Source organism: Pinus tabuliformis, chromosome 9, assembly GCF_031772625.1.
Source record: "Pinus tabuliformis cultivar Carrire ecotype Pingquan chromosome 9, CPIR1, whole genome shotgun sequence".
Classification (NCBI taxonomy): Eukaryota; Viridiplantae; Streptophyta; class Pinopsida; order Pinales; family Pinaceae; genus Pinus; species Pinus tabuliformis.
Window position 1 is genome coordinate 1,836,881,795 of NC_142307.1, and position 288,358 is coordinate 1,837,170,152.

Sequence of the window (288,358 nt, forward strand, 5' to 3'; positions counted from 1 at the left end):
GTTGCAAAGGTTGATATATGTTAAACATGTGTGTATAATACAAGGCATGTGGTATGTAATATGGCATATAGTTTTAAATGTAATATCACAAGAAAGGTAGGTGGTGACTTGGCAGTGACTTGGAAGAGATATGTGATATGATATGCACTATATCCTAACACACTTCTTGAGGCTTTCAACTACATGAGAATAGTTGGTGAGGATAGTTGTCAAGGAGGCCAACAACCAACCTCAATTGTGTTTCAAAAAGTAGAGCTCTCCATGCATCTTAGAGCTCTGGAATCAAGGAAAATTTTAAGGATGGAAAATTTTCTTGAAGTTTAAAACATTGGCGAATCTCACTAATCCCTATATGCAAATTATAAATGTTTATTGATATATTTGTAAAATTATTCAAATTTATAATTATTTTATATATAGTCTCTATATAATGTTGGCGATTTTTAAGGTAAAATAATTTTATATTCTAAAATTTGGGCGAATCGTCTTTTATAAAATTGGAACTTGGCGAATCTTTTTTGTGGAAAAATCATGGAAAATTAGCCCACTGGGCGAACATTAGCCCCTAAAATTTTCCATGTCTGGAATTCAACTAAAGCCTATTGTAGCGACTACAACCACCCTCTAAAATTTTTCCTTAGGATGTTTTGAAGCCTCCCTACCAACCTTAACAGCAAATTTCCTTACTTCATCAAGTCCTTAAGCTTTAGTGTCTTTCTTACTCAAAGGCAGCCTGTTGATCACAGTTTGATCTTTTCCCTTCACAGGCTTCTCACTCGGACTTGGTCCAGCTGTAGGCTGAGCAGCTTCCCCTTGAAAATTGCACATTTCTAGAAGGCAACCAACCTTCCCTCCAAAAATTGCGCAATCTTCTTTGACAGCCTGCTGGGCTCCAATATTGCGCAATCTTGCCAGCCAACCCTCCTAGCAGGATTTGCACAAATTTTCCCAGCAGCAAGCTGTTTAGCCTAGGATTTGCACAAATCTGGGCAGAAGTCAGCTCCTCAGCTCAAAAATTGTGCAAATCTCATGCGCAGCCAACCCAACTCCTAGCCAGAAATGCGCATTTTTCTCCAGCATTCAAGTAGTCTCTTGCATGTGTAGCTGAGTTGACTAGTTCCCTCCGGGACTAAGCAAAACACTTTCATGCATGGGTTGTTTCTCCCAAGGAAACATGCAAAGGCATCCCTTGTTTCAGGGATCTATGTTTAGTAGTTGGAGGTTACATGCAAGGAAGAATTCAAAAACCTCCCTTCAAGTGTTGCTTCCCCTAGATTTGTGGCATGCACATCATAACCTCAATTTTATCAAAACTCATCAACTAGATGTTGCAGAGCTCACTACTCACATCAAACGTGTACCTTTGACATCCCACATCACATCTAGGAGTAGTCAGCACATTTAGCTCAGTTTTTTTTGGGTAAGCCTGCTTCCCATGTCTTATGTTGCATTTTTGTCGTTTTTTTGGTTTTCGCTTGCGTGAGTATTGTTTGCTTGATTTCTTTCAACACTTGGTGTTGTTTACATGTATACTAGCTCTTTCTAGCTCTATTTCAGTTTTCATTGCTATCTCACTGTTTTCGCATGCATGAAACTGTTTTGTACGAACGTTCACTCAACCAGTGAAATGACTCACCCACATGCATGTTGATCTATTTGTTGAATCTTCCATTCATGTTTTGCATGCACTTTTTATCACTTCTTCTATCACTTAGTGTCGCCATGAATTTCATTGACTTACTTGCTTTTAGTTGCTCGTCGGCGAGTCGGGCCAACCTTGGCCCAAGCTCTACCCCACCAAGACTCCATTACACAATCTGGGGAAGGAAGGCTCACCTTCCTCTGCATATTTGTGCATTCTTGCCCAATAATAGCCTTCTGGACTGAATTGCGCATTTCTGAAGGTCAGTGGCTGCTTGGCCCAAAAATCGTGCAAATTTGTCCTTGGGCCAGCAATCCTTCCCAGCTGGAATTGCACATTATGCAATCCCAGCAATCATTAGCCAAACTGGATTGTTCATTGTGCAGTTCTAGTAGTCAATTAGTCTCCTAGCAGCCCAAACTATGCCTTGTGAAATCTTAGCAGTTGGGCTTTCAACCTCCCGGCCAAAATTGCGCAGCCTTCATGATCATCCACCCAGGTATTTTGCAAGTCAGTTCTCATGTTCATTTTGGTTTTCAACTAACAGATTGCTTGCAATGAGTGTTTCCATGTCTCCAAGTATCATAGGTGTTCATCTGCCTCTCAGCAGTATAGGTACAATGGTTTCCACGAGAACAAAGACGAGGACACCATTCAGAGCATGCTTTGGGATGTAGTCAATCAAGTGTCTATGAGCTTGCCTACTCACGACGACATCAAGTTGTTTGTAGACAAGGACATCAAGCGAAAAAATCACAGTGAGCAACATCATGAACAACAACTGAAAACAACATACCAAATGCAACGAATGCAAGAGGAGGGTTGTTGATGACATGAAGGCGGAACAAGGTTGCGAGCTCAAGCGGGTCCATTGATGATGAAAGAAAATTTGGAGACTCCAGCTATGGAGTAACAATCTGATATAAGATCGTGCAAAGGCAGAAGATGTAAAAAAGAAAGATTTGCATGTGTTGAAGCAGCAACTCAGGAAGAACATGAAGTTGCACAGACATACGAATGGGTTGCAGCGGGATTAGGAATAATAGTGGGTGCAACGTGCACTCATGGATGAAAGTGTGCTTAGACAAGTTAAATATCCATCCCAGTAGCTAACACGAAGTAGACATGGTGAGTAGTGTGGTTGATCACATGTAAGGGATTCAATAGCATGCATTTCATTGTGCACGTGCATGCAATCCAACCCATTCAACACACTCACCAAGGCGAAGAAAAGAAGCAAGTCCAACTGGAACCGAACAAGTACTTTGACAAGTTGATGTGCATGACTACCAACACACACTTGAAGATTAGCACAGACACTATGCATCAGTGTGCTTCCGGTTCAGCCACACCCAAGAAGACCATGCGCATGTTAGCAGACGAGTTGGATGAAGGGGATGAACCAATGCACCGGTTGAAACAAAAGCAATAGTTTGCTTCAACAAGATGTCACCATGAGGTGCATGCACACCATCACAGATGACCAACCTTGGCATCAGCTCACTAGCTTCACCATCACAAGCATGTCTAAGAGTTGGTCTAACCACAATGGACCGAGTGTTAGTGATGTCTTGCAAGACTTGCTCAAGCCAAGTTTTCTCACACGAGTACATGTGCATTGTAATGTTTAATCATCTCAAGTGTAATTCAAGTGTCAACAGTTGGATGTAACAATCATAGAGTAGGTGAAGAGTCATGAAGGTAGTTGAACTGTCACAAAGGGGAATGTCAAGGGTCACCCCACCCTTTGCTATAAATAGTCCCTCATAACTCATTCTATAGGCTTTTGGTCAGCCAAGCTTCTACCAAGACTATCTTGAAGAAGGCTTGGACAGTATTGTAACGTGCCTTGGCTTCTCCACTACACGGAGCTAGTACATTTCTTTGGAGGAACAAGCGGATGTGGCTGTAACATTCCACTATTGGGGCTAGCAGGTTTACATGGATGTATTGTATGATTGAGACTTACACTTCTTTATATAATAAGAGCCAACACATTTTCATGCATATGTTTTTATTGTAGTTGGATTGCTCTGGTTGCCTTAATGATATATGTTGTTTAAATTACGTACTTGTGTAGGAACTGATTCACGTGCAATTATATGAATCTTGTTGTTAATGTGTTTTATATGTTGTTAATGTTGTCACCGTCCGTGTCGACTACTTTTTCGGACATCAGACAAACCTTTCACATGAACCTTGCTATATCAACCATCACACTTGTCTCGGACTGATCCGTGAGTGTTGTTCGTGTTATCTTACCTTGTATGTTGTGATTGCCACATCCGACTGGACTGCTCTATGGAAACTGTGCATGTCCTTTGTGTGGTGTGTTCCTAGCCGAGGTGGGATTGATCCCTTTACACCAAGAACTCACCTTCGCCTTCATCTCCCTTCGAAGTGTTGGAACCTCGCATACACATTCCTTGACTCTCTGCATCAGTCACACCCTCACTACTAACAGAGTTATCTTACTTGCCTCTGTACGACATCACAGTCAAGGCATTACCTTACGACCCACTACTGGGACTCCTACACCAAATGGTCTAAGATCTAATTGGGACTTCTTACTGGGGAGATCCCCTTGACATGTTGGTGGGTCCAGCACCGTCAACATTTTTGGCACTAGAAGGAGGGCCTAATGACAAGTAGTGTCTTCTCATCCAGTTTTGAACCTTTACATATATTTCATGGAGTCTTGCATTCTTCTTCCCTCGAGGTGTTTTTCGAATCGTGAAGATATCTCCATCTCAGGGAATATTTTCAATCTCTAGTCCACTCACACGTATGATGGTGAAGGCGAAGTGGCCTGGCTTGAGCACCTACATAACTTCATTTCCATGATTTATGAGGAAGATGAGTTTATTGACGAATAGGTCGGTCTGTTGTTTGCATTCACACTTCGTGAATCCCCATTTCATTGGGTGCTCAGCCTACTGGCTGACACCGTGCACTCATGTGAGCACTTCTGTGATCTTATTGAAGACACATTCCATCATTTTGATTTAGACCATCTTGACTAGAAATTGTTATAGCAACAGAGGGCTCCGCATGAATCCATTATTGATTTTTGGTAGCACTTTCGTGACTTACAGTTTCAAGCTTTGAGAAGCCAAATGAAGTTCGCTTATCTGTAGTACCATGATAAGTCCACGAACTGTCTGTCACACAGCACCATGATAAGTCCATGGACTATCCGTCATGCACATGCACTCACTTATGTCCCATGGGCACTTTGAAGCACGAAGTGTGGTTGTCTTCATTTTTATATCTTTCTTGTTTGACGGTCCGCACAATTGGGTTACTCACGGACCAAGCCTTCACTAACATGGGTCTACCAATGCGTCAGTGGCTGCATTGGAAATATCACTTTTGGTGATCAAGCCCATGCACCATTAGTGTAGGAGTAGGAGTAGGGTTTGCTTCTAGTTTTTTTCTTGCATGCTTGTTTGCTTACATGCTTTGTTTCCTTGTTGTTTGCTTGCTTGTTTGTTTACTTGATTCACTCTCTTTTTTGCTTCTGCTCTTTCTTTTCTTTGTTGATTGATTAGTTTGTTCACTCATTTCATTCATAGTATAGTTCATGAAACCATGTGTGACTCATGAAACGAGATGGGTAAAGTGTAAGAGGGCTTGTACAACTATCACTACTTGGTTATCTGTCATCTTGCATGTGCAACTGAGTTGACTGGTTCCCTCCGGGACTGAGAAAAACAGACTTGCATGCATGGGTTGCTTCTCCCAAGGCAGCATGCAAAGGCATCCCTTGTTTTAGGGATCTATGTTTAGGAGTTGGAGGTTACATGCAAGGAACAATTCAGAAACCTCCCTCCAAGTGTCACTTCCCCTAGATTTGTGGCATGCGTGTCACAACCTCGATGTTATCAAAACTCATCAACTAGACACTACAGAGCTCATTCCTCACATCAACCTTGCAGCTCTGACATCTCACATCACATCTAGGAGAAGTCAGCACATTCAGCTCAATTGTTTTGGGGTAAGCCCGCTTCCCATGTCTTGTGTTGCATTTCTGTCACTTTTTGGGTGTTCGCTTGCATGAGTTTTGTTTGCTTGATTTCTTTGAACACTTGTTTTCATTTACATGTATACTAGCTTGTTCTAGCTCTCTTTCATTTTGCGTTTCTATCTCACTGTTTTTGCATGTATGAGACTGTTTTGCATGGACGTTCACCCAACAGGGAAACTGCCTCACCCACATCCATTTTGATCTATTTTTTGAATCTTCTATTCATGTTTTGCATGCATTGTTTATCACTTCTGCTATCACTTAGTTTCGTCATGCATTTGATTGACTTACCTACTTTTATTTTCCCGTTGGCAAGCCAGGCCAACCTTGTCCCAAGCTCTGCCCCACCAAGACTACATTGTGCAATCTGGGGAAGGAAGGCTCACCTTCCTCTCTAGATTTTCACATTCTTCCCCAGCATTGGCCTCCTATACTAAATTGTGAATTTCTAGAGGTCAGTGGTTGTTTGGCCCAAACATTGTGCAAATTTGTCCCTGGTCCAGTAGTCCTTCCCAGCTGGAATTGCACATTGTGCAATCGTAGCAGTCAGCAACCAGACTGGACTGTGCATTGCACAGTTCCAGCAATCATTCAATGTCCCAGTAGCCCAAACTATGCCTTATCTAGTCTTGGCAGCCGGTCTCCCGACCTCCTGGCCGAAATTGCGAACCTTCATGATCATCCACCCAGGTATGTTGCAAGTCATTTCTCATGCTTATTTTGGTTTTCAGTTGAAAAATTTCTTGCCATCAGTGTTTCCATGTCTCCAAGTATCACAGGTGTTCATCTGCATCTTAACAGTACAGGTACAATGGTTTCGAAGAGAGCAGAGACAAGGAAACCATTCAGAGCACGCTTGGGGATGCAGTCGATCAAGTGTCTATGAGCTTACATACTCACGAAGACATCAAGCTATTCGTAGACAAGGACTCAAGCGAAAGCATCACAGTAAGAAACATCATGAACAGTAGCTAAAGATATCATACCAAATGCAACGAATGAAAGAGGAGGGTTGTTGAGAACACGGAGGTGTAACATGGTTGCAATCTCAAGAAGATCCATTGATGATGAAAGCAACTTTGGAGACTTCGGCTATGGAGTGACAGTGTGACATAAATATCACGCGAAGATAGAATATGTAACAAAGAAGGAGTTGCATGTGCTGAAGCAACAACTCAGGAAGAACATGAAGATGCGCAGACATACGAATGAGTTGCAGCAGGATCAAGAACAGCAGTGGGCGCAACATGCACTCACGGATGGAACTATGACCAGACAAGTTAAAGATCCATCCTAGCAGCTAACACGAAGCAAACATGGTGAGTAGTGTGGTTGATCACATGCAAGGGATTTAGCAGCATGCATGTCATTGTGCACATGCATGCAATCCAACCCATTCAACACACTCACCAAGACGAAGACAACAAGAAAGTCCAACTGGATCCGAATGGGTACTTCGGCAAGTTGATGTGCATGACCACCAACACACACTTTAAGATCAGCACGGAAACTATGCATCAGTGTGTTGTTGTTTAAGTCGCCCCTAAGAATACCATGCACATGTTAGCAGACGAGTTGGATGAAGGGGTTGAACCAATGCACCAGTTGCAATGGAAGCAAGAGTTCGCTTCAGCAATATGTCACCATGAGCTGCATGCACACCATCATGAACGACCGACATTGGCATTAGCTCACCAAATTCACCATCACAAGCATGTTAAAGATTTGGTCTCACCATAGTGGACCAAGTGTCAGTGATGTCTTGCAAGAATTTCTCAAGCCATGTTGTCTCGCATGAGTACATGTGCATTGTAATGTTGAGTCATGTCAAGTGTAAGTCAAGTGTCAACAGTTGGATGTAACAGTCATAGAGTAGGTGAAGAGTCATGAGGGTATTTGAACTATCACAAAGGGGAATGTCAAGGGTCACCCCACCTTTTTCTATAAATAGTCCCTCATAACTCACTGTGTAGGCTTTTGGTCAACCAAGCTTCTACCAAGGCTGTCTTGAAGAAGGCTTGGACAGTATTGTAATGCGCCTTGGCTTCTCCACTACACGGAGCTAGTACATCTCTTTGGAGGAGCAGGTAGATGTGGCTGTAACATTCCACTGTTGGGGCTAGCTGGTTTACATGGATGTATTGTATGATTGGGACTTACACTTCTTTATATAATAAGAGCCAACACACTTTCATGCATATGTTGTTATTGTAGTTGGACTACTCTGGTTGCCTTAATGATATATGTTGTTTAACTTACGTACTTGTGTATGAACTTATTCACATGCAATTATATTAATCTTGTTGTTAATGTGTTGTATATGTTGTTAACATTGTCATGTCTGTGTCAACTGCTCTACCGAACATCAGACATACCTTTCACATGAACCTTGCTATATCAACCATCACATTCATCTCAGACTGATTTGTGAGTGTTCTTCGTGTTATCTTACCTTGTATGATGTGAATTCTGCAACCCAGTGGACTGCTCCACTGGAAGTTGTGCATGTCCTTTGTGTGGTGTGTTCCTAGCTCAGTTGGGACTGATCCCTTTCAGCCTAGAACTCACCTTCACCTTCATCTCCCTTTGAAGTGTTGGAACCTCTCGTACACATTCCTTGACTCTCTACATCAGTCACACCCTCGCTATTGATAGTGTTATCTTACTTGCCTCTATGCGACATCGTGGTCAAGGAATTACCTTATGACCCACTACTAGGACTCCTACACTAAACGGTCTAAGGTCTAATTGGGACTTCTTACTAGGGAGATCCCCTTGACATGTTGGTGGGTCCAACACCATCAACAAAACCCCAACATGATGTGCTAAAATCTAGGAGAAACTATTGGTAGCTGCTACTAGGCTCCCCCCATTACCATTTAAGAAATTTGGTTTAGGTATTTAAGAGTTCCCATCTCCTAAAGAGATGAATTTATGACTACTTTTGGTGAGTTTAGTCTATATATAATTTTTTTGGTGTATTTGTGAGGGGTTAACCCCATTTTCAACATGTCACTCCATTTTATCACTTCCCCATGTTTCTTCTTTCTCTACATGCTTAGGAAAATGTTCAAGAAAAAAATATGGCTCGTTTTCAATCTGTGTAAATATAATAACTCACACATTTCCTTTTTTAATATTTGTCACAACCTTAATGGGATATTCCATGTAAATCCCTTCCTGTTTCGGTTTATCACTTAGTCTATTCCATATAAATATAAGAACTCACACATTTACATTTCTAATCTTTGTCATGGCCTTAAATTATGGGATATTCCATGTGAATCCCTTCCTATTTCTGTTTATCCCTTAGTCTATTCCATATTTGCTCACAGGATTGATACCATCACCTGGGTCTATCTTATCTTTTTCAAAATGAAAATTAACTGATAAAGAGGAAGGATTATGTACCATGGTACACCACCATGTGTTTCCTACTGTAAATAAAAATGCCATCTTGGGGTCCAAAAGAAAACCAATTCATAAATCGAGTTTTCCATGGCCAAAGGAAAAGCTCTTGGGTTTCAACGAGGATTTTATTCTCCCTATCATGCCTTGTCGAGTGGTGGATATTCTTCTCTTGCTTTCTGATTCGTATAGATCACCTCCTTTTTTTTATAAAATTCATTTTACTCGTACTAATCGCTTATAGGTATATTCTATTGGGGAATTTCACTATGGTAAAAAATCACTCTATGACTTCATGCAATTTTGTACTCTATTATACAAGTTTTCTGCCATGTAGGCAATCTGTAGAAAATTGTATCCCCTATCTCATGGACCAATTATTATAGGACATCAATCCTTTTCTCAAGCTAAAAGAAAAATATGTATATCAAACCTTCATTCCTCCCTTGACATTGAAAAAAGTAGAAGCATGAGAAATAAATGCTTTGAATCATATAGCCATTTCATAAGGAGATTACAAGACAATATATAAAAGGTTTGAATCACATATCCATTTCATATGGAGATTACGACAAATTATAGTAATTGGATCTGTTAGCATTCTTTCATCCTCATAGTCTGCCATAATTAGCACTTTTCACCTCCCAACGCTAATCTGAAATCCCCTAGCTCACACCAATAATTTGATTATCTGCCTAAAGTTCTCCACTGAAGCATAGCATGTATTTTTTTTCCACAAATTAAGCCTATATATGCTTTTTCAAGCACCCAACATAAAAACTTGATATATTCATTCTCATTTGTACAAAGGGATCACATAGATTACTTCATTTCTTCAAAAAGTTAAAAATGCCCTCTATTGTGTTAAAAAGTGTGAAACAGGGGCATATGTTTCTCCCTTACACATATGACTTCTAGTTGATTTTCCCTATTGTTATTTACACAGGCTTTCAAAGACATGTGCCATTGTTTTTGTGTTGTTAGATCATGATATAATGAGTTGGTTAATCATACATGGATGCCTTTCTCTACCTCTCATTATAACTCTCTTTTGTTGAACTTTTCAATGTTGATATTCATCCACACTCTGCTATAGTTGTAAATAAATCAATGGCCCAATAATACTTCTTTCATGTTGATAAATTTGGAGACTTTTGAAAGTCAAATGGGACCATTTAGTTCTGTGATAGTAACTTTTTTTACCTATAAGTCAGAATGTGTTATAGCTTTCATATTTTTCTTGTAAACTCTTAAATGAAAGAGTTGTCTAAGTTATTGGCATGGGTGCATGTCATCCAACCATGAGTTCCTCTCTGCCATGATACATGTTACAAAATAAATTTCCTTGGACAACATAGTTCCTTTTGCATGCATGATCAATTCCATTCTTGTATATTTTATTTTTCCCATGCATTTTTATCAAGCACTTCAAAATTTACATAAAACAAGATATCAAACAAGATTCTAGTTTGTTGATTGTATGCTCACATTTTGTGATTAATGATTGCACAACATAATTTTTTGGCTATTGTGCACAATGAGTTTCTTTAGCAGAGGCTCTCAAGGTGATTGAAAATTTCGTGGAAAGAAAACAAATGTGTCCTCGACAGAGAAAAAAAAAAGAGGATCGGGTTTTCAATACATGTTGATGCGCACTCTGAGTTCAACAAGCTAACTCAGATTGGCCATATTTATCTTGGAGGCACTTCACCTCATCCTCCTACTCTACGCACCTCACAAAATATACCCCTACCTCATCCCAGCATTGTGGAAATATTGAAGCCTCAACCACCTCAAAAGCAACACATGCAGCATGATGGTTGGGATCCCAATATTGTATGATCATCTTCTAGTTATGCACATTGTTGGCATTGTTTTGTGTTGGAATTGATGTTAATGATGATAGCATTAGATCATTGGATATGGATCATGAATGCATCTCCATAACCTAGTTTTCTAATAGTAGTTGATTCAAAGAAATGTTTGGAGCTAGCAGCATTTACGTTGGCTATTTGGAGCTCTGCTTAAATTACGTTGAGTTGTATTGTATAGAATGTATAATTTACACTTGGTTCCTAGGTTTAGTCCACGTAGATATTGGTAGGCATTGAAAATGATTTGGCTCGAAATACATGGTTTTCGATTCATCTTGTATACTTAGATTTGGTCATACCCATGGTTTTGCATTGGCTTGATTCCCATCAAAGCTTCCATCAGTTTTCCCATAGTATTGAAGGTCAGATAGATTTGTCAAAGAGGATCGATGACTATATATAGATCATGATTGATATTGGAAGGGTGTGCATTCTGAATATAGTTTGTATGGAGTGGTCTAGAGTTTGCTTTCATATGAGCATTATGGAAAATAACATTCTATGAATCGACGGTGTGTGTTGCATCTATCCAATGCGTATCGACCTATGGCATGAAATTCAGGGTTGAGAGATTTTCTTTGTTTTATGAACACGTGGAATGAATTGATTAGTGTCTAGATCGATGCATTAGCATCTGACTTAGTGTGTATGGGTTCTCGAAGCAAGGTCATGATATATTTGTAGTCAATCTCTTGAGTGTGTGCTCTAGTGTGATCATGTTGGTTCCATTTGATATGGTATGATCAAAGGGCGTGAGTGAGAAATCAAGTTCTATATATGTGTGTTAATGGTATCATCTTTGACCTAGTGCATGAATGGTTTTATCTTTGACATGGTATGTTTATGTTGTTTTCCCTAAGCTCCTACATTAATGGAACTTTATTTTCTCTGATGCACTAGTAGAGTTGATATGGTTTAATGGTTATCTCTAATCTAGAGAAAAGATGTTTGGTTGGTGCGTTTTTTTTCTAAATTGCATATTGATGTGATGAGCGCAATGTTCTATGAATTGATGTGTGCAAATAGTTAGTAATGAATTAGGGTAGATACAAATTTTAGTCTAAATTAAAACCTCTAAAACTAAGAAAAGCTATGTTTTGGCACTGTGCAAAGATAAACTTTTCAAGTTGGTCAAGGTGATGACATCTCTACAACTATCATTCTTCTTATGCATATGTGTTGAAATTCTAAATTGAATATTTGTGATTGAAAATTCACCTCCATGAAGTAGAATATAACTTTGAATGAAGACATATGTCATATGCTTTCATCTATAAACCTTGCAGTACTCATTTGTTCTAGAAAGCATTTTCTTAAAGCTCTTGTTTCATGGCGTGAGAGATCACAGATTAGAACGATGAACAATCTTTAGGGTTTCCATGTTACTGGACGTGATTTATCTAGAACTATTGTCTATCATACTAGAACTAGTTATACCCTACTTATATACGAAGTGAAGATCAGTTGAGTTGTTTTGAATTCATAATATATAATTGTTGTATTTTTCAATAATGAACCTACTCATGGGTTGAGCAAATCCAATCCAAGAGGCCAAAACTATTTGCATGTGGGTCAATTTTATCTTCTTTTTCTTAATATTAAGTTTCCTTTTAGGTCAAGATTGCTTATTGTGACAGGGTTGAAACTTTGACCAAATAGATGGACAAGATGAGAAATTCCTAGTATTAATATACTAAAAAATGAATTTTGTTTTCCCTAAATGAAGTATAATGCCATAAACATGAATTTTGTTCAGTTCTATAACATATGCATAGTTTTTTTCACCATTTTGAGACTGGGTTTACTCAAACGCCTAATCTTATGAAGATGATTAGTAGTGATTTGAAGCTTGTCTGTGGTTGAGCCTGCAAAGTTGGTTATCTGTGGAGTACTAAGTAATGAAGTTTGTCAGGATTGGTTTAATCAAGTATGATATTCATGAAATTTATTGTTTTTCTATGCTTTTTTGATTGAAATCATAAGTATAATGATTTTTGAGTGTGGCAAAGGTTCATTGTAGGTTTGAAGTTATACTAACCATTGTATGGCTAGGTTTAAAGTTATTGTAGGTTTGAAGTTATTCTAACCATTGTATGGCTAGGTTTAAAGTTATTGTAGGTTCGAAGTTATTCTAACAATTATATGGCTAGGTTTTAAAGGGAAGGTTGCCATAGGTTCAGATAGGAATGTAAACCCCCAATATATTTCAGCAATGTATCTTTGGAATTCAAATTCACTCCTAATAACAAATCCCTTTTCCTAAACTCATATGTATAATCTTGGATTGTTTGTCCTTTAAGCTCCCTGAAATTATGCCAACTCATAATGGATTTTTGCATATAGGTTAAAGGATAAAACTATCTTTTAATTGCATAAACAAATTCAACCCAAGTGATGGATATCTTACCATGGATTCTCATTTCCTCTTGAGTCTTTGCTTCCCACCAAACTAGTGCAGCTCCTTTTAGCCATAGTGAAGCCAATTGTATCTCTATGTCATCTTCTTGAAGGCTCTGAATTCTGTAGTATAGCTCCAACTGTCGAATCCAATTGTCTAACTTTTCTGCATTCACCTCTCCATTGTACATGGGAAGTTCGAATTTTATGTCCAATTTTAGTAATGGAGTCTTTCCTTTTGGGGTTTTTGAATGAGTATGGTAGTTTCAGTGGTGGTAGTGGAAGATGATTCTGTGTGAGATGATGGAGATGATGTGGAAGATGATGAGGATGGTGGAGATGGAGAGACTAGTAAATGTAAGTAAAAATTGTGTGCTTCTCATGATCAAGAAAATGTGTGATATTGATTATGAATCTTTTGAATGTTGTGATGATAAATTGAAATCTGATTTGTTTGATTTGGTAAGCAAGCATGGCGAGATGTTTTAGGAACCAAAGGAGTTACCTCCCAAGATGGAAATTCAGCATGAGATTCAGTTGCAACAAGATGTTCCACTTCTGAACATTGGTATGTATCGCATGTATATTATGGAGAGCTTGGAAATCAAAAATAAAATTCAATAATTGTTGAGAAAAGGTATCATACGCCCATCTACTTCACCATGTGGTTCACCCATTTTCTTGGTGCCAAAGAAGGATGGAACTTTGTGCATGTGTGTGGATTTTCGTGCATTGAACAAAATCACGTTAAAGAATCGTTATCCACTCCCAAGAATTGATGATTTTCTTGATTAGTTTAGGTATGTAAAGTATTTCACTAAGTTATACTTACGAGGTGGTTATCATCAAGTTAGGATAGTTGAATAAGACATTTGGAAAACTACATTTAAAACTAAACAAGGATTGTTTGAGTGGCTTGTTATGCCTTTCGGTCTTACAAATGCTCCAACTGCTTTCATGAGGGTAATGAATGATTTGTTGAGACCATTTCTAGATGATTTTTTCAATGTCTACTTAGATGATATCCTCATATTCATCAAGTGAAGAGATGAACATGGCATGCATGTAAACAAAGTACTTGATGTCTTGAGAAAAGAATAGTTTTTTTAAAGATGTCGAAGTGTAAATTTCGAAAGACTTTTTTGGTATGTGGGACACATTGTTGGAGGAGGTGAGCTGAAGATTGACCCTTTTATGGTTGATTTCATTCTAAATTGGCCCAAGCCAAATACATTTATAGAGGTAAGAAGTGTTTTAGGGGTAGCACAATATTGGAGAAAGTTTATTGCTAATTTTTCTTCCATTGCAGCTCCATTACACGCATTGACAAGCGTCAAGAAAGTCTTCCATTGGGGAGATGTACAACAGAAAGCATTTGATGTTTTGAAGCAAAAAGATAAATTCAGCACCAATATTGGCACTTCCAGATCTTAGACAGCCATTCGAGATTCAAACAAATGCAATCGATTATGCCATGGGAGAAGTTTTATTGCAGCATGGTAAGCCCATTTTATTTCATTCTGAAGTATTTAATGGAGTTGTAACTAACTACCCCACATATGACAAAGAACTTTATGCATTGGTACAAAGTTTTAAGAAATGAAAGCACTATTTGATGGGAAAGGAGACCATCATCCATACTGACCATCAACCATTGTAGTATTTACAGTGACAGTCAAAGTTGCAGCAGTCACGACATTTCAAATGGATGGGCTTTCTACAAAAATTTCATTTGGTTATCAGGTATAAAAAGGGAATCTACAATAAGGTAGTTGATATGATTTCAAGGCCTATTGTACATTCATCTATTATACTCAAGCATAATTTTATTTTGCATGAAAGTTACATAGAACAATATGCAAATGATAGTGACTTTCAAGACGTATCTGCAAGATTGAGTCAAGGAAATCAAATTGAAGAGTTGGATTATCATGTACATAATAGTTTGTGTATCACTTAGGCAAGTTGTGTATTCCACAAGGAGAAAGAAACAGTATCATAAGGGAGGTGCACACTTCATTGATTACTGGACACTTTGATGTAGGAAAGACAGTAGCAAACCTTCAAAGGTATTGTTATTGGCCACACATGTTGGATAATGTTTCTCATTTCATAAGAGGATGTTCTTTATGTGCTACAAGTAAGCCTAGCAATAGGAAACTTGGTTTATACACTCGAGTTCCAGTACCTTCATGTCCATGGGAGGGTATTGTTAGGTTCCCATTTTGTCTATTTTTTACTGTATATTTTGCCATTGTATTACCCTCTTCAACCCTTAATTGAAAGCCTTTGCTGGTGTTTTGGCTTAATCACTCCAAGAGGTAAAGAATAACTTTCCTCATTGCTACATGTTTAATTATTCAGCACGTAATCATGCTATCTTTATAATTATTCCTTGAAGTTGATTAAAGTGTTGACTAATTGCTGAAACTGCCTAACTGGCAGGATCACATTTTTTCGTTTTTGAAACAGCGGAAACAGCGCAAACTGTGAAGCTGAAACAGCAAGAACAGCATGAACCTCGAAGCTGAAATAGCACGAACAGCACGCGCACTTTGAGGAACAGTTGGGATTTACGTAACAAATCTGCATCGGCAAAGGAGTCTGACCGATTACTATATTGGTCGTAATGATCATGATCCTCATGGCTGTAACAATATTTTGTTATCAAGAACTGACTTTCTTATTTTTGGTACAAAAGGGTTGAATCTGAATGTATGAAAATCTGTTGTAATAGATGTCTCCTCTATAAAGAGGAGACATCTACATTAGAGAGGGGGACAGAAAGGAGGGGAACAAACTGTAACACAAAACTTGTAGTGAAGGGATGAGACTGAATCTCTTTTTGTAATATGGTTTATTGGCAGATGAATACAATTCTGTTCTGAGTATCTTATTTTAATTCCTGTGTTCTGGGGAATCTTGTGAGAAGGACAGGGCCCACCTTCATCACAAGATTCACCCATCTCTTTCTGTTGTGTGGTGTGTGTGTGATTTATGTTTATATCACAGTTACTTCTTCTAAAGATATTTACTGTTGTTGAAACTCTGTTTTCCTTTTTAACTGATTGATGTTGCATATGAGTGCCTCACCGGTGATTAGGATTTACAAAGTGTATGGGTGAATTGGACAACAAAGGCAGGTGTTGAAAGTCCTTACTCTGAGGATAGAGTCCTGATCCTTTATTGCAGGACAGCCATCACTTCCTTTTGTAGATTTGTTTCCTTTAAGTTATTTGTTCTTACTTCATTTTCTGCAATAGGCTGTAACTGCTGTAACACAAAGTAGGAATTTAATAGATAGTAGGCTATTTATACTACAGCTTTTAATACCATTAAGATTGAGTACATACAGTACGTAGTCACCTTTGGAATAATCAGACTTTCCAAGGTTGATAATTTATGTGGCACTCGACTATTTTATTATTAAACAATTAAAGTGACCAACATTTTGGAGCCGTTGTCGGGGAAGGCAACTGAAGATTTTAAGGGTATTAACATTTTTCTTTAGAAATTCAGGATGCATGAGAGGACGCAAGAAGGTTAACCATTCAGGCAGAAAAGGAAAAGGAGGAGGAAGAAAAACTTTTATTGACGATATTATTTCAAAAGCTGAGACATCCCAGAGGTTAAGCTCTTGGAGGCCACAGACCCAACACTCTTCCCACACAAATTTTCAGACAGAGGAAGTAGTGGGGCTAGAGAGGGTTATAGAACCATCAGAATATACTCAGGAACCGGTGGAAGAAGACGAACGACCAGTAGAAGAACCAATAGAGGAAGTTAAGGTGGAGGAACCAGTGCAGGACATTGAAATCCCAATAGAAAATTCTGAAGACCGGGCAAGCGCATCAGGAAAACAACCAATGGAGGATAACAATGAAGGAATTTTCAGTGGAGGTCGCAGAATAGAGGGAAGGGGAGAAAATTCTCTCTCCACCCTGGAATTCCCCATTGGAGATCTCCCCAGAGGAGCAACTCCTATGAAGAATATCCCACTTTCAGCATTACCCAATTTCCATGGGTTATCCACAGAAGATCCTGATGAATTTCTTTTTGAATTTGATATACTGTGTAGAAGCTATGACTATGTTAATTCTGCTTAGAAATTAAAGTTGTTTCCAGCTACATTAAAAGGGAACGCATTAAGATGGTTCATGAGCTTGGGAGCTCATGTGATTACAACATGGGACCAAATGAAGGAGAAATTTTTGGCTAAATACCAAGATTATTGTCGAACAAGAGAAAGGTAGGAGGAATTATTCAAGATGACTTAGAAGGAGGACGAAAGTCTGGAGGACTTCGTGGAAAGGCTACAATATAACTTACAGCGATCTGATCATCCTGATATGAGTAAGGATATTCTCAAGTCAATATTGCTAAAAGGGGTATGAGATGATTGTTTAGATATGTTGAATATGCTTGGAAAAGGAGACATATCTAAGGAATCCTATGATGAGATTATCAATCTCTATAAAAGATGTTCGAGAGGAGCAGTAAGCAGACCAAAGAGCAAAGACAGTACATACTCAAGAGTCTAGTAATCAGCAAGTGGAGGAGAAACACGGGCCGAAATAGGTAACTTAATTGAAGAATTTAAAACTAAAATGTTAAGCTCTTTTGCTTCACAAATTGATACCTTGCAGGTTAAAAAGAAGCAGGCAGAAGCAGAAGCTGCTCTGGCTATTTTTTGCTCTAAATGCAGGGAAAAACACCCACTAAGGGAATGCCCCCTGGACAAGGTACCAATCTGCACTATCTGTAAAAAGGACCATGAGACTCAACAATGCCCTTCTTTTCCAGGAATAAAAGCAGCACTACAGCCAACTGAAGAAGAAGCTGAAGCAGTGTACCTCCTCACACAGAGAAGACAATGGCAACCACGAGGACAAGCTATGAATTCTAACATGTCGTTTAATCATTGGAATAATCATCCTCCTTTTCAAACAAATTATCCACCCTTCAACCAAATGCAGTACCCATACCTTAATCAAATGAATTTCCCACCCATGCAGCAACCAACCCCTCCTTTTGTTGATCCTACGATGTGGAATCCCTGGGCTCTACAGAAAACCTATTATAATCAATGGAACCCGAATTGGACAGCTCCACAGATCCCATTTCCAAGCCAATTACCTCAATATCAACAATGTCTCTCCTTACCATCAAATGCCCCACCAAATGATCAGAAAATGAGACCTCAGCTGCCTGTACAACCTAACCCCAACCCGAATAATAATAAAGCTCTGCAAGTAATTGATGTTCAAAACCAACTGGTTTCCCCTATGCAATGTAATGACATTCATTTATGCTCTGGAAGAATAATTGAACCCATTATTGATGGCATTACTTCCGATTCTGATAAAGAAGAAATCAGAAAAGAAAAGAAATCTAATGCTGAAACAGTTGGATCATCTTCTAATAACAATGTTGAAACAGTTGAAACATCCTCTAAAAAGACTGTTGAAGCAGTAGAGCCACCATTCCCTGAACGTTTGGCTCTTACCAAAACACTTGAGCCACTTTCTTTTAATCTGTTAGGAGAGCTGCAGAATTTATATGTTAAAATTCCACTCTTACAAGCACTGAGAGATGTACCGATTTATGCTAGAACGGTTAGAGATATTTGTATTAAGAAACCTAGAAGAAAAGCTAAGGACCCCCTCATAGTTCATGTGATGGGTGGTCTAGCTGCTCTAATGTTAGAAAAAAATCCCCCTGTGAAATATGGTGACCCTGGTCACCCTACAGTCACAGTTCAGGTTGGTAAAACCTTTGTTTCTAGAGTTCTAGTAGATCTGGGTGCTGCAATAAACATCATGACACTTGAAACAGCACAGTTACTGCAGTTAAAAAATTTCATTAGGGAAACCCCAACCATTCTAGAGCTGGCTGACCACTTCACAATCAAACCTGAAGGAGTCATTGAAGACCTGATAATTTCAGTCGAATCTTGGAACTACCCAGCTGATTTTGTGGTTTTACAGACAAAAAATAAGTTGGGGGGTCATCCATTGATTTTAGGGAGACCTTGGCTGGCTACAGCAGATGCCTTCATCAGCTGTATGTCAGGTTCAATGACAATTTCTAATGGATGTGAGACCAAACAGCTTACTCTGTACCCTCATGCCACACCTATGATTAACAATGATAACTCTATGTGGTTAGATTATGAGGATGATGAGACTCAACCCATCTTGACTGTCGGACAAGCCCTAACTTTTAAAGATTCAACCGAAGATGAATTAATTAGTAGCTTTATTTCTGAACCTTCTTCGGTTAACTCTAAAATACATGATCACTTGACTACAATCTTGGAATCTGAATCACAATAAAATCTTAGAACTGAAGACTTATCTCAGACATCAGTTGACACCCCCTCCAAAAGTATAGCAGTCGAAATCGAGCCTGGCAAAACATTAAATATAAACCCTAACCTAACAGATGCTGAAACACAACAGTTAATGAAGTTACTCCATGAGAATAAACAAGCATTCGCATGGGATTACACAGATATGAAGGGAATTTCCTCTGAATTATGTTCTCACCGTATTTATATTAAAGAAGGATCCCGCCTAGTCTACCAACCCCAACGACGAATGAATCCCAATTTAAGGGAAATTGTGAAGGAAGAACTTCAAAAACTGTTGAATGCAGGATTTATATATCCTATATCTAATAGTGAATGGGTTTCACCATTAGTAATAGTACCTAAGAAAAATGGGAAATGGAGAGTGTGTGTGGATTATAGAGCTCTGAATAAGGCTACTCAGAAAGATCATTTTCCCTTACCATTTATTGATCAGGTACTAGATAATTTGGTAGGTAAGAGATTCTTTTCCTTTTTGGATGGATTTAGTGGATACAATCAGATCAAGATTGCACCCCAAGATCAGGACAAGACCACTTTTACTAGTCCATGGGGGACTTTTTCCTATAGAGTTCTTCTATTTGGACTATGAAATGCCCCAGCAACATTTCAAAGAGCGGTGATAGGAATTTTTTCTGATATGCTTAATGAAACCTTAGAAATATTTATGGATGACTTTACTCCTTATGGTGTGACTTTTGAAGATGCTTTACAAAACTTTGAAAAAGTACTTAAACGGTGTATAGAAGCACATCTTGCCTTAAGTACTGAAAAATGTCATATGATGATGAATCAAGGTATTGTTTTGGGACACTTCATTTCATTCCTAGGAATTCAAGCTGATCCAGCTAAAGTACAAGTAATTCAGACTCTGCCTATCCCTAAAACACAAACTGATGTAAGAAGTTTTTTAGGACATGCTGGATATTATAAAAGATTTATCAAGGATTTTTCTAAAATAGCTTCTCCTTTGTTTGTGTTACTTACGAAAAATGTTGAATTTAAGTGGACTGATGGTTGTCAAAAAGCATTCAATGAACTTAAACATCAATTGTCTACAACTCCCATTTTAAGAGGACCTGACTGGGCACTCCCCTTTCATATATCCTCTGATGCTTCAGATACTGCAATTAGAGCTGTCTTGGGTCAAGAAGAAAACAATCTTCCCTATGCTATCTACTTTATTAGTAAAAATATGACTCCTGCTGAACTTAATTATAGAGTCACCGAGAAAGAATTCTTAGTAGTTATTTATGCTACTAATAAGTTTTGGCATTATATTACTGGTTACACTACTTTTGTGCATATTGATCACTAGGCCATTAAATATTTAATGAACAAATCAGTTACAAATGCTCGAGTTACCAGATGGTTATTATTATTACAAGAATTTGATATCACAATTGTAGATCGACCAAGTAAAGAAAATGTAGTTGCTGATTTTCTTTCTCGATTAAAAACTGATGAAAATATTCCAGTGGATGATTCTTTTCCTGATGAATATTTATTTGCAGTATCTGCTCACTCTCCTTGGTATGCAGACATTGCCAATTACTTAGTTGCAGGAAAACTACCATCACACCTATCACACAGAGAGAAAAGAAATATCGTTCAGCAAAGTGCTACAGCTGGATAAGTGGGTGTCTCTTTCACACAGGACTCGATCAGGAAATTCAAAGATGCATCAGAGAAGATGAAGTTTATGATATATTGAAGGCTTGCCACGATGGCCCTTGTGGAGGGCATTTTGCGGACAAAAGAACAACACACAAATTTCTCAGAATGGGTTACTATTGGCCCTCACTTTTCAAGGATGCAAAGAAATATGTTAAGGCCTACGATAGTTGTCAGAGAATGGGCCAGCCTAATCACAGGGATGAAATGCCACTTAACCCCCAGGTAATACTTGAACCTTTTGAAAGATGGGCACTATATTTTATAGGTCCCATAAATCCTCCATCCAATCAAAGAGTTTATATACTGGTTTGTACAGATTATATGACTAAGTGGGTAGAAGCTAAGGCACTCATCAAAGCTAATGAAGAACCAGCGTTAACTTTTTTATTTGAAGAAATCTTTGTTAGGTTTGGTTTGCCTAGAGAACTAGTCACAGATGGAGGACCTCCTTTTAATTCTCATGGCTTCAAAGATACACTCCAGAAATATCACATTAATCATAAAATGACTACACCTTATCACCCCCAGGCAAATGGGTAGGTGGAAAGTACAAATAAAGTCATAGAAGCCATTTTAACAAAGACAGTCAAGGAGAATAGAAGGGACTGGTTTCAAAGGTTGCCTGAAGCATTATGGGCTTACAGAACTACTTGGAGGAACACTACGGGTTTTTCACCTTATGAATTAGTTTATGGTAAAAATGTTGTTTTTCTTGTGGAATTTGAAATCAAAACCTTAAGTACTGCTTTAGTTGTTAACCTTGATTTGATTGATGCACAGACAGCTAGGTTGCAGAAGCTTCAAGAATTGGATGAAAAGAGTTTGGATGCCATCCATCAAACAACCATGATACGACAGCAAAGAACCAGGTGGCATGACAAAACTATTAAGCACAAATAGTTCCAAAAAGGTAATTGGGCCTTACTGTATGACTCCAATTTTGAAAATTTTTAGGGGAAATTAAGAACAAGGTGGCTAGGACCTTATGAAGTAGATGTTGTTTTTCCAAATGGAACAGTCAGACTCCTAACGATTGATGATAGTAGAACACCATTATTAGTGAATAGGTATCGACTCCATTTGTTTCAACGGCCTGTTTCTAAAGAGGATTTCAAAGCTACTTGCATGACAGACATACACTATACCTTTTTGGGGGAACCAGCTATCCCTCAATGCACTTAATTTCCTGTTTATGTATTTATTTTTAGATTAGATTTCTTAAACTAATAATCCCTGTCAAGGGTTGCCATGTTACAATTAATTATTTTGCAGATCTTAGCTTTGGATGGTGGCTGAAAAGAAAAATTCCAGTATAGGAAGAATTAACCTGCAGATTGGAAAAGCATTTCCATGTCATTCTAGATCATAAATCATTCCATACACCATTTCACGTCGCTGGTACACCATTTCCCATTGCTGATACATCATTTCCCGTTGTTGATACACCATTTCCCGTCGCTGATACACCATTTCCGTTGCTGATACACCACTTCTCGTTGTTGATACACCATTTCCCGTTGCTGATACACCATTTCTCGTTGCTGATACATCATTTCCTGTTGCTGATACACCATTTCCCGTTGTTGATACACCATTTCCCATTGCTAATACACCATTTCCCGTTGCTGATACATCATTTCCCATTGTTGATACACCATTTCCCGTCGCCAATACACCATTTCCGTTGTTGATACACCATTTCCCATTGCTGATACACTACTTTCCAGTGTCAAAACACCAAATCCCACTGCTTAAACACCAATCTTTTCTATTTTCCTAAATATCCCCATTTTTACTCCCGAGAATGAACTATTATTTCAAAAAGAAACATATCATTCTTTATTCAAAGGAATCAGCCATTTATCTTGTTAATAATACCCCTTCACTAATGCCTCTCGTGAATAATAAAAACCTCGTGGATAAAAACCCTCACACCTTACAAACCCTTTCTATAATGATCATTGACCTATTAAGGACGAGATAACACTTTTCGGTGCAACAACCAAAGGTAATTGTAAAGGTATGCATGTTATGTGTGAATATTAAATTGTAGTTAATGAGGAGATAGTTGACATGACCGCTAAAAGCGTCGTACTGCCAACCATATCATTCAGCCGCAGTTGGGGGGGGGTTACCGAAATATCGTAATCATTACAGGACATGCCCATCACTGCCATACCTATCCCTCCCGGTTGTGTCTAATCCACCCCGTTTATGCCTTAACACGTCATAATTTCATTTTGCAACGTTCTGCTCTGTTTCGACTTTTGCAACTCGGCTCTGCACTTTGTATTCTGCCTAAAACAATAACCATGGGTGGAGATGCTGTTAGACATGAGCTAGCTCGACGGAATTACTGGAACTTTACCCAGACGCATACCAAATCTTCCTACAGGCAGGATGGGTGGACTATTTCAGAAGACTTCTGAAATTTGATTTGCAGCAGGTTCTCGAACTTGCATGCAATTTGAGGGAGGGGTATTCTACTGTCCAAGGGGTGAGAATCCCAGTAACAGAAGAAGACATAACACAAGTTTTGGGGCTTCCAACCAACAGCATTCGCTGGTTCAACAGGAAGCATCTTATCCTCAATGCGCAGCAAGATTTCCTGTTACCTGGGGAGCAGGTGGAAGCCAAAGGCAGGGGTGTTGCACTTCGGTCATTACCACCACCTTGGCCAAAAGTTGCAGAATTCGTCAAGCACTACTTCACTTGCAAGGGCCGCTATCAGGTAGTCTACCAACATGACTTTGTCTTATTAAATAATTTGCGGCATGGTCGTCTAGTAAATATGCCTTATTATCTCCTTGGATGTCTAAAAAATATGGCACACTACACTGTGAACGCTAGGCACCAACTCCTCTGCCTCACACACCATCGTCTGGTCCAACTCTTGATCAATAGAGGGTTCGCCCTGCATAACCCGCCTCCCCTCATTAACCCTCCCCAGTAAGCTGAGGAAAATCCTCATCAAAATGAAGAAAATTCCCAGCAAGATGTTGAAACTCAGCAACCAGCAGCAGGAACACCCCATGATGAAACCGAACCGTCCACTCCCATAGTTCATATCCCTACCGATGATTCAGACGAGGATACCCTCATCACTTTCCTTAAAAGGAAAAAGCAACAGAAAACTGCAACCCCGTCAAAAAGAAGAACCAGGGCCTCAGTAAAGGCAGCTACTACTTCTGATGATTCCCTGAGTAAAAGTCCTCACAAGAGGAAAACTATTGTCTCTCCTAGTTCCCTACCTCGGCAACGAACAAGGTTGTTTGCAGCAACCGAGGCCGTTGCTCTTATCATTTTAAATCCCCGTATTCCCCATAGCCCTGAACCTTCACCTCCTTCACCCTCAGATGTTGAAATTCAAAGTGTTCACGATTTTGTAACATCATTTTTTTCAACAGAGGCAGCTGCTCCACAAGAACCAGCTGCCGACAAATTCAAACTAGACATCCAAGCTGATATAGGACATGTGGTTGTTACACAAGAACCAGCCACTGACCCAATAGGTGCCACACAAGAACCACCTGTTGGGGAGAAAAAAGAAGACGACCTGCATGTGGCTGTTACACAAGAACCAACCACTGACCCAATAGGTGCCACACAAGAACCACCTGTTGGGGAGCAAAAAGAAGACGACCTGCATGTGGCTGTTACACAAAAACCAACCACTGACCCAATAGGTGCCACACAAGAACCACCTGTTGGGGAGCAAGAAGAAGATGCCCTAGGTGAAACTGATACACAAACTGACCCAATAGGTGAAACACAAGAACCACCTGTTGGGGACTCACATGATGAAGATAATGTTGAACAACAATTTTCTTTTCCTTTGGAATTTGTAACTATAGAAGCCCCGGTAACTCTAGCCTCCCTACAAGAAGAAAATGAGTTCTTAAAATCAGAAATTAATGCCTATCAGAAAGAATTAGCAATGGCTAGGGAAGCCTATAAAGAAGAACTCAATCTGTACATGTTAGCTCAAGTAGCATCTCAAGCTAAAAAGAGTGTAGAGAAAGAGCAATACAATGAATACATGTGCAGTGAATGTGGGGATATCTATACTCAAGCAGGATATAAAATAATTGCAGTCCCATTGACTGGAGCTAGCCCTGTTATATTTAAAAAGGAACACCCTGTTGTTACACAAGAACCAACAGGGTCTTCAAGGATATTAGAAGAAGAAATAGAACCACCCCGGCCTACCCAAGTCATTGATGAGCAGAAATCAAAAGAAGAAATAGAACCACCCCGGCCTACCCAAGTCATTGATGAGCAGAAATCAGAAGAAGAAATAGAACCACCCCGGCCTACCCAAGTTATTGATGAGCAGAAACCATAATCAAAATCTTTTACAACTGTGCATATACAAACTGAACCTCCCTGTGTTAGCGATGCTCATGCGCAGACTTCTACTTTTCAAGAATTAAGCAACACATGGAAGGCAGAATACGAGCTCTCCCAAGGAAAATGATTTCAACAGCAGAAGTCATTATGGTTTAACTATGCCTATAGGAATTGGGAAGAAATGGAATAGTCTCGTGCACAGCACAAACAAAATAAGCAATTAAAAGCTAGACTGTCCCTTATCTTCGATTTGGTCCAGCGCTTACTGGCTACAAGAAAGCCTTCTTTTAATTATTCTGTATTCTTGAGAGAACGCTTAGCGTTCCTCCTATTGAAAGCAATAAAGGATGGAAGACCACACCAGGTCTCTACACCACAGCAATTCATTGAAACTTTTGCAGAAGCACCAAACAATGATCAGAATTTGTTGTGCGAACTCTATCTTCACAATGAGGCTATGCCTTAAGATAGAAAGATTAATTTACTTCCTATTTGTGGTGATATTCAAATAAGAGCTTTTATTTCCTTTTTGGCCAACCAATTCACTTGGCTGAATGCTTTCATGTCTGCACAACACAATGAGGAGAATTGTCTTCTCTGGATTCGTCCGAAACCACAGAATGCAGCCATCTTCCTCATGGAACATCAACGGAATCTACGAGAGCCAGGCATGGCCGATCACATTAGGAATCTGCAAGCAGCAGTCTTGGAAGACTGCCAGCATTATGTCAAAGCTAAAGGACCTCTGGCCATAAAAGCAAATGAATTTTTCTGGGAACACTGTCCCAAAGAAAGAAGGGAATATCATCCCTACAATCCCCTCAATCTGCAGGCAGCAATCTCAAGGATACCTGATTATGTAAAATGCATGAGACAATGTGCTGAACGGTGGATTGGTTACCGTTTTCATTTCCCTCTCTTATGGCTTCCTAGAGAACAATACAAGGCTCAATTTACATTGACTAAAAAGGAAGAATTGGCAGCATGGAAAAGACTTCAGAATGCCCAAGGGTTCAGAGACATGGTTGACAGCACTTTCTACACTTACTGTATAAGCAATCTACATTGTTCAGCCCAGTATTCTGATTCCGATTCAGATTAGGCGTTGCATGCGGACATGCAACATTTTCAGTTGGGGGGGATGTTAGGTTCCCATTTTGTCTATTTTTGACTGTATATTTTGCCATTGTATTACCCTCTTCAACCCTTAATTGAAAGCCTTTGCTAGTGTTTTGCATTAATAACTCCAAGAGGTAAAGAATAACTTTCCTCATTGATACATTTTTAATTATTCAACACGTAATCATGCTATCTTTATAATTATTCCTTGAAGTTGATTAAAGTGTTGACTAATTGCTGAAACTGCCTAACTGGCAGGATCACATTTTGTCGTTGCTGAAATAGCGGAAACAACGCAAACTGTGAAGCTGAAACAACAAGAACAGCATGAACCTCGAAGCTGAAACAGCATGAACAGCACGTGCACTTTGAGGAACAGTTGGGATTTGCGTAACAAATTTGCATCAGCAAAGGAGACTGGCCAATTACTATATTGGTCGTAATGATCATGATCCTCATGGCTATAACAATATTTTGTTATCAAGAACTGACTTTCTTATTTTTGGTACAAAAGGGTTGAATCCGAATGTATGAAAATCTGTTGTAATAGATGTCTCCTCTATAAAGAGGAGACATCTACATTAGAGAGGGGGATAGAAAGGAGGGGAACAAACTGTAACACAGAACTTGTAGTGAAGGGATGAGACTGAATCTCCTTTTGTAATATGGTTTATTGGCAGATGAATACAATTCTGTTCTGAGTATCTTATTTTAATTCCTGTGTTCTGGGGAATCTTGTGAGAAGGACAGGGCCCACCTTCATCACAAGATTCACCCATCTCTTTCTATTGTGTGGTGTGTGTGTGTGTGATTTATGTTTATATCACAGTTACTGCTTCTAAATATATTTACTTTTGTTGAAACTCTGTTTTCCTTTTTAACTAATTGATGTTGCATATGAGTGCCTCACCGGTGATTAGGATTTACAGAGTGTATGGGTGAACTAGACAACAGAGGCAGGTGCTGAAAGTCCTTACTCTAAGGATAGGGTCCTGATCCTTTGTTGTAGGACAACCATCACTTCCTTTTGCAGATTTGTTTCCTTTAAGTTATTTGTTCTTACTTCATTTTCTGCAATAGGTTGTAACTACTGTAACTCCTGTAACACAGAGTAGGGATTTAATAGAGAGTAGACTATTTATACTACAGCTTTTAATACCATTAAGATTGAGTACATACAGCACGTAGTCACCTTTGGAATAATCAGACTTCCCGGGTTGATAATTTATGTGGCACTCGACTGTTTTATTATTAAACAATTAAAGTGACCAACAGGTATCTCAATGGATTTTGTAGGAGGTCTTCCATTGTCAAGGAAAGGTCATGATTACTTGTATGTAGTTGTAGATATGTTCAGAAAGATGTACATATTAACACGATGTAAAAAGAAAATTACAGTTGAACAAACAGTGCATCTTTTCTTCCAAAACATTTGTGTTCATTTTGGTCTTCCTACTTCTATTGTAAGTGATCAAGATTCTCGATTTGTTGGGAAGTTTTGGTCAAATTTGTGGGACATTATGGACACAAAGTTGAAGAAGAGGACATCCTTTCATCCAAAAAAAGATGGAAAAACCAAGGTGCTCAATCGAACAGCTATTCATCTTCTTAGAGGATATTGCAGCAAACATCCCAAGTTGTGGGATGAACTGTTGCATTACATACAACATGCATACAATAGGGCAAAGCATTCTTCAACAAACACATCGTCATTTGAGGCATGTTATGGGTACTTGCCAAGATTTCCATTGGACTTCATGTTTGAGAAATATGTCGCCATCGAAGGTCACAATGACATCAATAAGGCAAGGAAGTTCAAAGAGAAAATTCAATTGATACATCATATAGTGCAAGAACAGCTTGAGAAAAGTCAAAGCAACTACAAGGTAAGGCATGACAAACACCAAGTTGATCACAAATTTCAATTTGGCGATGAAGTTTGGTTATATATTAGCAAAGAGAGACTTCAAGGGGAAGGTAAAAAGATTAAACCAATCTGTTACAGTACTTTTAAAATTCTGAAAAAAGATTGGTAACAATGCATTTAAGCTTGATTTGCCTCCTTATATACAAATATACTCTGTTGTTAATGTTGAGAATTTGAGATTGTTTGAGCCTCATTTGATTAATGATCAAGAAGAGCATGTTTAGTTTCCATCAATAGATGATTTCTCCCTCACTTGTTGAAAAACTGATAGTATATTTTAGGGTCCAAAAGGCTTCTAGTGAGGAGGAATGATTAGGTGCTCAGTATTTAGCTCAAAAATCAAAGTTCTCAGAATGGCTCGAAACCTGAACGATCGTGTCTATCTTGGAAAAACGATCCTAATGCAATGTATTTCGTCGAAGACTGAGTTCATATGAGAAAGTTATTGTGTTTTGATCGCTTTACTAAATAGGTGAAATTTAAAAAAAAAATCTAGTCACTGCACAGTCAGTAGTCCATACTGCTGATGTGACAAGTGACTAGGCATGGTCAACCCAAGTCAATGGAAAATCAGGGATGGACAAGTGGCATTATCTGGTTGGGTTGTATAGGCGATTTTTTGGCTCATTCTTATTGGTGGATTTTTGGACCAATGGAAGAATGCCACGTGGCACCTCCCAAAGGATGGGTTGGAGACCTACGTATTGGAGCAAAATTATGGTGGGGATCAGGGTCAAAACCACGACCACCGGCACACTGTCCATGCTTCTAACCAACTACTCTCTCAGGTGGTTCTTACCACATTACAACTTTGTTTGTATTTAACATTATATGGTTTGAGTTTGGGCAGTTAGGGGAGGGCCAGCTCTCCCCAGATGTGAATACAATATCATAATCCACAAACGGTTGCAGTTTATCTGAAGGCTCCAACCATACAAACCTGCAACAATTAACATTATCCCATGTGAACGTTGCTACAAACCACGCGGTGACAGTTGTGTTAACCTCAGTGGTCAGTAACCAAACGACTCTATGACTCCATGTGAACGATAGCATTGTAACTCTAACAGTCAGCCGACGGTTCTAGTTATGCGACAATTATCGCATGTGACTAGGCCAATAAAAATCGTCAGAAGTAAAGAATGCGGTTGCGCTAATCACGAGTTTTAATTAAGTGTAGTTTAAATATTAATTAACTGAAGTTTAGTCTGGTAGTAAGTTTGGCGGTGCCCCCAAATTCAAGCCCACCACCAAATTTAGCAGCACTAACTGGAGATATTCCAGAATTATAGGCGAAAATGTAGGAAAAGACTGACTGAGCTCTAGAGAAGTCAATTTTCGACCAAATTGAGCTCATAAAGAGGTTATCAAGGATAATTTGGACATTTTGAACACACTGGTGTAGGTATCAGGATCCATAGAGCTTTGTAAAACAGAATTTTTCCACATTGAGCTAATACAAAGGCCCAAGCCATGGAAGTCAGACCAAGGAGATGTAGCCTAGGAGGGGTGACCTCCTTCATCAAAACATTGTGCTAATGTGTCTCCTTGATGGTTTGTTGCACTGTGAATGTTTTTTGTTCATTATTTGTTTCTGAAGCCATTTTTCTCATGAATTTATTTTTAAACTTAAGGAAATTTACCTAATTGTATGCACAAGTAGCTAGTGAAACCTCAGCACAAGAAGCAATAAGCAAGCACATGTTTATAAATCTGTAATTGTTATTAGCACACAAAACTAATCATACAAAAATAGATCAAATACCCTTTGTTTAAGTGATTATTTTCCTTAGTTGTCATCGTTGAGTCATATTATGAAAGTTGAACTTATGAAAAGGTATTGATTGTGACTATGCCAAAAATATTGTTTGGCATCCAAGATCATAGTGGATATGATAGTGTTATTAGTTGTTTATTCTCATCCATTTGACAGTAAGAACTAATTAACAATGTTTAAGCTCAGAATGTATATTCTAAGGACATACTCATATTTAAATTGCTATGACCACTTGTTATCATGAATGATATCTATAGTTTTCTACCAAGAATTAATGCTTGATGATGTGTTGAGGTATCACTGCTCCAAGAGTGTATTATTTTGGAATAAATGTTCTGCTAATATTGAAGACTAAGTATTGCTACTGCTAGGGTATGAATTTTGACGACATGATCAGGATTTGATGTTATTATAGGGTTTGAAGTTATGACCATGAGTATGGATTGTAATGAGAGGGTTTGGATTGAAGTTAGAATACTGACGTTATGGGATATGTTGAGGGTTCTATTGTTCTAAGTTTATTGTAGGGATGTGTGCATGACAATTACAGGAGTATGTTTATTGATATGTTGATCGTTATTCTTATGAAGCACTCAAAGTTGTTGGGTTGAATGAATGACAGGATTTTGTTGTGGCCATAATGCCCCCATAGATATTTTTTTTAAATTATGGAGACTCTTTATTGATTTTGGTTGATTTCACTTCTTCCTTGCATTAGTTTTTTATTGTTAGGAGTCCTTTTACCCTGAATTTTGGAAAATTTCCTCCTTTTGTTATACTCTTGACTTGCGAGAATTCATAATACTAGAAATATGAAGAAATATAGCCCAAAACACAGAATTATCACATGAAATGAGACAAACTGCAAGATATTTTATTATTCAGAAGTGGATTACAATGTTCACTTGCCTCTTCGAGGGGGAAACCTCCAACAAAGCAGAGCTCAATTACAATAAAACTTGATGATATTTCCCTTACTAACTAAGACTATTTATAGTTTAATGACATCCAAAACCCTAACTACTAGTGGTCCCTTGCATAACACTGGTTAACCACTTTATTTATTAACTATGGCCCGTTTACAACTAATTGTGGTCCCTTTTCTATAATGTGGTCAACCCCTTACAATTATTATTAAATGAAGGATTTATTGGCTCTTTAACTAACTATGAATTTGACTTAGACCCTTGGGCTTATTACATAAATAAAGGGGTTAGGGTTGGACCCTAACATGCCCTCTCCCATCAAAAGCAGCATTGTCTTCAAGGCTAAAGTTGTGGAAACTATTGAAGAATAGTGGTTGGTTCCCAGGTCACTTCTTTTGGAGAGGTGTATTTCCACTTAATGAGGACTTCCTTAATCGTGCGACCCCATAGATGTCTTTTGCAAGTATTGAAGACATTTTCTGGTTAAAGCCAAAGTGAGCCTCCTCATCCAGTTTGGTTAGAATTGTTTGAACCCTCACATTGTTCTCCACCACTTTCTTGAGGCATGCTACATGGAAGATCAGATGAATTTTTGAATTAGGTGGTAAGTCTAGTTTCTAAGTGACTGCTCCTATGCGTTAAAGTATCTGATAACACCCATAGAATTTTGGTGCTAATTTCTGGCATCCCTTTTCTTTGGTAGATGTTTTCTTATATGGTTGGATTCATAAGAATACCTGATCCCCTTCTTTAAATGAGTGCTCGGAATGATGTTGGTCAACCTGTTGCTTCATTCTATTTTGATCTTGATGTATATTATTTTTTAGATGAGTGATCATGGCGAAACAGTTTTGTAGGAGCTAATCAACTACTTGTACTTTAGAACATCCATGGATATAAGAAACTATTGAAGGTGGTGTTAGCGCTCGAATTTGCCTCAGGCTGAGGAAGGCAAAAACTCAAGGCAACATCAAACCAAGCTCAGCTTCGTAGCTAGCCCTACGAGCACAGGAGAGGGCTCTCCCCGGGTCTATCTCGGGAAAAGGTCTTCAAAGGGGTTGAGATGACCAATAAAGAATATTGATTTTAGGCTAGTAAATTGATAGGGAAGGGGTTTTAATGGATGATGGGGTTTTCTGGGCTGCATGGGGCAAAGAAACAGCTTGAAACAGAGAAATATAATCAAAAACACAGATTATCTCCTGAGGCAAGGTAGGCAAGAAATTTTAACATCAAATTGAGATTAAATGGAACAGTGAGACTGCTGAGGAGTTGACAAGGGCATAGAAGATGAATCCTTGTCAAACAGAAGAAAACATTAAATATGAACAAACTTAAAGGCAGAGCATACAAATTATGAATTCTACCTTAACACTTCATTTGTTCAATTGGAAACGATCATGAAATGAAATGAACACATAACAGGCTACATATGAAACAAAGGATGACACAAATGTTAAATTTCATACCACAGGAATCTCAGGGGTCAGAGCTGCATTTTCTATTAAAATCTCTATCAAAAATGTACAATAGAAGCTCTCTGTTCTCTACCACCAGCGCTCAGAATTCTCTCCAACACTTTTTCAAATGGTTTTTCAATACATTAAATAAACTCTGCTAGGGGAAAACAAATCGACCCCAAGACAAGGAATTTGTTTTATCATTATTAAACAAACAAAACTAAGAGCCAATCAGCATTTCTGAAGATAGAAAAGCGCTCCATTTTCTACTTGAATCTGTTGATAACTAAGGAAGAGGTGGCATTTACAGGTGTCAATCCCATTACTGAAGACAAACATAGGCAATCGGATCTTGTTCTCTGCCACTTTGCACATTCTGGAAATTACAACTGCCCCCAAATTTCTGGAAAGTTTATTTTTTGCCACCTATCATTTGCTACCCTGCTGACCTTATGCACCAAATTTGGAATTGATTTTTTTGAATTGCCGATTCTATTCCTCCTTCGAATATCAAACTGCTACCTTTATTTATGAACACAATCTCCTATAATAGCAAGAAGATAACCTAGTTGAGAGAGGCTGAGTGTCTCATTTTGAAATATGTCCTCGAGTAATGAAGAGCCATGGTTTGCATGATTGTAGAAGGCGTTCAAATAGAGCTCAACACAGTATTTTATATAGATATACTTGGATGAGATTCTCCATGGTTTCACCTGTAAATGCCAGCATAAATTACGCAAGTCTGTCTTTGTAGGATTGAATTTCAGATGAACAGAGTACATATGTAGACGAAGATTGATTTCAATGTTCCTGCAAAGAGGCTGTATAAGTTCATTTGTTACAAACTTTCTCCATCTCCATCTCATATAAATCCGAAAAGGAAGCTAACTTTAAGAAACCTCAATCCATCACAGAATGCATCTACTAAATACTACAGCCATAGAGCTTTATCTTCTTGAGCATACACCATAGAAAACCATGTGGAAATCTTTTCCTTTTTCTGAACAAAGGAAGCTGCAGTTTGACACAAATCCCACCATAGTATCGTACTCAGCAATAAGGGCCAATTTTGACATCAATTTTCTGATTCTGGAATGATCAGTCTCAAGATGCCCACTAGTGCCATTTATGACATCCACATAAGCTAAAGGACAATTTATCTATTATCACTGCCATCTCCTTGTAACATATTCAATGCATGCCTTTTTCTTTTTATTAGTATCTCAAATAATAAATGGAGATCAACTGTTGACCTCAGTATCTGTTGGAGTCTATTTGCCAACAATAATCCTTGAATAAATAAAATTGATTTATTGGAGACATTGACGAATGAAAGGTTTCAACCCAAATTGTTAATGAAGCTCTTGTTTTTTAAGAATCCCTTGCAAGAACTTCATCCATCTTTAACAGAATGGTTTTAGATAATAGTACTTTCCTTCATAACTTTTTTGAGTGGAGGCCAAGATGTCAGAGATGGTGAAAGGTGTGCCAGCAACAAATCCAGGAACACAAACCTGATGTTATTATCCACATGGACCACTGGTAGCCTTCTTCAGACCTCCACAATCACCCTCTGAATATGAACATAAATGAGCTCCAAACCGTTATTAATTTTCATGAAAAAAAAAAAAAAAATAACAAACTTAAAGTAACACAGTCTTGAATCAGAAGAGTTCTGAAGCCGTTGAAGCAAATTTGGAATTGTTTCTTCGATGAAGTTTTTGGAATGCCACCTCATTGTTTACCAATCATTTTTTTTCTTTTCTTTCAAAAGCTGAGCTCAATGTATTTGAAACTGGAAATCTTATTTCCTGCCATATATTCTGGAGATGAACTTCTGTTGACTGATTGAATGCCTGGAAAACTAGATCTGACAACTAATTAAGGGATCTGATTCTTTGGCTGCAGACGGAAACGAACTCATGATAGGGTCGCTATTCTTCATTGTCATTATTGATAGAAACCCCTTGTACGTTCTCTGCTTGGCATGGGCGCACAATTTGATACTTGTTGGGCGTGATCTATGGCAATGAGCATATAAATTGACAAGATGAAAACAATCAATGATACACCCGGAGTTGACCCTATGGAAACCTGCACGGATCTCTTCTTCATAAAATTAGTGAAGTGACATGCTCGAGTTTCGAATTATATTTACCAGCCTTTGACCAATTTCATTTTCTACAGTTAGTATTGCTAGATTTCTTGATGTCCCCATGGAGGATATTTCATTTGGCATTGTGGAGAAAATGATGCATTTTTGTGTGTTGCCCTTTATGCGTAGTGTACTGTACTCTTTCCATATATCATCGATGCGTAGTGTACTGTACTCTCCTCCTTGTCTTCGCTCGACGATGGGTCCCACTATGCTTGGTCTCGTGTGTTGTCTTGGTATTTCTCGACTTTCCTTGCTGACCTAGACATCAAACAGGAATATACATAACGAGAAATGAACTTTGATAATTTGACTTTGACAGCAAATTGGCAAGACGGAGTCTAACATTGGCTCCAATGGGGATGGTAGCTGCCGCTTTTTGGAGGTGCCAAGAACCGCAGAACTTTGGGAGAGCAGACAGTGCCTCCATCCAATGGGCGATGGAGTCATCATTCCAACAAATCGACACAACTCTTGACTCAATTTTCAAACTGAAACTGAACTCAAACTGATTCGATCTCAAGACTGAAATGACTGAAAAACTAGCTTAACTAACTTCAAACTAAAGCTGCAATGAAACTGGAATAAGATGTTGCCCTTTTGGCTGCTTATTTATTTACAAAGCTACCCTACTTTGCTGTAAAAACAATAGATCAGGTAATACTGAAATGCCAGATTAACCATTCAAGTAAACTTGAGAATGATGCCACTTGAGAAGGCTTCCACCAGGACACAGATGTAATTGCTTCTTCTGCATCTTCAAGACTAAAACATTTGCTGACCACTAAATCCCATGGTAGATGTGATTTCTTGTCCATAAATTGTACCCCTCTGTAGAAATGGCTGAAATCTGAACCCAATGAACCCTTAATGGTGATGTGTTTATGATTAATCAGGAGGTGAGGATTTATGCTTACACTCCCATTGTCAATGTACTGACCCACAACAACATATGTTCCACCATCCCTACAAAGATCCGATCCTTCTGAAACAACTTCTGGACGTCCAGTTGCTTCAATTACAACATCAGCAAGTTTGGTTCCTCCCTGAGATGATGACCACTTTTGCCACTTTTATGATGCCTCCTTGGCACACTAACCTCCGGTGTAAAATCAGTATCATAATCCTGCTCATAATCTGTCTCGGTCTCTGACATGTTCTTTAAAAACAAGGTAGCTCGAATATATATGCTGATATACAACTGTGTGCCCAATTGACTGTAGACTTTTTCTTTTTCTCAAAATGTTGTGATTTGATGCATGAGGAGAGGTGTTTGAGTGCGTTCTGGCAAAGTTCTGGGCATAAATCCCAACGCGTAGCGCGCCTCACCCAACGCGTAGCGCGCCCCTGGTGCGTAGCGCACGTGCAAATTTGCACTGAGAAATGTGGCCTGATGCGTAGCACGCCCCTGGTGCGTAGCGCGCCCACCCTGATGCGTAGCGCGCACCCAGCTACATAGTGCATTTTGCATGAGGCTTTTGGAGGCCTTCCCGGTGTCGAAATTAGGCGCAGGATAGCTCGTTAGAAATTTATTTGAGTCTAATTTCTAACCCAACTAGAATTTTTCAATTTGGAGTTAATTTTCCTTGTCAAAAATCAAATCTCCCAAGACTGGTCAAAATGCGCCAAATGAGGCTGCCTCAAGGCAGAGTGTTGTTGTAGTCAACTTTTGAATGCCTTAATCAACTCCAAATTTAGCTCATGATAGCTCATTGGAAAGCTCCGTATGTCTAGTTATCATTGGACTCATCAAAAAAGTTATTTGGCCAACCAAGCTAGGAGAAAACCTGATTTTCCCAAGGTCGCTTCAGAGGTGCATTCGATTCTCCTGAGGCAACGATATGTTTGACATTTATCTAAAACCATGACACCTGTGTAAAAAGTGAAGGAGGTTTTTCTTCCTTGGCATGTTTTGAATAAAAACCTCTCTCAGTTTTCTAAAATTCGTCTTTGTTTGCTCTGAAATATCTTTTGAGTGAAACTTATTCCGATGTGTGAAACAAGGAATTTTGTGGAAAGGAAGCGAAATGAAGGGGATGAGGGGCTTCTTAATTCTTGGGGAAATTTTGGGGAGTAGGGAGGGATGTTAGGAAGTAGGGGAAAGTGGAATCTCAGAGATCGAGTGAGGAGAAGGGGTCCAAATGGGCAAAACACATGCCCAACCTAGAAAATTGCCAAGTTGTAGCAAGAAACTAGGGTTTGCGCGAAAATGAGGAATTTGGGGGATCTCGGAGATGGGAAGTGTTTGATAAGGTACATGAAATATAGGGGAAGGTTTATGAACATCTGGATACAAGTTTTGCTAATGATTTGACCATCCAAGATAAATTACATCCAAAACCCTAGGAGAGGGAAATGGACCTTACCAAGGCACAACTGAAGCATGAACAAGGTGTAAGATGACCCAATGGAACTTGACATGATAATGAAAACCCTTTGAATGATGGTACACTCAGCAGAATGATGACATGGACCGACATTTGGACAACTTGAAAAGGAGTGAAAGCAAACCCTAGACCTAATGCCTAGTGACCAAATTTTGCTTGAAGACTCTTTGAAATGACAAAATTTGACCTTGACACTCTGAGACCACTTTGTAAGAGCATATTTGATCACTGGAGGAAGGCTGGAAAGACTGACATTAACATTGGCTCCAATGGGGATGGTAGCTCCTTGGAGGTGCCAAGAACGGCAGATCTTTGGGATAGCAGACCAGCGCCTTATCCATTGGGAAATGGAGTCAAAAACTCAAACTAAAATGCATGACTGAAAACCGACACAAGCTAACTTAACAACAAGACTGAAAATTGACTCACAAAGGACTCTTGACTCAACTAAAAACTGACTCGATACTTAAACACAATCGACCAACTGAAAATGATTCTCAAAGGGGAGCTTATTCATCACAACCTACTCTAACAGTTTCATTCATCACCTGATCAAGTGAAATGAAACAACCAATGCAACCAAGTAAGTATCCCGTTTGTTGTTCGAATTCTCCACAAGTGCTCACTTATGAACAACAAAAGAGAACTATTGAAAGGCAACTCCCATGACAATTTGGAAACAGATCCGTAGAATGATATGAATTCTCTATCCACCTCCAAAAATACTGCATAAGGATCTTGAAATTCAAGCACACTAGAACTTAGCTCATCTAATGGATTACTTCTCGTTTCCTCATACCATGATGAAAACTTTGATCTGAGCCTTGTGATGAGACTTCTGCTGAAAATGAGAAAGAAACCGGCTGCCGGATCAAATTCATATCAGCACATGTTTCAAGCTCACATGTAGTCAATGGAGAAAGACTTTGACTGCAAACCTCATCCAAAACATCAGCTATTGGATCATGAAAAACTTGAAAAGACTGCTGCAATATATCCATTGAAAATGTATGACATCCTTCTAGCTGTTCATCTTTTTCTTGAGAGATTTTACGAAGATTCTGCCTTATAAACTGAAATGCTTCGAAACAAAAGGGTATAGAATCTTCCTGCATCATCAAATCATGTATTTCGTCTTCCACAGCTTCATCTATAATCTTCCCTTCAATTTCATTTGGTGGTTGCAAATCTGATGCTACAGGCTGCTCAAGAATTTTGTTATATGTCTCATCCTCAACATTAACACTGAGAGATTGTTGATTTGTTATAGGTTGTTCATTTGAAGATTTACTATGCAATCTACCCTTCAAAAACTGAAATGATTCAAAACAGAATGGTACGGAGTCACCTTGAATCATTAAATCATGTGTGTCCACTTCCAAGTCTTCAGCTGCAACTTGACAATCAATGGCTTTCGGGGGTTGCAAATCTGAATATGAGAAGTCTTGAACAAAATTTTCATTGCTCTCAAGATTATTCAAATCAAGACTTGTTGGCATTTGATTTCTGATTGCATGGTAGTTATCTCTGATGAACTGAAATGAATCAAAACAAAAAGGCAAAGATCCTCCACTTACTTCAAACTTTGTTGCACTTTCCTCGTCAATGTCATAGCTTATATGCATCGGTTGATCATTGTACTTGAGTTGTTGTAAGTGAACTTCTTCCTCCTCCCACAAACTAGCTGCTGATTTGTCTGCAAGATTAGCTTCTGTTTGGAGAACATAATCATCATCATACTGATCAAACTGAGGAAAATCATCGGTATAAAACATATCATCAAGCATGCATGTCATATCAACAGTTCTTTCTTCACCAAGGTGATCTACAAAAGAATCATTATCAGATCTATGACATCTAGGATAAGAAGCAAAATGTTTTGGAGCAAACATTTGTTCTTCTTCAATCAACAAGCCATGAGCTTGAACATCATAATCATTCCTTGTGTTGATCTTGTCCATCATCTTTTCCACGGCACTTACCAAAATGTCAAGTTTCACCTCTAGAGATGTTGATTCTTCCGGATCTATGTTTTTCATCCCTTCTTCTTTCAACCTTGCCCTTCGGATCAGCAGATGTGCCTCTACATTTACTGCATTGTTTTGCATCTCATGAAGCATTGCAATATCCCTTTCTCTCAGCTGAAACTCCATCTCCGGATCAAAGGCACCCGGATAGTGCAAGAGAGCAGATCTAGGAGTAGGCCTTATCTCAACTGGCATTGAATAGTAAACTTGATTAAATCTGGTCGAAAACTATTGTACTATCTCCCCTGGTAGTCTTTTCAGCTGGTTATACTCTTCTACAATCAAGAAAAGGTTCTGTCTGATCATCCACCTGTCGAGAAAAACTTTGATAAACTGCTGGAAATCTGAGATGCTCGCATCAGGCAGGGCTTTGAACCAACTCTTCACTTTATCTTGCAAAGAAAGAGCAAAAAGCCTAATACTCACATCCTCTTCATCAACTTCAAAAAGGTCAAGAAAAGACTCAAAATTTTGCACATGTTTCTCAGCGTTGACATTCTTATATTCACCGTCAAACCTCGGCAAGTATAGATCATAGTTTTTAGGGAAAGGATGGAGAACATAAGGTAAAATAAGAGGTTTATACCGATCTGGAATTTTACAAGGTGTAGGGGTATGTACAGCAGGTATAGAATCAGTCTTGGTCTCTTGAGGTTCATCAATTTGAAGATGGTCATCACAAAATTTAGAAGAAAGGTCTTGATCAAGCTCAAAGGTATGCAAATCTTTGGTATTCACAATCTTCAAAGGGAAAGAATCAACTGCAGGCCGAGGATCTCTTCTCAAATACAATATACGTTGCAAAGCCTTCTTGACATTCTTGGGAAAAGAAAAGAAATAATTTATGACAAAGAACAAAATCTCTTGGATGAAATTCCAACTTGAATACCTGATTTGTCCATGTTGTCCTTTCATGTTTCTGTTGGTTGGGATCATCCTCCAGTGGAGTCTTTGGATCTGATCTCGAAACTAATTTAGAGTCGCCAGGTGAATTATTTCAGCCTTGCCAGTATATGATCGTTGTCCACCATCAACCATCAGATATGAACTTAATACATGTACTGGGACAAGACAATCAACAAGTCGAATGTCACATCAACAACAAACCATCTTTCCTAGTATGGTCGCCACTATGTTAGCGCTCGAATTTGCCTCAGGCTAAGGAAGGAAAAAACTCAAGGCAACATCAAACCAAGCTCAGCCTCGTAGCTAGCCCTACGAGGACAGGAGAGGGATCTCTCCGGGTCTATCTCGGCAAAAGGTCTTCAAAGGGGCTGAGGTGACCAATAAAGAATACTGATTTTATGCTAGTAAATTGATAGGGAAGCAGTTTTAATGGATGATGGGGTTTTCTGGGCTACATGGGGCAAAGAAACAGCTTGAAACAGAGAAATATAATCAAAAACACAGATTATCTCCTGAGGCAAGGTAGGCAAGAAATTTTAACATCAAATTGAGATTAAATGGAACGGCAAGACTGCTGAGGAGTTGACAAGGGCAATGGCTGAGCAGGTGTATTTCATCATGACAAATCCAAAAATGCAAACCTTTCGTGAATTGGACCTCCCCATCTTCAGGGTAGCGCATGGCGTGCTACGCATCAGGGTATTTTCTAAGTTTTTCATCTTCAGCTCAGGAAAACGCAGCCATTTGACCAGTTTTGACTTTTGGAGGGATTTTTCACCTTCCTTGATGTAATTAATGAAATTTCATGTTGAAATGACACTTATTTACCTATTCTAGAAGATTCATTCATAAAATAGCAAACATTTAATGAATGAATTGGTTTCCTAGCTTATAGAGGCAAGTTGTTTTGACTGCCTAGATTATAGTGCTTTGTTTAGAATTGGTTGAACAGCTCCTAGGATGATGAGATTGACCCCTAGAGGCTAGGGAATGGGTTGGCATGGTCTATATTATGTATTTTCTAAATCATTTTCAAGGTTGGAGAGGTTGGACTCTTGGGGGATAAGCTTAAACTATATTACACATTGTATCTCAGCAATTTTGGCAAAGGAAAGACCAGGGTTTTGCAGCACTATTTGGGATTCCTGTGGTTATTTGTGTTGATGGTGTGTTTCTCTCATGTACTTGTAAGTTTGTTATGTGTATCATTTTCCTACTATTCTCTTCTACAAATTAAACAAATGAAGTGTTAAGGTAGAATTCATAATCTTGTATGCTCTGCCGTTAAGTTTGTTTAATATCTATGTTTTCATCTGTTTAAGGAGAACTCCTGAAATTTTCTCGCTCTCCTTAGCTCCTCACCAGTCATTTCTATCCATTCAATTCCTTTAAAGACATCAGGATGATTGCCTACCTTGCCCCAAAAAGACCTCTGCAAAAACTGTGTCACATCCCCGCACCCAAAATTGCCTTTCCGTGTTTTCCAACAAAACCCTAAAAATCTTAAATTAAACTATCTTATCAATTTACTAGCCTAAAATCAATATCCATATCGGTCATCTCAGCCCCTTTGAAGACCTCTTGCCGAGATAGACCCGGAGAGAGCCCTCTCTTGTCCTAGTAGGGCTAGCTACGAGGCTGAGCTTGGTTTGATGTTGCCTTGAGTTTCGCCCTCCTCAACCTGAGGCAAATTCGAGTGCTAACAGGTGGGAGTTGGCCATACACTGCCTCATATGGATTCATCTTGGTAGCCTCATTATAGTTAGTATTATACCATCATTCAGCTAGAGGTGTCCAATATACCCATTGATGATGCTTGTCTAAAGTGAAGCACCTCAGATAGGTCTCCAAACATTTATTGATCGCTTCTATTCGACCATTAATTTCGGGATGATAGGAGGTACTTAGTTGGAGTTGCATGCCCTGTAGCTTGAAAAGTTCCTACCAAATTTTTTTGGTGAAAGTGGGGTCTCGATCAAACACAATGGAAGTCAACATGCCATGTAGTTTGAATATTTGTTCCAAGAAAACTTGAGCCGCCAAATTTGGGGTAGATGGTTGTGATAAAGCGCAAAAATGAGCATATTTGGAAAGTCTATCAACAACCACCATGATGACTGATTTGTTGCCTAAATTTGGGAGACTAGTGATGAAATCCATGGAAACATCTGTCCAGATAGAAGCAAGGAGTGGCAATGGTTATAAGATTCTCGATAACTTGATTTTTTCCCCTTTGTTGAGTTGGCACACATCACATTCAGCTACAAAAGTAAGAATGTCATTCTTCATGCCGGTCAAAAAGAAAGAATGGCATGATCATACATAAGTCTTCTGAAACCATGAATGTCCTACAATCGAAGATGAGTGCAACTCATCCAAGATGCAGTTTTTGAGGGTGGAGGCTGGGGATAGCACTACTCGATCCTTGTAGCAAATAATCTCATCCTTCCAAGAGTAGTTTGTTGAGGAATTAGGATCTTCTCTTAAGTTACTAATGAGTTGGGATAGAGAGGGGTGGAAGAACCATTCATTACGGGCCTCTTCAATCCAATCTGGTATGGGTAGAGAGAGTGATAGAAGGGTGCTCTCATCCTCAAATTGGTGCAATAAGGCATCGACCATTACATTGTTATGCCCATGCTATGCCCCTTCTTGTAAATTATCTCATAATCATATCCTAGCATTTTGGCAAGCCATTTATTTTGTTGTGGCAATGATAGACATTGCTATAGAAAATATTTTAGGCTATGATGGTCCATGTGGATTTGGAAACGTCGCCCCAATAAGTATGGTCGTCAAGTGTCTACTACATGTAAGATGGTCATCATTTCTTTGTCATAAGTAGATTGGCCCAGATGTTCTTTGCCACTTAGTTGTTGACTAGTGAGAGCCAATGGTCTGCCTTCCTACATTAATACGATGCCAATACTTGTACCTGAAGCATCATATTCAATCACAAAAGATTTGGTGAAGTTGGGTAAGGCCAATACTAGAGTGGAGCACATGGCCTATTTGAGAGCTAAAAACGTATGCTGAGTTGCGTTAATCTAGAGAAATTATTTTTTCTTGAGGATATTAGTGAGGGGTCTGGCAATGCATCTATAATTTCCGACAAATTTGTGATAGTAGCGAGTGAGACCCAATACTCCCCTAAAACTCTTCAAAGTTTTTGGTTGGGGCAAACTTGCATTACCTGAATCATTTTTGGATCAACCCTCACTCCTTCATGACCCACAATGCATCCCAAATACTCTACTTCTTCCATGCCAAAGGATCACTTGGATAATTTGACAAATAGTTTATGATCTTGGAGCATATGCAATATTTGGTATACATGTTGAAGATGTTCTCCCAGGTTATGTTGTAGATGAGAATGTCATCGAAGAAGACCAGGACAAATTTTCTAAGATATGGTTTCAGAAGGTGGTTCATGAGGCTCTGAAAAGTGGATGGATCATTACAGAGATCAATTGGAATGGCCAGGAATTCATAATGGCCTTCAAGAGTTCAGAAGTTTGTCTTGGGAATGTCTACTTCCTTCATGCATATTTCCTAATAGCCTGAGCGGAGGTCTATCTTGGTAAAGAATTTAGCACCATGTAGTTCATCAAGCAGGTCATCAACAACCGGAATAGGAAATTTGTCCTTGATAGTGAGCTTCTTAAGGGCCTGAAATTCCTGACACATTTACCATTCTCCATATTTATTTAGAACCATGACCACTAGAGATGAATAAGGGTTGATGTTGGAACGGATAACACTGGATTCAAGGAGTTCCTTGATGATTTTTTTAATTTCATTCTTTTGGGCAAAAGGATATCGATATAGGCGGACATTAGGCTATTGGGAACCCGAGACCAAAGGGATTATATGATCATGTTCATCCCTAGAGGGTGGAATCTCTTTAGGTTTGTCAAAGACCTGCTGGTGTTGATCTAATACCTGTTGCATATGAGGATGAATATGAGGAGTAGTCGATTCAATGGCCTAGATGGCATTAAATTAGGTGACTACTCCATGATGGCCCTTTTTTAAAAGTTTCTCCATTCGATGTGAGCTGATGATAGTAGGAGCACCTACCTGGAGTCCCCTCAATGTATGAATGTGGTCATTCTTCTTAAAGCTCATATATAACTCTTGGAAATCCATTGTGATAGGGCCCAGTGCGTGAATCCATTCAACACCAAGGATGTTAGGCCCCTATACTACTAGTGTAACCCCTTATTGTTATTAGTATAACCCACTTATTATATTTATGTACCCATGTAGTGCCCATATTGTTACTATTATGCCACATAGAAGCCCACCATTGTTACTGTTGTGCCCTACAATATTATTGTTATGTAGGCTTTGATTGTATTGGGACCACTTAGACTCCTATATATATAAAGGAGGTATTTTCATTTGTATCAGCCAAGAATTGTTCATTTATGTAATGTAAAGGAGGTTGCCCCCTCGAAGAGGCTGAATTCTAAGGCGTGGATCTATCTTTTATATCTTTTCTTGAGCTGGTTTCATAACATTTGGTATCAGAGCTTTGGATTCTAGGGTTTCGCTGCTCCAAACAGGTCATCGTGGCATTTTCGCTATAACTGTTTTTCTGTGATGTTTCAGAAGTCGCAAAAAAAAACCCATTTGAGACGAATTGGCGCTGAACCTTGGTTCCGAATTTCAGATCTTTTCGCGCGATATTTTCGGAGATATGATCTGCGGAAGTTGGTCTTTTTGCAAACTCCTGAATTACACTCAAAACAAGTGACCTGGGAAAAATTGTCATAACTTTCTTTCTGAGCATCGGATTGAAATTTCGTAAGAAGGTACAGAAAGAAGACGGACTGTAGTTTCTGTTTATATATTTTTTAGAGTCAAAGGTGGAAACAGTGACACGTGGCACTTCATACAAGTTCACTCTACTGAACTAGTATATAATCAGGTCACTGCGGGAGATTGTGCATAACTTTTTCTTGGAGAATCAAATTTGGATCAGACTTGTGGCATTGGAAAGAGGACACAGAGGGCTACTACAGGTCACAAGTTCAGAACTTAAAGATTCGAAAGTACAGAGTTAAATTCGTTTCAAGGTAGAGCTCCTAAAATCAAGAAAAAGCAAGATGAGGAAGTTTGATGGCAAGGATCCGGTAAATTGGATACTTCAGATGGAGCAATATTTTGATATACATGGTGTACAACTGTTACAAAAGGTATGTATTGCATCTTCATATTTAGAACCAGATCAATTTTTATGGTACAAAGGGCTTTGTTCTCGTAAAAAACTTGTTACGTGGTCAATTTTCACGGAAGAAATGAGAGCACATTATGAGGATATAAAGAGAAACACCACAACAAATGGAAAGAGTAAAAGGGCTTTGTGACATAATGGAAAGCAAAATTATGGAAACCAGGAAGCATACCCCTCACAACTATAAAGATGGAAGTGTTGTTTCTCCCAGCCTTCCACAACCTACAAGGGTTACACCACAACAATTGGAAGAAAAAAGAGAAAAAGGGCTTTGTTACAATTGTGATAGCAAATGCACTAAAGGTCATAGGTGTGCTGAGAAGAAATTATTTTACATAGAATATGAAGAGGAGGAAGAAAAGGATCAAGAAACATCAAAAGAAGGGGATATACGTCAGGACACCACCCTAGAGAAAGAAGAAATGAATCAGACCATATCTTGTAAAGCATTGGCAAGAATTACCACTCCTCAAACTCTCAAGATAGAAGGACATATCAAGAAGAAAAAGGTGCAAGAAGTGAAAGATCACATCGAGAAAGAAGAAATGAATCCAACCATATCTTGTAATTCAATCGATGAAATTACCACTCCTCAAACTATCAAGATAGAAGGACACATCAAGAAGAAAAATGTTCAAGAAGTGAAAGATCACATCGAGCATCAAGAAATGAATCCGACCATATCTTGTAAAGGACTGGAAGAAATTACCACTCCTCAAAAGATAGAAGGACATATCAAGAAGAAAAAGGTTCAAGTAGGGAAAGATCATATTGAGCATCAACAGCAAGTTCTCCAACTTTTAAAGGATAACGCCACTTCGGTGAAAAATCAAATGAAACAACAGGTAGATCAACATCGTAGTGAAAAATGTTTTGATGTGAGTGATTGGGTATTTTTACTGCTACATCTCAAGCAAGCTATTTATGAGAAGGAAATGTTGGCAATACTACATGCACTTAAAAAATGGCGACCTTATCGAATGGGAAGACGCTTCAAGGATGAGGATGTGGAAGCATTGCTTTGTGCTATTTATATTATCCAACAAAATTGGATAAATGAAGCAACAGATGAATGGAAGAAGAATGAAGAAGTATGGCCACTTATTCAAAAGTTGCAAAAGATCCCAATTCAAGCAATATTGCCAGAAATTGAAGAGGAAGGAAAAATCATATTGGAACCTGGAGCAGTCACAGAAACAAGAACCCTACAGCTACGAAATCGATCAATTTCAGAGTATCTCATCAAGTGGAAGAACTTACCCGCTGAATATTCCACATGGGAGGACAAGAATTTTATATAGAAGCGTCAAGAACTACTCAAGCGTTGAGGACAACGCTTTTTGAAGGAGAGGGGCATGTTAGTCCCCTATACTACTAGTGTAACCCCTTATTGTTATTAGTATAACCCACTTATTATATTGATGTACCCATGTAGTGCCCATATTGTTACTATTATGCCACATAGAAGCCCACCATTGTTACTGTTGTGCCCTACAATATTATTGTTATGTAGGCTTTGATTGTATTGGGACCACTTAGACTCCTATATATAGAAAGGAGGTATTTTCATTTGTATCATCCAAGAATTGTTCATTTATGTAATGTAAAGGAGGTTGCCCCCTCGAAGAGGCTGAATTCTAAGGCGTGGATCTCTCTTTTCTATCTTTTTGTGAGCTGGTTTCATAACAAAGGAAAATGTTGCAACCACCCATTTCAATGGAAAAAATGTAGGTCTTTAGGTGGTAGTCTCCCATTTGAAGCTTAATATTTTCACAGTGGCCTTCACATTTCATGGCCCCCCCATCAACGATAAGGACTTGGAAATTAGATACCTCCCGCACAAATAAATTAACATCTTTTGAGACTCTCTTATGGATAAAGTTATGAGTTCTTCCACTATCAATCAATATCATTGCTAGTTGATGTTTAATAAAGCCTTGAATTTTGAGAGTCTGAGGTGAAGGAATTCCAGCCAAGGCATGTAGTGATATAACCGGCTCATCTGGCATAGCTGTGAGATCATTGTTTGGGTCAGTTTGGGTTTAATATACTTCTTCCTCGTGCACATCAAGGGATGAAGCTTCATTTGCTAAGCTATTATCAGTAGCATCAATTTGAAATAATTTTGGTTCTTGCATTTATGTCTAGGCAGGGTACTTGTCATCATAGTAGTAGCACAGTCCTTATTTCCTTCTTTTGGCCATTTCTATCAGTGACACCTTTTGAACCTTAAGTGTTTGGGTAGAGCCTAGAGCCTGGGTGGGATGTGCCTTGGCACAAAAATTTGGATGATTAGACTAGTCATTTGAGATGACTTTGACATCTAAGGCCTTGTGGCATGCGTCCAACCAAGTAGTTGGGTGATGCATCCAGACATGGGATTGGATGGCTTCCTTTAGGGCACTAATGGAACATTCCAAGTAAAATTCATCTCCTGTGTCATTAGTTCTAATGGCTAATTGTTCAAAGACTAAAATGTAGTCCTTTAATGTACTTGTTTGTCAGAGCTTAGTGAGATGGCCCAAAAAATTAGATTCCCTATCAAAGCAATCACATATGGCTTTGGAGAACATGTTCCAAGTTGCTCTCCCTAGATAACGTTTTTGATGCCACTACCACCACTGTCATCTCTCTTGTTCCAAGTAAAGTTCTCCCACATTTATTTTAGTTCCATCATCGCAGATATCATTAAGGAAGAAATATTGTTCCATTTTTGTTACCCATATTGCTGGTTTAGAGCCATCAAATTTATACATGTCCAACTTGGGTGTCTGGTGGCTCGAAGAGTGGTAATCTCCATGAAGTGAATGTGATGGTTGGATTCTCCTTCTATTTGTGCATCAACACCAATCTCCTCCTTACAAGACGTATTTATAACATTTGCTAGTTCTGAGATCTGGGCGGAAATTTTCTCCTCTAATTCCTCGAATCTTTTCTCTAGTTTGTTGACCTTCTCAACTACTCTTTCTGCAGCCATAACTTGAGATCTGGTACCGAGCATACACCAACCCCACAAATTTTTGAGCTTACTTAAGTTTAGTATTCTTGAAAAGAGGGCAAGCTCAGGAGTCTAGTAGAGTGGGTCACTTAAAGTTGCATTGGGAAAAATATTAGGACCGCCAAAAAATTTGTTGGCTTACAAGTTAATGGTACCACTGCGACCAGCTCATCATCTTAAAGCTTATGGGCTAAGTCTCTTGTAAGCATCCTGGGATGGCCTCAAACTTATTTTTTTATACTTCGAAAGGAGTTTTACACATCTAATCAATACTGCAGTTGCCAAATTCCAGAATGCTTGATACTACCAAATATCCTGCGAAATTTGGGCCTGGACTGTAGTAACAGAAACTCCAAGGTCTTGGCACTAAAAAATGTGTTACAACAATTTGATCTGGACTATGGTGGTCAAAACCCTCACTACACAAAGAGTCTGAACAATGTTGTGAAAACCCTAACTATTGAATCTGATTTATATGGCAGAGATATAACCCCAACTGCTAGATTTGATCTGAACAGTGGCATTCAAACCCCAACAACTAAATCTAGTCTGGAAGATAAGTTAGAGGGTGATCTTCAGATAGCGGAGGTAATTATGGTCACAGAGGAGTGTCAGGTGCTACATATCGCAATATATGCAGGGTTCCAACAATAGTACTCGGCCCAATCTTTCATTGCATTAACTAAGGAGGATTGATCATACCCTTCATTATACTACCGGACTACCCTATTATACGTATGATTAATCTCCCCGAGTGTTGTTCTTAGTGTACTGTAATAGCAAGATGACCGACAGCTTATCTAAAGTTAGGTTTCAGGTTATCCTAAGGGGCTTCTAATATACCCAAGAGTACGTGGAAGTGTAGTCCATGTGTAGCTCTATCTAATGCACTTGAACGGGTACTCATAGGGGTTACAAGGGAGTCCAACAAGAGTGACCACCTCTTGTAGTTATTACATGCATGCCTCTCCAAATCTGTAGGTTTATGCACTAAACAATAGATCTCGTGGTTTAACGACGCTAGAACATGTCTCTAGCCTAAAAAAACTATGAAAATTGGAGGTACGGTTGGCCCCAGAAAGTGATTTGATACCACTTATTATACTCTTAACCTGCGAGAATCTAGAATACAGAAATACAAAGAAATATAGCCCAAAACACATAATTATCACATGAAATGAGAAAAATTGCAAGATATTTTATTATTCAGAAGCAGATTACAATGTTCACTTGCCTCTTCAAGGGGACAACCTCCAAAAGAGCAAATCTCAATTACAATAAGGCTCGATGATCTTTCCGTTACTAACTAAGACTATTTATAGCTTAATGACATCCAAAATCCTAACTACTAGTGGTCCCTTGCATAACATGGATTAACCACTTTATTTATTAACTATGGCACGTTTACAACTAATTATGGTCCATTTTCTATAATGTGGGTCAATCACTTACAATTATTATTAATGCAGGCTTTATTGACTCTTTAACTAACTATGGCTCTGACTCGACCCCTTGGGCTTATTACATAAATAAAGGGGTTAGAGTTGGACCCTAACACCTTTATTGGTGTTTGGGTAACTCATGATTTCTATAGCCTTTATTGCTTGACTTTGGGATTTTTCCAAAGGTTGATTTGTCTTAGTTGTTGTAATTAACACCTTTCTTGCTTGATAGTTGTCTTTTGTGTTTATGACAACACTAGACAGGAAAAAGTGATGTGGCACCTTTTGTTTCTGCATCACTTCATTGTGTTTCACATGTTTTTTATCTCCTAACATAAAAAAAAAAGGGTGGATCAATAGTTATGATATAACATTGTAATCACATTATAAATTTATTAAATACACTATAGATTAATTTTATTTATTTTAAATTAATATATATTGTAAAACATTTATAAAATAATGTAATATCATAACATTGAAAAGTGTTATTTTGTAAATATGTATTAGAATTATAACATAAGAAGTATTATATAAATTAATTTCACAACACATTGTAACATATAACATAAACAAAACTAAGAATTTCTTTGTATTATATGAAACAAAACAACAAAAATGACACGAATAAGGTCAAGAAAGTAGCACAAGATAATAAAGGAATTATGGTCCTGATGATGAACCACACTTGTTGGTTCAAAACACGCTCGCCAAAAGTTTCTCTTATGTGATTTCTACTGAAAGACTTTGATTAATTCTATATATATATATATATATATAACCCTCTGTAACATGACACTAATAAGGTCAAAAAGGTAGCATAAGATAATAAAAGAACTTTATATATATAACCCACTATAACATGCCAATGCAAGAGCAACCAAACATCAACATAAAATAAATATTATAAATGTAATTTTCATGGACATAAACAAAACTAACAATTTCTTTGTATTATATGAAACACAACCATACAAATGACACGAATAAGGTCAAGAAGCTAAGGCAAGATAAACAAAACTAATCATTTCTTTATATTATATGAAACACAACCATACAAATGACATGAATAAGGTCAAAATGGTAAGGCAAGATAATATAATGATATGAATAAGATATTCGAATAATAAAAATACTTTTAGAAAAGCTTTATATATATACGAAAAACAAATAAAGTGTTTTTTGGACTCCTAGTTTGTCTGGTGATGTTATATGAGTGTGAATTGTGGGCTAGCAGCACCCCTGTCTTAAAATAGAAACAAATTGAGAAAATCCAAAAAAACTTGATCATGACCAAGTTCAAAATAAAAAATTCAGTACCTTATGAGATAATTTTGAGTGAAGTAGGAACAACTCTCATCGAAGCAATTGCTATGGTGCAACTCATAAGATATCTAAAAATAATTGAGCAAATAAGGGTAGGTAGATGGCCTAATGTTATCTTCAATGAAGACATGAGTGAAAGAAAGAAAACATGGATGAAACAAAACTACACATGGATGCAAAAATGGAATATTTACCTCAATGTCTATCCCACAAATAGCAAGGAGCTAAAGGATTTTATTATGGAGAAGTTCGTAAAAAGGTATGGGGAAAAGAGTTGGGTAGAAAGAAGAAGTACTACATTGAGGAATTCAACCCTACGTTTGATCTACAACAAAAAGAGTTCATTGGAGCTAGCATTTCGTGGAGGGAAAAGGTTCTTATTGCTCAATTAAGGACCAACTTGCATCAACTTTGATGGAAAAGACAAGATGGTGGAAAATGCCTAAAGAAGCTTGGGAAGAATGGGTGTGTACATTTTGCACGTCTGGGGTAGTGGAATCGGAAAAAAATTTCATTTTGGAATATGATGCATTCAAAGACATCAGAGAAAATTATAAGAACATGTTAGCATCAGTTTCTTGGCATTGTCTTTTTAGCAAGGGGATTGTTAGAAGGTTGGACTAGCTCATCATCAATTTAAATCAGAAAAAGATTAAACATTAAAATATCATTTCATTTCATATATAACATGTCCTTTTAACGAGGGGATTGTTAGAAAATTGAAGCAACTCATCATCAATTTGAATCAGGAAAAATAAAAATAAAAATTAGAAATAAAATAAAAAATAAAAATAAATAAAAAATAAATAATAAAAAATAATAAAAAATAAAAATAATAAAAATAAAAATAAATAAATAAATAAATAATAATAATAATAATAATAATAATAATAATAATAATAATAATAAAATAATAAAAAATAATAAAAATAAAAATAAATAAATAAAATAAAATAAACCTTACAATATTATTTCATTTCATATATAACCCACCCTAACATACATTTCATTTCATATATAACCCACCATAACATACCAAGGCAAGAGCAACTAAAACCCACCGCAACACCATTATCCGAAGAAACCAAAATCCAACCAAACAGTCATACTTTCGAAATAAACTCAAACCAAACACATATACAAAAACCAAACTGCTAGATTCGCCAGTGATGTGGGATAATTCCATAAAGTAAGAAACAAAATTAATCGGAATTCACTAACATTGATTCATAAGTCAAGGTAGCACATACCATTACAACAGCATGACCTCTTAATCAAGAGGGATACGCCAGATCATGCAGAGAATAGGCAGCTCTGTATCAAGTCATAATGAATTGGATAAAAAAAATATAATATGCCAATTCCATGAGATCTCTCCCTTGTTTTGTAAATCTGTTTAACACACAGTTGTATTATTATTTCTTCCTTGATTCAAGGATCAAAAATATGCTTTTGTTAAACCATTTATAATTATCAATTATGTGGGCGAAGCGAAGTAGATGAAGAGATGTTATGCTAGGTAATGGGTCTAGAATGACTACAAGGTATGTTTTATTGACATCTCTCGTGGTGCATACTTAGTTGGGCTTTACTATCTCAAAGGAAAACGTTTATCAGTTTGGGAAGGCAGTTTTAGGATACGACTTTGTATTGTGCTCCGTTTTTTTAAACACATTGGTGAGCACTAGTATTGCAGCAATAATGTTGCAACTCCTAGGCTGCCTACTTTACTCTTATAACAAACTTGGAAGCATTGGTGTTGTATACACAAGTACTAGTTCTCACTTTAGGTTGTCACTTGGTTAGCCGACACAAGATCACTAGGAGCTCGGGCCAACTTCTATGGATTCCAGAAGAATCTCTATATGTGATGAAAGGAGAGAAAGATTACTCTACAGATGCTACTCTAATTGTAGAAAGGAGAAAGACCGAAATGTAAAGCAAACCTAGTAAACCCTAGTTAACCAACTGATCCTACTTTTGCATAAAGCACTATGAAAACCATGAAAAGAATGTCGTTACCTACTCAAGGAAGTAAACAACATCTAACTAAGCTATTTATGGAAGTAAATAAGAAAAAACCATCTTTTTGGATTTTTAAGTATTTTTATGTGAATTTGACATGCATGTAATTTATTGTGTGTGAATGTGGCAGCAAATAGGTGGCGTTGGAGGGTGGTTTTGGGACTTGAGAGGATGTAGGATGGTGTGGATGGGTCCTAGGAGGTATCAGGTGGCATTCTGGAGGCTTTTCCCACACTCAACCTTCAAAAGAAAGCCTACAGGAAAATCTATAGGAGGACACAGGAAATCTACAGGAGGAAAACAGGGAACTACAGGAGGCCTACAGGAGGAGGCGGAGAGCAGTTTTCACTGTTTTGAAGGTGTGAGAGAGAGTGGAAAAGGTAGATGAAGGGTGGAATGAAGTGTTAGGGTGTCTAGGGTCTACCATGAATCATCAGGAGATAGAAAGATGATTGGATTTGCTCAAGGAGAGAGGAAGAAGTTCTATGGAAAATGCAGGAAACTAAGGCAGAATTGAGGGGAGACTTGGGTGACCTGTAGGGCATGGATCAGATGGAGGATGGGATGGCTGATAGGCTGGCCTGCTGCTAGAAGAGATCTGCTACATAACAAAACTGACAGTCAACCAAGGAAATCAAGCAAGCAATGAAATGAGTGCATCTAGGAAAACATAGTTTTGCATCAAAATAGTCTAAACTATGATCTATGGAAGGAAATGCTGAGAAATGCTGCAAGAAAGGAAAGCATGGAAGAAGACTATTTTAAATAAAGAAGTGAGCATGATGAAGAAGTTCTGAAGCAAAGGGAAAATAGACTATTAACCACTAAAAAGCTGCAAACACTAGAAGTCCTATGAATGAGGAAAATCTGTGTTTCTGGGGCAGCAAGAGGGTCTTTGCCTCAAATCATGGTCCCAAAGGGAGGAAGAGAGGCCAAGGAACTATTTCTAGCCTTTTGAACATTTTCTTTATCACTTCTTAACCTATTATAGAAAGCATAAATGGAAGCAAACTACTGAATCATCAAAAGCAACCTATTCCTAAACATAAAATAAATACATCTAACAGCAACCTAATCTACAAACTGGAATAAAACATACAAATACAAGTAAATAGGAGCTTGGATGCTTGGATTGGGCCCTAACCTAAGAGCTTCAGCCCTCTGAGGTAACTCAGTGCTAGCTCAAAAAGGATTCCATCTTTATTTCCAAAACAATAGCAAGATTACATGAACTGTCACAAAATAATAAGCTCGAAGTTGAGCAGAGTTTACATAAGAAAAAATCGAACAAAAATCCAACAAAAATCCGACCCTAGTGAGGCCCTAGGATTCTCTACTTATACAAATTAAGCTACCAATAGCTTCCTTAAAATCAGGGAGGCTTGGCTCCCAAAACTTGAGATAATCATCAGTCCCTCCAGTTTCTCGGCTGCCTTCTAGTGCATGATTTGGCTGCTTGTACTCCAAGCTGAATGGAGGGGAATTCGAAGTGAGGAGTAATAAATGAGGGGGATTCCATCCTACAAGTCCTCTCCTTTTTCCACTTCGAGTTATTGCTACCATTTGTCCATTGGATCCTTGAATTTGACCTCAAAATTCATCAATAATATGCATTAAACACATGTTAGACCACATGGCATCATAACTAACTCAACTCACTCCATAAGCATAAATATAATTAGAAAATCATACAATAAGCTAAGAGAATGGTTGATTTGACTAGGTTAGGAGGTAAAATGAGCCCATATAATTACCCATTTATGAGGCTCATCATCACCCCCTACTGAAAGTGTTGCTCATCCTCTGAGCAACTTAGTCCATCTCCTCATCTTTTATGGCCCTGGTGGCCTCCCTAGCATCCCAAGCTTCTGATGTGGTCTCCTCTTCCTTGTCATAGAATCCTGCCTTCCTTTCTATCTCTTCCCACTGCTCCTCCTCTTCTTCTTCTCTTCTACCTTCCAGCATGCCTAACAGCAGTGGGGGACTCAATTTGAGGCCAATCCAGTTGACCTTCAGCCTCTGCATGGAGCGCTTGTACATTGGCACTCTTCTTAATGCCTCCTTCATCCTCATGGAGAATGATATTCCCTGATCTACAGACTGTGTGGTAATGTGTTCCATCTCCTCATGCATGCATGCACATAGTCATCCCCAAGTAGCCTTTGCATATCCTCAAAGTGTGCAATGGCTTGTGCCTGATCACTTATATATCTAGGGGCAATCTGAGGATTATTGGCAAGCAGGTTGTGTGTGCTGATGAGTGCCATGGGATCTAATGGCTCAACTCTTATCATTAATGGCTCATTCTACTCTTTTATCATCAATCTTCTTATTTCTGTTGCCCTCAACTCTTCATGGTTCATCCATGAGGCCATGGCCATTAGTTGCATGTCCCCTAGCCTAGCATTGGGGTCCCACACATTCATGTCTATGAGGGCCATGTTATGTAGGTAGAATTCTGCCATCTTTTCCTTATCCTCTGATGTGCTTTGGTCACACAGGTCCATAAACTGCCTGTAATCTTGGAAAGGCATTGTGCCTCTTTGTGCCAAAGTCTTTATCTGAAATTGTAACCATTGGTCCTTGAGATATAGGCCATAGGATTTTTCTGGTGTTCTACATTGCAATGCTTCCATGGATAAGTTGGCCATGCATGCCAATAGGATTGATATCATAGGTTAGGGCTTTTATGTCATCCTTAGCTGTCATGTTTCGGAAGACTTCCCATGCTATAGGGAGTGTAAATGTATGGAGGGCTTATTCCACTAGGATTTCAATTAACCCATGGTGAGCTAGCTGCTTTGAATTCTCTGCTTTTACTTTAGTGCTGGAGTCAATGAGGAACTACAGGAGGAAGTAGGGGATGCTAAGCTTCTGAGGGGTTGGAGTGTCCATGCCATACCTTAATTCATGAAGGATTCTAAAGTGATAACCATAGAAAATGTTGTACCTCCCCTCACAGAAAATATACTTGATTATTTGGTAGCTAACCTCATCCCAAGGATATGGTATGCTATCCATTCTAATGCCATTTTTATCCTCTACAAGGGTTTCATTGTTTTTTAAAAAGTTTTTCTTGGAAGCCTGGCCAATTGGTTTCTCATCCTTGCTCCAAGGCAGCCCAAGAGGAAGGGTAGCGACCCTACTGATAAATTCAGGGGTTATCTCCATGGAAAGACCTCTAAAGGTGACAGTGGCATGTGTTCTAGTGTGAGGGACCAAAGAGTGGGCAAATTCTTGGGCAATTTCCTCATCAAACCCTCAGAATTTCTTTAAAAAGTTCATCCAATTTGCTCTTGTGAATATGTCCACTACTTGGGGATGTGCATGGACCCTGGAGGAGTTGGTGGTGTCCTTCATCATAAATCCTCCTGTCATTTTTGTTTATACTCCTTTTGGAAACCAAATGTGGAGATGGAGATAACAATTTTTGGAGAAAAACGGAGAAACAGAGGAGACTATGTTTTTTTTTTTTTTTTTTTTTTTTTTTTTTTTTTTTTTTAAAGCAGAAAATTTTTATGTATTTCCTCCTCCTAAGGGCTTTAATTCCTCCTCAAATTTAAACCACTTCTTGCATATATTGATATTCAATGGGGGCATGCATGGAACCTACCTCCTCATACTAAAAATCGTGCTAAAGCCCGTGTTTTCTCCCTTCAAAACAACTCATTACCCCTCCTATAGAAGACTGTTGTCCCTCTTGTAGAATTCTTGTAGGTGCTCCTGTAGAACCTGTAAGTGCTCCTGTAGAAAAAGCTGAGAACAGGAATATGGGAGAGATCAATGGAGAAGAATGGTTACAAGGCTGTGGGGGCACAAGGAGACTGCTGTAGCTGAGTTTCGAGGAGAGAATGAAGGAAAAGGTGGTGAGAGTGTTGGGGGAGGAGTACTTATTACCCTTTATGGATATTTCAATGATGGAGGGTGAGCTGGAAAAGTATATGTTGGCCATATTTGGACCGTTGGTCCCCACCTGCCTTATCGTCATGGCCCCTCCTCGTAATCATCCCTCATGATTGCATCGGAGTTCACACTTCCTCCACTACCTGTCCTTGACATCTTTCTTAAGTTCACTGTGCGCACATGTGGGTGACATCTTTGGATGAGTGGAGTCAACTAGATGAAGGTGGTCAAGTTAGCTGGCCACCTTTCCCTCATTCAACCTCAACCATCTCATTGTTTTTGCATGCCTTCTAATTACACAAATGCAAACAGAGGAATGGGTTAGTTACTTACCTGAGATCCAAATGTATTTGCTGTGAGGTGTTGTGGCTCTCTCTCCCTGTTGCATGCATTTGTTTCTTTTGATGCATGATGTCTGCTTGTTGATGTGTGGTTTTGTCTTTTGCAGGTTCTTTTCTAGCTAGATCTGAGCTTCAAGTGTCTTCTTCAACGTTCATGTTTTCACTCTCTTGGTGCTGATGCTGGATTTTAATGGGATCATCTACTACAGGAATTCCTACAGGTCCCCTCAAAACTTCAGCGTCTTTCTATGCTTGGAGATGTGAGGATGATGTCAGAGATGTAGATAGAGATGAAGAGGTAATAGGTAGGCTTCAGGTGAGGTGGATGGTGTTGTTTCCTCTCTTATTTTTGTTTTTTTTTCTTTTCCTGAAAAACTATTTTTTATGTGTTTTTCTTAGATAGGAAGAAGAATGATGCTTGGTGTGATGTAGGCTCAGAAATGATGGAAAGGAGTTTTGAATACTGTAGGAGGGTTTATAGGTTTTCTATGAAGCTTCCATGTCCCTCAAACTGCCTTTTATACACATTTCTGGCTCTCTGTAATTCCTACAGGAGCCTCCTGTAGAAAACACAGTTCTTGAAAAAGAAGCACATTGAGGTGAAAGAAATGCCCAGAATGATGGAGAAAGGTGTGGGAAGGTAAGATAGGTGCTCGTGTTCTCTTTTTTTTTTTTTTTTGAAAACTAGAGCACCTCAAGGAGATTTTCACCCTAAGTGCCTGCCCTGGGCGCCTTCAAGGGAGCTTTTCACCCAGTGATCTTATTTTTCTCTTTTTTTTGACATCACTGGGCCATCTCAGAAGAGTTTTTCAACCCAATGATGGGACTTAAGTGCCTCATGTAGGTTTTCACTTGAGTCCTTATTTTTTTATTTTTTCTTTTTCTTAAGTGAGTGGGTGAAGTGGAGGCTAAGACATGCTACACTACCATCACTTTCTTATTAAAATATTCAATGAACTCTTGCTTGGAGAGGGGTTTCTTGTATACTTTCAACCGATGTCCATTGAAAAACATGGGGATGGCTTCATCATCAATGGTTCTGATCAGAACTGAACCATTTTCATTGCATTTCTCCACAGTGTAGGGTCCCAGCCATCTTGTCCTTAGCTTTCCCTTGAAATATTTGTATCTTGAATCATAGAGTAGTGCCCAATCTCCCTCTTGGAATTGCTTCTCCTTGATATTTTTGTCATGCCATATATTTCTCTGAAGCTAAGCTACCTCTATATGGAGAAGGGCTTGCATTTTGTGTTCATCCAATCCATTGAACTGAAGCAATCTTTATTTTTGTGCATGGCTAAGGTCTAGGTCTAACTGAGCTGCCATCCTTAGGGTATTGAATTCAAATTATATTGACAGCAAAGCCTTCTTCCCATAGACCAGCTCATAGGGTGTGAATCCTGTGGTGGTCTTCCATGTTGTGTTGTAGGTCCAATTGGCCTCAACTAATCTGTCTGCCCAGTCTTTTCTGTTGTTGCTCACTACCTTTTTCAGGATCCCTTCCAATGCTCTGTTAGTGACCTCCACCTGCCCATTGGCTTGTGGATGGTAAGGGATCAAAGTCCTGTGCTTGATTCTATGGTGTGTGAGCAGGTCTTCAATCAAATTGGAAATGAATTGACAACTTGATTAGTGACCAACTCTCTTGGATACCCGAACTTGTAGAATATGTTCTCTCTCAAAAATTTAGCTACTTTTTCCTCTATCGCTGCTTTGATTTCTTTTGTCTTTGCCCACTTTGTCAGGTAATCAGTGCACACAATGATGTATTGTTTCTGCTTTGAAGGAGGGCTGATAGGCCCCACAAAGTCCATGCCCCACTTCTCAAATGGCTCAAAGGTCACTTGAGGTTGCATGGGCATCTCATCCTTTGGAGTAGGTTTCCCCATCCTCTGACACCGATCAAATTGGCTGGTATATCTCCTCACATCCTGATGAAGAGTGGGCCAGTGGTAGCCTACTTGCAGTATCTTGAAGGCGATTCTTTTTTCTGCAAAATGACCTCTACAAGGCCCATCATGACAGGTCAAGAGGATGTCAAAGACTTCCTCCTCCCTGACACATCTTCTCAAGATCTGATCTGGGCCAAGTTTGAAGAGATTTCCCCTAGTCTAGGTGAAAGGGGCACTTTTCCTTACTATCTTACTCTTCTCTTTTGAGTACAGGTGTGGTGGGAACTGTACTGAAACCAAGTAGTTTGCTATGTCAACAAACCATGGAGAGAGTACTAAGATAGCAAACAGATGTTCATCTGGCATTTGGTCATCCACCATTCCTTCTTCACCTACAGGAAAATTTACTCTAGACAAAAAGTCAGCAACAACATTTTCTTTACCAAGCTTATCAATAATGGTCAAATCAAACTGCTGCAGTAAAAGAAACCATCTAATAATGCGAGAATTTACATTTGGTTTGTTCAGTAAATATCTAATTGCAGCATGATCAGTGTGCACAAAAGTTTTACAACTTGTGATATAATGTTTGAATTTGTCTAACGAATGCACGACAGCTAAGAGTTCCTTCTCGGTCACTGTATCGTTTAACTCTGCCTTTGACAATTTTTTGCTAATAAAGTATATGGCATAAGGAAACTTTTCATCAATTTGTCCCAGGGCTGCTCCAACTGCTTTGTTCGAGGCCTCTGTGTGAATGTGGAAAGGTAGGGCCCAGTTTGGGCCTCTCAGAATTGGGGCAGTCACGAGCTTGCTCTTCAAGGTATCTAGGGCTTTTTGATAGTTTTCCACCCATATGAACTCGACATCTTTACCTAAGAGGCCAAACAAAGGAGAGGCTAGCTTTCGAAAATATTTAATGAATCTTCGGTAATACCAGCTAAGCCTAGGAAACTTCTGACATCTCTCACTTTTTGAGGAGGTGGGACCCTTTGGTTGATGGCAATTTTGTTGGGGTCCACCTGCAGTCCTTGTTGAGATATTGCATGACCTAGCACAGTCCCTTTAGTCATCAAAAATTCACATTTTTCCAGACTGAGGGACAAGTTCATCTCAATACACTTGTCTAGAACTTTTCCTAGGTTAGATAAAGCTTCCTAAAAGTCAGAGCCATAAGGAGTAAAGTCATCCATGTATATCTCTACTGCATCATGAACTAATTCAGAAAATATACTCAATACCGCTCTTTGGAAAGTGGCTGGAGCATTACATAAACCAAAAGGAAGGACCCAGTATGCAAAGGTACCCCAAGGACAAGTGAAAGTGGTCTTATCTTGGTCTTCTGGTCTGATTTGAATCTGATTGTACCCGCTAAACCCATCTAGGAAAGAGAAAAACTTTTTCCCTACTAGACCATCTAACACTTGATCTATGAAAGGAAAAGGAAAATGGTCCCTTTTAGTGGCTTTGTTCAATTTTCAATAGTCGACACAGATTCTCCACTTACCATTTTTCTTTGGCACTAGCACCAAAGGAGAGACCTGTCAGAGATGAGATAGATGAATCCTGCATCAAGCAATTTCTACAGTTCTTCCTTAACAATATCTTTAAGTGTTGGATTCATCTTCCTTTGAGGCTACCTGACTGGCTTGCAATCCTTCTTGATGTATATATGATGAGTACATACTAAAGGGTGCACTCCCTTCATCTCCTTATAACTCTAGGCAAAGGCATCTAAGTGTTTTCTCAGCAGGCTACATAGTTCCTTCTCCTGAGAAGTGGATAGGGATGGATTGATTTTCAAGGTTCTTCCTGGGCTGAAATCTATATTCTTAACACGAAAAGGAGTGGATTCGGCCACATAGAGATCCGTTGAGGGGTTGTTTTGGGTTTCTCATACTATGTCCTTTAAAAGCGATACACTGCAAGGTGGATTCTGAATCATATTTTCAATCATATCATCCTCATCTTGTTATTTCCCCCCATGGCGATTTCTAATGCACAAAGCAGTGCATAATAGACTTCATCCTCATCTTCCTCCTCCAACAAGAGAGGTAGATCATGTTCTAACAAGGGTTGGGCAGGAGAATATAGGATTAACTGCTTGGACATATGCCCGTTCTTTATGGTCATGTTCCCAGCTCGACAGCTGATGTAGGCATCGGTAGTGGCCAACCAGGGTCTTCCCAGAATGATAGGATACACAATGAGCTTTGCCTTTGGTTGGAGAACTAAGAAATCAGCAGGGTCCTCCCAAGAATCAATGGAGACCATCACATCTTCCACAATCCCCTCAGGGGTCACGGTGGAGCAGTCTGCTAGCTACAGCACGGTTGTGGTCTTCCTCAGGGAGCCTTGAAGGTTGAGTTTGAGCATTGTATCCTTTGTCATCACATTAATGGTAGCTCCTAGATCAATCTAGGTGTGTGGGATCATGGTGCCATTGATGTGGACATCAACTACTGGGCTTCCAGAGTCCAAATATTTTGGACAGATTACCTGCCCCAACATGAGGTCGGACAGTTGCCCTATGACATTGATGGTTGGGACATCTCTCTTGCACCTTCCCGGATGCCTAAAGCACTTCTCTTTGATCAGCCTATTGTAGATAGGCACATCTTTTATGGCTTTTAGAAGTGGTATCTTCACACATAAATGTTTCAATTCCCCCATGAGTTCAGTTTCTTCTGGGGTAGGCTGCACTGTCACAGATAGTCTCTTAGGAAAGGGTGGAATTGCTTTAGGTTCACTTTCCTCTTTATCTTCCTCAACCTCCCTGGGTGGAGGCTAGCTCTGGGAGAACTTTCCCAAATCGCAAGTTAATTTCTTGAATCTCCACAGCATAAGTTGGGCATGATGGTTCCCCACTATACACTTGTTGAGCCTGTCTGTTGTTCGGGTTCGGATTTGGCTGGGAAGCCATTTGGGGTTGCTTTGGTGGAGTAGGGGGTAACAGTTGTGGTTGGGTAGGTGGTGGAGGCAAAGTAGTGGGAAGAGAGTTGTATTGGGGCCTCCACCCCTGATGAGGTGCATTCCACTGAGGTTGTGGCTGAGCATAGGATTGAAATGAATGGGTGGCTAGTTGGGCATGATATTGAGATGTGAAGGACCAAGGGGAGGCGTGGACCAGGAAGGCTGAGCAGGGGGGCCCTAAGAAGGTATGGAAGTGACTTGGTTCAGGTTGTAGTATGCCTGAGATGTCCCTTACATGACCTGCTGGTATGGTCTAGGTCCATGTGGCCTCCTTTGGTTTATGTAATAGAGCTGTTCAGTGACTCCCTCATCCCCTTGATATAAAACTTTAAGTCTGGGTAAGGAAGGGAACTTATCTGTAGAATGTTTTCTTCATAGACTGAACAAACCTCTATAGAGTTCAATGGGCATTCGTTCCTAGTATGCCTCCTGGTGCATCTAGGGCGAAAAATGGCCAAAGCCCTCTCTACTTCCTCTTGTTTCCTTTTGATATGTAAGGTATCCATTTGCATGGCAAGAGTCTGCAGCATCTCACTATTGAAGTCTTCCAGCATGTTTCCAATTTCTCCTTTAATGGATGAGTTAGAGGAAGAGGTACTGGCTATGGGTTGACTCCCCCTACCTTTCTTTCTAGCTGCTCTAGAAAGGTTTTTAAAGACAGTCTTTATGTCCTCATAAGAAAATTTGTATATGTCTCCCCCGGCCAATAGATGGAGGGTGTCTAAAAGATCTTCTCGAATTCCCTTGAGTAGGACCAGCTTCAACAACTCAGGGTTGAGTGTACACCTGACCCTTTTGTAATTGAGATGGAACCTCTCTTCATAGTTTTCCAAGGACTCATCACTTCCTACAGTCATTTAGAAAATTTCTTCTTTAGTATCTTTTGACCTACAATAGTCTCGATACTTGTTGTTAAAGGCTTGTTGCATCTGAGCTCAAGTTGTGATGCTATTTCAAGGTAATCCCATGAACCATCGCAATGTTGCGTCCTTGAGAGTAGAAGGGAACAGTTTCAACTTTTTCTCATCTTCTGTATAGTCATAGGTTCGACAGATAACAAAAAACTCAAAAAAAAAGGTGTCAAGATCCTCTGTAGTCAGACCATGGAAATGAGGTAGGGTGGAAGGGCTTATATTCTTCATTTTAGTATCCCCATTGGTCTCCCAAATGGGAAAGGTACCCTCTATTCTCTTTCCATTCCCCCTAGAATTTCTGTATTCAGCCATTGGCTCCAAAGGAATTTCTTCTTCTTCTTCTTCTCCTATAGATTCTTCAAATATGTTTGGCTATTCTCCTAAGGGCTCCTTTTGATCACAGCCATCGAAGAAGAGAGAAGGTTGGCTATGTGAAGCAGAGGGGGTTTTGGGCAAAACTTTTCTTGAGTTATCTCTATTCCTATGAGGCATGAAAGGAAATTTTTTTGGTTGGATTTTGTTTCTTTTTCCCCACACTGATAGTACCTGCAAAACTAAAATTGATTGAACAAAACAAATTGCAACTAGCTAAAATGAACTTGGTGAAATGAAATCTACAGAATTGAAGAAGAAAGCAAGGAAATGTAGAACTGGAAGAAGAGAAATGACTAGTCTACTTTTGCTGAAATAAACTATTAGCAGAATTTTGCAATAGAAAATAGAAGAACGCGGTAATCGCAGAATACTCTGACGCTTCCCCAGCAACGATGCCAAAAAGTGGTGTGCACCATTATTGCATCAATAATGTTGCAACTCCTGGGCTGCCTACTTTACTCTTATCAACCCGGTAGTTCGTAACAAACTTGGAAGCGTCAGTGCTGTATACACAAGTACTAGTTCTCACTGCAGGTTGTCACTTGGTTAGCTGGCACAAGATCACTAGGAGCTCAAACCAAATTCTATGGATTCTAGAAGAAGCTCTATATGTAATGAAAAGAGAGAAAGATTACTCTATAGATGCTACTCTAACTGCAAAAAGGAGAAAGACTGAAATGTAAAGCAAACCTAGTAAACCCTAGTTAACCAACTAATCCTACTTTTCCAGAAAGCACTATGAAAACCATGAAAGGAGTGCCATTACCTAATCAAGGAAGTAAACAACATATAACTAAGCCATTTCTGGAAGTAAATAAGAAAAACACATCTTTTTGGATTTTTAAGTATTTTTATGTGAATTTGGCATGCATGTTTATAGTGTGTGAATGTGGCAGCAAATAGGTGGCGTTGGAGGGTGATTTTGGGACTTGAGAGGATGTAGGATGGTGTGGATGGGTCCTAGGAGGTCTCATGTGGCTTTTTGGAGGCTTTTCCCACACTCAGACTTCAAAAGAAAGCCTACAAAAAAATCTATAGAAGAACACAGGAAATCTACAGGAGGAAAATAGGGAACTACAAGAGGCCTACAAGAGGAGGCCGAAAGTAGTTTTCACTATTTTGAAGGTGTGAGAGAGGGTGGAAAAGGTAGATGAAGGGTGGAATGAGGTGTTAGGGCAACTAGGGTCTACCATGAATCATCAGGAGAGAGAAAATGATTGGATTTGCTCAAGGAGAGAGGAAGAAGTTCTATGGAAAATGCAGGAAACTAAGGCAGAATTGAGGAGAGACTTAGGCGACCTGTAGGGCATGGATCAGATGGAGGATGGGATGGCTGATAGGTTGGCTTACTGCTAGAAGAGATCTGCTGCATAAAAAAATTGACAGTCAACCAAGGAAATCAAGCGAGAAATGAAATGAGTGCATCTAGGAAAACAGAGTTTTGCATCAAAATAGTCTAAACTATGATCTATGGAAGGAAATGCTGAGAAATGCTGCAAGAAAGGAAAGCATGAAAGAATATTATTGTAAATAAAGAAGTGAGCATGATGAAGAAGTTCTGAAGCAAAGCAAAACTAGACTATTAACCACTAAAAAGATGCAAACACTAGAAGTCCTATGAATGAGGAAAATCTATGTTTTGGGGGCAGCAAGAGGGTCTTTGCCTCAAATCATGGTCCCAAAGGGAGGAAGAGAGGCCAAGGAACTATTGCTAGCCTTTTGAATCTTTTCTTTATCACTACTTAACCTGCTATAGAAAACACAAATGGAAGCAAACTACTGAATCATCAAAAGCAACCTATTCCTAACCATAAAAGAAATACATCTAATAGCAACCTAATATACAAACTGGAATAAAACATACAAATACAAGTAAAGAGGAGCTTGGCTACTTGGATTAGGCCCTAACCCAAGAGCTTCAACCCTCTAAGGTAACTCAGTGCTAGCTCAAAAATGATTCAATCTTTATTTCCAAAACAATAGCAAGATTACATGAACTGTTGCAAAATAATAAGCTTGAAGTTGAGCAGAGTTTACATAAGAAAAAATCGAACAAAAATCCAAAATTGGTGAGGCCCTAAGCCTCTCTACTTATACAAATGAAGCTACCAACATCTTCCTTAAAATCAGGGAGGTTTGGCTCCCAAAACTCGAGATAATCATCAGTCATCCTCCACTTGCTCGGCTGCCTTCTAGTGCATGATTTGGCTGCTTGTACTCCGAGCTAAATGGATGAGAATTCGAAGTGAGAAGTAATAAATGAGGGGGATTCCCTCCTATAAGTCCTCTCCTTTGTCCACTTCAAGTTATTGCTACCATTTGTCCACTGGATCCTTGACTTTGACCTCAAAATTCATCAATAATATGCATTAAACACATGTTAGACCACATGGCATCATAACTAACTCAACTCACTCCATAAGCATAAATATAATTAGAAAATCATACAATAAGCTAAGAGAATGGTTGATTTGACTAGGTTAGGAGGTAAAATGAGCCCATATAATTACCCATTTATGAGGCTCATCACACATAATGATTCTTCAATTAAGAATGATACTTTTTCTGTTGTAATGTGATGCTTCGATTCAAAATGATGCTTTTTTTGTTGTAGCTCATCTTGCTGAAGCTGAGACTCTACAGTAGAAATTCAATGTTTTCTTGTATATTTTTCAAACAAGTTTGAATGTCTACGACAATAGATTTATTAATCATAATTGTATTGTCCATAGTAGAATGTATTAGAGTATTGAGTAATTCTAATACAACACCCATTCTATCCATTTCACAGTAATATCACTGCAAAAAAAAATGATTGGCGTAGAACTTTTTCTTCAAAAATCTTCAAGTATGTAGGCTCTCAATATACCTCCATGTACCATATGACATATTTTTTGCAATGAACATATTACTTCGTGGGTTCCACTCCAAATGATGATGTTGTTGAAGATCCAAAAAGAGATGGAGCTGAAGAACCTGTCCCAAAAGGGGTGGATGAGGAGGTCGCTCCAAATGGTGAATTAAATGCAGAACCTGATGAAGATGCAAATGTGCTACCACCAAATCTAGGTGGTTTATTACCAAAAGGACTGGAAGACGATGTAGCCGAAAAAGGATTTGCAGCAGATGCTTGACCAAAGGCAGTTGTTCGACCAAAGGTAGGTGTTGTTTGACCAAAAGAAGGTGTTGTTTGACCAAAGGGATTAGACTGTCCCAACTGGGAAAAGATACCGCCCCCTGCAGGTTGTTGGCTTGCTAGATTTGGGCCACCTTTGTCTCCCAATTGATAATCCTCCCATCTTAATTCTTCATGACTTTTATCCTTGTATTGTTGCATAGCAGATATGGAAATAAGTTTTCCCAATACCTGACCACCTACAGTCTCTGCCTCATTTGTACTTGTATACGGTGCCACTCTACTACCTTCACGCTATCCACCAAAGGTAGTTTATCCAAATCCTGGGCTGCCAAAGGTTGGAGTTGTTGACTGAGCTCCAAAAGCCAAACTCTGACCAAAAGGAGGAGTGCTTCCAAATGTTGTGTTGCTCCCAAATGTTGGAGTATATGTTGCACCAAATGATGGAGTCGATTGACCAAAAGTTGTAGTGCTTCCAGAACCAAAACAAGGAGTACTGGAAGCCCCAAAAGATGTAGTAATGGAAGCCCCAAAGGTAGGTGTAGTTTTTGACCCAAATGCAGGGTTTGTGGTACCAAATGCAAGCATTGAAGTAGATCCAAATGCAGGTTGACTGCTTGCACCAAAAAGTTTACTCCCAAAAGCTGGTTGCATCTGTCCAAAAGTGTTTCCAAAAGGACTTGATTGAGCAGGACTTGGTGATCCAAATCCTCCAAATGCACGTTTTTTTCCAAATGTAGATGTTCCACCAAATGGAGTAGATGTTGTAGAACCCAATGCAGGTGTCGAAGTTGCACCAAAATCTGGTGTTGAAGAGGTGACAAACACTGGAGAAGATGTGCCAAAAGTTGTATGAATAGAGTTATATGACTGCGGGGTTGTATGTATGACCAGGGATTAGAAGTGATGCCACAATAGAGAGCGATGTCGCAACAAAGAGACACGATGGGTTATACCACAATAAAATCAACACAATTTCAGGTTCACCACAATATATACCATACACAACGAAATACCATTCAACGCACCGCAACACAATAAAATTGCATTGATACTACATATCAAACATAGTTATGACATACCACATATCAAATAGTCATGCCATTCTCACATCAACCTAATCAGGATTTTACATGTGTGGAGGAGGTAGAAACTACACCATAACACCTTCAAGCAACATCTTCAGGAGAAACTTTTATGTAAAGCAGAGGAAATGTTGGGCATCAGGGCGAAGCTGCACTTATATGACTTGAGAACCAAGAATGGCGAAATTTGGTGAAGTTGAGACCTTTGCCTTTAAGGCTAAGATCAACCAGCGTTTGAGTCTTATTATCAACACTTTTTTTACAGCAACAAGGAAATTTTTCTTAGAGAGATCATTAGCAATTCCTCGGATGCTTTGGACAAGATCCAGTTTGAGAGTCTCGCGGACAAGAGTAAGCAGTATTTTAGAAGCTAACACTTCCCTCTGAGCCAATCGACCTTCAGCAACGCACCGGAGTTAGGGGATGGCCATCTCAGCCATCTCCTTTGATCGCCATTGAATGGGAAAAGATCAAGAATCCCTTGAAGGTCTATTACAGGGCTCGATATAAGGCACAGGAGAGTGATAATACCCCAGCGATGTTGGTAAAATGCAAGCGACAATTTGGAAAAAACCCAAGGATACAAAAAACATGATTTTCTCTATATTTAGAAGAGGAATATTTTCAAACACGACAAAATATGGAATCAAAGAAATTCCTGGACCACAGAGAACAAAATAAAGCTGGAAAGAATGCAGTTCAATACAATAAAGTTGTTGCAAACCTATGCCAATCACAGAGGCATATCTGAACTTGAATTACAAGGATTCATGCATTACAGGAATTTCTCTAGCTGGGTACAGTGCAGACCAAAAGACAGTATTCGTGATTTCCACAGACAGATGCGTTTTTGCAAGACGGTGTAATTGTGTAAGGAATGTTTCTTAGAGCTCCTACAGAACTGGGCAGAGATGGCAACTAGAATTTAGCTGAAAACATATTCATGAAATGCAAAATTGACCTACACAAAGATGCCACAAAACAAGTGGCTCAAATTGGAGCAAGGCAAGAGTACGCTTGCTCTGATACCATGTTAAACACATACATGGCAGCAACAGAATATTAAGGATAACCATGAGAGTATATCTATTATTGACAATGATATACATTTATAGTACATTCATATGACCTTTGGTTTCGTATTCCAAGGTGTCAGCTTGGACTTCCTTAGACTATTCAACTTCCACACCAACCCTTAGAGTATTAGGTGTCCAATATGTTTTTTCTTATGTTGCTACAATTATTGATTTTGGGGTGGCTATCGGTGGGGTTTTTTCTGCTATTGGATCTTCTTTTATTTCCATGATTATCTTGGATGTTTTCTCATAAATTATTCAATCGGAGGTTGTCCATATTCTGGCATTGTTCAAGATTGCAGTGTATATATTAATTTGTATGTTTAAGCGTTAGCTCCATCATACCTACAAGTGTTCTGATGCCCTTCTAGATTGACATTCCTAACATTGCTTTCCCATAATTTCGTGGGGGGTGGGATCCTGTCTATATCTAACTAACTACCATACCATATGGAATCGGTGGATTAATTCCTTCATCATATCTAGGTTGTGCAAGGAATTTTGTTTTAGGATATGCAACCAGTGGTGGACATGTCTCGGGTGCTACTATTGTTTCTGCTGTGAAGGGTTGGATGGTTGGGTTGGTTGATGGGCAGTGATCTGCATATTCATGGTCATATTGCTTGGTCTGGTTTTTCCATGTGCTGGGATACTTTTCCGACCACCACCTTTTTTCCTTCCGGCGAGTAATTGAATTTTTCATGTGGCAGGACGCGGGGGTAGCTATTAATTGATTGGACTTGGGTTACTCATTCACTATCCCCAGTTGTATATTTTCTGCTCTTTTTAGCATTGGACGACGTGTTTGGTATGTTCGTTTTTGGTTTACTATTTTTCTAATATATGCGTCTGCTTCATACCTCTTTCGGGTTTATTTTCAGTGGCGGCATTTCTTGTTTGACGATATGTGGGCTGCATGTAGCATGTACTAAACATTGGTTTCTGAGGCGATTGTGGATCCCGACACTATGGAGGTATGATCTCTAACATATTTTCTAATGGTTTGAGCTACCATATTTGGATCATTTAAGACTGAGTCATTTCATCCATTACATCTTTGCTTTTCCATGATGGATCACATGGACCCATTTGCTTCGGATACATCAGCACATGAGGCATTTATTCGTGCCACGCTGGAGGTGGAGACAGATCATAGATTTCCTTCTGGGTCAGAGTTCGGGGGTGGCCCTGATGGCACAGTTTCTGGATGCCAGGTAGATGTCTTTGGTGGTGTGCTAGGTGGTGCGCATGCACAATTCCATTCACTACATGGACCACATGGTTATCAAAATCAGTGTTCATGAAATAGGCATACTATCAATATTTCATCACCTGCGCCAATTCTTAGTTTTGGCCATAACATATTGATAGATCGGGTTAGTAGCCTACAGAAACGAGCTTTAGTTGGTAGATGGCACTTTTTTGCGATGAAAGAAGGCAAGATGAGGAATTGGGTGGAAACTAAATGGAAGTCTCTGTTGGGATATATGCCATTGGTGTTTCGGCTCATGAACGATTGGTACAGTTTCCATTTTCTGTGTCAAGAAGATTTATAGAAGATTAAAGGGCCGCCATGGATTCGGGGGCAGGGGTTCTTGACCCTCCATGCATGGTACATTGGCTTCAATCCATTGAAGGAGATGCCCAAGAATACTTTGATTTGGGTCAAATTACCTGGTCTGCCTATTGAATTTTTGATTCGGCAGGTGTTCATGGACATAGGGAACGCCATTGGAAAGTTTATTTACGTTGATCCCCATTGCCTAGGTGCCCGAGACAAGCGAATTGCATGGATTCTCATTGAAAAAGAATACAGAGGGGGCTTCCCTGACCATATAGAAATTTATTAGGAGGATACACATTTGGTTCAAAGATTAGATTTATGGGGTATTCCTTTCAGATGTCTCATTTGTCATCACACGGGACATCTGATGGCACAGTGTCTGCATTAATTGGGTGGGAGGCGTTCGGCGTATCAACGTAATTATCATGGGACAATGGATATGATGGGTGGTAGGATTGTTGAGTCTGTTGTTGGCCTAACACTTGCTGAGTTATCAGGCGATAAGAATGAAATATCAGGTACACCACCTTTTTCACTCCCCTTCACCAATTCTAGCATTTTATCACAAAAACATGTTAATATCGCTCCTATTGAGGTTCCGTCATCTCCTAATACCTCAAAAGGTACTGGAACACTACTATCTGATGACACTCTGCCCATGTCGGATAAGAGTTTGCCTTTTTCTCGTATGGACCTGTCACCATCATGGAAGATGCCTCCCCTCCTGATGTCACATGGGGATATCTCCCCATCCCACATTATGTATTTACCTGAATCCAAATCACAACTTGTACAGAATATTTCCCCTGAGACCAGGACCCGTCCTAATATGCCACGTTCACCTGTATCTTCCCCTAACAACTCGATGGACAATGACCTTGAATGCCTACTCCAACGAAAGACATTGGACCTCTGCTCTCTTACCATTCACAAAACCACCGGCGCCAAATCTCCACATATCAGCCCCACTTATGTAGGTAATATCACTATTCATCGCAAGAAGAGCCAGGATAGCCGTCATTTTCGGGGTCGCACTAGGGCTATACCCTTCAAATCCTACTGATTCTAATGTTTTGGTAGATGTTCCCATTGCTTCATCCATCTCGACATGGACCCTTAGAGAAAATTATCCCTCCTCTGGGTTCTCATGAACTTCATTTTATCTATGAACATTTAGGGACTGGGGGCTGCTCCGAAATTTTTGGCTCTCAAAGAACTATTCCTTTCTTCCTGCCCCTATATTATTCTTATTCAGGAGACTATGCACTTAGCACAACAGGCGATTGATTATTTTAGAAAAATTCTCCCGGATTGGTACATGATTGCAACTGATGGTGCAGATCAGTCGGGTAGATTAGCTGCCTTATGGGACCCTAGATGGGTTCATATGAAGGCTTTCTCTTGCTTTGCTAGTATATTTCTTGCCGGTAGTATTAAAGGTTTCTCAGGACACATACATATTCTAAACATATATGCCACGTACAAAGACCATCTCATATTTTGGGAAGGGTTGGTTGCATCTGAGATCTTAGTTCTTGGGTCCCTTATCATGGTTAGTGATATGAATTGCGTTATTGGTCTGGATGAAATATGGGGAGGTACCAGAAAAATTGATGTTATGGCGGATATGATCAAAGATATTATCATTGATCACAATTTTGTTGATATTTGTCCATCCAAGATTGGTCCTACATGGGATAATGGGAGGGCGGGTAATGGTTATGTGGCAAAAAGATTGGATAGATTCCTTCTGCATGAAAATTTGGTGGATAGACTTGGGTCTATACAATCTGGCATCATAAGTAATTTTATTTCAGATCATAGACCCATTATTCTTTTGTGGCGAAGGGGGGATCTCAGATATGGTGTTCCTTTTAAATTCAATCGGTTTTGGATGTTGGACCCTGACTTCGATGCTCTTGTGTGGGAGTGTTGGCAAAAGGGTCAAGCTCGGGATTCTTCCCCTATGATAAATATTATAAACAAACTCAGGGATTTAAAGGTGGTGGTTAAGAAATGGGACAGGCGGAAGAAGGCCCAATTGAAAAAGGAATTAAACGATATTACAGCGGCTTTGGAAAAGTTGTGTCCATTGCTCATATTACACAACCCCCTGGTGTCATTAAACATGGGCATACACTCACTAGAAATGAAGAGAAATCAAATTCTGAAACTTCGGGAGGCTTCATGGCAGCTTAAGAGCAGGGCTATCTGGATCCAGGAAGGTGATAGAAACACCAAATTCTTTCATAGTTTCGCCAACCATAGAAGGAACATAAACACCATATGGGAGATTAAGGATTCAGATGGAAACATATGTCATACACAAGAAGCGATTTGTAGGGCGGTTGTACAACATTTTGATACGGCATATGGTAAAAGGGTGGCAGACTGTGTAGAGGACCAGATCTGGGGGGTGGATGTTTATCCCAATATGTTTGATGCAGCTTCAAATGAGGCGCTTTACAAGGAAGTCACTGGGGATGAAATCATGGGGATCCTTAAATCATTTAAGAAAGACAAATGTCCGGGTCCTGATGGATGGACAGTTGAGTTATTTACCCATTTCTTTGACATATTCCAGGGGGACATATTGGCCATGGTTGAAGAAACAAGAGTCCGTGGGTATATACATCCCCATATAAATTCGACTTATATCACCCTCATCCCAAAGGGGACATCCACTGGAACTTTCTCGGATTACAGACCAATCTCTCTGTGTAATCTTATATATAAGATTATATCAAAGACTATTGCTGGCAGGATGAAGCTCACTCTATCTTAGCACATATCGCCTGAGCAGTTTGGTTTTTTACAAAATAGACAAATCCAGGATGTTGTTGCCATTGCACAGGAATGCATACATACCATACATATTAAAAAACTAAATGTTGCTATCATGAAGGTTGATCTACAAAAGGCATACGATTGTCTTGACTGGGGATACTTGAGAATGGTTTTAAACAAAATTGGTTTATAGGCCAGAAATGCGGAATGGATTATGGCTTGTATTACTAATGTGCGATATGCAGTTATTATCAATGGATATCCCACTGAATACTTCGCCACGGCAAGGTTCTTCCCGTGGGCTCAGGCAAGGTTGTTCCCTATCTCCGTTACTTTTCATATTGGCTATGGATGGCCTCAGATGGCCTCAGCGTACATATTAAGAATGTTGTGGTGGCATGTATTTTCTGTCCTCTGGTTATGGGTCACAACATCAGGATTTCTCACAATTTTTTTGTGGATGATGTTTTGATTATGGGCATGATAAATAGGATTGCTTGGATGGCTCTATCTCATATATTTGTCAGATTCACAAATGCTACGGGGCCCTTAATGAACCTACAGAAATCAATCATTCTATATGGTAGTTGCGCATAGGAGGATATTGATTACATAAAAAAAATATTTGGTATTGGCACTAAGATATAGGAGGGTGGCTTGAAATAATTGGGATATCATATAAAACCCAACAAATACAGACTTAATGACTGGATGTCGTTAGTGGATCGGTACTATAAAAAGATTTCAGGATGGGAGAACAAATGCCTTTCACTAGGGGGTCGCATTATTCTCTCACAATCTGTGATTACACAGTTGAGTGTGTACTGGGCACATTTATATTGTATATTGATTTCCATCACCAAGAAACTAAATTGAATCATGGCACACTATATCTAGACAGGTGGTATATCCAAACAAAAATATCACCTGACAAAACTTGCTACTATCACTACTCCAAAAAGTATGGGAGGGTGGGGTATACTGGATATGAGACTATTTAGATGGGCGTTGTTACAAAAAGCATCGTGGAGGGCATATTTAGAGGTAGCATATGGAGCAATATTATTAAATACGAATATTTAAAGGATAAAGGCTTCATTGTCTAGATGCGACGGGATCTCATTGGGACTACTTTGGGGTCTGCCATATGGCACAGTGTCAATAAAATCAGACAATGCTTCCTACAGAATTTATATTGGGCTTTTGGTTCAGGGCATCGGATTCTAATTGGACATGATAGTATTTTGGGTTTTAGAAGTGACTTTTCACTCACGGATGAGCTCATGTAGTGCATACACGGTACGGGTATTTTATATTGGAACCAGGCCATCTCTACATGGAATGGTCACTGTCCTATCTGGAAAAGGTCGAAAGAGATGGGGCTAGAAGACCCACTGGCTGGGGCATGGGAATGGATTACATCCGAGTTATGATGGGCTAGTATCGGATGGGAGGCTGGCAGAGACAGGATCACCTGGTGAGGTAAGATGAAGGTTGGATGTGTGGTTGTGGCAAATATATATAATACCTTATGTTTGCACGGGTCACACAAAAATGAGGTATGTGATTTTTATAAATTCTGGAAAACAAAAATCCCTATTAAAATCATAGTATTTGTATGGCTTGTATGGAAAAACAAGAACTTGACTTGGGAAAATCTACAGAAGAGGAATTGGCAAGGGCCAGGAGTATGTGTCTTGTGCAAGGAAGCGGTGGAAAATAATGTACATTTATTCCTCACATGTCTGATCTCTATGAAGATCTGGTGCTATATTGCGCAGTATATTGATTTCCCACTCAAAAATTTCTCAGACATCCTAGAATGCTTAGGCTAGTGGAGCAAACAAAATACAATATGGCGGACTATTCCATTAACTTTCTTTTGGGAAATATGGCGATGGCGCAATAGGATTATATTTGAAAATTTCAGAGAACATACAACACAGGTTACGGATCACATCATTGAGTGGTATCATTTATCTATGGATAACAAAAAGAGCACAACGAGTACTATTTCTAAGAAGCCCGGTCCTGGGGATATATATCCGACGGCTTTTTTCGATGGTGCAACACAAAGGGATGTCTGTGGATGTGGTTTTTGGGTCAGAATATCGGAGGAACAGGAATTCTGGGTACACTGGGGTGTTGGCCAGGGTTCAAATATGAAAGCTGAAATTATTGCATTATGGGGACTTCTCTTCTTCACTTCATATTTGGACATCCCCATTATCCATATATTTAGGGACTCAATGGCTATCATTGAACACATACAGGGTAAAAACAATATGAGTCAACTTCACCTACAGGGATGGCTTAAATGTGTTGGGAATATATGGGGCTCCCTTAGTAACTACTCGATTCAGCACATTGGAAGGGAATACAACCAAAATTCTGACAAGCTGTCAAAGATGGGATTAATGGATGTATTGGATGGGATGCATATAGAGATAAGTCTGGGCAACTATATTTTGGATGCGGAGATTTTACCCCTCCCTGGATAGGATAACTATGATATGCCTCTTTTATTTTGATAGATGGTGTTCTTGCACGGTCTTTATGTTTTTTGTTCTTTATGTCTTTTGGAACAAAAGTTTTTCTATATGGGATCACTGAATGAACAGCTGATAAAGTATACGTTTTTTTATCACATAGGATAGCTGAATACTTTTTCATTACTGTAACTTGTTTGATATTGTACTGGGATATATTAGAAAGTCACAAACTAGATGAAAGATTTATATTAAGATATGCACAGATGTAATATGCTCTTGGACAGATGTACTGGTTTATACTTATATATATGAGTTTCTATATATAAATGCAGTTTTTTTTTTCTTCCTGGAGGAAAAAAATTATCGTTTATGGATCTCATGATGGTTATAAAACTAATTACGATGTGGTTGATGATGGCAGGATATTCGTGACACAGGGAATGAGTTGCAAAAGATTTAAGATCGATCCCATCGCCAGAATCGCGCCAATGGCCAAAATAGAAGTCAAGACCAGTTCCAAACTGTAGTGTCACCGGGATCTCATTTAAATGTTTATCTTACCAAATCTTTTTGCAGTCATGATATACATCAGAATTGATATTGGACATTGATGGCGCTCTCTGATCGGAAGCAAGATTCAGGAAGTTTGAATTTTTATTGGAGCTATCCGAAGATGGAAAAATCCCAAGGCTGCTTGCGCAAATGGAGGGATTTCAGGACTTCCAACTAGTCAATGCCGAAGCAGAACCTCTGTTGCGGTCGAATAAAGGAAAGAGAAAGCCAAGAAGTAGGTGAAGATTTTTCAAAAGTGGGTGGGAGGAAGAATTTCAAGGAAAAATATTGGAATCAGTAAAACCAATGGGTCAATTTCAAATTAGTTTGTTGCTTATTTTTCGAGGGAAATTGTTGGGAAAAGATTCGAAGAACAGAGCAAGCTTTGCTTCTCTGGAAGCTACTTAAACTGGGGTTTGAGTCCTGTAAAAAGAGAGTTCTGCATCCACAAAAGACAATGTTTTCTCTGTACTAACTCTCTGCATTTCCACTATTGTAATATACAGGGAGTTTACTGTAGAGAGGCAGAGTATTTGACTCTGTTGCCAGAATGTGCTTTGCACTTTTGTAAGCATTTTTTTAATAGATTTGAAATTATTCAAGGACTTAAATCCGCAAGAAAACTTTGGTTTTTCTATTAATGAATATTTTTCTTTCCAAGCAAATTAATCTATTTCTGCCCATGTTTATTTTAACCAATTTAATTCTGTTCTAATTAGTATGTTGCTGTATGATCTGCCAATGTTTATTTTTACCATTTTAATTCTGCTCTAATTAATATGTTACTTTATGCTGTTGCACTATTGTTTGTATCAATTGTTATATGACAGTAAAGCTCCACTAAAACTTTTTATGCGGGATGAAACAGACTTGAAATCAAGTTGAATTAGAAAAAATAGAAATGTGTTGAATAGTAACTATTTATTATTCATTTATAAGCTTATTTTATAGGGTTGAAATCAAGTTGAATTAAAAAAATGAAAATGTGGTGAATAGTAACTATTTATTATTCATTTATAGGCTTATTTTGCTTCCATTTACATTAGTTAAAACAAATTGTTTCTTTAACTGATGCAAATCATATAATGAGTTCAGATATATAATTGGATTCAGGTATGTAATTGAATTTGTTTTAATAATTATTTATTAAAGTAAAATCATTTGCATAAGTGTATTAATCTCTTATAAGTTTCAAACTATTTTGGGTTTTACAATTAAACAATAACTGGATTCAATAATAATAACAGCCATTTCCCTGATTAGATAATTTGCTCTTGGATTGAGAGTAAGGCTATGTTTCTCCTATTCGAGATAGGTTTATTTTCCATTACTATGTATCATCACACTTTCACTGTTAATTGCACTTCTATTTTAACAGTTTAAACTTAAATCTCTTTCAAATCATTAAAAGCCAAACAAAGGGTATATTTTGTATATCAATTTGCATTTTTTATTATTATTAATAAATTAACCATATAATTTGATAATTTTACAATATTTACAATTATATATTTTGTAATATTTAATTATAAAATTAATCTCAAACTCAATATCAAAATTAATTTAATATAAAATATAAACTAATTCAAATAACAATATTATTTTAAAACTAATATTTAATATTAATGTTAGAATATAAAATTAACATACACAATTAGTATTATTAAACTACATCAGTTAGAAATAAAGTATATGTTGTTAACTGTATAGTTACATTCAAACTATCATATCATATAGCATAGTAATATTTGCATTCATATTATAGTAATTAGTTTAGTGTTATGCATTGTAAATATTATATTTACTATTTAAGTAGATTTAATATTAATAAGTAGAATAGTTAATATTAATAAGTAGAATAGTTAGTTCCTCCTTGAAATTTCCTTCCTCATTAGTATTTATTTCCCTGATCTGCTCTTCTTTTATTATCATTCTTCAACCCTGATGATGGATCCCACTTGGGATTTGAAACGATGGTGTAAAAATGTTCATACTGTGGATTCTCCGGTCTCTGATTCAATAGAATAGTTAGTATTTAGTATAGGTTATGTTAGTTTAATAATATATTATTAAGTAATGTATATTTTAGAATAAGGAACATTTACTCCGAATATATATATATATATATATATATATATATATATATATAAGTAGTATAAAAATAATATTATATTATATTGTAATATATTAGTATTATAATTTTTTATAGTAGTGTTAGAATAGTGTATTTAGAATAATATATATAATAGTAATATATTTTTGTTAAGTTAGATTAATTAGGAATAGAGTAAGTACACATAAAAATAGGTAATATTACGAGACATATTAATGTAGTTGTGACATAACTATTAAATATAACAATAATATCCACTAGTATAGCACTTATATAGTTTCAGATAGGATTAATAATTAGCGTTACATTGTTTAGGATAAGTAGGATTAGATTAGACTAACTTTATGCTAGTATTTGGAGGGTGGGTAACTAGGCCCATAACCAGTTGGAACAACAATCATCAACGGAAATAGGTCTAATTTGGGTCCTTGACCAGGTGGTCTCCCCTGATGTTGATGGAGATCATTTTTTCCCATCAATAGGTTTATATGATTATTGAGCTATTGAAGTTACAGTTGTTTGGTTGAGCCTCATATTGATGATGTTTCATTAATAATAGAGTGAGTATATTGTTGAGTGTGAAGAAATTTGTTGAAGGATTGTATTGATTTTGAGTTTTGTGCTAAAAGAAGTGGATCCAATTTGAAAATGGATGAAAAGGAGGTTCACAGTGATTTGGGGGTTGGTGTCTCCAGTTGGTTTGTTCCATCAAACTAATCTGAGGGAGTTGGTGTTTTTTGTTGGTAGGTGCCAATGAAATAGTGCAACAGGAGTAGTTTCTTCATGTTGGTGGGCGCTACCAAAACTTTGCTAGGGATCTAGTGCTTCCTACTGGTGAGTGCCAGCAAAACTTTGCAAGGAAGTGGGTGCTTCCTACTGGTGAGTGTCAATGACACATTGCAAGGGCGTGGGTGCTTCCTACAGGCTGGTGCCAGTGAATTTGTGTAAGAAAATATTGAAGACAAAGAAGATAAGAAGAATGGTGGTTTGGTCCCTTTATGGGTTTCCACCTAAACTATTTGTGTTCGTTTTCATGATGTTATGACTTCTTTGTATATTCCTTAATGATTCTTATACAATTGAATGGTGAATGTCATTGAAACTATAAATTTGTAATGATTCATGAAATATTCATTCACCCCCTCCCTCCGTTAGTATTTCCAACAATTGGCCCACTGTCTCTCATCATTTAGTTCCTCCTTTCATTACTACTCCTCAAGCACCTTTCGCACTCTCGCAAGTTATGTCCTCTCGCACCAATCAACCTATTCACTCACCTCCTCACTTTGTAGTAGGAAAGTTCCATTTATCTATAGTGCCTACACAACCCCCTTTTGAACCCACATATGCACATTCCCATACCAATGCATTAGAAATAGGTGAGAAGAGAGATATATCCTTCCAAGATATGCTCCAAGAGGTACAAGAAGGAGAGAAGAATGGAGTAAAAGAGTATGAGGCGGGTTCCAATAGACATCCCATGGTTATCTTGATATTACAATTATATTTTACTATTTGGTTTGAATTTATGCAAACATATTTATGTTTACAGTATATATTATATTTTTGGGACTGCATGTTATTTTTTGTTCATGCCACATATTTCAATGATATTACTTTTTATGGGAGGCACAAGGTTGTTTCATATGGCAGTTTATGTGATGATGAATGATGTGGTGTTTTATATGCATATTTTCTATGATGATGATGTTACTTAATGATGTCATATTTACATGTGATTTATTTCCACAATAGTCACAAGGTTTGATGAAAATACTTTATGAAAATAGATATAAAAGGGGAGTCCCACCTAACAACATTAATTAAAAAATCTTAAAATCCCCTCTCCCAAATTTAAAAATGTTAATTTTTATTAGGGTTGTATTGTTCTTTGCTTTTATAATTACATTTCTTCATTTACACATTAAATTTACCCCATGACATCATAACATTATTCATATTTACATCGTTATTCAACAACATATGCAACTATGTAGAAAGAACAATATCATCATCATCAGTGTAGTGGAACATAAATGAATAATAGAAGAAAATCATTCACACATAGAGACACCAAGATTGGTCGAATACTAGGGAATACCCACTATGGGGAAAACCCTTTCAAATTATTTTTCTTATTAAATTTTCATTAAATGATTCAGCAAAAGAGAGTAGAATGATCCATATCTTCATCCATACAACTATCCAGAAAAAATAAACTAAAAAATATCCACGAGATGAACCCAACCATGATCATACTCAAAAACCATGATTCAGAATCATGTAATGAACTGTCACTGTCTACGGTCAACCGCTGAATACTGTGGTCAATGAGTGAAAAATTTGATCAATAGGAAAATACAACTTTAGGTCCCAATCACAAGGAGGAAGTGGACATGTGAGCGCTTGGGAGCTTTCATTCCCTCCCTTGAGCCTGAAAGCCAACGAGCAGTCAAATATTTCCTTTAGAAAGCTTGCAACTAAGAAACAAAACCCTAGAAAAATACATGCAAGCTTCGGACCCTGCAATTTCACCTTCGAATGAACCCATTTCTCCACAAACCTATCTCAAACCTGATTGAGCTAAAAACAAGAAAAAGAATAGAAGAATGATCCATAATGATGTCCAAATTAAGTAGAAGTCACTTGTATTTATAGCCTTCCAAGGGTGTCCAATTTGCTTTAGGACCTACCTGAACAAATATGCACATGTGGGCTCATAATTCAAAAATATATTTTCCCTTGTCCAAATTTGATGATGTTTAGGTCAATTTGGTCCTCTCTAAAAGGGGAACTCAATGAAAAAATTATCTCCATCAAATAAGTCATGAAAAGTTTAATTTGGCCTTAGTTTCCAATTTTAACACTCCCTCTCAACCAGGGAGAATTCCACCTACATCATTTCATGTGTATCCTATCATCAGATCATATCCAAACTCGAGTATCTCATCATCACTTATCGTCATTGTTCATCTCAATTCATCACTTGCTTATTCTTGCTTATCTCTTGATTATCCCTACTCATATGCTAAACATTCTAAAATCTAAAAGAAGAAGAATTTGACATCATATTGGAGCTCAATCTACTACCCTCTATCCATAAGGGAGCCACTGCTACCATCCAAAATCTCTGCCAGCGGGGGAGCCAATGCTACCACCCAGGAAACATCAGCAAGGAGCCAAATCTACAACCCACTTCAATGTCAAAGAGCTTAAATCAATCTGAAAAAACTTCGGGGAGCTTAATCTCAATCTGAAATCTCATGGGGGAGCTAAACATCTACAACCCCATATCAAGAAATAGGTGATATAGGGGAGCACATCTCAACCCATCCTATTGTCTATCTATCCTCCCAACAATGACCCTCAAGATTCATGTGGTAGAACACCTGCATCATAATCATCTTGGGTTGTACACCCCCAAGTACACTCTCAACCCATTGGTCAGATAGGGAGTGGTATTCCCAACAAGCCATGCTTGTGGGTATGATGCCAATTGGGGTATACTCTACAAAGACCAATATAGGGGAGAAACATCTCTAACCCTATGGGTAATAGATAGGGAAGCAACATCTACGACCCTACTATCCAGAAATCCTTCAACCCTGGGAGCCATCCATCTCAATTCCACACCCTAGGAGCTCAAACAGGGGGTAAGAGTTGGCTCAACATCCTTGATCAACGGTGCTCTATGTAGATCAATAGCATATGATCATGCTCATATTTGGTAATCATCATGTCTCAATAGTAACTATCTCTTGTTAATATAGTAAATCAAATATCATATTAAATATATATATATATATATATATATATATCACAAAAAGGACACCATATTCATCCCCCCTCTCACAGAGGTAGCAACCACAAGCCTAAGATTGTCTCCTATAGAAGCATCGACTAGAGATATCTTCCAATCATATCCCACTCATTATTATCACAATATATCCTTTTCATATCCAAAACCTGCTTAAATGACTCTCTAAATAGCTTATTCTTCCTACCTCACAACTAGCCATGCTAGCAACATTGTACTCAACCTTGGTCATGCTTGAAGGTATAGACTTCTCATTCAAAATATCATGGCAGATCTCATACTAAGGAAACACCTAGATGTTCTCATCAATAATGATCCCAAACATCATCAGTAAATCCATGCATTCACATATCATAGGATGAATATCTCATATCAAAAATTGGTCTCCCATGCAAATATCTCAAAGGGTGCTTGGCGGAAACTCAATGTGTAGGAAGTGGCTCAATCATGAATTCACTCAGCTTTTTTGCACAACATATGTATATACAGATGGGTGTTCAAACATAACATCAATGATTCAATGAACTTTCAGTTTCCAATTCAAGTTCGACAATATCTCTTCACAACTTCTTGAAATTCAATCAGGGTGTCCAAGGATTTTCATTTCCACTTTCCAAAAAAAAATCAATAGCTTTATTATGTAGATTTTATTTTCCAAACTTCATAAAGTAATTCATTATGCTATGATTCCTCATTTTGAACTTCAAAGGCCAACTCCCTCTTACTTTGATCTTCATAGGCTCATTATCTATCAAAAGTATACTATCAGTATGTAAAACCAAAATCAAAGCCACTCCTTGGAACACTTTTGAAGAAAAGGTTCAGATTGGAACATCTTCCTCGCTTCATGAGGTAATTGTCAATGCAGACACAGCAAGATTGGGGAGCTTTCTTTATACAAATATTTCTGCAAACATAACACTTGACCAAACTAATATGCTCAGCCTTACATAAATCAATATTGTGCAATCAAATAAACTAAGTTAGCCTATCAAATTTTAGCCAGATCAAAACTAACATCAAAATCATCAATATCATTACAAGAAATTCTTTGGACCAGGTAACAGGTAGAGTTCACATCCAAATATCAAGTTATGGCTTCATCTATTGTCATTCCAAAAAATTGTATTTTACCAAGAAATATCAAACCAAAATTCATCAAGTCATCCTCATGACCATAATATAAATCATTTATGTCATTAGATGCAAATGCATACATCAAGGATAATTCATGCAGGTTCCATCCATTTATTGTTAGATTACTTCACACTAAATCTCAATTGTTTATACTTGGACCGTTGTGCCAAGGAAAATGAGGCCAATAAAAACCCATTATTAAATACCAATATTATTCATTGAAAATTATTATGCTCGCATTGCACTGTCATCAAGGAAACTCATCAGATATCAAGTCAAAACCTTAATTTGTTATCACGGTGAATTTTCCATCCATCGAGAAAGAGCTAAATAGATTGTTTAAAGTTGGTATCATTGTTCCAATTAGATTCTCTGATTGGATTTCAAATTTGGTCACGGTATGAAAAAAGACTGGAGAGATTTAAGGTTGTGCATTAATTTCTGGAACCTAAATAAAGTATCCCTGAAAGATAATTACCCTCTTCCTAAGATGGACCATATTCTGCAAAGATTAGTTGGAGCATCACGGATGTCACTACTAGATGGCTACTCATGTTACAATTAGATCTTGGTGCATGAAAAAGACCAAGACAAAATTGCCTTCACAACACCATGGGGAACTTTCAATATGCCAAGATGCCATTTGGGCTGAAGAATGACAGGGCCACTTTTTAGCGAAGCATGGATATTGCTTTCACTAATGAGAAGGATGTTTTCTTGGTAGTTTATTTAGATAACTTGACAGTATTTTTTTATTCTGATGATGAGTAGTTACACCACCTGAGGGTTGTTTTTCAAAAATGCAGGATGTTCAGGATTTCTTTAAATCCAAAGAAGAGTCTTTTTGCCATGGAGGAAGGTAAACTCCTCGGTCATATAATTTCTAAATATGGTATTCACATTGATCCTTCAAGGGTGGATGCAATCCAACAAATAGACTTTCCATGCAACAAAAAGGAAATTCAAGCTTTCAATGGTAAGATGAACTTCTTAAGCAAATTTATACCAAATTTGGCTGAGAATTTATGTGAGTTAATTAATATGTTGAAGAAGGACAGCACTGTGAAATGGATCGAGGATGCCATGAAATATTTCAGCTTGGTAAAGCTTTCTTTGACCACAGCCCTAGTTTTGATCAATCCCGATTATACCCATGATTTTATTATATTTTCATTCGCATCTGAGCACACTTTGGTTGTGGTATTGATGCAAAAGAAGGATCAGGTGGAACAACCCATTTCATTTTTCAGTTGGACTATCAGAGATGCTTCTTTGCGCTATAACATCATTGAGAAACAAGCTTTGGATCTTATAAAGGCATTGAAGGATTTCCAAGTTTACATTCTGCATTCACATACCATAGCATATGTTCCTACCGTGGTTGTCAAAGATGTCCTCATGAAAACTAATCTATAGGGAAGAAGGGGTAAGTGGATAGCAGCAATGTTAGAGTATGATCTTGAGATTAAGCTTACCAAACTGATGAAAGGTCAAGGCTTGGAAAAACTCATGGCTGAGTCGAATCTTCATGCTCTAGACATAAATCTCATTGCAGCAATGTCAGATGACGAAGATGGTGGCACACTCATTCAGGTATCAGAGATGTTTCTCAACTCACCTTGGTATTCTGAAATAGTATATGTTCTTCAACATCTTTTTCCTCCTCCTGGAATGTCAAGAAGTAAAGGTAGATCACTAAAACTAAAGTCTGCAAAATTCTACATTTTAGATGGCGCTTTCTATTGGAAAGATCTGGGAGGGGTTCTCCTTAATTGTTTGGTATGAATCTTAGTAGGTAATGAATGATTTCCATAGAGGATATTGTGGGGGTCACTTTTTTTGGAAAATAACAGCTAATAAAATCTTGAGAGCAAGATATTATTGGCCATCTTTGTTTTTAGATTTATATATGACATTCATCAGCTATCACGAATGTCAAGTTTTTCAGGGAATAAGGAAGCTGCTTCCTCTTCCTCTGAAACTAATTGTAGTTAATGCACCTTTCCAGCAGTGAGGGCTTGATTTCATTGGATAAATTCATCCTACATCATCAGCACAACACAGATGGATTTTGACAGCTACTGATTACTTCACCAAATGGATCGAAGCCATTCCGACAAGGCAAGCTACGATAATCATTCAGTTTTTAGAGTCCAATATCTTGTCTCGTTTTGGTTGCACTCACAAGATTATTATAGATAATGCAACAATGTTTAAGTCAAAGAGAATGGTTGAGTTTTGCAACAAATACAACATCACATTGGGTCATTCCACAACATACTACCCGCAGGACAACGGAATAGCTAAGTCTTCAAATAAATCCTTGGTAAACATTATTAAGAAGATGTTGGAAGCAAACAAAAAGAATTGGCATCGGAAGCTTGTCAATGCTTTGTGGGCCGACAGAGTGAGCAGCAAGAAATCAATAGGTATGTCACCTTTTGAATTGGTTTATGGTACTGATACAATGTTTCCCACATCCCTTGCAGTCTCAGTCATGAGATTGTTGCAAGAAGCCGGCAATGAAGAGGATGATATTCAGCGCCGAATCAATCAAATGATTCACCTTCAACAAACAAGAGAAGAGGTTTCTCAAAACACTTTTTGACTGCAAGAGAAGATAAAGAATTATTATGACCGCAAAGGCATGGGAGAAAATTTTTAGCTGGAAGATGTAGTGTTGCGATGGGATGCACGAAATGAAGAAAAAGGAAAGCATGGTAAGTTTGACAATCTATGGAAAGGACCATATAAAATCTCAGCCTATCGAGGACAGAATGCATTTTTATCAAAGGAAATGGATGGTCAAGAATTCTCAGGAGGACCAGTGAATGGTAGGCTCTTGAAACTCTACTATTTCTGATGTAGTTTGTTGAAGTAGCGTCACTGTCATTGTATATACCAATTTGCTTTCCTTGCAAGATTTGAAGTACAATTTCATTTAAGCTTGGGGCCCAGAGTGAAGGATATAAATATTATAGGATTTGTGCTGAGTTTATTTTGTTTTTTAGTCATATTAGAGTCAGTTGTGAGTCAGTCTTCAGTTTGTATCGAGTCATCATTTTTCAAAATTTTCAAAGTAAAATTCAGTCTTTCATTTGTTTGACCGTATTGGCCCAATCAGCTAGGCACTTGGTTTACGATGTTCTTAACACCTCCAAGGAGCTTCCATCCCCAATAAGGCCAATGTTAGTGTCAGTATATGCATACTTCCATTAGGGATCAAATCTGCTCTTTGCATTTTCATTTTAGGTGTCTCATACTAAATTTTGGATCATTATGTTAGGTCATGTTAAAATGGTCCACTGATGGTTGTCTTTTTCTTAGAGAATCAAATCTTCCCTCATGAGGTACATTTGCTGACCCATTTCCATATTGTATTTAGTTGAGGTTTCAAATATGTTACTTTAGGTGTCAAGGCAGTTGTCTTTCCATTAGGTTTTAGGGTTCATTTCCAAGGTATTTCCATTAGGTCTTAGGGTTCATTTCCAAGGTCAAAAGCATGATTTCAAGTGTAAATAAAGGGCAGAAAAGGTATGAGGATGACCAATAAACAAAGAGTGATTGCTAGTAAGTCATGATGATTGTACAAATATCTTTTGTCACTAATGTAATTTTCATCTCAAAAACATGTTTTTGAGATGAAAACAGAGTATTTTTAGTTAATTTATATTCTTTTGATGTAATTAAATCCATTTTGTGTAATAAGTGTTCCCAGCTACCCTAAACATTTCTCCTTTCTACAAGAAAATGAAACCACTGAAGAAATCAGTTTAATCCAAGCATCATCCACCTGAAAAGAGACAAAGAGAGAAAGGTATTAAACAAAGATTTGGAGGAAAGAAGAAAAAGTTCCAAAACATTCGAAAGTGGGTTTTTCTAATGAAAACTCAAAATCAACCTCTATATACGATGTCAAACACCTTTTCCAAATTCATCACTTTCATTTGACAAAGAGAAAGAAGAGCCTTGAAGAAGAGAAGGGAATTAAGGCCAATTGGTGGCTAAGCAAAGGAGAGGCATTTCGCATAGGAGAGAGAGGTGTTGCGCATAGGAGAGAAAGGCGTTGCGCATAGGAGAGAGGGGGTTGCCCATAGAACATAGAGTGTTGTGCACAGAGGCCAGAGCACTGCGCATAGTGTAGTTTCTCCAGTGCAAATTTGAATGGTATTGTGCATAGATCCGGAGCGTTGTGCACCTATAGGTGGCGTTGCGCATAGGGCCAGCAAGTGCCAAAACATCCTATCAACCATCCAAATCATGTTTTTTTCCTCCTATCACTTCTAAACAAGTAATTGTAACCTCTGAGCTATCCTCTCGGCATTCAATTCATCATTTTGAAGTTGGTTTGCTAGTTCAAAATTCAAACCCTAGATTTCCTATAAATCCCTCCACCTATTCCTTAAACCCTAATCCCTCCTATAAATCCTTCCACCTATTCCTTTTACCATAATTCCCTCAAACAAATCCCTCTGTATCGCTTATTCCCTAATCCCAAAATAAAAATACTAAAACCCTATTTGCTAAACAATCCTTACCAAGAAAAAATACCCTCCTTCTCACTCTCATATCATATATATTTCATCCTACATTACATAAGTTCATCTCCCCTTCCCCTATCCCTAATCACCAATACTCACTCCTTCATTACCTTCTCTAAGGTTACACAGCTTCAAAATTTGACAAACATGGACAAAGAGGATAGAGATTATGAGGAGGAGGAAAATAGTGGCAGTGAAAGCATGGGAGATGAACCTCAGCATCAGAGAAAACCACATAAGGGAGGTAGAATTATCAGAGAGGAACCATCCAACATCAAAGAGTTACAGGCTTCTCATATGACCGTCACTTGTTTCAAGCATCTAGGATGTTATGAGATTTGTGAGTAGGTGGAAAGAGTTCAACATCATCCTGAGCTAACCAGGATTTTTGTATCCAATCTCCATGATAACAAGGTAACTCTTGGCGGGGTGACATTTACAGTTTCATCCTCCATCATTGTTTATGCTACAGGGATTCCAAATGTGGGGGAAAAATGGTATAAGGAAGAAGATTTGGATGAGCACTACTATGAGCCATGCATCAAATCCAGGTACATAAATGAAAAGAAGAGGACCTTTCCTTTTAAGTTCCTTGAAGACAAGTATGCCCCAAGTAGGCCAGCTTTTCTAGATTGTACACCTATCACATTAGGATTCTTATGCACTTCACAAGGGTGAAAATGTTGAGCATCCCGTATTTCTTATTCAGGAACATTGAGAAGATGGCTTACATTGTACAGAGAAATCCATACCCCCAGCAGATGAGTAGTATCTATCACTATTCCCTGATTAATACGATTGTGCTACATCATCTCAACCTCCTCAACATCTCCTAGGGTACATTTATTGCCAATGACATCTTCAATGGTCCACAGATTCCTCCACCAGTGCCTCAAGAAGCAGAAAGGCCTTCTAGCAGTGCCAAAGTAAAGAAAGATAAGAAGGTTAAATAGATTAAAGTTGTTGAGGAGCTAGAAGTCTACAAACATATCAATGAGGGGCTAGAAAGTTGTTTGCAGCAGATAGGCAAGTGTTTACTCCACTTGATGTGGAAGGGGCCTTGCCTTCTTCATCAGCTCATAGGAAAATGCTTGCTCCACAAAATGTGGAAGGGGCTTTGCCTTCTTCATCGACACAACAGGTACAACAGGTGCAACAGCTGCATAAAGGGAAAGAAAAGGTGCTGGAGGAAAGCCTTGATGATGAGGAGGAAAGGGATTTTGATTTGATGGAAGATGATGAACCAAAACAGCCACACATCCATCATGGAATTGAGATAGTTGACTTGGAGGCCCAAGATGAGGCAACAAATGAAAACATAACTATAACGGAAAAGCATGCATAGATCCAAGCACTGATGGATAACTTTGCGAGAACTAAGTATGTCATTTCATACCTTGAGCAAGAGAACAAGCAAATAACTGACAAACAAGTCCTCATGGAGCTAGAACTTCTCAAAGCAAAGAGGCAAAGTGACAAGGGAAAGTCAGTAATGCAAGAGGAAGAAACATCGGCTACCTTGACTGCAAAACAAAGAATTTAGAAGGAAATCGAGGAGGATAGAGAAAATTAGCTTGACAGGGTCAATTTGCATTTGGATAAGTTGCTACAAAAGGCCAACAAGGACAATCGAATCATCAAGCACATGGCTCGCCATTACAGGACCCGGAACAAGATTTGCAACATAAGGGTCAAGAAAATGAAAAGAAGGCTAAAACAAGCACTCAAAGGCAAAAAGGAGGATGATAGGCTTAGGTTTCTTGCTAAAGCTTCCTTGGCTAACCAATACACTTGATGGTTGTGTTCTCCACAAATTTTGAGCAAGTTTTGAAGAATATGGCAATTTGACACACAGAAATTTTGGCTCTATGTGCACCGCCACTAGCGCTGCGCTTTTCCTAGGGGCATCCAATGAGGGAATGGTTAGAATTTTTAGATTCATAATGATGAGTACATGCACCCTAAGAATTTGCTAAGATTTTAGAGTAGAACGGGTCAACCAAAAGGTCATAAAACACCTACAAAATGACCTTTCTGCCCTTTTTTTGGACACACAGAAGCAGTCTTGGGAGAATCAGTTTTTGAGGGGTCAAATGAGCTTCAAATGATACAATTCAAGATTTTCTGGAAAGAATACTTGAATAGATTCCCAATGAGCTATCATGAGCTCAATTGTGACACTGGGAAGATCTCCAAAATGGCCCTGCGAAAAGTGATGCGCATAGAGCTTGAGTGTTGCGCATAGGACAAAAATTGTGTTGAGTTTCCATTTCATTGTGCCTTGACTGTAATTTTGGGTTTCCTCTCATGGATGGTGTTTTACTAATTTAAATGATGATTAGGCATGTAGATATGATGGATAATAAGTACTATAAGGTAGATTCATTATATTAAAAGTTATCTTGAGGACAAATGAATCAGTTTCCTCACTTTTAGAGGCAAGTTCTTAGGATTCCTATATTCCAGTTTCTTGTTCAGTTTTGGTTAGATTAGCTCCTCATCTTAGGGATTCGACCCCTGACAACGGGAGGAGGTTGAATCAATGTCTATATCTTCTTCTTCTTCCTCATTGTAAAGGGTTGGACTCAGTGGGATGCTTAGGCTTTGATAGACATCAATTTGTATCAGTTACAACAAGAGATTAATGAAAAATTGCAGTTATTTCTTTGGGATCCATGTGGTATGATGCTCATATTAGTTTTTCCTATGTTTTCATGTGTTAAAATGTATTTTTGATTCCATTTCATCATTTCGTTCTCTTTAAAGTGGATGTTTTCAAGTTGATAGGCAGAACCCATAATATTTATGCTCTATTTTGGGAAAATATTCACAATCTATGTTTTCTTCAGTTTAGGAAGAATACATGTTGCTTACATCCTCTTTCTAGCTCCTCACCTGTCTTTAATCACCTCACCCATCAAACCCTAGAGTTTTGAGCCTTGTGCCTACCTTGCCCCGTCGAACACCCTGCAATTTTGACCTAATTTCCTTGACCTAACTATTTGGCTCTTCCTGATCCAGCAAAACCCTTCAAAACAAAATCAAACCTTGTGCTACTATACGTAGCCTAATATCATTTTCTTGATCCAATCATTTTGGTTGAGATCCTTACAGAGAGAGCCCTCTCCTGGCATAGTACAGCTAGCTACTTGGATAAGCGTGGTTTGTGGTTACCTTGGCATTGCCTTCCTTCAGCCTAAGGTTCAATCCAGGTGATAACATAGTGGCAACCATACTCGGGAATGAAAGATCAGAAGTTAATCACCCCAGTAAGATGTTTCATTGAATTCTTAAGCTTGTGGATGACAAGTTTTAGAATTTGCTAGGCTGAATTGGAAATTTGTAAAGCAATATATAAAATTTCAAAATTAGACATATTGGCTTCTCGAAAGTACACCAGATCCAATCCAGATCTGAATCCTCCAACCATTGTCAGTGATCCTCATAAAATTGGGTGAAAATATAAGAAAGCTACAGAGAAATCCAGTTTAGTCGAAGAAAAATCAAGTGAGGATTTCATTCCTCGTGTTAATTCACTCCCGGGAAGGTTAGACACTTTGCAACATATTGAGTTTGATGTTAATTTTGAGAAAAGTTTATTTCACAGTAAATATTTAAGTTGGATTGATTAGACAGTTGTTGATTCTTCTATATCTCTTTCCAGCCCCATTGAAGACTTGATTTCATAAAATAAATCAGGGTCACAATGTATTCATACTCTTGATCAGTTGCAGAACCTCTCTTCAAATTTAAACACTTGGGTGCAAAATAAGACTCTTAGGCCATCTTTAGATTTTTGAAATATCTCCTTTGCATCTACTGCCACCCAAACCATCTCTCACCCCCTTCCTTCTTCTTCACAGATTGTTCATGCCACTCAAGCTATTGTTAATCCCCCTTTGAGTAAACTGAGTATCTCAATCCTTGCTTTAAATCCACCACCTCCCCCACCTCCAGTTATGGCTGCCCGATATGCACCCCTTATCTTACCTCAAAATCCTGGTGCCATGCCCACTGATTATCAAACCAAAATACCTTTCTTTGATGGCACTCAAACCATTACAGCTCAACAACACATAGACAAGATGAATGATTTCTTTGACCTCCATGAAGTTGAAATTGAAGATGTGACAATGAGGTTGTTTGTGGAAAGTTTTGGAGGAGAGGTTCGAAAATGGTTCAGAGCCCTACCAGTAGCTTCTATCACTACTCTACCCATCCTCCATAGGTAGTTCCTAGATCGGTGGGAGGTGAAGAAGAATCCCCTTCAGATTTTGTCTGAATATGAGAACATCAAAAGAAATGTTGGCGAAAGTGTGCAAGACTATTGTGTGAGATTTAATGCAGTGTACAATGTTATCCCTGCAAATATCAAACCACCAGAGGGATTGGCTTTTCTTAAGTTTCCAGATGGATTTGATGCTGATATGGCATATCAGTTGCGTGAACATGATCCTACAACTCTAGAAGACATGCAAAAGAATGTTTTGAGCGTAGAAGCAAACTTGCTGGCCAAACGAGCAAGAATGAGATCAGAGAAAAGAGTGACCGTGAAAGAAGAAGCATCCACTTCAGATGTAAAAATGGATACATTGATTCGAACAATGGAAAGGATGGTTGACTGGTTGTCCATCACAGACAGACCTGAACCTCAGATCTGGAACCCAAACTTTAGAGGGCACCAGCAGCCCCAATTCCGAATCAAGCAAAGAGAGCAAAAAGCACCGGAACAACCAGCGCAACAACAACACCAAATCAGAACTCCTTTACAGTAGAATTATGTTCAAGGAATAGAAGAAGAAGAAGATGAGGAAGATCTGGTAACCGAAACAAATCACTTTTTCACTACTAATGGTATGCATATATTTCTGATCGAAGATGAAGAGTATGCAGAAAGTTTTGACATTCTAAAGGATGAGGATTACATCTTGGCAAATGATGTTGTTTTGGAGGCCGAATCTGATGATTATCAGTGTTGTTACATGAATACTTTGAGCGCACAACAGAGATAGTATCCTTTGAGGAGAAGAGATGTACCAGTCAATCCTATTCGAAAGAGGAAGGATGTTCAATCAAAGAATGATCCCCCAAACAACCAGAAAAAGGGAAAGGAGCTTGCCAATCAGAATTCCAGGAAGGTAAATCCGTCATCAACAGGTACAGCTGCAAAGTGAAAGACAATCAGCAAAAGGATAGTGCAACAAAGGAGCAAAGAAATAAGAAGGAAATCAGTGTCAAAGAGGTAGAAAAATTCACGCCTTTTAATTTAGAAAGTGAGATTACTAAATTGAAAGTGTCCATTCCTTTGATTGAGCTTGTTAAGAATAGCCATTACAAACACCACGTGTCTAGAATACTGCAAATTGATCCTTTGTCTGACATAGTGAATGTTGAGGATGATCACCCTGAACTTATTTTTGGTCTAGCTATAGAAGGTTAGCTAGAAGATAGCGAAGTCCCGCCTTTTTATTTGAGTCTTAGACTGTGTGAGTATATTCTTCATAATGTTATGCTTATTTTCGGAGCTTCCCACAATTTGATGCCCAAGGCCATCATGGAAAAGCTGGGCTTGGATATCACCTGAAAATATCATGATTTGTATTCATTTGATTTTGGTAGAGTTCGCTGCATTAGTCTCATCAAAGATTTGGTGGTTTCCTTAGATCAAATCCCAGCCAAGAATGTCTTGATGGATGTGGTAGTAGCTAATATACCACCTCGATTTGGTATGTTGTTGTCTAGATCGTGGGGATCCAAACTCAAAGGCACTTTACAACTTGAATTCTCTCATGCTACAATCCTTGTTTTAAGTCAATTGAGGAAGTTGTACCGGGAAAAGAAGATGAAGTATATGATCACTAGTAAATAGAAGCCCACAAATCATCTGATAAATGTTGTACATACAGATTTAAAGTCTTTTGCTTTGTACACTGATAGTGGATTAAATGATGTAGATATTCAGCTTGTAGAAGTAGATGATGTTGTTAGGATATTCCGACACATAGGATATAGTTAAGTTCAACTTGGTCTAGTATAAAGTTAGGTTAGAGTTAGGTAAAGTGTGTTTCTTTACCGTTGTACATTTTGTAACTTACAATCCGACGGTCACGATATGTAGTGATCCGACGGTTCACTCTCACCTCGGTATTACCGACACTTGATCCGTGGCTTGACACCCGATTGGTCCATGAGTTCTATTTAAAGCGCATGGAGGGTCATTGTTCGGGTAATCCGTGCATGAGAGAAGCTTATGTAAATTTTCATTCTTTGATTAATAAATTGCCTGTAGTACCCACGTTGGGACAGGCCATGGACTGTTTCCCTCCTTGCACTTTGAGGGTTTTAACCACGTCAAAAATGCTGATGTATTGATTTGAGATCTGGTTGTGAGCGGTGTCCTTTTGGTGTTCTTTCTGAGGAACTTACCCTGTAAATTCCAACATGGTATCGAAGCTATTTGAGGGCCGCGTCCGTTGGTGATCCATATCTGAAGCCGGTAGAACTGCATGCGGCTGTTGTTTCCTAGATCTGATGTTTCTGACTGCTTTCGGGCCGAGAGGATTGCTCTGTTGCGTTCGGAGCATCTATTCCAGTGAGGAACCCCTTTCGTTTCACGCGAAAAGGTTTCCGGTAGCCCTAGCTGCGTCATTTTTCAGATCGGGAGGTATACAGTGTTTTTTGTAGTTTACTGTTATTTTCTCTCTGCTTATTTCGGTCTCAGTTTATTTAGCCTTTTTTTTAACCGGATCTATACCTTTCATTTCTGCGTATGCTCTTTGCCCTGCGACTCTGTGCGATCTGGGCAAATCAGAAACAGAAAGGAAGGATTTTTCTCATGCGTATGCTCTTTTCCCTGCACCTTAGTGTGATCTCGGAAAATCAGAAACATTGAGAAAAATATTTAGTTTTTCGGCTAAAGCTAACTTTGAGATTTTTTTTTTTTAATTTCTAGTTTTTTGGCTAAAGCTAACTTCGAGCCGCAAGGTTCGTTTTTCTTTGCATATTCGTGTTGGGTTTTGTGTTTTGTGTTTTGTAGGGAAAAAGAGCTTTCTCAAGGCAAGCACGCAAACCAAGGCCCCCCCCCCTCTCTCTCTCTCTCTCTCTCTCTCTCTCTCTCTCTCTCTCTCAAATTTTTTGTATAGATCAATTGGTTCAAAGCTATTTTAAGAGAGTAGAGGTCTTGGGTTCAAGTCTCCATTTTGTGGGGGCGGATTTTTTTTCATTCCCGCACATTCGCGCACTTTTCCGGCAACGTCAACAATTTTTTTTCAAAAAGCCATAACTTCTTCATCCGGAAGCCTTTTTCAGAGCCGTTTTTTTTAAAACCACCTATTTTTTCGAGATCTATCCATTGGAACACTTACTTTCAGCATCTTCAGCTTCAGTTTTTTTTTTCAAAAATGGAAAGTCCATGCCAAGTCATTCTTGACAGCACTAACTACTTCCAATGGGTAGCCTACATGGAAGATTTACTTAGAAGTAAAGGTCTCTTCAGAATAGCCACAGACCAAGAGAAGAAACCAAAAGATGAAGACAAGGTTGCAAAATGGGAAAATAGACAAGATCAAGCACGTGGTTTGATAGGGATGTCTATTTCTCCTGATCTTAGATTCCACATTGCAGAACTTGAGACTCCTCATGAAGCATTAGAAAAACTCGCTAAAGTTTTTGGGATTAAAAATGAAATTAGAGCCCATCAACTTGAAAATGAGCTGCTTACTTTGGATCCTAATAATTTTTCTTGCATTGAAGATTTCTTGTCCAAATTCAAGACCCTTAGATATCTCTTGGAAGGTGTTAAAGTTAAGAAAGAAGATGGTAACCTTATTTATTCCATCCTTACTAAGTTGGGACCAGCCTACTCTGTATTTGTTTCCACTTTCCATTCTACAAGGGAAGCTTTCATTTGTCAAGGAAAAGACTACAAGGCCCCTTCCTTTGACTCCTTTTGTGATTCCTTAATAAGAGAACAAGAAAAACTCTTACACCTTGGTCTTCTTAATCTTGGAAACTCTTCCACGAAAGCGTTAGCCGCCCAGCAGCAACCAAATTCAAAGAATCCTAAGAAGTCATATCCTCAAAAGAATGGTCCTAAACCATCTCAGCCTCAAAATGAAAGATCATTTCAGCAAAATGATAAGACCAATAAAAACAAATGGAAGAAGACTGATAGACATTGTAACTTTTGTAATCGAGATGGCCACTTAGAATCTAAATGCTTTAAGAAGATGGAAGCCTTGGAAGCCGCAATGAAGAAACATAACATCCATGTGGAGCCTACTTCAACTTCAACTTCCGGAATGGCACTTTCTGCATGTCATTGTCAATCATCTCAGTCTGGTTATGCATTAAATGTATCTTCTTCTTCTTCTCATTCTCATGAGTGGCTCATTGATTCTGGAGCCTCTTGTCACATGGCCAAAAACCAAGCCATGTTTTCTTCTTTAAATGATTGTAACACCAAAAATATATATGTTGGTGATGATAGATCTCTTAATGTTGTAGGGACTGGAACTGTTCATCTAGACAATGGTCAGTTTAATGATGTATTATGTGTTCCAACCTTATCCTGCAACCTTCTATCTGTCTATCAGATAACTCATTCAGGTGAAGGTAAAATTGTTGAATTTTCACCTCATGATGTTGTAATCAAGGATCTAAAAGATCCTAAACAGATTCTAGCTACTGGTCTTGCTGATGATTCCAAAAGGTTGTATAAGTTTCACAACTTTGGGTCATCAAATCTTCCCTCAGTATTTGTTGCTCATAATGATGAAGTGAGCAAACTTTGGCATGAGCGATTTGGTCACTTAAACTATCGCTCCCTTCAGCATCTATGTAAAGAAAATATGGTGACAGGTCTTCCTATGGTATCTTGCAGAGATGGTGTTTGTTCCGGATGTGTACTCGGAAAACATCATCGGGACAGTTTTGACAAACGTGCCTCTTGGCACGCCTCAGCCCCTTTACAGCTTGTGCACAGTGATTTATGTGGTCCTCTTCCTGTTGCTTCATTCTCTGGCTGCAAGTACTTCTTAACTTTCATTGATGATTTCTCCAGACGCACTTGGGTATACTTCTTAAAACTCAAGAGCGAAGTATTTAACACCTTTTTGGCCTTCAAAGCCTTTGTTGAAAAACAATCTGGACATCAAATTCTTAAGCTAAGAACTGATAATGGTGGAGAATATGTTAAAAACACATTCATCAACTTTTGCACCGAAAATGGAATTCAAATGCAACATACTGTTCCATACACTCCACAACAAAATGGTGTAGCTGAAAGGAAAAATCGCACCTTAAAGGAAATGGCTAATTGTATGCTGCAATCTAAAGGACTCAGTCTTAGTTTTTGGGCCGAAGCAATTAATTGTGCAAATTATATAATCAATCGCACTCCTACTAAGGTTCTAGAGAATATCACTCCAGAAGAAGCTTGGAGTTCCATTAAACCAGATGTAAGTCACTTTCGTGTGTTTGGAAGTGAAGCATGGGCCCATATTCCAGATGAAAAGCATAAAGCTTTAGAACCTAAGAGTGAGAAATGTACTTTTGTTGGATATTCTGAAGATGTAAAAGGTTATAGACTTATTCCATTTAAGTCCAAAAATGTTATCATTAGAAGAGATGTAAAATTTGATGAAAATAAATCGGCCTGCGAGCCTAGTCCGGCGGATGTGCCACCTCTTCCTATCTCTTCTACTTTTGAAAACATTTCTTCTTCAGATGATGAAAGTGAGGATGATAATCCTCCCCCACCTTCTCAGGATCCTCAACTTCCACGATGGGTCCGTGCTACTCGGGATGCAGCAGGTGATCTTGCCGGTGATCCTACAGATCAGCGACGTACACGTTCTCAGTTTGAAAGAGCCTCTTCTTTACTGGCTCAAGCTCCAGTAAATCATGATCCTGACACTTTTGCAGAAGCTTCAGGCCATCCACATTGGGAAGCAGCTATGAATGAAGAATATCATTCATTGATGACAAATGATACATGGGATCTTGTTCCTCTACCAAAGGGACGCAAACTTGTTAGATGTAAATGGGTTTACAGAACCAAGTATGGACCAGATGGGAAAGTTGATAAACATAAAGCTCGTCTCGTTGCTAAGGGCTTTTCACAGGTTGAAGGCATTGACTACACTGAAACCTTCTCCCCTGTTGCAAAAATGAACTCTATCCGCCTTGTTCTTTCCCTTGCTGCCTCTTTAAAATGGGAAGTCCATCAGATGGATGTTAAATCTGCCTTCTTGCATGGGGACTTGCAGGAAGAAATCTATATGGAACAACCCATTGGCTTCATACAAACAGACTCCAGCCTTGTTTGTCGACTTAAGAAATCCCTTTATGGCCTCAAGCAAGCTCCTCGGGCTTGGTATGCCAAAATGGATAGCTTTCTTTTAGAATCTGGCTTTTCTAGGTGTCATTCTGACAATACTGTCTACACCAAGAAAGTGGGCAACTCTCTTATCATCCTTGTTCTTTATGTTGATGATCTTATTCTTACTGGTAGTGATCCCAACCTTATAAACCATGTGAAGTCCAGCCTTAAAAAGAAATTTGAAATGACAGACTTAGGACACTTACACTATTTTCTCGGTCTTCAAGTCTTGCAATCCCAGGAGGGTATTTTCCTTTCCCAGTCCAAGTATGCTTGTGATATTCTTCGTCATTTTCACATGGAAGACTGTAAGCCAACCCCTTCTCCCTTTCAGTCTGGAGTCAAACTTTCAGTCTCTTGTACTTCTCCTGAAGTTGATGCTACCTTATACCGTCAACTTGTCGGAAAACTCTTGTATTTAACCCATACTCGTCCTGATCTTTCCTTTGTTGTTGGCCTTGTTGCTCGTTTTATGCAAAACCCCCGTGAAAGTCATTGGAAAGCAGCTAAAAGAATACTTCGTTATGTTCGAGGTACAGTACAGTTTGGGATTCATTACAGTGCCAAAGCAGCTCCTCTGTTAGTTGGTTTCACTGATTCTGATTGGGCTGGTGACCCTGATGATCGGAAGTCTACTGCCGGTTATGTCTTCACTCTTGGTTCAGGACCTATTACATGGGCTTGTAAGAAACAGGCTGCCATTTCTCTTTCGTCAGCAGAAGCAGAGTATCGTGGTGCCGTGGAAGCTAGTAAGGAAGCCTTGTGGCTTCGTCAGATCCTATCAGAGTTTGGCTTTGAGCAGCAACATCCAACCACACTTTGGTGTGATAATCAAAGTGCCATTCAGCTATGCAAAGATCCAGTCCAGCATCAGCGCAGCAAACACATTGAACTACACACGCACTTCATCAGAAAGCTCATTCATGACCATGTTCTTGAAGTGCAATATTGTCCAACAGATGATCAGGTTGCAGACATCTTCACAAAGGCTCTCACAGAGGCGAAGTTCACTAAACTTCGATATATGCTTGGAGTTCAGGAAGTTGTCACTAAGGGGGGATAGGCTCTAGTGCCTCCTTCCTTCTCCTATTGTGTCATATTTGTAAATCCTTCAATCCTATCCCAAGTTGTTCTTAAGGGGGGATGTTAGGATATTCCGACACATAGGATATAGTTAAGTTCAACTTGGTCTAGTATAGAGTTAGGTTAGAGTTAGTTAAAGTGTGTTTCTTTACCGTTGTACATTTTGTAACTTACAATCCGACGGTCACGATATGTAGTGATCCGATGGTTCACTCTCACCTCAGTATTACCGACACTTGATCCGTGGCTTGACACCCGATTGGTCCATGAGTTCTATTTAAAGCACATGGAGGGTCATTGTTCGGGTAATCCGTGCATAAGAGAAGCTTATGTAAATTTTCATTCTTTGATTAATAAATTGCCTGTAGTACCCACGTTGGGACAGGCCGTGGACTGTTTCCCAACTTGCACTTTGAGGGTTTTAACCACGTAAAAAATACTGATGTATTGATTTGAGATCTGGTTGTGAGCGGTGTTCTTTTGGTGTTCTTTCTGAGGAACTTACCCTGTAAATTCCAACAGATGTACCAAAATTTCCGAGAGGTTTAGAGTAGTTCTTAATCAAGAAAAGGAAAAAATTGAAATTCCTTCTAAGCAGCCTCCACATGAGCATAAAGTCAGTGAAGAGCAGGAAAATGAAGCAACCAGCAAAGGTAAGATCGAAACTAAAGAAGAATTCCAACATCTGGAAGATGAAGCCGGCCTTTGGAGCATGGACTTCGATGGTGCTTTGGGTAAAGATGAGGCAGGTATTGGAATTTGGATTCGAAGTCCTGTTTTTCAGCCAGACAAAGTCCCAAGTAATGTTAGAGTGTGTTACTATAAATTAGCTTTTGATTGCTCTAATAATGAAGTGGAGTACGAGGCATTGATTACAGGTCTAAAATTTTGAAGAAGTTAGGTGCGAAAAGGATTTATGTTTATGGTGATTCAGAGCTAGTGATTAAACAAGTAAAAGGAGAATATCAAGCGAAGCATCCACAGATGAGAGCTTATAGGAATACAGTCCTGGATATCTTGAAAATGTTTCCATAATATACCTTTTCAGTGGTGCCGAGAAGTCAAAACATCATTGCTGATTCACTTGCTACAGTAGCGAGCAATCTTAAAATTACAATGAATTCTAGAAATAAATTTGAAATCCATGTCAAACATAGGCCTACTGTTCCTGATAATATGAGATATTAGCAATTTTTTTGGGATGACAATGAAATTAATTCCTTTTTGCAGAATGAAGGGAAGTTTGAGAATGTTTTCATTGATGATGTTAGTGATTCTGATGAACAAGACATTGAGGTAAATCAGATAGATGTTTTACCGCTAAAGGATAATGTTATTCCTAGAGGTCTTATACCTTTAGAGGAGTTGTTTGATCAAGATGATGTGGCGAGAAAACCAACCTTGGTTCCTACTGACAAAGGAGTTGAAGATGTAAACATTGGGACAGTGAACCAGCCCAAGCTTGTTAAGTTATCAAAAACATTATCTCCTGAGTCAAAGGCTAAGTATGTTAAATTTATTTATGAATTTTCTAATGTTTTTGTGTGGGATTACTTAGATTTGAAGGTATATGACAAGAACATCATTCAGCATACCATTCCTATCAAGCCGGATAAAAAACCTTTTAGACAAAAGTTGAGGAGAATCAATCCAAAGCTGCTGCCATCCATCGAGAAAGAGGTAAATAGATTATTTAAGGCTGATATCGTTGTTCCAATTAGATTCTCTAATTAGATTTAAAAGTTGGTCCTAGTACGAAAAAACATTGGAGAGATAAGGTCGTGCATTGATTTCCGGAACTTAAATAAAGTATCCCTGAAAGATAATTACCCTCTTCCTAAGATGGACCATATTCTGCAAAGAGTAGTTGGAGCATCACAGATGTCACTACTAGATGGCTACTCAGGTTACAATCAGATCTTGGTGCACAAAAAAGACCAGGACAAAACTGCCTTCACAACAAACAATGTAAACTTTGAAATGGGAACTGATATTGTTACCCGTTTTGTAGAGATAGCAAAAAAGTGACCCGATTTTGAAAAGGGGTGATGCAGAACACACATGTTTTTTTTAGAGCATAGTTTTTGGCACTATAAATTTTTTTATGTACATTGCGTTTTAGAATGGTAGTGATTTTGATGTTGATTTTAAAAAGTGGTAATTCTACACCATGTCCTTTTTTTAAAAGGCTTTTTTTTTTTTACTTTTAATTTTCTAATGTATGAAATGTAAATAATTATTTTGCAAATTTAATAATTTTTGAAGTGGTCTTCTTCTTCCTATTTTCTTGTTTCTATTTAATTTTTTTTTTTTGTAGTGAGGTTTTTATTGTTTTGCATATTTAAAAAATAAGGTCGATATTTTAAATTTTCGATATTCTACATATTTATACATTGTTAATTAATTTTTCAATCCACATGAAATAATTGTCTCTAAAAGACAATATTTTTTAACAATTGAAATAAAAATAACCATTTTTAACATAAATATAACTAAAAAACTACACGCTTTGATAATTTTCTGCTAGAAATGACATGTCAAAATCAAAATTTTTATAAAATATTTTTAACTAAAAATGGTTAAATAATAGTTTTTTTATGAATTTCATGTCAAAAAATAATAATAATCATTTTTTTTCAAAAAATAATGATTAACTTAAAAATTAATGCGAAAATCACATAATACAAATATTGAACGCATAACAACCTTAATTGAGTGTATATTCTTCACATAAAATGTCAAAGTCAAAACATTACAAGTATAACTAATTAATAGTTACAAAAAATGAGCTTGATTTCCAAACATAACTTAAACTTAATCAACAATGTCACGTAATCCAAACTCTTCGTCCTCTAGTGTTTCATCTTCTTCCACAATATTTCTACTTCATTTTCCTCATTTTCCTCTTTTAATGGATCTTTAATGTCTGCGAATCTCCCAATGTATGCCTTTCCAATCATTCCATGTAATGGTGGTTGGGGTTATTTTGCATTCTTTGCCACACATGATTCACTAAAGTCCCCTTTTTTCAACCCAATTTCTTACATTGCATCTGGAAGAAATTGAAGAACATTAATTCTTTGCTTAATGAAATTGCATTGTATTGGATCTTTTTCAATTACAATGTGATTTCTTCCTTTTTGAAGGCAACATGCTAGTGTTGTACCTAATTATCAAGAACAAAAGAAATAATGAAGTTAGTAAAATGACATATTAATTAAGAAATAACATATTGAAATTCATTTCCATATAATAAAACTTACCTGAGTTAGAAAATAAATCCAGAACCCAATCTCCTTCATTTGAACATATGTTTATAAGATAGTTAATCAATAACTCTGGTTTTTTATAAATTTTAACTATCTCTCATTTTGCTTCTTTGTCTGTTAGTTTTCTCACAACAACATCATAAGTCAGTATTTGGCTATGACTCTTTCCATCTACCCGATTAAAAATCATAGACATATAGCTATCATCTTTTACTCAACTATCAATATGGATGAACTCACAATCATTTCTAAATAATTGATCTTCACAATTAAGAAGATTTGACTTTTGCCTGTAACATGAAATAATAAAATTTCAATTAACTTGTACATAAATGAATTTTTCAACATTAATCAAATATACATTTTAAACGTCTTACCATGTAAGCTACATCCTTGAATTTGTTTTCCCCTTGAAGCTTGACAATAACATTGCCAATTGTGTGTCTAAATGAAATGTCATGAATCTCCATAATGGTGATGACGTGACTTCTAGAAATCCAGCAACCACTTTACTAAGAGCTTGATAAGTATAAGGGTCACTATCATATTCAATGTTTTGAATATTGAAACCATGGGGAATATCTACAATAACTAGGGCATAATCCCTTTTAGGTATGAGTTTAGAAATGTCTTCACAGTCGCCTTGTATTACTTGATATTGAATAGTGTCTAACCCATTCCAAATGAAACGAGTAAGAGTTGGATCAAGTTCAACATTCTTAATACGTTGCTTCTTCAGTCTTTCGATCTTTATTTTTTCAATAAAGGTTCTAAAACTATATGGTCCTCCATTATCATCCTTCTTCGTCTTTTATAAAATAAAAAAAATATGTGTAAGTTATAAATTAAAAATAGTACACAGATGAACAAAAATGAATGTATAACTCAACATACCTTTTTAAATGAAAGATAAAAAACTTTTAATGTTGATGTAGAACTTGAATCTAGATAGTTGCGTACAACATCATCCCAACTATCTTCATTCAACAATTTAACCATTTGTTTTTGAATTTTCATGTAAAATTTGTGACTGCGTAGATAAAGTAAAAAAAGTTAATATAATCATATGTATAACAAATACTACCAAGAACAATATGTTATATTTAAAAGAAAATTATAATCTATAAATAAATAAAAATAATTCAACAAACTTACTTTTGAAATTCCTCAGACATTTCCTCCAATGATAATTCCCCTGACCTCACACGAGATAATATTGCTTTGACAATTTTTTCATCCTTCACTCCTTGCAATGCTCTCCAAGGTGTGATAGTCATATCTTCTGGAAGTTGTTTCATTTCAGGACCTGATTTACTGTTGCTACATATCAATGGCTTAGACTTTTTGACCTTCTAGTTTTTAATGCCAATGTTTTCCCACATGCTAAAAATCTCATTAATCAACTCCCATATCTCTCTAGTTCTAAATTCCAACTGGAAAATGTTATCAACACCTCTGAATAAATCACTAAATTTGTCGCCTTTGCCACCTTTTGAATTGATTTTCTCTTCAATTGGATAGCCTATTTCCATACAACATTCCTTTCGGAAATCTACAGTAACATTTATCCTATCCCCACCACATTTTTCTTCAAATTCACTATGAATAAATCTAACCCTTTTGATGAAATTCATAGACATCCTATATTCATTATCTGAATTATGATCCCATGCCACTAACTTTGCTTCTGTATCTGATAAACCAGCATAAATAATACATTTCATTATTTCAAAATGCGGGTTATTGGGATATTCCTCCATCAATTGTCTTTGAGCTTGTACAGAATGGTTCCCCCAAGCACATAATAATTGTATTCAAAAAATTTTGACTTATCAAATGCTTCTTTGTTGGGAACTTGAACTGGATCAACAAGAAGCACATAACTAACCACATGAGCATATGGATTGTACTTCATCAATGTCTTCAAGTTGTGAACATGCAGATGATGTGGATTTCTGAATTGATATTGACATTGTCCTTCACTTGTCTTATAGATTTTTCTAACATTAAGCTGAAATGTGCGACCACCCTCAATTAAGTTTCTCTTTGTCAAATTTTGTCGTATGGAATTTTGTTTTGTTTTGATAATGTCATCCTCTAAATCAGCTCCTGGTGTGATGATTTCTCTATTTTCTTTTTAAGTTTCACTAGGTTCTTGACTGTTGGTAATGACTACTTCAAAATATTCAACTTTATGTTTCTTCTTCATAACATTCTCATCATTAACTGTAATAGATTTATTCTTGGGCATTATTATTTTTGGTCTTTTATAGCTCTTCTCAGTTCCAATGTCATCTTCAGTAATGACAACATATTCTTCACTGTTAGTTTCAACTTCATCGTCTTCAAAAGTAACTTGTCTACACTTGCTAGATTTATCCACTAGAGGCATTTTTTCTGATCCCTTCAATGTAGTTTTGTAGCATCATCAATTACTACATTTTGCTTGTTTGTCATATCTTTTTCTGATATTGAGTAGAAACTACTTACAACTTTCATAATATCATGCTCTAGGAAATGAATTCCTCCCAACCTAATTGAACAACTTTCAACAAAATTCTGCCAAACAAAATATCATATGTCAATAAAAACAAAGTTAAAAAAATATAGTGAGTCAGTTACAAGAACACAAAGCACAAATATAAATAACAATACTTACAATATTTTGTTTCATCTCATTCGCAATTTGTTTACACAACTTTGTAGATAATTTTCTCCTGTCATACAATGAATATGATAACTGGTATTTAATCATTTCATGTGACTTGGGCAGTTTTGTAAGTATATAAACAACTTCACTGTTCAGTACCGAACACATGTCTATGACTCTTCCCATCACGTTATAAATTGCATTATCATTCGGTATAACAATATATAGATATATATTCACATTTTGGCTTTCTCTTTCTTTCACATACTAGATTCTTGATGTAAGTTTCACTTCTTTTGATTTCTTCCAGTATGAAATCATCTTCTTATCATTTGAGGCACTTGAAAGATTTGTAGCCATCAGCTCAGGTGGAGTTCATTCACCAATGTTTTATGAAGATCCACCTTTAAGAGTTTTTGATCCAAAAAGATTCATAGATATCTTCTTTGATGCCATTTTCCTGAAAAAAAGAAACACATAAATCAATAAGTGACGAAAACATATTAACTTAAATTAACAATGAAAATGATAAATGATAATTAATTTTATAAATCATAACAATTTTGAAAAATTAAAAATTAAAAAATGCATCACCCTACCGCCACACCCTGAAAATCGGTCGGCTCAACCACTGCCCTCCACCCAACCCCTCTCGCGCCACCCCAGCGGCCCACCCACCACCTCGCGGGCGGGCCGCCAGTGTGGCGCGGGGGGAGGCAAAATCGCCCCTCCACCCTGCGGGCGGGCGGGTCACTGAGGTGGCGCGGGGGGGGTTGCGGCATCGCCTCACCACCCTGCGAGCGGGTGAGCTCCTGTAGCCTCCCCCCGTGCCACCCCAGTCGCCCTCTCGCCACCCTACGAGTGGGAGGGTGGGCCGTCGGGGTGGCACGGGGGGGTTGTGGCAACCTCTCCCTATGCCACCCCGGCGGCCCACCACCCCACGAGCGAGTGGGCAGCCGGGGTGGCATGGGGGGAGGCTGCTGCAACACCCCCTACGCTACCCCAGTGACCTGCCAACCCACAGGGTGGCAGGGCAATTGTTGTGTCTGGAAACTATGCATATCCTTTGTGTGGTGTGTTCCTAGCCGAGTTGGGACTGATCCCTTTCAACCTAGAACTCACCTTCACCTTCCTCTCCCTTCGAAGTGTTGGAACCTCTCGTACACATTCCTTGACTCTCTGCATCAGTCACACCCTCACTACTAACAGAGTTATCTTACTTGCCTTTGTCTGACATCGTGGTCAATGCATTACCTTACGACCCACTGTTGGGACTCCTACACCAAACAGTTTGAAGTCTAATTAGGACTTCTTACTGGGGAAATCCCCTTGACATGTTGGTGGGTCCAGCACCGTCAACATTTTTGGCGCTAGAAGGAGGGCTTGATGACAAGTAGTGTCCTCTCATCCAGTTTTGAACCTTTTCATATCTTTCATGGAGTCTTTCATTCTTCTTCCCCCGAGGTGTTTTTCAAATCGTAATGATGTCTCCATCTCGGGGAAGCTTTTCAATCTCTTGTCCACTCACACGTATGATGGTGAAGGCGAAGTGGCCTAGCTTGAGCACTTACATAACTTCCTTTCCATGATTTATGAGGAAGATGAGTTTACTAACGAATAGGTCGGTCTGTTGCTTGCATTCACACTTCATGAATCCCCATTTCGTTGGGTACTCAGCCTACTGGCTGACACCATGCACTCATGTGAGCACTTCTGTGATCTTATTGAAGACACGTTCCATCATTTTGATCTAGACCATCTTGACCAGAAACTGTTATAGCAACAGAGGGCTCCACATGAATCCATTATTGATTTTTGGCAGCACTTCCGTGACTTACAGTTTCAAGCTCCGAGGAGCCAGATGAAGTTCGCTTATCTCTGGGACCAGTTTGAGTACTATCTTAACAAATCTGCCCATCCCAAGAGAAAGCTTGATGTCAAGCCTTGCTTAACCTTCTTCGTTGATGGAACTGTGCAATCCCATGTGTGAACAAGCACTGTCTCAACGAACTATCTGCCTCCCTCTCATTCAACAGTTCAACCATCGCCCAATGATGTTGAGGATCATGTTCGCACATTTTTTCATCCTTCACACCCTCCTAACATCACTCCACTCAATTTTCACTCAGATTTGGTTTTCAGTCCTTCAAGTTCCCATATGCATTCTTTTCTTCGACCTCCATCTTCACACTCAGGTGTTCCTCCAAATGATGTTGTCTTGTGTTCGTCCATTCCATACTCTTCACTTGTTGTGAATGAGGAACAACCCACTGACGGAGTTGGTGTTGCACAACCAACATGTGTTGTCATTCATGAAGAGTATGAGTGGGAGCTCAAACATCAACACTTGGTGAAGGATGATTCCCTTCCATCTAAGCCCCCTATGTTCTTTTCTAGCTTCTTTGGTGAACTTGCCATCCATGATTTTTCATCTGTGTCTTCATCCATGAATTCACCCATTGTTGATCACTCACAGGACTCATCGGATGCTAGTCCATCATTCGACAATGGAGAGGATAAGTTATTCATTGAAGATACACTTGATCCTTCATCTATCTTTTCTAGAAATACAGAGGATGAGTTCGTTCACTTTTCATCTACCCCTCTGTTTGATTCATCTGATCATGAGGATGTCGAAGAATTCATTGATTTTTCTAATCATGGCAGTCATGATCCATTTGCTTCCATTTTTTATCACAATCATGAATCTATCACAGATGATATTTCGAAGCCACTGGTTTATGATGATCTACCTAATGATGAAGTTGAGACACCCAAGACTATCTAAGCACTTCAACCCGAGATGATGGTTATGTCAAGCCCTCGCTCTCTTGGGGTCAGTCTCACTTCCGATCATGAAATTGTTCAATCACCCAAGGCTCCTCATCACTTGTCTATATGCATTGAAGATCCATCTCGCACATAGATCACACTTCCTCCACTCGAATTGCACGATCCCATAGCTCATGCATTGGAGGAGTCTTACATTGCAGGCACTCATTCACGACGCAAGTTATCTTTGTTTCTTTCGTTTGTTTGCATGTCTCAGTCAAGAGTGTGCTTCTGCTTCAAAATTGCATGTAGTGTCACACAACACCATGTTAAGTCCACAAACGGTCTATCATGCACATGCAATCAGTTATGTCCCGTGGGCACTTTGAAGCATGAAGTGTGGTTGTCTTCATTTTTATATCTTTCTTATTTGACGGTCCGCACAACTAGGTTACTCACGGACCAAGCCTTCACCAACATGAGTATACCAATGCGTCGGTGGCTGCATTGGAAATATCACTTCACCTTATCAGGCCCATGCACCATTAGTGTAGGAGTAGGAGTAGGTTTTTCTTCCAGTTGTTTTCTTGCATGCTTGTTTTCTTAGATGCTTTGTTTGCTTGTTTGTTTACTTGATTCGCTCTCGTTTTTTCTTCTGCTCTTGCTTTTCTTTATTGATTGATTAGTTTGTTCGCTCATTTCATTTGTAGGTTAGTTCATGAAACCATGTGTGACTCATGAAACGAGCTGGGTAAAGTGTAAGAGGGCTTGTACAACTATCACTACTTGTTTATCTATCATCTTGCATGTGCAGCTGAGTTGACTAGTTCCCTCCGGGACTGAGCAAAACAAACTTGCGTGCATGGGTTGTTTCTCCCAAGGTAGCATGCAAAGGCATCCCTTGTTTTAGGGATTTATGTTTAGGAGTTGGAGGTTACATGCAAGGAACAATTCAAAAACCTCCATCCAAGTGTCACTTCCCCTAGATTTGTGGCATGCGCGTCACAACCTCGACATTATCAAAACTCATCAACCGGACACTACAGAGCTCATTCCTCACATCAACCTTGCAGCTCTGACATCCCACATCACATCTAGGAGCAGTCAGCAAATTCAACTCAGTTGTTTTGGGGTAAGCCACCTTCCCATGTCTTGTGTTGCATTTTTGTCACTTTTTGGGTTTTCACGTGCATGAGTATTGTTTTCTTGCTTTCTTTGAACGCTTGTTGTCATTTACATGTATACTAGCTTGTTCTAGCTCTCTTTCAGTTTTCGTTTCTATCTCTCTATTGTCGCATGCATGAAACTGTTTTGCACGGATTTTTGCCCAACCGGTGAATTTCCTCACCCACATCCATTTTCATCTGTTTTTTGAATCTTCCATTCATGTTTTGCATGCATTGTTTATCATTTCTGCTATCACTTAGTGTCGTCATGCATTTCATTGGCTTACCTGTTTTTAGTTGCCCATCGGCAAGTTGAGCCAACCTTGGCCCAAACTCTATCCCACCAAGACTACATTGCGCAATCTGGGAAGGAAGGCTCACCTTCCTCTCTAGATTTTCACATTCCTCCCCACCACTAGCCTCCTGGACTGAAATGCGCATTTCTAGAGGTCAGTGGCTGCTTGGCCCAAAAATTGTGCAAATTTGTCCCTGGGCCAACAATCCTTCCCAGCTGGAATTGCGCATTGTGCAAGCATAGCAGTCAATAGCCAGATTGGACTATGTATTGCATAGTTCCAGCAGTCAGTCAGTCTCCCAATAGCCCAGATTGTGCCTTGTGTAGTCTTGGTAGTCAGTCTCGCAACCTCCTAGCCGAAATTGCGCAACCTTCATGATCATCCACCTAAGTATGTTGCAAGCAATTTCTCATGTTTATTTTGGTTTTCAACTAACAAATTGCTTGCCATGAGTGTTTCCATGTCTCCAGGCATCGCAGATGTTCATCTATGTCTCAGCAGTATAGGTACAATGGTTTCCAGGAGAGCAGAGACAAGGACGCCGTTCAGAGCATGCCAGGGGATGCAGTTGATAAAGTGTTTATGAGCTTACCTACTCATGAATACATCAAGTTATTCATAGATAAGGACATCAAGCGGAAGCATCACAATGAGCAGCATGATGAATAGCAGCAGAAGATAGCATACCAAATGCAACGAATGCAAGAGGAGGGTTGTTGAAAACATGGAGGCGGAACAAGGTTGCAAGCTCAAGTAGTTCCATTGATGATGAAAGCAACTTTGAAGACTCCGGCTATGGAGTGACAGTGCGACATAAATATCACGTGAAGGTAGAATATGTAACAAAGAAGGAGTTGGATGTGTTGAAGTAGCAACTCAGAAAGAACATGAAGATGCGCAGACATACAAATGAGTTGCAGAAAAATTAGGAACAACAGTGGGAACAACGTGCACTCATGGATGAACTATGCTCGGACAAGTTAAAGATCCATCCCTGCAGCTAACATGGAGCAGACATGGTGAGCAGTGTGGTTGATCGCATGCAAGGGATTCAGCAGCATGCATGTCATTGTGCGCATGCATGCAATCCAACCCATTCAACACAATCACTGAGGCGAAGACAAGAAGAAAGTCCAACTGGAGCCAAACGGGTACTTCGGCAAGTTGATGTGCATGACCACCAGCACACACTTGAAGATCAGAATAGACACTACGCATTAGTGTAAAGTTGTTTTAGTCGTACCTAAGAAGACCATGTGCATGTTAGCAGACGAGTTGTATGAAGGGGTTGAACCAATGCATCAGTTGCAATGGAAGAAAGAGTTCGCTTCAGCAATATGTCACCATGAGCTGCATGCACACCATCATGGATGACCAACCTTGGCATTAGCTCACCGGCTTCACCATCACAAGCATGTTAAAGAGCTAGTATCACCACCGCAAACCAAGTGTCAGTGATGTCTTGCGAGACTTTCTCAAGCCATGTTGTCTCACATGAGTACATGTGCATTGTAATGTTGAATCATGTCAAGTGTCAACAGTTGGATGTAACAGTCATAGAGTAGGTGAAGAGTCATGAGGGTAGTTGAACTATCACAAAGGGGAATGTCAAGGGTCACCCCACCCTTTTCTATAAATAGTCCATCATAACTCATTGTATAGGCTTTTGGTCAACCAATCTTCTACCAAGACTATCTTGAGAAGGCTTGGACAGTATTGTAACGTGCCTTGGCTTCTCCACTGCACGGAGCTAGTACATCTCTTTGGAGGAGTAGGCGAATGTGGCTGTAACGTTCCACTGTTGGGGCTAGCTATTTTACATGGATGTATTGTATGATTGAGACTTACACTTCTTTATATAATAATAGCCAACACATTTTCATGCATATGCTATTATTGTAGTTGGAATGCTCTAGTTGCCTTAATGATATATGTTGTTTAACTTACGTACTTGTGTATGAACTAATTCACATGCAATTATATTAACCTTGTTGTGAATGTGTTGTATATGTTGTTAACGTTGTCACGTCCATGTCGACTGCTCTGCCAGGCATCAGACAGACCTTTCACATGAACCTTGCTATATCAACCATCACGTTCGTCTCAAATTGATCTATGAGTGTTGTTCGTGTTATCTTACCTTGTATGATGTGAATTCTACATCCGAGTGGATTGCTCCACTGGAAGCTGTGCATGTCCTTTGTGTGGTGTGTTCATAGCCGAGTTGGGACTGATCCCTTTCAACCTAGAACTCACCTTCACCTTCCTCTCCCTTTGAAGTGTTTGAATCTCTCGTACACATTCCTTGACTCTATGCATCAGTCACACCCTCGTTATTGAAAGAGTTATCTTACTTGCCTTTGTGCGACATCACAGTCAAGGCATTACCTTATGACCCACAACTGGGACTCCTACACCAAACGGTCTAAGGTCTAATTGGGACTTCTTACCAGGGAGATCCCCTTGACATGTTGGTGGGTCCAGCACCGTCAACGAAACCCTAGCATGATGTGTTAAAATCTTGGAGAAACTATTGGTAGCTGCTACTAGGGTTCCCCCATTATCATTTAAGCAATTTGGTTTATGTATTTAAGAGTTCCCATCTCCTAAAGAGATGAATTTATGGCTACTTTTGGTGAGTTTAGTCTCTATCTAATTTTATTTGGTGTATTTGTGAGGGGTTAACCCCATTTTAACATGTCACTCCATTCTTTCACTTTCCCATGTTTCTTCTTTCTCTACATGCTTAGGAAAATGTTCAAGAAAATAAGATGGGTCATTTTTAGTCTGTGTAAATATAATAACTCACACATTTCCTTTTTTAATATTTGTCACGACTGGGATATTCCATGTGAATCTCTTCCTGTTTTGGTTTATCCCTTATTCTATTCCATATAAATATAAGAACTCACACGTTTAATTTTTTAATCTTTGTCATGGCCTTAAATTATGAGATATTCCATGTGAATCCGTTCCTGTTTCTATTTATCCCTTAGTCTATTCCATATTTTCTCACAGGATTGATACCATCACCTGGGTCTATATTCCATATTTGCTCACAGGATTGATACCATCACCTTGGTCCATCTTATCTTTTTCAAAATGAAAATTAACTGATAAAGAGGAAGGATTATGTACCATGGTACACCACCACGAGTTTCCTATTGTAAATAAAAATTCCATCTTGGGGTTCAAAAGAAAACCCAATTCATAAATTGAGTTTTCCATGGCCAAAGAAAAATTTGTTGGGTTTCATCGAGGATTTGATTCTCCCTATCATACCTTGTCAAGTGGTGGATATTCTTCTCTTGCTTTCTGATTCGTATAGATCACCTCCTTTTTTTTTATAAAAATCATTTTACTCACACTGATCGCTTATAGGTATATTCTATTGGGGCATTTCACTATGGTAAAAAATCACTCTTTGACTTCATGCAATTTTGTACTCTATTATACAAGTTTTCTGCCACGTAGGCAATCTCTAGAAAATTGTATCCCCTATCTCATGGACCAATTAGTATAGGACATCAATCCTTGTCTCAAGCTAAAAGAAAAATATGTATATCAAGCCTTCATTCCTCCCTTGACATTGAAAAAAAGTAGAATCATGAGAAATAAAAGCTTTGAATCATATAGCCATTTCATACGGAGCTTACGAGACAATATATAAAAGGTTTGAATCACATGTCCATTTCATATGGAGCTTATGACAAATTATAGTAATTGGATCTGTTAGCATTCTTTCATCCTCATAGTCTTCCATAATTAGCACTTTTCACCTCCCAATGCTAATCTGAAATCCCTTGGCTCGCACCAATAATTTGATTATCTGCCTAAAGTGCTCAACTGAAGTATATCATGTGTTTTCTTTCCGCAAATTAAGCCTGTATATGCTTTTTCAAGCACCCAACATAAAAACTTGATATACTCATTCCCATTTGTACAAAGGGATCACATAGATTACTTCATTTCTCCAAAAAGTTAAAAATTCCCTCTATTGTGTTAAAAAGAGTGAAATAGGGGCATACGTTTCTCCATTACACATATGACTTCTAGTTGATTTTCCTATTGTTATTTACATGGGCTTTCAAAGACACATGCTATTGTTTTTGTGTTGTTAGATCAAGATATAATGAGTTGGTTAATCATGCATGGATTCCTTTCTCTATCTCTCGTTATAACTCTCTTTTGTTGAATTTTTCAATGTTGATATTCATCCACACTCTACTATAGTTGTAAATAAATCAATGGCCCAATAATACTTCTTGCATGTTGATAAATTTGGAGACTTTTGAAAGTCAAATGGGACCATTTAGTTCTGTGATAGTCACTTTTTTACCTATAGGTTATAATGTGTTATAGCTTTCATATCTTTCTCGTAAAGTCTTAAATGAAAGAGTTGTCTAAGTTATTGGCATGTGTGCATGTCGTCCAGCCATGAGTTCCTCTCTACCACGATACATGTTATAAAATAAATTTCCTTGGACAACATAGTTCCTTTTGCATGCATGATCAATTCAATTCTTGTATATTTTATTTTTCCCATGTATTTTTATCAAGCACTTCAAAATTTACATAAAACGAGATATCAAACAAGATTCTAGTTTGTTGATTGTATGCTCACATTTTGAGATTAAAAATTGCACAACAATTCTTTTTTTGGCTATTGTGCATAATGAATTTCTTTATCAGAGGTTCTCAAGGTGACCAAAAAGTTCATGGAAAGAAAACAAATGTGTCCTCGGGAGAGAAAAAAACCAAGAGGATCGGGTTTCTATACATGTTGATGCAAACTATGAGTTCAACAAGCTAACTAAAATTGGCCATATTTATCTTGGAGGAACTTCACCTCATCCTCCTACTCTACACACCTCACAAAATATACCTCTACCTCATCCCAGCATTGTGGAAATATTTAAGCCTCAACCACCTCAATAGCAACATATGCAGCATGATGGTTGGGATCCCAATATTGTATCATCATCTTCTAGTTATGCACATTGTTGGCATTGTTTTGTGTTGGAATCGATGTTAATGATGATAGCATTAGATCATTGGATATGGATCATGAATGCATCTCCATAACCTAGTTTTCTAACAGTAGTTGATGTAAGTAAATGTTTGGAGCTAGCAGCATTTACGTTGGCTAATATTTGGAGCTCTACTTAAATTACGTTGAGTTGTATTGTATAGAATGTATAATTTACACTTGGTTCCTAGTTTTAGTCCGCGTCGATACTGGTAGGCATTGAAAATGATTTGGCTCGAAATACATGGTTTTTGGTCCATCTTGTATGCTTAGATTTGGTCATACCCATGGTTTTGCATTGGCTTGATTCCCATCAAAGGTTCCATCGGTTTTCCCATAGTATTGAAGATCAGATAGATTCGTCAAAGAGGATTGATGACTGTAAATAGATCATGATTGATATTGGAAGGGTGTGCATTTTGAATATAGTTTGTATGGAGTGGTCTAGAGTTTGATTTCATATGTGTTATAGACATTTTTGTGCCTTACAGCATGAAGCATGAAATTTCCATAATCTAAGGGATCCAAAGTCCCTAAACATGTTGTTCCTACACCTAGAGGAACAAGGTCAGCAAACCACAACACTGAGTAAAAGTTCTCCACCTGAAAACACTCAAAAACAAGGCAATTCTGGATCATGTCAACTGCTCCACTGAGCATCTGCGCTGAATGTCAACTGCTCCACTGTCTACCTGCGCTGAATGTCAACTGCAAAGAAGGCTACCTGCGCTGAGCTAATTGGGACATGTGGCACAGTCATTCCCCAAGGTGTCAATGCCCAGGAAGCTTCCAAAATGACACTTGGATCAGAGAATTCGACTGGTGATGAGTAAGAGGGTCTAGATCTCCAAGTGGAAGCAAGAACCTCCAAGTGGACTCAAGAACTGAAGAATAACTGAAGTGAGAGAGGACACTAGTTAGCTTCATGCCAGCCTCAAGCTGACTCATCCTTTCTCCAAAACTCCTATATATAGATCTCTCTCATGAGGTCTAGGGAGGCTGGAATCTTGTGAATGTAAAGAATTGCTGTTGGTTTGAGTATAGAACTATTGGGTGATTTTCTTTGAAGGAGGTGAAGAGGAGATTTCTTTCTGCTGGGAGGTGATGCTGGATTGGGCCTCTTATGGTTGTATCACTTCCTGAACTTTACTTCTTCCATTAATAAAGCATTTGAGGTTCTTCTATATGAATGTGTCTCAATGGTGTATTGTTATACTTGTATATTTGATTTATTCTAATCCTTGAATCAATTATGAATGTATGCTTCTTGTAGTTTCCCTCTCTTGCCATTTTGCAGGATCTTGGTGTAGCTGGGCCAGTGAAAGAGCAAAGAGCTGGGAGCAAGCAGCAAGGAGAGAAGATTGGATCAATCATTAGCGGAAGACATCGGTTAGTGGATCTCTTTCTCCCCTCTCTTACATCTCATAAAGAAGTAATCTCACATAGCTTTGCTTTGATTGTTGCTGAGGTACTATCACCCTTAGAGTGGGATAGGGTCATTCCGTATTGGATACTTTTCCCAACAAAAAATTGGCGACTCCACTGGGGATCGTATCTTGTTGGTTGTTTGTGTTTTTGCTATTCATTTCCTAAACACAGGGAGTACCGAATCGAACTGCATTTGGATCTTTCAAATGCAAAGTAGAGGGTAGCTACTCTAGCTCAGTTTCTGGGCATGTTTATGATTTGAAGAGTTGATCCACAAGGACTCTGAATAGCTCTTAGTGATAGCTTTTCATCCTCCTTTCATCCTTTAGTGTGTACTTGATTGATAGCTTCTGATTTGGCCAAAAACTGTTGATTTTTGAGCAATCTGTAACCCGGAAACTGAGAAAAACGAAAGTTTATCTCTTCATTGCAGGCACTGTGAAGGCAGTCTGCATTTCATCGCAGGTCCCGAAGGGGCTACCTGCGCTAAATGTCAAACTGACAGTGTACTACCTGCGCTGAACTAGTTAGGCCTTGAGCAACTGGGGTTCCCTGCTTTCTGTTGCCCTGTTTTCATCCCTGTTTTTGCAGCCTGTTATCAGTCAATGTACCTATCTAAAACCACCTTTCTTTGCCACTATTCCGCCTCGGTTGTATAAAGAAACTGTATTTGTTCTTTGTGTATTTCTTACATCATTTGCAGTTTCCCATAACGAAAGTGAACTAGTCTTGTTGTGGCCTCTTAGATCTAGACCTGTGATAAGTGTCGTTCTGATCTTAAGAGTTAGTTTGTTTGCTGTTCATAGCTGATTGAGCTTTTGCTTTCGTCATATGGTTTGAATTTATTTATTTCTAGTGTTGAAACAAGTAAATCTTAAGGTGTCTTTTGATTTTGGACAAAATCTTGTTTACTTTCACTTGAAATTGAATTCAAAGTTATACAACAACTTTCTTTTTGTAGTACATCAACATTAAGAAAGAGAAAAGAAATACCTGCATTGTGCATTTTGCATTTGATAAGTTTGCATGTTGATTTAGGAAAAAGTGCATTAGTGTGTGCTCTATTATCTGTGTGAAAAGATGATGTCTTTCTTTTCCCTCAGTAGTTAAGATTTTCATAAGTTGAAAAGATTGAAAAAGCTTGCTTCTCATCTTTAGACTGCATTTAGGAATTTGTATCATACATCTCGTGGTGAACCTTGAAAGGCAAACTTTAAAAAGATCAACTTAAAATATATTGAATGAACCAACAACACTTTGAAACATAACGCAAACATATAGAGGTCTAAGCTAGAGACGTGTTCCGGCGTCGTTAAACGTAGTGACTATCGATCTCGAAGAAGGTGGGTGATTCCTCCTGAGAGTCGGTGGCACTAATACGGACTTGTGCTCCGACGTACCGTCACGTATATATTGGGAGACCCCTATAGGCATATATCTTTTATCCTTAGGAATTCGTGTCGACCGCCCTACTGATCGCAATGCAGTGAACACAACATTCACGAAGATCGACCACCCGTACCGTAAAACATATTCTGTGGTTTTGCGAAAAGTTTGGCACACCCTCTGCCTAGATCTCCAGAGTAGTTTCTTTTGGCCTTTTTCAAACTCTATAACTGAAAAAGTCCATCCGAGCATTTGTCACTTTGGGCTCGTTAAAACATCGAAGGAGACTAGAGTCATCTTTAGCTTTTTCTCGACTCTTAAAAAGTGAAAAAGCAAGTTGTGTCTAAAAGCGTCTAATAAAATTCATTCAATTCGGAAACACAAATTTCCCCTTTCAATATTTTGGTTGATCGAGTAATCCGCAATCATGGAAGAAAGTCAATTGAAACCCCGTCGTTCGCGGAGGCTTACGAGTCAACCGTCTTTGTCTCCGGAATCGAAACAGTACGGACAAAGCGAACTCGTCTAACCGGTTCAAAATCTCCTATAAAAGTTAGAACGAGTGTTCCAACTACATCTGAGGTTCTGGTTACTCCAAACATTTCTGGAAACCCTGCCTCTATAGAAGAAGTTCAACAGCCATAGAAGGACAGTAATACTGATCCTAGTCAAGGGGCAAATACTTGTATAACTGAACTAGTTCCATCTGTAACCGGTCCAGAGAGTTTTGTTCCTCAAACAACTATCGCTGTCGAAACAACCACTTCTTCGGCACCAGAAATATTTTACGGACCTGACGGTCTTCCTCTTCCACCAGGTTTGATTGCGATAGAGGAAATTGCAGAGGATCCGCAAGCAAGTACTCCAACCCATTTTGGAGTCGGGGTCACTCTATTTCCTTCATCAGAAGTTAATCCACCACAAGTGGAGGTTTCTGTAGAATCGTTAGGCAATCTATTGGATAGACTTAAAATGTCTAAACAACCATCATCATCTAGGACTATGTCAAATGACACAGCGACAGCAGAAGCCCCTGCCGTCACTCCAACGATGTTTGCCGGCATACCATCTGTCCCGACTAGCTCGCAACCACTAGAAGGAGTCCACCAAGGGACTATGACGACAGTGTGGTCTGTTCCAGTTTGTTCATCCGTAATAATATCCGGTAAATCTTACGTTGAGACTCGACAGATTGATCCTCATGTAGGTCAATTTGGGCCATCCAGTCCTCAAGGACAAACAATCCCTCTGAGTTCCGGATTGCTACTGTATGGGGGGCAGTATGCCCTTTCATTACCTCATCCGGGAGGATATCCATATGGCATTTCTCAACAGTATTCAGGTTATACTGGAATTGCATCAAGTAGTTGGGTACCTATGCTACCTCAACAACCAAGGGTTGTATATTCTATGCAACAGTGTGTACCTATGACGAACATCCCGACCACACCGGCTATTGTAACTGTGTCACAAGTTCAAGCGATACCTGTTGCATGCCAACCTTAGATTTCTCAGGTTGTAATGCAACAGCCACTTGACCATGGGTCACAACCACAATCGCCAACTGGTGGGGCGACACAGGTACAAACGGGTACAATTACCCCACACCTTGGTCCAACGGTTAGCATAGCACAACAGAACATGGCTTCACAACCATGGCTAGTGCAATACCAACAACCACAATTCCAGCAAGTATACCAAGGTTCTGAGCAGCAGATCTTTGCGAACAGTGGACAACCGTATATCCAAAACGGTCAAAATCAACCACTTTATAGTGGCCAAGTCCACCAACCGTATCAGTCATACCAACATCAATTACATTATGCTGGTATGCAAAGGCCCACTGCTCAAGTGATTCCATCGTACCCTGGTTATGCTTCGCCTAACCTGAATCAACAGTTACCATTCGTGGCAACTTTAGAGTTACCCGATTTACACCGGTTAACCAACGATCTGATTGCTTATGCCCCTTGGTGGTCAGCGATTCCTCATAAACTTCCATCTGACATTCCTAAATTCAATGGAAATCCAGGTGAAGACCCATCGAATCACGTGATGACTTTTCATCTATGGTGTTCATCGAACACTCTAAACGATGATTCCATAAGGCTTCGCCTTTTTCAGAGGACATTGACAGGTCCAGCGGCTAAATGGTATATTGAATTGCCAAGAGCCTCTTTCGACAATTTTAGTTCCCTAGCCACGACTTTCTTAACCCATTTTCAATTACCGATAAGTTATGAAACGGGAACAGAAATATTAACCAACTTCAAGTAGACAACTGCCACCCATATATCTGATCATATACATGAGTGGCGTCGTCGTCGTAGGATGGTGAAAACATACGTTCCCGATCAGCTATTAGCTGAATGGTTTATAAAGTCGTTACTTCCTGCTATAACGGAAGATGTGGCCAAGGGGGGAGTCGTAACAGAGGAGCAAGTTATTGCTCGTGCACAGTATTTGGACTTAGTTTATACTCAGTCCGGCACGCTCTACGACAAGATACCCGACGCCCCTAGACCAGAATTTTCAATTCCTCCTCCTCCTAAATCAAATAGTGACTCTCATGCCAGTGATGGCGTGATTGGCACGGCAAACGCAAAATCGATAAAGGCTTCGTCAAATAAAGCCCGTAAGAATTCGGATCAAAATGCAAAAGAAGAGATTCTTGCTTCAGAAGTAAATGTCGCATCAGCAAATAAAGGCAAAGAAACCAATCAACCGGGAAGCAAGAAGAAGAAAAACAAAGGGAAGAAGAAGAAACAGGGTGAATCATCTCCTCGAAAAAATTCTTCAAACCCTCCTGGAAAAGGGAAACAAAATTATCCATGTCAAATATGTGATGATGAGGATCATATCACAAGGAATTGCCCATTCAAAGCTGAGTTAAAAAGGTTCTTTAAAAGTTCCCAAACCTCAGCTGTGTTAACCGATCCATTTCCCAACCCAGGTCAAAATCTGGTTGACAGTGGAAATGCTTCCCCGTCTCAAGTGCTTATGTTGTCGGTTTCAAAATAGCAGAATGATGCTTTGATTTCGACAAGGAAAAAAGATTATGGGAATCCTCAGCTGTCGAACGACAAAGGTAAAGATCAACCAAGTAGTTCGACAACAACTTCGACAGAAGTTGTACCGCCCATCATTCCTAAATTAACAATAAAACTGCCAAAGGATGTAGTACACAAGTCGACATTTAATCCTCGCGCCAGAGCGGCGCAGCATTATAACATAGTGGAAGATCTGGCGCAATCGCCATCCGCTATGTCGACTCTTGAGGTATTACAAAATTGTCCATCCCAAAGGCAGGCGTTCTTATCAGCTATTGGTGGGGTTGATCCTAAGGATTCCAATCTTGTATCCTTTGATCACAAAGGATATGATCCTCAGTTACCAGCTCAACTAGATTTCCCTATTCAAGTGAAAGCGCTCAACAAAACTGTTCACAGAATGATTATTGATGAGGGAGCATCAACATGTATTATGTCGATGAGCTGCTGGAAAACTTTAGGATCTCCAACCTTGTCGCGATCATCGACAACATTAAAAGCTTTCGACGGAAGGACTTATACCCCATACGGTATCCTTAATAACTTGAAGATTGAACTAGGAGGAAAAACAGTAGAAATTGATGTTGAGGTCATCGATGGAAATCTTGACTACAACATCCTACTGGGTAGACCATGGATTTATGCCATGGCAGCTGTCGTGTCGACTTATTTTAGGAAGATCGCATTCGCGTTTGAAGGAGGGATTACGGTCGTCGACCAACAGAACTTCCTCCCTAATGGTTCACAAGTTACAGGAAGCATTCCCATGATCCATGAGAGCAACCATTCGCTCCAAGATATCGGAGTAGGATTATTGAAAGACCCCACATTGATGGGAACTTTCGCGCTACCACCTCCTATTTGTATAGGAAATATACCATTTGTAGCAACCTGCAACATGATATCTTCCACGAAGGTCGCAAAAGACAATGTCAACATGGATCGTGCGGTTGTTTTGCCCCCAAGCCCTTTAGAAATATTGTAGCAATCAATGTTTCAAGCATGGGAGGCGAACCCAAATCAACGCTCGTCAAGCATTTGGGTAGATAGGTCTAGAGAATATGGTACCTCATTAGATCCTTGGTCGAAAGTACATGGGACTTATGAAAGAATCTTACAATCAATGTTGATTAAGGGGGCACCATGGAATGATCACCACCATCGTTCCCTTCTTCCAGAATATGAAGAAGATACTCAAAGTGACCTTTATCACCCTTCAGTTTTTGAATTCCTAACAAATACTGTAAATACGGTGGATTCCGAGCGAAACTTATCCAATATTGAAGAGACTATAGCCATAAATATCTCGACTAAGACAGATGTTGTAGAGAATATTTATGTCGGCAAAGGTTGTTCTCCTTCAGAAATGGAAATATATAACACTCTTTTTCGCGAATTCAGAGATGTCTTTGCTTGGTCATATGATGAAATGCCAGGCATTGACTCGAGTATCGTTGAACATGAAATTAAAATGTATCCTAATGTCAAACCAGTAAGACAACGGCTTCGGCAGGTGCACCCCAAGAAAGTCGTTGCCATTAAGGCGGAAGTTGAAAAACTTCTCCATGCTGGATTCATCTACCCGGTTCCTCTAACCGATTGGGTATCGAATATTGTCCCTGTTATGAAGAAACAAGGGACAATTAGAGTGTGTGTCGATTATAGGGATGTAAACCAAGCTTGTCCGAAGGACAACTACCCTACACCCTTCATCGACCAGATAATTGATGAATGCGCTGGATGTGAAATCTTTTCATTTATGGATGGATTTTCCGGGTATAATCAAATAAATATCCGCCCACAGGACCAGTCAAAGACTGCATTTATTTTTCTGTGGGGCACATTCGCTTATCGAAAATTACCCTTTGGTTTAAAGAACGCAGGGGTGACGTTTCAGAGGCCGATGAATTATGCCTTCCATGACATCAAGAACATTGTTCAACCTTATCTCGACGACCTTCCGGCTCATTCACGAAAGAGGACTGATCATCCGCAGCATTTAAGAGCGATATTTCTACGTTGCCGACACTACAAGATAAGACTCAATCCACACAAATGTGTGTTTTGCATCGGTTCTGGTCGTTTACTTGGCTTTGTAGTCTCTAAGGATGGGATTCGTCTCGACCCCTGCAAGGTTCAGGCAATCATTAATTTGCCTCCACCTTCAAATTTGCTTCAGATTCAGAAACTCCAAGGGAAAGCAAACTTTCTGAGGAGGTTCATTCCAAATTACGCAGAAATTGCTAAAGGTTATACTCGTCTTTTGAAAAAGGATGTACCTTTTGTCTGGGACCAGGTGGCGCAAGCTTCCTTTGATGCTCTGAAAGATTGTCTAGTAAAAGCATCATTAATGTAGGCCCCGGACTATCAAAGAGATTTTAACCTGTATCTGGCTGCAGTGGATACGACCATTGTGATGGTTTTAGCTCAAGAGGTCGATGGAATTGAACATCCTATCTATTATTTAATTAAAAACTTAAATGATACAGAAAGTAAATATTCTTATGTTGAAAAACTAGTGCTTGCAGCTGTTCAAGCGATTCAAAGGTTTCGACATTATGTCCTCTTTCGGAAAACTACCATCTTGTCAGATTGCAACCCCATGACTTATATACTGTCGCGACAGTTGCTGGGGGGCAAATATTCAAAATGGATAGCGATCCTTCAAGAGTTTGATCTGGAATTTGTAAAATCCAAATCAAAGAAAGCTCTAGTTTTCGCAGAATTATTGTGTGATCTCCCATCATCGTCCAATGATGAAACATCAGAAGAGTCAATCGTGGACGAAAGTTTATTTCTGATATCTACAAGCAATGAGTGGTATGGAGATATCATAGTCTATCTCCAAACCCAAAAACTCAGGCCAAACACCTCTCACTCCGAACAAAAACGTATACGATACCAAGCAAAAGACTACATGATCGTCGATGATACACTTTACCTTCGTGGTATCGATACAGTTCTGAGGAGGTGCCTTACCCATGAGGAGGCCGAAAAAGCCCTGAATGAGTGTCATTCAGGTGCGTGTGGGGAGCATCAATCTGGATAGGCAACAGCACAAAAAATCTTACGAGCAGGATACTTCTGGCCAACCATGTTCAAAGATTGCATAACCGCAGTCAGAAGTTGCCATGCTTGTCAAATTTTTGATAGCAAAACCAGACGACCACCCGCACCTTTACAGCCGATAGTTGTTGTTGGGCCCTTCGCCAAGTGGGGCATCGATTTCATGCAAAGTAACCCCACCTCGACCGGGGGGCATGGGTATATTATAGTCGTTGTTGACTATTTTGCCAAATGGGCCGAGGCGATGCCTACATTGGATAACACTGGTGAAACAGCTGCCCTTTTCTTTTTTAATCATGTAGTCGCCAGGTTCAGCGTACCACAAGCTATAGTGACAGATCATGGGTCGCATTTTCACAATCACATGATGGTCGAATTAGCTGCCAAGCTAGGGCTATCTCACGACAGCTCTACCCCATATTATCCGCAAGCCAACGGACAAGTTGAAGCAATCAACAAGGTCCTGAAGCGTATGTTGCAAAGGATGATCGGGGTTCATAAAAGAAGGTGGCACCTAATCCTGTACTCAGCCTTGTGGGCCTACCGAACGTCGGTAAAGAACGCAACCGGGTTCACACCTTTTCAACTGGTGTATGGCCTGGAAGCAGTCTTGCTGATCCAGTGTGAAATTTCGTCGCTTAAACTCACAATTGATCTCCTCCCCGGAACTTCAGAAGAAGAGGCTCGTTTCTTGGAATTAATCCAGTTGGACGAAACCCATCGTGATGCCACTTTGGCTAACGAAGCCCATAAGAAACGAGTCAAGGCTCAGTTCGACAAAAGTGTCAAACCCCGTGTCTTCTCAGAAGGTGATTTGGTCTTGCTTTATGACCAAGAATCCGATAAATTGGGAGCAGGTAAATTCAAGTCTTTATGGATGGGCCCCTACATTGTTAAAAGGGTGTTAGCAAAAGGAGCCTATGATTTAATGGATTACGACGGAATTCCACTGGTGCAGCCCCGCAACGGGCTGTACCTCAAGCGTTACTATGCTTAAATAGTAACCTGCATGCTTTTGTTGTATTTTGTTTTCGCTACAGTATTTGTTCTGGTCGAGTGATCCACCTTTGCTATTTGTTGCAGATGTCGAACCTTCTGGAGACATGTGTTGGGTATGCCGACGGAGCGAGTCGTAGTTCGCGGAACCTATCCTCCGCAGCCTGAGCCATTTTTGATCCAAGTGGCGAGTTAGTAAGTTTCAGAGGGGTGTGTATTGGGCAATCAACGAATAACATCGCTGAGTATAGCGCGTTGATAGAACTACTCTCTGATGCCATCACACGTGGCATACGCCGACTAATTGTTAGGCTAGACTCACAGCTCGTAATACTACAACTCAATGGTATATACTCCGTTCGCAATCCAGCTATTTATCGCATGTTCCTAAGGGTTAAGATATTGGAAAGACGATTTGATTCAATTCAATATCAACATATTTCCAGAAACTTAAACACATTAACTGACTCATTAGCAAACTATGTGTTAGATAGACATTTGCAACATTTATAAAAAGGACACATCATCAAAGATTGTACATATGGATCATATAACTCAAACAGAATAAAACTCGAAAATCAAAATATATATAAGCTGTTTATAGTTCATAAATAATGTTCTGTAACCAAGACAAATTGGTCATATGACCCAAAACTCAAAAAGTGCTAGGGGGCACCCTAGCCTAGTGGTGCTCATGATAGCACTTCACGGCCTGTGCAATCATGCGCAAGAGACGAGTCCATCTTCTAGGCACACCAGTAGTGTGTCGCTGCAGCTGTAAAGGTAACTCATCAATCCTCACATCAGGAATGCCGAGAGTAAGGCTCTCAACCTGCTCCTGCACAGCTGTAAGGGTCTCAGTATCGTCAAGGTCGCGGAGAATACCTCTCCTAGCAGGCTCCGCTGCCGGGGCAGCAACTGGCAGTCTCGGACGAACTACTGGACGAACAGGACCAACATCTGCATGCGCCCAAGAGTATGATTAAAATTCTTGATAGAATAAAGCACAGCAACATTATGAATAAAACAGTAAACAGTGATATGGTCAGAGAGTTTACCAATAGCGCCCCACTGTTCGCCATCCGGTAGCACCAAATCTGGATCACCTCGGAAATCCATACCCACATATGGATACTCGGAAAAGACCATCTCCTGGCTCTCGAACCACCTGAAGAAGGCATCAGTAAAAGTAATCTGAGGTTGACCTGCATGCCTAGACATGTGATCGACCCACCTCTGCATGCGTGGCTCGGTCGGAGAAGGCAAGTCGAGTATGATGTACTGAGGCTGCATCAGTGGGATTTTCTCCAAGGCGAAGGCAGTCAGAATAGAACCAAATCCAAAGTTCTTCAGCTTCCCGTCCTTTACCTTGGTCAACTGACTTTTCATCTGAACAAGTACTACATCACACCAGTTGAATACTTTCGGTTGGAGACACTCCAAGGCGTGCTGCACATAAGATCTGTTGGCAACATGTAGAGCTGCGCTGCCGGCCATCCTACCAATAGTATACAGAATGGACCTGAGAGACCTGTCAGTAACCTCACGGATAACAATCTTGTCGTCTCTGCTCGGCTGGGAACCTTCCCTGCAATACTGGCGGACATAATCTCTCACGGAATCGGTCCCCCGGGCCGTACCTAACAAGGAAATAGGGGCACCTCGCCTTGACAATCCAGTCAAGAAGTACATGTCCTCTATGGTCAAGGGGATGGACTTTCCCCTAATCTGGAATACTTGGTTAATAGGATCCCAAGCATTAAGCATATACTGCAGCAAAGTGATCTGTGCTCTCATGCTAGAGATACGGAAAAACTTCAGCAGGCCACAGTTCCGCAGCGCGTTCACCGTGACAGGGTCATGGAGGGAAATCATGTCCTCCTCTTCATGTTCTCGTTCTCGCCATGTAAGGGACATTTTGTTCAAGGTTCCCTGCAAAGCAAACAAGAGAAGGAGTAAGTTCCTTATTTTGATGAAAAACTGGTGAAAATTCATCAAAAAATGAGCTGGAAACTCAGTTTTCTGAGCCCAACGCAGGTAGAGAGTGTCCCACCTGCGCTGAAGGTTAGGCTGCCTTAAGGCAGCTTGACATTCAGCACAGGTTTCGAATGGGGAACCTGCGTTGAAGTTAGGGCACCCTGGCAAAACCCCTGAGGCCCAGAAAGACTGAAAAAATAGACATAAAACTAGAAAAGGAAACCATGAAAAGAAAGAGCTAGGGTTTAGCTCCTACCTGGTCCAGACGGCGCTGAAAATCGTCCACAGAATCTCCCGGAATCAACTGGTGAAAATCAAGGGGGAAGAGGCACCTCCAGAGCTCCAACAAACCAAATGCAAATGAAATGGTAAATGAGAGGTAAAAACACCTTTTAATGGCTTTTTACGTAGTTCAAAGTGAAATGTTAGGGTTATAATCTCATTTTCATGCAAATATTATTCATTTCTAACAAAGTTTGTTGCAGCAATTGAGAATGCAGTACTATCCTTGAAAAGAGAAAAGCTAGTAATGGTAGAAAATCAAAATTTGATCATATGATCGAGTAGTTTTAGCATAAAGTTCATGCTCGTTAAAAAATAAACGCAAGATCCGAGCAGTTTTAATGTGGTCTTCATGCTCGTTAAAAAATAAATATAAGCAGTGAGCAATGTTTCCTCCAGAGTTTAAGCTCATTTTTAAATAAAAAATGAACATATTCCGGTAAATAACCACTGTGATCGTAAATTTATCAACCATAAAAAGCTTTGGTCGTGTTTTGCACCTGCCACCTCCACTTTCATTTGGCCGATCGTTCACCTCCATAAGATTGTTTACCCATTTTGAGGAACAGCTGCGAAGAGTGAATTCACCTAGCCATCCTTGTGACACTGCCATGATTGGAAAATTTCAACCTGTACCTGGAATCTGCTGCTATCCCTGTTTATCACTCGTTCCTCAAAAGACGAGTCTTCTTTAAGCTCTTTTCAACTGACTCATAAAATATGAAAAGTTTGTCGAGTTTTGGCCTTCCAGCTCGTTAAAGTGACCGGAAGAGCTATCCCTCCTCTAGATTTTAATCTTTTTGGACCTGAGGGATTATTGCACAAAAAGGTCGAGCGCTTGTTTTATTCGGCTCGTTAAAGTTATCGAAAACTCATCCCTTCTGTATTGTTTTATAATTTTTCGGACTTAAGGGATTAGATGACGAAAAAGGAATTTTGGAGTTAACTTTCTGTACCTTTTCAGACTCTCTAAAAATGAAAAGGACCGAGTTTTCTTTGTCGTTAGACTCGTTAAAATGATTAAATAGCGACAAACTTGTCTTTAGACGAGAATGAGTTTCCCTATCGCTAAGCTCGTTAAAACATAGCGATGGGCTTGCCCGAAAGGCAGGTTATAGAACAATCATATGTTATCCTCCTCAAGCTCGACAAAAATAAAGAGGTACTGGTCAGAAATGACTAGGGAAAAATTGGGAGAACCTCAAAGCTTTAATGGTAGCAAGTCGCTCTTGAACATGACACTTTTCCTCCGTACCACATCGGGTTGGGTTGTTTCATTCACCGGTCTCATCACCATGGTCTCGCCAAACCATCCACATTTGGGGTAATGCTACCGATCCATCGCATCAGTGTCATTATATGTTCAAGAGATGTTGTTCAGAAAGAGTCAACCGTGTCCCATCCACTGCCATACATTATCCTTCATCCATCCATGATCGCCACCCTGAATCATATGTCACAGATTGTTTTCACCTCTATTAAAGTCATTAGCTCCGTTCCCTATCACTGATGTGGGATTCATTAAGGCCCTCCTTTGACAGATCGCTTCTTGTCGACTTCAGCTCATTATCCAAGAAGTTGATCTAGGAACACCCCCCTCAGTACTTTGAAGCTTGCATGCCTCAATGGCAAGTTTCTCACTTCCGGCAACGGGTATATATCGATGACCTTCGACCAGAAGATTTTGCGTGGTGTTCGATGCCAAGTCCTATATTCACACCACGTGAATTGTACTGCAGTACCTTGAGGGTCATTATCATTATCAGTGATTCCTCTCGCACTTGTTAACGGTTTACATCATTGACCGGTAATCAAGCGATGTCTTTCCATGTTCGACTTCAGCGCAATTCTCACATGGATCGACTTGTACTTAGAGTGAAGATCGAACGAGTTTGAAGACCCCGGATCTAGTTTCATCCATCCGGGTTGCGATATATATTCAGGAAATATAAAGACATTTGACATGTACATCATTGCAGCAGATGATCATCCTACTCAAAGGATGATAATTTCAGCAGAGAATTATCAGTCTACCGTCAGACGATCATCTGTTCTATGTACTAAAATGAATTTATAAAGTTGAGCATGGGAATGCCCGCCTCAGCTAGATCATGAAAGCAGAATGAAAAATAATGTATTGTATTTTATTTTATTACAGGTCACCTCTCAGCGATTGAATGAACTTCAGATCCTCCTGATAAAGCATTTCAGCCGATAAACGACCTCATACTTTAGGGGGCAACTGTTATAGACATTTTTGTGCCTTACAGCATGAAGCATGAAATGTCCATAATCTAAGGGATCCAAAGTCCCTAAACATGTTGTTCCTACCCCTAGAGGAACAAGGTCAGGAAACCACAGCACTGAGTAAAAGTTCTCCACCTGAAAACACTCAAAAACAAGGCAATTTTGGATCATGTCAACTGCTCCACTGAGCATCTGCGTTGAATGTCAACTGCTCCACTATCTACCTGCGCTGAATGTCAACTGCAAAGAAGGCTACCTGCGCTGAGCGAATTGGGACATGTGGCACAGTCATTCCCCAAGGTGTCAATGCCCAGGAAGCTTCCAAAATGACACTTGGATCAGAGAATTCGACTGGTGATGAGTAAGAGGGTCTAGATCTCCAAGTGGAAGCAAGAACCTCCAAGTGGACTCAAGAACTGAAGAATAACTGAAGTGAGAGAGGACACTAGTCAACTTCATGCCAGCCTCAAGCTGACTCATCCTTTCTCCAAAACTCCTATATATAGATCTCTCTCATGAGGTCTAGGGAGGCTGGAATCTTGTGAATGTAAAGAATTGTTGTTGGTTTGAGTATAGAACTATTGGGTGATTTTCTTTGAAGGAGGTGAAGAGGAGATTTCTTTCTGCTGGGAGGTGATGTTGGATTGGGCCTCTTATGGTTGTATCACTTCCTAAACTTTACTTCTTCCATTAATAAAGAATTTGAGGTTCTTTTATATGCATGTGTCTCAATGGTGTATTGTTATACTTGTATATTTGATTTATTCTAATCCTTGAATCAATTACGAATGTATGCTTCTTGTAGTTTCCCTCTCTTGCCATTTTGCAGGATCTTGGTATAGTTGGGCCAGTGAAAGAGCAAAGAGCTGGGAGCAAGCAGCAAGGAGAGAAGATTGGATCAATCATTAGCGGAAGACATCGGTTAGTGGATCTCTTTCTCCCCTCTCTTACATCTCATAAAGAAGTAATCTCACATAGCTTTGCTTTGATTTTTGTTGAGGTACTATCACACTTAGAGTGGGATAGGGTCATTCCGTATTGGATACTTTTCCCAACAACAATATGAGCATTATGGAAAATAACATTCTATGAATCAGTGGTCTGTGTTACATCTATCCAATGCATATTGACCGGTGACATGAAATTTAGGCTTGAGAGGAACAAAATTATTTTCTTTGTTTTGTGAACACTTGGAATGAATTGATCAATCTCTAGATCGATGCATTAGCATTTGACTTAGTTTGTATGGCTTCTCGAAGCAAGGTCATGATATATTTGTAGTTAATCTCTTGAGTGTGTGCTCTGGTGTGATCATGCTTGTTGCATTTGATATGGTATGATCAAAGGGCGTGAGTGAGAAATAAAGTTCTATATATGTGTGTTAATGGTATCATTTTTGACCTAGTGCGTGAATGGTGTTATCTTTGACCTAGTATGTTTATGTTGTTTTTCTTGAGCTCCTACATTAATGAACCTTTATTTGCTCTGATGCACTGGTAGAGTTGATATGGTTTAATGGTTATCTCTAATCTAGAGAAAATATGTTTATTTGGTGCATTCTTTTTTCTAAATTGCATATTTATGTGATGAGCGCAATGTCCTATGAATCGATGTGTGCAAAGAGTTAGTAATGAATTAGAGTAGAGACAAATTTTAGTCTAAATTAGAACCTCGAAAACTAAGAAAAGCTATGTTTTGGCATTGTGCAAAGATAAACTTTTCAAGTTGGTCAAGGTGATGAAATCTCTACAATTATCATTCTTCTCATGCATGTGTGTTGAAATTGTAAATTGAATATTTGTGATTGAAAATTCACCTCCATGAAGTAGAATATAACTTTGAATGAAGACATATGTCATATGCTTTCATCTATAAACCTTGTAGTACTAATTTGTTTTAGAAAGGAGTCATTTGCTTAAAGCTATTGTGTCATGGTGTGAGAGATCACAGATTAGCACGATGAACAATCTTTAGGGTTTCCATGTCACTGGAGGTGATTTATCTAGAACTATTGTCTGTTATACTAGAACTAGTTATACCCTACTTATATACAAAGTGAAGATCAACTGAGTTGTTTTGAATTCATAATCTATAATTGTTGTATTTTTCAATAATGAACCTACTCATGGGTTGAGTTGATCCAATTCAAGAAGCCATGACTATTATTGCATGGGGGTCAATTTTATCTTCTTTTTTTTAATATTAAGTTTCCTTTTAGGCCAAGATTGCTTATTGTGACAAGGTTAAAACTTTGACCAAATAGATGGACAAGATGAGAAATTCCTAGTATTAATATACTAAAAAATGAATTTTGTTTTCCCTAAATGAGTTATAATGCCATAAACAGGAATTTTGTTGAGTTCTATAACATATGCATAGTTTTTTTCACCATTATGAGACTGGGTTTACTCAAACACCTAATCTTATGAAGATGATTAGTAGTGATTTGAAGCTTGTCTGTGGTTGAGCGTGCAAAGTTGGTTATCCGTGGAGTACTAAGTAATGAAGTTTGTCAGGATTGATTTAATCAAGTATGATATTCATGAAATTTATTGTCTTTCTACGCTTTTGTTGATTGAAATCGTAAGTATAATGATTGTTGAGTGTGGCAAAGATTCATTGTAGGTTTGAAGTTTTTCTAACCATTGTATGGCTAGGTTTAAAGTCATTGCAGGTTTGAAGTTATTCTAACAATTATATGCCTAGGTTTTAAAGGGAAGGTTGCCATAGGTTTAGATAGGAATGCAAACCCCCAATATATTTCAGCAGTGTATCTTTGGAATTCAAATTCACTCCTAATAACAAAGCCCTTTTCCTAAACTCCTGTGTATAATCTTGGATTGTTTGGCCTTTAAGATGCCTAAAATTATGCCAACTCATAATGGATTTTTGCATATAGGTTAAAGGATAAAACTGTCTTTTAATTGCGTAAAAAAATTCAACCCAAGTGATGGATATCTTACCATGGATTTTCATTTCCTCTTGAGTCTTTGCTTCCCACCAAACTAGTGCAACTCCTTCTAGCCATAGTGAAGCCAATTATATCTCTATGTCATCTTATTGAAGGTTCTTAATTCTGTAGTATAGCTCCAACTTTTGAATCCAATTGTCCAACTTTTTTGCATTTACCTCTCCATTGTATATGGGAAGTTTGAATTTTATGTCCATTTTTAGTAATGGAGTCTTTCCTTTTGGGGTTTTTGAATGAGTATGGGCAGTTTCAGTGGTGGTAGTGGAAGATGATGTTGTGTGAGATGGTGGAGATGATGAGGAAGATGATGAGGATGGTGGAGATGGTGGAGATGGAGAGACTAGTAAATGCAAGTAAAAATTGTGTGCTTCTCATGATCAAGAAAATGTATGATATTGATTATGAATCTTTTGAAGGTTGTGATGATAAATTGAAATCTGATTTGTTTAATGTGGTAAGCAAGCATGGCGAGATGTTTTAGGAACCAAAGGGGTTACCTCCCAAGATGGGAATTCAGCATGAGATTCAGGTGCAACAATATGTTCCACTTCCGAACATTGGCATGTATCGCATGTATATTATGGAGAGCTTGGAAATCAAAAATAAAATTCAAGAATTGCTGAGCAAAGGTATCATATGCCCATCTACTTCACCATGTGGTTCGCCCATTGTATTGGTGCCAAAGAAGGATGGAACTTGGCACATGTGTGTGGATTTCGTGCACTGAACAAAATCACGGTAAAGAATCGTTATCCACTCCCAAGAATTGATGATTTTCTTGATCAGTTGAGGTATGCAAAGTATTTCACTAAGTTATACTTACGAAGTGGTTATCATCAAGTTAGGATAGCTGAAGAAGACATTTGGAAAACTACATTTAAAACTAAACAAGGATTGTTTGAGTGGCTTTTTATGCCTTTCGGTCTTACAAATGCTCCAGCTACTTTCATGAGGGTAATGAATGATGTGTTGAGACCATTTCTAGATGATTTTTTCAATGTCTACTTAGATGATATCCTCATATTAATCAAGTCAAGAGATGAACATGGCATGCATGTAAACAAAGTACTTGTTGACTTGAGAAAAGAAAAGTTGTTTTTAAAGACGTCGAAGTGTAAATTTGGCAAGATTTCTTTGGTATATTTTGGACACATTGTTGGAGGAGGTGAGTTGAAGATCGACCCCTCTAAGGTGATTTCAATCTAAATTGGCCCAAGCCCAATACATTTATAGAGGTAAGAAGCGTTTTAGGGGTAGCACAATATTGGAGAAACTTTATTACTCATTTTTTATCCATTGCAGCTCCATTACATGCATTGAAAAGTGTCAATAAACTCTTCCATTGGGGAGATGTATAGCAAAAAGCATTTGATGCTTTGAAGCAAAAGATAAGTTCAGCACCAATATTGGCACTTCCGAATCTTAGACAGCCATTCGAGATTCAAATAGATGCAAGAGACTGTGCCATGGGATCAATTTTATTGCAGGATGTTAAGCCCATTTCATTTCATTCTAAAATATTTAATGGAGTTGTATCTAACTACCCCACATATGACAAAGAACTTTATGAATTGGTACAAAGTGTTAAGAAATGGAAGCACTATTTGATGGGAAAGGAGACCATCATCCATACCGACCATCAATCATTGCAGTATTTACAGTCACAGTCAAAGTTGCAGCAGTCACGACATTTCAGATGGATGGGTTTCCTACAACAATTTCATTTGGTTGTCAGGTATAAAAAGGGAATCTACAATAAGGTAGTTGATATGATTTCAAGGCCTATTGTAAATTCATATGTTATACTCAAGCATAATTTTGTTTTGCATGAAAGTTGCATAGAACAATATGCAAATGATAGTGACTTTCAAGATGTATATGCAAGCTTGAGTCAAGGAAATAAAATTGAAGAGTTGGATTATCATGTACATAACAGTCTGTTGTATCACTTGGGAAAGTTGTGTATTCCAAAGGGAGAAAGAAATAGTATCATAAGGGAGGCTCACACTTCATTGATTACTGAACACTTTGGTGTAGGCAAGACAGTAGCAAATCTTCAAAGGTATTTTTATTGTCCATGCATGTTGGATAATGTTTCTCATTCATAAGAGTATGTTCATTATGTGCTACAAGTAAGCCTAGCAATAGGAAACTTGGTTTATGCACTCCACTTCTGGTACCTTCATGTCCATGGGAGAGTATCTCAATGGATTTTGTAGGAGGTCTTCCGTTACAAGGAAAGGTCATGATTACTTGTATGTAGTTGTAGACAGGTTCAGCAAGATGTGCATATTAACACCATGTAAAAAGAAAATTATAGTTGAACAAACAGGTCATCTTTTCTTCCAAAACATTTAGGTTCATTTTGGTCTTCCTACTTCTATTGTAAGTGATCGATATTCTTGATTTGTTGGGAATTTTTGGTCAAATTTGTGGGACATTATGGACACAAAGTTGAAGAAGAGTACATCCTTTCATCCAAAAATAGGTGGACAAATCAAGGTGGTCAATCAAACAGTTATTCATCTTCTTAGAGAATATTGCAGCAAACATCCCAAGTTGTGGGATGAATAATTGCATTACATACAACATGCATACAACAGGGCAAATCGTTCTTCAACAAACACATCGTCATTTGAGGCATGTTACGGGTGCTTGAAAAGATCTCCATTGGACTTCATCTTTGAGAAATATGTTGCCATCGAAGGTCACAGTGACATAAATAAGGCAAGGAAGTTCATAGGGAAAATTCAGTTGATACATCATACAGTGCAAGAACAAATTGAGAAATGTCAAAGCAACTACAAGGTAAGGCATGAAAAATACCAGGTTGATCACAAATTTCAATTTGGCGACGAAGTTTGGTTATATATTAGAAAAGAGAGACTTCAAGGGGAAGGTAAAAAGCTTAAACCAATCCGTTATGGTCCTTTTAAAATTCTAAAAAAAGATTGGTAACAATGCATTTAAGCTTGATTTGCCTCCTTATATGCAAATATACTCTATTGTTAATGTTGAGAATTTGGGATTGTTTGAGCCTCCTTTGATTAATGATCAAGGAGAGCATGTTTAGTTTCCATCAATAGATGATTTATCCCCAGAATATCTAGATGAGCTTTAGCAAGATCTCATACTTGACAAAAGAATCAGAACTTCAAAGAAAGGGGATGTTGAATACCTTAGAGTGGGACTCAAGGGACAAAATCCTTCTCAAGCCAAATGGTTGTAGACCGAGAAGGTGAGGGAACTGTACCCTCACCTGTTGAACAATTGATAGTATCTTTTAGGGTCCAAAAGGCTTCTAGTGGGGAGGAATGATTAGGTGCTTAGTATTTAGTTCAAAAACCAAAGTTCTCAGAATGGCTCGAAACCTGAACAACCACATCTATCTTGGAAAAATGATCTTAATGCAACTTGTTTCGTCGAAAACCAAGTTCGTATGAGAAAGTTATTGTGTTTTGGTTTCTTTACTAAACAGGTGAAATTTTCAAAAAAAATGTCCAGTCACTGCACAGTCGGTAGTCAATACTACTGACATGGCAGGTGACTAGACATGGTCAACCCAGGTCAATGGCGAATCAGGGCTGGATAAGTGGCATTATCTGGGTGGGTTGTATAGGTGATTTTTTGGCACGTTCTTACCGGTGGATTTTTGGACCAATGGAAGAATGCCACGTGGCACCTCCCAAAGGTTGGGTTGGAGGTCTACGTATTGGAGCAAAATTATGGTGGGGGTCAGGTTCGAACCCACGACCTCCGACACACCGTCTATGCTTCTTACCAACTACTCTATCGGGTGTTTCTTACCACATTACAATTTCGTTTCTAAAAAACATTATATGGTTTGAGTTTGGGCAGTTAGGGGAGGGCCATCCCTCCCCCGATGTGAAAACAATATCATAAACCACAAACGGTTGTGGTTTATTTGATGGCTCCAACCATACAAACCTGCAACAGTTAACATTATCCCATGTGAACGTTGTTACAAACCACGCGGTGATAGGTGCGTTAACCTCGGTGGTCAGTAACCACGCCACTTTACGACTTCATGTGAACGATATCACTGTAACTCTAATGGTTAGTTGACAGTTCTGGTAATGCGATAGTTATCGCATGTGACTAGGCCAATAAAAATCGTCGGAAGTAAAGAATGCAGTTGCGCTAATCACGAGGTTTAACTCTAATTAAGTGTAGTTTAAATATTAATTAATTGCAGTTTAGTCTGGTAGTAAGTTTTGTGGTGCCCCCAAATTCGGGCCCACCACCAAATTTAGCAGCGCTAACTGGAGATATTCCAGAATTAGAGGAGAAAATGTAGGAAAAGATTGATTGAGCTCTAGAGAAGTCAATTTTTGACCAAATTGAGCTCATAAATAGGTGTTCTTGGCTAATTTGGACATTCTGAACACATTGGTGCAGGTATCAAGAGTCATAGAGCTTTGTAAATAGGATTTTTCCACATTGAGATAATACAAAGGCCCAAGCCATGGAAGTTTGACCAAGGAGATGTAGCCTAGGAGGGGTGAACTCATTCATCAAAACATTTTGTTAATGTGTCTCTTTGATGGTTTGCTGCACTGTGAATGTTTTTTGTTCATTATTTGTTTCTAAAGCCATTTTTCTCATGAATTTCTTTTTAAACTTAAGGAAATTTACTTGATTGTATGCACAAGCAGCTAATGAAACCTCAGCACAAGAAGCAATAAGCAAGCACATGTTTATAAATCTGTAATGGTTATTAGCACAAAAAAACTAATCATACAAAAACAGATCAGTTGCCCTTTGTTTAAGTGATTATTTTCCTTAGTTTTCATAGTTGAGTCATATTATGAAAGTTGAACTTATGAAAAGGTATTGATTGTAACTATGCTAGAAATATTGTTTGGCATCCAAGATCATAATGGATATGATAGTGTTATTAGTTGTTTATTCTCATCCATTTGACAGTAAGAACTAATTAACAATGTTTAAGCTCAGAATGTATATTCTAAGGACATAATCATATTTAAATTACTATGACCACTTGTTATCATGAATGATATCTATAGTTTTCTACCGAGAATTAATGCTTGATGATGTGTTGACGTATCACTGCTCCAAGAGTGTATTATTTTGGAATAAATGTTTTGCTAATATTGAAGACTTAGTGTTGCTACTACTAGGGTATGAATTTTGATGACATGATCAGGAGTTGATGTTATTATAGGGTTTGAAGTTATGACCATGAGTATGGATTCTAATGAGAGGGTTTGGATTGAAGTTAGAATACTGAAGTTGTGAGATATGTTGAGGGTTCTATTGTTCTGAGTTTATTGTAGGGATGTGTGCATGACAATTACAGGAGTATGTTTATTGATATGTTGATCGTTATTCTTATGAAGCATTCAAAGTTGTTGGGTTGAATGAATGACAAGATTTTGTTGTGGCCATAACGCCCCCATAGATATATTTCTTAAATTATGGAGACTCTTTATTGATTTTGGTTGATTTCACTTCTTCCTTGCATTAGTTTTTTTATTGTTAGCAGTCCTTTTACCTTGCATTTTGGAAATTTTCCTCCTTTTGTTATACTCTTGACTTGCAAAAATTCATAATACTAGAAACACGAAGAAATATAGCCCAAAACACATAATTATCGCATGAAATGAGACAAACTGCAAGATATTATATTATTCAGAAGTGGATTACAATGTTCACTTGCCCCTTCAAGGGGGAAACCTCCAACAAAGCAAAGCTCAATTACAATAAGACTCAATGATATTTCCCTTACTAACTAAGACTATTTATATTTTAAATATGGCATCCAAAACCCTAACTACTAGTGGTCCCTTGCATAACACGGGTTAACCACTTTATTTATTAACTATGGCCCGTTTACAACTAATTGTGGTCCCTTTTATATAATGTGGTCAACCACTTACAATTATTATTAAAGAAGGATTTATTGGCTCTTAAACTAACTATGAATTTGACTTAGACCCTTGGGCTTATTACATAAATAAAGGGTTTAGGGTTGGACACTAACATGCCCTCATCCATCAAAAGCAGCCTTGTCTTCAAGGCTGAAGTTGTGGAAACTGTTGAAAAATAGTGGTTGGTTCCCAGGTCGCATCTTCTGGAGAGGTGTATTTCCACTTGATGAGGACTTCCTTAATCGTGTGGCCCCAGAGATGTCTTTCACAAGTATCAAGGACATGTTTTGGTTAAAGCCAAAGTGAGCCTTCCTCGTCCAGTTTGGTTAGAATTGTTTGAACCCTGACATTGTTCCCCACCACTTTCTTGAGGCACACTACATGGAAGACCAAATGGATTTTTGAAGTAGGTGGTAAGGCCAGTTTGTAAGGGACTGCTCCTATGCATTGAAGTATCTAATAACGCCCATAGAATTTTGGTGCTAATTTCTGGCATCCCTTTTCTTTGGTAGATGTTTGCTTATATGGTTGGAGTCGTAGGAATACCTGATCCCCTTCTTTAAATGAGCACTCGGAATGATGTTGTTCAACCTGTTGCTTCATTCTATTCTAAGCTCGATGTAGATTAATTTTTAGATGAGCGATCATGGTGGCACGATTTTGTAGGAGCTAATCAACTACCTGTACTTTAGAACATCCAGGGATATAATAAACTATTGAAGGTGGGAGTTTTCCATACACTACCTCATATGGAGTCATCTTGGTAGCCTCATGATAGTTAGTATTATACCACCATTTAGCTAAAGGTATACACTGTACCCATTGATGATTCTTGTCTGAAGTGAAGCACCTTAGATAAGTCTCCAAACATTTATTGATCACTTCTATTCGACAATTAATTTCAGGATGATAGGAGGTACTTAGTTGGAGTTGCATGCCCTGTAGCTTGAAAAGTTCCGGCCAAATTTTTTTGGTGAAAGTGGGGTCTCGATCAAACACAATGGAAGTTGACATGCCATGTAGTTTGAATATTTGTTCCAAGAAAACTTAAGCCGCAAAATTTGGGGTAAATGGGTGTGATAAAGCGCAAAAATGAGCATATTTGGAAAGTTTATAAACAACCACCATGATGACTGATTTGTTGCCAAAATTTGGGAGTCCAGTGATGAAATCCATGGAAACATTTGTCCAGACAAAAGCAGGGAGTGGCAATGGTTATAAGATTCTCGATAACTTGATTTTTTCCCCTTTTTTGAGTTGGCACACATCACATTCAGCTACAAAAGTAAGAATGTCATTCTTCATGCCAGTCCAAAATAAAGAACGACATGATCATACATAAGTATTCCAAAAGCATGAATGTCCTGCAATTGAAGATGAGTGAAACTCTTCCAAGATGTAGTTTTTGAGGATGGAGGCTGGAGATAGCACTACTCGATCCTTGTAGCAAATAATCTCATCCTTCCAAGAGTAGTTCATTGAGGAATTAGGATCTTCTCTTAAGTTACTCATGAGTTGGGATAGAGAGGGGTGGAAGAACCATTCATTACAGGCCTCTTCAATCCAATCTGGTATGGCTAGAGAGAGTGATAGAAGGGTGCTCTATCCTCAAATTGGTGCAATAAGGCATCAACCACTACATTGTTATGCCAACGTTATGCCCCTTCTTGTAAATTATCTCATAATCATATCCTAGAATTTTGGCAAGCTATTTATTTTGTTGTGGCGACGATATAAATTGCTATAGAAAATATTTTAGGCTATGATGGTCCATGTGGATTTGGAAATGTTGCTCCAATAAGTATGGTCGTCAGGTATCTACTACATGTAAGATGGTCATCATTTCTTTGTCATAAGTAGATTGACCCAGATGTTTTTTGCCACTTAGTTGTTGACTAGTGAAAGCCAATGGTCTACCTTCCTGCATTAATACGACGCCAATACTTGTACCTGAAGCATCATATTCAATCACAAAAGATTTGGTGAAGTTGGGTAAGGCCAATACTGGAGTGGAGCACATGGCCTATTTGAGAGCCAACAAGGCATGCTAAGTTGTGTCAATCCAGAGAAATTATTTTTCTTGAGAATATTAGTGAGGAGTCTGGCAATGCATCCATAATTTTGGACAAATTTGTGATAGTAGCTAGTGAGACCCAATAATCCCCTCAAACTCTTCAAATTTTTTGGTTAGGGCCAATCTTGCATTGCCTAAATCATTTTTGGATCAACCCTCACTCCTTCACGACCCACAATGCATCCTAAATACTCTACTTCTTCCACGCCAAAGGATCACTTGGATAATTTGACAAATAATTTATGATCTTGGAGCATATGCAATATTTGGTCTACATGTTGAAGATGTTTCTCCTAGTTTATGTTGTAGATGAGAATGTCATCAAAGAAGACCAGGATAAATTTTCTGAGATATGGTTTCAAAAGGTGGTTCATGAGGCTCTGAAAAGTGGATGGATCATTACATATACCAAATGGAATGGCTAGGAATTCATAGTGGCCTTCATGAGTTTAGAAGGTTGTCTAGGGAATGTTTGCTTCCTTCATGCATATTTGGTGATAGCCCGAGCGAAGGTCTAGCTTGGTAAATAATTTAGCACCATGTAGTTCATCAAGCAGATCATCAACAATCGGAATAGGAAATTTGTCCTTGATATTGAGCTTATTAAGGGCCTAAAATTCCAGACACATTCACCATTCTCCATATTTATTTAGAACCATGACCACTAGAGATGAATATGGGTTGATGTTGGGATGGATAACACTGGATTCAAGGAGTTCCTTGATGATTTTTTTAATTTCATTCTTTTGGGCAAAAGGATATCGATATAGGCGGACATTAGGCTGCTGGGCACCCAGGACCAAAGGGATTCTATAATCATGTTCATCCCTAGAGGGTGGAATCTCTTTAAGTTTGTTAAAGAGCTACTGGTGTCGATCTAATACCTGGTGCATATGAGGATGAATATGAGGAGTAGTCAATTAAATGGCCTAGATGGCATTAAATTAGGTGAATACTCCATGATGGCCCTTTTTTAAAAGCTGCTCCATTCGATGCGAGCTGATGACAATAGGAGCACCTACCTAAAGTCCCCTCAATGTATGAATGTGTTCAATCTGGTTAAAGCTCATATATAACTCCTGGAAATCCATTGTGATAGGGCTCAGTGCACGAATCCATTCAACACCAAGGACAATGTCGCAACCACCCATTTCAATGGAAAACATGTGGGTCTTTAGGCTGCTACGCATATATCTCTTCCTCCAAATCCCCATGGAGAAAGGTTGTCTTTACATCTAACTGCTCAAGATGCAAATCTTCAGCTACTACTAGACTTAGAATAGTTCTGATTGAAGTCATTTTCACAACAGGAGAAAATATTTCATCGAAGTCTATACCTTTTTTCTGTGCAAACCCTTTCACCACAAGTCTAGTTTTATACCTTTTTCTACCTCCATCTTCTTCCTTCAACTTGTAAACCCATTTATTCTGCAACGTTGTTTTACCTGCAGGCAACCTGACTAAGTCCCAAGTCTGGTTATGTGCTAAGGAGTCCATCTCTTCTTTCATTACTTGCTCCCACTTCTTCTTGGTTTCTACCTGCACTACTTCTTCATAACATTCTGGTTCACCAGAATCAGTAAACAATACATAATATAATGAAGGAGAGTATCATTCAAGGGGTCTACTCATCTTGGTAGATCTTCTAACACAAATTTCAGGTTTTTGAAGTGCTTTTTGTTGTTGTAGTTGTTGTTCTGGCTGTTGATCATTATGATTTTCAGGTACCATCACTTTTTCTATGATCTCGTCAAGCACTGTGTATTCTCTGTTTTCTTTTTCCTGTTTCTCTGGAGCTGATCCTTATACAAAACCTTTTCATTGAATATGACATCTCTGCTCCTAATGATTTTATGTTTTTCATAATCACAAAAGCGATAACCAAAATCATTAACACCATATCCAATAAAGGTACACTTCTTTGATTTTTCCTCAAGCTTTGTTCTATTTTCTTTATTAACGTGGACAAAGGCTTCACAACCAAAAGTCTTTAAAAAAGAATAGTTTACCCTTTTACCTATCCATGCCTCCTCTGGAATACCACCATGCAAGGAACTTGAAGGCCCTCTGTTTATTAGATAAACAACAGTATCTCTAGCATCTACCCAAAATTGTAAAGGCAATCCTGCACGCAATCTCATGCACCTTGCACGCTCCATGATTTTCCTATTCATCCTTTCTGACACACCATTTTCTTGTGGTGTTCTTGGAACTGTCTTTTCTCTACGAATTCCTTTCTCAGAACAGTAACTATCAAAATATTTGCTGCAATATTCACCTCCATTGTCTAATTTGAGACACTTCAACCTTTTTCCTGTCTCATTTTCAACCAAAGCTTTCCATTTCTTGAAAGTATCAAATACATTAGATTTATTTCGAATACAATAAATCCAGGTTTTTCTAGTTGCATCATCAATAAAAGTATCATAATAACAAGAGCCACCAAGAGATGATACCTGAGCAGGTCCCCATACATCTGTATGCACAAGCTCTAATTTTTTCGCTCTTCTTTTCTTTCCCAACTCTAAGGAATCTGACTCTCTTCTGTTTTCCATAAACACAATTCTCACACAATTTTAAATCAACATGCTTCAAACCTGGCAATAAATTTCTTGAGTGAAGAATCTACATCCCCTTCTCACTCATGTGCACGAGTCTATGAGGCCACAATACCGTATCTTCTCCTATAGAGGTTAAAGCATTAACAAAATTAGAAATACCATTGCATAAATACAATGTACCAACCTTTCCTCCTTTCGCTATTACCAGGGATCCTTTTGTGACCTTCCAGGTTTTATCTGTGAAATTAGTTACGCAAACTTCACCTCCCAATTGCCCTATTGAAATCAGACTTTTCTTCAAATCTGGAACATGCCTTACCTCCTTCAATAGCCACCGATTTCCATTTTGCTGTTTTATGAAAACTATACCCATTCCAATGATTTTATAGGGTTTATCATCACCAAAGCGAACCTGTCCAAAATCTCCTTGAACATAATCATGAAAACATTTCTTATCACGTGTGACATGGAATGAGGCCCCTAAATCTACCACCTAGGCATCAATAATATTTTCTAATGAAAGAATCAAAGCATATTGCAACACATCACATGTTACATTCGCTTCATGATTAGTTTCTTGTTGCGCGTCTCCTTCTTTTCCCTTCTAAGACTTGAAGTCTTTCTTTAGGTGTCCTTTCTTCCCGCATTTCCAACACACTATCCCTGATCTGGACTTAGATCTGGCTTTTCTTTACTTACTGTGATATCCTGGGCTCTTTCCTCTTTCCATTTTTCTTCCCCTAGTCTCTGCAGTCAAAGCATTACCCGATGTCTCACCGGAGCTTTTCCGTCGCATTTCCTCGCTAAGGATTGCACTGACAACATCATCAAACGTTAAAGTACTAGATCCAGAGACATATTTACTAATGGACATAACTAAATCATTCCAACTTTCTGGCAATGAGCACAAAAGTATCGTAGCCCTAACTTCATCATCAAAAGCTAGCCCTATAGAACTTAACTGACTGATAACTGTATTAAATTCATTTAAATGATCAGCAACAGATCCACCTTTTGACATCTTTATATTAAATAAATGCTTCATTAGAAATACATTATTTGAGGTCGAGAGTTTTTCATATAGTTTGGCTAATGCCAACATTAAACCCTCTATTGTCGTTTCCTTTGAAATATTAAACACTACCGACGCCGCTAGGTACAGTCGTATTGTTCCAAGTGCCTTTCTGTTGCGAATTTTCCCATTCTATGTCTGTCATACTCATCGGCTTCTTTGTCTTTCCGCTCAATGGTAGGTACAGATCTCTCTGATACAGATAATCTTCCATCTGCATCTTCCACAGCTGGTAGTTTTGGCCGTTGAATTTTTCGACCCTAAACCTACCATCTTCCACCATTGCTCTCACTCGAACTAGGAACCCTTCTCTCCTGCGAGCTTATCAGCCAAATAGACCTTCGACGCTGATACCAGTTGTTAGTAAATTATATATTATAGAGAAATGGAGCACATAAAATATTGTAGAAATATAAACATAGAAAATGCATAAAACAAGAGAGACACAGATATACATGGTTCACCCAGTTTGGGCTATGTCCACGGAGAAACAGCCAGTCCTTCTTTTATATTATCTAGCAAACTGAAGGGATACAACCTACAATGGATCTTCTGTAGGTTGAATCTTTTTAGTTTGCTAGATAATATAATAAAATAAGGATTGGTTGTTTCTCCGTGGACATAGCCCAAACTGGGTGAACCACATATATCTATGTCTCTCTTGTTTTATGTGTTTTCTGTGTTTATATTTCTGCAATATTTTAAGTGCTCCATTGATCTATAATATATAATTTACTAACAATTGATGTTTAATAAAGCCTTGAATTTTGAGAGTCTGGGGTGAAGGAATTCCAGCCAAGGCATGTAGCGATATAACCAGCTCATCTGGCGTAGCTGTGAGATCATTGTTTGGGTCGGTTTGGGTTTCACTTGCTTCTTCCTCATGCACCTCAAGGGATGAAGCTTCATTTGCTAAGCTATTATTAGTATCATCAATTTGAAATAATTTTGGTTCTTGCATTTATGCCTAGGCAAGCTACTTTTCATCATAGTAGTAGCACAGTCCTTGTTTCCTTCTTTTGGCCATTTCTATCGGTGACACCTTTTGAACCTTAAGTGTTTGGGTAGATCCTGGAGCCTGGGTGGGATGTGCCTTGGCACAAAAATTTGGATGATTAGACTAGGCATTTGAGATGACTTTCACATCTAAGGCCTTGTGGCATGCGTCCAACCAAGTAGTTGGGTGATGCATCCAGACATGGGATTGGATGGCTTCCTTTAGGGCACTAATGAAACATTCCAAGTAAAATTCATCTCTTATGTCATTAGTTCTAATGGCTAATTGTTCAAAGACTGCAATGTAGTCCTTACTATACTTGTTTGTTGGAGCTTAGTGAGATGGCCCAAGAAATTAGATTCCCGATCAAAGCGATCACATATGGCTTTGGAGAACATGTTCCAAGTTGCTCTCCCTAGATAACATTTCCGATACCACTACCACCACTGTCATCTATCTTGGTCCAAGTAAAGTTCTCCCACATTTATTTTAGTTCCATCATCGCAGATATCATTAATGAAGAAATATTGTTCCATTTTTGTCACCCATACTGCAGGGTTAGAGCCATCAAATTTATACATGTCCAACTTGGGTGTCCAGTGGCTCGAAGAGTGGTAATTTCCATGGAAGTGAATGTGATGGTTGGATTCTCCTTCTATGTGTGCATCAACACTAGGCTCCTCCCTACGAGACATATTTATAATGTTTGCTAGTTGTGAGATCTGGGCGGAAATTTTCTCCTCAAATTCCTCGAATCTTTTCTCAAGTTTGTTGACCTTCTCAACTACCCTTTCTGCAGCCATAACTTGAGATCTGGTACCGAGCATACACTAGCCCCACAAATTTTTGAGCTTACTTAAGAGTAGTATGCTTGGAAAGAGGGCAATCTCGGGAGTCTAGTAGAGTGGGTCACTTAAAGTTGCGTCGGGAAAAAAATTGGGACCGCCAAAAAATTTGTTGTCTTACAAGTTAATGGTACCACTGCAACCAGCTCGTCATCCTAAAGCTTATGGGATAAGTCTCTTGCAAGCGTCCTAGGATGACCTCAAACTTATTTTTTTATACTTCAAAAGGAGTTCTACCCATCTAATCAATACTGCAGTGGCCGAATTCTAGAATGCTTGATACTACCAAATATCTTGCGAAATTTGGGCATGGACTGTAGTAACAGAAACTCCAAGGTCTTGGTACTACAAAATGTATTGCAACAATCTGATCTGGACTATGGCGCTCAAAACCATCACTACACAAATAGTTTGAACAATGTTGTTAAAACCTTGACTATTGAATATAATTTATATGGCGGCGACAAAACCCCAACTGCTAGATCTGATCTGAAAAACAGCAGTCGAACCCCAACAACTAAATCTAGTCTAGAAGATAAGTTAGAGGGTGATCTTTAGATAGCAGAGGGAATTATGGTCACAAAGTAGTGTCAGGTGCTACATATCGCAATATATGCAAGGGTCCAACAGTAGTACTCGGCCCAATCTTTCATTGCATTAACTAAGGAAGATTGACCGTACCCTTAGTTGTACTACCTGACTACCCTATTATACGTGCGATTAATCTCCCCGAGTGTTGTTCTTAGTGTACTATAGCAGCAAGATGACTGACGACTTATCTAAGGTTAGGTTTTAGGTTATCCTAGGGGGCTTCTGATATACCCAAGGGTACGTGGAAGTGCAGTCCGTGCGCGGCTCTATCTAATGCACTCGAAGGGATACTCATAGGGGTTACAAGGGAGTCCAACAAGTGTGACCATCTCTTGTAGTTCCTACATGCATGCCTCCCCAAATGTGCAGGTTTATGCACTCAATGATAGATCTCGTGGTTTAAAGATGCTAGAACACGTCTCTAGCCTAAAAAAATTGTGAAAATTGGAGGTACGTTTGGCCCTAGAAAGTAATTTGATACCGCTTGTTATACTCTTGACCTACGAGAATCTAGAATACAAAAATACAAATAAATATAGCCCAAAACACAGAATTATCACATGAAATGAGACAAAATGCAAGATATTTTATTATTCAGAAGCAGATTACAATGTTCACTTGCCTCTTCGAGGGGGCAACCTCCAATAGAGCAAAGCTCAATTACAATAAGACTCGATGATCTTTCCCTTACTAAATAAGACTATTTATAGCTTAATGACATCCAAAACCCTAACTACTAGTGGTCCCTTGCATAACATGGGTTAACCACTTTATTTATTAACTATGGCATGTTTACAACTAATTGTGATCCATTTTCTATAATGTGGGTCAACCACTTACAATTATTATTAATGCGGGCTTTATTGACTCTTTAACTAACTATGACTCTGACTAGACCCCTTAGGATTATTACATAAATAAAGGGGTTAGGGTTGGACCCTAACACCTTTATTGGTGTTTGGTAACTCATGATTTCTATAGTCTTTATTGCTTGACTTTGGGATTTTTTCGGAGGTTTATTTGTCTTAGTTGTTGGAATTAACACCTTTCTTGCTTGATATTTATCTTTTGTGTTTATGACAACACTAGACAGGAAAAAGTGATGTGGCACCTTCTGTTTCCACATCACTTCATTGTGTTTCACATGTTGTTTATCTGCTAACATAAAAAAAAGGTGGATCTAGTTAAGATATAACATTTTAATCACATTATAAATTTATTATAATACACTATAGATTAATTGAAATTTTATTTTAAATTAATATATATTGCAAAACACTTATAAAATAATGTAATATCATAACATTGAAAAATGTTATTTTGTAAATAAGTATGTATTAAAATTATAACATAATAAATATTATATAAATTAATTTCGCAACACATTGTAACATATAACATAAACAAAACTAAGAATTTTTTTGTATTATATGAAACATAACAATACAAATGACATGAATAAGGTCAAGAAAGTAGCATAAGATAATAAAGGAATTATGGTCCTGATGATGAACCACACTCGTTGGTTCAAAACACGCTCGCCAAAAATTTCTCTCATGTGATTTCTATTGAGAGACTTTGCCTAGTTCTTTATATATATATATATATATATATATATATATATAACCCACTGTAACATGACACTAATAAAGTCAAAAAAATAGCATAAAATAATAAAAAAACTTTATATATATAACCCACTATAACATGCCAACGAAAGAGAAACCAAAACATCAACATAAAATAAATATTATAAATATAATATTAATGCATATAAAAAAAACTACCAATTTCTTTGTATTATATGAAACACAACCATACAAATGACATGGATAAGGTCAAGAAGCTAAGGCAAGATAATCAAAAACTAATAATTTCTTTATATTATATGAAGCACAACCATACAAATGACACGAATAAGGTCAAAATGGTAAGGCAAGATAATAAAATGATATGAATAAGATAGTCGAATGATAAAAAGCCTTTTAAAAAAGTTTTATATATATACGAAAAATGAATAAAGTATTTTTTGGACAACTAGTTTGTCTGGTGATGTTATATGAGTTTGAATTGTGCGCTAGCAGCACCCTTGTCTTAAAATGGAAACAAATTGAGAAAATCCAAAAACACTTGATCATGACCAAGTTCAAAATAAAAAATTCAGTACCTTATGAGATAATTTTGAGTGAAGGACAACTCTCATCAAAGCAATTGCTATGGTGCAGCTCATAAGATATCTAAAAATAATTGAGCAAATAAGGGTAGGTAGATGGCCTAATGTTATCTTCAATGAAGGCATGAGTGAAAGAAAGAAAACATGGATGAATAAAAACTACACATGGATGCAAAAATGGAATATCTACCTCAATCTTTGTCCTACAAATAGCAAGGAGCTAAAGGATTTTGTTATGGAGAATTTTCGTAAAAAGGTATGTGGAAAAGAGTTGGGTAGAAAGAAGAAGTACTACACTGAGGAATTCAACCCTACATTTGATCTACAACAAAAAGAGTTCACTGGAGCTAGAATTTCGTGGAGGGAAAAGGTTCTTATTGCTCAATTAAGGACCAACTCGCATCAACTTCAGTGGAAAAGACAAGACGATGGAAAAGGCCTAAAGAAGTTTGGGAAGAACGAGTGTGTACATTTTGCACGTCTGGGGTAGTGGAATCAGAAAAAAATTTCATTTTGGAATGTGATGCATTCAAAGACATCAAAGAAAATTATGAGAACATGTTAGCATTAGTTTCTTGGCATTGTCTTTTTAGCGAGGGGATTGTTAAAAGGTTGGACTAGCTCATCATCAACTTAAATCGGAAAAATATTAAACCTTAAAATATCATTTCATTTCATAAATATCCTGTCCTTTTAATGAGGGGATTGTTATAAAATTGAACCAACTCATCATCAATTTGAATCAGAAAAAAATTATGCGAAAGCAAGAGCAACCAAAACCCACCACAACACAATTATGCGAAAAAACCAAAATCCAACCAAACGATGATACTTTTGAAATAAACTCAAACCAAACACATACAAAAATTAGACTGTTAGATTCGTCGGTGATGTGCGATAATGTAAGAGCAAAAAACTCATAGCGGAAACTAAATAAGCATACACAGCATAAACCAACATGAAGACACAGAGATTTTAACGTGGTTCACCCAACCAATCTGGGCTACGTCCACCAAACAGAGGCATCAGCAATCTTATTACTCAACAGGAGATTACAACAACATAATTCCTCACACCCTCTCATAACCCATATCCTCTACGGGCTTACATTTTTATAGCTAGGAGTAGAAAACTGAATCATAAATTCACTCACAACAAATATAGGATGCCATAACTCCCCATCAGGAAAAATGGAGTTAATTTAGCAACAAATTCTATTGTTGTCACATTCATGAGATTTTTTCCAAATTTAATTAACAGAAAATCTCAACAGATAATTCCATGAAGTAAGAAACAAAATTAATTGGAATTCATTCACACTGATTCATAAGTCAATGCAACACATACCATTACAACAGCACGACCTCTTAATCATGCGGAGAATAGGCAGCTCGGTATCAAGTCATAATGAATTGGATATAAAAAATTTAATAGGCTAATTCCGTGAGATCTCTCCCTTGTTTCGTAAATCTGTTTAACAAACGATTGTATTATTATTTCTTCCTTGATTCATGAATCAAAAATATGTTTCTGTTAAACCATTTATAATTATTAGTTATGTGGGCGAAGCGGAGTAGATGAAGAGATGTTATGCTGGGTAATGGGGCTAGAATGACTACAAGGTGTGTTTTATTGACATCTCTAGTGGTGCATACTTAGTTGGGCTCTAATATCTCAAAGGACAATGCTTATCAGTTTGGGAAGGCGGTTTTAGGATACGACTTTGTATTGTGCTCCATTTTGTTAAACATATAATGATGCTTCAATTCAAAATGATGCTTTTTCCGCTATAATGTGATGCTTCAATTCAAAATGATTCTTTTTCCGTTGTAGCTCATCTTGCTGAAGCTGAGACTCGAGTGGCAAAAATTCAATTTTTCTTGTACATTTTTCAAACAAGTTTGAATCTTTGCAATAATGGCTTTATCAATCATAATTGTATTGTCCATAATAAAATGTATTAGAGTATTCAGTAATTCTAATACAACACCTATTCTATCCATTTCACAATGATATCATTGCAAAAAAAAATTGATTGGCGTACAACTTTGTCTTCAAAAATCTTCAAGTATGTAGGCTCCCAATATACCTCCATATACCATATGACATATTTTTTGCCATGAACATATTCCTTCATGGGTTCCACTCCAAATGCTGATGTTGTTGAAGATCCAAAAAGAGATGGAACTGAAGAACCTGTCCCAAAAGGGGTGGATGAGGAGGTTGCTCCAAACGGTGAATTAAATGCAAACCCTGATGAAGATGAAAATGTGCTACCACCAAATCCAAGTGGTTTATTACCAAAATGACTGGAAGACGATGTAGCCGAAAAAGGATTTGCAGCAGATGCTTGACCCAAGGCAATTGTCCGACCAAAGGCAGGTGTTGTTTGACCAAAAGAAGGTGTTGTTTGACCAAAGGGATTAGATTGTCCCAGCTGGGAAAAGATACCGCACCCTGTAGGTTGTTGGCTTGTCGGATTTGGACCACCTTTGTCTCACAATTGATAATCCTCCCATATTAATTCTTCATGACTTTTATCCTTGTATTGTTGCATATCATATATGGAAATAAGTTTCCCCGATACCTGACCACCTACAGTCTCTGCCTCATTTGTACTTGTATACGGTGCCACTCTACTACCTCCACGTTGTCCACCAAAGGTAGTTTGTCCAAATCCTGGGCTGCCAAATGTTGGAGTTGTTGACTGAGCTCCAAAAGCCGAACTCTGACCAAAAGGAGATGGAGTGCTTCCAAATGTTGTGTTGCTCCCAAATGTTGGAGTAGATGCTGCACCAAATGATGGAGCCGATTGACCAAAAGCTGTAGTGCTTCCAAAACCAAAGGAAGGAGTACTGGAAGCCCCAAAATATGGAGTACTGGAAGCCCCAAAGGCAGGTGTAGTTGTTGACCCAAATGCAGGGGTTGTGGTACCAAATGCAAGTGTTGAAGTAGATCCAAATGCAGGTTGACTGCTTGCACCAAAAATTTGACTCCCAAAAGCTGGTTGCGTTTGTCCAAAAGTGCTTCCAAAAGGACTTGATTGAGCAGGACTTGGTGATCCAAATCTTCCAAATGCACGCTTTTGTCCAAATGTAGATGTTCCACCAAATGGAGTAGATGTCATAGAACCCAATGCTAGTGTCGAATTTGCACCAAACGCTGGTGTCAAAGAGGTGCCAAACGCTGGAGAAGAGGTGCCAAAAGTTGTATGAATAAATTTATATGAGTGTGGGGTTGTATGTATGACTAGGGATTAGAAGCGATGCCACAACAGAGAGCGATGTCGCAACAAAGAGCCACAATGGGTTATACCACAACACAGTCAACACAATGTTAGGTTCACCACAACGTATACCATACACAACGAAATACCATTCAACACACCGCAACACAACAATATTGCACTAATACTATATATCAAACATAGTTATGACATACCACATATCAAACAGTCATGCCATTCGTACATCAATCTAATCTGGATTTTACATGTATGGAAGAGGTAGAAACTGCACCATAACACCTTCAGGAGGGTAGTAGGGTGGAGCAGTGCTTATGTGACTGGAGGACCAAGAATGGCAGAAGTTGGTGAAGTTGAGACCTACGCCTTCAAGGCTAAGATCAACCAGCTTTTGAGTCTTATTATCAACACTTTTCTTATAACAACAAGGAAATTTTTCTTAGAGAGCTCATCAGTGATTCCTCATATGCTTTGGACAAGATTTGGTTTGAGAGTCTCATAGACAAGAGTAAGCAGTATTTTAGAAGCTAACACTTCCCTCTAAGCCAATCCACCTTCAAAAATGCACTGGAGTCAGGGGATAGCCATCTCCTTTGATCACCATTGAATGGGAAAAGATTAAGAATCCCTCGAAGGTCTATACAGGAGAGTGATAATACCCCAGCGATGTTGGTAAAACGCAAGCAACAATTTGGCAAAAACCCAAGGATACAAAAAGCATGAATTTCTCTGTATTCAGAAGAGGAATATTTTCAAACACGACAAAATATGGAATCAAAGAAATTCCTGGACCACAGAGAACAAAATAAAGCTGGAAAGAATGCAGTTCAGTACAATAAATCTGCTGCAAACCTATGCCAATTGCAATGGCATATTTGAACTTGAATTACAAGGATTCATGTGTTACAAGAATTTCTATAGCTGGGTACAGTGCAAACCAAAAGACAATATTCGTGATTTCCACAGACAAATTCATTTCTGCAAGACGGTGTAATTGTGCAGGGAACGTTTCTTAGAGCTCCTACAGAACTGGGCAGAGATGGCACCATATTGGAGCAAGGTAGGTGTTATGAAACTAGCTCAAGAAAAGATAGAAAAGATAGACCAACGCCTTAGAATTTAGCCTCTTCGAGGGGGCAACCTCCTTTACATTACATAAATGAACAATTCTTGGATGATACAAATGAAAAGACCTCCTTTCTATATATAGGTGTCTAAGGGGTCATAACATAATTAGAGCCGACATAACAATAATAATGTAAGGGCACAATAATAACAATAGTGGGCTTCTATGTGGCACAATAACAACAATATGGGAACTACATGGGTACATCAATATAATAATTGGGTTGTACTAATAACAATAAGGGGTTACACTAGTAGTATAGGGGCCTAACATGCCCCTCTCCTTCAAAAAGCGTTGTCCTCAACGCTTGAGTAGTTCTTGATGCTTCTGTATAAAATTCTTGTCCTCCCATGTGGAATCTTCAGTGGGTAAGTTCTTCCACTTGATGAGATACTCTAAAATTGATCGATTTCGTAGCTTTCGGGTTCTTGTTTCTGTGACTGCTTCAAGTTCCAATATGATTTTTCCTTCCTCTTCAATTTCTGGCAATATTGTTTGAATTGGGATCTTTTGCAACTTTTGAATAAGTGGCCACTCTTCTTCGTCCTTCTTCCATTCATCCCTTGCTTCGTTTATCCAATCTGGTTGGATAATAGAAATAGCATAAAACAATGCTTCCACAGCCTCATCCTTGAAGAGTCTTCCCATTTGGTAAGGTCGCCCTTTTTAAAGTGCATGTATTATTTTCAACATTTCCTTCTCATAATTAGCTTGCTTGAGATGTAGCAGTAAAAATACCCAATCACCTACATCAAAATATTTTTCACTATGATGTTGATCTACCCATTGTTCATTTGATTTTTCACTGAAGTGGCATTATCCTTTAAAAGTTGGAGAACTTGTTGTTGATGCTCGATGTCATCTTTCTCTACTTGAACCTTTTTCTTCTTGATATATCCTTCTATCTTTAGAGTTTGAGGAGTGGTAGTTTCTTCCAATCCTTTACAAGATATGGTTGGATTCATTTCTTGATGCTCGATGTGATCTTTCACTTCTTGAACATTTTTCTTCTTGATATGTCCTTCTATCTTTATAGTTTGAGGAGTGGCAATTTCGACCAATGAATTACAAGATATGGTTGGATTCATTTCTTCATTCTCGATGTGATCTTTCACTTCTTGCACCTTTTTCTTCTTGATATGTCCTTCTATCTTGAGAGTTTGAGGAGTGGTAATTCTTGCCAATGCTTTACAAGATATGGTCTGATTCATTTCTTCTTTCTCTAGGGTGGGGTCCTAGCATATATCATCTTCTTTTGATGTTTCTTGATCATTTTCTTCCTCCTCTTCATATTCTATGTAAAACAATTTCTTCTCAGCACAATTATGATCTTTAGTGCATTTGCTATCACAATTGTAACAAAGCCCTTTTTCTCTTTTTTCTTCCAATTGTTCTGGTGTAACCCTTGTAGGTTGTGGAAGGTTGGGAGAAACAACACTTCCATCTTTATAGTTGTGAGGGGTATGCTTCCTGGTTTCCATAATTTTGCTTTCCATTTTTTTTGCTAACATAAACGCCTTCTCTAACGAATCAGGTTCCCAAAGGCGAACATCATGTTGGATATTATCCTTTAAAGGCCCTATGAACACATCAATCATATGCTCCTCTGGAATATCTTTTACCCTTATGTTCAATTTTTGGAACTCCTCAATGTGCTCCATTATTGAACCCTTTTGTTTGAGACTTATCAATTGGCTAAAAAAAGTGTTGCTTTTCTTATCCTCATAATGTGCTATCAATTCTTCTATAAAAATTGCCCAAGTGATAAATTGTTTACGAGAGCAAAGCCATTGATACCATACAAACTGATTTGGTTCCAAATATAAAGTTTCCATACATACCTTTTGTGTGTTTTGCACATTATTGAGATCGAAAAATTGCTCCATCTGTAATATCCATGTTGCAGGATCCTTGCCATCAAACTTTCTCATATCGATTTTTGGAATATGGTGGGTCTTCGATCCAACATTAGAGTCTATGATATCATGGTTAACATTTCTTTTGTTCACATCATGAGTTTCCTTTACTACCTTTTCACCATTAGCAAGTATTTCTTGTAGAAAATTTGTCAAATCTGTCTTCATATCTGTCATGCATGTCTTCAAGTTTGTGTTCAAATCCATCTTCAATTCTTCCATGTCTATCTTGAAATCTATCTTCCAATAATCCATCTTAGCTTCCACACCCTTTATCTTTGATTCCATGCCATTTATCTTAGCTTCTCTTAGCTTTTGTGAGCGTGACATTTGTTGCACTTGTTCTTGTAATTTTGATATATCATGTAGCATTTCTTCCTCTTCTTCATGAGTCATGCTAGAGCTTTCAGGTTCCTTACTAGGTGTTTTCATTTTCTTTCCTCAGGGCATCAGTTACCGATAATAATTCTTTACTATTCCCTTTGAATTCCTTCAAACCCAGCTTACGCAAAAATTTAAAAAAAAAAACTACACACCTTTTTCCACTTTGTAGAATCCTGATATTGAATCTGATGTATCACTGTAATTCCAAATCCTCCAATTCTAAAATTGCGACTTGTAGTATCCTTATGCGTCCTCTTTCCAATGCCACTAGTCTGATCCAAATTGGATTCTCCAAGAAAGAGTTATGCACAATCTCCCAAGATGACCTGATTATAGACTAGTTCAGTAGAGCGAATTTGTACGATGTGCCACGAGTCACTGTTTCGACCTTTGGATTTGAAAAATGTATACAAGAAACTACATTCCGTCCTCTTTCTATACCTTCTTATGAAATTTTAATCCGATCCCCAGAGAGAAAGTTACGACGATTTTCCCCAGGTCACCTGTTTGGAATGTAATTCAGGAGTCTGCAAAAAGACCAACTCCCTTAGACCATATCTCCGCAAATATAGCGCGAAAATCTCTAAAATTTTGACCTGAGGTTCAGCGCGATTTCTTCTCAAATGTGGTTTTTTTGAAACTTCTGAAACATCGCCGAAAAAAAGTTATAGCGAAAATTCCACGATGACCTGTTTGGAGCAGCGAAACCCTAGAATCCAAAGCTCTGATACCAAATGTTATGAAACCAGCTCAAGAAAAGATAGATCAACGCCTTAGAATTTAGCCTCTTTGAGGGGGCAACCTCCTTTACATTACATAAATGAATAATTCTTGGATGATACAAATGAAACGACCTCCTTTCTATATATAGGTGTCTAAGGGATCATAACATAATCAGAGCCGACATAACAATAATAATGTAAGGGTACAATAATAACAATAGTGGGCTTCTATGTGGCACAATAACAACAATATGGGAACTACATGGGTACATCAATATAATAAGTGGGTTGTACTAATAACAATAACGGGTTACACTAGTAGTATAGGGGCCTAACAGTAGGTGTACGTCCGCTCTGATACCATGTTAAACACATACATGGCAGCAACAGAATATTAAATATAAGCATGAGAGTATATCTATTATTAACAATGATATACATTTATAGTACATTCATATGACCTTTGGTTTCATATTCCAAGGTTTCGGCTTGGACTTCCTTAGACTATTCAGCTTCCACACCAACCCTTAGAGGATTAGGTGTCCAACACGTTTTTTCTTATGTTTCTACCATTATTGATTTTGGGGTGGATATCAGTGGGGATTTTGCTGCTATTGGATCTTCTTTTATTTCCCTGTTTTTCATGATTATCTTGGATGTTTTCTCATAAATTATTCAATCAGAGGTTGTCCATATTCTAGAATTGTTCATGATTATAGTCTATATATTAATTTGTATGTTTAAGCGTCGGCTCCATCATACCTACAGGTGTTCTGATGCCCTTCTAGACTGACATTCTTAACATTGCTTTCCCATAATTTCATGGGGGGTGGGATCCTGTCTATATCTCATTGACTACTATACCATATGGAATCGGTGGATTAATTCCTTCATCATATCTAGGTTGTGCAAGGAATTTGGTTTTAGGATATGCAACCGGTGGTGGACATGTCTCAGGTGTTGTTGTTGTTGCTGCTCTGAAGGGTTGGATGGTTGGGTTGGTTGATGGGCAGTGATCTGCATATTCATGGTCATATTTCTTGGTCTGGTTTTTCCGTGTGCTAGGATACTTTTCCAACCACCACCTTTTTTCCTTCTGGCGAGTAATTGGGTAGCTATTAATTGATTGGACTTGGGTTGTTCATTCATTATCCCCGGTCGTATATTTTATGCTTTTTTAGGCATTGGACAACGTGTTTGGTATGTCCATTTCTGGTTTACTATTTTTCTAATATATGCATCTGCTTCATACCTCTTTCGGGTTTATTTTCAGTGGCAGCATTTCTTGTTTGACGATATGTGGGCTACATTTTCCACCTTATGGGCGGACGGGCCGCCAGGGTGGCGCGGGGGGAGGTTGCACAACCACCCCCCCTCGCTACCCTGGCGGTCCACCCGCCCACGAGGTGGCGGGGCGATTCCGAGGGCCCACGTGATGGCGCGAGGGGGGCTGCCATAGCCTCCCCCCACGCCACCCCGGCAGCCTGCTCACCCGCGGGGTGGCAGGGCAACTGTTGTGTCGCCTGGGCCCGCGGGGTGGCAGGGTGACTGTTGTGTCACCTAATAATCACCCCGCCACCCATCAGGCAGGCGGGCCACCGGGGGTGGCGTGGGGGGGGGGGGGGGGGTTGCCTCCCCCTGCACCGCCCCGGCGACCCGCCCGCCCGCGGGGTGGCGAGGCAACACAATAGTCACCCTGCCACCCCACGAGCGAGCGGGCCACCGGGGTGGCGCATGGGGAGGCTGCCGCAACCTCCCCTCGCACCATCTCGGCGGCCCGCCCGCCCTTGGGGTGGCAGGGTGATTCTGAGAATCGCCCTGCCACCTTACGGGTGAGCGGGCCAACCATACTCATTGCCCCTAACCTATAGGCCTGTTTGGCCGCCGTGAGCATTACCGGGCCCGTTTGGCCGTTGTGAGATTTACTGGGCCCACCATGCTCACAGCGAACGTAGTGGGTAAATTTGGCCCGCAAAAAGTTTTAATTTAAAAAAAAAAAACTACTTCATTAAACTTATTTAATATTAAAATTTGCAAGGAAAAAAAATTAACTAACCTTTCAATTTCGAGAATTCTCCATTGAATTAAGAATATGTTTTACCGTACAGTTAATGTGGGATTAATTTGTTTTAAAAAAAATTAACATATTAATTTTTTTATGACGATATAGGAAACTATGATAAAGCGAATATTATGGAATCCTTTTACAATAGGGTGAATGTGAGACTAATTTGTTTTAGAATGTATTATAAAAATTTAAAAAAACATTCAATTGTTTAGTAAATATAATAATTTAGGTAAAAGTTGTAGTTTACAATTCTCACTTTAAGGATTTATTTCATAAAAAAATTTAGTTTACATTTTTCAATAAATTGTAGAATAAAATAATGAAGGGAAATAAATCTATCAAAATTTTTGGAGGGAAATCTTTTGGTGAAACTTTTTGGAAAGAAAATTTTTGGAGGGAAAATTTCATTCTCTAAGCTATATAATATCTTTAGGAGACTTTGCATTTGCATCATTCAACCTCTTCTATTTGAAAGGGATGGATTCTCCTGATAGTGAAGTTTTACTTTGTACAGCGTCAACATCTTCGTCGTGTAATAACTCTATTCATATTGATGAATATAATGGGAATTCTTCCACTATGAATAGAAAGTCAATTCTTCCACTTAGTCCTAATCCTAAGGACTATGAGAGCAGCACTGATGAAAGAGGGGATGGAGAATTTCAAATAAATAAAGAGTCACAGATTCCACTTAGTCCTAATTCTAAGGACTATGAGAGCAGCAGTGATGAAGAGCATGATGACGAATTTCAAAAGAATGGAGTGTCACGATGTCCACTTAGTCCTAATCCTATGGACTATGAGAGTAGCAATGATGAAGATCATGATGATGAATTTCAAAAGAATGGAGTGTCACGGTGTCCACTTAGTCCTAATTCTAAGGACTATGAGAGCAGCAGTGATGAAGAGCATGATGATGAAGTTCAAAAGAATGGAGTGTCACGGTGTCCACTTAGTCCTAATTCTAAGGACTATGAGAGCAGTAGTGCTGAAAAGCATGATGACAAATTTCAAAAGAATGGAGTGTCAAAGTGTCCACTTAGTTCTGAATCTAAGGACTATGAGAGCAGTAGTGATGAAGAGCATGATAACTAATTTCAAAAGAATGGAGTGTCACAGTCTCCACTTAGTCCTAATTCTAAGGACTATGAGAGAAGCAGTGATGAAGAGCATGATGATGAAGTTCAAAAGAATGGAGTGTCACGGTATCCACTTAGTCATAATTCTAAGGACTATGAGAGAAGCAGTGATGAAGAGTGTGATGATAAATTTCAAAAGAATGGAGTATCACGGTGTCCTCTTAGTCCTAATTCTAAGGACTATGAGAGAAGCAGTGATGAAGAGCGTGATGAAAAATTTCAAAAGAATGGAGTGTCACGGTGTCCTCTTAGTCCTAATCCAACAGACTATGCAACCAGCAGTGCTAAAGAGCATGATGACAAATTTCAAAAGAATGGAGTGTCACGGTGTCCACTTAGTCCTAATTCTAAGGACTATGAGAGCAGCAGTGATGAAGAGCGTGATGATGAATTTCAAAATAATGGAGTGTCACGGTGTTCTCTTAGTCCTAATTCTAAGGACTATGAGAGCAACAGTGATGAAGGATAGGATGATGCACTTAGTCTTAATTCTAATGACTATAAAGGTAGCAGTGACAAAGGATAGGATGTAGCATTTTTAGTAAATAAACAATCATGTTTTTGACGTAGTCCTAATTCTATGGACTATGAGAGCAGCACTGACAAAGCACATGAGGAATAATATCCAATAAACATCGAGTCAAATTTTCCATTTAGTCCGAATTCTAAGGACTATGACAGTAGCACTAAAGAAGGGTAAGATGAAAAATATCCTCCAAGTTAGTATTTTAAAAGCACAGCTGATCATAGTGTGGATAAAATTCCTCTTAATGATGATGAAAATGCTTATACAAATGATGATCCAATGATGGAGATGTTGCCAAGAAATAGTGTATCAAAAACTAGGAGTAGACCTTTTCGTATCAATGCAAGATGTTCTAGTTATATAAGGGGTAGAGCAAAATATCTAACAAGAAGAAGTTCTATCAGTGTTCTCATTTCAAGTGAATGTTGTCAAAAATATTTCTTGAAACATATGGATTTCAAATTTGCATTAGAGAGCAGGAAGAGATATTTGTCAATGAATAAAAACATGCAAAATTGATATTTAGTTGGGTGCATGCAATCTACGTTGTTAGGTTATGATTATCATATTGGGTCTTTATTTATCTGTAGAAAGGCTTTCAAAATGTTTCATTCCATTGGGGATTTTCGTCTCTCGAGAATTCAAAAAAAATTGGAAAAGGATCCCACATTTTATTCAGAAGTACGCTATAAAAGACAGCTTGGGCCATTATCAAATATTGCAATGTCATGGATGAAAGATTTATTTTCAAAGCATGGAGAATGTATGCCAAATAGAGAGACAATACATATTCTAGATAATTTTTTAAGACAAGAAATTTACAACTTATACAAAGAATATGCAGAAGGTGCTAAGGGACATGGTCGGTTTATTACATATCAATATTTTGTGAAGCTATGGAAGAAAGAATTAAACAATGTCCATATTCCTAAGAAGACAAGGATGGGGATTTGCAGTACATGTGCTTCTCTTAAATAAAAAAGGAATAAATGTGAAGGGTCAGAAAGAGGTAAGCATTCATAACTTTAACTTTTAAAATTGTATAGTCATCAACTATGAAAACATATTTCTTAATGGCTTTCTTTTATGTTGTGTAGATTCAATTGTCAAAGAACTTCAGGAGCATCGCGAACAATAAACAAGTGAAAGGAAAAAGTTGTACAAGCATCAAAAGAAGTGTTATGATAATCCAAATAAATATTTGGGTTTGTTAATTGATGGTATGGACCAGAAGAAAACACTTTTACCACATTTTGTTCGCACACCCAAAAATTTATAGGAGGCAAATTTTATTTAGTATCACTTGGTCGGTTGTATGGTCTTCAATGGGAAAATGTTTCCAAGGGTGTACTTCATAGCTCCAAATATTCATAATGATGCAAATCTAACCATAACCATAATTCATGATGTGCTTTCTCATTGGTCTGGTAATCTCCCCGAAGTTTTGTATCTAGAATTGGACAACACTTACCATGAAAACAAAAATCGGGTTGTTTTTAGATATCTAAACATGCTTGTTGAATTGAGAATTTTTCAGAAGGTAAAGGTTGGTTTCCTTCTTGTTGGGCACACTCATGACCATATTGATCAGATGTTCAGTTGTTTTTTTAGTCACATTGAGGAGGAAGGAAGTTGGGAGATTGCCATCATTAATTGAATGTATTAAGAAATCATACATGCCAGAGCCTACTTTTGATGTGTTGGAAGAAATTGTTGACATGCGAAGGTTTATTCTGGGATCACATGGTGAGGGGAAATGCATTGAAAAACTTAATGACATTAGCTTCCAACATCAATTTCATATCAAAACAATTGATGGGAAAACACTAATATGGGGCAAGAAGTATTCAACTACTGCAGAATAGGCACAGTCATCAGGGTTGGAATTTTTGAAGTTCATTCCAAATCATCCAATATTTGCATCAAAAATATTTTTATTACAATCATTTGGTGAAGTTCATAATGCATGCAGACAGAATAGAGATATAAATTATTCTAATTGCCTAGAAGAAATTAAAAAATGTATTAGATATACATTTGAGTACTTTGACATTGCTGATTTAGTTTGGTGGGAGTCATTTTTCAATAATCAAAGTGATATCATTTCAACAACAAAAAATGAAGATATACCTTTGAAAAATCCATTTATTTGGCCACAAAATGTGTCGAATGAATATGAGGAAATAAACATTGTTGAACAACAACAATCTCAAGGTATTATTAATTCTTCATATGCAGAGGAAAGAGAGATGTATATTGGTTACAGAAGATCTCATGCACAACGTGAACCCATGGAAGACCTTTACAGGGGCTTAGTACAGGATATTAAGGAGGGTTGCATGATCGTAGTGCTAGCAGATGGAGATCCCAATGGCTATCCATTCTGGGTTGCTAAAGTTATAAAGGTCTTTACAGAAAATGAGGATGTTACAGGTGTTGAAGTACATTGGTATGCCACAAATACACACCCATTCAATGGTGTGTATAAGTCAGAGATGGTAGTTGACAAAAAAAATGGCAGAAAGAGAAAAAAAAAAGGGTACAAATATAAATCGTCGCCGCACAGACATATTAAAATTAGAGGATGTTGACATACTTGTTTATGACTTCAATTTAACAAAGAGAGGAACTCTTCGCTTCAAGACAATAGATATTCTGAAAAGGTTGTTACCAGAAGGAACACTGTTGAGATGGGAGTTTGTTGAAACCAGTCGTAGATCTAGAACAATTTTGAAACCTGAAATGGTGGGCATGCATGTGGACTCAGATGGGGCACTAGTTGATGAAAGAGAAGAATATGGAACGTCTTCATCAGCATCCATTCACTCATATGAAGATGTGAATTCTGATGGTGTGCAAGAAAATATGAGTGATTTTGAATAATTGTTTAAGGCAGTTTATATAACCGATGTTTGCATCATATCTTGAAATAAAATTTTTGATTTCCATATGGTGTTAAATGAGAAGTTATGACTCATTTTTATGTCGTTGGATTATATGTCTTAATTATGATAATTTTTATTGTTTAGAATATCTACAATGCAACATTAAATTAGAGATATAATGTATGTTTCATTCAATATACAAATAATGACATTTGAATTCATTTAGTCATGTAATTTGTTCATAATGTCATGTGTTTCTAATTTTATGGTTGAAAAAATTCCAATTTCTTTTGTGTCTAGCATGTTATGGTTGAAAAAATTCCAATTTCTTTTGTATCTAGCATGTTATGGTTGAAAACATGTTGAATTTATACTTAGGAAATAAAAACGTTATTCTACCAAAAACATTAGTGTGTTTTTTTCCTCATAAACAACTTTTTTTGACACATAAAAATTCGGTTTTACTAGCAATTTTTAAAAAGGTGAAAGTTGAGCCTAAAAAAAAACATTGTTCCAGTATCATCACTTTTTCGTTTTCAAGATGTTTTTTACACGAAAATTTTGTTTTCACTGCCATTTTTAAAACATGTTGAAAATTGACCCTAAAAAAAAAAAAAAAAAAAAAAACCATCGTTCCAGTATACACACTTTTTGTTTTTAGCACTGTTTTTGATGTTTTTTCGGGGTTTTTTGGCCAGAGTTCCCATTTTGAGTTTATATTTCCCGTTTCAAATTTTACATTGTTAACACCAAGTGGAAATTTTCAGTATTCCAAGATGCCATTTGGGCTGAAGAATGTCGGGGCCACTTTTTAGTGGGCCATGGATATAGCTTTCGCTAATGAGAAGGATGTTTTCTTGGTAGTTTATTTAGATGACTTGACAGTATTTTCTGGTTTTGATGATGAGCATTTACACCACCTAAGGATTGTTTTTCAGAAATGCAGGAAGTTTGGGATTTCTTTAAATCCAAAGAAGAGTCTTTTTGCCATGGAGGAAGGTAAACTCCTCGGTCATATAATTTCTAAAGATGGTATTCACATTGATCCTTCAAGGGTGGATGCAATCCAGCAAATAGACTTTCCGCACAACAAAAAGGAAATTCAAGCTTTCAATGGTAAGATGAACTTCTTACACAGATTTATACCAAATTTGGCTAAGCATTTATGTGAGTTAACTAATATGTTGAAGAAGGACAACACTGTGAAATGGACTGAGGATGCCATGAAATCCTTCAACTTGGTAAAGCTTGCTTTGACCATAGCCCCAATTTTGATTAGTATCGATTATACTCATGATTTTATTATATTTTCATTCGCATATGAGCACACTTTGGCTGCGGGTGTTGATGCAAAAGAAGGATCAAGTGGAACAGCCCATTGCATTTTTCAGTCGTACTATCAGAGATGCTTCTTTGCGCTATAACATCATTGAGAAACAAGCTTTGGCTCTTATAAAGGCATTGAAGGATTTTCAAGTTTACATTTTGCATTCACATACCATAGCATATGTTCCTACCACAGCTGTCAAAGATGTCCTCATGAAAATTGATCCGGAGGGAAGAAGGGGTACGTGGATAGCAGTGATGTTAGAGTATGATCTTGATATTAAGTCTACCAAACTTATCAAAGGTCAAGGCTTGGCAAAACTCATGGTTGAGTTGAATATTCATGCTCTAGACATAAATCTCATTGCAGCAATGTCAGAAAACGAAGATGGTGGCACACTCATTCAGGTGTCGGAGATGTTTCTCAACTCACCTTGGTATTCCGATATAGTATATGTTCTTCGGCATATTTTTCCTCCTCATGGAATGTAAAGAATTAAAATTAGATCACTAAAACTAAAGTCTGCAAAATTCTGAATTTTAGATAGTGCTCTCTATTGGAAATATCTAGGAGGGGTTCCCCTTAATTGTTTGGTGAAAATGAAGCTCAGCAGGTAATGAATGATTTCCATAGAGGAGATTGTGGGGGTCACTTGTTTTGGAAAACAACAGCTAATAAAATCTTGAGAGCATGATATTATTGGCCATCTTTATTTTCAGATTTATATAAGACAGTCATGAGCTACCACGAATGTCAAGTTTTTCAGGGAAAAAGGAAGTTTCTTCCTCTTCCTCTGAAACCAATTGTAGTTAATTCACCTTTCCAACAGTGGGGGGTTTGATTTCATAGGAGAAATTCATCCTACATCATCAGCACAGCACAGATGGATTTTGATGGCTATCGATTACTTCACCAAATGGATCAAAGCCATTCCGACAAGGCAAGCTATGGACACGGTAATCATTCAGTTTTTAGAGTCCAATATCTTGTCTCATTTTGGTTGCCCTCATAAGATTATTATAGATAATGCAGCAGCATTTAAGTCGAAGAGAATGGTTGAGCTTTTCAAGAAATACAACATCACATTGGGTCATTCCACAACATACTACCCGCAGGGCAACGGACTAGCTGAGTCTTCAAATAAATCCTTGGTAGACATTATTAAGAAGATGTTGGAAGCAAACAAAAAGAATTGGCACCGAAAGCTTTTCAATGATTTGTGGGCTGATAGAGTGAGTAACAAGAAATCAATAGGTATGTCACCTTTTGAATTGGTTTATGGTACTGATACAATGTTTCCCACATCCCTTGCAATCCCGGTCGTTAGATTGTTACAAGAAGCCGACAGTGAAGAGGATGATATTCAACGCCAGATCAATCAAATGATTCACCTTCAAAAAACAAGAGAAGAGGTTTCTCAAAACACTTTCCGACTGCAAGAGAAGATTAATAAGGTCTATGACCACAAAACCATGGCAGAAAAGTTTCAGCTGGAGGATCTAGTGCTGCGATGGGATGCACGAAATGAAGAAAAAGGAAAGCATGGTAAGTTTGACAATCTATGGAAAGGACCGTATAAAATCTCAGCCTATCAAGGATAGAATGCATTTTTATTAAAGGAAATGGATGGTCAAGAATGCTCAGGAGGACCAGTGAATGGTAGGCTCTTGAAACACTACTATTTCTGATGCAGTTTGTTGAAGTAGCTTCACTATCATTGTATATACTAGTTTTCTTTCCTTGCAAGATTTGAAGTACAATGTCATTTGAGTTTGGGGCCCGAAGGTAAGGCTATAAAGCTTAAATGATTTGTGCTAAGTTTAGTTTGTTTTTGAGTCAGTTGTGAGTCAGTCTTCAGTTTGTATCGAGTCATCATTTTTTAAAAAATTCAAAAAAGTTTTCAGTCTTTCATTTCTTTGACTGTATTGGCCCAATCAGCTAGGCACTTGGTATATGGTGTTCTTGACACCTCCAAGGAGCTTCCATCCCCAATAAGGCCAATGTTAGTGTCAGTATATGCATACTTCCATCAACGATCAAATCTACTCTTTGCATTTTCATTTTAGGTGTCTCATACTGAATTTTGGATCATTCCATTAGGTCACGTTAAAAGGGTCCACTGATGGTTGTCTTTTTCTTAGAAAATCAAATCTTCCCTCATGAGGTACATTTACTGACCCAATTCCATGTTGTATTCAGTTGAGGTTTCAAATATGTTACTTTGGGTGTCAAGGCAGCTGCCTTTCCATTAGGTTTTAGGGTTCATTTCCAAGGTATTCCATTAGGTCTTATGGTTCATTTCCAAGGTCAAAAGCATGATTTCAAGTGTAAATAAAGGGCAAAAAAGGTATGAGGATGACCAATAAACAAAGAGTGATTGCCAGTAAATCATGATGATTGTACAAAGATCTTTTTTCACTAATGTAATTTTCATCTCGAAAACATGTTTTTGAGAAGAAAAAAAAAGTATTTTTAGTTGATTTATATTATTTTGATGTAATTCAATCCATTTTGTGTAATAAGTGTTCCCAGCTGCCCCAAACATTTCTCCTTGCTGCAAGAAAATGAAACCACTGAAGAAATCAGTTCAATCCAAGCATCATCCACCTGAAAAGAGACAAAGAGAGAAAGGTATTAAACAAAGATTTGGAGGAAAGAAGAAAAAGTTCCAAAACATTAGAAAGTGGGTTTTTCTAATGAAAAATCAAAATCAACCTCTATATAAGATGTCAAATTCCTTTTCCAAATTCATCACTTTCATTTGACAAAGAGAAAGAAGAGCCTTGAAGGAGAGAAGGGAATTGAGGCCAATTGGTGGCTAAGCAAAGGAGAGGCATTGTGCATAGGAGAGAGAGGCGTTGTGCATAGGAGAGAGAGGTGATGCGCATAGGAGAGAGGGCGTTGCGCATAGAAGACAGAACGCTGCACAAAGAGGTCAGAGCGTTGCGCATAGGGCCGAAGCGTTGCACATAGGGCAGTTTCTCCAATGCAAATTTGAACGACAATGCGCATAGATCCGGAGCTCTGTGCACCTGTAGGTGGCGCTAGGCATAGGACCAGCAAGTGCCAAAATAGCCTATGAACCATCTAAATCATGTTTTTTGCCTCCTAGCACTTCTAAACAAGTAAGTGTAACCTCTTAGCTATCCTCTCAGCATTCAATTCATCATTTTGAAGTTGGTTTTCTAGTTCAAAATTCAAACCCTAGATTTCCTATAAATCCCTCCACCTATTCCTTTTACCCTAATTCCCTCAAACAAATCCCTCCATATCCCTTATTCCCTAATCCCCAAAGAAAAATCCTAAAACCCTATTTGCTAAACAGTCCTTACCTAGAAAAAATACCCTCCTTCTCACTCTCATATCATACATATTTCATCCTACATTACATAAGTTCATCTCCCCTTCCCATGTCCCTAGTCACCAATACTCACTCCTTCATTACCTTCTCTAGGGTTACACAGCTTCAAAATTCAACAAACATGGACAAAGAGGATAGAGATTATGAGGAGGAGGAAAACAGTGGTAGTGAAAGCATGGGAGATGAACCTCAGCATCAGAGAAAACAACATAAGGGAGGTAGAATTATCAGAGAGGAACCATCCAACATCAGAGAGTTACAGGCTTCTCATATGACCGTCACTTGTTTCAGGCATCTAGGGTATTATGAATTTTGTGAGAAGGTGGAAAGACTTCAACATCATACTAAGTTGACCATGCTTTTTGTAGCCAATCTCCGTGATAACAAGGTAACTTTTGGTGGGGTGACATTTACAGTTTCATCTTTCATCATTGTTGATGCTACAGGAATTCCAAATATGGGGGAAAAATGGTATAAGGCACAAGATTTGGATGAGAACTACTATGAGCCATACATCAAATCCAGGTACGTAAATGAAAAGAAGAGGACCTTTCCTTTAAAGTTCCTTGAAGACAAGTATGCCCCAATTATGAGGATCATTATGAAATATTTTACATGTGAGGGCAAATTTTCTAGATTGTACACCTATCGCATTAGGCTTCTTATGCACTTCCCAAGGGTAAAAATGTTGAGCATCCTATATTGCTTATTCAAGAACATTGAGAAGATGGCCTACATTGTATAGAAAAATCCATACCCTAAGCAGATGAGTAGTATCTATCACTATTCCCTGATTAAGATGATTGTGCTACATCATCTCAACCTCCTCAACATCTCCTGGGATAAATTTATTGCCAATGACATCTTCAATGGTCCTCATATTCCTCCACCGGTGCCTCAAGAAGTAGAAAGGCCTTCTAGCAGTGCCAAAGTAAAGAAAGATGAGAAGGTTAAAGAGACTAAAGTTGTTGAGGAGCCAGAAGCCTACAAGACATATTAGAGAGGGGATAGAAAGTTGTTTGCAATAGATAGGCAAGTGTTTACTCCACTTGATGTGGAAGGGGCCTTGCCTTCTTCATTAGCTCATAGGCAAATGCTTGCTCCACAAAATGTGGAAGGGGCTTTGCCTTCTTCATCGACACAACAGGTACAACAGGTGCAGTAGTTGCATAAATGGAAAGAAAAGGTGCTGGAGGAAAGCTTTGATGATGAGGAGGAAAGGGATTTTGATTTGATGGAATATGATGAATCGGAACAGCCACACATCCATCATGGCATTGAGATAGTTGACTTGGAGGCCCAAGATGAGGCAACAAACAAAAACATAACCATAAGGGAAAAAGATGCACAGATCCAAGCATTGATGGACAACTTGGTGAGAGCTAAGTATGTCATTTCATACCTTGAGCAAGAGAACAAGAAGCTAAGTGACAAACAAGTCCTCATGGAGCTGGAACTTCTCAAAGCAAAGAGGCAAAGTGACAAGGGCAAGTCAGTAATGCAAGAGGAAGAAACACCAGCTACCTTGACTACAAAACAAAGAATTGAGAAGGAAATCGAGGAGGATAGAGAAACTTGGATTGACAAGGCCAATTTGCATTTGCAGAAGCTGCTACAAAAGGCCAATAGGGACAATCAAATCATCAGGCACATGGCTCGCCATTACAGGACCTGGAACAAGATTTGCAACATAAGGGTCAAGCAAATGAAAAGAAGGCTAAAACAAGCACTCAAAGGAAAAAAGGAGGATGATAGGCTTAGGTTGCTTGCTGAAGCTTCCTTGGCTAACCAAGACACTTGATGGTGGTGTTCTCCACAAATTTTGAGAAAGTTTTGAAGAATTTTTGCCTTTTGAAGAATTTGCCAATTTTTGACATAGAAATTATGGCTCTTAGCGCAGCGCCACTGGCGTTGCGTTTTTCCTAGTGGAATCCAATGAGGGAATGGTCAGAATTTTTGGATTCATAATGATGATTACATGCACTCTAAGCATTTTCTAAGCTTTTAGATGAAATCTGGTCAACCAAAAGGTCAAAAAACACCTACAAAATGACCTTTCTGCCCTTTTTTGGACACACGGAAGCAGTCTTGGGAGAATCCATTTTTGAGGGGTCAAATGAGCTTTAAATGACACAATTAAAGATGTTCTGGAAAGAATCCTTTAATATATTTCCAATGAGCTATCATGAGCTCAATTTGGACACCGGTAAGGCCTCCAAAATGGCCCCACAAAAGCGTTGCACATAGGACAAAAATTGTGTTGAGTTTCCATTTCACTTTGCCTTGACTGAAATTTTGGGTTTCTTCTCATGAATGGTGTTTTACTGATGTAAATGATGATTAGGCATGTAAATATGATGGATAATAAGTACTAGAAGGTATTTCATTAGATTAAAAGTTATCTTGAGGACAAATGAATCAGTTTCCTCACTTTTAGAGGCAAGTTGTTAGGATTCCTAGATTCCAGTTTCTTGTTCAGTTTTGGTCAGATTAGCTCCTCATCTTAGGAATTTGACCCCTGAGGATGGGATGAGGTTGAATAAATGTATATATCTTCTTCTTCTTTCTCATTGTAAATGGTTGGACTCATTGGGATGCTTAAGCTTTGATAGACATCATTTTGTATCAGTTACAGCATGAGATTAATGAAAAATTGCAGCTCTTTTTTTGGGATCCATGTGGTATGATGCTCGGTTCAATTTTTCTTATGTTTTCATGTGTTAAAATTTATTTTTGATTCCATTTCATCATTTCATGCTCTTTAAAGTGGATGTTTTCAAGTTGATATGCAGAACCCATAATATTTATGCTCTGTTTTTGGAAAATATTCACAGTCTATGTTTTCTTCAGTTTAGGAAGAATCCATATTGCTTACATGCTCATTCTAGCTCCTCACCTATCTTGAATCACCTCACCCATAAAACCCTAGAGTGTTGACCCTTGTGCCTACCTTGCCCCATCGAACACCCTGCAATTTTTACCTAATTTCCTTGCCCTAACTGTTTCACTCCCCCTGATCTAGCAAAACCATTCAAAATCAAATCAAACCTTGTGCTACTATACCTAGCCTAATATCATTTTCTTGATCCAGTCCTCTTAGCTGAGATCATTATGGAGAGAGCCCTCTCCAAGCCTAGTACGGCTAGCTACTTGGCTAAGCGTGGTTTGTGGTTACCCTGGCATTGCCTTCCTTCGGCCTGAGGTTCAATCCAAGTGATAACATTTCCATGAGAGGTGATCATCTCCTTCTTGAAACATCCTTCAAGAGTGATCATTGTCCATTGTCCTTTAATATTTACCCCAACTTTATCAGCAACTAGGCCTAATAGAGGCTATCCCATCTAGGGCTTCATCAAATCTATCACAAGTTCTTGATCATCTTCACATTGTCCATGCTAGGGTTTCTAGATTTCATATCTAAAATATTTGCATAATCTAGAGTTTATCTCAAACCCTAACCTCATAATATCCATCAAACCCTAATACACAAATTTCCTAGAGCTTCCTTAGAACCCTAGAATTCTTTTAGGTCTCCTCCATCTTCTCATGCTTCCATCAAAGGTGTATTCCTAGGGGTGATCTTCAATGACTTTTATTCAACCCAACTCTAATACCATGTTAATTTTTATTATGGATATATTTTTCTTTGCTTTGATAATTGAATTTATGCATTTACACATTAAATTCACCCCTTAACATCATAACATTATTCAGATTTACATCGTTATTCAGCAACATATGAAAATATGTAGAAAGAACAATATCATTGTCATAAAAGCAACGAACATAAATGAATAATAGAAGAAATGCATCCAGACATAGAGACACCAGGAAAAACCCACTATGGGGAAAACCCTTTCAAATTATTCTTCTTATTAGATTGTCATTGAATGATTCAGCAAAAGAGAGTACAATGATCCATATCTTCATCCATACAACTATCCAGAAAAAATAAACTAAAAAATATCCATGAGATGAACTCAACCATGCTCATACTCAAAAACCCAGATTCATAATATTGTAATGAATTCTCATTGTCTGCGATCAACTGTTGAATATTGCGGTCAACGAGCAAAATATTCGGTCAACAGAAAAATACAAATTTAGGTCCCAATCAAGGGAGGAAGTGGGAATGCGAGAGACTGGGATATTTCAATCACTGCCTTGAGCCTGAAATCCAATGACCAATCGAATATGTCCTTTGGAAATCCTACGACTGAGAAACAAAACCCTAGAAAAATACGTTCAAGCTTCAGACCCTATAATTTCACCTTCGAGCGAACCCATTTCTCCACGAACTTGCCTCAGACCTAAGTGAGCCAAAAACAAGAAAGAGAATAGAATAATTATCCATAATGGCTTCCAAATAAGATAGAGGTAACTTATATTTATAGCCTTCCAAGGGTGTCCAATTTGCTTTAGGGCCGACTTGATCAAATATGCACATGTGGGCTCATAATTCAAAAATATACTTTCCCTTGTCCAAATTTGATGATATTTAGGTCGATTTTGGTCCTCTCAAAAAGAGGAATCCAATGAAATAATAATATCCATAAAATGATATATATAAAGTGGAATTTGGTCCTAGTTACCAATTTTAACAAAAAAGAAAAGTTAACTAAATGAATAGATTCATTGCAAAGCAGTGATATCCTCTAACTTCCCAAGGAGAATATAAAATCTGCTAGAGGGCACAAATAGATGGACGAAAAAAATAGTGAGGAAATGTATGCATAGGTTCTAAGTTGTCATTTTCCCTTGACAAATTTTACTCTTGAAAGCAAGGACCTACATGTTTTGGTCACAGCGGAGTCTTTCAAGGCGTGATAAGGAGGGAACAAGCACATCATTTTGAGACTAATTTAATCAAGTTTTTCTTTACTTTCATGCATCATTTAATTTTGTTATAAGGTATGATATGTCTTATACCAATGCTAACTAGCGCAATTTGTTCATAACGTTTTGTTGATTCAATCTTATCAGAGAGGTCCAAGTTGGCCCAACCATATTATTTTGCTTATTTTTTGTTATTCAAATGTCTATGTATGAAACTATAACGTTTTAGATCTTTCATAATGGACTTTGGTTCAAGGTTCTAGTAAGAGTCGTCCAAAATAGTTAGTTGTACTCCATTTTTTAATAAAATCAACATTTGACAACCTTCATTTTTTGACATATTTCTTTGAAATTTTTACTCATATTTCATGAGATTTACGAGCATATTTTTTCATATTTATTATTGATATCTATGATTAATTTGATTGATGATATACTTGCATGGTCTCATGGATGGAAAAGTATTATTATAAATTTTCCTACAAATTTTCTTACTATTTTATTTTAATGTTCAATTTATAACTTGTTACTATCATATATTGTGCATGTTGTACATATTTTTGTTCTTTAATTAGTTTACATGTTGTATATAGTTTCCTTTTCTTTTTTCCAGCATATTATTTTACTATATATTAATATATTCAATGCACTTAGGGAATTAAGCACCATCATTTTTCCCATTGTCTCACTCACCTTGTGAGATTCAAGGGAGATGTTAGTGAAGCATAAAAAGAAAAATTCACTTGTCAATACGTTTTTGGCGACTATACTATGGATCAAACTCAAGGGATTCGATTAATTAATCTTTGGTTTTATAACTTTTCCTTCCTTCATGATCATACCATTTGCAAGTCATCCTGACCTTAATAATCATCTAAACAATCAACAAAGTATTGCTCATCTATTATTCAATTCCATACTTGATAACTCCAACTCTCTTGTTGAATTGGAGCAATCTTGGGTTGTCATAGCTCAGGATATTAATTTATAGGAATGGAGAAAATCCCTTCAAAAGTGTCTCTAGGATCATGCTGCTCAAAGGTAAGTGGCTTATGATTAGTGAGCCTCATTCCTCTAGGAGAATTTTTTGTTGGAGTCTTGAATATAAACCATTAGATAAAATCCAAAGATGAAAATTTATCCTTGCTACTCAAGCTCATATTAAGTTCTATCAGGATTGCACTTGTTCTTTTAGAAAAACCTCTCCTTCAAATAGATTCATGTCAAGAACTTAGTCTCCATCCTAATCTACTTCCCCTGCTAATGCAGTCTTCATCAATTGTGTCTTCATCCATTTGGATTGGAATTTTGTATCCATCTTTTAATCCAATTTAATATACTACCAACCATTCCAAGGTGATCAATAAATATGGTTTATTTCACTTTAAGGAGATGCAAATGGCACTCCTTGGCATGTACCCTCCCCATTAAATTTAATGCATATCAATATGTTGTCACCTAAATTTATAAATCATTTTCCCAAGTTCTGAGTTGATGGTACCATTACTGCAAATGAACATCTAATTGCTTTTCTTAATATGTTTCATAACATATGTATGTGTTTGTTCATTAATCCTTTAGAAGGAAAGGTAGCAGCTAACTTTTTTGAACTTCTTTCGAAGGCCTTCTATACCTAGATGGAGCTTTGTTACTGGTTCAAATCTACTTACGTCCCTTAGAGCCCTATTGATATCCTTCTAGAGTATAATAATGATACCTTTACAAACGGTGAAACTATTAAATCATTCAATCTTCAATCCACCAAATTGCATAATCAAAACCCTGAGATCATCAAGCCATAAAATAAAGCATCCATGATTGATTACTATAGTACTCTACCTTCTTCTTACTGTCATAGGTTAGAGGGGAAAAATGCCAATAATTTTTGCTCTGCTTTACAAATATGTTTGGAATATGAAGAAGAGTTGTGTTAAACTAGTCTTCCACTTGAAGACTTAGCTAACCAATTTGATATATCTTCCATCCTTCAACTCATGCAAGACATAAGGAACCATTTAATATCTTTCAAAAAGAAAGTGGCAGTGTAACCCCACGCTAAGGCTTCTAACTCATCTCTTATAATAAACTCTTCTCAAACATATCAACTAAATTCTCTTCTTTCTTGACCATGGTGCAACTTCTGCGAAGAGTACCATGATGAAAAAACTTGTGAAGTTAAAAAGAACTCTTATGAGAGAATTTTTGGTAAGAGAACTAACCTCATTATTTCAACCTTGTATTGGGCCGATGTTAATAACATAATTATGGTTGACACAAGAAATGTTTTTAGAGCTATAAATTCCAAGAACTATCCATCTAAGGAGACTGAGAATTGAAAACATCCCTGATGCCTTGCCCTCACATACAAATATAAATCCTACAAACCCTTCCTCTTTGGTTGTATCTCAATTTAATATCTTAAAACAAAAGGAAAGCATTAAATCCAATGCTTTGTTGCTTTATATAGCCACCATTCCCAAGCGACGATAACACTTGAATATTTTTCTCAAAGTAAAATCCTTGCTCCTATCCATTTCCTTGAGGTTCACCCAAAAGAGGATTCTCCCGAAGACAAAGTCTTCGTTTTATTTATAATTCTAGAAATTTCGTTAAAACCCCTCATTTTTATGTTTCTATGGAGTTATGTGATAAGATCGCTCATTGTTGCCTAGTTGAAGGTGATTCAAGTCCTAATGTTATTCCTAAGATCATCATGGAGGAATTTGGCTTGTAATTCTCTGAAGAAAGACCCAAGAAAATGGTAGCCTACAACAATTCTTAGCAAGTAACTATAGGCAATATTAAGGATGTCATTTTAGTCCTGTATGCTCATCATGAAATAAGAACCGCCTGTAATATACAGGTAATGAACATGTCAGTGCGTAACTATTCAATTATTTTAGGTAAAGACTAACAAAACATAACTAGCATATACATGTATTTAGATGGGACTCATATGACCCTACCCAAAGACGGTAAGAATATTACTATTCTTAGAGTAGGGAGGATCATTTACAATGTAATAATTGTAGTTAAGTTAGTTTGTATATGGTTTATTCTCTATTGTAATTAGGTGTAAATTATTAATTTGTACATGGTTTAGTTTCTATCAAGTTCAAATATAATGGGAAGGGATTGAGGGTGGTAGCCATCTATGGGATAAAATGGTAAGGGGTTGAATTTGGGACCATTTGTGGGGATAAAAATAGGTGATCGAGCCTCGCACAATCCTAGTGATAGCCCTCCATCCTAAAGGGAATATTGATCTTCCATCCAACATTGAGGCTAGCACTGACCTTAGCTTAACCTAAATGGGAAAAAAAATCATTAACAATATATTTGAAATATTATTATATTTTCAAAGTAACTTCCTAACTTGTAATTGAAGTTATGAAATAAGGTTTGAATTTCAACATAAACCCATCTATCAAATTTAACAATTTTGTTAAATTTCATTATCAGTTTTAATACTTTTAAAGAAAATTAATGATTAAAGTTTTTCAGCCATATTGAAGAGAGGATTTAACAATCAAATTGCATCCCGAGGCTTAGTCAAACAACCACTACTCTAATAAATTCAAATCTATAATTAAATTAAGGATGCTATCTTTGGTTTTACAAAAGAGTTATTTAATCCATGTGCATAAAACTGAGCATGAAAATATTTTTCCCATAGTTAAAAAAAATTATCGTAAACTTTGGAAATAAACTTGTTTTCTTTACTTAAAACGTTTGTAAAAAACTGAGTTTTTAATTATTATAGTTTGTATGTTTAAAAAAACAATTAGTGTATGAGTTACGCAAACTCCTATGTTTACTAAAAGGGTGGAAATTATATTAATATTATTGTTTTATTAATAAAAAATGTTGGTGATATTTTTGTTACCAAGTTTTATATTCAATTTGTTAAATATAAGGTTTTCATTTATATTGGATTTATTATTTAGAAATGATTGAGAGTTAGATCTTCAACCTAGGTACATTGTTCAACTATAATAATATTTTCTTCACTGAGTTGAAGCTTTTAGGTCTTTCCAAATCGTTGGTTGCAGAATGTGTAGCAAACTAAAATCCAACCACTAATTAGACTCAGTTTGTGGAATCCCTTAGTCTCATCTTCTAACCTTATGGGTGCTTCACCTATACAACATGTTTGCGTAAAACTATATCCACCACTTCAACCAATTATGAATTCTTCTTGGCACTATTGATCAATTTGAAAAATTTGCCCCCAAGTTTAAAAAGAGGCTGTAGGAACATTTGTATCATGAGTTTAAGTACATGGAAAACACCACCCTTGATGCAAGATATAATCAAGTATATTTAGCTGAAGAAAATTTGTAAATCAACACAAAATTTAGCACTCTTCATCCTCCAATATTTCAATATTCACACCTTTAAAGTTCACACCTCTTGCTAATACATGTTCAAGATATTTTTTGTATTTTGATTTTTATTCTTCTCCTTATATTAAGTTTTTATAAACATTGTAAGAAATAAGTACATAATAAATCTAATGTTTCCAATTGAATAAGAAAACTTTGGTTATATAATCTTCTATAAAGGAAGATAACGATGCTCTCGTTGATCTTTTTAGTGATAATAGAACTTATGAAGAGTTAAGGTGACTCAATATAGCTACCTTATTGTGGTACTCTACTCCAAAATCTCAAGATGCTTTATTTATCACACATGTACATCTCTCCCATGATTTCTCCACTACGTGTATACTTGACAATATTACACAAAAGAATTCAAATGCCAAATCCATCATTAATAGGCTACAGTTTCTAATGGACCCTCATACTCATCCTTATGCAGTTTGATGAAGGGAGAATGGTTCCTCTTAAAATATCACACAAAAATGCATGGTCCCATTTGATTCAAGTCTTACATTTTTAGGTAAAATCACTTGTAACATGGGGCGGTGCACAACATGATGGCCCCAAAAGTGGAATGGGGCCATCATGAATGTGCACTAGCAAGAAAGTGTGTTCATTTCTAGGAATGTGTGGGAATTCCTCAGCATCCAGGCTCGACAAAGCCTAAGTTGGTAACCAAGATGCCAGCTAAGCCACTAGCTCAACATGGCTCAAGAATATGCACAAGTTCCTAGGAATGCACACGCATTCTTAGGAATGTGCACATGTTCTTAGGAATGTGCATGAATTGTTACAATAATGCATGTGTTCGAGTTGTAATTCATATTTTATGCACCCATAACCCCATTTTTACTAGTTTGGGACCACGCAACACATTTTTAGGTGTCATTGGGGCAAAAAAAAATATTCTTAGTCTACGTCAAGCCCCTGGGTCAACATAATACCTCATCTATGGATTCCAATTAAGCATTCTAATGGTTGTTTTTTGTTTCTTTCATTTATTTGGTTAAAATTGAAAAAATACCTAAGTAATACCCTAAATATTGTCACCATCTTGAATTTTAGGGAAATTGGTTAATATGGAACCTAGTCATAACCCATATCCACCATCACCAAACCAAAATTTAGAACAATGAACTCCAACCAAGAACAAATAAATATAAATTATGAAATTAAAGCATCATTGGCTACTTTTGAGTTCATTGATACAGGATCCCCAAAACACCAGAGTGTTGTCATTAAACTTAATTGTGTCATCCATCTCCAATGCCCAAAGATAGTTAACCAACATTTCTAATTATAGGGCTAGAATGTATGAACACTATACAACTAGTCTAAATAAAGACCAAATCAAAGCCCTCAACATTACTAAAACAATATTTTTTTTCTTTGTAACCCAAGAAACAAACAACCATACAAGTAAAACAAAAACACATTCATATGGACTAGTCTACCTACTAACCATTTCAAGACCATTGGAGATGGACTAGTCTACCTACTAACCATTTCAAGACCAGAGAGAGAGAGAGAGAGAGAGAGAGAGAGAGAGAGAGAGAGGGAGAGAGAGAGAGAGAGAGAGAGAGAGAGAGAGAGAGAGAGAGAGCGGGAGGGAGGGAGAGGGAGGGAGAGGGAGGGAGAGGGAGAGGGAGAGGGAGAGGGAGAGGGAGAGAGAGAGGAGAGGGAGAGGGAGAGGGAGAGGGAGAGAGAGAGGGAGAGAGAGAGGGAGAGAGAGAGAGAGAGAGAGAGAGAGGTGGGAGGAGGCTATTATCGAGAGAGAGAGAGAGAGAGAGAGAGAGAGAGAGAGAGAGAGAGAGAGGGAGAGAGAGAGAGAGGGAGAGAGAGAGAGAGAGAGGGAGAGAGAGAGAGAGAGAGAGAGAGAGGAGGAGGCTATTATCGAGAGAGAGAGAGAGAGAGAGAGAGAGAGAGAGAGAGAGGGAGAGGGAGAGAGAGAGAGAGAGAGAGAGAGAGAGAGAGAGAGAGAGGTGGGAGGAGGCTATTATCGAGAGAGAGAGAGAGAGAGAGAGAGAGAGAGAGAGAGAGAGAGAGGAGAGGGAGAGAGAGAGAGAGAGAGAGAGAGAGAGAGAGAGGGAGAGGGTATAAGGTAGTATATTTTTATGGAGGAGGCTATTATCGAGAGAGAGAGAGAGAGAGAGAGAGTATAAGGTAGTATATTTTTATGGAGGAGGCTATTATCGAGAGAGAGAGAGAGAGAGAGAGGGTATAAGGTAGTATATTTTTATGGAGGAGGCTATTATCGAGAGAGAGAGAGAGAGAGAGAGAGAGAGAGAGAGAGTGCTTTATCTATATTCTAATTATATGTTGTTTGTAGGTTAGGTGTTATGCCATTAAATGAATTAGTGCTAGTTTGTGCCATTAATGTTGCAGTGGATGTTTCTTGCTCATTTGGTGTATCACATAATCGGGCATGACGAATTAAAACTATTTTTCCTTGCAAAACATTTCATATGTTTTTAGTCCATAAGATAGATCTTTTTAGTTTGGATACAATTGTAGTATTCATTTAATGTTTTTATAGATTGTGATGATGACATGCCCACTTGGAGTGAACATATCATCCCTTTCCCAAGTATCATGTGTCAAATTAAATTTTGTTTAAATGTTTATTTCATTACCTTATTTTCATTAATTAATGAAAATATTACAAACACATATGCAAGTTCCTTCATTTTCCTAGTTTTCCACTCTATCCCCTACATATCATTCACCACCATCCATTATTCCCCCATAAATTGTATGTTAATATCATCACATTGCCTCAATTTTGGTATCCATATTACTTCCATTAAGGATCTTCATTAATACAACCCATGGGTGTTGATCGTCACCCACCTCCAACACCTTTGCAATCCCATCCACCCATAGAGGTTGCATCCATTGACCATCTGGTAACATGCCTCGCCACCGCCCCCCCCCCCCCCCCCCCCCACCCAAACAAATTTTCACTACCATTGTTCCATCCTTGGTGGTTTCTCCAAATAGCCCCCATGTAGTCCCCTGGTCATCAACCCATGATGGCAATTTAGTGGATGCAATAGTAGATGTTTCCTCTGAGAAGGTTGTGCTTTCTTTATGATAAATCAAATTTCTTCTAGGAATTTTTTGTTTAAATTATATGCTTTGACTCTTGTAACTATTACATGGTGATATAATAGAGAGGTTGGGGCATGGAGGATGACAACACCCTCACAACTGATTATATCATATGTGGAGATTTCATTGGGCTTGAATTATAAAGTATTAGTTTGTAAGCATGATAATTCATTGTGGAAAAAAAAACAACCTAATGAGAATTTTGTTTCTTTTTTCAATCCACAAAGAGACAAAGAATGCCCCAAAAGGAAAAAAAATTCAAGCTCCTTCTTCTACTAAGAGGAGAAAGATCAACTTCCAAGATGCAAATGATGGTGGTGAGGTGGAAGTGGTCAATAAGTAACTAATGAGACCCATTTTGTATTTGTGACATCATATGTTATACTTTCAGGTTTAGGTATTATATGTTGTTTGTATATTAGATCCATTTTCTATATAGTTCATCATATGCCATACTTCCATGTTACACATGAGATGTTGTTTTTGTATATTGGGCATGTTGTGCCATTTTGTTGACGATGTATATTTGAGACAATTTTGAGTGTGTGCATATATATAATGGCACATGTTTTATGAATTGAAATGTTTGTTGTGTTGAAGTGTTAGATTTATAGGTTGAATTTGCATGTAGTGATGATGCAATATCAACTATGGCGAAGTGAACATTCTAATATGTTGTATTGTTGAAGGTGTTTGGCGTGGGTTTTTAAACATGTAGTAGTTAGGCATATTCTTGGTGATACATGTAGTTAATTATCATGCAAAATTAGCAAGGTTACAACATTAAATTTTAAAAACATGTATTAACACAACTCTTTGTTGATAAGGTAATATCATTTTTTTACCCCACACAAAAACCAAGATTTAATCCCTTATATTGGTTAATACGATTTTTCATTTATTTTCATATGTATCTCTTTCTCTTAAATAGTAAAACAACAAAGACACCTTTCCTAAGATGAATAAATTTTGGTGATTATTTATTATATCACATTCATTTCTTATTTTATTTTTTTAAAATATAATTATATTTTTCTCCTCATCATTTTGTACCACAGGTTTTCAGCTAGATCTATTTTCCACTCTTTAGCTCAAATCCTTCCCAACATTCAATAGATTTATGTTTCTTGGATGCCACTCTCCCATCTAACACATCATCTAGCATATATTTGGTTCCATTCAAGTACACCCCCAACCAAACCTTTCCTAGTGTGAAGCCCACAAAAATATCCATCTAGTTCTTATTTCTATTGGCTCAATGCCCACCAAGTATACCATATTTTAGTAATATAGAGAAATCTAGACTTGGTGACCTTGGTGTCCAACAATGACTAAAGGATCAACCAGAATGTGATTACAAACCTACTATCTTGATATGATATAATGGTCTATGGGATCCCAAAATATACCCACACTTGTTGAAATAAGAGCTTGGAAGTGGCTTCTATTGTGATACTCTTCTTGCAAGAAACCAATATGGCCATCTTAGAAAATATATCAATGACCATAAACACACAATCATTACCATTATTGGTAGAAGGAAGGTCAAACATATAGTCCATGGAGATGGATTCCCAAGGTTGTCTAGGAGTAATTAGAGGGGTTTACAAGTCTTTTTTTTATTGGTTGGCTTAGAAATGGCACAAGCAATGTAGGATCTAATATATTTTCCAACAACCTGATAGAGTTTTGGCCAGTAAAACTACTTTTGTTGTATTGCCATTGTCTTCTCCACACCAAAGTACCCTGCTACACAACTATAATGTGCCTCCCAAATCATCTTGGCGTGCTCTCTTGAAGGAACACAAAGGTGTCCCAAGTAGCATAATAGTCCATCCTAGAGGTGTAAGTCTGGAATTTTCTTGTTGTCAATCGTCATATGGTATATGGTGGTGAATTCTAAGCCATTTTTGTATATTTTCAGCCATCCATAGGTTTTGTTCCCATAAGGTTTTGGCCAATAAAACTACTTTTGTTGTATTTCCATTGTCTTCTCCACACCAAAGTACCCTGCTACACAACTATAATGTGCCTCCCAAATCATCTTGGCGCGCTCTCTTGAAGGAACACAAAGGTGTCCCAAGTAGCATAACAGTGCATCCTAGAGGTGTAAGTCTGGAACTTTCATGTTGTCAATCATCATATGGTATATGGTGGTGAATTCTAAGCCATTTTTGTATATTTTCAGCCATCCATAGGTATTTTTCCCATAAGATTTGATAATTGTTCCCAATGCCACAATCGGGGGTTGGATAAGGAAACTTGCAACGTGATTGGTGTTGCGGTCCTTCTTGTATTTAATGTTCAAATGGAATTGTTGTAGATATGTGGACCATTTATGATGGTGATCATTATGAAACTTTCCCTATGTCTGCATAAATTGAAGAGGTCGGTGATCTGTGTGGATGATCATCTCCTTCCACATATTATAATGTTTCCATTGTCGGCAAGCCTACATGAGAGAATACAATTCCTCATCATGGGTGGGGTACTATCAAATAGTATCAGAGAGTGTCTCACTTTGATAGGCCACTGGATGATCTTGTTGTGTGAGGATTGCACTAATAACATAATCATAGGCATCCATCTCAATTGTTAGGGAATTATATATTACAGAGCAATGGAACACATAAAATATTGTAGAAATTTAAACACAGAAAACGCATAAAACAAGAGAGAGACAAATATGCGTGGTTCACCCAATTTGGGCTACGTCCACAGAGAAATACCCAGTCCTTCTTTTTATATTATCCAGAAAACTGAAGAGATACAACCTATAGCAGATCCATTGTAATTCCCTCTTCGCTCTCAATCTCCTCTCTCTTCATCACTCAGAATATAGATATGCATAGACGCAATACAATTCCCTCATACATAGCGAGGGGTTGCCTTCTAGGGAAAAAACCATAAATTAAACATAACTTCTACCGTCAGATCTATGCCTAATGAACGGCCCAGATTGACTACGAAATTACAACATTTTACAAGGCAATTTTACTTCTATTCTTAGCTTCGGGGGCGTTGCCCCCAATCCCCCCGCCACGGGGGGCTCCCAAAGGTCGCAACCGCCCCCCCTGGACCCCCCTTGCAGCGAATATTTTACGGTTGGGGTCTAATGCGGCAAGGCTCCACACCTAACATCAATCTCAAATAGTGATTGTAGGTTTTACATGGTGAGGACTGGTGAAGAGAAAAGGTGGTGTTTTAGTTTAATGAATACATTTTTCTATGACTTAGATCAAAAAAACTTTTATTTTTCTCCACCCTTTGTAACTTGACTTAAGGGCCAAGTGATATGAGATAACCCCAACATGAATCTCCGATAGAAATTAGAAAGGCCCAAGAACTTGTGTAGCTCTATAAGAGTCATTCAGGCCATCAAATCCCAAATGAATTGGATCTTAGTTGGATACGCATGCACTCCTTTCCCATCAATTATGTAGCCTAGATATTGGACCTGGTCCATGCCAAAGGAGCATTTCTCTAGTTTAGAACATAGCTTGAGTTGTTGCAAGGTTTAAAGGAATTGTTGAATATGTTGCAAGTTCTCTTCCCAACTCTTACTAAAGATGAGGATATCATCCAGATATACAACCACAAATGAGTTGGTGAAAGGTCACAAGATTCCATCCATCAGCCTCATAAAATTTGTGGGGGAATTTGTCAACTCGAAGGGCATGACCAACCATTGGAAGAGACCCTTCTTGGACTTGAAGGTGGTCTTCCATACATCCATGAGTTCTATTGGAACTTGGTGATAGAAAAACTTCAAATCAATCTTGTTGAAGTACTTAGCTCCCTTGAGTTGGTCAAGAAGGTCATCAATTTGTGGGATTGGGTATCTATTCTTGACAGTGATTTTGATCAGTGCCCAATAATCAATGCAGAGTCTTCGAGTCCCAACGTTCTTTTGGGAGTACAATTGGGCTCCGACAAGGTGAGGAACTTGGTTGGACATGCCCTTTTTTTAGCAACTCTTGGATCTTCCACTTAATTTCCCCTTTTTCCAAAAGAGATCGATGGTAGATTGGCCCATCGGTATAGGTGCATTAGGGGTTAGATTGATCGAACGATTGACCTGATAGTGCAAAGGCACCCCACTAGGTGAGGAGAAGATATTCCTATACTCTTCCACAACCTTATCCACTTGCTTTTGTTGCATGGAGGAGCCCTTTTATAAACGCCATGGATGTGGTCAGAATATTTCCCTTACTTTGGGAAAAAAGTAGGAAGAAAAAAAATTTCCTAGTCTGGGAAATGATCTTACTGCATTCCTTAGCAAAGATCAAAGAAATGCTGGTAGGCGAGGCTACCTCTGGTATCCTGTATAGTTTTATGCCTAAAGTAATAATAATAATATGAGGTTTGGACTCATACATAGCATGACGCTTCCACAAGTATGGTTGGCCTAATAAAACATCACAGACTTCAAGGGGAGAAACATCACACAATACCTCATCCATGAAAGGCTTGATGTTGTAGGGCAGGCATTACTATCGACTGACATGGAGATCTCGCCCATGGTGGAGCCACCCGATGGTGTATGGTTAAGAGTGCAGTGTTTTCAATAGGTCCAACAACTTAACGACCTCTACTGAGATGAGGTTCCTTTGACTCCCACTATTAAAAATGAACTATATCATAGCACCCTTCAACCACATTTGTGTGTGGAATATATGTTCATCATCCTCTAAATATTCAGGATCACTTTTCTTAAACTTAGTGGCTTAAATAATGACATTGGGTTCTACATCAATGATTTGTTCCCCTTGTCAGGTTCTGGTTTACAGTTGGAACATGCGTCTGACTCGAAATCTTTCATCTCAACCACCAGTGACTGCTTTGCACAACATTCATTTTTGTTATGATTGGGGCTCTTGTGGAACTCGCACCACTTTCTTGTGCCTTTCTTCATCTTCCTATTGCTATTATTTTCTTATGACTTCGACAGGTTGTCTTGGGTCATTTCACATTGGATTTGTCCTTTATTTTGCAGTTTGGGGTGCCCTTGCCCTGCTTCAAATTTGTTGGTCCAAAGTCTCTCTTCTTCTATTTAAATTTATGATCAATCTTGATATCATATTGGTATGTTGCGCCAAGAGAGAATATATCTAAGAACTTAGTTTCTTCCTGGATGTATTTTTGCAAACAACCAGAATACTTCAACACCAAATTTCACTCAGATTCCTTTATACATGGCTTCGTACGTAGGGTATAAAAGATATTCATGAGCTATGGCACTTCTTGGTCCCTTTCTCGTCATAGTGTGTTCCATATTATGTACTTGTCTTCATAGCTCCCAACAGGGTAATATTATTCCTTAGCAGCATCTTGGAAAGATTCCTAAGAGGCTGCGACTGAAATTAGTGAGGATTCCTCCTCGGCCCTTTGCTCACAGTAATTTTCCCACCAGTGCTTGACATGGGGGGTAGCCTTGAGGAGTGAAAAAGTAATTTTTCCTTTTGTCAAAAAATTATGGAGCAAGAAATATCCTTCCAGCAAATTTGACCATTTATCTAGAGAATTTGAATCTATCAACCCTTCAAATATAGGAATGTCAAACTAAACTTGTACCTTAAAGGGGGCAATTCCTTTGAAGTGATTTCCGGATGAATATGTTTCGCCCATTAGTATCCATCAAAGGATCCGGGAAAAAGTATCCATCATCTCATTCCTTTTATCACTCGAGGGCTTCTTCGAGCAATAATTTGATATGATCTCCTACTCCTCATCTTTATTTTCTTCCACCATAGGAGGCCATCGAGGTCAGTGAAGCTAGTCTTGCAAGGGTTCAAGTAATTCAAATCCCAACTCCTTATACCCCAACATTGTTGCGGACATGCACAGAAAAATAGAGAGAGAAAACTGCTCTAATACCACTGATCCATATTTATGAAGGAGCTAAATGAAATACATATTTAAAACAAAAACATATAGAATCAATGAAACTAAACTTCAATTAATAAATAGCAAATGCTAAAAAATTGTTTACATGCAAAATGACAGCAAACTAGCTTGGGCGATGGTAGATTATCTCTGAGAATAGATGTGATCAATACATTCCTTGTGAATTGTGTTATAATGAGGCTTGAAGGCATTTTTATCATGAAAAAACAATGGGAAACCCTAAGCATCCAAAAACCTAACCCTAAGAGATGAAGCGCCAAAAGTTATGGGCCCGGATGGGGTTAGTTGGAATGTCAACTTCCCGGGGTCATAACTTTGGCACACAATCATTTAGCGTGCAAAATAACCCATTAGAAAGTTCTATCTGAGGATAACAACTTTTGAATACAAACATCGATCTTCAATCAATGTTTTCCTGTTTCCCCAAAAAACGTTGTTTAGGGCTTCAAAACAATTATGGAAGTTCAAGACCTCAAAAATTCCAACAATAGAAATCTGTCGAAATAGGAAAATGTGTTGAAAAATAGGAAACTTACATAAAACAGTGTTGGGGGTTTAAGTGGAATAGTCAAGTGGCCACCAATATCCACCTGGATCAACCTAGCCATGTTGCATAACAAAAGTGCATGACAAGACAACTCTAGTGCTAATCTCCATATATACTTGTCCATCCTAGGGTTTGTGGAGTCAAATCCTTGGCCTTCAACTCTTACATCAACATAAACAACAACACCTCCATGTATCATGAAATATATAATAACCAACTTTTATTCTAAGAAAGGAATCACACCATACTCAAGACTCATTAATCTCATCTTGCCATGGCTTTTCCCTAGCCTCACTTCCGATAAGAACAAAGTTTTAAAATCATGCAAGGTGTTAGTTCCATTATCCATGTATTTTATTAGGGTAAAAAATATGGTAGTACAACAAGGTCTAACATAGTAATCATCATGAATCAAACCAACTACATGTTCTTCTCTTAGGTTTACATGCATAGTGTAAACCCTAACATCACATGAGAAAACATAAAATTCACACTAAAGAAATATCTCTATGAAACATACAAAACATCTCTCTTTTCCCTTTTCTTATTATAGAGTTTCCTCATGCACCTTAATGCCATACTACTAGGGTTTCCTCATGAACCTAGCATCTTTCTCCCTACAAGACTTCTCTAGGGCAATTCAACAAAGAGAGTACAATTATGAAAACAAATACAACTCCTCTACCCTCCCTTATATATACAAAAATTTAGGGAGGCTAACATAATAGTGATATAATTTCATATAATTGAAACACCCTTCAAGCATGATCCCAAGGATCTCTAGGACAATTCAACAAAGAGAGTACAATTATGAAAAAAAATACAACTCCTCTACCCTCCCTTATATATACAAAAGGTGAGGGGGCTAACATAATAAGGACATAATTTCATATAAGTGAAACACCCTCCAAGCATGATCCTCCTTGGGATCAACACCCTTCCTCTAATATGGTGCACTCTCTAATAATATATTAATCCAAAGCTTCTTCTTCTATCGTTTACTATCCAAGTGGCCTAATGCCAGATGATTCTCCTCTAACTATGTGAAACATGTCCCCAATGTTATTTTTATTTGATTAATATATTTAGAACCACACTTAAGAACATTAAGAATCCCCCCATCGTATTGGGCAGCTAAATTATTTTACTAGATGCTTATATCTTTGCATTGTATTGTAAAATTATATTGTTGTATACTAGCTATATTTTTCAATAGCTTGCCAAATCATGTAAGAGAAATCCTTGGGGTTGAAGACTCCCATGTTACACGTGTCATGACTCCCCTCTAATAGTGCATTCTTTATTATTCTTTCTCAAATATTATCATAAACGTACCACCATAAATCATTTGATAAGAACTTACAGAAAATTACATTGTTTTATGCCTTTGAAAGAAGGATCTTGTTCCTATTATCTTATGTGTGTAATAAATTTCCCACTTTTTTTTAGAAGAATTTATACCATACAATAAGATTTTCACAAGGGTACTTGCATTTTCCTACCCATTCAAGTTGTCTTCCAATCCACCCCTATTTCATGTTAATGCATGACCCATCTAATGATGATACTATACCACTCAACTATTATTGCAATGTCATGGAACATATAACTTGAGCCACTTTCACCTTAACCTAGATATTGGACCTCAATAGGATGTTTATTACTTAGGTAGGTTCCTTAGCTCGTTAGTCTCTAATCCTTGGTAACTTTTTTCAACAAGTATAAAAACCAAACCAAGTAGGAAAAATGAGTCCCGTAAGATTTGGAAATTGTGTTTGGCCAAGTCTTGTGCAAGCATAGTACACATGATTACTTGGGCAAGTTCATTGCAAAATCCACCCCTACGCAAAATTTGCATTTCCCTTTACTAAACAAAATCCTAGCTCCAAAAATCTTCAATAAATAATTTGTTGGCCTATGAGATCCTAGGAGAGGGTGCCCCTAAATGTGCCAAGAATCCAACAAAATTGATGGTTTGCAAATACGAGTCCCATATTGTATTTTATGGCCAATTGTGTCTCACTTGCTCAAGCCATTCAAGGACACATTGTGTATTTTGTCTGTGGGTATAAAAACTAAGTTGAGTATAAAAAATGAGTTCCCTAAGTTTTGGAAAGTGTGTTTTGCTAAGGCCCATGTGATTACACTACTCATGATCTCTCAAGAAAGTGTTTTGCAAAATACCCCTTTGTGCAAAATTTGCATTGGCCTTTATTGAAAAAACATTAGCTCTGAAGATTCTCAATAAATCATTTTCTAACCTATGGAATCCGAGTGGGGGTTCTCATAGTTGTAACCCAGTCAGGAGTCCAATGGAATATATGGGTAGCCCATCCAAATCACAGTTTGTATTTTATGGCTAGTTTCATCTGTCTTGAGAGAATCATTAAGGGACATGTTATGAATTTTTCCGTGGGTATAAAAACCAAATCAAACTACAAAAATTATTTCCATAAGCTTTGAAAATTATGTTTGGCAAAGGCCCATACAGGCACACTACCCATGATCACTGGAGCAAGGATTTTGCAAAATCCAACCCTTCTGCAAAATTTGCATTGATATTTACTAAACAAAACTCTAGCTCTAAAGATACTCAAACCAATTAATATTTTACCTATGGAGTCCTAGGACAGGGGTGTCCCTATTTGTAACCTAGTGCCAGGAGTCTAATAAAACCAACAATTTTCCCATCCAAGTCATGGTTTGAATTTCACAACGAGTTTCAACTTGCTTCCAAGTTCCATTTAGGGACATATTGTGAATATTGTCTAGGGGTATGAAAACCAAATTGAGCAGCTTAAATTATTTTTGCAAGCTCAATAATTTGCTTTTGGCCAAGGCCTGTATGAGAACACTACCCAGGATTGCTCAAGCAAGTGTTTTGCAAAATTCAACGCCTTGTGTAAATTTTACATTGATATTTATTAAACAAACCATAGATCTGAATATCCTCAAATAAATCAATTTTTAACCTATGGAGTCATGAGTGGCTGGATATCCCTAGCTATAATTCGAGTCCTAGTTTGAATTTTATGGCAAGTTGCAACTCACTTCCAAGAGCCATTTAGGGACATATTGTGAATTTTTCCAGGGTTATAAAAAATAAACCTAGTAGCATAAACAAGTCTCATAATCTTTAGCATTTACAATTGGCCAAGGCCCATGCAAGTGCACTACCCACAATCACTCGAGCAAAAATTTTGCAAAATCCAACCCCTTATGCAAATTGTGTGTTGATTATTAATAAAAAAATCCCTAGCTCTGAATATCCTTAAATAAATCAAATTTTGACCTATGGAGACCTAAGACAAGGGTGTCCCTAGTTGTAACCTAGTGATACGACTCCAACAGAATTGACAGTTTCCCATCTAAGTGTCAATTTGAATTTTATGGCAAGTTGCAACTCACTTCCAAGAGTCATTTAAGACATATTGTGAATTTTATCTGAGAGTATAAAAAACAAACCTAGTAGTAGAAATGAGCTTCATAAGCTTTAGATTTTATGTTTGGCCAAGTCCGTACCAACACACTACCATGATCGTTCGAGCAATCTTTTTGTAAAATCAAATCTCTTGTGAAAATTTTACATTGATCTTTACTGAAAAAAACCATTGCTCTAAATATCCTCAAATAAATCAATTCTCGTCTTATGGATACCTAGGAGGCAGGTGTACCTAGTTGTAATCCCTTTCTAACAATCTAACAGAATCAATGGTTTTCCCATTTGAGTCTTGGTTTGAATTTTATGGTGAGTTAAAACTTGCTTCCAACAACCATTTAGGGACATATTGTGAATTTTGTTTAGAGGTATAAAAAAATAGCAGTAGAAACAAGTTTCATAAGCTACATCATTTAAATTTTTCCAAGGCCCATGTGAGCACACTAACCATTATCACTTGAGAAAACATTTTTCAAAATCCAACCCTCTATGCAAAATTTGTGTTGATCATTATTAAACCAAATCCTAACTCTGAAGATCCTAAAAAACTCAACTTTCAACATATGAACTCCTAAGAGGGGTTGTTGCTAGCTTTAACTTGGTTCTAGGAGTCCGACAAATTGATGATTTTCCATATGATTCTTGTTTTGAATTTTATGCAAAGTTGCAACCCACTTCCATGTCATTTAGTGACATAATGTGAATTTTTTCTGCGACTGTAAAAACAAATATACATCATTTATCTTCAAGCCTTTCTTGTTTATTTGGCTTCTAACAAATAGTTTTTATTCTTTTTTGGTTTTCAACATCCATTGCTTGATTCAAAAATATATATAATGGAAACTAAAGAAATAAGAACAAAACCATGTATGTATGTATGACTTTCAATCAACATTTGTGCAGTTGCAATATTGAATTCAGCCTTGGATTGGACTAGTTTTTGGGATCATAGTTAAAATAAGTGTGGGGATTTTGCATAAACGTGGAAAAATCATTTTGCAATTTGAAAACCCTAGTTTTGTGCAATTTTAAAACCCTAATAATGTGGAATGTGGAAACTCCAACCTAGTGAGTTCAAAGTTGAGTGCATAATTAGACAATGTAACTAAACACACCATATTGACCTTACATTGTAAGTCGACAATGTTTTTCAATGTATATTGAATTGTAATTTGAAAACTATAGCTTTTTGAAAACCCTATTTTGTGGAATTTGAAAATCCTAGTGATGTCGAATTTGATGGAATAGAATTGTATAGCTTTCACCCACCCCATGACTAATATGGATTATTTTGGTATGTTGTTTGATTGACCCTGTCAAGATAATCATATAGCTTAATGTGAGGAATTAAACCAAACTTGTATATAGCACAAAGATTATATATATATATATATATATATATATATATATATATATATATATATATATATAGATCCCATAATACACTTGAACTACTGCAGTATATTGTTCCTTTAATCAAAAAATTTGTATTTAACCTTCATCCACCAAACTTCAAGAAACATCATTTAGTCCCACATTTGTAGTTTCATTTATCTTGAATAGTTTTAGAGGACTCATGTACACCTTTTCCTATCATGTTGTATCCTATGACATTTTATTTGCTCTCTCATGTCTTTATCCGTTGACCTCTATTGCTTCTAGACACCACCTTAGGAAGAAGGTCTAAAGAGTTCAACATTTCTAACATATTACAAAGTGATCTCCTCTTGGAATTTTAATTTAGTTCATATATTTTCATAGTTCCTAAGCATGTTAACATCATTCACTTATATCTTCCCTTTACATTGGCATTGATATCAGCATAAATGTTTACAAAGATTTCACTACTTCATGCCTTATTACTATATAAGAAAAACTTTCACGCAATACTTTTCCCCTCTTCTAAAAACATTATAGGTGAATACTCTTATTATTAAGAGAAATGATAAGAATATTGTTTAGTTATATTTTTCAATTTATATATTATTAGCATATCCATATAAAGTTCAAAATGAGCTCTTTTCGGGTAGAAGAAGCCAACAATGGCCATGTACATGGAGGAGGCTACTAAGGTTTTAGTGGGGGTTACCGACACAGATATGGAATAGAATAGAGAGGACAAGGTGGTGGTTACGAGCTAGTAAATTTTGATAGGAACCAATCCATGATAATCATCAAAACACCTAATACATAATACATCTCACATTGCCAATATTTAAAAAAATCATAAAAATTAACTAAATTGTAACTTTATATTAAATTATTTTTATTATTATTATTGTGATTGTTATAATTATTTTATTATAAAAAAATTAATATAAATAAAATATATATACATTTAGAAAAGCATGTAACAAGGTTCTTAACCATGGAGATTCACCCCATGTAAATAGGGTTTACTATAAACACTATGGGCCAATACCATGACTTATCAATACCACATGCTCAAAAACTTATCAAATGACTTTTTTTAACTAATCAATAGAATTAAAGGGAAAGAAAGGGCATAGCTACTTTTAAAATAAATCCCAACCTTTAATTTATGACTTCTACCAAGAATATTCTAAATATATTCTATGGAAATTAAATCCCTACCATCCACTTAATAATTATTAATAATTACATTATAATTCTAAAAACCTATTCCAAAATAAATACACCTATTGACATAATAAATAATATTATAAATTATAATTTACTCACATACATAATATTTAAAAAATGAAAACATTCACTTTGATTTGAATGAAAAATGTTTGAAGCTTAGGTAGATCTTCACCTATGCCTTTGAAATGCCACCAACAAATGTTGATAATACATTGTATATAAAGGTCATTTAATCATATCAAGTAAGTTACTGTTGGTATCCTAAATTTCCCTATTTTCTATCCCATTTCCATCAATATCAACCTTTTCTTTTTCTTAATAAAAGACCCACCTTTCCTGCACTAGTACAAGATGGTTACCCTTTTCCTGCACATGCTCATTTTATATTAAGATTTATTACAACACTTTGTTAATATTTTTATAAAGATTACGTGCCTATTTACATATTTCTTGTAACTCATATTGATTTCCTAAAGTGAATATGGAACTTAGTATTAATGATGAATGAGTTGACTAGTGCAGGTAGATTCCTGCACCACCATTGTCCGAGATTTCCGAGAAGCTATCTTCCACGAGGACGGATCTCAATCTTCGACTCCGAGTCTAACTACTGATGAACTAAAGTAGGATAATAGGTGGCGTGCATTTAAGGATTTTTCTCCAAAGTTAGGTTACGGCCAAGCAAAGTTATAACCACTAGCCAAAGTTGTAATTTTGGTTTTCTAAGTTTGTTCGGCCAAGAGGCCTGAACGAGAATTATCTGTAATTAGTGTAAATGGCCTAGAGCCGAAAGGATATATATGATGTAGATCGTAGATAGGAAGCTAGTGAACCATTGACTATCATTTTGGTTTATGTAATCTGGTTATCACCTTGCTCTGGGGCTGGACTGCTCTGTAATGTAATTTTCCAAATCGAGTAATACAAGGAACCGTTATGATTTGCATGCGCAACATTTAAATTCGTCTTTGATGTATCTTTGAAGTGTTGATCTCTTTCATTCCTTAGAAGGGGAATGAGCTGGTTGGCTAGGGCCCAACCAACCCAACTCGTTTACCCCTCTCGCTTTCATTATTCAAAAAGATGGTGTGGTTATTTATTTTGCAGTTGTGTGATGTAATAGTTTAATCATTAATCTTTAAGTTCTGAATTAAAATATCTTCTGTAGCCTATGTGTGAAACAGATCCGTGGTTTGAAGAGTAGTTGTGCTTGTTTTACTTATGAAATATCTTTCTCGCATTTCCTTTACTCTTGTTCTCTGTTTTAATTCATTTTCAAACGGATTGTGCAAGGAACTCCTTCCTGCACCAGTGCAAGTTGTTACCTGCACCTTGGTTTAGTCATTCGTTGCAACAAACATTTAATCACTTACCTGCATTTTACTTTCAGTTATTTCACAAGCGAATGAATCATTAATTGAGTAACTATTTTTGGTATTAAAAGTTCATCTCTAAAAGATCTAGAAGCAATTACCACATTATACTTGCAAAGAATATCATCATTGTGGGAAAAGTACCAACGTTGATTAACACATGCAAAGTACTTAGGCTACTGTTCGATTCTTTTAAAGCGCTTTTATTTCATGAAGTTTATTTCCTCTACAAAGTTCAATGAGTTGAAGCATTTCCTTTTTCACAGATAGTTTACTTCAAAATTTCATTTACAGTTGCAATTCTTTTCCAGCACATCTTTCAGCTTTCGAAAGTAATTTGGGAACTGAGTAAAGGGAACTCTGTTTCAGTGCAAGAGAAAGTCTCTTGACATAGAAATAGAGTGCTCTAAGCCTTGAAGCTTAGAGCACCTTCACTCAGACATAAGTCTTCAGTAAGGAAGGTCAAATATACTCTTACACAGAAATATTGTACCTACACTAGTGCAAGCAGATTGCAACAGTGCAAGGACAGGTTGTTTGTGTGAGAGGAAGATCAGAAGGAAGATAGGATTCTGCAAGGGCCCACTTGTCAGACTGTTTACCATCCATCTGAAGATGAACATAGCATTTCATTCCAGCATTTAAGATTGTTTCTATCGTGTGGGATTTCTTTACTTGATTTACTTGCAAATTGTCTTTTACATTCCAGCACTAGAGTTGCCTTGGTGTTAATTTCCTTTTCAATTGTTTTCTATCTGATTCTGCAAAGCATTTCCTTTAAGAAGTAGGATTAGAAATAGGAAAATTTCATACCATTTTTGGCATTGCCTGTGCTTCGTCTCTAAGTTTATGAAACCCCCAGGTTGACAATTAAGTGTTGAGGAGTTTGCTCCAGCACAATTCCTGCACCCAACACTTACATCCACCATTGGTAATGGCATACATGGTTATGGTATATTTCTTATAGAAAAATAATGAGTATTCTTAATGTAGGTTGATTAGTTGATTAGTTTGCGTGAAGTTTAGTTTAGCTTCACTGTTGTTATCCTAGTTTCATGATATTTATTTTGTTAAAATGATTCATATTGTTGAAAATGGCAACAAGAAATTGCTAAAAATAGAAGTGCTAAAAATAGCAGTTTGGGTACCAGTGCTGGATTGGGCAACAGGGAATGAAAAATGGAAGTTCTAAAAATAAAAGTTCTATTTTTAGTAGTTCATGATGGATTCCTATTTTAGTCAATCCCTGGACTAAACATAGGAAGTAAAATTTGAATTTGATATTAACAACAGTTTGTAAATTAATTAAATAATTCAGTTTGAGTTAATTAGTTAAGGAATTATGAACTTGAAGTCTATGTGAGGACATGCAACAGTTTCTCCTTTGATTGAGGGATTTAACCATCAGTTAAAGGATGAGGATGAGTTGTAATTATGAGTTGTAATTAGTTGGCTCAGTTAACTAAGTCAAGTGCAGTTAGATTAATTTAGCAAGTTGTTAAATTAATGAGATTCAGTTTTTTAATGCTTGCATGCATGTAACAACTGGTATTTTCAGATAACTGAATATTATATCTTAAATAACTCATGCATGTCAGTTCAGACAGAGACCCAGTTGAGATCAAATGGAGTGACAGTGTACTATCAGTTGCTAGGATATTCCTTTGTGAATATTCCTTGCATGCAAAAGGAATATTATTCCTTATGGATTGCGTAGTTGGACCTGAGGTTATAGCAGGTATGATGTGGCAAATTCACACATGTTATGACATTGGACCCCAATCAAAACTGCACAATTGGAGGACTTGTGTAGCCTATATATTCAGGCCTAGGTAGTCCATGAGTTATATCATCAGAGTACAAAGAGAGCAGGATAGCTTTTGAGCTGATTCTTTTTGTATGTTGTTGAGGATTTCCACTTGATTGATAATACAGAGATGGGGTTTTAGGCTTGTGCTTTCCCCAGGTTATATCTTCTATGTTATGGTTGATTACTTCGCTTTCTCAGTTATATCTATTCATGCTTGATGTTGCTCATGTTCAATTAAGCTTCCACTAAGTTTATGGTAGATGTAGATCTAGTATTATGCTTTAGTACATTGCATATATCGGTTGGATCTGTAGGTCAAATTTCTACCTGATATCAGTGAGCTAGCTGATTTGTAGAGAAAATTATACATGGTATCAGAGCATAGGTGATCAAGGAAGAATAGTATACAAGAAGGAATTCGAAGTTTATATTTGGGATATATATCTCAAGTTCTTATCACATCTATTTCGCCGATGGCATTCTATGGTTTGAGGCTTGAGTATGCCCTTAATGGCAGCTCAAACTATATAACTAGGAAGGATCACATGGAGGCAGTATTGGAAGATAATGGCCTTAAGGACTTCATTGATCAAGAAGTCCCTAAGCCTACTAATGCTACTCAACTGGCGGAATGGAAGAAGTGTGTGGCTAGAGCTAGGAGAATTCTCTTGGAGGGAGTGCGAGATCACATTGTCTCGAGCCTCCATGGGAAGGAGACTCCATTTGCAATGTGGAAAACATTGAAAGATTTATATCAGAATAACAGTGATCAGAGGAAGCTGGCACTGAAGGAAAAAATTTGAAAGATCAAGTGTGAAAAGGATGAGACGATCTCTATGTATCTAACCAACCTCATCACATGCTGGGATGAGCTTGCGAGTGTAGGGGTCATGACAGTTGATGATGATATGGTGAGTCTAGCACTCCTTGGCCTTCCTAAGAGCTAGCATAGCTACCAAGACTCAGTTAATGGAAGGGAGAAACTGCCAGATTGGGAACAACTATGGTCGGATTTGATGCAGGAGGAGATCAGACGGAGCACCAAATATGGTTCTTCATCCATGGAGGATGAGGAGAATTGTGCCTTAGCGAGTAAGGCAAAGAAGGGGAAGGAGAAGGTTTATCTTTCCGAATCTAGTTCTTCCAATGGTGGGAAGAAGGTTGACAAATCGAAAGTGCGATGCTTTCATTGTCATGAGGTGGGCCATTATGCTGCAAATTGTCCACAGAGGAAATCCAAGAAGGGATCCGGGGAAGGATCTGAAGGTGAGGCACTTGCTTCACAGTTTGAGTTGGATTTCACACTCTTCGCATGCATGGTTTCATCCATGGTGGGAAGTGGTTGGTTTCTTGACAATGGAGCTTCTTTCCACATGACTGGCAACAAGAGTTTGTTCAGTACTTTGGACGAGAAAGATCTCCAGATACTCATAGCGATGGGTAATGATGAAAATTATAGTGTCTCAGGTGTATGCATGGTTATTTTTTAGAGGAAGCATAGAGCTCACCTTACCTTGACCGATTTCAAGTATGTACCAGGACTGAAGAGAAACTTGGTGTTGATCGCGATGCTGGAAGACAAAGACTATGATGTAGTCTTCAATAAGGGAAAGGTTTTCCTTAGACGCATCATCACTAGACAGGTGAAGCAAATTGGTTCACGGGTCAAGAACCTGTATGCTCTTGAGGTTCAAGATGCATGAAAAGCCTTGAGTAGCAAGGAAACTGATAGAGACTTGGTGGTTGAGAGGGAGGGTATATTACCTCTCAACATGCAGTGCCAAAAGAAGTCTCAGACAATTGTGGAGGAGCCACGATTGGTGCAGCAGCTTCAGGAGGTTGTGGAGCAGCCACAACAAGGGAAGCTAAGAGGAGATCGAGTAGAGACATCTACTCATGCAAATACCTCTAGTAGGGGGAAACTTCGAGCCAGGTGGGCAGAGGGATCACATGTAGCCATACCTCCAGGGAGGAGGTGGGGTGATGTGGAGTGATCGTCCCAAGGAGGAGGGGTAGGATCCTTGAGGTACCCAACCTCTTTGATTCAACTTTGCTACGAGAGCCCCTATGAGGAGTAGCATAACTGATTGATTGGGTAGAGACAGATGCAGATGGAGTGGCAAAGAGAGCTACAGTGCAGGGAATCCCAGGATAGCGCAGAGCTAGAACGCTACAACAATGCGAGAGGCACAAGTGTGTTTCACCAGTGAAGGGTAACACAGAGAGGTGTGCAACGATGCGAGATGCATGGATATGTTGCAATAGCATAGAGGTCAGAGAGGGATCACTTGTCAGCAATAGGTAGAGCTTCAGCATCATAGTATGTTTCTAGCCCAATAGAGAGGTCATTTGGGAGTTTTTTTGTTCCGAGAGTTACTAGAGCAACCACACTTGGTAGAAGTGTTGCATGCAGAACATTCTGAAGGTAGGGGATCGGGTTCGAGAGGAAGCCTTTCTTGTTGAGATGGAGTGTTGAAAATGGCAACAAGAAATTGCTAAAAATAGCACTGCTAAAAATAGAAATTTGGGTACCAGTGCTAGATTGGGCAAAAGGGAATAAAAAATGGAAGTGCTAAAAATAGAAGTTATATTTTTAGCAGTTCAGAATGGATTCCTATTTTAGTCAATCCCTGGACTAAACATAGGAAGTAAAATTCGAATTTGATATTAACAATAGTTTGTAAATTAATTAATTAATTCAATTTGAGTTAATTAGTTAAGGAATTATGAACTTGAAGTCTATGTGAGGACATGCAACATTTTCTCCTTTGATTGAGGGATTTAACCATCAGTTAAAGGATGAGGATGAGTTGTAATTAGTTGGCTCAGTTAACTAAGTCAAGTCAAGTTAGATTAATTTAACAAGTTGTTAAATTAATGAGATTCAGTTTGTTAATGCTTGCATGCATGTAACAACTAGTATTTTCAAATAACTAAATATTATAGCTTAAATAACTCATGCATGTCAATTCAGATATAGACCCAGTTGAGATCATATGGAGGGACAGTGTACTATTAGTTTCTAGGATATTCCTTGCATGCAGAAGGAATATTATTCCTTATGGATTGCGTAGTTGGACCTGAGGTTACAATAGGTATGATGTGGCCAATTCACACATGTTATGACATTGGACCCCAATCAAAATTGCGCAAGGAAATAGGAGCTTGGAGGACTTGTGTAGCCTATATATTCAGGCCTAGGTAGTCCATGAGCTACATCATCAAAGTACAGAGAGAGAAGGATAGCTTTTGAGCTAATTCTTTTTGTATGTTGTTGAGGATTTCCACTTGATTGATAATACAGAGATGGGGTTTTAGGCTAGTGCTTTCCCCAGGTTATATCTTCTGTGTTATGGTTGATTACTTCTTATTCTCAGTTATATATGTTCATGCTTGATGTTTCTCATGTTCAATTAAGCTTCCACTAAGTTTATGGTAGATGTAGATCTAGTATTATGCTTTAGTACATTGCATATATCAGTTGGATCTGCAGGTGAAATTTCTACATGACATCAGTGAGCTAGTTGATTTTTAGAGAAAAGTCTACACATATTATAAAAGCATTTTACTTTTGTAAATATTTTAAATTTTATTGAAAGATCGGAATCTTTTAAACCATTCTCTCCCATAAAGTTTATCATTGATTTCCGTTTTCTTTATTGACGAGGCATGGTCTTTCAATATACCAACCTAGATCTTAACTCTGAATCTACCAAGCGCTGAGAGGGATCAAATATCTTGAGGAGAAAACCTCTTTTAGAGTAAAAAGAGATTTTATCCCTCTCTGCGCTTGGTAGATCCGAAGCTAAGATGGAACTAGGCTAGTTTCATTATTAATTATTATTATTTTTAAATGTAATTTTAGCAATGAAAAAAAAATATTTACTTGATATATGAAGCCCGTTTTGTTAGTTGGGATTTCTTCTTTGTTAATTTTTAAATATTCTACTTAATAATGAGGTTTTATTACTATTAATCTATTGATTTCTTTATGTTTTTTTCAAATACAAAATTTGATTAACACTTATTTGATAAATAAACTAAAATTTAAAGTGAAATGAATCATATTATTTTGTGAGGAAAGGGACAGCCTACTAGTTTGATTCATGGTTGATTCTTCTATTATATCTTGATGAGTGACCCTCGTTTTAAATATGTTGTAGATGTCAGTAAGCAATAACTGCAAAAAAAAAAACCCATATTTAGTTGAAATACCTTGATATGTATTGCAATAATTAAAACCTTGCAATTTCCTACAACATCACTATGAAACAACTTATAAATTGGAAAATGGTTAAAGCAAGAAAACATAGAAACTCTTCCACTTTAGTGATTACCTTTGTAGGAACCCAAAATCATTGGTTAGCTGCAACAAATGAAAACTGGTTGGGAAAATAGACACGTTAAAAATGAAGAAGCTAATATTAATCACAAATTTTAATCTGGGTAAAATTTGAAAATTTTAAATTTTAAAAAACATTATGCACCTATTTAAATAGGGTACATTAGAGAATAATACCATGGGAAAAAATATGGGTTAAGAATACCATGGGAAAACTATGGATTGTCAAAATTATTATTGTTTGAATCTTTCGGAGATGAACTATGTAGGAGTTTTCCCTGTCTGTCATTTTGGGTGGACAATCCACCCATCTTCGGGGACTAGAAAGTTGATAGATAGTAAGAGAGAATGTTGACCATACCTATAAATAATGAGAGCTTGATGATTAGAAAAATTCACAAACAAGTAAATAATAAAATAAGGTAATTAATGGTCAAATGATACGAGATGGATGAGGATAGGAGGTGAAAATATAATAAAAGAAAAAAAAGGATTAAAAAGCGGTCAAAATAAATAAATATATTATTATTATTATGTGTGTCGGGGGGGAGGTTAAAATGAATATTTTTTGGTCAAAAACTGAGATTATATTATTGTTATTTTGTTAAATTATTTATTAATAATGGGAAATATTTCGGTAGAAATCACATTAGAAGTGTATTGTCGATGCATTTCAAACCATCTAGTGTGGTTCATCATTAAGACAAGATAGAGAATCAGATATTGGCATGAGATTAAATAAAGAGAGTGCCATGTAGAGACAATTAATTCTAACGGTTAGAATGTAACGACTAATTTTGACTAAGGAAATATTATTTATTAAAAAAAAATAGAATTATTTATTTAAAAATGAAATATAAATAAATAAATAAAATTTAAATGGAAACAGCAAGGAACCACCAATAAGGAATAAGGCCCAAATTGATATATTGATTTCAAACCAAAATTTTGGTCAAATTTAAACAATAAGGAATCACAAGGATAAATGAAGTCTAAGATCGAGAAATTAGCTAACAAGAAAATAATAATAATAAGGGGAAGAAAATTGATTCACATTAAGTAAAGGAACACAAACAAATATCTAGATAAGAGAGGAACCAAAATTATGGAATAAAAAATTCCAAAGGAAAATTCAAAAAATGGGAAGAGATTAAATTAATGAGAGAATAATTATAATATGAAAGATGGCACCAAAACATTAAAATAAAATAAAAATAAATAAAAAGAGGAAGGGACAAAAGGTTAAAATGGGGGCTAAAGAATAAACGAAAGGAGAAAAAATAGAAACTCAAAAAGGAAGGGCAGGGACCCAACAGCTGTTAATTTTCTACACATCATCCATGTTCAGAATGCTTGGCTTCATTTCAATCTCTATAGCCTATCTAAACTTATGTTATGGAAATGATTTATCCTAGCAATGACCCAAGCGTCTTCAATGTAGATGTGATGCTTTGCTTTTTCTACATGTTCTTCCAAACATAAGGAGCGGTTCCTCCCATGTTTGATGTCGGCTGCATGCTCGTGAATCCTTTGATTTACTGAGCAGTCAGTTTCACCAATGTAGGGTGTCCCCTAGGAACATGGGATTACATAAACACCTTTCATATTCATAGGGTCTACTAGGTCTTTTACATGTATTAGAGAACTTTGAATGGTGCTTTTGGGCCTAAACGTTGAGGGAACTTTGTTCTTTCTTAAGATTTTCACAATCTTATTAGTGGTCCCTTGGATAAAAGGAAGGTGCACCCCTGAAATATGATATTTGGGTTCTTTTTAAATCTTAGAACCATTATCAAATTTAATAAAATCCTTGAGACGTTGACACATATTATAAATATTATTTCTGAAAACATTAAGGAGATGGGTTTTCTCATCGTCAAGGTGGATATCATCAAAAACTCTAAAGGCACAAGTAGCTAAAGTGTTGAGAACACCCAGATTTTGAGCAGGGAAATGATGGGACTTAGCATGAAGATTCCACTCCGTGTGTGTTTTCTTCTGAAATATTTGGTATGACAATGAACCATCATCCTTCTTTTAAATAAGGACATCAAGAAAAGGTAGGCTCCCATTAATTTCACATTCCATAGTAAACTTTATGGAGCTAGATTGATTATTAAGATGTTGGAGAAAGAGATCCAACTTTTCCCAACCATGAGGCCAGATGATGTAGGTGTCATCCACAAATCTCTTCCAAAGCTTTAGTTTGTATTGATTTGAGGCCAAATCTTTAGATTCAAAGTCCTCCATGAACAAATTAGCCACTACAGGGGAAAGGGGGGAACCCATGGCAACACCACAAGTTTGTTCATAAAATTCCCCTTCAAAGCTGAAGAAAGTAGAGGTAAGACATATTTCAACCAATTTAGTAGTATCTAGATCTGTGATGTGATTGATGACCTCAATGGCCTCATTAATAGGGATATTAGTGTAAAGGGATATCACATCTAAACTCACTATAATATCCCAGGATCAAACCTTATACCCTTCAACTCATTGACAACCGATGAAGATTCTTTGACATAGGACTCTGGAAGGCCAGCAAGGCGTTTTAGTTTCTAGGATAAATACTTTTCCAAAAGATAGGTTGACCTTCCTATAGTGTTGACAATGGGTCTCACCTTGGGAATTCCATAGATCCTAGGAGTGATAGGGCTACTCTTGCTGATTTTATGGCTCAAGGAGCTAACAGTGCTACTAGATTTTATAGCTAGAGCCACTTTTTTAGAGATATTCTTCTTAAAGGGATTCTTATTAAGATTTTTGTGGCTCCTATTGTTACAAAAGGCATCCAACATTTTTCTCAAAAAAATATTCCTTATCTAAGATAACTGCAACCCCACACTTGTTCACTTTGAGAATAACGATGTCCTTGTTATTGTTAAAAGTTTTGAGGGCATAAAATTCGTGCTTGCTAATGTTGCTCTTTGGGGGCTTTTCCTTTCTAAGGACAACTGCACAATATTTCCTAATGATATCTTTAGTGTTGTCTAGTAAGTCCCTTATCCCATATTCAATGTCACAAATAATCTCTTCCACAAGTATTTTCTAGGAGCTGGGGAAAAATTTAATCCCTTCTCCAGAAGACTAAAGATAGGAGGGTCAAAAGAAAAGCTAGAAATCTTAATAACCCTATTACCATAAGAAGAGAAAGAAAACATTATTATTATTATTATTATTATTAATGGGATAAGGATAATAATATAACAAGAGGGGTTTATTTGGCTCTAATGGAAAATCGTTAATTTAGAGATTATCGAGGAGGATAATACCACAGTTTACCTTGGTCGATTCCTCCTATCAGTTGGAAAGATCAACACTCATTGAATAATTGGAAAGACGAGGAGGGAGGGAAATGGTGACAGAGGATGGATGAGGATTCAAGTTGTGGTTTTGAATCATACAGCAGGTTTAAATAGCCATGGCTAGAAGGGTAAGTGGAGGTTTGATTATCCACAAGGGTATATATGGTGGAGGGAAGTGATCTCCGTGGATTGGGACCAATGACCGAATACAAATGAGGATTAGAGGGATAGGTTAAGGTGTGATCTTCAAAACATGAAGAGCTCAAGTAGGAAAACTCTTCTTGAGAACCTTCAATGCTTGAGAAAACAGGATGCCTAAGATGAATAGAGGTGAGAGGTGGTACAAGAAGTGGAACCTTGAAATTCGCAATGATTTTGCAACCATCATTGGAACCAACGACAGAATAATCAGTGTGCCTTAATTAACATAGATAATTTGAAACACCAAACCCGTTCACTTGGGAAGAAACGGATCCAAACTCTAGAAGAGCAACGTCATTGATCCATGAACGGAGGGCAGAGATTTGACTGCTATTAACTCTTCCAGTGGAAGAATAACCTGATAAATCATAAAAACTTCCATGAGAAGAGGATTTTTTTGAGAGATTGAGAAAAATTCTAACTGTTTATTCTCACATATTTCTTCCATGCGAAGAGATTTTAAAGTTTAATAGGCTTCGATCCTTGTCCAAAGAGTTGCAGACATCACATGAGAAAGCTCCAAATGTAACGAGAACAACTTTACTTATTACTTAGATCTACAATATTGTAATATGAGATGTCTATGTGATGAATAAGTTGAATATATATATATATATATATATATATATAAACTAGACATTTTACATATGAGATTCTATAAGCATAAAATATTTATATTTTAAAAGATTTAAAAATAAATGAATAAGTAATTTTAATGAGGGAAAAAAATTAGTTTATAAATTATTTATTTATTTATTTATTATTTAACCCTATAATATTGTGATATAAGAGGTTTAAATAAGTTGTATGCATAAATAAAATAGAAATGGCGTATATGGTATTATAAAGAAATAGATAATATATATAATATTATAATATATTTGAATTATAAATAAATTAAAATATGATTATATATGCATAGTTATATAAATATCTAATATATTAATTAATAAAAATATGTTAAAGAATATATAGAAGGAAGGAAAGCGAAAGCCCATCTTCTTAATGTCTTTGTCAATAATGGATATAGTAGGCAACAAGGTCTTAAATATTTCCTCAAAGCTAGCATGGGTCCTAAGGTCAAGAAAGAACCTGGTGATCGTATTTCAGGGGTTCATCTCCCTTTCATCCAAGGGACCACAGACAGGATTGCCAGAATCTTGAGGAAGCATAATGTTCCCTCAACCTTTAGACCCCTCAGCACCATAAGAAGTTCCTTAAAATCTGTTAAAGACCCAGTGAACCCAATGGATATGAAAGGTGTTTATGTTATCCCATGTTTTTGTGGAACCTCATACATTAGTGAGACTCGACGGTCTATAAATTAGAGGATTAAGGAACACGCAGCTGCATCAAGCATGGGAGAACCCTCTCTTCAGCCTTGGCTGAACATGCTAAGAAGACTAAGCATCATATATGCATTGAGGAGGCTAAGGTTATTGCGAAGATTCCTCATTTCCATCACCGTGAGTTTAGGGAAGCCATTGAAATTGAGAGGAGATCGAGTAATCTGAACAAGGATGATGGGTGGAAAATTAGTAGTTGTTGGATCCCGGCCTTTTCCTCGTAGTTTTTTCCCTTCTTGGTCTTTCAGTTAGACTTTTCCTGGTTTCCCCTTTTTCTTCCTTGGTTCTAGTTTCTTTTGTTTTCTCCCCCTTGGATTTTTTCTTTCCCTTTGTGTCCCTTTTCTTTTTTATATTTAATATTTTTATTCATTATAGGAATTTATTGTTAGTCGATTTTCTTAAGCTTTATAATAAGAATTAATTTCCCTCAATTTGATTTTTTTCCCTATCCTCTTTTCATGAAAGGTGTTATAATTCTTCATCCTTATATATATATATATATATATATATATATATATATATATATATATATATATATAGTACAGTCAAATGCTAATTTAGGTATCTAGGGTTTTAATTAATCCATTTATATATTTAATTACTTAAATTATAATTATAATATGAATTTTCCTAATATAGTCAAAATTAATTTTAAATGTTTTTGATAGAATAAAGATGGAATAATATTAATATTTATTTATATTTGACTAAAAAATTATTTAGGATTTATTTAAATTAATTCTTCCCATTTCTTCAACCTAGTCAAAAGTAGTCATTTTATAGTCGTTTATTTTTAGCCGTTGGAAGGATATGTCCATATATTTAACCCGTTGCAATGATTTGATTCTTCATCTTGTCCTTATGATGAACCACACTAATGGGTTTGAAACGCATCGGTAAAATTCTCCTTAATGTGGTTATTTTTGAAATAACTTCTTATAACTATGGAAATCTCCACTCTCTATTATTATTATTATTATTATTATTATTATTATTATTATTATGTAATTTGACGGCGTAAAAATGTTAAATATGATAGGACAAAACATTACAACATTTCTACCAAATTGGGCTAGAGAGCACCTCTCAGTGCAATAAACTTTTAAACTTTAGAGTATTTTTAAATGTTTATCTAACTTTATAATGTGTTTCAAATTCTTAGTGAAAGTCCAGTTTAGAGAATACCATTGCTTAAGAATATCATGGGAAAACCGTGGGTTGGAAAAATTATTTATTTTATTTTATTTTAACTTTTATATAATTTTACCAAGCCAAAATGTTGAAAACTTTATAATATGTTAAAGATAATCATGTTTCAAATTCTTAATAAAAATCTAGTTTGGAGAACACCATGGTATTATTAAATTCATTTTTATATTTTATTTTATTTTTAATTGTATTTTACTTTTATTTTTATTATTGTCTATTTAAATCACTCAAAATGTTTACATAACATAACATAACATTACATAACCTTACAACATATCTTCCATACTAGGATGGAGAGTGCCTCTTGGCATAATAAAAAGATGTTTATCTTTCAATTAAAATATATAGGTAGAAATGTCGACGAAGGGTATATCAGATGATGAAAAGGAATTCTATTAAGGAACTCTACTGTGTAAAGGTCATTGGTTCAAAATTATGTGGGAAAAAATCCAACATGCTAAGCATTAGTGTGGCTCAGGCCAAGTGCAATCCCCGAGTGATTTTGAGGGCTTAGATGCCCCTGGGTCGGATTACTCAAGCCATAGGTTAAGTCAGGACTCACATTACCTAAAAAAATAGAAAAAAAACATATACAACTATGAATAATTATAAAAAAATATATATATTTTGTAATATAAATTATTGAGTCGAGAGGCTCATTGAGCCAAGAATTAGAGAAATTTTGAGGTAAAAAATGGGCCTCAAAACAAAAATGTCAACCAAAATCAAGTTTATAAAAAACAATAGGATTCAAGATGATGATATCAACCAGGGGAGATGATTCACCATTTTTGGAGTTAAAAGTAAAAACATTAAAATAATAAAAATAAAATAAAACTCTTTTTTTAACTCATATTTTCAACTTATCTCCTTACGATTTTACTCAAATTTCAAGAAGGAGCACTCGTTGGATGCAGAATTTGATTCCCCGTCCAATGAGTACCCATGTTTCATACTTTTTATAGGACCTACTACATGAAAAAAACAAACAAAAAACTAAAAACTAAAAACAAAAAAAAACTAAAAACAAAACAAAAACAAAACAAAAAAAAACAAAACAAAAGAGAAAAACAAACAAACAAACTAAATAAAAAAACAAACAAACAAACAAATCAAAACAAAAACAAAAAAAACAAAAGTACAAAACAAAACAAAACTAAAACTAAAAACTAAAAACTAAAACAAAAAAAATTGTTTCATGTATTCCTCATTTTCCGCGTAGCAGGGTCCCTCCAAAGTATGCACAAAAAAAAAATTGTTTCATGTATTCCTCATTTTCCGTGTAGCAGGTTCCCTCGAAAGTATGCAACATGGGTACTCCTTAGATGGGAAATCAAATTTGGCATCCAAAGAGTGCTCCCACTCAAAATTTGAGTAAAATTGTAGGGAAATAAGTTGAAAATACAAGTTGGAAAAGTAGTTTTTTTCTTTTTTCCTCTAAAACTTGATGATGTAATCTAATATTATTTTATTATTTCCACTATTATTTTATAATATTCCTTAAGAGGCACATTTTATACTTCAAAATTTCTCTAGTGAAGCTCATTCTACAACTAGTATGAGAAAAATATGCAATTTCGTCCATGCTCAACATGGAGTTGACATGTGTCCCTCTTAAATTAAAAATAAATATTCTCTAAATAGAAAAGCAATGTTGGCTATAAAGTGATTGAAAAAATAAGCTTTATGGTTAAATGTTTGAAGTAGTCTAAGTATTTTACAGTTTGGTGTTTTTTTTAGGTATAAGTTTTTTTTATAGAAATCCAACAAAAATATTTTGGACTTAAAATATTAAGTTATATATTATATATAGCATTCAAAAATACAATTTAAACAATGAAAAATGACACTTTGTATATATAGATAGAAGCAATACAGATTCATTGAGATATATCATGGAATGAGAGGGATACAAAATATGAATCTATATTGATTTTAACAAAATATATCATATATATAATATGATTTTTCTCAATGTAAATTAATTAGGGAAACCTACGCACCCTAGCCCCCTGATTTGTGCCTCTATTTCCCTAGTTCCTTCACATTTCTTCGTTCTTCTTGGCGAAGGTTGCTACTTCTTTTAGGTTCTATTCAACATGGGGTTTCTTTTCATGGAGGATGCAGGATTCAATTTTTGCTTGGATTTCTTTTTAAGTTGCCTTAACCTTTTCATAATTGTCAGTCCTGCGTGGTTTCCTCTTTCGTTGAGTTCTTCTGAAGATAGGGATGCCTCTCTATTGGGCTCGAGGCCCTTCCCTTGTCACCAAGGGTTTTATATCGTTGTTACTTTTTCATGGGGATGATTTCTTTTCCCCTTGTTTCTCTGCGGGAATGGTCATCATAGGAGGGCTTCAGGGATTTGCAACCCAGTTTTCCTTTATTTGGTGGCTACTCTTGGCATTGATGTAGTCGATGGCTTTTGTTTTTTTGTTTTTGTTGGGTGTTGTGGGGACGTTTTGGGGTGGCTCCCTTGTCATCTTTGTCATGGAGTTAGGAGTTGAGGGGGTGGGGTCGAAGTGGCTCCCATGTTGCTTTGGCCCTAGCTTCATGCCTCTTTTCTATTCATTTGTGGATGATCCTATTGTTGTTGAGGATTTTTTCATAGTTTCTTTATAGTTTTCAAGGCCATGTGGGTGGCCTATGCCCAGGTTTTGTTTAAGTTTCAGCTAGCTCTTTTGTTGGCTTCTCGAATTTTTTTGTTTCATCATGAGGTGTTTTTCTGGTAGGCTTTTATTAGGTTCTAACAATAAGGAGGTCACCCTACAGGAGATGGTTAACATTCAACTAGAAACAACTGTGCCGGAAGGACTATTTAGTCTGGGTGAGGGCTCTGATTCTCCTTTTTGTACCATTCCTTCACCCTCCGAGCTCCAAGAATGGTCCCAGGATCTTCCTACTTGTACAAACATGCAAGGAGGTGAGGGTTCATCAGCGGCGGGGAGATGCAGCTTACATTCTGGTTCATAGGGTTTAGTTTCATCACAGGCTGGCCTCCTGGGGTCTGCTCCCTTCTGCGCCACTTACTTTCCTTTGGGATTCGCTCCACCTTCATGGTTTTTTAACAGAATTATGGGGCGAGAAATTGGTACTGAGGATAACAGGTCCTTGGATTCAGATGAGAATGGCCAAGTGGAGGGAGCTCAAGCAGCCCAAAATTAAACACAGTGTGAAAAGAAAAAATCAAGGCACTCCAAAATCAGAGAAAGGGATCGTCGCCTGGTTTTCAGGGAGGGCATTACAATGGCCCAAGCAGCCCTAACAAAGAGCACTGTGCTTGTGGGTAGGGTTAGGGGCAGGAACTATACACCTGCACAGCTGCGGAAATGGACCACGGAGGTATGGGGCAACTTGCTGATGCAGCTACCTGGTATCATCACCCTGTCTCGGGGGTGGTTCGCCCTTATTTTTCACATCCAAACCAGGTTGATTGGGTGTTGACGAGGTACTGGCACATCGAAATGACCCCGGTGCTGCTAAAGAGATGGTCTTCGTTGTTCGACCCTAAAAAAGAAAACCTCGGTGCTGGTCCAATATGGGTCTGTTTTTCGGGTCTTCCGCTCTAGTTTTGGGCAGAGGAGATATTCAAATTCATTGGAGATGATTTAGGGGTGTACCTAGACCATGAAAGGGCATACCAGGATACTGGTTGCATGGCCTTAGCTCGCATACTGGTGCATCTTGATACCAGAGAGGGCCTGGTGGAGAGCTATTTGCTCTAGATGGGTGCCATCACTCGTAGACAGATTCTAGACTACGAAGGCATCCCCTTCCATTGTTGAAAGTGCCATGAGGTGGGACATATGTATAAAGATTTCCCCTGATTGACTGGGTTGCATCAGAATGCTCCAAAATCACTGGTCTTGACTAGCACGCAAACAATGGAGTCATATTTCCCTTCTCTGGCGGACCCCTTAGAAGATTCAGAGCCACTCTGGTAGGGGTCGAGGATGACTTCCACTCAATCCGACTCCATGATCTCGGCGGCTCCCCTCACCAAAGCACAAGCAAGGGATTCGTCTTTCATGGGTACTCCTTCCCTTCTTTATCCTTTGTTATCAAATGAATGTATGGTTTCTAATTTTGTTTCTGCTTCTATGTGTTTATCTGGGTCGTTTTCTGAGGTTAGCAAGATGTGCTCCCCGATTTGTCTTGTTCTTTCGGTCCCTCCCTCCTTCCTAGCTTCCAATCCTTCTACCTCCACTAATTCGTACAATTTTAATCAATGGGGTAGCCCGACATCTAGTGGATCTCATCGTTACTTCCTCTACTCTCTTCCTTCCACACCTTTGTCACCTTATGGCTTGGAAGTCGATCCTCTCCCTCCCATTCCTTTAAAGCCTCCTCATGGCCAACAATCCAAACTCTTGAAATTCATTAAGAGGGAAGGTGTTAAAGTGGCTTCGGGGGTTCAATCCCCTATTGATTGGGTCCTTAGAGCAAAGGGAAACCCACACAACATTCTCCCATGAAATGCCTCTCCTTCAACTGCAGGGGTTTAGCCAGCCTGGACAAAAAATTGGCTCTTAAGAGATTATGTCTTTCAGAAAGACTTGATGTCATTTTTTTGCAAGAAACGTTGGGTGAAGGGAGTTTGGTTAATTTTTTTCTTCTGAGTTTTCTACCAGACTAGGATTTCCACTTTCTGGATGTCAGGGGCCACTCGGGCGGTTGTGCCATGGGCTTTAATAAAAAGATCCATTAAACTACTCCATGCCTAGGAAGGTGAGGGATTTTTGGGTGCTGACATATTTTCCTTAAAGATAAACAGGAATCTTAGCCTTGTCAATATTTATAGTCCTTGTCACAACAGGGAACTATTTTGGAACAGACTTATGGAAGCCGACTTTATGCAATCTGAAAACTTGATTATCGGGGGAGATTTAAATTTCTCTCTAGGTTTGGTAGAATCATGGGGTAGTCGGGCCCAATGTGATCACCTCTCGGCTTATTTTGAAAATCTGTTGGACTCTCATGAGTTCCTAAACATTGACTCTGCCAAGATCATGCCGACCTAGAGGAATAGAAGAATGGGTGAAGGGGCACTGGCTAGAAGGCTGGACTGATTTCTGATTAAGGCCCCTCTCCTTGCCAGTTTGAATCCTTTTTGCCAATGGGTGGGTTTGGGCAGGATCTTGGATCATTCCCCAATCTTTTTGGAGATCGAGATAATAACTTCAAACCCCCGACGCCCTTCAAATTCAACTCATCATGGTTACCTGATGTAGAGTTCCACAAATTAGTTGCAAACTCTTGGACTCACTGTAGGTCGGATGATCTATCCTCCCCAGCTGTGGTCATATCCAAAAATTTGGCATGCATAAAACCCAAAACTATCATATGGGCAAAGGAGAAACAGAGGAAAGACGAGTTTGATCTCCTTAGGATAGAGGCTACTCTCCAATATCTGAAAGCCTATGGGCTTATCTGTCAAGCTTCGGTGGAATCAAAGGCACAGTTAACCTTCCTAGAATCGGAAAGAATTAGATTGCTTCTCCTGAAAGAAGAGCACTGGAGGCTAAAGAGCAGAAATCTTTGGTTACAAGAAGCGGATGAAAATTCAAAATTTTTCCAACAATATGCTCAAGGAAGGAAGTCAATTAACATAATTTGGGAGTTGCAAGATCAAGATGGCAGAAAGGCAAACACTTTTGCGCAGCTGGCTGACATGGGGGTAAGACATTTTTCTAAAATATACAAGGACGCTATTGGTACTATCCTCCCTAAAATCATCTGAACAACAGAAGCATTGCCTAGATTTGTTGAGCCCGAAGAGATGGAGACTTTAAACTCCCTGGTCACTAGAGGGGAACTAGAAGTTGTGTTGAAATGCTTCAAAAAGGATAAAAGTTTGGGCCCGGATGGGTGGCTGACGGAATTCTACAACTCCTTCTTGGAACTTATTGGAGATGATCTATTACAGGCCATTGAGGAATGCATAAGCACAGGCAAAATGTATGAAGGGTTTAATGCGACCTTCTTGGCCCTCATCCCCAAAACTGAAAATCCTTCATCCTTTATGATCACTGACCCATCTCCCTCTGCAACAACATTTACAAAATCATATCGAAAACTATTTCTCTTCATGTAAAACCTATTCTTTCTCAGATGATTTCCATGGAAAAGTTTGTTTTCCTCAATCAGCGCCAGATCCACGAAGCTATTGGGAGAGCTCAGGAAGCCCTTCACTCGATCAAAAAACAACATAAGAAGTCAATCATCCTTAATATTGACCTCTCCAAAGCCTTTGATCAGGCTAGTTGGTCTTACCTCCAGCTCACTCTCACTCATATCGGCTTCCCACATGCTTTCATATCTTGGATTATGTGTTGTCTCTCATCTGCCTCATATAGTATCCTTATTAATGGTGTTGCCTCTGGTTTTTTCATGCAGAACATGGGCTTAGACAGGGGTGCCCACTCTCCCCTTTACTCTTCCTTCTCATTATGGAAGGGTTTATCAGATTGATTAAAAAAACCCGTGAGGGGGGAGATCTGGGGGGTGTCCGGATTTCGGATATGACCACTCTCTCTCACCTTTTGTTTCTAGATGATGTACTTATTTTTCTAAATGGATCCTTTCGTGACTCACATTCTTCCAAGAAAATCTTATCTCTCTTTTGCAAAGCTACAGGTATGGAACCAAATTATGATAAGTCATCAATCATCTTTGTGACATGATCCAGATGGATATCGGTGGCCACCTACCTATTCCACTTGGACCCCCAACACTATCTCTTTCATTTTTTGGTTTCCTTAATTGTAGCACAGTTTACTATTTTTGATAGTTTTTAGGGTCTTGAACTTCTGGAGCTATTTTGAGGCCCTAAATGGCGTTTTTAGGGAAAATGGAGAGACTGGAAATGTCCTAGATTGCCCTCCTTATTTCTTCTTGATTTTCTCTTTGAGATCTTCGAAACGAGGTATTATGATAGACAAACAAAGATTGTATGCCAAAGCTACGACCCTAGGAAGTTGATGTAACAATTTACCCAATCGGGGCCCACCTTTTTGGTGCTTCATCTCCTAGGGTTAGTTTTTGGATGTTTAGGGTTTTCCATTGTTTCTCAATAATAAATAGGCCTTTGAGCCTCATTGTAACACAGTTTGGAGGTATGTAGCCGCCACATCTCTTCTTAGAGATAAGCTACCATCACCCGAGCTAGTCTTATTTCCATTCTGTTTGTAAGCATATTTCAGTATTTGATATTAATGAAATGAAGTGTTATTTCTACTACATCTTTGTATTTATGATTATACATGTAATTTGTTGTATTCCTGTTTAAATTTGGATCAGTGGTATCAAAGCGGTCTGCTCTTTCTCTGTTTTTTTTCATGTCCCCAACAAGGTCAGGATATAAGGAGTTAGGGCTTGAACTGGTCGAACATTTGCAAGACCAGCCTCGCAAATACTGACGACCTCCCATGGCGATGAAAAGAAAGATGAGGGGGTGGGAGATCTTATCAAAATATTGCTCGAAGAATCGCTCGAGTGACAAAGGAACGCGATGATGTAAAATTTTGTCCAGATCCTTCAGAGGGTACCCAAGGGTGACACATCTACTTCTGGAAGCTACTCTGGAAGCGCCATACCCTTTAAGGTACAAGTTAACTTTGACATTCCCATATTTGAGGGTCAGATAGATGCATATGCCGTAGATAAATGGTTAAATCTGCTAGAAGGATATTTTTTCCTTCAGGATTTTTCCAGCCGGGAAAAGATCACTTTCGCACTTCTCAAAGCAACTCCCCACGTCAAGGACTAGTGGGAAACCTACTGCGAGCAGAAGGATGAAAGTACGAACTCACTATTTTTAGCCACATCCACTAGGAACTCATTTCGAGATGCCATCAAGGAGCAGTACTACCCTGTCAGGAGCTATGAGGATAAATACATAAAGTGGACAACGCTATGACAGGTAAGGTACCAAGATGTACCAGAGTTTACCAATGTTTTTCATACCCTTCGAACGAAGTTGGGTATTAAGGATTCTGAGAACCATTTGGTTCTCAAGTACCGCGTCTTCCTACACAGGTACATCTAGGACGAGATGGAGTTCCTGAAGATCTCCTCGCTCGACACAGCATACCGATATGCCATCAAGATCAAGCAAAAGTTTGAACAGAAGAAGCGATACTTTGGATCTGCGAATCCAAAGCAAGGGAAAGGTACCCCCAAGCTGCAAGCAAAGAACAACACTGCGAAGCCGAGCAAGGACAGAGGAAAGTGGTGTGAGTTCCATAAGATCTCCACTCACAACGCAAGTGAGTGTCGGGCCAAGCAGTCACTTGTGGCTGAGCTAAAGGCTTCGAAATCAGATGCATGTTCCGACTCTGAATCAGAACCTAACAAGGGGAATGACAAACCCAAGCAAATTATCAATGCAGAGCCCAACGCCACCATTTCCACCTCGAAAATCCAGAAGGAGGCACCCGAAGATCCAAAGGAGGAGGAGCACGTCTTCCACTCCTAGATTTGGGTAAAGAGTTCCCCGCTATAGTTCATTGTTGACAGCGGAAGCCAAAAGAACCTCATTTCGGCAGAGGTTGTGAAGCGAGTGGGCTTACCGACCACAGCACATCCACAACCATACACCATTAGGTGGCTTCACCAAGGACGAGATCTTCATGTGAGCCAGCGGTGTCACCTTCCATACAGCATCAAGCCCTTCACGGCTGAGGTATTAGGTGACGTTGCTCCCCTTGATGTTTGTGATGTATTATTAGGCCAACCATACTTATGGAAGCGACATTCTGTGTATGAGTCAAGACCTCATGTTTTTACTGTTACTGTGACTTTGGGAAATAAGTTGTACAGGATACCAGAGGTAGAACCACCTACTGCGATCTCTTTGGTTACTACAAAACAATGCAGTAAGCTCATTTCCAAAACCGGGAAATTTGTTTTCTTGATGATACGCCCTCAGGGAAAGAAGAAGACAGTGGCCACGACCTCAAGACAGGGCCCCTCCACACGAAAACAACAGATGGACAAGGTCATGGAGAATTACGAGGACATCTTCACCTCCCCCGTAGGGGTGCCTCTACACTGTCAGGTCAAGCACTCCATTGATCTGACCCCAAGTGTGCCACTGCCCAATGGACCAATCTATCGACACTCCATTCTAGAGAATGAGGAAATGAAGAGGAAAATTTAGGATCTGCTGAAAAAGGGTCACATTTGGCCGAGTTCATCGCCTTGTGGGAGCTCGATCGTGTTGGTACAGAAGAAGGATGGGACTTGGAGACTTTGCATTGACTATCGGGCGCTAAGCAAGATCACTATCTGGAATAGGTACCTGATCCCATGAATTGATGACCTTCTAGACCAACTGAAGGGGGGAAACATTTCATCAAGATCAACTTGAAGTCAGGATATCACTAGGTACCAATCAAACAATCTGATGTGTGGAAGACTGCCTTCAAAGCCAAGGAGGGCCTTTTCAAATGGTTGGTTATGCCTTTCGGGTTGATGAATGCTCCTGCAACCTTCATGACGTTGATGAATGACATCTTGTAGCAATTCACCAACTCATTTGTAGTGGTATACTTGGATGACATCCTGATCTTCAACTAGAGTTGGGAAGAGCACCTCCACCACATCCGACAGGTTCTCCAAACATTGCGACAACATAAGCTATGTGCCAATTTGAAGAAATGCACTTTTGGCATGACCCAGGTTCAGTATCTGGGATACATTATTGATGAACGGGGGGTGCATGTGGATCCGTCCAAGATCCAAGTCATCTGGGATTAGCTAGCTCCAACTACTTTGTTAGAGCTCCACAACTTTCTAGGTCCTACCAATTTCTACCATAGGTTTGTGTTGGGATTTTCTCATATCACTTGGCCCTTTAGTCAAGTCACAAAGGGAGGAGTGAAAGAAAAATTATTTTGGTCTGAATCTCAACAGAAGGCATTCATAGAGTTGAAACATTTCCTCTGCTCTGCACCAATGCTCACATTACTAGACTTGCAACAACCATTTGAGATCGATACAGATGCCTCTACCTATGTTATTGGGACGGTCCTTACTCAACAGGGGCACCTAGTGGCATATGATAGTGAGACACTTTCAGACACAGTCCAGAAGTATCCCACTTATGACAAAGAGATGTATTCCATTGTGCAGGCCTACCGACAATGGAAGCATTAAATTTTGTGGAAGGAAACGGTCATCCACACAGACCATCGGCCCCTACAATTCATACGGACGCAAGGTAAGTTGTAGAATGATCGCCATCAAAAGTGGTCCACATACCTGCAACAATTCCATTTGAATATCAAGTATAAGAAGGGAAGCACCAATAATGTTTCATATTGCCTTAACAAACCATCGATCATGGCGTTAACCACCGTGCTCAACTCTTGTGGGAATGAGACTTCTGATTGGACACTTCTCTACAAAAGTGACCCAGAATTTAGCCACACATACTAGATGCTCTACAAGGGTTAGCAAGTTCCAGGTTTTCACCTCCAGGATGACCTATTATGCCACCTAAGACACCTTTGTGTTCCTTCAAGAGATCGTTCCAAGATGATTTGGTAAGCACACTACAGTCGGGTTGTTGGGCATTTCGAGGTCGAGAAAATGGAAGCAATACTGCAGGAGTATTTCTATTGGCCGAATATTCGACAGGATGTTGGGAAGTACATTAGATCCTGCACTGTCTGCATCATTGCCAAACCGACCATCAAGAAGCAAGGCCTCTATACTCTGCTTCCTACTAGTCGACCTTGGGAATCCATCTCCATGGATTACATGTCGGGCCTTCTACTAAGCATGGCCACAACTATGTTTTTATAGTCGTCGACAGATTCTCGAAGATGGCCATTATGGTGGCCTGCAAGAAGAATATCGCAGCGGAAGCCACCGCTAAACTCTTCTTTGAACTAGTGTGGGCACACTTTGGGATCCCATAGTCTATCATCTCAGATCGGGATAGCAGGTTCCTCAATACATTTTGGTCCAGTCTCTGGTCAATGCTGGACCCCAAGCTCACTAAGTCTACAGCTTTCCATCCCCAAAATGATGGTCAGACAGAGTTCGTCAACAGGATTATCGTACACATTTTGCGTATGTACAACGCAAAGCATCCACGCACATGGGATGAGAGCCTCCCCTATGTCCAGCACAACTATAACCGGGCTCTCCACAACTCGACTAGCTAAATCCCTTTTCAGGTGGGCTTGGGATTCTAGCCACTATGTCCCATTGATGTGGCCATGCCATTTGCAACTACTCATGCAGATTCGGTTCATGTCCAGCCCTAAACCGACAAGGCAAACAACTTCATTGAGAACATCCAACATATCCGCCAGCAGGGCCATGACATTTTGGAGAAATCAAATGCCAAGTACAAGCAACGACATGATCAGAAGCGGGTGCCACACAAGTTTCAGGTGGGCGACAAAGTCTGGTTGCATTTGCAAAAGGAACACCTTACCGGAGCCTACCAGAAACTCATACCACTCCGATATGGTCCTTACACCATTACCAACGTGGTGGGAGACAATGCATTTGAGCTTAGCATTCCTCCATTCCTTGGCCTACACCCAGTGTTAAATGTGGACCAACTTCGACCATACTTCCCACCATCGCTAGACACATCAAACATTGCAGAACAACTCACACCTACAGAGTTAAATATAGATTGCATGGAACAAGCCACAACTAATCAGATCATGGACACGCAGCTTAAGAACACCCGATAGTAAAGGATCCAACTATATCAAGTTGTCAAAGCAGGCCAACTCCTTCACCAGGGCAAGTGGCTCACTAGGGACCAAGTTCAGCAGAAGTTTCCTCATCCCATGGAGGAACTCAACGCAATGGGGACCATTGCTTCCTAAGGGGGGAGGAATGATCCACATGGATATTGATGGCCACCTGCCTATTCCACTTGGACCCCCAACACTATCTCTTTCAATTTTTCGGTTTCCTTAATTGTAGCACAGTTTACTATTTTTGGCATTTTTTCAGGTCCTGAACTTCCGGAGCCGTTTTGAGGCCCTAAATGGCATTTTTAGGGAAAACAGAGATATTGGGTTAGTCCCAAACCAATCTCTTAGATTTGTTTCAACCCTCTCTTGAAATGAGGTATTATGATAGCCAAACGGAGACCGTATGCCAAAGTTACGACCTTGGGAAGTTGATGTGCCAATTTACCCAAACGGGGCCCACAGTTTTGGCACTTCACCTCCTAGGGTTAGGTTTTTGGATGTTTAGGGTTTTCCATCATTTCTCAATAATAAATAGGCATTTAAGCCTCATTGTAACACATTTCGGAGGCATGTAGCCGCCACATCTCTTCTCAAAGATAAGCTACCATCACCCAAGCTAGTCTTATTTCCATTCTATTTGTAAGCATATTTTAGTATTTGATATTAATGAAATGAAGTGTTATTTCTACTGCATCTTTGTATTTATGGTTATATATGTAATTTGTTGCATTCCTGTTTAAATTCGGATCATGACATGCTTTCAAAATGAGACAAGATTCGCAGCTCAACAATTTGCCTATGTTATACAAGATATGGATGTTGGATTAAAATATTTGGGTTTCATATTGAAACTGAATGGATACTGTATAGTGGATTGGGTTTGGCTCATTGCAAAAATCGAAAACAAAATTAACATCTAGAAGAAATGTTGGCTCTCCAGAGCAGGCTTGCTCACCCTGATAAAATCGATCGTCGAGGCGATCCCAGTTTACTAGATGACGCTAGCTTGGATCCCCAAAGGCATCTTAAAAAGGATACAACAATTTTGCTGTCGCTTCCTCTAGAGGGGTCAAAAAATAGGGCGGAATTTTGCTTGGGTAAGCTGGGACCGGATTGGAAAACCCAAAAAATTGGGTGGATGGGGCATAAAAAACCTTCAGCTTTTTGCTATGGCACTTGCAGCAAAAATGGGCTGGCACATCGTCAAATCTCGAAGCCTTTGGTAGGAGGTCATATACTACAAATATATTCATCCCCTATCAGTAATGGATTGGATCTGCAGTCCTATCAATAACTCGACTGGTGCTTCCATTATCTAGAAGGTGATATCCCAATCCCTTCCCCTCATAAAGAACGGGCTGGCATGGAAAATAGGGAAAGGCGATCAGGTGCGATTAGGCACGGATGCCTGGGGTGGGTGTGGGAATGCACATATACTACCAAGGGACCTGTGTAATCACCTCTCCAAATACGAAATCATTCATATCCCTCAGATTGTAATTACTGAACAGGATCAGTGGTTGCCTCAGTGGTGGAAGGATCACAGGGTTTTAAACATTCCGAATAGATGGTTCGAGGACTGGAAATGGTACATTGGGGCCCTCGAGGAAGCCAATGTCAGGTTAATTGATCAGGAAGATGTTCTCATATGGGCCTCGGACCCTCATGGCAGATACACCCCTAAAGCTAGATATGTGGCCACTATGGTTGCCCAGGAAAATGGAGACATCAGTTGGTGGTGGCACCACCTCTGGAAATTAAAATCTCCCTCAAAATCTAGATTGTTCATGTGGTGCATACTCATGGAGAAGGCCCCAACTGAGTTAAACCTTATGCGCAGGGAATTTCATGGGCCATCCAGATGTTTTTGCAAATCGCATGTGGAAGACACAAACCACTTGTTTCTTACCTGTTCGGTGACGATCCATTTCTGGTCAAGTATTACAACTAGTCTGAATCTGCCAACAATTTGGTCTGGTCTCAATGTTGGGGATGCTTGGCATAATTGGTGGACTGGGGCACAATCTCAAAAAGCCAGGAATCTGCCCCTGATCATTTGTTGGGGTATCTGGATCAACCGGAACAGAAATATCTTTCTGGATGCCCGATCAACTGGTTAAACTCTTGTATAAATTCGGTGGCCATTTATAATTTGATCCCAGATGACCCAGACAGCAAACCTCCTCGGGCCATCATTCCAGAATGCATTGACACCAGTTATCCTTGGGGATATTTTGATGGCTCAGCCCAAGCCGAGGGCTGTGGGGGGGGGGGCCTAATTTTCACATCAATAATCTTATGTCCTACAGAACCCAAGTTGGCCTGGGCATGGGCACCAATAATTATGCAGAACTAAATAGTCTAAAACACCTTCTCCTATTTGTGAGAGAACTAAATTTCCAAAAGATTCAGATGTACGGGGATTCACAAAGTGTTATAAATTGGATAAACGATGTATATCACTGTCACTTGCACACATTCAGAGACAAGTTGAATGATATCTTTACATTAAAATCACAATTTGATTTTATTGTATGCTCACATGGAATGAGATCATTGATCATCTTTCCAAAGCGGCCGTGCAGCTAAAAAGGGGTCAATGGCATGTTCAGGAATTCAGTGAGGGCATTTTTTCCACAGGCTGTTCATTGAGATGAGCGGGCATCTCTCGGAGTGATTTCATAGATCATTCCTTTTTTTTGGTTTTTTCGTTCTATGTTTTTTGCTACAGTTTTGTTATTACTATTGGGACAGTGACTCAGTATTTTTGTTTATTATGGTGGATATAACTACCTGGACTACTAAGATGTAAATTTGTATACAGTTTTTTTCTAACCCTTCTGAACTACTCTATAGTGAATGCATCTCATACATGCAGCATTATACAACATGTAATTTTCTTAATATATTAATGAAAATTGCACCTTTTTCCTTGGAAATAATATATATATATATATATATATATATATATATATATATATATATATATATATATATATATATATATATATAATTTTTCGAAAATTGAGGGGGTTGGATTAAGAGGAAAGGCGATGGATTATAGGCTTCCAAGAGTGGATAAGTTTATAGCCATCTTCTCTAATGAAATTATTAGGGTGCTTTTGAATTTATAAAGCTTACCTGATGACATGAGAATTATGAATATTTTCTAGGGTTTGAGCCTTGTCGAAGCAAATAAGGTGCTTGTTGCTATAGGAGTGTTCAGAAATGGCAGACTTAGGCACTTTATGATGTTTATTATCTGAAATATGCTCCCTAAGATGAGAAATGACCAAATGACTTGTTTGGCCAATGTAAGACTTACTGCATGAACAAGGAATTTTGTAGACACCTGATCCTTGCATGGGGTTTGACTTATCTTTGGGAGACCGGAATAACTGTCTGAGATTCCTATGGGGTTTGAAGATGGTCTTAATGTTATTTTTGGAAATAATCTTAACAATGATATCATTGGTGCCTTTAATGTAAGGGAGAGAGACTTGGTTTACACATAGGGAAGGATCAGAGGGGTTGGATATTGTGCGAGAGGCAACCTGTATACGAATTTGAGAGGTCGAGTAACCATTAGCTTTGAAAGTGCACCACTGATATCATTAATAAAATTATTTCCAAAAATAACATTAAGACCATCTTTAAACCCCATAGGAACCTCAGAAAGTTATTCCGATCAACCAAAAATAAGTCAGACCCCATGCAAGGATCAGTTGTCTACAAAATTCCTTGTTCATGCGGTAAGTCTTACGATGGCCAATCGGTTTGTTCGGTCATTGCTCATCTTAAGGAACTCATTGTAGGTAATAACCATCACAGAGTGGTTAAGTATGCGATTGTTGAGCACTCTTATAACACCAAACACCGTATTTTCTTTGACAAGGCTCAAACCCTAGCAAATATCCCTTTTCATATTTCTCGTGTCATGAGGGTAGCTTTAGAAATTGAAAAGAACCCTAATAATTTCAATATAGAAGATATAATCTTAGCCACTCCTAGAAGCATATAATCCATCTCCTTTCTTTTTTATCTAACCTCCTCAATTTTCAAAATATATATATATATATATATATATATATATATATATATATATATATATATATATATATATATATATATATATATATATATATTATAGAATATTTTATCAATTAAATATAATATTATAAATTACCAATTAAATAAATTATTTTTAAAGTTTTTAATAATAATAAAAAAATATCCCAGATGCAGGTGATTAAGATGAATTTAATAAGGATTAGACAGGGGGACGGCAGGCGGCTAAGCCACATGGCCACCCGCGTTCCCATCCAAGGTAATTTATGGTGAACCACCGTCAACCTGCAGGCGCCATTACTCTGGTGCACAGGTCGAGACATTCTCTGCAAGCTTAAGGCCATGGCTTCTGCAAGCCTGCATACTTTCACCCCTTCCCCACTGAATTGCTCCTGCCCCCCTGATGTTGCAGAGCTGAGCTCTCGCACGACAACAGGGAGGCGCTGCTAGCTCCTCAGCTGTATTGATCTGGGGGATGGTTTCCATTTCTCCCAAAATGCTCACTGCGCTCTGAATTTTTCTTAGAATGCCATTGTTTCTTGCCTGAATAGCTCTATTAACTCCCGTTTAGACTCCGCCTCACCCTCAGCGCTCACTGCTAATACTCTTGTCATCTCAACCGACACTAATCAGCTCCATCCTACCTGCAGAACCATGCCGCGTCTTTGACACCAGATGCATAGCAAGTGAGGCAGTAGGTGAGGCAGAAATATCCGCCCTCCCTCGCTGCCACCTCCTGAGCCAACGACCCCATTGTCCTCCCCTTCCTCAGCTTCATCCAGAGGCCAATTCTTTGGCAGATATCATGCCACCCGCAGCGGAAGAAGTCAGGCCCAAGCCTTTGGTGCTCGAAGAGTTAATGATGCATCTCAGACGACCAATCCCCCTACACCCCCTCAACAGTCGCACCACTTGACCCAATTATGTTTTCACAACACCATGAACCGCCCTGATATCATTGCCACTGTCACAGTGGCATTCAGTGAAGAAATCCGCCCACAGGATGAGCAGGATGTACAGACTCACGACATAGTTCAGAAGAAGGAGGATATCAGCAAGCAGAAGATGGCATAGGAGAAGCGAGTCATCAACGGACGGAAGCACTCGGACAGCAGCTCTGGTTTGCCCAGACATAAAGATTGCCATGACAGCACTCAGCATGGTAAGGACATCCCTGAAGGCAGACATGCAGTCGAGGGCATTCCTGGTGGCACGCAAGCAATCGGGGGCATCTCTGATGACACACAAGTAGCTGAGGATGATTGGGATGAGTATAGATGTTTCATTGTGGAAGAGCCTCCACCAAATGCCACCTAGTGGGTCCTTGCAACCAAATTTCCATGACCCTAGGTTTTGAATCCCCGCTCCTACTCCTAGGAGCTTTTTAAATGTTTTGTCAAAATATGTTGTAAATTTTGGTAAAACTCCACAAACGTCTATGTTGGTTTTTGAGTTGGGACCCCTCTGTGGGCAACACTTTTTGATTGGTTTACTCAGACTGGTTTCCCCTAGGTGGGCAGTCCTGTTTCGGTTCTAAATGTCTAAACATGATATAACTCTATTTCAGCACTGCAAAGGCCGGAGCCTCACTGTATTTTATTGTTTTTATTAATAGAATTAGTATTACTTAGAAAAAAAATAAAAATAATAATAATAATAATAATAATAATAAACTTTTAATCATTTAATAATAATAACACAAATTGTATTTATATAATATATAAAATAAAAAAAATCTAAATTGTTAACAATTTTAAAATATTAATGTTAACTCTATAAACAATTGATATTAATATTAATAATAATAAAAATGTCAGTCTAAAAAATTCATTTATATTATCAGGAAAATACATTTTACAAAATGATTCTCAATGACTATGAGAGTTGGAGTATGCAAAAGATACATCCATTGAGCCTTTATTTCTACTAGGTTGAGGAGCCTTACATACCAAAATAGAGACAAAAAGGACCAAGTTGGTTCAGAGTAAATTTTCATGGAGGTGGTTGTGGAGGAGGTGGAGGAGGCACCGCTAACAAGTCCTCTCTCTCGTGCACATGAAAGTCAATATGTTCAACTCTTCTTCCAATGCATGCAGGTGTTCGTTCATTCACCGGTGGCCCCGACGTATATTGGCCAGTGGTTGTAGAATTTCATACTAACTGAATTGTATATCTTTCATGTAGGCCATGAACTCATTTAGACCCTCGTATCAGTGCTCCTAGAGGATGTCCAGGTTGGCTTGGATACCTTGAAATTTTTCTGCAACTGATTCCATAATAGCTGGCAGAACCACGCAACAGGGGAGCGACTTGGATCCTGGACAACCTCCCCCACTCGTCCCACACTCCCTAAATATGTAGATGATGAACTATGATTATTTACATGAAGGTTCGCTTGTCATTATTTCCCTCTGCCTCTACGAGAGCGACCCCGCTGGCATAACATCACATCAGATGAGAAACAATCTTGAACCTGCAACATAACGAATTTCCCCAACTTCACAAGTTTTCCACCCCCTCCACCATAGACAGAAAACTCTCGGATCGACCAATAAAGAGAGGGTGGGCACAAAGCCCAGAAGAAGATCCGACATAATCCCTTAACTACCACACACTTAATTCCTCCAGTGCTACTCTCCCAAGCACAACAACCAAAGATGGGACGAAGTTTCCCAGATAGAACCTCACAGACTCGGTCAGGCTTAAAGGAAATGTCGAACTAGAGAGATAGTGCAAAGGTTAATTGATTCAAACACAACCCACGAAGGGCCCCTATCAATTGAGAATTTCACTAGGAACCCAAGAAACACCTTGACGGAGGTAAGGGGTCAAGACCTCGAGGAGCCGAGAAACATTCACCCAAGGAACACCTCACGCACCCTTGTTCCCCCAAACTAACAAGACTAGGGAAACTTACAAAAACAAGTGCAACCCACCCAAAATAATACCTAACGATAAACCACACCCTCGAACCTGAGAGAGAAACTAGATACCACCAGGAGCATGTCACATTCAGAAGGAAAGACCCGCAATAAGACCATAACCAGAAGACTAAAAGTACCTGAAGCCTCCCACACAACAGGCTAGCCGAGAGACTCCTTCGCAGACCATAGCCATAGATTCCACCAATACGTTCACATCTGACACACGAGACTATAAAACTAGAAAAATACTCACGAGGGTCCCAAATGTACACTTGTGAGCTAACCAGGGTAATTCCAGTTTCATGTCAGACCTCCTCTACTCATTGTTGCTTGTTTCGCTTCTGAGGTGGGTTCGCATGGCCACCCATGAGCAGGATTACCACCCCACTCTCTCTATTCATCTCCCAAACAACCTCAATCTTCCCCAAGAGCGCAAGGGGAAATATAACCAAGATTGTCGCATCTAGAAGGATCAACAAGTGAGAAACCCATCCCAAACCACCATAATGAATATCAAGCATGTGTGTCGCGTGCTAAGGGAGAACATCCCGAGTCTAGTTGGTCCCCCAGTTGATCACCCCCATTGGGCGGATATTAATATTAATATTATTATCATTATTATTATTAATTCTATATTGATTCTAACAATTTACTATATTACAGTTAAGCTTTGACTAAATTTAAAAAACAAACAAAAAACATTTAATAATATTAATATTATTTCTATAAATTAAAATTTTAATGTTTTATTCTATTTTTCAAACTTCTTCCTTTTTTTTTGCATTTTAATCTCATCAAATATTACTTTGACTTTTATTTTAATCATTTTTTTAATTATAGTTTTCCCTCACCTCTTGAGTGTTCATGCTCTTATTTTAGTATTTTGTCCCTCTGACCATTTTTTCCAACATTTGTCCTTTTGTTACTAATAGGTCTTATTTGCTCTCATGCTTACCATTTATTTGGTTTCTGTCCCTAATGATGGGTGGAGTTTCCACCTGAAATGTGAAATCTTATACACTGCTCACATCCAAAAGCTTCAGACAATATGAATAACTGTGGAAATCTCCACTCTCAAACTAATTTTTATTATCAAATTTTAAAAATTATTTAATTTATTTTAAAAAATTATATATATATATATATATATGAAAGAAGTTTAAAAATATATTTATTTTTAATTTTAATAAGTTAATAATTAAAAACGTTGATATTGTAATTAATATTGTAAAATTATAGGCGTTCTCTAGCCTAGCATGGTAGAGATGTTGTAATGTCATGTTATGTTATGTCATGTCTTGCCCTGTTATGTTTAACATTATGACTCGATCAAATTACATAAATGTAAAAGTAAAAATAAAATTACAATTAAAATTAAATAAAATAAAATAGTTAATTTATTATTTACAGTTTTTAGACTCTAGATTTTGAATATAACATTTTTAATTTAAAATGTAATATAATATTTTTTGTTTTTTTAATAAAATTTCTCATGTTTTATTGAGAGATGTGTACTTAATATAATATAATGTAATGTAATCATTTTGAATTGGTTAAAATTAAATTAAAATATGTCACAAAGTTCGTCAAACTTCAATCTTGAGGTTCTAATTTTGGCAAACCTTAAATAAATTTTGAGGTTCGGCGAACCTCATAGCTAATGACCGAGTCTATAAATCAAAACTCATGACCTTATGTCATAACTCAAGCTAGTAACCTATCCTTGCAAATGATAGCACTTTTTATGTTTATTAATGTAAATTTCTTATTAATATATCATTCATTTACATTTTAAAGTTAATATATGTATATATATAGAAAATGTATATAGAGGAACTTAATTGTGAACCTCATCCAAACCTCATTAGAAAATTCAAACTGGAACCAAACCCAATCATTGTCGAATATGAACTCAAACCATGTGACTTAGGAGATGTGTAGCTTAATGTAAAGTAATGTAAATATTTTAATTGGGTGAAAATGAAATAAAATAACTAGGTTAAAATAACCCTATAAAAATTAAATAATTTAAAGAATAGAAAATTAATATTAATGTAATATTTAACATTTTTCCTTAAAATAAAATAAAATTAATGTTTACATTATCTTACATTAAAATGAAAGAAAAATAATAAATTTACCATTTGCTTTTGTTCCACTTTTTTTATAGCCTATTCTTTTGTCAATAGTATTCTTATGGTATTTATATAAGGCAAGGTTTTCAAAATGATCCCTATTGAACAGTTTGATTAGTTCAAATTACATTTTTGCCTTTTTTATCCACTTTTTACATCTCTTATGCGCAAGAATTCTAACATCAAAACAGGTTTGTGAGATATTTATTTGATTTGGATCATCTTCATCTTTAGTGTTTCAAACATACATAAATTTGTTTTATGTATGTTTTAAAAACAAGGTGGTGAAAATAACATTAAAACTTTATCTTTACAAAAGATGGGATAAAGATTGGTTAATTTTCTCCTTTAAGGTTTATGTAAGATTAAAAATTTACCTTTGCAAAACCTGGAGTAAATCCTTTTTCATGGAGATCAATACTTTACCTGAGTCTAGAGACATGCATTTTCATGAACCTGTTTATTGTCCTTCTCCAATCCTTTCACCACAAGAAACCCTTCTATGTAAGATTAATACTTAACCCTTACCAAACATACAGATGCATTTTTTTAAAAAGGAAAAAGTGAAAATTGATTAAAGATTCATATTTTACCTTTAAAAATTTAGGGTAAATTTAAGTGTTACCTATTAAAAAATGGGTTCGGTAAATTTGGTCTTCTTGACATAAAATTAAAAATTTATCTTTAAGGTGGGATAAAGATTGGTTAATTTTCTCCTTTAAGGTTTATGTAAGATTAAAATTTTACCTTTGTAGAACATGGAGTAAATCCTATGTTCATGTGAGATCAATACTTTACCTTTACAAATCATGGGGTAAACTTGTGTACCTTTACAAAAGGCTAGAAAATTTGTGTTGTAACTTTAAAAAGATGGGATAAATATTTGATTTTTTTGGTTCATGTAAGTTTAATACTTTATCTTTACAAAACATGGGTAAAATTGTGTTTTACCTTTACAAAAGTTTGGGTAAATTTATGAAACATGGGTAAATTTGTGTTTTATCTTTAAAACAAGTTAGGTAGATTTGTTTTTTAGGTTATTAGCTTTCACAAAAGATGGGGTGATAAATTTACACCTTTGATCAAAGATTTGTACTTTACCTTTAAAAGTTAGGGTAAATTTAAGTGTTACTTGTTAAAAAAGGGTTCTATAAATTTGGTCTTCTTGACGTAACATTAAAACTTTATCTTTACAAAAGGTGGGATAAAGATTGGTTAATTTTCTCCTTTAAGGTTTATGTAAGATTAAAATTTTACATTATCATTAAATTTGGTCTTTTTGACGTAACATTAAAACTTTATCTTTACAAAAGGTGGGATAAAGATTGGTTAATTTTCTCCTTTAAGGTTTATGTAAGATTAAAATTTTACCTTATCTTTATGAAACATGGGTAAAATTGTGTTTTACCTTTACAAAAATTTGGGTAAATTTACGAAACATATGTAAATTTGTGTTTTATCATTAAAACAAGTTAGGTAGATTTTCTTTTTAAGTTATTAGCTTTCACAAAAGGTGGGGTGAGAAATTTACACCTTTTTGGCAACAAAATTTGCAAAGAGCTTTGACTTCCTTTTTTGAAAATTTGCAAATTTGTTAAACATGGTCCCTAACATGCATTTGGAATACTTCTCAAAATAATTTTCAACTTTAGGAAGACCTGTAATAAACTTTTAATAGACAAAAATCACATTATATGTGAAAACTATTGAAAAGGATTTAAAACTTGACCTGCAAAATTATTTTTTAAATATTTTTTTGAGGTGTAAATAAGTTTTCAATTCTTCTTATTAGTATTCAAACCAGTGTAGATTCATCTTAGCTCCGAATATGTCAAGCCGGAGAGGGATCAAATCTCTTGAGATGCAAACATTTCCTCAAGTATTTCACTCCAAAAGGAGGTTTGCAATCCAAGGTATTTGATCTCTCTCTGTGCTTAATAGATCCCGAGTTAAGATGGATCTAGTTTTAATAAGTTAAAGGTTAAGAAGATTGATATTGTAATTAGTATTTTGAAATTATGTTTTAGCAGTTAATAAGGTTGATATTGTAATTAATATTTTGAAATTGTGATTTAATGATTAAAAAGGTTGATATTGTAATTAATATTTTGAAATTGTCATTTAATAGTTAAGAAGGTTGATATTGTAATTAATATTTTGAAATTGTGCTTTGATTTAGGTGTACATAGGACACTTTAAAGAAAGGGTTTGTAATCTTCAATTCTTAGTATCAGAAAGATGTCAAATCCTTTTGACCCACTAACCTTTTAGGAATTGTCAACAACTTGTTTCACTATGGAGCTTGTGGGAGTTTGTTTTTATTTTAATAATGTTCATTTTCTTATTTACATTAGTCAAAATATAACAATACCTTTGATCTTATAGATTAGGGTTGATCACCTCCTTATTGTTGTTAGGACTCCATATTGTCTACTTTTGACCTTGTATTTTGTCATTATATTACCCTCTTTAGCCCATAAGTTGAAAGCCTTGATAACATTTTGACCTAATTATTCCAAAGGTATGAAGTAACTCTCCTCATTGCTATATGTTTAATTATTCAACACATATTCATGATATCTTTATAATTAATCTTTGGAAGTTGACTAAGTCGCTGACAATTGATGAAACTATTTAAAGTCTGCAGAATTATAATTCACAGTTGCTGGAACACCAGAAACAGCAACTGTGCAGTTGCTGCCATACCAGAAACAGCAACTGACTAAAGCAGGTAAAACCTCATTTTGCAATGGCTGAAACATCTGGAAAAGCAATTGCCTAGCAGGAGTAGTAACCGTCTGAAGTTTCCAGAACTATACGTTGCAGATGCTGACATAGCATGATCAGCCACTATCCAAAATTGGCAAAACACAGTCGCAGATATTGGAACACCAGGAGCAGCACGAGAACTTCACGGGAACAGTTGAGATTTACCAAATCAGCGACAATGGTGGAACAGCCAAGGACAGTACGAGGATCTCAAAGAGACGGTCGAGGTCTACCAGCTTTGCAACAGCAAAAGGATCCGATTAACAAAGATGATAAAATTACACACTGTTGTAACAGCATGCTGTAACAGGAATTGATTTCCTATTTTTGTACAAAAGGGTCAACTAAACGGGTAATGACAATCTATTGTAATAGATGTCTCCTCTATAAAGAGGAGACATCTACATTAGGGGAGAACAAGTGGTAACAGGGGTATTGTAGTACAGAACAAGTCTGAATCCTTATTGTAACTTGACATTTTGGCAGATGAATAAAGCACTGTTCTGAGCATTTTTACTTAGCATCTGTGTCCTGGGGAATCTTGTGAGAGGGACAGGGCCCACCTTCTTCACAAGATTCACCCATTTCTTTTCTGTTGAGTGTGTGTGTGATTTCTGTGTAGCATTGCTTCTGATATTTTTCCTTTGCTGATACTCTGTTTTCTTAATCAATTGGCGTTGTAAAAGAGTGTGTCACCGGTGATTAGGAATTGCAGTGTGCATTGGAAAATTGGTCACAGGGGCAGGTGCTGAACATCCTTACCCTGAGGATAGGGTCCTGATCCTCTGTTACAAGATAGCCATCATTTCTTTTTGCAGATTTGTTACCTTTAGTTAATTGTTCTCATTTCATTTCTGCAGATCATAACTGCTGTAACACAGAGTAAGGAATTGATAGAAAGTAGATTTGTTTATACTACAGCCTTTAATACTTTTAGAATTAAGTACATACAGTACGAGGTCACCTTTGAAACAAAAGGACTTTCCCGAGTTGACAATTTAATGTGGTACTCGACTGTTTAATAAATAAACAATTCGAGCAGCCAACATTTTGGCGTCGTTGCATGGGAAGGCGACTGAAAATTTTAAAGGTATTAACATGTTTTTCTTTCTTTTAGAAAGGCAGGATGCACGAGAGGACACAAGAAGGTTAACCATTCAGGTGGCAAAGGCAAAGGAGGAGGAAGAAAAACTTTTATTGACAATATTATTTCAAAAGCTGAGACATCCCAGAGGTTAAGCTCTCAGAGGCCACAGATCCAACATTCTTCTCAGACAGATTTTCAGATAGAGGAAGTAGTGGGGCCAGAGAGGATTCTAGAACCATCAAAATATACTGAAGAACCGGTGGAAGAAGACGAACGACCAGTAGAGGAAGTTAAGGTGGAGGAACCAGTGCAGGACATCGAAATCCCAACAGAAAACTCTGAAGACCGGGCAAGCGCATCAGGGAAACAACCAATGGAGGATAACAATGAAGGACTTTTCGGTGGAGGACGCAGAATAGAGGGAATGGGAGAAAATTCTCTCTCCACCCTGGAATTCCCCATTGGAGATCTCCCCAAAGGAGCAACTCCTATGAAGAATATCCCTCTTTCAGCATTACCCAACTTCCATGGGTTATCCACTGATCCAGGTGGATATTGGTGGCCACCTGCCAAGTCCACCTGGACACCCACCATTGTCTTTCTCAACATTTTCAATTTCCTTAATTGTAGCACAACTTACTATTTTTAGCAGTTTTTCGAGTCCTGAATTTCCGGAGCCGTTTTGAGGCCCTAAATGACGTTTTTTGGGGAATCCGGGGGCAACATGGGTCCATGGAATGGACCGATGTTGCCCATTTCAACAATGATAGTGCTTGGATAGATCTTTCTGATGAGCTATTGTACGCGTCAAACGGAGATCATATGCCAAAGTTACGACCCCGGGAAGTTGATGTACCAATTTACCCCAAACGGGGCCCACAGTTTGGTGTTTCATCTCCTAGGGTTAGGTTTTGGAATGTTAAGGGTTTTCCATTGTTTCTCAACAATAAATAGGCCTTCGACCCTCATTGTAACATAGTTCAGAGGCATGTAGCCATCACATCTCTTCTTAGAGATAAACTACCATCGCCCTAGCTGGTATTTCCATTTCTGGTTGTAAGCATATTTCTGTATTTTCCATTAATGAAATGAAGTATTATTTCCGCTGCATCTTTGTGTATATGGTTATCTCTGTAATTTGTTGCATTCCTGTTTAAATCCGGATCAGTGGTATCAGAGCGGTCTTCTTTTTCTCTGTTTTTCTTTGCATGTCCCCAACAAGGTCGGGATATAAGGAGTTAGGGCTTGAACTGGTTGAACCTTTGCAAGACCAGCCTCGCAAATCCCGACGGCCTCCCATGGCGGACGAGAAGAAAGACGAGGGGGCAGGAGATCCCATCAAAATCTTGCTCGAAGAAGCCCTCGAGCGACAACGGAACACGATGATGGACAGCTTTGCCCAGATCCTTCAGCGACTACCCAGAAGCAACGCATCGGCTTCCAGCAGCTACTCTGGAAACACCACACCCTTTAAGGTACAAGTTAATTTTGAAATCCCCATATTCGAGGGTCAGATAGACGCAGATGTCGTAGATAAATGGTTAAATATGCTAGAGGGTTATTTTTCTATTCATGAATTTTCAAGTCGGGAAAAGATTGTTTTTGCTCTTCTCAAAGTAGCCCCCCACGTCAAGGACTGTTGGGAAACCTACTGCGAGCAGAAGGATGAAAGTACTGGCTCACTATTTTCAGCCGCACCCACCTGGGATTCGTTCCGGGATGCCATCAAGGAGCAGTACTACCCTGTCGGAAGCTATGAGGATGAATACATAAAGTGGACCACGCTGCGGCAGGGAAGGGACCAAGACGTGTCGGAGTTCACCAATCTTTTCCATACCCTTCGCACAAAGTTTGGTATCAAGGATTCGGAGCAACATTTGATACTCAAATACCGTGGTTGCCTACACAAGTACATCCAGGAAGAAATACAATTCCTAAACATCCCCTCGCTCGGTGCAGCATACCGATATGCCGTCAAGGTCGAGCAGAAGTTTAAACAAAAGAAGCGAGACTTTGGATCTGTGAATCCAAAGCAGGGGAAAGGTGCCCCTAAACCACAGAACAAAGGACAAAGCCAAGGCGGGACAACCCAAGACAACCAGCCGAAGTTGCAAGCAAAGAACAGCGCCGCGAAGCCGAGAAAGGACACTAGAAAATGGTGCGAGTTCCATAAGAGCTCCATTCACAACACAAGTGAGTGTCGGGCCAAGCAGTCAATGGTGGCTGAGCTAAAGGTTTCAGAATCAGATGCATGTTCCGACTCTGAGTCAGAACCCGATAAGGGGTATGAAAAAGGGAAGCAGGTCATTGATGCGGATCCCAGTGCCACTGTTGCTACCGCAAAGATCCAGAAAAATGAACCCGAAGATCCAGAGGAGGAGGAGCGTCTCTTCCACTCCCAGATGTGGGTAAAGGGCTCCCCGATACAATTTATTGTTGATAGCGGGAGTCAAAAGAACCTCATTTCAGCAAAGGTCGTGAAGCGGTTGGGCTTACCGACCACAGCACATCCACAACCATACACCATTAGGTGGCTTCACTAAGGACGAGATCTTCGCGTGAGCCAGCAGTGTCGCCTTCCATACAACATCAAGCCCTTCACGGATGAGGTATTGTGTGACATTGCTCCCCTTGAAGTTTGTGATGTATTACTAGGACAACCATACTTGTGGAAGCGACATGCTGTATATGAATCAAGGCCCCGTGCTGTTATTATTACATTGGGAAATAATTTGTTCAGGATACCATAGGTAGCACCACCTGCCGCCATCTCTTTGATTACTGCAAAACAATGAAGTAAGATCATTTCCAAAACTAGGAAATTTGTTTTCCTGATGATACGCCCTCAAGGAAAGAAGAAGATAGTGGCCGCGGCCTCCAAACAGGGTCCCTCTACACGACAACTACAGATGGACAAGGTTTTGGAGGAGTACGAGGACATCTTCACCTCCCCGGCAGGGGTTCCTCTTCACTGTCAAGTCAATCACTCCATCGATCTGACCCCAGGTGCGCCGCTACCCAATGGACCAATTTATCGGCGCTCCGTTCTGGAGAATAATAAAATCAAGAGGCAGATTCAGGAGCTCCTACAGAAAGGTCACATCCGTCCGAGTTCATCGCCCTGTGGGAGCCCGATCGTGTTGGTACAGAAGAAGGATGGGACGTGGAGACTCTGTATTGACTATCGGGCGCTGAACAAGATCACTGTCCGTAATAGGTACCCGATCCCATGGATTGATGACCTCCTAGATCAACTAAAGGGGGTGAAATATTTCAGCAAGATCGATCTGAAGTCAGGATATCACCAAGTACCAATCGAACCCTCCGATGTGTGGAAGACTGCCTTCAAATCCAAGGAGGGCCTCTTCGAATGGTTGTTCATGCCTTTCGGATTGACGAATGCTCCTGCGACCTTTATGAGGCTAATGGATGACATCTTGCGGTCATTCACCAACTCCTTTGTAGTAGTATACTTGGATGACATTCTGATCTTCAGCCAAAGTTGGGAAGAGCACCTCCACCACATCCGACAGGTTCTCCAAACACTGCGGCAACACAAGCTATGTGCCAATTTGGAGAAATTCACTTTTGGCATGACCCAGGTTCAGTATCTGGGATACATCATTGATGAACAGGGGGTGCATTTCGATCCAGCCAAGATCCAAGTCATTTGGGATTGGCCCTCTCCAACCACTCTAACAGAGCTCCGCAGCTTTCTAGGTCTTGCCAACTTCTACCACAGGTTTGTGTTGGGGTTTTCTCATATTTCTTGGCCCTTGAGTCAAGTCACCAAGGGCGGGGAAAAAGCAAAATTCTTTTGGTTTGAATCTCAATAGAAGGCATTCAGGGAGTTGAAGGATCGCCTCTGCATGGCACCAGTGCTCGCGTTACCAGATTTACAACAACCATTTGAGGTCGAGACCGATGCCTCTGACTATGCTATTGGGGCAGTCCTTACTCAACATGGACATCCAGTGGCATATCACAGTGAAACACTTTCAGACACAGTCTGGAAGTACCCCACTTATGATAAAGAGATGTATTCCATTGTACAGGCCTGCCGACAATGGAAGCATTACATTTTGGGGAAGGAAACGGTCATCCACACAGACCACCGACCTCTGCAGCTCATACAGACCCAAGGGAAATTCCAGAATGATCACCATCAGAAGTGGTCTACATACCTACAACAGTTTCACTTGAATATCAAGTATAAAAAGGGCAGCACCAATAATGTTGCAGATTCCCTCAGTCGGCCACCAATCATGGCGCTAACCACCGTGCTCAACTCTTGTGGGCACGAGACTTCTGATTGGCCACTTCTCTACAAAAGCGACCCAAAATTCGGCCACACATACCAGACACTATTGGAGGGTCGGCATGTTGCAGATTTTCACGTCCAGGATGCCCTATTATGCCACCTCGGTCACCTTTGTGTTCCTTCAAGCGAGCGTGCCAAGATGATTTGGGAAGCACACTACAGTCGGGCTGCTGGGCATTTCGGGGTCGAGAAAACAGTGGCAGTACTGCAAAATTATTTCTATTGACCGAATCTTCGACAGGATGTTGGGAAGTACATCCGATCATGTACTGCCTGTGCCATTGCCAAACTGACCATTAAGAAGCACGACCTCTATACCTTGTTTCCTACCCCTAGTCTACCTTGGGAATCCATCTCCATGGATTACATGTCAGGCCTTCCTTCCACTGAGCATGGAAATGACTATGTTTTTGTGGTCGTTGACAGGTTCTCGAAGATGGCCATTATGATGGCCTGCAAGAAGAATATCACAGCAGAAGCCACTGCTAAACTCTTCTTTGAACGAGTGTGGGTGCACTTTGGGATCCCACAGTCTATCATCTCAGATCGGGACAGTCGGTTTCTCAGAACATTTTGGTCCAGTCTCTGGTCAATGCTGGACACCAAACTCACGAAGTCCACAGCCTTCCATCCTCAAACTGATGGCCAGACAGAGGTTGTCAACAGGATGATTGTGCACATTCTGCGCATGTATAACTCAAAGCATCCACGCACATGGGATGAGAGCCTCCCCTATGTTCAGCACAGCTACAACCGAGTTCTTCACAGCTCCACTGGCCATAGCCATTTTCAGGTGGGTTTGGGATTCCAGCCACTATGCCCAATTGATGTGGCCATGCCCCTTGCAGCTACTCACATGAATTCAGCTCATGTCCAGTCTGAAACAGATAAGGCCACCAGATTCATTGAGCACATCCAACATATTCGCCAGCAGGTCCATGACATTCTTGAGAAATCAAATGCCAAGTACAAGCAGCGACATGATCAACACCGTGTGCCACACAAGTTTCAGGTGGGCGACAAAGTTTGGTTGCATTTGCAAAAGGAACGCCTTACTGGAGCCTATCGGAAATTGAGACCACTCCGATATGGTCCTTACACCATTACTAAGGCTATGGGAGACAATGCATTTGAGCTCAGCATTCCCCCATTCCTTGGCCTGCACCCAGTGTTCAATGTGGACTGCCTTCGGCCATACTTTCCACCATTGCTAGACACATCCGACATTGCAGAACAGCTCAAACCCACAGAATTAAATCCAGATTGCATGGAACAAGCTGCAACTGATCGAATCATGGACACATAGATCAAGAACACTCGCCAACAGAATATCCAACTGTATCGAGTTGTCAAAGCAGGCTAACTCCTTCAGCAGGGCAAGTGGCTCACCAGGGAACAAGTTCAGCAGAAGTTTCCTCATCTCATGAAGGAGATCAACACAATGGGGACCATTGCTTCCTAAGGGGGGAGGAATGATCCAGGTGGATATTGGTGGCCACCTGCCAAGTCCACCTGGACCCCCACCATTGTCTTTCTCAACATTTTCAATTTCCTTAATTGTAGCACAACTTACTATTTTTAGTAGTTTTTCGGGTCCTGAACTTTCGGAGCCGTTTTGAGGCCCTAAACGACGTTTTTTGGGGAATCTGGGGGCAACATGGTCCATGGAATGGACCGGTGTTGTCCGTTCCAACAATGATAGTGCTCGGATATATCTTTCTAATGAGCTATTGTACGCGTCAAACGGTGATCATATGCCAAAGTTACGACCCCGGGAAGTTGATGTATCAATTTACCCCAAACGGGGCCCACAGTTTGGCGTTTCATCTCCTAGGGTTAGGTTTTGGAATGTTAAGGGTTTTCCATTGTTTCTCAACAATAAATAGGCCTTCGAGCCTCATTGTAACACAGTTCAAAGGCATGTAGCCATCACATCTCTTCCTAGAGATAAGCTACCATCGCCCTAGCTGGTATTTCCATTTCTGGTTGTAAGCATATTTCAGTATTTTCCATTAATGAAATGAAGTATTATTTCCGTTGCATCTTTTTGTATATGGTTATCTCTGTAATTTGTTGCGTTCTTGTTTAAATCTGGATCATCCACAGAAGATCATGATGAATTTCTTTTTGAATTTGATATACTGTGTAGAAGCTATGACTATATTAATGCTGCTCAGAAATTAAAATTGTTTCCAGCTATATTAAAAGGGAATGCATTAAGATCGTTCATGAGCCTGGGAGCTCATGTGATTATAACATGGGATCAGATGAAGGAGAAATTTTTGGCTAAATACCAAGACTATTGTCGAACAAGAGAAAGAAAGGAAGAATTATTCAAGATGACTCAGAAAGAGGACGAAAGTATAGAAGACTTCGTGGAAAGATTACAATATAACTTACAGCGATCTGATCATCCTGATATGAGTAAGGATATTCTCAAATCAATACTGCTAAGAGGGGTACTAGATGATTGTTTAGATATGTTAAACATGCTTGGAAAAGGAGACATATCTAAGGAATCCTATGATGAGATTATCAATCTCTGTAAAAGATGTTTAAGAGGAGCAGCAAGCAGACCAAAGAGCAGAGACAGTACATACTCAAGAGTCCAGAAATTAGCAAGTGGAGGAGAAACACTGGCTGAAATAGGTAACTTACTTGAAGAATTTAAAAGTGAAATGTTAAGCTCTTTTGCTTCACAAATTGATACCTTTCAGGTTAAAAAGAAGCAGGCGGAAGCAGAAGCCGCTCTGGCTATTTGCTGCTCTAGATGCAGGGAAAAACACCCACTAAGGGAATGCCCCTGGACAAGGTACCAATTTGCACTATCTGTGAAAAGGACCATGAGACCCAACAATGCCCTTCTCTGCCAGGAATAAAAGCAGCACTGCAGCCAACTGAAGAGGAAGCTGAAGCAGTGTACCTCCTCACACAGAGAAGACAATGGCAACCATGAGGACAAGGTATGAATTCTAACATGCCATTTAATTGTTTGAATAATCATCCTCCTTTTCAGAAAAATTACCCAACCTTCAATCAAATGCAGTACCCACCCTTTAATCAAATGAATTTCCCACCCATGCAGCAACCGAATCCTCCTTTTGTTGATCCTACAATGTGGAATCCCTGGGCTTTACAGCAACCCTATCAATGGAACCCGAATTGGACAGCTCCACAGATCCCATTTCCAAACCAATTACCTCAGTATCAGCAATCTCTCTCCTTACCATCAAATGCCCCACCTAATAATCAGACAATAAGACCTCAGTTGCCTGTACAACCTAACCCCAACCCGAATAATAATAAAGCTCTACAAGTAATTGATGTTCAAAACCAACTAGTTTCCCCTCTCCAATGTAATGAAATTCATTTATGTCCAGGAAGAATACTTGAACCCATTATTGATGACATCACTTCTGATTCTGATAAAGAAGAAATCGGAAAAGAAAAATCATCTAATGCTAAAACAGTTGGATCATCCTCTAAAAATAATGTTGAAACAGTTGAAACATCCTCTAAAAAGACTACTGAAGCAGCAGAGCCACCATTCCCTGAACGTTTGGCTCTTACCAAAACACTTGAGCCAATTGCTTTTAATTTGTTAGGAGAACTGCAGAATTTATATGTTAAAATTCCACTTTTACAAGCACTAAGAGATGTACCGATTTATGCTAGAACTGTTAGAGATATTTGTGTTAAGAAACCTGGAAGAAAAGCTAAGGACCCCCTCACAGTTCAGGTGATGGGTGATCTAGCTGCTCTAATGTCAGAAAAAAACCCCCTGTAAAATATGGTGACCCTGGTCACCCTACAGTTACAGTTCAGGTTAGTAAAACCTTTGTTTCTAGAGTTCTGGTAGATCTCGGTGCTGCAATAAACATCATGACACTTGAAACAGCACAGTTATTGCAGTTAAAAAATTTTATTAGGGAAACCCCAACAATTCTAGAGCTGGCTGACCGCTCCACAATCAAACCTGAAGGAGTCATTGAAGACCTGATAATTTCAGTCAAATCTTGGAACTACCCAGCTGATTTTGTTGTATTACAGACCAAAAATAAGTTGGGGGTCATCCATTGATTTTAGGAAGGCCTTGGCTGGCTACAGCAGATGCCTTCATTAGCTGTAGGTCAGAATCAATGACAATTTCTAATGGATCTGAAACAAAGCAGCTTACTCTGTACCCTCATGCCACACCTATCATTAACAATGATAATTCAGTATGGTTAGATTATGAGGATGATGAAACTCAACCCATTTTGACTGTCGGACAAGCCCTAACTTTTAAAGATTCAACCGAAGATGAATTAATTAGTAGTTTTATTTTTGAACCTTCTTCGGTTAACTCTGAATTACATGATCACTTGACTGCAATCTTGGAATCTGAATCACAGCAGAATCTTAAAACTGAAAACTTATCTCAGACATCAACTGACACCCCCTCCAAAAGTCTAGCAGTCGAAATCGAGCCTGGAAAAACATTAAATATAAACCCTAACTTAACAGATGCTGAAACACAACAGTTAATGAAGTTACTCCACGAAAATAAACAAGCATTTGCGTGGGATTATACATATATGAAGGGAATTTCTTCTTAATTATGTACTCACCGGATTTACATTAAAGAAGGATCTCGCCCAGTCTGCCAACCCCAACGACAAATGAATCACAATTTAAGGGAAATTGTGAAAGAGGAACCTCAAAAACCGTTGAATGCAGGATTCATATATCCTATATCTGATAGTGAATGGGTTTCACCATTAGTGATAGTACCTAAGAAAAATGGAAAATGGAGAGTGTGTGTGGACTATAGAGCTCTGAATAAGGCTACTCAGAAAGATCATTTTCCCTTACCATTTATTAATCAGGTGCTAGATAATTTGGCAGGTAAGAGATTCTTTTCCTTTTTGGATGGGTTTAGTGGTTATAATCAGATCAAGATTGCACCCCAGGATCAAGACAAAACCACTTTTACTAGCCCATGGGGAACTTTCGCCTATAAAGTTCTTCCATTTGGACTATGTAATGCCCCAGCAACATTTCAAAGGGCGGTGATAGGAATTTTTTCTGATATGCTTAATGATTCCTTAGAAATATTTATGGATGACTTTACTCCTTATGGTGTGACTTTTGAAGATGCCTTACAAAATCTTGAAAAAGTACTTAAACGGTGTATAGAATCACATCTTGCCTTAAGTACCAAAAAATGTCATATGATGATGAATCAAGGTATTGTTTTGGGACATTTCATTTCATTCCTAGGAATTCAAGTTGATCCTGCTAAGGTACAAGTAATTCAGACTTTGCCTATCCCAAAAGCACAAACTAATGTAAGAAGTTTTTTAGGACATGCTGGATATTATAGAAAATTTATCAAAGATTTTTCAAAAATAGCTTCTCCCTTGTTTGTGTTACTTACGAAAAATGTTGAATTTAAGTGGACTGATGATTGTCAAAAAGAATTTAATGAACTTAAACATCAATTGTCTACAGCTCCTATTTTAAGAGGCCCTGATTGGGCACTCCCCTTTCATATATCCTCTGATGCTTCAGACAATGCAATAGGAGCTGTCTTGGGTCAAGAAGAGAACAATCTTCCCTATGCTATCTATTTTATTAGTAAAACTATGACCCCTGCTGAACTTAATTATACAGTCACCGAGAAAGAATTCTTAGCAGTTATTTATGTTATTAACAAGTTTCGATACTACATTACTAGTTACACTACTTTTGTGCATACTGATCACTCGGCTATTAAATATTTAATGAACAAATCAGTTACAAATGCTCGAGTTACCAGATGGTTATTATTATTACAAGAATTTGATATCACAATTGTAGATCGGCCAGGTAAAGAAAATGTAGTTGCTGATTTTCTTTCTCGATTAAAGATTGATGAAAATATTCCAGTAGATGATTATTTTCCTAATGAATATTTATTCGCAGTATCTTCTCACTCACCTTGGTATGCAGACATTTCCAATTACGTAGTTGCAGGAAAACTACCATCACACCTATCGCACAGAGAGAAAAGAAAGATCATTCAGCAAAGCGCTAGGTACAGCTGGATAAGCGGGTGTCTCTTTCACACGGGACTTGATCAGGAAATCCGAAGATGCATCAGAGAAGATGAAGTTTATGATATATTGAAGGCTTGCCACGATGGCCCCTGTGGAGGGCATTTTGCAGACAAAAGAACAGCACACAAAGTTCTCAGACTGGGTTACTATTGGCCCTCGCTTTTTAAGGATGCAAAGAAATATGTTAGGGCTTGTGATAGCTGTCAGAGAATGGGCCAGCCTAATCACAGGGATGAAATGCCTCTTAATCCCTAGGTAATACTTGAGCCTTTTGAAAGATGGGCGCTAGATTTTATAGGTCCCATCAATCCTCCATCCAATCAAAGAGTTTATATACTGGTTTGCACAGATTATATGACTAAGTGGGTAGAAGCTAAGGCACTTATCAAAGCTAATGAAGAATCTGTGTTAACTTTTTTATTTGAAGAAATATTTTTTAGGTTTGGATTGCCTAGAGAACTAGTCACAAATGGAGGACCTCCTTTTAATTCTCATGGCTTCAAAGATATGCTCCAGAAATATCACATTAAGCATAAGATAACTACACCTTATCACCCCCAAGCAAATGGGCAAGTGGAAAGTACAAACAAAGTCATAGAAGCCATTTTAAAAAAGACAGTTAAGGAGAATAGAAGGGATTGGTTTCAATGGTTGCCCGAAGCATTATGGGCTTACAGAACTACTTGGAGAAACACTACCGGTTTTTCACCTTATGAATTGGTCTATGGTAAAAATGTTGTTTTTCCTGTGGAATTTGAGATCAAAACCTTAAGGACTACTTGAGCTGTTAATCTTGATTTGACTGATGCACAGACAACCAGGTTGCAGCAGCTTCAGGAATTGGATGAAAAAAGATTGGATGCCATCCATCAAACAACCATGATACAACAGCAAAGAACTAGGTGGCATGACAAAACTATTAAGCACAAGCAGTTCCAAAAAGGTAATTGGGCCTTACTGTATGACTCCCGTTTTGAAAATTTTCAAGGGAAATTAAAAACAAGGTGGCTAGGACCTTATGAAGTAGATGTTGTTTTTCCAAATGGAATAGTCAGACTCCTAACGATTGATGATAGCAGAACACCATTATTAGTGAATGGGTATCGACTCTGTTTGTATCAACAGCCTATTTCTAAAGAGGATTTCAAAGCTACTTGCATGACAGATATACACTATACCTTTTTGGGGGAATCTGCTATCCCTCAATGCACTTAATTTCCTGTTTATATATTTATTTTTTAGATTAGATTTTTCTTAACTAATAATCCCTATCAAGTGTTGCCATGTTACAATTAATTATTTTGCAGATTTTAGTTTCTGAGGATGGCTGAGAACAAAAACTCCAAAAGAATCACTTTGCAGCCTGGGAACATCTTTCAGACCATAAATCGTTTCTTTCACCATTTCCCCGTTGCTGCAACACCACTTTCCGCTGCAACACCATTTCCCCGTTGCTGCAACACCACTTTCTGCTGCAACACCATTTCCCCGTTGTTGCAACACCATTTTCCCGTTGCTGTAATACCACTTTCCGCCGCAACACCATTTCCCCGTTGTTGCAACACCATTTTCCCATTGCTGCAACACCACTTTCCACCGCAACACCATTTCCCCGTTGCTGCAACACCACTTTTCGTTGCAACACCATTTCCTGTTGACACCATTTCCACATTCCAATACTTATCACCAATCTTTTTCATTCTTTTACTAAAGAGTACCAACTTCCTCATTTGTGTTCCCGAAAAATGAACCATTATTCTAATGGAACATATCATTCTTCAGTAAAGGAACCAACCATGCACCCCGATAATTACATTTCTCCATTACTACTTCCTGCCAATAATAAAGACCGCCCATATTTTCATAATTTTAGACCCTTTTTAATTATTATTGATCCAGCAAAAGACAAGATAAGACTTTATGGCGCAACAACTAAAGGTAAATATAAAGGTACGCATGTTTAAGTGTGGATATTAAATTATAGTTAATGTGGAGACGTTGATACGACTACCGAAATCATTGTACTACCAATCAGATCATTCAGCCGTAGATTTGGGGGATTACCAAAATATTGTTATGATGACATAACACGTCAATCACCGCCGCCCCTAATTCTCCCGGTAGTATCTAAGTCACCTCGACTGTACCTTACCGTGTCATAACCTCATTTGCAATGGTTTACTCTGTCTCGACCTCGGCTACTCGGCTCTGCACTGTGTATTTTGTCTGAACCAACAACTATGGGGGGAAATCTAATTACGCATGAACCTGGTTCAACAGAATTGCTGGAACTCTACCCGGAAGCCTACCAAATCTTTCTTCAAGCAGGATGGGTAGAGTATTTTAGAAGACTGCCGGATTTTAACTCGCAGCAAGTTCTGGAGTTCGCATGAAACTTAAGAGAAGGATTTTCCATCGTCTAGGGAGTGCAAATTCTGGTGACAGAAGAAGCCATAGCCCAAGTTTCCGGGTTACCAACCAATGGTACGCGCTGGTTTAGTAGAAAACATCTTATTCCGAATGCGCAGTAAGACTTTCTCCTACCAGGTGAACATGTTGAACCCAAAGGCAAAGGGGTTGCACTTCGGTCACTGCCCCCACCGTGGCCAAAGGTTGTGGAGTTCGTTAAGCAATATTTGACATGCAAAGGTCGTTATCAGGTAATCTACCAACACGACTTTGTTTTGTTAAATCATTTGAGGCATGGTCAATTAATAAATATGCCTTATTATCTATTGGGTTGTCTAAAAAATATGTCACGTTATACTATAAATGCAAAGCATCAGCTCCTTTCCCTGAAACACCATCGCTTAGCCCAACTTCTGATAGATAGAGGCTTTGCTCTAAACCACCCACCCCCCCTCATTAATCCTCCTCAGCAATTAGAGGAAATTCCTCAGCAAACAGAAGAAATTCCTCAGCAAGCAGAGGAAATTCCCCAGCAGGTATCCCAGGAAATTCCCCAGCAATCAGAGCAAATATCCCAATAAATTTCCCAACAAGCAGCTGAAAATCAACAATCAGCAGCAAAAACACCCCTGTAGAGGACCCCATCCCCCAATGAACCTCAACCATCCACCCATGTACTCCATATTTCCACCGACGATTCCGATGATAATACTCCCATCATCTTTCGCAAAAGGAAAAAGCAGCAGGATATTGTAACCCCACCAAAAAGAAGAAGAACCAGGGCTTCACTTAAAGAAGTTGTTATTGCTGATAGTTCTCCCATTTTAAAGGAAAGTAGTGGTAAGAGAAAAATCATTGGTTTTCCTGTCTCCTTACCAAGACGACGAACAGGATCGTCTATAGCAACTGAAACCATTATCCCTAGTTCCCCACCCATCATCCTAAGATCCTGTATCCTAACTAGCCCTGAGCATTCATCTCCCTCACCCTTTGCTGCTGAAATGCAGAGCATTGACAGTTTTGTGACATTATTTTCTTTAAAGGAGGCAGTTGTTACACAAGAACCAGCTGCCGAAAAATCCAAAATAGACACCCAAGATGATATTGGGCAAGTGGTTGTTACACAAGAACCAGCCACTGACCCAACAGGTGATACACAAGAACCACCTGTTGGGGAACAAGAAGATAATGACCTCCATGTGGCTGATACACAAGAACCAGCCACTGACCCAACAGGTGATACACAAGAACCACCTGTTGGGGATGTCAATGACCAAATTGATGATGAACAACAACCCCTGCCTCCACTGGAATCTGCAGCTACACAAGCCCCGGCCACCTTAGCCTCCCAGTAGGAAGAAATTGAATTTTTAAAGTCTCAAATTAAAGATTATCAGCAGGAGATAATAATGGTTAAGGAATCTTATCAAAACGAATTCAATCTGCACACCTTAGCACGGGTAGCATCTGCAGCCAAAAAGAGTCAATACAATGAATATATGTGTAGTGAGTGTGGTGAGCTTTACACTCAAGCGAGATACAAGATAGTCAAAGTTCCAATGACTGCAGCCAGCTCACAGACTCCCCCTATTGTAATCAAAACAGAACAACCTGTTGTTACACAAGAAGCAGCAGGCTCTCTAAGAATGGAAAAAGAAGAAACAGAACAACCTGTTGCTACACAAGAACCAGCAGATTCTTCAAGAATTGTAGAGGAGGATATAAAACCACCCCAGCCTACCCGAACTATTATAGAACAGAAATCCTTTACTGATGCCTTTACACAGACTGAACCTCCCTGTGTCAGCAATGCTCACACTGAGACCTCTAGTTTTCAAGAACTAAAGGACACATGGAGAACAGAATATGAGCTTTCACAAGGGAAAGCATTCCAACAACAAAAGTCAATCTGGTTCAGCTATGCATACAAAAATTGGGATGCACTTGAACAATTTCGAGCTCAACGCAAAGAAAATAGGAAATTAAAAGAAAGGTTGTCCAATATCTTTGACTTGGTCCAGAGGGTACTGGCTACAAGAAAACCCTCTTTTAACTATGCAGCATTTATGAGAGAACGCTTAGCGTTCTTACAAATAAAGGCAATCAGAGATGGAAGACCTTATCAAGTTGCTAGACCTGATCAATTTATTGAAACATTCACAGAAGCACCAAATAATGATCAAAACTTGCTCTGTGAACTCTATCTTCACAATGAGGCTATGCCTGAAGATAGAGTGATGAATATACTCCCTATCGTCGGTGATATCCAAATAAGAGCTTTCATCTCTTTCCTTGCCAACCAACTTACCTGGAAAAATGCTTTTATGTCAGCAACACATAATGAGCAGAACTGCCTCCTCTGGATTCGAAGTGAACCACGGAATGCAGCCATCTTTATTGCACAACATCAACAGAATCTGACTAAACCAGGGATGCTTGATCATATGAGGCAACTACAAGCAGCAGTCTTGCAGGACTGCCAACATTATGTGAAAACAAAGGGAGCTCTGGCCATCAAAGCAAACAATTTATTTTGGGAGCATTGTCCGAAAGAGAGACAGGAATATCATCCTTACAATCCCCTCAATCTTCCAGTAGCAATGTCACGCATACCTCATTATGTCAGATGTATGGAACAGTGTGCTGAAAAGTGGATTGGGTATTGTTTTCATTTTCCGCTCTTGTGGATACCTGGTCAGCAATATAAGGCTCATTATAAACTGACCAAAAAGGAGGAGGTGGCAGTATGGCAGCAAATACAAAATGTTTGTGGGTTCAGAAATAGGATGGACAACACCTTCTTTAGCTACTGTATTAGAAACTTACACTCTTCATCCCAGTATTCCGACTCTGATTCAGAATAAACGTTGCATGAGGACATGCAACCATTTCAGTTGGGGGGGATGTTAGGACTCCATATTGTCTACTTTTGACCTTGTATTTTGTCATTATATTACCCTCTTTAGCCCATAAGTTGAAAGCCTTGATAACATTTTGACCTAATTATTCCAAAGGTATGAAGTAACTCTCCTCATTGCTATATGTTTAATTATTCAACACATATTCATGATATCTTTATAATTAATCTTTGGAAGTTGACTAAGTCGCTGACAATTGATGAAACTATTTAAAGTCTGCAGAATTATAATTCACAGTTTCTAGGACACCAAAAACAGCAACTGTGCAGTTGCTGCCATACCAGAAATAGCAATTGACTAAAGCAGGTAAAACCTCATTTTGTAATGGCTGAAACATCTGGAACAGCAATTGCCTAGTAGGAGAAGTAACCGTCTGAAGTTTCCAGAACTATACGTTGCAGATGCTGACATAGCATGATCAGCCACTGTCCAAAATTGGCAAAACACAGTCGTAGATATTGGAACACCAGGAGCAGCATGAGAACTTCACGGGAACAGTTGAGATTTACCAGATCAGCGAGAATGGTGGAACAGCCAAGGACAGTATGAGGATCTCAAAGAGACGGTCGAGGTCTACCAGCTTTGCAACAGAAAAAGGATCCGATTAACAAAGATGATAAAATTACACATTGTTGTAACATCATGCTGTAACAGGAATTGATTTCCTATTTTTGTACAAAAGGGTCAACTAAATGGGTAATGACAATCTATTGTAATAGATGTCTCCTCTATAAAGAGGAGACATCTACATTAGGGGATAACATGTGATAACAGGGGTATTGTAGTACAGAACAAGTCTGAATCCTTATTGTAACTTGACATTTTAGCAGATGAATAAAGCACTGTTCTGAGCATTTTTACTTAGCATCTGTGTCCTGGGGAATCTTGTGAGAGGGACAGGGCCCACTTTCTTCACAAGATTCACCCATTTCTTTTCTGTTGAGTGTGTGTGTGATTTCTGTGTAGCATTGCTTTTGATATTTTTCCTTTGCTGATACTTTGTTTTATTAATCAATTGGCGCTGTAAAAAAGTGTGTCACCGGTGATTAGGAATTGCAGTGTGCATTAGAAAATTGGTCACAGGGGCAGGTGCTGAACATCCTTACCTTGAGGATAGGGTCCTGATCCTCTATTACAAGATAGCCATCATTTCTTTTTGCAGATTTGTTACCTTTAGTTAATTGTTCTCATTTCATTTCTGCAGATCATAACTGTTGTAACACAGAGTAAGGAATTGATAGAAAGTAGATTTGTTTATACTACAGCCTTTAATACTTTTAGAATTAAGTACATACAGTACGAGGTCACCTTTGAAACAAAAGGACTTTCCCGGGTTGACAATTTAATGTGGTACTCGACTGTTTAATAAATAAACAATTCGAGTAGCCAACAATTGTGTCTTAATTTTCTTTATCCTCTAATTCTTTATTACACCACAATTTCTTCTTAAATTTAGCCATAATGTTTCTTTTAATATTATCATTACTTTTTAAAGTGATCTCTTGTTTTATTTCCCAATCATTTATCCAAGAGTTGGAATTATTATGACAACCCTACATAAGCCACAAATAGTTTTAATTACACTTTGAAGCAATCTTTATTGTTAAACTCAAACACAATTGCAATAGATAGATGAAGTGTGTGATGCATTTCTTTAAACAAATATAGCTATAAATACATTTCTTTGACCCTTGGTTTCATTTTTCAATAGGTCTCTTGGACTTATCATAACTCTTCAAGTTCACTTATGGCTTTTCACCTTCCACACAAGTGAATGTGTCAAATTTACATAAACCTAAATATTATGTTTCCAATATTCCCCCCCCCCTTAATCAGAAGGGGTGTATGTCAGTCTAAGAAGAGTGATCTAGGTGGATATTGGTGTCCACCTGCCTATTCCACTTGGACCCCCACCATTGTTTCTTTTCGTTTTTCAGTTTCCTTATTTGTAACACAATTTACTATTTTTGGAAGTTTTTCGGGTCGTGAACTTCTGAAGCCGTTTTGAGACCCTAAACGACGTTTTGGGGGAAAATAGAGGAAACATGGGTTGTAGTTGGCCACTCAAAATTTTTATTCCTCAGATAGATATTTCTAACGACATATTGTGTGCGTCAAATGGAGATTGTATGCCAAAGTTACAACCCCGGCAAGTTGATGTACCAATTTACCCAAACAAGGCCCATAGTTTGGCACTTCAACTCCTAGGGTTAGGTTTTTGGATGTTTATGGTTTTCCATTGTTTCTAAATAATAAATAGGCCTTTGATCCTAATTGTAACACAGTTCAGAGGCATGTAGCCACCACATCTCTTCTCAGAGATAAGTTACCATCACCCGAATTAGTCTTATTTCCATTCTGTTTGTAAGCATACTTCAATATTTCATATTAATGAAATGAAGTGTTATTTATCCTACATCTATGTATTTATGGTTATATATGTAATTTTTTGTGTTCTTGTTTAAATTCAGATCAGTGGCATCAGAGCGGTCTGCTATTTCTTTGTTTTTCTTTGCATGTCCCCAACAAGGTCGGGATATAAGGAGTTAGGGCTTGAACTGGTCAAACATTTGCAAGACTATCCTAGCAAATCCCGACGACCTCCCATGGGGGAAGAAAAGAAATATGAGGGAGCATGAGATCCTATCAAAATATTGCTCCAGGAGGCCCTCAAGAAGCAAAGGAATGCAATGATCGATAACTTTTCACAGATCCTTCAACAGTTTCCCACTGACGGCACATCCACATCTAGTAGCCACTCTGGAGGTGCCACACCTTTTAAGGTACAAGTAAACCTCGACATTTCCACATTTGAGTGAAAAATAGATGCAGACGCCATAGATAAATGGTTAAATCTGCTAGAAGGGTTTTTTTTGTTCATGATTTTTCCAGCCGTGAAAATATTACTTTTACTCTTCTCAAAGCCACCCCCACATCAAGGACTGGTGCAAAACCTATTGTGAGCAAAAGGATGAAAGTACGCCCTCACTTTTTTCAACCGCACCCACTTGGAATTCATTCTAGGACACCATCAAGGAGTAGTAATATCCTGTTGGGACCTATGAGGATAAATACATAAAGTGGAGCACGCTCCGGTAGGGAAGGGACCAAGATGTCTCGGAGTTTATCAATGTTTCTCATACCCTTCGCCGGAAGTTGGGTATCAAGGATTCTGAGAAACATTTGGTACTCAAGTACCGCATTAGCCTACACAGGTACATCGAGGATGAGATGGATTTCCTGGACATCTCCTCGCTTGGCATGGCATACCGATACGCTGTCAAGATCGAGCAGAAGCTTAAGCATAAGAAGCGAGACTTTGGATCTATGAATTCGAAGCAAGGGAAAGGTTCCCTCAAATCGCAAAACAAAGGACAAAGTCAAGGTGGAGCGTCCTTGAACAACCTGTGAAAGGAACAAGCAAAGAACAACACCGCGAAAGCCAAAGAAGGACACGGGAAAGTGGTGTGAGTTCCATAAGATCTCCACTCACAACACAAGTAATTGTTGGGCCAAGAAGTCACTAGTGGTCGAGCTGAAGGCTTCTGAATCATATGCATGTTCTGATTCAAAGTCAGAACCTGACAAGGGGGATGAAAAAGGGAATTAGATTATTGATCCAGACCCCAACATCACCATTTCCACCATGACGATCCAGAAGGAGGAACCCAAAGATCCAAAGGAGGAGGAGCGCCTATTCCACTCCTAGATGTGGGTAAAGGGTTCCTCGCTACAATTCATTGTTGACAGCAGGAGCCAAAAGAACTTCATTTCAATAGAGGTCATGAATTGGTTGGGCTTACTGATTACAGCACACCCACAACCATACACCATCGGGTGGCTTCACCAAGGATAGGGTCTTCGCGTCAGCCAGCAGTCTCGCCTTCCATACAGCATCAAGCCCTTCACAGATGATGTATTATGTGACATTTCTCCCCTTGATGTCTGTGATGTATTATTAGGCAAACCATATGTGTGGAATCAACATGTTATATATGAGTCAAGGCCTCATGTTGTTATTGTTACCTTGGGAAATAAGTTGTACATGATATCAGAGGTAGCATCGCCTACAGCCATCTCTTTGGTTACTGCAAAACAATGCAGTAAGCTCATTTCCAAAACCGAGAAATTTATTTTTTTAATGATATGCCCTCAAGGAAAGAAGAAGATTGTGGCCATGACCTCCAGACAAGGTCCCTCCACACGACAACAACATATGGACAAGGTTGTGGAGGAGTACGAGGACATCTTCACCTCTCCTACAGGGGTGCCTCTGCACTGTCAAATCAAGCACTCCATTAATCTGACCCCAGGTGTGTCATTTCCCAATGGACCTGTTAGCTACCTATACCAATAGGTTTCATTTTTCATGATTGGCTGGGGAAGTGCCAAATATGCTCTACTTTGGTGATGCAAAGATATCATATTTTTTGGGAAACACTTACCTACAGTTGTTTGATGCATGTCCTACTTCTGAATGGGTGATCCAACAGTCTAAGCTGGGTCATGCCATATTTCAATTTTTGTTGTAGACTAGAGAAAGAAATTTGTCCAAACTGTTCAATCTTGGCAGATCAGTAGTTAGGTAGAGAATGAAGGTTCCCAACTGCTTAATCTAGGGCCTTGGAAGTAATAAGGCTAGCCTTAGATAGAAAATCAAAAGGAAATGCCAAAGGAAAAGAAAAGGGCACATGAGGGTTTGCAAGTCTAAGTGCACCCTCCTTGAAGTAACAAAAAATGTTAGGCAATAGAATGGGTAGGTAGATGGGGTTGCAGAAGCATGATTTCTTTCATATCACTGGCCTAAGCAAAGGAAACACATGGTGGCCAGTGCAGATCTTCCTATTCAGCAGTTTTGTAGCAACAAAGTGAAGCATGTCTAACTTCCCAATCATTCCCCATCAAACTCCTTGCTAACATCCCACTATCACCTTGGTTCATGAGAGAAATTAAACTCATTTATTGATCCTTGTTGTATAGAAGAGCCACATTTCTTGTGTAAAAATCTTTTCATTTTGATCTACTCTCCTAACTAAGTTTGTTCCCTAAAAAACTTAGTATTTGCCTTCTCCCTTCCATATCTCCCATCCAATACTAACCACTAACTTCATTATTACTTAACTCCCTATGCTCCCTTTCCCTTATCATTATAACACTAGTGTACATAAAAAACCCCAAGAAAGTGTAAATATCCCTTCCCCTAGGCAATATAGCCTTATAGTTCTAAAAGTTCGGAATGCAAAGAAATTAAAGCGCTATAGGCAAAATAGCACTAACATTATGCCTTGGGATTAATCCAAGATCTACTTGGTTTAACAGCCCTAACCCCGCTTTGCGAACAAATGTTAATTAACCCATGTTCGCTTATAAAACATCGCAAAACCCATTTTCTCCGCTTATCCAAAGTTTTGATTACAACGCACATCCCCAGAAATATTATTGTTTATTACCCGCTCCCCTCCGTATTGTCCGATCTCCTTTGCTTCCCGTCGACCGTCGGATCTGGGCCCTCCCATCCGACGGCCCACAGCAATATCGGACCACCCCCGATGGCAGTACATTAGCGCCCGAAATTTATCAGACCATGACGTCAGGGCTCGGACACGCGTCGCTCCTGAGTTGTATCGGGCGGCCTCCTGCCAAAACCACGCCCGTACCTCAAGCAGTCTGATATTACCGCTTACCGCCTTTCGCTTGCCGCCCGCCTAGTCGGCCCTACGTCAGCTCCACGCCATTGCCTAGTCAGCATCGCATCACCGCTCCATCCACCATCGCCCTGAGCTGTCTGCCACGTCCCCCATCCACGCGGACCACTCACTGACCGGCACGTCATCACTCTGTACTAACCCCACCTATGACGTCATGTTGACGTCATCCAAGAAAAGTGCGCCAAAGGCCAAATTTCCTATATTTTCGCCAAAAATCACATTTTTCGCATTTTTTCACCAAAAGACTGTTGCGCCTCCTGCATGCAGTTTCACGTCGTCCTCACCGCCAACCTGCAGAAATTGATTTAAAGACCATGGGCGCCCTCAAATCACCTGCTATTCCACCATTGGCCGATTGCACCAGGTATTGATCAAGTTATCCCCTCCGCGCCTGGTTTTTTACATAATTCACCAAAATAAGTAAGAAAAGGGAGAAAACGCAGTAACTACCAGGAATCCTCAGTGACCACTGTCCCATTTCCCACTGTAAGCTCAAATTTACCCACAGAGATTCCACATTGTGCCAAATTGCCACAAATTCACTGTTTGTTGTGCATTCGCAAATCCAAACCTCTGCTAGATAAATTCACCGGGAAAGCAAGTCCCAAATCCCGGCATTTGCTCTCTGAATCTATCTTAGGAGCAATTTGACTTATTTTCACCCCAGTTTGCCTCTTCCCCTCTGCAAATTGCCCTGCTCCTGCAAAATTCATTGCTTTGTGTTGCTGTGCCCAGAAAAACAAGTTCAAATACAATTCAAAGTACCAATTGACCATGGAAACTCCAGTGGCATTGAACATTTCACCCTTAAATGCCCCACAAAGAGAGCTAGAATGGCAAGCCCTGGCTAACAGAGACTACCAGATGGCAGAAGTAATCCCACTGTACAGCAAGTATCATATTCATGTCCTCAATGAGCTGAAAGCCAAACATCTCAATGGAACTGATATTCTAGGGATTTGGGACTCCAATTTGCCCATTTTCAATCTTCCTCAAGTCAATGTCCTCCTAGAATTAATTCATCGATGCAGTGCCAACTATGATCCATGTCAAAGAGCTGTCCTCAGCCCCTCAGGTTTAGTTTTGTTCCATGTCACCCCTGAGGCTATAAATCAAATGCTGCACTTTCACAGTACAAAGCCATTGACTCCTCTGTCCATGATGCACTTAATAGACCAAGGAGGCAAGCTGTCCAGCACCCAAATCATAAAGATTAATCAGCTATTCATTGAATTAGGCTCTCAAACTGTGAGGACCCCTCCTATAGGAAATGTATATTTCAATGATTTGGGCAGGTTGCTTGTGGATATGATCAGTTATGTCCTGGGTTACAGGTCAACTGAGGATGCTGATGAAACCATTCTGGCAATGATGTCTATCTTCTCCCCTGGAAGCCTCCTTCTGTTCACTATGATTATGCTGCATACATTGCCAATAAAATTCATGAGCAATTGATGAATCTAGAGAGGGAAAGGATATTTAGATACACTTCTTACATCTATCACTTGTTCCTATTTTATTAGCCTGATAGCTTCCCTATTAATCTTAAGAAATTTGACGCTCAGGGAAACCAAAGGTCTGTGGTATTTTGGTCTTCAATCTTTCATCACACATCTTATTCACCATATAGCTACTGTGAATTCATAGACCTTTTCATCCATCCAGCCATGTCCTTGTTGTTAAGTTCCCCTCCTCCAAGATTGACAGATGAGATGCAAAGAATCCTCCAGCTCTCAAAGACCTACAACATTGGGGATTGGTACTTTTACAAACACCATACAGTAATCAGAATATATGGTTGTGAGTTAGCCCCATATAGGCTACCAAGATATGTCCCTATGAGACTCTTTGCCTTAGAATATTTCAGACAATTTGGAAATGCAGACATGGTCCATTTCCACAGCAAAAATAAGAAGGTACAACTCAAAGTCAGAAACCATCTAGGCCCATTTATTTATAATAAAAGAGAAGAGGCATGGCAAGAAGCAGATAAGATCCTAAAGTGCCTCGAGTTGCAAACCAGTTTCCTCTGGATACCCTATGATCCCAATCATTTCATTAGTCTTAGAAGGGTCAAATATAAGTTGGCTAGCTATGATCATGTCAGGTTGCCTCATATTGAAAAATATGCAAATCTATTAAGATGGAAAGAGGGCACTCTAGAAGAGGCAAGTACTAAAGAGGAAATAGCACAAAAAGAAGCAAAGAAACTTGAGAAGGAAGCTGACTTGGAATATTGTGGACAGGTTTCTTCTTCTTATCATACTCAACTTGGAGCAGCTACCTCATCTTCTACAGCTCCCCAGCAAGCAGCTCAAACTACTCCTCAAGCAGCTAGCACAGATAAGGGAAAAGAAATGGAGCAGGAGCAAACACTCCCAACAACAGAATAGCAGAAAGAACAGGCAGAACAGCAAGAGGAAATGGCTGAGGCCCCTGTATCTACAGAGCAACAGGCTCAAGAAAGTGTGCCTCCAAGGCAGGAAACAGTAGTGGATACCTCGGTGCTCCAAACCCCGTTGAATGAAGAGAGAACCAGGAAGAGGGATAGACAGCAGGAAACTCCCCTCACTACATCAGCAAGTCAACAAGGGGAGAAAAGGCAAAGATTAAATCCTTTTTCTGAAGAAGAGATGCCTATTGGGCCATCCATAGGTATGGGCCCCCCTAGCATGGAAGCATCAGCCAGTTCCTTCCAACAGGAACAAGAAAGACCACTTGGAGGAGAGGTCAGCTCCTCAAGCCAGCAAAGAAGGGCAGACTCCAGCATTAAGCAGCAATTTAATGATATTAAGAAAAGGAATGAGCCAGTCAGACTCCAGCTTTACAATCACTTGCTCAAAATGGCTCCCACAAACCAACAGAGGCTCATGTCAGCATATGACATTACAGAAGGGAAGATGACTATGAGCCATTTCATGCCTACTATGATGCAGCCATAGTCAGCTGCAGATTACATCAGAACCAACCTGGGAGTATTTGCAAAAGACATCCACCCAATGGACCAAATAGAGCTACATAAGCAAACGGGTGAGATGGTTTACTCCACTCTTGCAGATAAAACCTTTCTAGCACACAAACTACAAAATAGTCTCCATAATACTACTGCCCAATTAGAATTGGAGAAAGCATCTTCTCAAGCCAAAGACAACGGTATTAGGTCTTTGGAAGATATCATTATAGAGCTTGCGCATGACCCAAGTGATCCCAAAGTTGTGCAATCACTAATAAAGAAAAAAGAGGAAGATATAGCAGCTTTGAGGAAGATGGTCAAAATTCCAGCAACCCTTCACCCTCAAACAGAAGATGTTGCTCAGCAGAGAAAGGACCAAGATGTAGCAGCCATGCTGCTAACACTACACAAACAATTGGTAGAAACAGAAGGGAGATTGATAGCAACAGAGGGTGCATTACAGGCAGCCCTGAAACAGAAAGAAGGAGGGCAAACATCTCAGCCCCCTCAGCCAGTGATTAACCTTGAGGAACCTCCTCAAATTATAAGTCCTCCCACAGGACAAACAGCTGGGACAGGCCCTTCAACATCAGCACCAAATACAGCAGCAGCACCAGCAACAACATCAGGACAGGCACCCAGCCTTGATATGCAAAATATGATGAAAGAACTTCAAGCTCTGGAGGCCCAGATGGTAGAACTAAATGAGGCCAAGGAAAAATTAGCTACACTTAATGAAAAATATGATAAATCAAAGCAAAGTGTAGCTGAAAAAACAAGAGAGGTAAGGGCTCTTGAGAAGAAGATAAAAGAACTGGAGAAAGAGCTCTCTCTTGATAAAGTTGTAGCTGAAATCAAGAAAGTCCTGTGGGCCAATATTGGTCAGTCTATAACAGATCAATGGCAATATATTGAAACCATCCATGAGAACATAGATCTCATAGGCAGGGCCCAAAAGGAAAGTCAAAGAGCAAGGGCATCTGTAGGAAATATGCTTGAGATAGCCAATAGGATGATCAATGTCCTTAATAATCACACAGGCCCCTAGCTGGCAGCAATGGGCATCTCTAACAGAACTGATACCATTTTACTAGTAAAAAGGGTGCTCACTTTGAGAAATCATGTGCAAACATTGGATAGAATGTGCCAGGAAATGCAGATAGAGGTGAACAAATTCATGGAGAAATTTACAACATTGCATAACAGAGGCCTTCCCAGCTTACTAAACAGTGCAGGAAGGTTACTATCCCATGAAAATTATGCCAAGAGGGTAAATACATTTGCTACAAATCAGATCACTGCAGCATCAAGTGCCCCAGAGGAAACAGGGCCTGCATCTGGGCAGAGTCTCTATGACAGAATAGAGAATTTGTTTTTTATCATGAATGAGATTAGACATCTATTTGAAGTGCCTCCAAATTACTACAAATATACTGAGGCAGATGAAACCTTAGGCACAATTTTGAGACATCAGTTGCCTACTCAGGAATGGTGGACAAACATGATACAGACATTGTTGTGAACAAACATATTTTTCATCAAATTTTTGTACATCAAATATAAATCATCATGTTCAGATAGTTGATATATTTACTATGACTGGAAAAGAGTAGACTGAGCCAACTCAGCAAACCAATTTGGCCACTAAAGCAACACCGACAAATGCAGATGACAGGGCTAAGATAGCTATAGCATGACAAAGAAATAAAGGCGGATTACTCAGAATCAATACAAAGCACCTGGTAGACCCAGTTGCCCTCAAAAGTCAAGAACTTTTGACAAACAGCAAGCAGCTGTTATATATTCATTAAAGTAGCTTTTAATTTTGTTAGAAATATCTTTGAAAGTTGGTAAGAGCAGTTATTGTGCAATAACTCAGAACTGAGATATTTTTGTGATATTTTGTATATATGCACCCCCGCATAGCTTATGGGGGGTTGTTGTTACTCATTTGTTCAAGAGAACTCGGCTGTATATCCTCTGAAAGATATAATACAAAGGAGTTGTTGGTTTCCAAAAGATATGTTTGGTTTGGACATGCTGTGATGAAACTATTGACTGCTGCAGGATTCTCGTGTTATGGCGTGATACAATAAGTGTTCTCTACCCGTATTTATGTTTTCATTTCTTGCTTAATCTACCTATGATGTATGGTGTTTAATCTTGGTAGAAAGGTGAAAGACTAGTTCAGGATTTGTCCATCAAAGACACCCTAAACTCAATCCTTACTACTAAATATGTTTTCTTCAGGGTTAGCTGCAACTATGGAATTCTTAAATGCTCATATTTTCTCTAATCACATGATAAGTCTTTATTCAGTAATTCTCTATTGCTGCTGAGTAGGATTTGTTCTTCATTTCGTAATGCACTGTGAAAGAACTCTTAATTGCCTTTCCTGGTGTAATTTAGATTGTTTCCTCTCTAAAAAAATCAAAGTTTGTATCATGAATACCCATCTAGCCTTGCAGTGAACCTCTCTTTATCACAGACATCAAATCCTATTCATTTCTGGACTCCATATGCCCAATGGACTGAACTCTCTTTGATGCTTGCATGCCCTTCTTTGAACAACAGCCAACAACCAAAATTCAAACAAAACTCTTACCTCATAACTAGCCTAAAATCTTCACAAAACAAAGTTAGAACTAAAAGAGAGAGCCCTCTCTGATTACAGGTAGGCTAGAACCTGTAATCCAAAGCTTGGTTAGTGGTTACCCCGGCCGTATTCCCTCAGGAGTCAAAGGGAACAACCTGGGTGTTAACAGGACCAATCTATCAGCACTCTGTTCTGCAGAACAACGAGATCAAGAGGCAGATTCAGGAGCTGCTGCAGAAAGGTCACATTCGGCCAAGTTCATTGCCTTGTGGGAGCCCAATCGTGTTGGTACAAAAGAAGGATGGGACTTGGAGACTCTATAATTACTATCGGGCGCTAAATAAGATCACTTTCTAGAATAGGTACCCGATCCCATAGATTTATGACCTTATGGACCAACTAAAGGGGGGAAAGTATCTCAGAAATATTAACTTTAAGTTTAGATATCACCAGGTACTAATCGAACCCTCAGATGTGTGGAAGACTACCTTCAAAGCCAAGGAGTGCATTTTTAAATGGTTGGTTATGCCTTTCAGGTTGACGAATGCTCCTACAACCTTCATGAGGTTGATGGATGACATCTTGCAACCATTCACCAACTCATTTGTAGTGGTATACTTGGATGGCATCCTAATCTTTAGCTAAAGTTGGGAAGAGCACCTCCACAACATCCAACAAGTTCTCTAAACACTACAGAAACACAAGTTGTGTCCCAATTTGGAGAAATGCACTTTTGGCATGACCCGGGTTTAGTATCTGGGATACACTATTGATGAACGGGGGGTGCATGTGGATCCATCCAAGATCCAAGTCATTCGGGATTGGCTAGCCCCAACCACTCTGACAGAGCTCTACATCTTTCTAGGTCTTGCCAATTTCTACCGTAGGTTCGTGTTGGGGTTCTCTCATATCACTTGGCCCTTGAGTCAAGTCACCAAGGGAGGAGAAAAATAAAAATTATTTTGGTATGAATCTCAACAGAAGGCATTTGGAGAGTTGAAACATCGCCTCTTCTCTACACCAGTTCTCACATTACCAGACTTGCAACAACAATTTGAGATCGAGACAGATGCCTATGACTATGCTATTAGGCCAGTCCTTACTCAACAGGGGCATCCAATGGCATCATAGTGAGACACTTTCAGACACAGTCCAGAAGTATCCCACTTATGACAAAGAGATGTATTCCATTGTGCAGGCCTGTCGACAATGGAAGCATTACATTTTTGGGAAGGAAATGGTCATCCACACAAGCCACCAACCCTTGCAGTTCATACAGATGCAAGGGAAGTTGTAGAATGATTTCCATCAGAATTGGTCCACATACCTGCAATAGTTCCATTTGAATATCTAGTACAAGAAGGGAATCACCAATAATGTTGCAAATTGCCTCAGCCAACCACCAATCATGGAATTAACCACCATGCTCAACTCTTGTTGGCACGAGAGTTCTGATTCACCAATTCTCTATAAAAGTGACCGAGAATTCGGCCACACATACCAGATGCTTTTACAAGGTCAGCAAGTTTCATATTTTCACCTCCAGGATGCATTGGTATGCCACCTGGGACACCTTTAAGTTCCTTCAAGCGAGCATGCCAATATGATTTGTGAAGCGCACTACAATCGGGTTGTTAGGAATTTTAGGGTCGAGAAAACAGTGGCAATACTGTAGAAGTACTTCTATTGGCCAAATATTCGACAAGCTGTCAAAAAGTACATCAAATCTTGCACTACCTATGCCATTACCAAACCGACCATCAAGAAGAAAGGCCTTTATACTCCGCTTCCTACCCCTAGTCGACCTTGGGAATCCATCTCCATGGATTACATGTCAGACATTCCTTCTACTAAGCATGGCAACAACTATGTTTTTGTGGTCGTCAACATATTCTCACAAATGGCCATTATGGTGGCCTACAAGAAGAATACCACAGCAAAAGCCATTGTTAAACTCTTCTTTGAATGACTGTGGGTACACTTTGGGATCCCACAGTCTATCATCTTCCATCGGGGCAATAGGTTCCTTAGTACATTTTGGTCCAGTACCTAGTCGATGTTGGACACCAACCTCACTAAGTCCACATATTTCCATCCCCAAATGGTCAGACAGAGGTCATCAATAGGATGATCGTACACATTTTGTGCATGTACAACTCAAAGCATCCACCCACATGGGATGAGAGCCTCCCCTATGTACATCACAGCTATAATCAGGCTCTCCATAGCTCGACTCGCCACATCCCTTTTTCAAGTGGGCTTGGGATTCCAACCACTATGTCACATTGATGTGGCCATATCATTTGAAGTTAATCAGGCAGATTCGGCTCATGTCCAGTCTCACGCTGACAAGGAAAACAGCTTCATTGAGCACATCCAACACATCCGCCAACAAGTCCACTACATTCTTGAGAAATCAAACGCCAATTAAAAGAAGCAACATGATCAACATCAGGTGCCACACAAGTTTCAGGTGGGCAACAAAGTATGGTAGCATTTGTAGAAGGAACACCTTACCGGAGGCTATCAGAAACTAAAACCACACTAATATGGTCCTTACACCATTACCAAGGTTGTGGGAGACAATTCATTTTAGCTCAGTATTCCTCCATTCCTTGGCATGCACCCAGTGTTCAATGTGGACCGCATTCGACAATACTTCCCACCATTGTTGGACACATCAAACATTACAGAACAACACACACTTACAGAGTTAAATCCAGACTGCATAAAACACACCACAACTAATCGAATCATGGAAACATAGATCAAGAACACACGACAACAAAGGATCCAACTATATCGAGTTGTCAAAACATGCTAACTCTTTCACCAGGGCAGGTGGCTCACCAGGGACCAAGTTCAACATAAGTTTCCTCATCTCATGGAGGAACTTAATGCAATGGGGATCATTGCTTCCTAAGGGGGAGGAATCATCCAGGTGGATATTGGTGGCCACCCACCTTTTCCCCTTGGACCCCCACCATTGTTTCTTTCATTTTTTCAGTTTCCTTATTTGTAGCACAATTTACTATTTTTGGCAGTTTTTCAAGTCCTGAACTTCCGGAACCATTTTGAGGCCCTAAACGACGTTTTTTAGGAAAAATGGGGCCAACATATGTCATAGTTGGCCACTTGAAAGTTGTATTCCTCAGATAGATATTTATAACAAGGTATTGTATGCAAACAGATATCATATTCCAAAGTTACGACCCCGGGAAGTTGATGTACCAATTTACCCAAACAGGGCCCATAGTTTGGCGCTTCATTTCCTAGGGTTAGGTTTTTGGATATTTAGGGTTTTCCATTGTTTATCAGTAATAAATATGCCTTTCAGCCTCATTGTAACACAATTTAGAGGCATGTAGACGTCACATCTCTTCTCAGAGATAAATTACCATAGCCCAAGCTAGTCTTATTTCCATTATATTTGTCAGCATACTTTAATATTTTATATTAATGAAATGAAGTGTTATTTATCCTAAATCTCTGTATTTAAGGTTATATGTGTAATTTGTTGTTTCCTATTTAAATTCGGATCAAAGAGAGCTAAAATATAGAATTGGATAGTAGTTAATGGCTAGATGTTCTCTCTTAATATGGTGGTTTAAGGAATACTACAAACCAAATGGGTAGTGGAAGCGAAAGTCTTCTACTAGTGGTGGTTTAAGGATGACCACAAAATATAGAAATTGACACAAGGTTGTTCTTGAAATAATTTTGAATATGGCTAGAAGTTGGAATCTTTTCTAAAATGGAAGTGCTTCCTAATGATGGTTTAAAGATGACCACAAATTGTTGTCTAGCAGGAACGGTAATTCCTCTACCAAGGTTTAAGGAGGACCACAAACCAAATCATGCTCATGGAACATGAGTTTGTCTTTAGCTACAACTTTGACTTTGGTTGTAACTGATTCTTGCCATGGTTTAGGCTACGATTTAGGTTCTCTTGATATGAATTTGAAAGTAGTAGTTGATTATCAATTTCCCCTATTAGATACAAGGTGATAAGATGAAAATATATTCACTACAAGACATATCAATACTAGAGAATGAACTCTGCATTATGATTAGTATATCTTCTTCGCTATTGAAAACCATTGCAAAGAAGTGATCCATACCATGTGAATCTCTTCCCTTGTAGGAGCCTTGTGTCTAGAACATCTATCCACAATGCTCACAAGGGTGAATATCAAAACATTGATCTTTCGTATGGCCAACTTGATACCAATATTGGAATTTGATAATCTAAAGTGAATTTGGAGCAAGTGAAGATGATTTTTATTGGAGAAACCCAACACTGTGAAACTTGATTAGTTTGGAATAGTCTGGAATGTCAAAGGTAACTTCCTTTTCATATCTGAGACCGATTTTATGCTTGTTGTTAATGATTTTTTCCTAAGGTCTGATGAAGGGCTTGAGAAGTGCAAGACGAACTTTTTCATATTCATTTTAATCTTCTCCTAAATTAGCATTACTAATTTGATCATATGTTGGCACCTTATGGGAATCATTCTAAAATAAAAAATTGTTCTAAACAAGAACTATTTCAAATATTTTATTCCTTTGTTGTAGTTCATCTCATTGGAGTTGTGATTCAAGTGGGAGACACTAAATTTTATCTTGTGAATCTTTTAAATGATATTGAACATATGTGAGAACGGATTTGCATATTTTGACTATACCATCAATAGTAGATAGTATAAGAGTATTCTGTAATTTTAATAATCCATTATTTTTTTCCATTTTCTTAACGACTCAATCAAATAAAGGGTGTCATATTCAACCAAAAATGCACCTATTTATAGTGTAATTTTCCAATGGCTCTAATTTGTGTAACACCCTTAAAGGACTTGGAAATAAATTTGAATAAATTTACATAATGGTCGAACAAGATTACTTCAAAATTGAGAGATGGAGGTGATTTTTTGTCGATAGTTCAAAATATGGTAAGGTAACTAAGAGACCTCTTAAACACATTGCTCTGTAACTTCTTTTCACCTCATCTTGCTCCACCTTGACCTTTATTATTTTGGAGTTGGTAGTATTTTCATGATTTTTTTTACCGAAAACAATCATTGCTAGATCTTATTCACCATCAAATCACAGTTACTAATTTCCTTCACTATTGCAGTTCCTAGGTTTTGGAGGGGATACCTTTTTCACTTCCTTGAATATTATCTTTCATCATAAAAATCACATTGAAATTTTCAATAACTGATTCCAACTAATAATAATATTAGATAGAGGTGAAATGTAAATTTCCAACCATAACATTCTTCTTTGCCTGAGTCTACAAACGCATTGTCTAACCCTACATTCTGCAAACCCTAATCTCATTTTTTATCAAATCATTTATTGTCATAGTTTGAAATCTAAAATTGGAGGGAATGGTGTGTAATTAAGTGATGTGTAACTAATACATCAATAGGGAAATCAATAGATGATGGGGCTTTAACATCAGCAGGGGCAAATTTCGTAAGACTATTAAAAACACTCTGGGAGATTGTAGGCCTTTTGAACACAGTGTTGCCTATTTCAATTTGTATGTCCATGTCAAGATTCATAAAGAAATGATAAAATATCATGTATGCACTGAAAGATACAAACATACCTTACTACAACATTGAAATTCTATTAAGGGAAAAGTTGTTGTGGATGTTAAATGCGGCACATGAATACTATCTATATTTTATACATTAGTTGGTACTATAAAAGTTTATGTGGTTTATGCAAGTGACATAGCAATGAAAGCAACAAAAAATGTTAAATCAAATAAATTATCTGATAATATCACAATACTCCATAGGAGAGTGGATATGTTGTGTTTCAACCCCAAAATTTGTTGTACTTTGACCTTGGTTAATGATAGCACATTATGTTTTCTCTTAGTGACTCTGATGACATTGTTAAAACTCACACACAAATGCAAGTGATAGATGAAGCTTGTGATGCATTTCATTAAAAATATATACATATATAAATACATTTATTTGTCCTTAGTTTCTTATTCCAAGAGGTCTCTTGGACTTCTCATAACTCTTCATGTTCATTTGTGGCTTTGTGCCTTTCACACAATTGAATGTGCCAAATTTACATAACTCCTAAGGATTATGTTTCCAACATTTCTGAAGCTTATTTTCTTCCAATTTGGTTTTCTTGTTCTTGTACATTATGTACATATCCATGATCATGATCTTAATAGAGGAAATGATCACTTATATGAGGTGTAAGAATAACACTTTGGAATTTAACCTATACTTTTTCATGATTATGAGGAGATGTTGCAACCCTAAATTTTACAACCATATAAGATAACAAGGGTAATAGCTACAATGCAGCATAGTCCCTACCTCTACCACTGTCGCTAATTAATTGATTAAAAGTTTTGCAAATCATGGAGAAAACTATGCACAATGAAAGAAAAAATCTCTCCGCACAAAACTCTTTGTACAAAGCTCTCCTCACAAGCTTCAAAGATAGTTTAATTTACTTGCATACTCACTTATAAATAAAGCGCTTTACTATAAAATAATTTGTGGGTGGGTGTTACTTTATAGTGATATTCGTTCACTTATTAGAAATAGGGAATAAAATAAGATGCAATGATCAAACATCTCAAGGTTTCAGTAGGCTTAATTTCATCAAGGCTAAGGTTTGACACTTCATAAATAGGGCTATGCTTATGAGTCTATGTGAGTCTTCCAAATCTGAATCATCATCTCACTCCCTAATTTTTGAATCTTCCTTTATATTTCAATGTGTGGGCCTTAGCCTTTGTGTTTAATGCATCAGCATTGAACTTATCAGTATAAAGCTATCATGTATTCATATGTCGAATGGAAGAACATAAATTGCATTCCCTATTTGTATAGGCATAAGGCCTCGAACTTTAAAGGTTATTTCTTGTAAGCTTCGGCAACTAAATCAAATGCCTTAATGTGATCTAATGGGTTTATTTTCCCATAAAATTAAGTAAATTTAGGAAGCACAAAAGCACATTGAGGGTGTTACACATCAATTTGTCACAACCATGAAAATGATTCCAAATCCATATCTTTCACTATCTACTGAACTATTTTCATAAATCCCAAGAAAGATGGAAGAAATACCTCTTCATGAATTATAATAATTCTGGATTAAATACATAAAAAACCCTATTTTTGGAGATCATCACGGATCCTTAGTTTACAACCTATGGGGTCGTGTGTTGCGGAGTAAACACAAAGTGGTGTCGTCGCGATTTGCCTTTGTTAAAGGTTTGATGGTATTCTTACATGAGTAAAAATAAAAATAAAAAGGGTAAAAGAATCTTATATTCTAGAAGCCTTGAGAATGGTATCTATTCCAAATCAATGGAGATTGGGCTTGATCTCCTTCTATCCTAGATATCTTTCCTTCCATTATGGATCTCATTCCCTCCATTGTGGATCTCACCCCTTCCTTAATGGATCTCAACTTCCACTCTTTCCCTATAAGTACAATGCATTCAAAGAGAACTGGGTTGCCATTTCTTACTTCTGAACTATACTTGCATGATTCCCAAGTGTCTATTGGATACTTTTTTATTGCAAGGGTTTTGATTGAGGATCATTAGAAGGGGGCTTCAAATATCAAGGCTTGCCTGTAATTCTCATTTTCTTCATTCTTAATACAAATACATGTTTCTTTCCCACACGCATTTGTCATGATGTTTGTTGTGAGATTCCTTGATCACTTATTTAGTTTATGATTAAAGAATTGATGCATTATATTCTTTGATCATTTTTTTGTTTATTTCTTTGTAGGTCTCCTCTTGGAGAATCGAGAAAGAGGTTGAAAGCTACAAAGGACAACAATGAGGATCATCATCAAGCATTTTAGAAAAAGGTATGAGATATGTGTCCCACTTACACCTATGACTTGATTATAAATTAGGGAATGTTTTCATGTGTTTCTTTGTTTGTTTCTAGAATTGGTTTCCAAGTATAGGGAGATCTCTCATGTCAGAAAGATAAGATTTGAATGCCAAACATATGGGAGGGACAAAGGCATATTAAGAGACAGGAGGAAACACACATGGCAAGAGAAGGTTTAGATACACTAAAGTATATAAACTATTTTTTATGCATATTGATATATATATGAGAAAAAACAATATTTGTGTCAAATTACTAGAATGGAACCTAGTGGATCGAGTGATTTTATAAGCATGACCAGAACTAGATTTAAATAAGTGATCAATTGTCACATGCAAGAACATAATTTCACACTGAAAATAATTTGATTAGTGGTGGTCCCTACAAAGAATACAAGGTTATGTCCTCTACACCCACATTTTCATTGTGCAAAAGTTCATTGTGTGGAAGATTATTGTGCAGAAATTCAACTCATTGTGTAGACCTTTGCACATAGAACTTTCGTAGGTATTCTGCATAATGAACTTCTGCACAATGGCTAAACCAACCACCAGTGCTCCCCATCACCAACATGGCACTATAGGAATTTACAGGGTAAGTTCCTCAGAAAGAATACCAAAAGGACACCGCTCACAACCAGATCTCAAATCAATACACCAGTATTTTTGACGTGGTTAAAACCCTCAAAGTGCAAGGAGGGAAACAGTCCACGGCCTGTCCCAACGTGGGTACTACAGGAAATTTATTAATCAAAGAATGAAAATTTACATAAGCTTCTCTCATGCACGGATTTCCCGAACAATGACCCTCCATGCGCTTTAAATAGAACTCATGGACCAATCGGGTGTCAAGCCACGGATCAAGTGTCGGTAATACCGAGGTGAGAGTGAACCGTCGGATCACTACATATCGTGACCGTCGGATTGTAAGTTACAAAATGTACAACGGTAAAGAAACACACTTTACCTAACTCTAACCTAAATCTCTACTAGACCAAGTTGAACTTAACTATATCCTATGTGTCGGAATATCCTAACATCCCCCCTTAAGAACAACTTGGGATAGGATTGAAGGATTTACAAATATGACACAATAGGAGAAGGAAGGAGGCACTAGAGCCTATCCCCCCTTAGTGACAACTTCCTGAACTCCAAGCATATATCGAAGTTTAGTGAACTTCGCCTCTGTGAGAGCCTTTGTGAAGATGTCTGCAACCTGATCATCTGTTGGACAATATTGCACTTCAAGAACATGGTCATGAATGAGCTTTCTGATGAAGTGCATGTGTAGTTCAATGTGTTTGCTGCGCTGATGCTGGACTGGATCTTTGCATAGCTGAATGGCACTTTGATTATCACACCAAAGTGTGGTAGGATGCTGCTGCTCAAAGCCAAACTCTGATAGGATCTGACGAAGCCACAAGGCTTCCTTACTAGCTTCCACGGCACCACGATACTCTGCTTCTGCTGATGAAAGAGAAATGGCAGCCTGTTTCTTACAAGCCCATGTAATAGGTCCTGAACCAAGAGTGAAGACATAACCGGCAGTAGACTTCCGATCATCAGGGTCACCAGCCCAATCAGAATCAGTGAAACCAACTAACAGAGGAGCTGCTTTGGCACTGTAATGAATCCCAAACTGTACTGTACCTCGAACATAACGAAGTATTCTTTTAGCTGCTTTCCAATGACTTTCACGGGGGTTTTGCATAAAACGAGCAACAAGGCCAACAGCAAAGGAAAGATCAGGACGAGTATGGGTTAAATACAAGAGTTTTCCGACAAGTTGACGGTATAAGGTAGCATCAACTTCAGGAGAAGTACAAGAGACTGAAAGTTTGACTCCAGACTGAAAGGGAGAAGGGGCTGGCTTACAGTCTTCCATGTGAAAATGACGAAGAATATCACAAGCATACTTGGACTGGGAAAGGAAAATACCCTCCTAGGATTGCAAGACTTGAAGACCGAGAAAATAGTGTAAGTGTCCTAAGTCTGTCATTTCAAATTTCTTTTTAAGGCTGGACTTCACATGGTTTATAAGGTTGGGATCACTACCAGTAAGAATAAGATCATCAACATAAAGAACAAGGATGATAAGAGAGTTGCCCACTTTCTTGGTGTAGACAGTATTGTCAGAATGACACCTAGAAAAGCCAGATTCTAAAAGAAAGCTATCCATTTTGGCATACCAAGCCCGAGGAGCTTGCTTGAGGCCATAAAGGGATTTCTTAAGTCGACAAACAAGGCTGGAGTCTGTTTGTATGAAGCCAATGGGTTGTTCCATATAGATTTCTTCCTGCAAGTCCCCATGCAAGAAGGCAGATTTAACATCCATCTGATGGACTTCCCATTTTAAAGAGGCAGCAAGGGAAAGAACAAGGCGGATAGAGTTCATTTTGGCAACAGGGGAGAAGGTTTCAGTGTAGTCAATGCCTTCAACCTGTGAAAAGCCCTTAGCAACGAGACGAGCTTTATGTTTATCAACTTTCCCATCTGGTCCATACTTGGTTCTGTAAACCCATTTACATCTAACAAGTTTGCGTCCCTTTGGTAGAGGAACAAGATCCCATGTATCATTTGTCATCAATGAATGATATTCTTCATTCATAGCTGCTTCCCAATGTGGATGGCCTGAAGCTTCTGCAAAAGTGTCAGGATCATGATTTACTGGAGCTTGAGCCAGTAAAGAAGAGGCTCTTTCAAACTGAGAACGTGTACGTCGCTGATCTGTAGGATCACCGGCAAGATCACCTGCTGCATCCCGAGTAGCACGGACCCATCTTGGAAGTTGAGGATCCTGAGAAGGTGGGGAGGATTATCATCCTCGCTTTCATCATCTGAAGAAGAAATGTTTTCAAAAGTAGAAGAGATAGGAAGAGGTGGCACATCCGCCGGACTAGGCTCGCAGGCCGATTTATTTTCATCAAATTTTACATCTCTTCTAATGATAACATTTTTGGACTTAAATGGAATAAGTCTATAACCTTTTACATCTTCAGAATATCCAACAAAAGTACATTTCTCACTCTTAGGTTCTAAAGCTTTATGCTTTTCATCTGGAATATGGGCCCATGCTTCACTTCCAAACACACGAAAGTGACTTACATCTGGTTTAATGGAACTCCAAGCTTCTTCTGGAGTGATATTCTCTAGAACCTTAGTAGGAGTGTGATTGATTATATAATTTGCACAATTAATTGCTTCGGCCCAAAAACTAAGACTGAGTCCTTTAGATTGCAGCATACAATTAGCCATTTCCTTTAAGGTGCGATTTTTCCTTTCAGCTACACCATTTTGTTGTGGAGTGTATGGAACAGTATGTTGCATTTGAATTCCATTTTCGGTGCAAAAGTTGATGAATGTGTTTTTAACATATTCTCCACCATTATCAGTTCTTAGCTTAAGAATTTGATGTCCAGATTGTTTTTCAACAAAGGCTTTGAAGGCCAAAAAAGTGTTAAATACTTCGCTCTTGAGTTTTAAGAAGTATACCCAAGTGCGTCTGGAGAAATCATCAATGAAAGTTAAGAAGTACTTGCAGCCAGAGAATGAAGCAACAGGAAGAGGACCACATAAATCACTGTGCACAAGTTGTAAAGGGGCTGAGGCGTGCCAAGAGGCACGTTTGTCAAAACTGTCCCGATGATGTTTTCTGAGTACACATCCGGAACAAACACCATCTCTGCAAGATACCATAGGAAGACCTGTCACCATATTTTCTTTACATAGATGCTGAAGGGAGCGATAGTTTAAGTGACCAAATCGCTCATGCCAAAGTTTGCTCACTTCATCATTATGAGCAACAAATACTGAGGGAAGATTTGATGACCCAAAGTTGTGAAACTTATACAACCTTTTGGAATCATCAGCAAGACCAGTAGCTAGAATCTGTTTAGGATCTTTTAGATCCTTGATTACAACATCATGAGGTGAAAATTCAACAATTTTACCTTCACCTGAATGAGTTATCTGATAGACAGATAGAAGGTTGCAGGATAAGGTTGGAACACATAATACATCATTAAACTGACCATTGTCTAGATGAACAGTTCCAGTCCCTACAACATTAAGAGATCTATCATCACCAATATATATATTTTTGGTGTTACAATCATTTAAAGAAGAAAACATGGCTTGGTTTTTGGCCATGTGACAAGAGGCTCCAGAATCAATGAGCCACTCATGAGAATGAGAAGAAGAAGAAGATACATTTAATGCATAACCAGACTGAGATGATTGACAATGACATGCAGAAAGTGCCATTCCGGAAGTTGAAGTTGAAGTAGGCTCCACATGGATGTTATGTTTCTTCATTGCGGCTTCCAAGGCTTCCATCTTCTTAAAGCATTTAGATTCTAAGTGGCCATCTCGATTACAAAAGTTACAATGTCTATCAGTCTTCTTCCATTTGTTTTTATTGGTCTTATCATTTTGCTGAAATGATCTTTCATTTTGAGGCTGAGATGGTTTAGGACCATTCTTTTGAGGATATGACTTCTTAGGATTCTTTGAATTTGGTTGCTGTTGGGCGGCTAACGCTTTCGTGGAAGAGTTTCCAAGATTAAGAAGACCAAGGTGTAAGAGTTTTTCTTGTTCTCTTATTAAGGAATCACAAAAGGAGTCAAAGGAAGGGGCCTTGTAGTCTTGTCCTTGACAAATGAAAGCTTCTCTTGTAGAATGGAAAGTGGAAACAAATACAGAGTAGGCTGGTCCCAACTTAGTAAGGATGGAATAAATAAGGTTACCATCGTCTTTCTTAACTTTAACACCTTCCAGGAGATATCTAAGGTTCTTGAATTTGGACAAGAAATCTTCAATGCAAGAAAAATTATTAGGATCCAAAGTAAGCAGCTCATTTTCAAGTTGATGGGCTCTAATTTCATTTTTAATCCCAAAAACTTTAGCAAGTTTTTCTAATGCTTCATGAGGAGTCTCAAGTTCTGCAATGTGGAATCTAAGATCAGGAGAAATAGACATCCATATCAAACCACGTGTTTGATCTTGTCTATTTTCCCATTTTGTCGCCTTGTCTTCATCTTTTGGTTTCTTCTCTTGGTTTGTGGCTATTCTGAAGAGACCTTTACTTCTAAGTAAATCTTCGATGTAGGCTACCCATTGGAAGTAGTTAGTGCTGTCAAGAATGACTTGGCATGGGCTTTCCATTTTAAAAAAAAAAACTGAAGCTGAAGATGCTGAAAGTAAGTGTTCCAATGGATAGATCTCGAAAAAATAGGCGGTTTTAAAAAAAACGGCTCTGAAAAAGGCTTCCGGATGAAGAAGTTATGGCTTTTTGAAAAATAATTGTTGAAGTTGCCGGCAAAGTGCGCGAATGTGCGGGAATGAAAAAAATCCGTCCCCACAAAATGGAGACTTGAATCCAAGACCTCTACTCTCTTAAAATAGCTTTGAACCAATTGATCTATACAAAAAATTTGAGAGAGAGAGAGAGAGAGAGAGGGGGGGGGGGGGGGCCTTGGTTTGCGTGCTTGCCTTGAGAAACCTCTTTTTCCCTACAAAACACAAAACACAAAACCCAACATGAATATGCAAAGAAAAACGAACCTTGCGGCTCGAAGTTAGCTTTAGCCAAAAAACTAGAAATTTTATAAAAAAAATCTCAAAGTTAGCTCTAGCCGAAAAACTAAATATTTTTCTTAATGTTTTTGATTTTCCGAGATCACACTAAGGTGCAGGGAAAAGAGCATACGCATGAGAAAAATCCTTCCTTTCTGTTTTTGATTTGCCCAGATCGCACAGAGTCGCAGGGCAAAGAGCATACGCAGAAATGAAAGGTATAGATCCGGTTAAAAAAAAAAGGCTAAATAAACTGAAACCGAAATAAGCAGAGAGAAAATAACAGTAAACTGCAAAAAAAAACACTGTATACCTCCCGATCTGAAAAATGACGCAGCTAGGGCTACCGGAAACCTTTTCGCGTGAAACGAAAGGGGTTCCTCACTGGAACAGATGCTCCGAACGCAACAGAGCAGTCCTCTCGGCCCAAAAGCAGTCAGAAACAGCAGATCTAGGAAACAACAGCCGCATGCAGTTCTACCGGCTTCAGATTTGGATCACCAACAGACGCGGCCCTCAAATAGCTCTGATACCATGTAGGAATTTACAGGGTAAGTTCCTCAGAAAGAATACCAAAAGGACACCGCTCACAACCAGATCTCAAATCAATACACCAGTATTTTTGACGTGGTTAAAACCCTCAAAGTGCAAGGAGGGAAACAGTCCACGGCCTGTCCCAACGTGGGTACTACAGGCAATTTATTAATCAAAGAATGAAAATTTACATAAGCTTCTCTCATGCACGGATTTCCCGAACAATGACCCTCCATGTGCTTTAAATAGAACTCATGGACCAATCGAGTGTCAAGCCACGGATCAAGTGTCGGTAATACCGAGGTGAGAGTGAACCGTCGGATCACTACATATCGTGACCGTCGGATTGTAAGTTACAAAATGTACAATGGTAAAGAAACACACTTTACCTAACTCTATACTAGACCAAGTTGAACTTAACTATATCCTATGTGTCGGAATATCCTAACAGGCACATGCCCATTCATTCCACAATCTTAATACTAAATGCCATGATCCATCATGTAATCATCGTAGTACACCCAATCGTAGCTAATTCTAACACAAACATAACAGAAATGAAAAGCATAATCAGAACTAGCTTTAAATAAGTGATTAATCGTCTTGCTACTATAGTGTGTTGATAATAGAACTTAGGAATATGACTATCTAGTAGCTGGGTAAATGAGTAGGTGAAATAAGAATAAGATATAGTAGCAGAGAGTTAAGTGCTAATTGCCTTTCTAATATTATGCTCAATATACGTTCCCTACAGCTTATTACATTAGAAAGATGTTGAAGACATGTTGTAATCATGTGCGATGTGACACCATCAATTGTTGGCTATGAATCATTGTGTTGAACAAGTGTTTCAACTTTGCTTTTGGAGGTGATTGAAGGTATAAACCGAAGAATGCAAAGTCGATCAAGAAGCAGGTGATGTGCAGAATTGTAGGTGTGGTAGGGGCCTTCGGTGAAGTTGTGGTACAACAAATCAGGATCATGGGTTGTTCCTTTCTATAGTGCATTGATAATAGCACTCAGGAATATGACTCTCTAGTACTGGGGTAATTGAGTAGGAGAAATAAGCATCAACTATAGTAGTAGAGAGTTAATCCATATCTATAACCACTTATTCCATCGAAACCACAACAACTATGTATGCCTAAGTACCTGCAGCCAATTTCTAAGCCATGGAAGCAATAAGTACACCCAAATCCAAAGTTGTTGGAGATTTCTGTAGTAAACCACATAGTTGTGTGAAATGCGGAGGATAGCTCTCCTATGCATCCCTCATACAAATTAGAGAATAATAATGTGATATTTTTATTTTGATGTATGACCAGGGTTCAAATCCCTATTGGAACACAATTAGCTCATTTTTTTTATATGATTTCAGTGGCCTTGCTATCTTGATTTTGTTATAGGACCAGGGTTTGAATCGCTATAAGAACACAATATCATCCCATTCTGATCCAAATATTTTAACTATTTATGATTTCAGCGACCTTGATATCTTGATTTCGATGTATGACCAGGGTTGGAATCCCTATTGGAACAATATCTCCTTTTGTTCCAAGCCAAAGATTTTGTTTTCGTTTTATGATTTGAACAATTGGCTAACATATATTTTTTAGAGACGCGTCAAAATTTACAACAAAACCCTCAAGTACGCCCTCCTCATGGCATCCAAAAACGTTACCAAGTCCGTTGTGCTTCTCTAGACCTATGGTGGCAAGCCCGTTTACTCAGCAGCATTTATTAAGTGACATCTTATGTCCTTTAGATGGAGCTTTGCTCTCCCCCTTCCTGTTCCATCTTCTCTCTTATATTCAACACACTTTTTCAACATATAACCATTGTGTGGAGGTGCGAAGGAGACTCCACACCTCCGCACAATGAAATCCTCTACACAATGGAAGCATAGAGCATAGGTTGTGAAGTACCAAAAGCATGAGGATTGATTACATAAAATATTTATAGGAATAATGACTAGTAGATTTTGATACATGATAATTTGTTGTGTAAGGTCAATCAGGGAATTTTCGAGGACTGAGAGTGGAAAAGGTATCGGTATTGCACTTATCGAAGTTTAATTATTTTGAATGGTTGAGATGAAATCTACACTCTGAATGACAAAAGAATAATAAATACCACGCTACTCCTCTTCCTCGAATTTACACGAAGCTTCTAGGAAGGGCGAAGAAAATTTGTGATGTTTTCAGTTGTGGTGCATATCTTTATTATTTCAACATGTGATGCATAATAAAAAATTTGACAGGAATGCCACCATATGTGGTTGTTGGAAATAATACTGAGAGGGGGGGTGAATCAGCGTTATCAAGTCAAATATTCCTTTTTCAAATCCAGATGATATACGCTACTTCAGTTAATTAAAACCACGTATATACGCAACTATGTATAAGGAAACCCGCGTATACAATGCAAACTTATAATTTACTTTATCTTTCAGATGATGATTATTAATCTGTGTATCAGAATCAAATAACCAGTAACCAGAAACAGTAAAACAGAGCAGAGGACAATCACACACAAGAACACAAGATATAAGGTGGAAACCCAATGTGGGTGAAAACCACCTGCTGCAATTCGTCTCTATCTTCTTTTAATTAGAAAATTCCTTTTACAATGTATTGGTGCAGTCCTTTACCAATACGCAGGCTGCAACCTGCAGAGAGCTACAACCCTCTCTCGTTCTCCAGCTTCTCCTGGAAGGGAGCTACAACCCCCTTAGCTCTTGTACTAGCCAAGATACTAGTACGCAGGTTCTGGCCTACTGAAGGCTACAACCTTCTCTTTCTTCCAGGGACCATGTTTCATAAATTTTCAGACTGGATCCATGAACATCAAAAAAAAATCTGCTTCAACCAATCTCCTTTTCACCGAACAAAAACCGAATCACAATAACACTTCTCTGAATGTTGTACCTAGAACACAGTGACAATAACTATATACCAAATTCTGAACCCAGAACACTACAGCAACAAACAGAGGCAGCTAGATCATAATAAAATACATATACGCTACTTAAACAACCTGAAACCTGCGTGCATACGCTCCTGTGTGTGGAGAAACATGCGTATACGCAGTTTGCCTTTACTGAACCTGCGTGTATACGCGCCTTCGCTTCACTGAACTTGTGTACAGATCTATAAAGGATAATTCACTCTTTCAAACATTCAGATACTAATTAACCCAGATTGTCAGATTTATACATCAAGCATGCACCTCACATAACAGATCAAAATCATAAAAAGATATTATCATTCAAGCCTTAAATATTATGACCCATCAATAGATCTTATCCTTCTTTATGCGCTTATGTTCATCCTTCATTCAGATCCAGATCTGCACCATAACCCCAATCACAAAAGTTTCAGATCTAGCACATGTTAGATATTCAATTGATTCCAAAGATGCTTTGCCAAATGATCTCCTTCCTCTTTTATAGTCTTAGGCCTTTCTCAATACCATGGTCCAAAACCATAATAACACAATACCACGGGCCCAATACTTTGGGATCAACCCTTCTAACGAGATACCATGGTCCAAAACCATCGGTTCAAATACCAAGGACTAACTACCACGGACCAAAGGTAAGTTCTCCAACATATACACACTTTTCCTTGCGTGAAAGTGCATGTATATGCATACGCGCCTTTGTAACGTCTAACCCGCGTGTATATGCGTCTTAGTCTAGGTGAACCTGCGTATATGTCTTTTCCTTCATTCTAAAAGCCTGAATTGAGATCTGTCACTAGAGAGAGTTGCCATCAAGGACAACACCTGTGCCATAGCTCCAAACATATGCCATAATGCCAACAATCTCCCCCTTTGGACTTGATGGCAACCCCAAGATCCTCAAAGTCATTTTCCCCCTTTGTCATCAAGGGCAAAGGGTTGAGCTCCCTCTGAGTACATGCCGAAATCTCTGCGTTGTTGTGCTGACCATGCTCCCCCCTGACTGTAGGCAAGATCTAAGAAGAACCATGACTTATACATCATAAAAGACCTTCCTATCACCAAAAGACTCAATACATACATCCATCACCCAACCAAGTGGGGATCATCCACCCAACCAAGTACATTACATTTTCATCCCAGGCATAGTGGGGAAACCAAAATAGGTCGTTACATGACCTTGACATCATAAAAGAGATACATGACATAGAGACGAAATAACTAGAGCAAGACTTATGAAAGTCACCAGCAGCATCTGTCAATCACCATTTAGATCAGTAACCATGACTTCCTTCTGTTCTCCCTCTACATTTGTTCCACCTGAAACCAACAACAGTTGTGAACTAGAACCAAAAGCTTCTAAGATACTGCCAACAATGCATTATTAGAAGATTATCTGCTCCCCCTGAACCTGTGTCGAATGGTCTCTGCCAGACCCATATCAGAATATCTTCAACCAGAGCCTATCCCTACTGATATCCATCAAACCTCCATATACGCGACTGTCTCTGCACAAACCGGCGTATGTACGCGGATCCTCCTCAGGAAACTCACGTACACCCATTTTTCAAAGAAACAGACAAGATTTAACAGCAAGATGATGCATCAACTACTCCCAACTTCTGTCTGAGGTATTCAAAAGTTTCCCTGAGCAGTGGTTTAGTGAGAATATCATCAACTTGTTCCTTAGAAGGAACATACTCCAATTTGACCTTTTGTTCCAACACTTGTTCCCGGAGAAAGTGATACTTGATTCGTATGTGCTTGGTTTTTGAATGCATGACTGGGTTCTTTGAAATGCTGATTGCACTTGTATTATCACATAAGATGGAGATAGGTGGTGTACAAGTGATTTGAAAGTCCTGCAAGGTTTGCATCATCCAAAGAAGTTGAGTGCAACAAGATGCAGCAGCCACATATTCCGCTTCAGCTGTAGATAAAGCAATCAAATTTTGTTTCTTGATGAACCAAGATACTAATCTGGAACACATAAAGAATGCTCCACCACTTGTGCTTTTTCTGTCATCCACGCTTCCAGCCCAATCTGCATCTGTATAATCATGTAGAGTGAGATTTGTATCTCTAGGATACCATAAGCCATAGTTTTGAGTTCCTTGAAGATACTTGAAAATTCTCCTTATTGCCTGAAGATGGTTTTCTTTAGGATTTGCCTGAAATCTTCCAACTATTCCCACTGCATGCATGATGTCTGGTCGAGTACCTGTCAAATAAAGAAGACTTCCAATCATGGATCTATAGGTTGGTTGATGCACGGCAGCCGATTCATCATTTGCACTGAGGCTACATCCCGTAACCATAGGGGTACACACTGGTTTTGAATATTCCATGCCATATTTCTTCAAGATCTGCTTCAGATACTTGGTTTGAGACAAAAAGATACTGCCTTCATTTTGTTGGATTTGCAATCCAAGAAAGTATGTCAGTTCTCCAAGCAAGGACATTTCGAATTCTTTTTGCATCACCAAGGCAAAGCTTTGACTCATAGCTTCTTCATTGCTGCCAAAGATAATATCATCTACATACACAACTAGTATTAGCAATTTGTCATTTTCAATTTTTATATAAAGATTGCTATCTGCTGATCCTTTTGAGAATCCTTGTTGATGAAGATATTTGTCCAAACGGTAGTACCAAGCCCTTGGAGCCTGTTTAAGACCATAGAGAGCCTTTTTTAGTCTGCATACAAGATTTGGATCATTCCCAAGAATGAAACCATATGGTTGCTCAATGTACACTTCTTCTTCTAAGTCTCCATTCAGAAAAGCTAATTTCAGATCCATTTGAAATACTTTGAACTTATGAAAACTTGAGAGAGCAAGGAACATTCGGATGGCCTCAAATCTAGCAACGGGAGAAAAAGTTTCTTCAAAGTCTATTCCTTCTTGTTGAGCATACCCTTTACAGACAAGTCTGGCCTTGTTTCTAATCACTTCTCCATTTTCATTCAACTTATTTTTAAAGATCCATTTTGTCCCTATGACATTCTTATCTTTTGGTCTAGGAACCAACTCCCAAGTGTTGTTATTTTCGATCTGCTCAAGTTCTTCATCCATTACCTTGACGCAGCATTCATCTTTGCATGCCTCTTTTACATTTTGTGGTTTAGTGGAGGAGAGCAAAGCCAATAGCTTGAGGCTTCTGCAATTGTTCTTCTTGTTTGTATACCTGCCTCTTTCTGCCCCAAAATTTGAGATTCTGGATGATTTTTCTGAACGTACCTAGATGGAGTCTTCTCTTCTAACCTTGTCTCTTCCTCTGGTGCCCCTTGAGGTTCTTCTTCATCTTCAGTCTGATTTGGAGGGTAGTCTTCATCCTCTTCGATATTTTCATAATTTACTTTCCTAGGAATGTTTCCTTTTTCATCAACCACCACATCAATGCTGTCAACAATTCTTCCAAGTCTTTTATTGTAACACTTATATGCTTTGCTGTGGGGAGAATAACCAAGGAGAATGCCTTCATATGCTCTAGGTTCAAGTTTGCCAAGTTGTTCATCATTATTCTTAATATAGCATTTACTTCCAAAAATTTTGAAATGCTTTACCGAAGGAGTCTCACCATACCAGAGCTCATGAGGAGTTTGAGTGTTGTTCACTCGGACATTTGTTTTGTTGATAATAACAACTGCAGCAAATGCAGCTTCACCCCAGAAGGTTGCGGGAGTTCCAGACTCATCAAGCATAGCACAAGCCATTTGTTGAACCATTCTGTTCATCCTTTAAACCACTCCATTTTTCTGAGGAGTCCTAGCTGTAGAGAATTCCCTTCTTATTCCATGTTCTTCACAGAAATCGAAAAATTCATTTGAGGTAAACTCCCCACCTCTGTCAGACCTAACGCACTTAATTTTGTGATCTGATTCGTTTTCAGCCAAGGCTTTGAAAGATTTGAATTTTTCAAATGCTTCGTCTTTTTGTTTCATAAGTCCTAACCCAACCATCCTGGAGAATTCATCAATGAATAATATAAAGTATTCTTCTCCTCGAGGTGACCTTGTCCTAAATGGACCACATACATCTGTATGGACTAGTCAAGAGGCCTGCTGGCTAATCCTTCCTTCTCAGGGAATTTAGTTCTGGTTTTCTTACCAAACTGACATGATTTGCATATGGTGTTGTCTGGAATTTTGATATCTGGAAGACCACGAACTGCCTGGTATTTGCATGCTTTCCTTATTTGTGAAAAGCTTAGATGCCCCAACCTCCGGTGCCATAACGAGTGTTCATCATCCTTTCTCAAATAGCATTGTTGTTGTCCTTCTTCAAATATGTATAAATTATTTGGAGTTCTTCTGCCTTTGATCACTGTTTTTCTTGTATCAAGATCACGAACACTACATCCATTTGATCGAAATATTACCTCAATTCCTTGATCGCACATCCGACTGACACTCAGTAGATTATTCTTCAAGCCATCAACATACAAAACATTTCTAGCTTTGACCTTTTCTTTCAACTGAGCCGTGCCTCTTCCTTTTATGACTGCAGGGGTATCATTTCCAAAAGAAACTTTCTTTCCCTTTTCTAAAACACGATATGATTCAAGTTTTTCTTTATCACCTATCATATGCTTCGAACATCCGTTGTCGATGTACCATTGATTTTCCTGTCCTTCTGCATAAAAATCTATCCCACATATTTCTGGTTGTGGTTCCTTTATTCTCCATGTTCTAGTACTTGAGGCTTGTTCCTTTGTCTGCCAAAACCTGCTCTTGCATTCAGAATCTTCATGACCAAAGTTATTACAAATAGAGCATTAAATTTCATTTTCAAGGGCCGAAAAGTTGTTATAGGTCCTTTTTGTGATCCTAGTCATACTTCTTTGTTTTTGAGCTTCTCTAGTCATGATTGTTTTATAGGAAACACATTGAGTTGCTTTATGGCCAAAGTTATGGCAAGAGAAACATTGGCCATTGAAGAAACTTCTGCGATTATCAAAACTGCCTGCCAAATGATTGTAGTTTCTATTTTCATCCATTCTTGAGGAAAATTGAGAATACTTTACCTGTGGCTGGTTGTAGCTTTTGTTCATCCTTAAGGTGGATTGCCCCTGATTTACCTGGTAGTCTTTGTTTATTCTTGATGTAATTCGTCCCTAATTTACCTAGTGATCTCCATTGGGCTTTTGCTCATTCCTCCTTGCTGCATCGAGATAACTCTTTCAGGTGGATGCTTGAGATGCTTCTCCATTATACCCCGGACCTGTATTGATTAGTGGAGAACACTGTACATTGATAATCTCATCCAGAGTTTCAGATCCTTTGACAAATTTAAGATTAAGAGCCTTTGTTTTCTCAATTTCTTTTCTAAGGCCAACAATTTCACATTCTAACTTCTCAAGAAATTTTTCTTTTTCATCAAGTTGGAATTGCAGAGTATCAATGATCACATTCTTTTCTTCTAAACATGTTTTGAGTCTAGAAATCTCTTCATAAAATCCATCCACATCTATAGCATCCATGTAATCATCATCTTCAAAAGCCATTAAAAGTTTAATTTATTACCTCGTTCATCTTCATCACTATTTGAAAGACCATCACTATCTTCATGAGTGTAGTAACTTTTCTTAGTTACATTTTGTTTCTTGTTCCATCTAACAGGTTCCTTCCCTTTGTCAGTTTTATCCTTATGAGGACATTTGGCAGCATAGTGACGACTCTCCCCAAGCAAAACATTTGAAAGGTAACTTACCTCTGAATCTTCCAGTACCCCGTTGAAGGTTTTTGACAAAATTTGATTCTTCTTCCTCTTCTGACGCATGTCCTAACTCATAGTAGTCTCCTTTGCCTGAAGCCTTGAAAGTTGCTTCTCTCTTGTTTGATGGCCCTCCTTTCCTCATTTCATAAGCAGTTAGAATCTCATGTAGCTGTGACATGGTAAGGTTTCAAAGATTCTCCTTTTCTTCTATTGCAGAAACTTTAGATTCAAACCTAGGGGACAAGGATCTTAGAACTTTTTCAACAACAACAGCCTCTTTTATTTCTTCACCCAAGTTTTTCATACAATTAACAATCTCATCTACATGAAGGAAATAGTTAGCCACACTTTCATCATTGTGCATTCTGAGATTTTCATACTGAATCCTGAGGGTTTGAAGTTTTTCTCGTTTTACCTGTTCATCTCCTTCATAGCTCAGAACAATCTTGTCCCATATTTCTTTTGTGGATTTATACTGCATTACCTTGACAAATTATGATTGAGATAAGCATCCTAATAGGGTATTGACTGCTTTTTCATTTGTTTCATATTTCTTCTTCTCAGCCGGATCTGTAGGAGTTGCTGAAGGAAAAGTGTACCCTATATCTATGATATCCCAGACTTCTGTACCAAGTGATTGAAGATAGGCAGTAACTCTTACCTTGCAATATACGAAGTTTGTCCCATCAAAAATCGGTGGCCTGATAGATGTTTCTCTCTCGTAGTTGCTCATGATGATGGATCTTCCTCCAAGCGATCAAGCTTCTTCAGAAGGACCTGCTCTGATACCAATTCTTGGAAATAATACTGAGAAGGGGGTGAATCAGTATTATCAAGTCAAATATTCCTTTTTCAAATCCATATGATATACGCTACTTCAGTTAATTAAAACCGCGTATATACACAACTATGTATAAGGAAACCCGCGTATATACACAACTATGTATAAGGAAACCTGCGTATACAATGCAAACTTATAATTTACTTTATCTTCCAGATGATGATTATTAATCTGTGTATCAGAATCAAATAACCAGTAACCAGAAACAATAAAACAGAGCAAAGGACAATCACACACAAGAACACAAGATATAAGGTGGAAACCCAATGTGGGTGAAAACCACCTGCTACAATTCGTCTCTATCTTCTTTTAATTAGAAACTTCCTTTTACAATGTACTGGTGCAGTCCTTTACTAGTACGCAGGCTGCAACCTGCAGAGAGCTACAACCCTCTCTCGTTCTCCAGCTTCTCCTGGAAGGGAGCTACAACCCCCTTAGCTCTTGTACTAGCCAAGATACTAGTACGTAGGTGCTGGCCTACTGAAGGCTACAACCTTCTCTTTCTTCCAGGGACCACGTTTCATAAATTTTCAGACTGGATCCATGAACATCAAAAAAAATTCTGCTTCAACCAATCTCCTTTTCACCGAACAAAAACCGAATCACAATAAACACTTCTCTGATAGTTGTACCCAGAACATAGTGACAGTAACCATATACCAAATTCTGAACCCAGAACACTGCAGCAACAAACAGAGGCAGCTAGATCACAATAAAATACATATACGCTACTTAAACAACCTGAAACCTGCGTGCATACGCTCCTGTGTGTGGAGAAACCTGCGTATACGCAGTTTGCCTTTACTGAACCTGCGTGTATATGCGCCTTCGCTTCACTGAACCTGCGTACAGATCTATAAAGGATAATTCACTCTTTCAAACAGTCAGATACTAATTAACCCAGATTGTCAGATTTATACATCAAGCGTGCGCCTCACAGAACAGATCAAAATCATACAAAGATACTATCATTCAAGCCTTAAATATTATGACCCATCAATAGATCTTATCCTTCTTTATGCGCTTATGTTCGTCCTTCATTCAGATCCAGATCTGCACCATAACCCCAATCACAAAAGTTTCAGATCTAGCACATGTTAGATATTCAATTGATTCCAAAGATGCTTTGCCAAATGATCTCCTTCCTCTTTTATAGTCTTAGGCCTTTCTCAATACCACGGTCCAAAACCATAATAACACAATACCATGGGCCCAATACTTTGGGATCAACCCTTCTGACGAGATACCATGGTCCAAAACCATCGGTTCAAATACCAAGGACTAACTACCATAGACCAAAGGTAAGTTCTCCAACATATACGCGCTTTTCCTTGCATGAAGGTGCGTGTATACGCATACGCGCCTTTGTAATGTCTAACCGCGTGTATACGCGTCTTAGTCTAGGTGAACCTCCGTATATGTCTTTTCCTTCATTCTAAAAGCCTGAACTGAGATCTATCACCAGAGAGAGTTGCCATCAACGACAACACCTGTGCCATAGCTCCAAACCTGTGCCATAATGCCAAAAGTGGTAGTTGTCGGTGGGCTTAAAAAATAATGTGTTTCTTATGTATAGAAACCGATTTGTATCAATATTTTTCTTTTATCTGGTTCGTCATCGGCTTGACAACGTCCAAGTCTTAGTGATTTTTCTCCAACACCACATAAAACATTGATCTCAACCCCAAGCTAAGATAGTGTTTATATGAGAGAAACTAGAATTGAAATAGGGCTAACTTATATAAGAAATTAGAAGTGGAAAAAGGTTTGGAAACTAACAAAGAATTAACAGAGTTCATGTTTCAATAGTTTTGATGTGTCTCTCTTAGCCAATATGTGAGTAGGTATTTCAAGTGTCTCTGTATGGGTAAAAGAAACGCAGCGATGACAAATATTATGGTAAAGGAAATTCTATGACAAATATTATGTTAGAATTAGATATGATTGGGTGTGCTATGGCGATTACACAGTGGATCATGGCCTTCGGTATCAGGATTGGTGAATGAATGGGCATGTGCCATGTGGGTGATGGGAACATTAGTGGTTGGTTCATCCATTGTGTGGAAGTTTAGCTCATTGTGCAAACCACCGCACATTGAACTTCCATACAATAATCTTCCTTATGCATAATAATGTTCCAAGCCCGAGCATTCTATCAAAGGATATCAATCCATTATTAATTTAGGAGGTACCAAGTATTATATTGAACAAGCTTTAGAACAGCTTAAACCTCCTTTCAAACTCTAAGTCTTAAGAGTAAGTTTTAAATAGAAACGACCAACATAAACTACATAGTGGTCTCGATATTAATCTACAAATGAATAGATTGTTATCCAACACCACATCAAACATGACTTTCAACCCTTAGCTAAGCTAGTGTTTAGAGGAGACAAACTAGAATTGAAATAGGGGTAACTTGTATGAGAAATTAGATGTGACAAGAGGTTTGGAAGCTAATAAAGAATTAACAGAGTTCATGTTTCAAAAGTTTTGATGTGTCTCTCTTAACCAATATGCGCACTGGTATTTCAAGTGTCTTTGCACGGGTAAAAGAAACACGACAATGACAAATATTATGGGTAAAATCAACGCTATCACAAATATTATGTTCGAATTAGCTATGATTGGGTGTGTTATTGTGGTTACACGGTGGATCCCGACCTTTGGTATTGCGATTGGCAAATGAATGGGCATGTGCCATGTGGGTGATGGGTGAATTAGTGGTTGGTTTAGCCATCGTGCGGAAGTTCATTGTGTTGAATATTATTGTGTATAAGTTCATCTCATTGTGTGAACTTTTGCACATTGCACTTCCACACAATAATATTCCTTCCGCACAATAATCTTTAGAGCCCAACTATCCTATCAAATGATATCGATTCATTATTAATTTAAGAGGTACCAATCATTATATTGAATGGTATTTAGAACTCCTTAAACCTCCTTTCAAACTCTAAGTCTTAATAGAAAGTGTTAAAGAGCGACGACCAACACAACCTGCATAGGGGTCTCGATCTTAATCTACAAATGAATCTCATGGTTCAATTACTAAGTAAGCGAATGTGTATCGAAAGGCGGGGTAGCACAACCATTAGAGAAATTTTGAGGTCTAAAATGGAACTCCTAAGGAATATTATAAAATAATAGTGGCAATAATGAAATAATATTAGATTACAAAATCAAATTTTAGAGGGAAAAAATAGAAAACTACTTTTTCAACTCGTATTTTCAACTTATATCCGAACTGTTTTACTCAAAAATTTTATGTAATCACTTTTTTTATGTATTTCTCATTTTTCGTGTATCAGGGTCCATCAAAATTATGTCACATGGGTACTCCTTCTATGGAATTAAATTTTTCATCCAACAAGTGCTCCCGCTCAAAATTTGAGTAAAATCTTAGGGAGATAAGTTAAAAATATGAGTTGAAAAAGTAGTTTTTTTTTAAATATTTTTACTTTTTTATTCCAAAAATGGTGAATCATCCCCCATGGTTGATATCATCATCTTGAATCATATTGGTTCTTATAAAGTTGATTTTGTTTGTAAATTTTTGTTTTGAGGACCATTTTTTATCTCAAAATTTGTCTAATGCAATCTTTCTATAATTTTGGATTGAACTTACGAAACCACAAGGAATATATAATGAATTTCTATTTCAACATATGATAAACATTATACACTTTGACTGGAATGAAACCATGTGTGTGGCTAAGGGGAAAAAATCATGATGATAATTTATAGTTGTGCTCCACACCGCATGGTGTAGCGAATCTTTAATTTGTTACACCAGACAGATTGTTATTCTAATGGAAACTTATGATTCAATCATCAGTTAGCATATCCAAAAGAATTATTGTGTGTGGCACCACAATTTCCATTATAAAAAAAAAAAAAAAAAAAAAAAAAAAAAAAAAAAAAAAATCATATGTTAAAGGTATTGTTATTGGTGCAGAGTGCGGAGGTGTGGAGAAAGAAGAAGCTTTCATCTCCTCTCATTTCTTCCTCTGCACTCTGCAAAATGTATCAACTTCATGGAAATTTATTTAAACCCCCCCCCCCACCCACCCCCTCCCACTTTCCTACATAAAGGACCTGCAATCGCATCAATTATGGCATCATTGGGTAAAGAAGTAGCATAACAATGTTTGTGTATGTGTCTGTGTTAGAGCACTCACCGACGAAATGACCACTCAGAAAATTAGTTTTTTTTTTAGGCACTGACAAATACCGGAAATAAAATGCCGCCCACCAGGGGTATTATGTCCCATCAGAGCTCGCTTACTAAATTGAAAATTGGAAATAAGATTTCCAGAAAATTTGAAAAAAAAAATTGACTCTACAGAAAATAGAAATATTCAACATTTTCTTGAAACTTTGGTTAAAATTGTAAACACACGACAACAAAAATTCAAATTCAACGCACTTTGACTACGAGGCAAATGTTATAATCATTGGTGAGGTAAGGACTAATAAGAGTGACTAGAATATTAATTCCTTTTATCACACAACCAAAGATTCACTTTTACAATTTTTCAAGTCCATAATAAGTTTTCTACCTTCTATTTATTCTTTTATATTCTAATTAAATTTGTGATAAAAGTCAATTTTAAAATTTTTGTATGAAATCACTCTCCAAATTATTATTATTATGAATGAAATTAGTATAAACAATCATTTTAAATTTAATTAACATAACTTCAGTTTTGTAAATAATATTAACAAACATACCCATATTAAACCAAAAACCTTTTATAGAAAAAACCATATTAAAACCAAAAAAAAACTTCTAAAAGAAAATTGATACAAACTTTAAACGTAGAATTGAATTTTAAAGTATATATATATATATATGTAAGGGTTTTCATATTAATAAAAAATTGGATTTGGGTCCAGAACCCTTACATCATCATCTTTCAGATACAAAAGGCAGATCTTCAACAGAGTAAACAAAGTGTTTAATACCTTCTGGGTTGATTAAACTTTTAAAACAAAAGAGGTGTCAATTATAGACTCTACAGAAAGTTCTAAGAAAAAACAAAACTTACAGTCCATCATTAAAAAACCATATATAGTATAGACAAAAACTACAAGCCAAATGTTGCCTCAATAGACAAGGTATTGCATTCACCACGAGCCATGATCCTTGACTTCTAAAACTCTTACGCGATGAGATCTCCTCCTTGTTGAAAATGTAACTAGTGTCGTTCTTCATAATGTAATAAAAATTTACTATTGAAATATTTATTATATTCATTTATTACATTCATTATTATTATTATTATTCTAGTCAAAGCATGTTCTTCATGCTTCCAAGGTTAGTTGAGTCAAAATAAAAATTTTCATGAGTCAGACAATGTACTTGAGTTAAAGTCCCATTTGGACTACTTCTAAGAAAAAGGAAAAATATTTTTTGTTGAGTCAAAAAGTCAATTTTTTTTTTCACCACAAGAGCAAATCGTCCCTCCTACACAATTTAACTTAAAAATGCACCTATTCGACCTCTTGGATGTGTATTTATAGAGAGCAATTTGACCTCATTGGAGCAATGTATCACTCACTCGATTTATGTGCCAAGAAGAACAGGATAACTCGCGAAGTAAAAGGAGAGAGAGATTGAAGTCAAAGGAGAGAGAAATTTATGATTTTTTCCCTAGTTTTTTTTCACACGTGTGAGTTTTTTGAGGCAATTTATGTGGAATTGCAAGCCTAAAATTTCATGGGCCGAAATTTCAGGAGATAACCAGATTTTTGAGATTTGATGAGAGTCGACTTCTATTGACCAGGATTTGTTGGAGACAGATTGAAGGAGGGTTGAATTTGGTCTATGTGGCATTCTTGGTCTTGGTCTTGGGTCTTGGATATCTCACTTTGATCTAATTCTATAAGAAGAGGATTTTTTTGGGTTTTCCCCCTTGCGGGGTTTTTCTCTTTTTTTGGAGCCTACATATTTGTGTTCTTTGTCTCTTGTGATCTCCATATTTTATATGTTTTAGTAATTGTTTGATGAAGAGAACATAATAAAAGAAATAATAATCCAATAAATATTCATAATCAATTATCAAGTAAGAAAAATCAACCCTATTTTGCTAGCCTATTAATTTCTCAACACTCCTTTCCAAGCGAGCACCAGAGGCAATGCCACCATATGTCACTCTCTGCATGGGAGGTCGAGACTTCCAACATAACCACCCGAGCACTAAGCTGACAGATCTCCTCACTGAGAGCCTTTCAAAAAACTCCTCCATATCATCATAGTGAACTAATAACTTAGCTTCAACAAAGAGTTGGAAAGAGCATCGTTGTCGCTCAATCATATCCTCAAGATTTGAGATTGAAGTGACCAGGGCCTGAGTGGAATCCAAAATCTTTTCTATAAACTCTCAGGCACTGATGTTTCCTTAGAGTTCTAAGCTACTTCCATCCTTCTCATGAAGATCGAATCACAGAATTATTTTGTGGAATTCTCACCAAAAAAAGGCAAGAATTGAAGGAGAAGTATCGCTAAAATGTAATAACCCGAACAAAATAATTCCCACCATTAACTTTGACAACCAAGAAGGGTGAAAGTGGGAACAATAAACCTCTAGAGATCGATATATAATTGAGCCATGAACCTTAGCACAAAGAATTTTGAAACAATTGAGTCCAAATATTTATGAAATTCTTGCCATGACAGAGAGACTATCACAGGAACCCATCATAAGACAAGAGAATTAAGTCCATAATCAAGCACACAGAGGAGAGTTCCACAGCCAAGATAGAATGTAATATCTCAAATCAAGGGTTAAATAAATGGATAAGACTGCTTGGGAGGGACGAGTCCAAGGTATGTTTCCATCTATTCATTAGAATGAGCCACCAAGAAGGATTCATGCAAGATAGAGGCTGAAAATATAAGGATCCGATCATAATAAATGGACCCAGAAATCCACTGATGAATAAAGGTGGAAGCCACTCTACAAACCCAATAAAACTAAATATTAGAGAGTGTATAAATGGAATCACTCCCATAGATCCAATTGTGATATAGAGAATCAACAATTTAAGGGATTGGTGAAGGACTCAACCTAAAATTTATTTCTATAATACTTCGATTCATATTTGTTCCTTTTTTAGCTAGCCCATCAACCTTCAAATTTAAATGTTTATAAATATGGAAAAAAAATACACTTTCTTGAATTGAGATATTGAAGTCTGGATTCTTTGGACTAAAGGCGAGTCAAAGAAAATAGCCTTCTTGGCTTTGGTGAATGGATGAATGCCTAACATAGAGTCACTAAAGACTAATTCGAGAAATTCTTTGTTCATTGGCAAGTTCCAAAACTTTCCAAAGGGTTAAGTACTTTGTTTGATTATTTGTCGCTTTTCCAATACCCCACACAAACTGAGAAACTAATTTTTCATTAGGGCCAAGAATGACCCCTCCTCCTCATGCCTCCCCCTAATTTTAAAGTAAAGATATATCATCACAATAGCAGGTAATTAGCAAAGAATGAAGAAAGAAAGGTATATGCAGGTTCACCATTGACCAAGTCATGTATACACGCAGGTTCACTGTATACAAAGTCGCGTATACGAACAAGGTATATGCAGGTT

At 38.3% G+C, this 288,358-nt stretch overlaps 1 pseudogene; it reads right to left on the reverse strand.

Annotated features, from left to right (window-relative positions):
• Positions 1–66,765: 66,765 nt before the first annotated feature.
• Positions 66,766–222,523, reverse strand: LOC149156141 (uncharacterized; annotated as a pseudogene).
• Positions 222,524–288,358: the final 65,835 nt, after the last annotated feature.